The sequence below is a fragment of the Cydia amplana genome, chromosome 1, assembly GCF_948474715.1.
Source record: "Cydia amplana chromosome 1, ilCydAmpl1.1, whole genome shotgun sequence".
Taxonomy (NCBI): domain Eukaryota; kingdom Metazoa; phylum Arthropoda; class Insecta; order Lepidoptera; family Tortricidae; genus Cydia; species Cydia amplana.
In genome coordinates, this window is record NC_086069.1 from 24,601,391 (window position 1) to 24,889,748 (window position 288,358).

The 288,358-nt window shown below is 37.1% G+C and overlaps 7 protein-coding genes across 7 annotated transcripts in view; 5 read left to right on the forward strand and 2 right to left on the reverse strand.

Annotated features, from left to right (window-relative positions):
• Positions 1 to 4,990: 4,990 nt before the first annotated feature.
• On the forward strand, positions 4,991 to 6,766 carry LOC134654131 (trafficking protein particle complex subunit 4). The gene is made up of 4 exons (XM_063509581.1): positions 4,991 to 5,232; positions 5,366 to 5,457; positions 5,742 to 5,928; positions 6,516 to 6,766. The coding sequence occupies exons 1-4, from the start codon at positions 5,058 to 5,060 to the stop codon at positions 6,713 to 6,715; spliced, it is 654 nt and encodes a 217-aa protein (XP_063365651.1). The 5' UTR covers positions 4,991 to 5,057; the 3' UTR covers positions 6,716 to 6,766.
• A 5,190-nt stretch (positions 6,767 to 11,956) lies between these two features.
• Positions 11,957 to 18,208, reverse strand: LOC134654140 (palmitoyltransferase ZDHHC23-A-like). The gene is made up of 6 exons (XM_063509590.1): positions 17,858 to 18,208; positions 16,610 to 16,819; positions 16,306 to 16,383; positions 14,930 to 15,106; positions 14,341 to 14,444; positions 11,957 to 12,115 (listed from the first exon to the last, which is right to left on the reverse strand). The coding sequence occupies exons 1-6, from the start codon at positions 18,070 to 18,072 to the stop codon at positions 12,075 to 12,077; spliced, it is 825 nt and encodes a 274-aa protein (XP_063365660.1). The 5' UTR covers positions 18,073 to 18,208; the 3' UTR covers positions 11,957 to 12,074.
• Positions 18,209 to 20,452: 2,244 nt separating this feature from the next.
• LOC134651252 (microtubule-associated protein futsch) lies at positions 20,453 to 203,164 on the forward strand. Its single transcript, XM_063506324.1, has 12 exons — positions 20,453 to 20,630; positions 65,820 to 68,155; positions 70,561 to 70,694; positions 108,512 to 108,598; positions 116,991 to 117,140; positions 179,247 to 179,413; positions 179,823 to 179,955; positions 180,309 to 180,439; positions 185,433 to 185,753; positions 186,035 to 186,334; positions 187,400 to 187,620; positions 202,906 to 203,164. The coding sequence occupies exons 1-12, from the start codon at positions 20,622 to 20,624 to the stop codon at positions 203,126 to 203,128; spliced, it is 4,212 nt and encodes a 1,403-aa protein (XP_063362394.1). The 5' UTR covers positions 20,453 to 20,621; the 3' UTR covers positions 203,129 to 203,164.
• LOC134654570 (uncharacterized protein K02A2.6-like) lies at positions 180,920 to 185,017 on the reverse strand. The gene is given in 2 exon segments (XM_063510039.1): positions 180,920 to 181,279; positions 183,239 to 185,017. Coding segments are annotated over 2 exon segments (2,139 nt in total).
• Positions 203,165 to 209,071: 5,907 nt separating the features above from the next.
• Positions 209,072 to 213,366, forward strand: LOC134654580 (protein piccolo-like). Its single transcript, XM_063510051.1, has 3 exons — positions 209,072 to 209,162; positions 209,515 to 210,577; positions 212,386 to 213,366. The coding sequence occupies exons 1-2, from the start codon at positions 209,072 to 209,074 to the stop codon at positions 210,561 to 210,563; spliced, it is 1,140 nt and encodes a 379-aa protein (XP_063366121.1). The 3' UTR covers positions 210,564 to 210,577; positions 212,386 to 213,366.
• A 29,624-nt stretch (positions 213,367 to 242,990) lies between these two features.
• LOC134651645 (uncharacterized) lies at positions 242,991 to 262,551 on the forward strand. Its single transcript, XM_063506747.1, has 7 exons — positions 242,991 to 243,273; positions 249,530 to 249,760; positions 251,396 to 251,524; positions 253,575 to 253,689; positions 260,286 to 260,464; positions 260,928 to 260,993; positions 262,352 to 262,551. The coding sequence occupies exons 1-7, from the start codon at positions 243,078 to 243,080 to the stop codon at positions 262,441 to 262,443; spliced, it is 1,008 nt and encodes a 335-aa protein (XP_063362817.1). The 5' UTR covers positions 242,991 to 243,077; the 3' UTR covers positions 262,444 to 262,551.
• Positions 262,552 to 287,106: 24,555 nt separating this feature from the next.
• The window catches only part of LOC134650784 (glucose dehydrogenase [FAD, quinone]-like), a 6,779-nt gene continuing 5,527 nt past the window's right edge, over positions 287,107 to 288,358 (forward strand). The window contains exon 1 of the mRNA XM_063505721.1: positions 287,107 to 287,380. Coding sequence (XP_063361791.1) covers positions 287,107 to 287,380 — 274 coding nt within the window. The remainder of the gene's footprint in view (positions 287,381 to 288,358) is intronic.

Sequence of the window (288,358 nt, forward strand, 5' to 3'; positions counted from 1 at the left end):
CACTTACTACTTGTATAATATCATAGTATAGTACTTAGTAGGTACTTGTTGTATATTGTATTTAACTGACGTAAGTGTTTAGTTTTGTGATAAAGCTTGTCAACAAACAAAAATAAACTCTACGCTGTGGAGTTAAAAATCGAAATGCAGGTTGATGTTGTGAGTGTGACGTTTAATTATATGTATTCAAAACAATTTCAACTTGTTTAGAGTCTGTTCGGAAAGAGAAGACTCGTAGAATGTATTGGGCCCCATACGAGTACATTCCACTACTTTTTCCGCACAAACTCTACCTTAAATCGACAAAAACAATAAACGCATAGGTACGAGTAGTACCCACTGCTTGTAAGCCGAAGATCGTGGGTTAGAATCCTGGCTCAGGCTATTGTGAAGTCTTGGAAATTATTCAGCTACAATTAATACAGTTACTGTATTAAATAATAACAAAAAACTTAAAAAAAAAAATAAAATTTAATCTGTTTATTTCATAAAATAAGCATGCATATTTACAAAACTTAACTACTAATCTTAAATTAAAAAGATTTTTTGAGTTAAGGAGTCTAGGTAGTCATATAGAATTAATTATACACTACTATTACAGTTTTATTATATTGTTACAAGATAGGGATTCGATTGTGGTTGTACGAGAGATTGTACGAGAAAAAAATGTATGAGAAGGTTATTCCTTACTTAACCGGGAAGATGATCTTGAAATTACCTAATCAAGTAACTTTCAAGAGAGTCGATCTGAAGAAAGGACCGAACACCCCTAATAAGATCTAATATAATGATTCCACAAAAAGTAAGTCATAAACAGAGATCGGACAAAGTTACCTTGGAACTCTGTCACTAGAAAACTAATGAAGTAGGTAATTTAAGCATCGTGTTGATGAGATCGTAATTTTGATTCTATGGAAGCGGCTTTATCGCGGCAGGTTCGTACCGTGAGAGCGGTTTCGCACTACGTCCGATCCGAATCCGTGAAAATATGGTCCGAAGTAGCCGTAGAACTATTTCTATGGTAATTTACGCACTAGATCCGTCTGATTTCTTTCCGAAATCGGATGACGGAGATCGGACGTAGTGCGATACCGCTCTGCATGAGACTCATACTTAGTGTGGTTGACGATGACGGTATAATGATACTGTTTTGTAAGTGCATGCTTTATATTCTTATAAGGTCATAACACAGACGTAAAAAACCGCAAGAATCGGAGGAACAAACATATTAATAATCTGAATCTGGTCACCAATATAAAAGTCGATCTCGTAGCCTTGTTACTTGCGTCATACGTGGTCGGATTAACCCAAAGTTGATTACGTACTATTTGGATGACTAGGTACAGTAGGCACAGTCGCCATCAGATATATCGCGATGAGTCACTACTCTCACTACGATCCGCACATAATACCTAAATGTTTAACATTATATCAGCGGAAGAATAGTATTTCCGGTCTTAGCACATTACATATTACAGGGCTCGCCGGTGACCGTTGACCGATTCAACCGCAAAGAGCGAACGCAGTTTGCATGAGTGGCAGTGGCCGCAGGCAGAGGGCCTACTGCGAAAACCGAAATTCGCAAATTGGCAATCTTTCTCTTTTACTACAATGAAGGCGTAATTAAAGTGACAAAAAGAAAGATGCCTGCAATTTGGGAACTTGGATTTTCGCGGTTAGTTAGCCCTGACGCCCTGACTGGCAAACAGTTGCCAAATAGATTTGCTATTTCCGAGGGCATGGCATGAGTGGTGGGGATAACTGACAGAACGGGATAGTCTTATGTATCTTTCACTAGGAGTAGCAGAGAAAGCGCTATTACTGTTTGTCTTTGTCGGAGTCTCATATTTTTTTATTCCCCACCGTAGTTTATGGTGGGATACAAACAATGCGTAAACGTCAAATTGGTGTGAAACATATGAACAGTGCAAAGATTATCAGGAAAAATATTGAAATCAGTGTTTCGTGTGCATGTAGTAGTACTTAACAATTCAACAAATATGGTGAATTGCTCAGTTTTGCGCTGTACAAGTGACTGCAGGCAAAAACAGGACAACGTAACATTTCACAGGTAAATACAGTATTTTATACTTCGGTCACATTATCATGCTTAGTAACAGCATCCTACAATCTATATCAATTAAAATCTGAGTAGAAAAAGCATTTACAGTAAATAATAACTCGGGTAAAAAGATTAACCTATAAATATTTCCTGATAAATTAACCGACCAAATTACGTACGCATATTGACAGTAGGGTTGCCAACCGTACTATATTATATAGTATTGTACTATATTTTGGCTCTCTGTACTATATACTTTTGGAAAAATATATAGTACGCTATAATACTATATTTCCGATTAAACGTATGTTACACTTATGTTTAGTATTTTATCTAAAAGTACCATATTTTTTTGAAATGTACTATATTTTTGATGCCCTATTCTGGAAAATACTATATTCTACCAAAAAATAGTTGGCAACCCTAATTGACAGTAAGCCGTCACCCTTTTAATAACGTGTATTCAATTTAGTCGCATTGCTATTATTCGAGGGATACCAGCCCGTGATGCCATGAACCTATAATATTACGGACAGAGTTTCGCTTACAACACAACTGTGATTCCAACATCCACCAGTTTCTAAGTATTTACGCGTGACACACACACATTGACAGCCCTCATCCACCAGTTTGCCGTCAGACGAATCGAAACGTCATTGAAGTAAACATGTCGAAGAAAAATATAAAATATGCCGGCATGCGTAGCTAAATCCTGCTAGAATTGTACCGATCGAAAGAAAAAAAGTCACGGAATAACTTTTCATACTTAAGTTTATCAATTAGTACGTAAAATCACGATAATTTGTTGTTTATAAATTATCAAACTGCAAAACAGGAGTGTGACCAGTAACATGAATAGGGTAATTTCCCGAAAGTAGGGTTATTGATACCCTTCTTATTAAATCATTATGTATTAAGAGATCATTTAGGTAAATGGTTAAATTATTGATTGTGCATTTCAAACTAGGTCGGTATGGTAATTTCCCGATACTAAGGAGCGATACAACGTTTGTTTGTTATGTATTATAATTTTTTGTTTTTTTTTTGTTGAAAACCAGATATGTTTCAAGTTAAATGTATAAATTAAAAAACATGACGAACTGATTTCATTACGATGCTAAATATCATTAGGTATTGAAAATAATGATTGCACAAAGTAATTGTGCAATATTGCGCATTTTCAAGACCTATAAAATCAGATACGTACACACCTTTTTTATTGTCTAACGTAAAACTGTCCTAATTTTTTTATTTGAAAACAAGGACGATATTAAAAATAATTGTTTCACAATTAGGGGAGAATTTGTGTTACATGGTAACACTCGTCTACACGCACACATTCAAACCGTCTACCATTGCAGTGTCACAGTTTGTCTTAGGTGACAGTCCGTCCGTAATATTGTAGGTCCATGCGTGATGCATACAATTACCCCAAAATTCGGGTATTTTGTATTTTAATGACATTTTTATAAATAATTTTGCTGTAGAACTGGACATTTACGAACAATAAAATTGAACTGTGTTTAAATTAGAATGTAAATTATATTTATTTAAGCATTACGGATTCTTTCTAACGTTATTGGGGGTTTTGCCACGACTCAGAGAATCTAATTCTATGATATGCTGCAGGCACTAATTCTTAATTTTGCAATAAGAGTGACAGATTACAAAATGAATATTTCGTTTATTACCTCCAGATTTCCACAAGATGCAGGCACGCGTGCTAAATGGATTTTAGCAACCGGAAGGAGAAACTGGGCACCGACGCAAAACTGCCGGATATGCTCAAAGCATATTACGAAAACCTACCTTTTCTATTTCTTCCTGTGGCACACAGTATGCTAAAAATTCTTTCTTTAGGCGTACTTGTAATATGTATAATGAATCGCTTAATGATATAGACATTTTTGTTCATAGGTTGTCCGTTTTCAAGAACAAAGTTCGGCATATTTTGTTTACTAGTTATTGAAAAATTGTTTCAAGTAAATATTTTGCATTGTTTTCTTACTTTATTTGCGTGTTGTACTCACAACTATACCTACGGGTAATTTATAATTAAGTAACCTATTTACTTTTCATTGTAATAGTCAGCTTAGTAACGTATGAAACTTTAGGCCTATTTTTAGTAATTTTTGTAAGACTTATTTGTAAAAGGCTGTTAGTTTTCTAAATAAATAAATAAAAAAAGAAAATTGGCCCATTGATATTTTATTTATCGCTGCGTCTTACGTAGGCGAACAACTCGCGAACGTGATTAAAATTACCCCAATATTTGATAATATTGGGGTAATTTTTACCTATATGGTATCCCCGGGTTTGTGACGTCATCTATGTCTATCCCTTACGGGGGCACGCGGTAGGCCACATCTATAGAAATACTCCCATCTATGGCTATTTCAAATAGCAAATGCCAAGCGACGATGCATCTGGTGAAATTAAGTTTAGGTAGGTATAATATCTAATAAGTATATTATGAGATCTATAAAATGGTCGACCATAGTTTTTAAACCAAGTTGGGGGGGTTGGCAGTCAGGTCTTGGCTTTGTCTGAGATTTCATAATTTGTTTACAGATTTGGTGGGTTTTCGTTATACGCCATCTATTGGCTACATTTTAAATAATTTATTTCATAATTGGCAATGCTTTTGCAGTTTTTAACACTAGCAATACTGTTTCGGCAAGTGTCAAAACGACGCGTTCAAAAACTGTATTTACGTCATTCGTAATCCATGAACCATGCATGAACCAGACCCAGTAATGTTTATAATTATATATTATATAATATCAAGAACGATTATTTTAATTACTATTTAAACATAGCATATTATATGGTAATATTTTAAACATTGTAATACAAAAAATTAAGATAAAAGTAAAATTGTGGTAATGATATTGTGATTTCAGAACGAGCCGAGATTAGTGCTGTCATTTGTGGGTGTTGTTTTGATGATAAATGCACATTATTTCAAGTATTAGATAAAATAAAGTCATTAACTATGGTGATATATGGTGTGTTCATCGTAAGCAAGTCCGGGGGACTTATATACAATTACGACCACAACATTCCACGAGTGGAAACTGAGAAAACATTTGGATTTCCACTGGATATCAAACTGCAGTACGAAAATAAGAAAGTAGTAGTAGTATTTGGGCAAAGAGACGGCATAAACGGTAAGTCTAAATACTACTCCATCTATCCAGGTCCTTAAGATGTTCTCCTCACGTAATCATAGTGTTAGAAACCAGCAAAAACTGCTTTCAACATATCATTTTTATTGATTGTTTCCTTACGATTTTTTTACAGTTGGACACGTACTACTCTCTGTAAACGGGTCTCCAGTGACTGGCGGGACAACAGAAGATGGCAGGGATGTCTTCACCATTATAGAAACTAAGGTAATATCCCTATATAAATTATAATCCAACCTGTTCATTTGTACAATGCAGATGAAATACGTAATCTCTTCTTAGTCTCTTAGTGTTTATCCTAGTTTAATTCTCAGCTGCTACTTCAAAGCCCTGTGTCTACATAATGCATTATTCACACCTAAAAAAATATATAATTCTCTCTTTCTACCCTATGTTTAGTTCTCCCAACTGCTCCAATAAGTTAATAAATTTAAAGAAGTCATAGATAGCTAAACAAAATTATTAAGTGAATAACTATATAAAACTTTCAGGAAAACTACCCACTAAGCTTAAAATTTGGCCGGCCTCGCGCCACCACAAATGAAAAGATTGTGCTGGCTAGTATGTTCTACCCGCTGTTTGCACTGGCCAGCCAGCTAAGCCCTGTTCCTAAGTGCTCAGGGATAGAGTCCCTCACTGCTGACTCATTCAAGCTTTCTTGCTTCCAGACTCTCACAGGTTAGCTAGCAATAAGTACTTTTTCTGATTCTGCTTAGTACAAAATACACCGAAGAGTGGCAAAGAGTATATGAGCAAATAAAGATAGCCAGCAACAAATTAATTATTTTAATTAATATAAAAGTATTATTCTCATTAAAAAGTTTTGTTTTAAACAATTTTGATTTAATTTATCAATGTGGAAAGTATAAATGTCTTGAATGCTGCAAATATATTCCTGGCCTTTGTTTATCTTCATTTCATGGGAATTAAAATGGAACCTTTCCCAAAGGCCATTTAAAATGAAACCTTTTGTCAATACTGGAATGACTTAACCTAGGTTAAAACCTAAAAATATCCAGACTAAGAATAGTGAATCTTGCTACCAATGAAGGCTTGTATAATTCTTGACAGAGGCCTTTTTTGATTAGCCCTTAACACATTTAGTACTTAAAACCCAACTATCGGGTATTTTATGATTTCGTTCTCAGGCCGGACAACCCTATAGTGGGGATCGTGGTACTGCACCTTTATATGAAGAAATTTTTGTGGCCTGGCGCAGATGTCTTGTTTGGCCGGGTGACAATGAATGTGTTTAAATGTTACAGGTGTAAAGTTCATACTGGTTACGGAGCCAAGTATGACAGGCAGCGAGGCGGTACTCAAGCGCATCTACGAGCTGTACTCAGACTATGCACTCAAGAACCCATTCTACTCCCTAGAGATGCCCATTCGCTGTGAACTCTTTGATACTTCTCTACACACGCTGCTGGAATTGGTGGAGAAATCTGGAACTAGCAATTTGTAGAATAGTTAGGATAAGAATTAATGTTATTGTTTATAAATTATACATATTTTATGCTGGTTTTTTTCTAGTCTCCCTACACTTAATCTAAATGAAGTTAAAATTCTCAACACTGATGGACGAGAACCATCAGTGTTGGTGTTCCTGAGGCTATGTTCCATTGGTTGATGACTTATCTGGGTTATAAAAACTAGAACTAGAACAGTATCTCTTAGGCTAAAAGGTTATTTACAGGTCACTAAGGGGTCTTGACCTTACCAACCTTGATGGGGCACTCTATATAACAACACCGATTGGATTGTCGTATATGTGGCGAAGAGAAAGAGACAATAATACACCTAAATTAATGTGTGAACAGTGTGTGAATTAATGTGTCGCCAGACAGAATGAAGGACTTTGGAGCAGGCTATCTGGAACCGAAGATACTCGAAGCACTGCTCTTGAGCTCCATCATCCGACACATGGAGATGGTCGAAGAAGCTCTTGAATTTTTGAGTAGGCACAAACTAGCTCTTGTAGGAGACACACAAAAGATCCCGATAGATTAAGTGTACCTGCAACGGCCCCCGAAACAATAAGATAAGGCTAAATAAAAGGTTAAAATATTGGGTATTGTGGCAGGTCATCAAACACTTACGGCGTTATTCATAAACGTCTGCTAAGTTAATCAGCTGATGATGTTCGTTTGTCCCTCTCTATGGCATAACGACAGATAGGGACAAACGATCATCAACTGATCTGATTAAGTTAGCCGTTTATGAATAACGTCTTTAAACAATACTTATTGCTTTTTGGAGTAGCGCTCATGCAGTAGTTCTCAATCCCGGTTTAGGCCACAAGGTGGCAGACCCTCCAACGCAAATAGATGTTCTCCTTATACTCGCATCGCAAGTAGTCACCACTCTTTCCTTTGTATGGCAAATGAAAGTGACTCCGCACATTTGTACGCACTGCAGGCGAAAAATGTAGACATCTTTAACGTCGACTGTATACAGGGTTGGGCAGTATTTCAATTACATGTATTTGAAATACGTATTTGAAATACAAATTAGTATTTTGTATTTGTATTTCAAATACTACCTTAAAAGTATTTTGTATTTGGTATTTCAAATACTGCACTCACATGTATTTAGTATTTTGTATTTCAAATACTTCAAGCTTCAAAATACATTTCTATAAATACATTTTATTAAATTCTATAATCCTAAAATGTCTAATTTCTCGCACAAGCTGTGAGCCGACCGCGAACCTCCGATCCAGCCGAGATACAATTTTCATTGGCTGGATACTGGATCTATATTAGGTCAACTTCTGCGTGGAACTTTTCGTTTAAATCTAGGGGATAGGGTCATTGCAGTAGTTTCCGTCCATGCACTAGTTTTCGACGACTTGACGGATTATCAAATATATATTTCATTTTTAATTTACTATTTTTTGCAAAATCTTCATCTTCCTCGCGTTGTCCCGGCATTTTGCCACGGCTCATGGGAGCCTGGGGTCCGCTTGGAAACTAATCCCAGTAATTGGCGTTGGCACTAGTTTTTACGATAGCGACTGCCATCTGACCTTCCAACCCAGAGGGTAAACTAGGGCCGTAATTGGAATTAGTCCGGTTTCCTCACGATGTTTTCCTTCACCGAAAAGCGACTGGTAAATATCAAATGATATTTCGTACATAGTTCCGAAAAACTCATTGGTTCGAGCCGGGGTTCGAACTCGCGACCTCCGGATTGCAAGTCGCACGCTCTTACCGCTAGGCCACCAGCGCTTCCTTTTTGCGAAATATCATTGTTATATGTAGACAGATATATTGCTTAGACGCCTTAGACATAAGGATTGAAATCAGTCCAAATTTGTGCAGGAATGTAGGTATACTATATTCAAATTTCGTCAAGTGGACGTAAACTAGAGCTGGACGAAAACTAGCGCAATGACCCTATAAGTTTATATGAAAGGATATTCGTTAACGTTAAAACTAAATGCTAAACAAAAAAATAAATAAAGGTATATTTTGTAATTGAAATACATTATTTTAAACACTGTAATTTGTATTTTGTATTTCAAATACCCGTCACCAAAGTAGTTTGTATTTTGTATTTCAAATACTTTTAAAAATGCATTTTGTAATTTGTATTTCAAATACGTGGAAGCCAGTATTTTGCCCAACCCTGACTGTATATTATCTATAGACAATTAGGTAATCCTAGTTTTCTAATAATTCTAACCCATTACTGAGCCTGTAAAAATAAAACGCATGATTTATACATTTTATCATACCTATTTATAATTATTTTATCATTCAGTGAAGGGAACAGACATCAGACTCAAGTTACTATAGTTAAAAAATAAATAGAATTAGGTATATTATTTGAAAGTTCATTTGATAAAATCATAGATTAATTCATCGAACATGATATTTAATTGTATAGTAGTAGATATATAAATATTTGTGTCGTAAGTACCTATATTTATTATTTTTATTAATCATGATAAGAGCCTCGTAGAAATGTACACATAATTTTTCACTGAAGATTAAGGTACTTAGGCTAGGTGTGCGAAACTCCTTTCTGCATTGATAAAAAATGGAGTTGGTGCCTTTTTGCATAACTACGGTCATTTAGGTTCCTCCAAATACAACTTTATATAGGTACAAACACATCTTTCATCTTGTCATATTTTTCCTCGTGTTAGGCCGATTCATAGACAAGACATCCTCTAGACTGAGCATAGTAACGCTATACCCCCTCTGCCACTTATACGGTAGTTTTACTCCATCTTCGAGTCAATCCCGTGCCGTGATTGGTCCGTGTATTTGAACGGACCAATCACGGCACGGGATTCGCTCACCTCGTCCCCCCGCACCCCCGTATTTTTGGCAGCATCTGTTTCATGAAATAATTGCTCTAAACTCCGTCTAGAGGATTCCTAGTCTATGGGCCGATTAACCATGGAGTTTTAAATAAACAGTAGGTACTTATTTAAACCTAAATCTCTCATTGTAAATGTATAGCCTAAATAGTTGAACTAAAGTGCTGGTATATAGACGGGGGCCTAGCCAAGCTGACAATCGCTATCGCTTCGACAATGAAACGCTTTGTGTCTCTCTATCACTCTTCCATATTAGTGCGACAGTGACAGTTGCGTTTCGATCGCAATACGGAGCGTTAGCGATTGGCACGTTGGCTACGCGGCGGTTGACATCGTAGATCGACAAACGCCAAACGAAAAGTATAAATGTATCGGGATGACAGATGCTACGAAAAGTCACGTGACTATTTCCATACATTATTAAGTTTGGTTTGGCGTTTTCTACCAACGATTTTCATCTCTGCGGGCCTAGCCAAGGTGACGATCGCTTGCGCTTCGCCATCGAATCGCTTTGTGTCTCTGTATCACTCTTCCATATTAGTGTGACAGTGACAGTTGCGTTTCGATCGCTACGGAGCGTTAGCGATTGGCATGTTGGCTACGGGGCCTGCTAGGCCCCCATCAGTTAGATTAATGTTAAATCTATAGCATAACAAATACTTATTTACAAGTCATTTACAACAATTGAGAAAGATATCCAAGTATGTTACATTAAGTATTATAATAAAAATATCTAAATAAAAAGTGAAATAATCATGATTAGTTCATTATTACTATTAATCTATACATCTTATAAAACAAAGTCCCTCACCGCGTCCGTTGTTTGTATGTTCACGATAAACTCAAAAACTACTGAACAGATTTTCATGCGGTTTTCACCTATCAATGGAGTGTGATTCTTGAAGGTTTAGGTGTATAATTTGTAAGGGTAACCCGTGCGAAGCTGAAGCGGTTCGCTAGCTGTAAAATTATGTAGGTAGGTACTTCATTTAGAACTAAACCATAATTAACTCATTTCTCCGAAATGTAAATGGTTAAATTGTTAAAAAAACGCGCCGAGGTCTTAGCTTAGCTGGAGTAATTCGTATGATGTTGTCCTCACCTTAGAGGACAGATAATTATGTGGCAAGATTCACTAATAATCCACTATGCGAATTTAAACCTACTTAACTTAGTATTATTATGATTCTATTATTAAATATTGACTTAGCAATCACGTAGCTAACACCCCGTTAAACCATGTTTTTTTTTTAATTATACAGGAGGCAAACGAGCAGACGGATCACCTGATGGTAAGCGATTACCGCCGCCCATGGACACCCGCAACACCCTAGGGGTTGTAAGTACGTTGCCAGCCTTTAAGATGGGAGTACGCTCTTTTCTGGAAGGTTGATGACCGAGCTCTGATCTAGAAAACTAATTATCCCAAAAAAAAACTAATACCATCACGTTATGCTTCTCAAATCCTCATATCATTAAAATTTTAGAAAAAGAATAAAATAATGTACAGATATGCTCTTACAATATCTTAACATTGCATTATTAAAACACTTACTCCTTTATTAATAAAGCTTAGCATCATCTCACAAACCTTTGCCTTTGTCAAATTTTGTCTCTGTCTAACAATCAGAAATGTCAATATGACGAATAGGGACAAACGGTTACCAAAACGGTTTGTTAGATTTGACTCACACGATTATGAATAATGCCATAAATAAATATAAATACTAGTTTTGAGCGAACGCTATTACAATCAATTCATATATGAAATTGCTTTTAGAATAAAACCAGTACATTCAAAGTACACTACTTAGCGCCACTTGCACCATCCCTCTAACCCGGCGTTAACCGGTTAAACCGTTAACTCAGTGTCAAATTGTACTGATAACTATGGTAACTCCAGGTTTAACTGGTTACCCGGGTTAGTGGGATGGTGCAAGTGGCCCTTAATGGCATAGGTAATGCAACTGACAGAGCTTCATGTATATTGCTGTTGGTACACTTCCCTATTAATTTTTACACATTTTATATACTTTTAAGTGTTGTGAGGGCTTTTTAACCCTGTGACCGCCAAAGACGTCAACTGACGCGCGCAGCTACAACCCAATATGAACCTTCATGCATTCCGACTAGGTTCACGATGGCGCGCCGTGCACGATACGTTTAACGGGTTAGGGGCACTTGCATCATTCTCTAACCCGGGGATAACTGGTTAAACCTGGAGTTACCTTGGTTACTAGTACAAATTGATACTGGGTTAACGGTTTAACCGGTTAACTCCGGGTTAGCGGGATAGTGCAAGTGGCGCTTAATCTTACAGCCTTCTCAACGCTAATGGAAAGCGTACATAATTGTATAAAGCCTCGAGTCTTAACACAACACTGCGTTTGTAAGTCAGAAATGAACAATAAATTCATTGATAGCACTACAGTAAACTAAAAATACACGATTCAGTCTCGTAAATTGCTTCTCAGTTATATATATTATGTTAGTTTCACACATTCAGGACGTTGACTATCTTCCGCCACTGAGGTTCTGAAATCAGAAAAAATACCTCTTATATTTAACACATTCAGTGCCGAAAACCCGACTATCGGGTATTTCATGATTTCGTTCCCAGGCCGGACGACCCGATAGTCGGGATCGTGGTACTACAGCTTTATATGACGAAATTTTTGTGGCGCGCCAGGCTTGTTTGGCTGGGTGGCAATGAATGTGTTAATGTTCTGAACAAGGTTTGAAAAAATGTGATAGGTAGCTAAGGGTGGTATTCCACCTGTCCAATTTCTTGGTATTTGCGTCTCACATTTTTCTTAATGAGAGAGTGAGACGCAATGCACATTGGACCAAGAAATTGGACAGATGAAATACCACCCTAAAGTAAGTAGCGGCGTACGGCGCCATAGGTTATGTGCAGTGATCGGAATAGGCAGAGTATATTTACCTACACTTGGTAGAACAAAGTCATGAAGTGGAGACTTCCTTGCGCTATTATTTTTTTCCGGGACTTCCCGGATTTAAAATTCGGTAAAATAAATAAAATCTCATAATGTATCCCCAATGTACGTAAAATTAAATAATAACCACCACACTACAAGTTTGTACTAGTTTACGAGTGATAATATAACATTATTGTATTTATATTATTTCAAACTTGTCCGTCTCTTTTACGCCAATACCAGCTGTGTTTAAGTGAAAGAGATAGAAATAACAGTATTACTATCTACTATGTTAATTGTACTTTCCATTGTTATCGTCTAAAAGACAAAGCAGATGTCGTTATAACTTATCGCTGTTACCTGCAACCCTTTTTATGCATTAAATAGAAAGTTGACATCAGTTTCTTACTATCCCTTGTCGAGTACGTACGGAAGTGTAGATACTGTGTTTTTTGGATATTTGACATTTGCTTGTTTACTGGAATTTCGCCTGCTATACTTGATTACACACGGCCTGAACTCGGACACCGATTTTGCTTTGATTGGATTTGGCGATTACTGGATACTGAAAACACCACGGATACTGCAAAACTACCAAGTTTCAAGGTAAGATAATGTATTTATTATTTAACATTTTTATCCTTTTCATTGTGTGTATAATCTAAAGTAAGAAAATAAAGGCTGAAATATAATTATGGACACGAACTATGACTATTGACTTGAGTCACTTGCCTATGTTCATAATTTGGCCGTGTAATGTATTAAACCTACATACATACATTATTACAAGTGCGGGTAGTTCCAAAAACTCGTATAGCTAGAAAATGTTGACACAACTCCCTACCCGTATGCCTCTGACCACGGACGTAATGTGACATCCGAAACCTTGGGCCAAATATTAAATATAAGTGTTACGCGATTAAGTCCCGTTTTCATTTAATAATAGGTATGTGTGAAAATGGTGTTAGTTTAAATCAACATAATAATTTTGTATTTGTAGATTGAGTTGCAATGCTATTTATATTTAGACTTAATAAAATAATAATAACTTTGTACATAAAAAGAGTTTATTAAAAATAAATATAGAAGAATCCGTTTATATATTGGTTGTTTTATTTTATGCCTATTTATTGTATTGAAGCAGTTTGCATTGTTTTTTGTACTATTCAGAACAATATTAATTATTCGGTAAGTTCCCGGGACATTAGTCCCGCAAAAAAAAATTGTCGTAAGGAAGTCTCCACTTTTTATCTATGTTCTACCAAGTGTAGGTAAATATACTCTGCCTATTCCGATCACTGGTTATGTGATGACTCGATTGTCAAACACTAGAGCTTAACAACCTAAACCTATCTAAATCTAAATTATCAATACAGATAAGTGTGGAATACGGGTAAAGTGTGGCTGGCCTTCACATTGAGGGCTGTTTACAGTGCTTACACATACACATTGCATAGTCATGGCAGGTAGGCCAAAATGTTAACGGAATGATGGCCGCTTTCAGACGGAGTGCCTGGCGTCCGTTGGCACGTTGGGTGGACGATATTCTGAAGATTGCGGGTCACTTCTGGATGAGATTGGCTCAGGACCGGGATAAGTGGCGTACTCGAAGAGAGGCCTATGCTCAGCAGTGGGCGATAAAAGGCTGATATGATGATGATTGATTAGTCTGCATTGCCAGTTCGTGTATTTGCACCTTGCTATTTGCGATACGTGGCATTTACCCGTATGCCACACTTATCCATATTGACCTGAGATGACTTTGGATCCGAAGTCAGGGTTGCTTAATTTATTGAATTCGACTTCTGTTTACAAACTCACCGCTGTATTTAGGTATGTAAACCAGCAGTTGATGCAGAAGCATGAACGTGATGATGAGCAGGTACCCCACCCCGTACACCGATGATGCGAAACATATCGCCAAACTGGAAATAAGGAAGAAAAAAAAAATAACTTTAGGTCTACCAATATCTAATAAATACGATCTACATACACAATGACACGGAAAAACACAATATATATATAAATAACGAGCTAAATAAACGAAATAAATAAACAAAAGACGCGCGCTGACAGCGGCATCCGTATCAGTCAGGCTGCCAGCGCGCGCGCAGCACAAAGGTTGGAAGGTTCCGTCGCCTACACATTAGGTCTATTAGAAAAGTATTCCAGGGTGGCAGACACTTTTGCTCTTGTATCATCCACTACAATTGATGCTGACTACACACGGAGGGGTTAGATATCTCTGCAATTGTAATTAGGAATTTGATTTCTGTACCATTTAGTACCTCGTCACAGTGACAATGTATGACCTAGCGGATTTCATATTGACTGTCACTGCGACAAGGTATCTACGAAATGGTACATAAGTCGAATTCCTAGGCTGTACACAGTAAAAGATAAGGCTTACTCCATCTGATAGTACACGTCCTGGCAGTCTTCAGGCAGCAGAATAGTGCCGATCAGTATGAACGGCTGGCATATGGAAGTTAGGGCCAGGTTGGTCCCGAACAGCAGTGTGGCGAACGCGAATATTTGACCCGCTAGGTAGCACGGGTAGTTTGGTCGGAGCACACAGCAGTCCCACCTGAAAATTGTAGAACAATATATATAAACTTTGATTTTATATACCAGATACTAAAATGACAGGTAGGTTTCCCTTAATCTGTCTCAACGTTCTGTCATTATAACACAAGATTGTATGTCAAAAAAGTCCCATTTACCGCCACTTTACTTATATTTTTCATACCTATCTTGCATTCGTAAACCTTGTCAGTGAGTGGTGGTGATGCTGAATTTTGGATTTTATGAGTTGTATATGCTTAGCGGTTCTGCTAACAAGAGCTAAAGGTTAAACCAAGCCTTATAAACTGAAAGAGATGTCATAAATACTAAGGAAAAAGTGGCCAAGGCCGGATTCGAACTGGCGTCTTCAGCTTACGGCACTTACTTAAAAAACACAAATCATAATTTTAATAGAATAATTTAAAACAACCCATGTTGAAAATTTATAAATTACCAGGGAGCGTACATTTCATGCCGATGACAGGCGTATGATGTCAACCTACATACAGGGTGGACAAAGTTTGAAAAGGGCAATGGAATAACGAACGTTTATTTATTCGTACCTAATAATGGAAAATATGATTAATCAATGATTAATCACTGTTATCTAATCAACCTCTTCCGTTTAAGTAGATATATATTGACACTTGAGACGGACATTGAAAGAATATTAAACAAATTTATTGTTCCTGCTGTCAGCAAAGTTTGCCACCAAAAGAAAGCAACATCAAGTTACATTTGCAAACAATAAAACACAAAGAACATGAGAAACATAAAGAAACACAGTTTGATTTTAACATGGACTTGACCAATTTCATGATAGCATCGAATATACCATGAAACAATTGAATAACAAAAACTTTGTCGATTTCATACAAAAATGTATCGGGGGGAAATATGCAAGTACAGTACGTATACCCTCAGAATCTAACTTAAGACTAAGGTATTTGCCGAAAAAGTTTGAACAAAGTTTCGCGTCGATACGGGAGGACATTCTTATTTTTTTTATTTCAGAAACTATTATGTTACTAATAATCAAACGTTGATAGACACGTTGTTGTGGCCTATAATTAAAAATAAAATAAAAGTCACTACGTTTCCGGTTACTAAGTTGTGTCACTACGTTTTTTGAAACATCCTGTGTGTTTATATGAATACGTCATTATGACGAAACCGGCATGAAATGTACGCTCCCTGTAAATTACACAATACAATACTTACCATATTGAATGGAAGAACCTTTCATTTACTTCAATTTGACAAATCTGGCAATAATGTGAGTCTGAAGTCAAAACTGGACTGGAATCAAAAGTAAAAAACGTATTTTCACGGAAACATACAAACGTCTCTGGCTATTTCAGCCAGTCTCGGCACAAAAAGTACTGAGGTTGACTGGAGAAATACTAACGTTATCGAGAATATTATACTAATTAATATATTAATAAAAGTTGATCATGTATAAATCTGTTTTAATTTCATTCTGACGCACACACAGGTTTCTCTTCGCAGTAGCAATTGAGCTCACCTATATTCCTTTCCCTTAGATGACCCAGTTGCCAGTTCAAAGTCGGCGATGGCCTTCATCTTGTAGAAGAAGTAACAAGTGCATGCCACGAGTAAGAGAAACACAAAGTTTTCCATTTGCGTTATCTCCAGCAGCCGCATCACACCGAACTCGAAAATCAGGAACAGGTATATCCCCGACGAGAGGGTCCAGGAGAGGAAGAACGGTGACCTGGAATTGAAGGCAGTTTGAATTATTCGTTAGATTCGATTTAGGTTAGTTTTAGCTTGTATTTAGGATAATGTTAATTTTTTTTATGTTTTGTTACTGACTTGTTTGTTGTCAAATAAATTATTAGTTTTGATAGAATGTTGTGCAAAGCACTTCAATTTGTGGATTGATTTAAATCTCATCCGTTAATGAGTTAAATGAAATAAAATAGATAAATAACTTAAATCGAGTTAGCATTTGCTCGCCTTTATTGAAAAAAAAATGCTAAAAAAAGTTAGCATTACAATTGTTCTTAGAGTTAGACCAAGAAAAGTCTGCAACGAGTTTGATAGCATACCCAGCCAGTGCAAGTGTTATTTTATATGTCATAATTTCATAAAAGACTGATGTTTTAAATAGCACTTGCACTGAGAGTGCAATCAAAATCATTGTAGACTTATCTTGGTCTAACTCGTTTTTCACTTCATACATAAATCTTTGAATTACCTAATAAGACAATTGTATAATATCTAATCAACCATTTCTAAGCATAAGTTCGACTGAAATAGCTTTGATTTCAGACAAGATATAAAACTTTTTTGGTTTGTCGCCGTACACGGCGGGAAGAAGTTGATAACTCGCGGGAAAAATGGAAGAAATTTGAACCTTATGCAATTTAATTATAAGTTCAAATTTCAATATTTTTGCAACAATTTCAATAAAATATCTCGAGTTATAAACTTCTTCCCACCATGTATGGTTATATACTTAGATAATGTGTACTAATGAATTAGGAAGAAGCAACTATATAGGTATTGTGTACTATTGAATTCACCTTTCAATTTAGTTCACTTGAGTGGGAGGAGAATGGGCATACTGATTAGCAAATAAAATATTCCAATGTCATACTTTCCTTTCATATAACTATGACTCAAATATATATTATGTTGAAAGCAGATGTGATGAAACACATTTAAGTTAACTACAAAAGTATGTATAGGAAAAATCATAAAAAAACATAAACAATTACCTAAACAATGTGTACTTACTTACACTTACCTATTTTTCTGACGTGGCCTAGAATGAACGTAGAGGGCTCCCATACCTATAGCTACCATGACGATTATAGTCGTCGCTCGTGACCACGCGGATAAAAGCAGCAAAAGCGGCAGGATAACAAACGGCAGTATTTTATCCATTTCCACTTTCTTTTTGTTACTTTTGTTTGCTCCGTACGACAGTAATTCTTCCATGTTCGCCGCTGTAATCACCATGCAACATATGAATGTCCACCATATACTGCGTGTGATCTTCACTAAATACACATGAATTGTATTTGTTACGTGGTGGTTAATTTATATATTTTCCAAAAACAAACATTTACTCATCGCCGTCTAGCATTCTAGCCGAGAAGCAACAACTTGATGTCAGTGTTGCCAGAGCGCTTCCAGCTTTTGTACGTACGTACGTCAAAAAAGGTACGATTTAGGTAAAAATAGTACGGATTTTTTTTAGGATAAATTTCATATTTGTGAAGAATCTGGGGCCTACCGCGAAATCCTAAATTCGCAAAATGCGGGGATCTTTCTCTTTTACTCCAATGAAGGCGTAATTAGAGTGACAGAGACAGATTCCCGCAATTTGTGAACATCGACTTTCGCGGTTATAGCCCTGTTTGGAAAAAGAAGAGTCGTGAAATAACTTGAATAGTCCAGATGGCCTACCGCGAACCACCTTCGACGTGTTGCCTGCCTCCCTGTCACACTTACGTACGAATTCATAAGTGGGACAGAGAGGCCACAAGTCAAAAGTGGTTCGCGGTTGGCCCTCAGGGCTATAACCGCGAAAATCAAAGTTCGCAAATTGCGGGCATCTTTTGTCTGTCACTCTAATTACGCCTTCATTGGAGTAAAAAAGAAAGATCCCCGCAATTTGATTATGTCGGTTTTCGCGGTAGGCCCTCAGATTTAAAAAGGTTAGGTATATTATAAAACAGCATCATTGTTTGCCTACATTTTGCTATCATTTTGCGATTGCAATTTGCAATAAAAAAAGAACTAAGTATTTTAAAGTACACAATACAACTCATTTGTTTTAAGTATTTCTCTCAGGAAATACATTTTAACATAAACAAAGTTAAATTGATATACGTGAAAAATTTATGGCCGACCGAATTTTGACTATCTGAGTTTTGTTAAGACACAACTGCCGACTGCAACTGCTACTTGTAATTACGTAAGTACATTGTTTGGACGTATATTGTCTATAATTTTAATTTCCTTATAGTACCTACATGTACATGGTACTTTTTTAAGTTGTCCATTATTTTCAAATTAGAAATTTTGCCTATAACCAACATACCGAAAAAAAACTTGAAAAACTATCGTACTTCAAAAGGTACGAATTTAGTACGATGTACGCTGCGTACAAAAAAGGTACGCAAGGATCCAAAATAGTACACAAAACCGTACTAAAAGGTACGATTTGGCAACACTGCTTGATGTTTTGATTTGACGTTGACAGCACGTTTAGTCCGGGGCTGCAAGCATAAAAAAATCAAGATTATTTTTCATTTATTTTTAGTGCTGCCAAATATACAGGATTCCGGGGACCGACCGGAGTGTTAAGCCGTGTCCAGACGAGCTGGGCAAATCGACCGATTTGATCAGGAAAATAATTGGCGCCAATCTCCAATTGAATCACCAATTTAACATTTATGGTGATATTTGAGCGCTTAAAGTTAAAAAAATGCGCCAAAACGAAAATACTAGCGTCACAAATTGGTATTCTTGAGTCCGCACCCCATTTTATCGGTAATATCGGTCATAATCGGCGGTCGAAATGGTCGCTAATCGTTTTACTAGCATTATTGTATTTAGGTATATTATCTTTCTCTCCTCCACGGGACAGGCATTGCCTAGTGTGGAGGTCAGTAAAAACTGTATCCATGTGAATATTTTTCGGAAATAAACGATTTTTATTTTTTATTATTTATTAAGTGTGTCTGGGTCTGTACGCATTTTCTTCGCATTAGCGGATGGATAGTTGGATACCTACCGGACTTCGGTGCGTCGAGTAACAAGATAAGTACAGTCAGCAGCAATAGTTGCTAAGCGGGTGAGGCATGGGCGAGGTGTTCAAAATGATCTTGACGCGACTTTACTGTTGCGACTAGATATAAGTAAGAGCGCGTCAAGGTAATTTTGAACACCTCGCCTACTTAGCAACTTCTGCTGCCAGCTGCTGACTGTAGACTGTACTTACCTAACTTATCGCCGCCGGTGTTTTATTAAATGTTTTTTTAAACATAGTAAGTTTAGGTACGTAACCTATATCACCTATATGCGTACCTAATAGAGGTATTAGAGGTTACATGGTAAGTACCTACATGCCATTTATTACCTATTCCTATGTAAATCCAGAAGCAATGCCGGGATAATACTAGTTTGACAATTATCATTGTGCTGCTGCTGTAGGTGGCCTCGGATCGGAACACGGTCATCTCCATATTCTCCATCGTACATACACCGTATGTAAACCTTAGCATCATACAAACGATGATACACAGTTATATACCATGCCTTAATTCATTGCATTAAGGTTCAAGAAAGATCAGATTAGTTTCCGTTCGATGGAACATGCGCCTTGCCATCGTCAGTCATCGCCGCGCATGCGTACACGGATGCTCGTGTACCGGCAACGGCGCTTCAGTATTGATCGCGCGTCTGACGGTAATACACCGTACCGACAATGATTCCGGATTTCGAATGTGTATAACAATAATAGACTATTTAGTATGGAGTGAAGTGCTTAATAGTTCATCATGTCGAAGGTGAGTCAGCCATTATTTCAGTAGTTTAGAAATAAGTTATAGCGCGCTGGAAATCACTGTCAAGGACAGATTTTAAATACGCGCAAAGTTTTGGTTTTTCATTCGTTGCGAATCGGATTTGTAGATAAAATGGTATACAATTTTATGGAAAGTAATTGGTAGCAAGACTCAGCCCTGCTGCGGGTATACTCAGGCCGTTTTAACGATCTTTCTTGATTGTTTTTGATTGAAGGGTTTCCTCGAATCATTCGGATCTTGCCTCGTATATTGTCTCGGCATTGAAGGAAGCACTTGTTAATTTGATGATAATTAACGGGTCAAACGGAGAAGCCAAATAGTTTCCCAACATTTTCTCAATCTATGCCCACTGCGCCTAATATAATCATGTATGCAGGGGTTGTAGGGTACCTACCTATATCTACTATGAATGGACGACATATTGAAGTTGGGAAGGTAGCTATAATATGTTTGCGGGCTGCAGATCTACATTAAGGAACTAGAAAACTCTGCCATTCTATTTTGCTATAAAACATTAAGTACAGATGTGGCTTGATTGGTGTTGTTTGGATGAAAAGAAGAGGGTATAAAAATACCTAGTAAGTAACCGTTAAAAATTCAAAATAATACCGAGTAGGTACCTACTAAAACATGACTAAAACGATATGGGTAGGTAGGTATCATGGTTTCGAATTGGTAATGTTTATTGAATTTGTTAGGTTTAAGAAAATCGGCCAAGTAAGTACTTATATTTTTACATCGTCTGAACTGAATATAAAAAAAAGCGGCCAAGTGCGAGTCGGACTCGCCCATGAAGGGTTCCGTATTTAGGCGATTTATGACGTATAAAAAAAACTACTTACTAGATCTCGTTCAAACCAATTTTCGGTGGAAGTTTACATGGTAATGTACATCATATATTTTTTAGTTTTATCATTCTCTTATTTTAGAAGTTACAGGGGGGGGGGGGGGGGGCACACATTTTACCACTTTGGAAGTGTCTCTCGCGCAAACTATTCAGTTTAGAAAAAAATGATATTAGAAACCTCAATATCATTTTTGAAGACCTATCCATAGATACCCCACACGTAAGGGTTTGTTGAAAAAAAATTTTTTGAGTTTCAGTTCGAAGTATGGGGAACCCCAAAAATTTATTGTTTTTTTTTCTATTTTTGTGTGAAAATCTTAATGCGGTTCACAGAATACATCTACTTACCAAGTTTCAACAGTATAGTTCTTATAGTTTCGGAGAAAAGTGGCTGTGACATACGGACGGACAGACAGACGGACAGACGGACAGACAGACAGACAGACATGACGAATCTATAAGGGTTCCGTTTTTTGCCATTTGGCTACGGAACCCTAAAAAGCGGCCAAGTGCGAGTCGGACTCGCCCATGAAGGGTTCCGTATTCAGGGGATTTATGACGTATTAAAAAAAACTACTTACTAGATCTCGTTCAAACCAATTTTCGGTGGAAATTTGCATGGTAATGTACATCATATATTTTTTTTAGTTTTATCATTCTCTTATTTTAGAAGTTACAGGGGGGGGGGACACACATTTTACCACTTTGGAAGTGTCTCTCGCGCAAACTATTCAGTTTAGAAAAAAAATATATTAGAAACCTCAATATCACTTTTGAAGACCTATCCATAGATACCCCACACGTATAGGTTTGATGAAAAAAGAATTTTGAGTTTCAGTTCACAGTATGGGGAACCCCAAAGTTTATTGTTTTTTTTTCTATTTTTGTGTGAAAATCTTAATGCGGTTCACAGAATACATCTACGAGGGGCGTTCAAAATATTCTCGGTATTGATATCTTACAACCTCTTCTAAAATTTCTTTCGTTACTGGCCGCTAAGGTTTATTCATTGACATTAAAAAAAAGTATAATTTGAACCGAGATGTTCTTTTGTTTTTCTGCAATTGCTGAACAAACATGAACATCATGTGGGAATTGACAATGTTAACTAAATTAGAACATCGATGCGTGATAAAATTCTTGACAAAACAGGGTAAAAATCAAAAAACCATAAAAGAGGAAATGGATTGTGTTTACCGTGAGTCTGCTCCTTCTTTATCTACCATTCAAAAGTGGTCAAGCGAGTTTAAACGTGGAAGGGAGAGTGTTGAAGACGACCCTAGACCTGGCCGGCCTGTAGTAGCTACTTCACAAGAAAATATTGATAAAGTGGAAAAACTTATATTGGAAGATGGTCGAGTGAAGGTAAAATCTATAGCACAAGTAACCAATCTCTCTATTGGTACCGTACATGATATTATCCATGACCATCTTAATATGTCAAAAGTAAGTGCAAGATGGGTTCCGCGAATGCTGACTCGGCTTCAAAAAGACATGCGTGTAGCTTGTTGTTCCGATTTTATTGACCTGTGCGGTGAAAATCCTGATGAGGTGCTGCAAAGAATAGTTACTGGAGATGAAACCTGGGTTCATCATTATGACCCAGAGAGTAAACAAGAGTCCATGCAGTGGCACATTAAGGGTTTAGCTCATCCCAAGAAGTTCAAGGTCATCCCTTCAGCTGGCAAGGTCATGGCCACGATATTTTGGGATTGTGAAGGAGTATTACTGATCGATTATAAAGAAAAAGGTGTAAATATCACAGGACAGTACTACGCTAACATTCTACGTCAATTAAAGGATGCAATCAAAGAAAAGAGGCGAGGAAAGTTAACCAAAGGTGTTATGCTTCTGCATGACAACGCCCCCGTCCATACTGCTCATATTGCCAAGGCAGCTATTGTTGAATGTGGGTTTGAAACTGTTACTCACCCACCGTATAGTCCGGACTTAGCCCCCAGCGACTTCTTTTTGTTCCCCAATCTTAAAAAGGATCTGCGTGGAAATAAATTTTCCGATGATGAAGCATTGAAGGCGGCAGTGGAGGAGCATTTTTACACCAAAGATAAAAAATATTTTTATGCAGGATTAAAAAAAATAATTGATCGATCTTTTAAGTGTATGAACATAGGGGGGGAGTATATTGAAAAATAAAAATATCAAACTTTTCGTACTTGTTTGTTTTCATTCTCATACCGAGAATATTTTGAACACCCCTCGTACTTACCAAATTTCAACAGTATAGTTCTTATAGTTTCGGAAAAAAGTGGCTGTGACATACGGACGGACAGACAGACGGACAGACGGACGGACAGACAGACAGACATGACGAATCTATAAGGGTTCCGTTTTTTGCCATTTGGCTAAGGAACCCTAAAAAGTAAATGCACATGGATGGATAGCTAGAAACTACCTATAACATAGAACCCTGGCATATTAAAAGAACTTGACGCGGACGGGACGTGTGTTTGTGTTGTCTTTATTAAGTTCAGGAAATAAAGCCCAGGATAAGTGGGCACTTGGTAGGGAAGTACTTAAGTTATAAAACTGGTGAATTTTAGTTTTCGAAAGAGTATAAAAACGTAAAACGACTTACTTCTATGACTAACTTCTCTATCTCGCAATTCGTTAACTTTTTTCGCTGATAAATTGGCAAAACACGTCTACACCGTTAACACCAATTAGGACTCAATTGAATTAGAGCTCTGCTCTTCTGCCTACCTAAATAAGTAGATAGGTACCTGTGTAGGTAAGTACCTACATTTAACAATTGGTATATCTCATCTCGTTCTATATTATTATTGACTAACAATTTGTAAACTTTATTTTTATCAATAAGTTTAAGCAATGGAGGCGGTGTTGCCAAGCCAAGAGTGTTGTTACTTGTTTTTTTTTTAATTTATAGTACTTATTTCGATTTTTCCCCGTACTTGTAGTGCAAGACGATATTATTAGTCAAATTTCATAGTTTTCTAGTTCAACGGGAATTTTGATTCCCTCGAGAATCTCGAAATATACATTTTTTGCGGTATAAACGGCCGTTTTTAAGTTTTTTTTACACCTTCAAGGGATTGTAGACTTGAGTACCTCCACGCGTTCCCGAGATAAAGGGTCTTGACAGATAGACGGACGGACAACAAAGTGATCCTATAAGGGTTCCGTTTTTTCCTTTTGAGGTACGGAACCCTAAAAAGCGACTAAAAATTCGGTCAGGATCCTCATCATACACAGACAAGAGGTTATTAGTTAATTAACAATGATTTAAACACTGGTTAGATCGAGGCCCTGCATTCGTTAAGCGTTGTGAATGTCTTTTTGCATGTTAGCTTCGGGATTATGTCATATCATAGGTACCTACGCTCTTCAACGTTTGTCAACTCGATTTAATGTAGTTGATGCGATGCGTGTTGCGGATGACATATGTGAAAAAATGCATTTTATTTTGACGAAACATGAGGTGGATGAGCTTTCTGTATGATGACGAAGCCTGCGCTGTGGATCTGAAGGTACCTATGCTGTTGATACTTTAAATTGTTCAAGGTTGACACCTGTAACAGTTGACGTTGTAAAATGGATGCTGTTGGTATAAATCAAAAATATATTTTGACTATCCCTCACTAGAAACTCGTTGGCATACTGAGTAAGATGAGAAGAAGGGTGAGGGAGAATAGAGAACCTCTGGGGGCCTAGCCAAGATGACAATGTTTGATAGAAAACTCCAATCGAAACTTAAATAATGTATGGAAATAGTCACGTATCGTTTCGTGGCATCTGTCATTTCAATACATTTTTACTTTTTTCAATGAATTCAACTGTTTCACTTCCCGGCTCCTTATTGGTAAACCGCACTTCAAAATAATCAGAATCATTGTGCCATCATTAGTATCATTACTCCATATAAGGGACAGTTTCTTGCTCTTAAGCCACTGATCAGACGAGACAGAGTCACGGATTAGGTAAATATAACAGATGCACCAAGTCACTCCTCTTAAGGTCGGTTGCACTCACGTTGCACTGCACCAAACCATCTGTCACCGTTAACACGTTTCATTAATTTTTTTGTACCTATGGGAAGTTTCATAGATTACTGGCTCTTAATCTTCCTGCTCCGCTCTCTGATTCAGTAATTGGCGTGGTGACTACATTATTTTCATAAAGTCGACTTGCATACTCAGAAGGGAAACTATTGACTCTAAACTTAAATTTTAAAACTTCCGATAGTATTACAGTCGTATCATAGCGTTACAGTCTACGATCAAGCAAGCAAGTAGGATAATCATATTTCGAATACATCAGCTTTGTTGATAAGGTCCCTTCATGAAAAGATTTATCAGAAAAGAAGTCATGATCTCAAACTACTGAACAGAATTTCCACACAAACAAAGCTAAATACACAGTGTTACACGCGATCAATTCGTCTTCTAAACCAGTCAGTGCTTATGCCCGGATGCAAGACGGGTTTCGGGTGACATATCTGCTAGTATTTTGTTATCTGGCAGAACAGTGTGAACGATCTTCGCAGCATTTTTTGCGAGGCTGATGTCAGAGCCTTCACTTGGCAAAGATGTTATTATTGAAAGCAAAGTTGCTCTTTTTGGCGAAATCTTAAAGTGTACGAGTTGTACGACTTTGTGCTGAAGAAACGTTCTATATTGCGTGTTCTGTAGAGGTATATTGTGTTGAGGGCAATTAAAGAAACGTTATTAGATACCGGAAAACTACCCAAAAATAGTCCTAAAGCTCCCAAATTAACTCGTGTGTCGTAATTCTACGGCAAAATAATTTTATAAAAAACCTGTAGAAGAAAGACAAAACAACATTTTTTACGAATACCAAACTACGTAAGTCGTAGACGTTTCCTTCTAATTTTGACTATATTACTATATTATCAAATACAGTATTGGATCTGGTTTATGATCACAATTTAAACGTTTTTGTCAGCAGCATAATACTAAACGTTAGCACAGGGGTAGGTATTTGAATCTTAAATACTTTCCGCATTCAGTCAATATAATTTTTACGGCAACTCCTAATTAACGTAATGCTACAGCTAAAAGGAAAGGAAAGGTCAAACACAAACCGTTCCCATGACGGCTATTCAGAAAGCCCATCGATTGATTTATTAAAGGCTGGCCAGTTTAAATCTGGCCGTCGATAGTGTCCGATGTCATCCACCCGACGAGCTAACTGACAGGCGCTTCTTTCATCCGAAAGCGGACACCATTCCGTTAACATTTTGATCCACCTGCCATCACTGCCCGGCAACATGTCCTGCTCAACTACATTTCAGTGTGGTAATGACGTATCCCATCCCATGTCTTGCACCAATACTTACGTTATTTACTCTTTGTCTTGCACTTTGGTGCGGCGTGGAATCTCAACATTCGTCACTCGATCTTGAAGTTTAATGCCGAGCATGGCGCGCTCCATGGCTCTCTGTGCTACTCGGATCTTATGCACAGCCTTTTCTTAGTGACCATCCATATCGCGGCACCGTAGGTCAACGTGTCGGAAGCCCGTGTTGATCGAAGGTAGGTCATAGTGGACAGGACACATTGGTTAAAGAGGCGAGTTGTCATACATCACAATGAATATTAGAGGTTATGAGGGTGACCGCTAGTTTATTAAATGCCGCCCAACTCAGTTGGAGTCTCCTTCTGCTGGTCAAATTATAAACGGTCGAGTAATGGGGGACTTCCTAGTGCTTGAAAGCATAATTCTAGTAGCTGACAGTCCGTTTGTCGCCATAGCTTGGCATTAATACTTAATAGTCACGACAAGAACCGAATAGCAGCCGCCATACAAACGCGATTACACTCACATTCTACACTCACACTCACAAACGACACGCGTGTTGAAATAACATACAACTTGGCATAAACATTCAAGTAAAATACCTACATAGGTATGTCTGACATTCTTTTTCGTTGAATAGAAATGGGCAAATGGAGCGAATAATAACTACGTTACATTAACTTTTACTCGTTCTATTTTATTTGTATTACGTGTTATTTCATTTTATAATGAGGGCATACCTTCGATTGAATCGGAGCATTATGACGGCGGGTTCTTAAGAGCTGATGTGCCTAAATGGAACGTTGCAACTATAGGGACAGTGTCCAGCATTGGGATATTCACGTTACTTACAGTTACAGTCGGTTTAGTGAATAACTTTCGTGGATAGGCAGCACGCGGAACGGAGTCGTGATCGTGATTATTGCGTTTCGGACAATCGGGCAATCGGTTTTTTGTTGGCAGCTTAAAAAATAAAACAAATGGCTGGAGATTTGAGGTGTGTGACCAACAAAGCTAACACGCCATGGTACGGAAATTTTAGACACGTTTTAGTATGTTACCTATGTGTTACGATATTATACCTATACCTACGCATCAATGTGTGTGTAAATGCTTACGGCAGTATATATCGGATATAATCACAAAAAAGTCAAATTCTAATAAGTGTCATTTTATATCTTTTTATTTATTGAAATGTTTAATAGACAACTTTGATCTAAAAAAGGACTCGAGTCGTAGGGATAAAAGTTGTCGTAGGGCACTCTCTAACTGCTGCTTTTCTCCAAGGATCATCCGATATCGGATCGGCGGGTAATCAGAAATCGTAACGATACCAAATTGAAAAAAAAAATCTCACCTAATACTTTTTCTGTACTTTCTTAGACCACTGGAAACAGCATTTGCGGCTCTTTGAGACTCTAAAAAGCGGCCAAGTGCGAGTCGGACTCGCCCATGAAGGGTTCCGTATTTAGGCGATTTAAGACGTATAAAAAAAAGACTACTTACTAGATCTCGTTCAAACCAATTTTCGGTGGAAGTTTACATGGTAATGTACATCATATATTTTTTTTAGTTTTATCATTCTCTTATTTTAGAAGTTACAGGGGGGGGGGGGACACACATTTTACCACTTTGGAAGTGTCTCTCGCGCAAACTATTCAGTTTAGAAAAAAATGATATTAGAAACCTCAATATCATTTTTGAAGACCTATCCATAGATCCCCACACGTATGGGTTTGTAGAAAAAAAATTTTTTGAGTTTCAGTTCGAAGTATGGGGAACCCCAAAAATTTATTGTTTTTTTTCTATTTTTGTGTGAAAATCTTAATGCGGTTCACAGAATACATCTACTTACCAAGTTTCAACAGTATAGTTCTTATAGTTTCGGAGAAAAGTGGCTGTGACATACGGACGGACAGACAGACGGACAGACGGACAGACAGACAGACAGACAGACAGACAGACATGACGAATCTATAAGGGTTCCGTTTTTTGCCATTTGGCTACGGAACCCTAAAAAATGATATTAGAAACCTCAATATCATTTTTGAAGACCTATCCATAGATACCCCACACGTATGGGTTTGATGAAAAAAACATTTTTGAGTTTCAGTTCGAAGTATGGGGAACTCCAAAAATTTATTGTTTTTTTTCTATTTTTGTGTGAAAATCTTAATGCGGTTCACAGAATACATCTACTTATCAAGTTTCAACAGTATAGTTCTTATAGTTTCGGAGAAAAGTGGCTGTGACATACGGACGGACAGACAGACGGACAGACAGACAGACATGACGAATCTATAAGGGTTCCGTTTTTTGCCATTTGGCTACGGAACCCTAAAAATTGATGATTTCTATTGTGATTGGCTCTTCTTGTCAAAAGTTTGTCCAACGCTGGTACCTATAGTGGTTAAAAACTCACTTTATGTGACTGGACCGTATTGACTGTAATCAGGCGCGGGATGTTAAAAACGAGCCATGCAATGGCCGGATGCCGGTCCCAGTAAATGCTAGGTATTCTAACGGTTTTGGAGTGGAATAAAAAAGAAACCCCTAATTAGGAATTAGCTCACTGCATACTTATATACCTACATAAACTTGACCGAATAATTATTTTAGAACAGGCGTTCCCAGGGAATTAAGCGCGCCAAATTGATTCATTAGTTTTACAAATACATATACTTGTTATTGGTTTTTCGAATGGTAAGTGGCTGAATATTCAAGTACCTACCGTTGATATTTAAAAAATTTAAAGTGTACTTGAAGATGCTGACTGAGATAGGTCACGTTCGTCTGAAACAATGTCAGATACACAGGAAACAAAAGGTTCCACCAATCTCATCAGACTATCTGCCGAGTGCGGACGTGAATTGAAAATTTTCGTATCAAGCATAAAAACTTGACTATGTAGTCTTGAGTGCTCATCGGGAGGAACCTCGCTAAAAATGTATAGTTGTACCTACGCCTACCCAGTCAGTAATTAATAATTTCACCGATTCGATAGTGTTACCGCTTAAATTGAATTGATTTGATTCAATTTTCCAAGACTAAATGTTTCGCAAAGCCATCGCGATCGCGGCTGCGACATACGTACGCGCGTTTCGCCATTTGTCCGGTTCTGATCGCGCACTTTAACTGAGCGGTGGTAATTCTCTCGTGGTTATCGCAATAAGGTTTAGGTATAGTCAGCTTTTGTTAATGATAGTATTCCATTAGGTTACGCGAGCGCTGGGAACATGAGATGTTGGGCGATACTGTACGAGATGCGTAACAAATTACGTTATCGTACAGCGCTCATGTACTGAGGGGCTACCGCGAAAACCGAAATTCGCAAATTGCGGGGATCTTTCTCTTTAACTCTAATGAAGGCGTAGTTAGCGTGACAGAGAAAAATGCCCGCAATTTGCGAACTTCGAATTTCGCGGTTATAGCCCTCGTTCACACGAGCATACAACTCGGCAATCGTTAAGAATGACACTGCGATTGCAATGCTAGCTAGCCTTTAGGGCACTGCTATTAAGCAAAGTGTTGATTTCTGTGTAAACTCCTAGTTTGGTAACATGCTTAGATAAATCCACAAGTGATTAAGTGTATGATATGAGCGAATTGCTCTCAGACTAGCTAGCCGCTTCCTTACATTACAATTAGGGTTGCCAGATCGAATGGCGCTATTATCGGGAAAAAATATCAAATTTTCGGGATTTTGAGACTTAAGTCGGGAAAAAAAAAACATTCAAATTAAAGTATTAAAAACTACGATATCTTACATTATTGGCACTACGTCAGTTGCTCTGCCCATAGACGTTTTTATAACGCTGACGCGCTCGACGCAGGTCGCTCGGAACTTGAAATTATTGTTTTATAACGTGCAGCTGTTTTTCGGGACAATTTCCACTTTGTCGGGAATCGGGAACACATGCTAAAAATCGGGAGAATCCCGCCAAATCCCGACCATCTGGCAACCCTAATTACAATAGTGGTGTGTTTTTTATGTTGAACATATTGTTTTTGACAACCGTATTCCGTATGATGCAAAAAGTTGTTGCTGCTAAAAATAGAGTTGAACGCCTCGTTTCTAAATAACCCTGATCTGCAAAACAAATAAAATGTTAATTAGTTAGCAAGAATCAGCAAGATATTATTGACACTAAAGATATTTTTCGATATTACCTCGTTATTAGGATTAATTTTTATTGCCTTCACAGAGTTAATAGGATGAGAAATGATGTGGTTCATTTAAGGGCCTACTGCAGCCGCGTCTGGCGCTTTGTAAACCACGCCCGCTAGTTCTTCCCTCCCCGCTAACACGCACACAATGACATTGAGTATCAATTATCTTTTGCAGTACCTAACAACACGCCTCGGTATTTGGGATATAAGAGCGTGCGAAAGCCTTCACAATAGCTTTAAGCACCGCAAAAAGTAGCATCAGTGTATAACGAATACTCGAGATATGTCTTTCTTCAAAGGAAGCTGTATATACCTAGCAGTATATCTAAGAACTAATTTCGTTTGCGAGCTAACGGCTTGAGCAAAAAGTGCACAGTTACTTGAAGATGGCCGCGTTATCAAAACTAGGTATCATAATAAGGTAGCATAGATAGGTAGGTTGTATTCGTCTTTAACCGGTTAAAGACGGCATATGAGTGATATGACTTCAGTTTTGTTTCTGTAAAATTTTGCTTAAGAAGAAAATCTTTAAAAATGCGTATAAGTGCGGAAATGTATATACCTATTTAGATACGGCAATGGACCTGCTGTCGTATGTCGTGTTTTTGATCAGAAAACACGTGAATTGCTGCATTTTACGGCAATTACCGTAGCAGGAACAACGCTGTATGACTTTGTAGCAATTGCAGTATGTGTACGTTTGTACATTACGTAATTTTACATACCTATACCTACTTCGGATTCGCTGAAACTACTTAATGAATCCATCTTGATGAATAAGGTATAAGTGTATTTGTCTTTAAACTCGTCGTAGCAAAGCTGTCATAGGTTACACTTAACAGATTTCCAAAATAACAACTGACTGGTGTCAAAGTGGACTTTAAACGACAGGAAAAAATATTGGACAATCCCGCAGGTAAAATAAATAACCAATACCACAGAATAAATAATAGTTGCCAATACTTGAGATCTGCCGAATGAAATAAAACAGGATAGAGTCCTGCTTGTTTTATAGCAACCGGTTATTTCTGGTTTCCGCATCCACAGACCCAAGGTTTTTTGGCGTGGCGTGGTTCCCAAACTGGCTTTCATCACGATCGATATTTTGTAGCAACATTTATATCAATTATATTTAGTTTCACACGTATACGATATTAAGCAAACTTGAATTGATCTTGATTTTGAACGTTGCTGAAACGGATTAAAACTTAAATTCAAATGACTTTGTTTTTAACTTGGAACGTCAAGATTTTAATAAGTGTTGGTAATTTTTGTTATTATTTTTATTCAGTTTCGTGTTTACTGCCAATTTGCATGGTAACCTATTTAATAAAGCATTTAAATAACCAATAACACAGTAAGCTTGTAATGAAATTAAATGAGTTAAAATCTAAAAAGTTTTGTATTTAAAAAAGTTTGTATACTTATGTTTAAAAAAGTGTCTAAATCTAAAAAAAAGAAACATTGTTACCTTGATTAAAACAGGTTAACATGCTAACAGGCAGGCATAGTTTACAAAATATTTATATTCGTGGTTCGCTGAAATAGCTCTCAGTTTCTTACGCAACTTTCACGGAGTTGTTCGTGTAAACAAATCAACTTGCACCGAAATAACAGATTTGTTTTGTATGGTTCATCATGGACACCTACAGGTGTGTTCTTAAAATGCAGGTCTAGACTTAAAATGCAACGCGCTAAGTCCAGAGAAAGCCCAATGCAATGCACTTAGAACTTTCTCCGTTTGCCTGTGAAGAATATTTAGTCGTCTTTCTGAATAACAATTCAGGTACCTACCTAAAACCGCCTGACTATAGTCCCGTACTACTACCATGGGCCACATGTCCAATATGTAATTAAAAGCATAATTACGAATGCTCTGTCCAATTATACAACAATAGTCACACCTGAAAGAAGATTCTCGAGATAATCTTGGACCATATAGTTACGAGCGTTTGGACTATAGGTAGGTACTTGGGTGGTTTCACGGTAAGGTGCACACTGCACAGATTAATCGTTTCGGGCTATAGACAATGCATTTGTTTTTTTAAGACTGTACACAAACAATGCCCTCATTGGTACAATTGATATGTAATTTGATTGCTTAATTCATTCATGTGCCCAAAATTATTCAACTGCGTTCAGTTTTATTTAAATCGTGACACAAAAGGTCGCCATTGTGTTTTTACCCGACTTTGGTAAAGCCTTAAGAATGTTATATTCTTATTATTTACCTAAATACCTACGTGTTTTCATAGTAGAATAGCCTCAAAACTTAATTCAATTTTGATCACGGAAGATTAATCGGTTTTTCTGGGTGACACATTTTGAATCGATCTATAAAACAGCGAATTTTATACGCATATTAAAGTCAAGCTAAAGTTTACTAACTATTTAACTTGTAATAATAAAATAAAACATTGTTGACTAAGTTTGTAACAAATTAAAGTTAACACAGGTGGCAAAATTCATGAAACTAATGCGTATGTTACGTGTGAGCCTTGGAATTATAATAACAATCATTTTACTAATTGCTACACATTTTTCTCTATTCACAGGCTTACAAAGATTAAGGAAAAAACATACCGATACGATTATTCTTCTTCTTTATGTTGCAATCTAGATGTTTTTTATGGAAGCATGTGAATCTGATAATAAGACAAACTAAACCAATTAGATATTGTAAGCTAATTACGATATTTAATAATACAGGTTTTTTGCGAAGCAGGCAGGTTATCAGAAGAAAAGGTTCTCTTGCACCTTCTCTGAGGCTACAGGCTCTGGGGCTACCGCGATAACCGAATTTCGTAAATTGCGGGCATTTTTCTCTGTCACTCTAATTATGCCTTCATTGGAGTAAAAGAGAAAGATCCCCCGCAATTTGCGAAATTCGGTCCTTGCGGTAGCCCCGAGGTGTAACGACCGCTATTCGAATACTGTATCCCACCAAAAACATTTTCATGTAAAATGTTGCCAAGACGAAACCATAGGCTCGCACTGACAAAAAGTTATCACTGTTATCAGATATCTTGTAGAGCCAAGCTTCTAACTCTAACAGGCCCTACCTTCACAGACTCTAAACCTTAGTCCAAATATGTGGCTTGGCCGTTTCGTTACATGGGCGTAAGGCGAAATATGTATTCACTATTCATTATTTTTTATTATAATAATAATAAATAATAATAAAATCATTTTATTTCGGACATAAATCCATAGTTGTTAGTTACATTTAAAATTAACTTATAAAATAGTGTTAGTAGAATAATTACAATGTAATCTTAACCTAAGTACTTAACTACTTATTTACTACAGTGTGGAGTTTTGTCCACTGCTGCAGCAGAGGGGAGTCACACCTATCCAACAACGCTATCATAATACTGTTAGCGCTGCCCCGCCAGCGGCTAAGTAAAGAGGCGCACCGCTTCCGCATGATAGCCGCAAAGCCGTCGACTTGCGCCTCCGCAAACATCCCGGAGGCGCTACAGTGACGAGGCAGCCCCATCAGCATCCTGAAAGCGTTGTTGTATTGCACTCGTAGGTCGCTGTACGCCCGCCGCGTATAGCTACCCCACAGGCTGCAACTGTAAAAAGACTGGCAGTAGGCTTTGAAAAGCGTCACTTTAACTGCATGTGTGCAACGTGTAAACCTGCGGGTAAGCATATTGCACCGCACGGCCAGCGACCTACGTTCCCTCTCTATATCACAGTTATCGCTAAGATCTTCGGTAACCCAATGACCTAAGTACTTAAACTTACTTACTCTAAGCAGAGGTGTGCCATACAGAGATACATCCGGCAAACTGGTGTAGGTTTTAGATCTGGGCTTGAAAACCATTAGCTCACTTTTTTTTACATTGTACTTTAGGCCATGCGTTTCCGCATAACCTTGACATATTGAAATTAGCCTTTGCAGCGCCCTGATTGAAGGGCTTAGCAGCACCATATCGTCAGCGTAGCTTAGGTTATTTATACACACTCCTCCTACATGACAACAGACTCCGGTGCTACTAAGCTCTTCAATCAGCTGGTTCATATAAAGGTTGAAAAGCCTGGGAGAGGTCAGACCTCCCTGCCTCACCCCACACCCCAACCTATACTCCCCAGAGACCACGCTTCCCCACTTGACTTGGTTTTTTTTGGTGGTTATACCAGTACTGTAATAACAATATGCATTCTGGAGCCAGGGTTGTTTCCTTCCTTAACTTATCCTATAACAAATCGTACGATACCAGATCAAATGCTTTAGAGAGGTCTAAAAAAGCCGCAAATACAGGGGTATTTCTGGTCGTATAATACTGCACAGTCTGCTTAAGGCAAAGGATAGCACTCTCCGTAGACAAACCAGGTCGGAACCCAAATTGCGCATCGTTAAGTGACAAGTGCTTCTCCATTTGCCGATCAATCAGGCCGTCCAGTACTTTAGCGATGATAGAGGCTAGCGATATTGGTCTGTAATTAGATAAGCTAGAGGAATCACCCATTCTGTCTTTAATTATTGGCACTACAATCGTACGCATCAGGTTTTCCGGCAGGTACGAGTGGCGCAGACATAACGAGTAAAACATTGCCAGAGACCTAGGCAGATGGATGCCTGCGTGTCGTAAGTGTTATAAAATAGTTCTTGTAATAATGAAACGGCCAAGCCACATATTTTGACTAAGGTGTAGAGTCTGTGAAGGTAGGGCCTGTTAGAGTTAGAAGCTTGGCTCTACAAGATATCTGATAACTTTTTGTCAGTGCGAGCCTATGGTTTCGTCTTGGCAACATTTTACATGAAAATGTTTTTGGTGGGATTTCACATCTTTTTGTAAGTTGCTTATGACAATCTTCTGATTTAAAGGGTTGCGGGTGATTTACTATTAAAAATCCTGAAATACGTACTTGGGGGGCATCTTTTATATACAATCTGCTTTTTTACTGATTCCCCATACAAACTTCAACCCCCTTTTTCCCCTAACGCCTTTTTCCACCCCTTTTCACCCTTACGGGGTGATTTTGGGGTTGAAACTATTTTATATCCTTCCCCATAACAATAACTATCTACATACCAAATTTCAACTAAATCGGTTCCGCGGTTATCGATGTTTCATACAAAATTCCACCCCCCTTTTCACCCCCTTGGGGGCTAATAATTTCAAGTTTTTGAATTTTATTGTTGTTGGTGAACTAATACTATCTCACATACCAAATTTCAGCTTCCTAGGACTTCAGGAAGTACCCTAGAGGTTTTGATGATCAACAGTGAGTGAATGAGTCAGTGACGAAATCGGGGTTTTTTAGACATTCATAAAATCCAAAGTATAAGAGCTATACAATTGAAATTTTTTATGCTTAATAAGTCCACTATTGACATCATATCCTGAGAGTTTTGTTTATCTGGTATAATCCAAACCCAAGTTAAGAGGGTTCCAAAAAACGACGAAGCGCTTCGAGAAAAGGTAGGTAGTGCCCTTGCGCTTCGCTTTGCTCGTCTTGGCGGGGGCACTCCCGTGCCCCCAGATAATAGTCAGCAGCTCTGTCAGAGATGACAATTAAAATTAGGTTGGCAACAATGTATTTCATACAATATTTTTTAAGTGATGATTACACGAAGTATCGTAAAAGTGCCAAAAAGGTACTGTGTGTATGTACAAATACTTTTTTGGGGAATAGACTAAAGACTTGTCTTGACAACTATAAGATAGGGGTTTAAAGGTGTGTGCACGACCCTTTAAATGACAAATAAAAGTACGGGAGTAGAAAAATGTATTTACAATTGCCGACCAAATCAGTTAAATTATTTGAAAGATTTAGTCGGTATCATCAAAATTGATACGACTAATCTTTAATAGTAGTTTGAAACGTTGTTGTGATTTGTACTATTTGTAGTACTTATCTATGATAAGCACTTTCGGTAAACTTTTTGGTGATTAAATGCGAAAACTTACTCGTTAAGTTAAAAAGGTGTTGCGTGTTGCTGTTTGTACCAGAATAATATGTATATGATATATGTATATGCCACTACATATATTATCGTGTCCAAATGTTCAAGTACAGTATATTACCAGTAAGCCGAGTCACGTAATATTGTATTACATTTAACACCTGATCGTTAAAGACGTGTTTTCTATTTGTGGGAGCGATTAGGTAAACTCTAAGGTAAATATTGACTCGTCATGTTGTAAGTACTGTCCGTATGTGTATAAGCGAAAGTTTATGAGATTTACTTTCTATTTGAGTTATCTAAGTAAATGCTTGTAATCAATATTATGTGTACGATTAAATAATAAACAATATCGTTGCACAAATATGAAATATTATGTTGCTTAACTTAAAATTATCGTTCCAATTCCAATACACCAATAGATAGCTAATAAAAAAAATGGGAACAATAGACAATACACACAATAGTAATAACAAATTAATCTTTAAATTATCGTTCAAGGTACAAAAAAGGCGACAAAGTATACATATATTATAGTTTCACCAAATTTAAATCAACTACAGATACATAAAGTTAAATAATATGTTAATTTATTAACTTATTAAAATCTTCGTTCGCAGCGATCATTAGTAACCATTAGTTTATTATTATCGGAATTTAATTATGCAGCTTCCAAAATAACTGCTTATGTTCTCATCTGATTACAATCTTAAATATTTCTCACAACCTTGTACTATAAGCCGGGCTTGTAGTCTGTATTATAAAATGATAATGAAAATACCTAACTTCAATAAAATGACATTTGCTGGGGCATATTATCGCGTTGTAGTAGAACATTTTCACCGTTTATGATTTATGAATTATACAAAGCAGGAAAATAAAACCTTTTATTATGTTTACTTAATCACTATCAAAATCATTAAATGTTCTATAAATGCTAGCTGGTCGCATAAAAAAACAAAAAACCACCACGTTCCTTAAAAAAAATAAACTTCGACAAATTACTTATAGTATTTTATGCAACCGTTGTTTAAGAGAGGTCAAAAAAGCGGCCAAGTGCGAGTCGGACTCGCCCATGAAGGGTTCCGTATTTAGGCGATTTATGACGTATTAAAAAAAACTACTTACTAGATCTCGTTCAAACCAATTTTCGGTGGAAGTTTACATGGTAATGTACATCGTATATTTTTTTTAGTTTTATCATTCTCTTATTTTAGAAGTTACAGGGGGGGGGGACACACATTTTACCACTTTGGAAGTGTCTCTCGCGCAAACTATTCAGTTTAGAAAAAAATGATATTAGAAACCTCAATATCATTTTTGAAGACCTATCCATAGATACCCCACACGTATGGGTTTAATGAAAAAAAAATTTTGAGTTTCAGTTCGAAGTATGGGGAACCCCAAAAATCTATTGTTTTTTTTCTATTTTTGTGTGAAAATCTTAATGCGGTTCACAGAATACATCTACTTACCAAGTTTCAACAGTATAGTTCTTATAGTTTCGGAGAAAAGTGGCTGTGACATACGGACGGACAGACAGACGGACAGACAGACAGACAGACATGACGAATCTATAAGGGTTCCGTAGCCAAATGGCAAAAAACGGAACCCTTATAGATTCGTCATGTCTGTCTGTCTGTCCGTCTGTCTGTCCGTCTGTCTGTCCGTCCGTATGTCACAGCCACTTTTCTCCGAAACTATAAGAACTATACTGTTGAAACTTGGTAAGTAGATGTATTCTGTGAACCGCATTAAGATTTTCACACAAAAATAGAAAAAAAAACAATTAATTTTTGGGGTTCCCCATACTTCGAACTGAAACTCAAAATTTTTTTTTTCATCAAACCCATACGTGTGGGGTATCTATGGATAGGTCTTCAAAAATGATATTGAGGTTCCTAATATCATTTTTTTCTAAATTGAATAGTTTGCGCGAGAGACACTTCCAAAGTGGTAAAATGTGTGTCCCCCCCCCCCCCTAACTTCTAAAATAAGAGAATGATAAAACTAAAAAAAATATATGATGTACATTACCATGTAAACTTCCACCGAAAATTGGTTTGAACGAGATCTAGCAAGTAGTTTTTTTTTAATACGTCATAAATCCCCTAAATACGGAACCCTTCATGGGCGAGTCCGACTCGCACTTGGCCGCTTTTTGCCATTTGGCTACGGAACCCTAAAAAGGCGAGTGGCGTGAGTAACAATTTGAGGTGATGCCGAAAATTGTTAATAAAGACGCCACGAGTATTTTTTGACTCAGTTAAACAACAATACTTTTACATATAATACTTTTTCTACGACCAAGCACTTTGAAATAAAATTGTAAATTTAACAAATATTTTTCATTCAAGAAGTAGCAAAGAATGGAGGGTACGGGCGGGAAAAGAATGAATGAAATAAAAAAAAAACATGTCGATGGTTCACTCATCTGTCAGAGACGACAATTAAAATTAGGTTGGCAGCAATGTATTTCATTCAATATTTTTTATGTGGTGATTACACGAATATCGTAAAAGTGCCAAAAAGATACTGCGTGTATGCACAAATACTTTTTTGGGGAATAGACTAAAGACTTGTCTTGACAACTATAAGATAGGGGTTTAAAGGTGTGTGCACGACCCTTTAAATGACAAATAAAAGTACGGGAGTAGAAAAAATTACGTAACGGAATGTTTAGTGATCCTTGTTCGTCCTCTTTCGTTCAGTTTATGTCAGTCCCGTGCGTGCGATGTAGTTCAATTTAAGCACAGTTGCCTATTTGCTCAAGTGTATGTATGTATTGTATGTAAACACTTTATTGTACATAAGACAGGTTAAGATACAATTTAAAAAAAGTATACAATGTACAAAGGCGAACTTATCTCTATAAGGTATATCTTCCAGTCAACCTTTGTCAGTGTAATTGTGCGATTAGGCCGTTGTTTCGAACTAGTGCCGAGCAATCGAAATCTATCAACCAAATCTAACCCTAATTTAGTTAATTGCTCTGGCGATTAGGCGAATAGAACTAGGTCGGTGGTTCAAAGACTTCAAACGAACCTGAACTGAAAGCATTGAACGAATGAACAAATGATCGAATGATCACGAATGAGATTGTGAGCACTCGCGTTCGTTCGGCGCATTCTCTCTGAGTAGGAGTTGAAGGTATTCAGTAGTTAGGGAATGTTTAGACTTTGCTAGTGTGACCCTATATTTAATGTGTAGAGCAGAGCGCTGGAGTATCTATCCAGAGGCCGTGAGTTCAAGTCTCACCCAAGACAGTAATTTTTCCCCTTAAAATTTATTCTAAGCGTAATAGCATCGATCGCAGACATTTCTGCTTGTTAAGAATTAAAAATAATTGTAATTTGATGTTAACAGTTGCATGTACGGTACGGGAAAATATCGTGAGGAAACCTGTCCAAATACTCCAAATCCGAGTAATCTAAGGAAAATGTCACTTTATGTTTCATAGACAGACATAGACATGACTACATGAGATATAATTTGTCAGATTTATGTTTTCCTTATAAAAGGGTAAACTAGGTCTACGCCAATTCTTGGGATTAGTTGCCAAGCGTACCCCAGGCTCCCATGAGCCGTGGCAAAATGCCGGGATATAGCCAGGAAGATCATCGTCTTCCTTGCTATATCCCGGCATTTATCATCATAAAAGGGTAAATCTGGAGGATTAATGAAATTGTCGGTTATCCGAAAAACCTCAACGTGTTTGATAAACCGTTTCCAATTGTAATTCACTTTGCCTTGGCTTGTGCTCTGTGCGGCCTATATTTCGTGTATACGTACACGTATTGATTTTATTCGCTCTGTTGCCGTCATGCTAATGGATTGACCACGACTTTTCGTCGTCAAGACACTGATTACTTGATTAGGTACCTAAGTATACTTATAAAACTTTGGCAGATAGATATTTCTTCCCGTATATGAAAATCGGAACGCCAGAAGGTATAGTCATATTGTCCCTTAAAAGCATACGTACCTAATTATGTAATTAAGTATACATATTGAGAGCTGTAATCAGCTCGCTCACATAAGAAAATACCTACACCTATATTAGACATAAATATTTTAAGGAATGCATAATATTTGTGATTATAAAGTATCACAAACATTGGTGATTATTCGTTTAGTTGCTAATAAACAAAATAACCTGCATTCTACGCCTACTAAAACTGAATAAAAAATGCGGTTTAAATATTTCGATGTCTTTCTCTGAAAGACAATAATTCCATAAGTATACCGAAAAGTTTAATTTCCTTACAGCATTTAATACAGGTAGTAAACTTTAAAATACCTTCTTAATTTTGAAAAAACATGGTGCGCGACATAGGCCGTCGACTTAGGCAGAAGGGGGAGGACCCCCGCTCCGAGGCGTTTCTGGTGCAAAGGCTATCCATAGCCATCCAGCGCGGCAATGCCGCGAGTATTATGGGCACTTTTGCACCGGAAGCATCTAGGAGCGGCAGCAATGTTTAGTTAGTAGTTAGTTTGTAAGTATGACCGTATGTATGTCTTTTTAATTGTATTTTAACCTGTCTTTTATTAAAAAAATAGATAAAATTTTAACACCAATGTTAATGGCAAAAAGCTCATACATATCAATAAAATTCCGCTCCATTTGCATTTGCAAAATTTAATTATTCCGAGAACCGGAAAACGAGTCGTGATACTCGTGATCGGTAAGTAAAAGAAAAGGTCAAATATATACGCATCGCAAAAAATATCTGGCGCCCGAGACTCGGAGGCCGATTCCGTTTTTAAAATTAGATAAGATACTGGTCTTATATTGGTATATACGCGTACAACCTTGAATTGTGTCATCACCTCATAAGGCATCTCGCTCACACCCAATAAGTGCCAGCGAAATGCTATAAATATGAGACGACTCCTGACAGCGGCTAATTTGCGAGTAACTGGGTATGGGTAATCAGAATCACCACGGGACTATTTCCAGAAACATGGGAAACAACTTGAAAATGTGCTACCTTGGACCGGAGGACGCAGTCAAGGAAATTCTGATAATTAGTAATAGGTACCTAAAATGAAAATGGTGATAATATTACCTGAAGAATATAGAGGTAATTGTGTTGAGAATATTACAAAAAACGTTCTCATAACCGTCCTATTACTATTGGCGACATTTTCTGCTCTGTTAGCGGCTAACTCTGATTGGTGCAGCGGCACACGCTAGTTTTAAGTCGTATCAAAATGAGAAAACCATATATTATGAAATTGTTAAAGCAGAATCGGCCTCTCTACTACTACCATACCATCGTGCCCACTTAGCTGACAATCCGTAAACCTTATTACAAAGATATAAGTCACCTTTGGTCAGTTTACAGTATTAAATGTAAAATAATTGAATTTAATCGCCTGCACATGGCCTGCACCAATGTGTTGCAATATGATATCTGTTTAAATTTATAATTATCTTAATACTTGTTGAAAAAAATCGCGTAGGTACTTGTAAGTTTTAAAATGACCGTACTTCCTCTACCTACTATTTCATAATAATAAATATTTGACACAAAAAATAACAAGCAAAAAACCAAGACTCTAAGATTAAACACGGTAAATTTTTTGACTACAATTTTGAACAGATTTCTATAATTATTCACTTACTTATATAGTTCGTTTAAAAGTAATTGCTCTAATATCTACATGTGATGATGATTTGATGACGATCATTAAACAAATAATCATGTAATATTGACTTATGTGATTAGTGAATTGTCAAATATGGTAGGATTACTAAATCGAAACAATCAGATAGATATTTAAGTACATGTCGTCATGTTTTCATGTTATCTGTATGTTCAACAAACTCTTCATTTCATAATCATTAATCAGCTAGGTAGATATATATAGTAAGATACAACTTGCATGAAAATTACGTGTATCAATGACTTAACCAAACACTTAAACATTTTGAAACAACAACTAAATTTTAAAGAAAGAAAAATGCTTCTGAAACCACCTGAAACGGTCTCAATTCAGTACTTAGAAAGTCTAAACATAGGTTTCACATAGGTATAGGTACTATCATGCGGAGAACTTAGTAGTTTTGTTGTCTTAGTTGTTTTAAAGTAGGTTCAAAAGTTAGACGCTTCTTGACTAAAATGAACTAAAGACAAATGTGACGTCCAACGGATAAAGGTACCTCATGGCCTTTGGCGTTTACGCTATTATTAACGCCGCTCCGCCGCCGCGCGCTATTATTATTGCGGCGCTATGCGACGTAAGCGCCAAGTGCCATAAGGTACCTTTTGCCGTGGAACGTCACAAATATTGAACTAGACAGTTTAAGCGAGTTCAAGCCCCTGGTGTTCGCTAACTAAAGGGTATTGTGTAGGTATAAATACAAATATTGACTCGCATAAGTACGAGGTTGCTTGTGATTTCGTCACTAGTTGTTAACGTACACTACGTATGAACTGAACATACCTACTCGTATTGTAGCCTTTCGAAGTAATAGTAATACCTATCTCGATTCAATGATTTATAACTCAAGATAGGTTATAACTTATAGGCGTTCCAAAATTGAAGCGCTTACCTTGTGACAAATTGGACAAGTTGCCTTTAGTCGCGGCTGGACAAGCGAGAAATGTGCACCTCAAGTATGAGTATAACCTATCTATGGTTATATAATATCATTGTCTCGATTACGTTTAGGTTTTAATTGAGTGTCGATGTAGATATCACTGTTATTGAAAAGGCGTGAGGTCTAATAACGATCAGAATTAGTAGGTATGTAGAGGTATAATTTAATAATGATTAATGATAATGTGATCTTGACTACCGATTTTTGTTGATAATTTGATAAACATGTACAAAAGGTAATGCGAAAAACAAACTTCTTTTGACAAGAATCTAATATGTAAAAAGCGGCCAAGTGCGAGTCGGACTCGCCCATGAAGGGTTCCGTATTTAGGCGATTTATGACGTATAAAAAAAAAACTACTTACTAGATCTCGTTCAAACCAATTTTCGGTGGAAGCTTACATGGTAATGTACATCATATATTTTTTTTAGTTTTATCATTCTCTTATTTTAGAAGTTACAGGGGGGGGGGGGGGGGACACACATTTTACCACTTTGGATGTGTCTCTCGCGCAAACTATTCAGTTTAGAAAAAAATGATATTAGAAACCTCAATATCATTTTTGCAGACCTATCCATAGATACCCCACACGTATGGGTTTGATGAAAAAAAATTTTTTGAGTTTCAGTTCGAAGTATGGGGAACCCCAAAAATTTATTATTTTTTTTCTATTTTTGTGTGAAAATCTTAATGCGGTTCACAGAATACATCTACTTACCAAGTTTCAACAGTATAGTTCTTATAGTTTCGGACAAAAGTGGCTGTGACATACGGACGGACAGACAGACGGACAGACGGACAGACAGACAGACATGACGAATCTATAAGGGTTCCGTTTTTTGCCATTTGGCTACGGAACCCTAAAAACTGGTTTATACGACATAATCATGATATTATAAATAATACTCGTACGAGGGGCGTTCAAAATATTCTCGGTATTGATATCTTACGACCTCTTCTAAAATTTCTTTCGTTACTGGCCGCTAAGGTTTATTCATTGACATTAAAAAAAAGTATAATTCGAACCGAGATAGTCTTTTGTTTTTCTGCAATTGCTGAACAAACATGAACATCCTGTGCGAATTGACAATGTTAACTAAATTAGAACATCGATGCGTGATAAAATTCTTGACAAAACAGGGTAAAAATCAAAAAACCATAAAAGAGGAAATGGATTGTGTTTACCGTGAGTCTGCTCCTTCTTTATCTACCATTCAAAAGTGGTCAAGCGAGTTTAAACGCGGAAGGGAGAGTATTGAAGATGACCCTAGACCTGGCCGGCCTGTAGTAGCTACTTCACAAGAAAATATTGATAAAGTGGAAAAACTTATATTGGAAGATGGTCGAGTGAAGGTAAAATCTATAGCACAAGTAACCAATCTCTCTATTGGTACCGTACATGATATTATACATGACCATCTTAATATGTCAAAAGTAAGTGCAAGATGGGTTCCGCGAATGCTGACTCGGCTTCAAAAAGACATGCGTGTAGCTTGTTGTTCCGATTTTATTGACCTGTGCGGTGAAAATCCTGATGAGGTGCTGCAAAGAATAGTTAGTGGAGATGAAACCTGGGTTCATCATTATGACCCAGAGAGTAAACAAGAGTCCATGCAGTGGCACATTAAGGGTTCAGCTCATCCCAAGAAGTTGAAGGTCATCCCTTCAGCTGGCAAGGTCATGGCCACGATATTTTGGGATTGTGAAGGAGTATTACTAATCGATTATAAAGAAAAAGGTGTAAATATCACAGGACAGTACTACGCTAACATTCTACGTCAATTAAAGGATGTAATTAAAGAAAAGAGGCGAGGAAAGTTAACCAAAGGTATTCTGCTTCTGCATGACAACGCCCCCGTCCATACTGCTCATATTGCCAAGGCAGCTATTGTTGAACGTGGGTTTAAAACTGTTACTCACCCACCGTATAGTCCGGACTTAGCCCCGAGCGACTTCTTTTTGCTCCCCAATCTTAAAAAGGATCTGCGTGGAAATAAATTTTCTGACGATGAAGCATTGAAGGCGGCAGTGGAGGAGCATTTTTACACGAAAGATAAAAAATATTTTTACGAGGGATTAAAAAAAATAATTGATCGATCTTTTAAGTGTATGAACATAGGGGGGGAGTATATTGAAAAATAAAAATATCAAACTTTTCGTACTTGTTTGTTTTCATTCTCATACCGAGAATATTTTGAATACCCCTCGTAGGTATATACCTACGAGTATTATTTATAATATCATGATTATAAATAATACTCGTAGGTATATACCTACGAGTATTATTTATAATATCATGATTATGTCGTATAAACCAGTTTTTTTAGACATACATATTAGATTCTTCTTTTTAAAATGTGTCAAAGAACGTATATACATTCTTTGACACATTTTGCTACCTTATTATTGAATATCAATAAAGATAACATTAACACTGCACTTATTCGTAAAACGAAGTAACTTGTACCACGTTTCTGTGATATCTAGCATTTTTCAGCACTGCGTTCAAATGTTATCTTTATTTTATAGAAGTAAGGGCTTACTTTTGCAGGGAAATGGAACTAAGCAGGTACCTACTAGAATTAGAAAGAAAACGTGTCCTATAACTATATTATATGCGATTTTACAACACATATCTAATCTGCAGGGCGTGAACTAGGCAAACAGTTAACTGATTACATATCGGCGAAGTTAAACCACTTTTAAAACAACTATTATTATGGGCACTGAAATAGTACAATGATTAGGTACAAACACTGTTTCATTTTAAAATTGTCATGAAATTTGGTACCATGGTTACCAGTATAATTTGAAACTGGGTTAACGGTTTGACGGATTAACCCCGGGTTAGTGGGATGGTGCAAGTGGCGCTAAGTACAGGTACTAAAAGCAGTTAAATTGGTTTAATTATTGCATCGAAATAGTTTTTTTACGCTACTACTGACGGCTGACGCCCAAACAGCCCACATTCTTTACAATTAGTTATAAGTTATTAACTACAAATGTGTGGAAAGTGGAGGAATCAGGCTGCAAACCGTCAGTTCCGTTCAGGAGTTCATTCATTCGGTAATATCATCGATTCCTCGTATTGCAGATCGTGCCTTGCCTACTCGCTTAGGGTTTGCAAGATCCGTCAATTTTTCGGATCCGGATATTTCGGATATTAAAATTTGACGGATCCGGATATCCGGATAATTCGGATAATACGGATCTGTATAAAGAAAGGTGACGAAAGAAAAGGATTGGGTAAAAAAGGCTATTTTCATGGATAGTACGATTTATTTGAAATTAACGTGCTGAAATCGGTGTAGAAAAGCATGACAAAAATTAAACATTTATTTGCAAATTAACAATTAAATAATAACAATCAGTCTTTATAGAAAAATTCTTTACAATGCTACATAAACACTAAAATTAACTCAGGTACATTTTACAAGCTTAGCTAAAGATTGACTAGGTTGTCTAGGTTGATAATAATCAGATTTAAAGTTTTTAAAATCAATATTATACTTAGTTATACAAACAAGAAAATTTTGTATAAAGTCGTTTTTAACTAGGCTAATTGAATCTTCAAAAGGACATCGTCCAACGAAAAAAAAATTAACATTTAATAAAACTACAACTTATAGGTATATACTTATAAAACTTATATAAATCCAGTTAATTACTGCAAAATAATGTAAAATTACTACAAAAGTTTCGCGAAATTAAGAAATTTGGGCTACAGCTTCTTAATAACGAGAAAAAAATATCAATATTACTTACTCACTTAGCAGCACATCAAGCACATGTTATTTATGTTAACAGAAGACTGGGAACCGACACGATAACACAAAAAAGTCACTGATAACAACACGCACAAGCACTAATGATGTTCCAGGTAGACGACCCAAAGGCGACTGAGCGAAAACCTGATAACAATTACTTTAAAACATACAAATAACTACCCTTATTTCAGTCAGGAGGCATAAAAGTAGCTAGTTTTAAGACTGTTACTGTTACTACTGTTTAGTTTAAGCAATATTTGTATTTATTTTATGACGTTATCGCGTACCAATAACGCGACCAATGCAATATTTAACGGATCCGTGAGATCCGAAATATCCGGATCCTATGAGACGTTGGATCCGGATCTTAGATTTGACGGATATCCGGATATTTCGGATATCCGGATATCCGGATCTCAAACCCTATACTCGCTCTGATAGTTGTGCAAACTTGGTCGATAAGGCACATTACACACTTTACATTCACAACGTTTGCGTTTTGAACACACAGGGGAACATGGCAACACTCTGCCATGACAACAACATCTCTCGTAAATTAATTAATTAAAAATATAAATAATGGATTTCCGTGTCTCATGTAGTGTTTAAAGTGTTAAACAAACTATAAATAAGTAACACAAGTGTGGACAAATAAGTTAATTACCGCATAAAAGACTATAGTGGAGAAAACCAAGTGTATTTAGAAACCAAACTTTCAGACGAAAATCGTGTGTTTTTACTCAAACTATAATATTATCCAGTGTAGAAAGTTCATTACTTCTTCGTTTCTGTCTCCGTGTAAAGTTACAGTGCATCATAAAGACTTTCATAAATCTAAAACTTAACCTATAAATCCAAATACTTTATAACTGCCGCCTAGAAATTCAAACATTACGCCCGTCGCCGCTCACCGGACGTTGACCCTACGCGCATATGATTTGAAGCGTTTGCCGTACAGCGCCATCTATGAAGTGTGCTGAAAATTAGTTGTAGCAGAACTTGAATTATACGTGATACTGCCATCTGTACAAATTTGTTCGCAATAATACCAAATGAAGACAACTCACTATATTACTATTTAACCAGCGACTATATTGTACAGCTAGCTTTGAATTGACAAACAAAATCCGCTAGATAGCGCGGTAGATATGTTTCTAAGCTAAGTACTGTACCTATATTGAAAACAGTTATCAATAAAAGTTTCTAACCACGTTCTATACCGATATTCTTTTTCTAATTAAGACATAAATAGATGCAATATTCTTTTCGAAAATGGCAGATTGCGTAAAATGTGAAGATAAAATAATAGACCGAGAATTTCTATTATGCTCAATGTGCCGCGACAAATATCATCGTGATTGCACTAATGTATCTAGAGCTCGGTTTTACAATACGATGACATTAAGTCACAAACAAGCGTGGAAATGCCAAAACTGCCTAGACAAACTGAGAAACAATAATGATAAGAAAACTCCTGAAAGGAACTCTATTCTTACCACGAAAACTACAACTACAAACTACACTAATATGACTTTGAGACGCAAGCAACCGATGGGACCTACAGCTACACAAAATTCCCAACCACTGACAAGACCATCAATAGATATACATGACCACATTCTAGACGACAAGAGCCTGATAGGAGACACCCAGAATACTTCACGTTCCTCTGAACCAGACAAAGTTAATAGTACCGTTACTATGGATGCTATCAGCAGAATATTTGACGAAAAATTAGCACTATATAACCAGACAATAATCACACAGTTCAAGACCATTATACAGGATGAGATACATACGGCAATCACCTCACTCAAGTCAGAGGTAACCCAAAAAACTGATGACCTCTCCATTGAACAGGTACAAATAAAAGAAAATATCACTAATCTAAACCGAAGAATCCAAACCCTAGAAAAACAAAACCTTAAGCTACAAGAGGAAATACATCCCATACAAAAAAACACCACAAACATGTCACACTTGACTGTTGACTCCGTAACTCAAAATAAAACCATTGTACTACATGGATTAGAAGAGTACAAAGGCGAAATGGAACAAGATGTTTACGAAAGACTAACATATATCTTCCGAGACTTAATGAATACTAACTTGGATCAGTATATTGAGGATGTATATCGCATAGGAAAAAAAGGAGCGAGACGTCCTCTAGCAATCGAACTTATAAGCAAGAAAATGACAAGACATGTACTGCAAAATAGACACTTATTTAGAAACTCCGGCCTATCTATTACAGAATACTTCAATGAGAACTCACTGCGTGAACGAAGACAACTGGTAAAACTATTACAAGAAGCAAGACGTCATGGCAACCACGCAGTCATCATAAATAACCAACTAATAGTTAACGGTCAGGTTCACAAGCCAATCAATACACAGGATCTGACGCCACAGGAACTAACTTCGGACCAGGAGCACGCCTACTACAATCACAGCTCACCAACGCCACCTGAAACAGAAGAAAATAATACTATTACTAATAACAATAATAACATAATAAACAACACACAACCAATACAAACCCGAAACCATTCCTTTCGAGACTGACTTCTCAATATTCGTACAAAACATTCAAAGCCTGAAAAATAAAGTGCAGTTATTAGAAACTTTCTTACAAGAAAACCAGCACCAAGTAATCTGCCTAACAGAAACATGGTTTAAAAAGGAACATGAGAATCAAATGAACCTCAACGGTTACGTCCTTGGCGCCAGCTACTGCCGAAGTGAACATAGAGGCGGAGGCACCGCTATTTTCTTAAAGGAAGGCATTCAGTATAAGGAAATACCAGACATCGCGGACCTATCAGTAGAATGCACCGTGGAGTGTTGTGCAATTGAAATTAAACCTAATATAGTACTAGTTACATTGTACAGACCTGATCGAAATGTAAACATATTTTTTGAATTTTTAGGAAAACTGTTAAATAGATTAAAGTCCAAAAGCTTCAAGCATCTTATTATAGCCGGTGACTTTAATTTAAATAAATTTCAAAACTCTCCAAATTACACAAGGCTTACTAATAATATGCTTGAGCTTGATCTCACGCAAATCATAGATGTACCCACTAGATCTACCACTAATACTGCAACTTGTATAGATCTCATATTTTCAAATTACAAAAACTACAATGTACATATAGAAGACCATGGACTCTCGGACCATAAAAGCCTTATCTATAAATTTAAGCAAAGTGAAACTACTTTAAACAACACATATAGTTATAAAAGGATTTTTAATACAAATAACATACTTAAATTTAAAGCGGCTCTACATGATATAGAATGGAAAAACATTTTAGTTCAGAACGATAACATAAACGCTAACTATAATATATTCCATTACCATATACTTACATTATTGAATAGATTCTTTCCACGAAAAAACACTAAATGTAATACTAAAAAGAAAAAGAATTGGCTTACAAAGGGTCTCAAAATATCGTGCGCTCATAAAAGGCAGTTAAAAATTATGGTTAATCAAAATAATGATATAGTATTAAAAAATCATTTCAAGTTATATTCCAAAATACTCCAAAAATGCATAACAAAATCAAAACGGCTTAATTATATACAAGAAATGGAAGAATCTTCAAACAAAACTAAGACAATGTGGCAAGTAATCAAAAATATAACCGGCAAAAACACACAAACACAACATACAAATATAGAGCTATTACTTAACAACACAAAGATTGAATACCCACAAGCGATAGCTAATGCTTTTAGTGATTATTATACCTCTGTAGGCCACAGCGCAGGGCCTAGAAACCCGCTAGGGCGCCCATGTCCCAAGCCTTCTGTCAACTCAATATTCCTCCATCCTGTTACCGAACAAGAAGTCCAAAAAGTTATTCAGAACCTCCCTAACAAACATAGCTGTGGATATGATGAAATTCCACCCAGTCTGATAAAAACCTGTAATAGCGAGTTAACACCACCTATTACATTTCTCATCAATCAATCATTCAACGAATGCTCTTTTCCAGAGAAATTAAAAATAGCAGCAATTAAACCTATCCTCAAAAAAGGCGGGAAAAAATCCGATCTCACAAATTACAGACCTATCGCGCTCTTACCGTCCATATCGAAAATATTTGAAAAATGCATGGCAGATAGAATCTATAATTTTTTAGAAAAATATCACCTACTAGAAGAAAATCAGTTCGGTTTCCGTCAGAAACGTTCAACCACCCTAGCAGTCTACACATACATCCAAAATATATTAGAATATCTCAAAAACAAAAATTATGCCATTGGCCTTCTGCTAGATTTGTCCAAAGCTTACGACAGAGTATCCCATCCAATACTACTTAACAAATTATACGAAATAGGTATCCGAGGCAATGCTTACAACTGGTTAAAATCATACCTTGAAAACAGACAACAATTCGTGCAAATTGACCACTACCATAATGATTCCGGGCAGCTCCAAAAAATCCAGTCAAAGTGGCAAACTGTCAACAGCTCAATTCCACAAGGCAGCGTACTGGGATGTGTGCTCTTCTTAATATACATAAACGACCTCCCAAAAATTACTAACCATAAATGCGTAGTATTTGCCGACGATATCTCACTCTTATTTAAACACGATAATGACCCAAACAATAACTTTTCACATATAAAGGAAACCTTCTTCGACATATCACAATGGCTACAAGACCATAACTTAATTATAAATACAGCAAAAACAAAGACTATACAATTTAGACCACACCAAAAACGACCGACTGACTTGACACCACTATTACAAGATTTAAACATAATAGAAGAGACTGAATGTACCCTGCTAGGACTAACTATTGATACCCACCTAGACTGGAAAAAACACGTAGCCAAAGTCAAAGCAAAATTATCTTCCTTCCTATACGCGTTCAGCATTTTAAAATCAAACACACATATCCATTGCGCCCTGTCCGCTTACTACGCATATGCACAGTCTTGGCTCAGTTATGGTTTGCTATTGTGGGGCCATAGCAGCGACGCCCACGACCTATTTATAATGCAAAAAAAATGCATCCGTATATTGGTAAATATTCCACAGACCGACAGTTGCAAACCCCATTTTCAGGAACTTCAATTATTGACTCTCCCCTCTCTGTATATCCTGGAAATAACTTCATTTGTCAAAAATAATTTACACCTATTTGAATTTAACAAGAGTGCGCGTCGCAAAGATAATCTCATCCTCCCAGAACCAATCTTAGATATTTATAAAAAAGGACCGTACTACCGAGCAATAAATATATATAATAAACTACCTACTGAAATAAAAAACATACAAATAAATCATTTATTTACACAAAAACTCAAGTCCGTTCTATTGCAAAAATCATACTATACCATCGAAGAATTTATGCAGGATGATCTATTATGATAATATTTGTAAACAAAGTTCCTAAACATAGAAAATAATAATATGTAGCAAGTAGCAAGCAAAGTATGTTTAAGTGTACTAAATATTATATTTAGTTAATGTAGTCTTAAGGATAATTGCCATACCCTACCAGGGTGCCATGTGATCTGTTTCTTATTGTAACATCTATTATATTGTACCATGGTTTGCAATAAACGATATACTATACTATACTATTTTTTAACCGACGAAAAAAACGGACGAGGTTCTCAAGTCGACGCGTATATATATAAATTTTTGTTATGTATGACCACGCATAACTTTTTACAGAGTAGTTCGATATTGATAATTATTTTTTTATTGGAAAGGGTATATCCAGAAGTTGGTCCCATATAAATTTGGAAAAAAAAATCCAACCTTAAGGGTAGGAAAATAGGGGATGATTGATTTTTCACTCATCGATTGTAACGTGTGACCACGCATAACTTTTTACAGAGTAGTCCGATTTTTTTCATTCATGTGTCGCGCTCTTAACAATGCGTTAAAACTAAAAATGGAAAAATAAAAACTTTTTACAAAAATAATAAAACCGACTTCAAAAAGGATGAAATAAAATATTATCCTTTTTGAAGTCGTTTTTTTTTTGTAATTACGTAAATAGCCTATCTTGTGTCCAGTGGGACACAGTGGCTGGGCAAAGGCCTCCCCTTTCTTCCTCCACTCATCACGGTTTTGTGCATGCTCCCGCCAGTCGCTAAGTTGGCGAAGCCATGGGATCGATTTTTTGATGTACCTATGCGAGGATGCAGTGGTGTTGTGTATCGGACTATTGACAATGATTAATATGTGTGGCGGGTGGTTTGAATTTGTGATATCTAGTCTACCCCCAACTCTTTCATGTAGTTACACAAATCTCTGTTTTGACATTTTGCTGGGACATCAATATCTGCGACCACGATCATCGTAACCTGCGTCGAAGTCGGAAATAAAGATAAAATTACATTGCAAAGTTTTGATTCGTGGGGTTTGTAAATTAATATATAATTCTGTAAATATTGGTACCTACTTACAATAATAAGATAGAGCGAGTGGAAGTGTATTAAAAGGCGGCATCGTCAAACAGCGGTCTTGACATCACTACGAGAACCGGCAACACTGGGAGCAGCATTATGACGTCTGTCATCTAGAGATCGGTTTTTTTGCGCGTGATCGGCGTCGCGTATTACCTAAGTCCAAAACTCTGATTATTATTGTGATTCCCTAATAAATATTGTTTAAAATGGTGCTCTGGTGTTTTTACCCTTACAGCTTCAGAAGTGCGATAGTGGATTCCCGCCTACTACGATATAATTTGTCGAAATTGACATTACGAAATTTACCGCGCGTAGTCCTTCCTTATTTCATTGTTCTGATCGTTAATCTGATTGTAATGAGTAAATGCACCAACACCACTCATCAGTTAGGGATTTAAATATACAAAGTCCAAGATTGGTGTCAAAATCATACCTACAAGAATAGCCTACAAAACTAACCTGTGCCGGCTATTGGCTGGCGTATCGTACCTTTGCCGTGTGTTTTGTGTGTTTTGTGTTTGATTTCAGAGACCTATTTCAGTTTATGTACATCAATGATCATGACTGTCAAAAATAAAACATATTGACAGTGTAATAAAGCTGCTGGCATGTATGTATTACAATATTCACAGCAGAAGATCACAAGACATAAGCTGACAGATACCATTAGGTACAATTGAATTTTGATATTGGTATGAATGAAATAAATCCTTGGGATTATAGAGTAACTCAGGTAAAAGTTAACTCAGGTAAGAAGTCTGTCGATCCAACACCTAACAGTGCTCCGGGGCCATAGTGGTAAATATTCACTGCCTCACTTATATGTTGTGTTATTTTGGTAATTCATGTGCTTTCAGATACATAACATAATGTGATTAAGTATGTCTACATGACATATTAACAAAATGCTATGAACATTTTCTAAAGTTTGTGTCGTGGTGAAATTTACATTCAAGTAAAAGCATATAAAACAAGTTTGGTAATGTAAATTTAGCCTTGTTTGATGCTATATGTATGGTGGTATTATGTTTTCATGATTAACAATGAGTGCTATTTAATACTTTATCCTTTCAGTCAAATTAAAATAGATTTCATGGTTTCAAAAACACTGGAATATTGGTTACAACAACAATAAGGAGAAATTACTTGTTGTTTCATATGTGTGTGTGTATGATATTACACATGCTTATTGCAACTGACATAATGCTTTGTTGGTGTGTTTTTGGTTTGTGTAATTTCCAGAAATTTGACAGCAATGATTCTTGAATTGAACGACCATACCGTCGTTGAAGACACTAGAGTGGCTATCGGGTCAGGCCTCTATAATGAACCCGGATGGACATGGCTAATATTTCAAAATTAGTTGGTTATGGATGCCAGGTATATTATGTCCTAGTGCTCATAATTCATATATGGAGAAAATATGTTGATAAGTGGCTAATCTCCGATGTCATGGAAAATGAGGTATTTATTTAGAAATAAAATGTTTGTTCATGTTGTACATGTATACTAACGGTCAGTATGTGTTACATTGACTGTGTGTGGTTGGTAAAATGTGCTTTGTGAATAAGCGAAAGGTGACATTTATTTCAAGCTGGTTAGTAGTGTCTGTGACAAATGTAGTCACTCCATGTTTCTGGAGCCTCCTCGGACTGAATATTTTAAAAGACAGTTCATTTCACATATAACCTCCTGCATCTTTGCAATTAACATTAAGCTGCAGACATACTGATAAATAAGGCAGTAAATCATTTGAGATGTTGAGAAAATTTCTGTCTGTACATATTATTGATTGGTTCTATGTATGAAAAATCTTATGAATGTTTATACAAATTAATTGCATACAGCTTATAGTATGTTGTGGTTGTTGTTTTGTTCATTGGGATGTTGGTTAAAGTTTGCATTGCAAATATTTTTCACAAAATTTCATGTTATAAAATGAACCAAAGACATATATTTAAACAGACTTACCAAACTAATGAAAGTTTTATTGGCATGACATTGTCAAGTGTTTGAGTTATTGACAATGATAATCATTTGTGTTCTAACAGTATGTTTCAGATGCATTTCATTATAACAAAACTTTATTACTGATGAAGTTTGATGAATTTCCAAGGTTAAAATCTTGTCAAAGAGATGGACATATTGAACAAGATATTTACTGAGCTGAGTATGACACTGGTAAAGCAGGTTGTTGCTAATGGTAAGCGAGGTAAATACTTTCAGGAGTCAATATGGATATTGACGGTCTACATGATACATGTCTTTTACATACAAGTGCGACTGGACTCTAAACGTTCCAGTCCGATAAGTGTTTTATGGGTGAATATTAAACGAAGGTAAATAGCTTGGTTAAAGCTTTCCAAATAACTATTTTAACCCATTCACTGCTAATGAACATTGACCGAAGAATATCATGTCATGAGCTACTGTTTGAAGTTATTGACGGTTTTCGTCTGAACTTGTAGTGTGTTATGGTACCGTTTGCATTAATAAACAGTACACTTTTATTACTTCTGGGTTTCATAAATCAGAAGTTATAAATAATAATATGTTTCACAAATTTTGTGGGTTCACTAAGTATGTATTTCATTGTTTTGAAAAATGCATAAATTGTGGTTTATTATGTTATGAACTCATTTATCTTACAATGTGTGCTTGCATGGCATTTAACAAAATTATTTAGTTTTGTGCAGGTATAAGTTAACCTGGATGATGATGTGTTGAGTTATCTACACATAAAATGCACATGCACAGCTGGAGAAAATCAACCATGTGTGTCTTGGGATTGGAAGCTTTATGGTTTAAGCATATGTGCCATGATTTGACTGATTGATCATTATCAATATACACTTCATGGTGGTTGAAAAATACAATTTGTGAAACCTCGATAAGGTGAACCTGGGTAAGAGAGGAACCTCGATAACATGAACTTCTGTTCAGGCTCTACTGTAGTTCAATGTTAGTATAGTAAGAGTGTTGCCTTTATTTAGGGGCACGGAAGAGGCAAGCCAAGTTGCACATGATCATTTACAATTGGTTGCATAGTAGCAACTGCTTATTATTTTATATTTCCCATGTTAAGGGCAAATGCTGTTATTTCAGGTACCGTTTTCAGATTAAGAACTGACTACGAGTATATTCTCAGATTAGGAACTGAGATATAATTTTATGAGACACTCGGATTGAGAACTGAGTGATTATTTTATTTATATTACTTACTCTCGAGTTTGGAATCGAGTTGTGATTTTGTTTTATCCCAGATTTAGAACTGGGTTACTGTTGTCATACTTATGTGTTTTGTTAACAGGTTTGGCGACTAAAATAAACACATTGTGCTTGATTAATTTTATTAGACACTCGGATTGAGAACTGAGTGATTATTTTATTTATATTACTTACTCTCGAGTTTGGAATCAAGTTGTGATTTTGTTTTATCCCAGATTTAGAACTGGGTTACTGTTGTCATACTTATGTGTTTTGCTAACGGGTTTGCCGACTAAAATAAACACATTGTGCTTGATTAATTTTATTAGACACTCGGATTGAGAACTGAGTGATTATTTTATTTATATTACTTACTCTCTTCAATGTCTGCTATAGAGCTTTAATTATTATGTGCTCTTTAAGAAGGGCTGTTACTTTAGTCTTGGCAAGGGATGCTATCCTTAATAGGCTACTTCCTGGCGCCGGTAATCGCAACAGAGGCTTTAAGGAGCGGCCTGTTGCTTGTCACTATCCTTGAGAGGGTGGTTGTTGCTGATATTTGCAGTGTAGGCTTTAAGAAGCGGACCATTGCATGTGATATAAGACTATCCTTCAGAGGATGGTTGTTACAGGTATTTGCAGTGTAGGCCTTAAGAGGCGGACCATTGCATGTGATATAAGACTATCCTTCAGAGGATGGTTGTTACTGGTATTTGCAGTGTAGGCCTTAAGAGGCGGACCATTGCATGTGATATAAGACTTTCCTTAAGAGGATCGTTGTTACTGGTATTTGCAGTGTAGGCTTTAAGAGGCGGACCATTGCATGAGATATAGACTATCCTTGGGAGGATGGTTGTTACTGGTATTTGCAGTGTAGGCTTTAAGAGGCGGACCATTGCATGTGATATAAGAGTATCCTTAAGAGGATGGTTGTTTACTGGTATTTGCAGTGTAGGCTTTAAGAGGCGGACCATTGCATGTGATATAAGACTATCCTTAAGAGGATGGTTGTTTACTGGTATTTGCAGTGTAGGCTTTAAGAGGCGGACCATTGCATGTCATATAAGACTATCTTAAAGAGGATGGTTGTTACTGGTGTTTGCAGTGTAGGCTTTAAGAGGCGGACCATTGCATGTCATATAAGACTATCTTTAAGAGGATGGTTGTTACTGGTGTTTGCAGTGTAGGCCTTAAGAGGTGGACCATTGCATGTGATATAAGACTATCCTTAAGAGGATGGTTGTTACTGGTATTTGCTGCAATGCAGGCCTTAAAAGGCGGACCGTTGCATGTGAGCTTAGATTATCCTTAATAGGCTAATTTTGTTACTGGTATATCTGCAGTGCAGGCCTTAAGAGGCGGACCATTGCATGTGATACAAGACTATCTTTAACAGGCTAGTTTGTTCCTGGTATCTGCAGTGCAGGCTTTAAGAGGCAGACCATTGCATGTGATATGATATTATCCTTAAGAGGACCATTATTTCTACTACCGATAAATGTTTTATCTATATCGTATCGTACTATTTGTTGTTGACCTTGAGAGGTTGGCTTGAGACCTTGTTTACAAAAGGATATTTTAATGACCTTAAGACTGATGATCTCAAGGTTACCTTGAAAGGGTTGCTTGCACTTATACCTTCTAGGGATCGCTGGCGAAGTACCGGATCCAGTAGAGTTGGAGGGAGTGCCTGTTCAAAATACCCAGTTGGAGCGAGTGCGTGCACCGGGCTCCGTGACAACCTTATCGTGAAGGGCTAACTTCTACGGTCGTTGCGCCTACAAGGGCAGTGGTGTCCTAGCCTAGGCAGCTCCGCACATGCATGAGACGGGTCCCATGTTAGCCTCTCACGAGTTGTACGCATTTTTGTGCGTGCATGCGAGGGAGTCTTACATCCTACAACGGAGAAGCCAATTGTGAGTTTGTTCCAAGTCTTTGCTTTTAAAACGACACAAATAGTCATTGTTACGTTAAGCGGTCAGTATGAACGCACCGCTCAATGGAAGGTTTGGGTTAGCTGCATGGGTATACATGCTAGAAACTTATCAAAATCTAATAAATCCTTCAAAGTTATATGACGTTATTCACAAGAAAATAATTTATGTTAGATGGTGTTACAAAAAAGGGGGTGGTTTATCTACCTGCCGCTAGATGTCACGCTCATCGCAATATTTTATTATTTTGCATAATTAATTAATTGGTATTTATATCCTCTTGGTGTCATATGCACGTGAATTAAGCCTTTTGTGTATTTCAAGCAAGTGCTGAGCATACTTGCATATCCTAACACCTCTCATACCACGGATTATTTGGTACCTAGCCTGGTCATGCTTTCTTACATTTGGTTCAGTCGGCTTAAGCCCTTACTCCAATTCGACTGAAATAGAACTAAATATCTTGGTGTAAGTTGACAATAACGAAATAGACCGTTTCAACGGAACTCGAGTCGAATTATTCAAAAGGACCAAGGCTTGTATATCGGCTGAGCGTAAAAGGTGCTTGTTCAATTCGCAGAATATTGAACTGGTGGAGGCTACATCCACCTGGTGAAGACCCAGCTTGCTGCGACTGCGTTGGCTGTGGCAGACTTCAGTGGCTGCACTGATGACAGTGACCTGCGGGGCGCTGGTCGGGTCAGGTGATGGCCGAGCTAAAAGGCGGCATCGTCAAACAGCGGTCTTGACATCACTACGAGAACCGGCAACACTGGGAGCAGCATTATGACGTCTGTCATCTAGAGATCGGTTTTTTTGCGCGTGATCGGCGTCGCGTATTACCTAAGTCCAAAACTCTGATTATTATTGTGATTCCCTAATAAATATTGTTTAAAATGGTGCTCTGGTGTTTTTACCCTTACAGTATGTACAACTGTAACTCGCTCTAATTTCTTCGCTAACGGCTAGGTTTGTCTGACTCTCAATGTGGATGTGCCCTAAGCCTAACACCATACGCGCGTAACGCGTAAACACACTTAAATAATATCAGCAATAGTATACTTTCAAATAAAGTGATATATCGGTCCTATTGCGTATAGTGTTAACGATACGTCCGTTTCGAAATTAACACCAATCAATCGCACTGCCGTTGCGCTTCGTTGACGTTGATAGTTAAACAGAGACGAGAAAGTATAAAGACTGCTAACCTCCATACCAAAGTAACCTTCCCGTAAAACTGAGAGATCTATTTTCGATGATGAGATTTTCGAAAAAAGTAATTCCGTATTCACCTTCTTTTCACAAAAATAAATAGTTCAGGTTTATACGTATATTCATTTTTAAAAATCAAATTTTGTAAACTGAAATCTGGCGCTGGACACCCTATATTTACCTGAAGGTAATACATATATGTGCCCTGCATACGTGAGAATTATGTATGTGAACATTGTGAACAATTTTCATCAATCTAAGATTTCCTAAGTTACGATATGGGTCTTCGTATGTTGCAATGTTGCCTTGAAGCCAATTTTCCTAGCTTATCGTTATCTTCGTCTATGCCAACTTGCCAAGGCCGAATATGCCGGCGCGAGAAGATATTTACGATAGCGGAGCCTACGGAATAAATTAAAATTTTAACAAAATCTACGCACGTTCAGATTTTAGCGCCAGCGATGACAGTATGAGTTGTACCTTTAACTTAAAAAAAATATCAAAGAGGGAAAATGTTTTTGATATGAAGGTTCGATTTGATTGATGCTTAAATAGTGATTATTTTACCTTATTTTCTCACATGTATGGAAAAAGCACTACATATGCCTCGGCAGGAATAACAATTCAAAAATCTTGTGGTGTGTTTTCTTCTGTAGTGTACAAAGTGCATGACCTTAACTTCATACCCTCCATTAGCGTTATGCATTATCCCACTCACCTTGGTAGTCAATTTTAAAGGGCTTGGTTTAAAAAATCTAGATTAGATTTTAGAAGAGTGTAAACTGTAAACTAACACCAATTAAACTACGAAATTATATAGACCGTTGTTCTGTACCCTCCTAATAGCCGTAACAGCTCTAAAACGTAACATGTGCCTTTGTGCATGGTTTGTGTGGCGTACGTTTTAGAAAACGGTGTCGCTGCTTAATGTGCGCACGCACCACCCGTGACCGCTCCTTGAACCGTGGTGAGCGGCTTCGTACTATACTATACCAAACTAATCACGAAGCTCTACATAGGCTCATTTTTAAATTTCACGAAAAAAATTAAATTCACCGCTTCGGCTAAGAGTGACATGTTAAAATGATTGGACCGGGGATCCAAAGGGTCGCAAGTTCTTCAATATAAAATTAAAAACAAAATGGAAAATTTATTTAATAAGCCATAATAGATTATTTTCTGTTTTCTATACAGAGGGGCTACCGAGAAAAAGGAATTTCGCAAATTGCGGGGATCTTTCTGTTTTACTTAGAATGTATTTAGAATGACAGAGAAAAATGCCCGTTTCTATTATCTGGGAGAGGACACTGACTTATGTTCTGTAACACAGGTCTTTTACTAGCTCAGAAGTCAGGGACTTCAACATATATCTGTTCTTGTTTTTGTCAGTAAACATATTTTATTTTATTATTATTTTTTATTTCTAGTCTTGCCCTTGCGTTTCGTTCGCACGATTGGCATATTTGGCATCTTAGCTAGGCCCCCAGTGCTCATTTCTTTAATTGAATTTCAAACGAAATTACTATTTTCCCCTTTACCGCAAACCTCAGTCCTATTAAAGGTATTAACTGGTTTTCATAATCGTGAAAGAATACACTTCCTTTATTCATTTCCTTAAGATCGACAATAAGTATTGCAATTATTTCTTAATTTACACGATATTCACGAATAAATAGCCATTTAAAATGGCGTTGTAAATAATCGTAACACGAAACTACACTTAAATATGTTAATAAAGTATAATAAGCAGAGATAGCGTGAGAAATAAAGAAAAGGTTTTTATTTAAGCGCAACAAAGTTACAACGATATGTACCTGACAGAAAAATAACAATTATTATGGTAATTGATAGTATATCATCACGCAAATACATATATCGAAATATCGAAGCCTGCACGTAGGTACAATGACTTGTATTACCTATTATTATATCATTCATTCTAATATTTCTAATAATATGTGCAAGGATTTCACATAAATGAGTACTAAAGTGCCGACATTAGTTTTGTTATAAATTTTTTTGTAATATTAATGTTACTAATAGGTATAAACTAGGAAAAAAACAACACGTGTTTTTAATGATTAGAGAATGGATTATGAACTAATCTACCGCAAAATTGTGTGGAAATAAACTTGTTAGGATTTTTTGATAACTTCTCTCGGCAATTGAACGTACTCGAGAAAAATAAGCAGTTTAAATAATACCTACTTTAATTCTTGTTATTTCGTGTAAAGTTCAAGCTCGGCTTTAAACACAGTGGCGTAATTCGATATCTAATTATCGATATGTCGAAGGTGACATGTCATTTGACACGATAGCGGCCATTTCTTTTATGTTTTATGTGTAACACTTATCACTTGTTAAACACGAATTTACTTGTAAAGTCAAGGTATATCTGGTTTCTTATTTATAAGTTAAATATTTACATTTCTCTGGCACGGAGCTTTGATTGGTATCTTGGCACTGAGGTTTGCTTAATATTTAATTCATATTGCTTGTATAATACGAACGAGTAAGTAGGTGTAATATGACGTCCAGATGTCGCCGTACATACACTTTTTGCGATACAGACTTCGGCGCCCTGTACGGCTACCATCAGTTTGGCACTGACATAAACGCCGTCGAGAACGTAATTTACTTTCTATACATCTCGCTCGTACTCGCATATTAGTGCAAACGAGATGTATAGAAAGTAAATTACGTTCTCGATAGCGTAAATGTCAGTTTTGGCACTGTCAGTGATTCATGGTACGGGCGGTACGGGCTCTGTTTGACGCTCACGCTGTTCTAAAGAATAGATGAGGCTTTTGCTATAACGAATCTGCCAAAAACTAAAAACAAGTTGATTTTGATTAAAACAGGGGCCAGAAATATAGATCTACTGGTGTGTCGTGTAAACAAGTATAGATAGACACCTATACTGAAAGAACGACCTTACATAAAATTCAGTTTTAACATTTCGTTTTAAGATCTTGACTTGTTGGGAAATAAATCTCTAAAATAAAACAAGCTAAAGTAACGACATTATTACCTACTGACCAGCACGAGCATTGAGTTATGCGGTCTATAGTTATCCAGTTATAGCCTTCTATAATTGTGTGCAATTATCTTTTGGTTCCTTACCGCCTGCAAAATATAGTTACAAGCAGTACGATGACTTATACATAAATACGTTTTATAGAAGAAACGATTGAATTTCTTTGCTATAGTTACAAATTCAAATTGTGTAGGGTGCAGGTAACCACATGAAATTGTATCCCTTAACCTCAGAACAAATCAGATTATTAAGGCAATAGGGATGAAGGCGTTTCGCGAGTGAAGTGCGACTGTCGCCCTTTGACTACAATTTCTGACTTTTGTGTTACTTTAATGCAATGGGTCCCATATAGACATTTGATCCTAAAAACAAATCCGATCGATTGATACCATAAATGAAAATTAGTCATGTAGCCTATAGTACCAACTTTTCGAAATACCAAATATAATCACTTGGGGTAAGGTAAGGGATTTTATTTGTAAGAAAACCAAACGCATTCCATAGTTTTCAATCAGCGGCTGTAGTTATCGTAAACGATAGGATGTGCTCCCAGTATACAAATTCAGTTCCAGAACAGGGAATTCCCGGTTCTCGCCATACAAATTCAGTCTCGGGAGCATTGCCTAGACTGGACGCACTAATCAATGTGATAACGATATGATTGCCAGAGAGCAAACGTCACTTTTTGCAACTTTTTTTCCCTGTCATAATCGCGTCGATAACGTGACTATTATATCCGTAAGGTATGGTGTCAAAAAACTGTCTGTAATATTTCTCCTGAGCCGCCAGTTCGCCATCCATATAAGAGGTTTAGCCATACATAATGCATTGAGCGGAGTGGCAAGCGATGTATGACGACACACTGGTCACGCTGGCTGCGTGCCTGCATTCAAAGCCTCTATAACTACATTTGTACGTTGATGCTGTATATTATTGTTTAACTTCACATGTCAGAGTATAGCCATAGGTTTCTAAAGGCACAGTATTAATATCATCACGCAATCAATGCCATTGCCGGGAAAATAGTGGCGATGGGTAGATTTGTAAAATCAAATTCTGACGTCATTTCGGTGGATTAAATACTTTTTGGTATGTTTGTCAATTTACTCATACTTAATAAAGAGTTACGAAAGGTCTTTCGATCCTAAAGTTAATGACCACTGAAGCTATCCTTTTACCCTCCCATCAGTCCCATCCCAGGGGATAAACGTTTGAATTAGTATGACAATCGTGCCAAGCTGCTATAAGTATAGGATATAATTATTTACCCCGCTATAAACCCAAACATTTAAAACGTGATAAGACCAAACATTATCAAACGTAGATTTCTGGAGATATACACGACCCTGATTGCTAATAATTATAGCATATTATTATGCTTATGCTATTCACGTTTGTGAATAGGCTACATGACAATTTTTTTTTAGGTATCAATCGATCGGGTTTGTTTTTAGGATCAAATGTCTATATGGGACCCAGTGCATTAAAGTAACACAAAAGTCAGAAATTGTAGTCAAAGGCCGATAGTCGCACTTCACTCGCGAAACGCCCTAAATAAAAGGATAAAGGAACGTGACGTCAAGGTCTCTGGGAGCCCATCTTGTATTATGGACAAAACAAGGAGGAGTTTTGGCCGAAGGGTGTCAAGTTTCGGCGGTTCCGCGGCCGGTTCCCTGACACTGCGGGGTTGCGTAATGCATCGCAATCATAATGTGTTTTTTAGTGTTTCGTTATATTTTTATAATATGTATGCTAGTTTTAAGGTATTTATGTATGGGCCACTAGTTGCCTGAAATAAACGATTTCATTCATTTCATTCATTCAAAACAAGAAAATTGCGTTTTTGTTTTTGTCGGTGAAATATTGCGTTTATGTATAGGTATAGTTGCTATACAATATTTTTTTGGATGAAATGTAAGGAATCGAATGGTACCCTTACTTTTATCGTTTTTTGAAGTTAAAAAAAACTTAAATTTTGAAACTTTCAGGTCCTGTATTTTTATAATTTTTCAATATATTATTTTAATATCCACATTATTGTGATAAATTGCTCGTTTGTTATAAAATTCAACATGTGTCATCATCCCTATTATAGTAATGACATCATACTATAATGGTAGTGATTACACTACGATGATGTATCTACAGAATACGGTTTTAATTAAATTATTATTTCGCTATGTAGTTATCTTATTCATTACAGTAACCAGTTTTTATGTGTCCAAAACCTTGCATTGTTTAAGACTTCTTCTTCATTACGGACAAGTCTTGTGAAAAATAAGACTGCAATAAAAACGTCCTATCTACTGCATTTTAGTTATTAATAAAAAAATCTGGAGAGAAACTTGCCCAGGTCGATCTGGTCCCAAATTAAGCAAAGGTCAAACTGGGTTATTCCCACTAGTTACCAGTGGTAAAAGGTGGGAAAAAGATTCCCAGTAGTTACCACAGGTAACAACTTGGTTGATAACTAGTGGGAATAACCCGTCAAACTATGTATACTAAGCTACGAATAACGAAATTAAGGCAGTAGGTGCCCATTGAGGCTTGTACGACGGATTAGTTGCTCGATTATGTGTTTAATGATTAGTAATCTTCATGCTGGTTGTACCTTGCATCAATTAAATTTACAATTTTGTATTCTATGGTAATAAAAAGATTAAAATCTGATGGAACGATTTAAATATGGACAAGGAAAAACACTTCATTCATATTCAGTTGTTTGTTGCAGATCCCCATCGATAGAAATGGCAAGCTGCGCATCCGAGGCATCTACTCCATGAAGAGTATTGATGTCATCAATCCCTCCAAGGACAAACAAGCCGACACAGCAGACAAGGCCAAAAACATCGATGCGGGGACTAAAGCGGACAACAAAGAACTATTCTGTAGTAACTACCTGAACCTAGTTCCAAAAATGAGCTTAAGCTTAGATAAAGGACTGGAGAAAAACCCCCGAATATTAGATTTAAGGGAAAAGTTGAACGAAATAACTAAAAAGCAGGACAGAAACGTGGACAAAGAAACTAAAGGACTGATTAATGGTATCACCCAACTAGTTGATGAAAAGGAACAAGACGAATCTGGCCCTTACAGCCTCTTGTTCGACCTTCAACCATCTACGTTCAAGGAAAGTATTGAAAAAGATCTGCTGCATACGCAAAGCTTAAAGAACTCGACTGTTTCTATTAACAAAAGTGCCGAAAGGCTTCCCAACGTTATAAATTTCGACGAAAAACCGATGAGAGAATTCGAGTACTCATGCGAAAATCAAATTACCATCCCTGTTACGAAAACGTTTAATACTCACTCAAGGTCTGACCTCTGTCTGCAACTCAAATCGCAGATAAACCCTCGAATATATGATACGAACTTGAGTCCCAATGATAATTCACTTAATAGGACTAATGAAGAAAACTCACTCGATGATAGTTTGGGAATCCTTACTCCAGATCAGATGGATGATATTTGCTACCTAGAAAATGCCTTTTCTCCAACTGTGGAAGGACTTCCGATATTCTGTGATAACAATGAAAGTAAAGTGTCGCCTGATTGTAGTGATACTCCATCAACTGATAAGACTGACAGCAATTCAGCAGTTTCGACGATACAAAATGATGAGTTTGAAAGAAATGACTGCACTGCTCCCATATCAAGAAACATACAGTCGGTAAATTCCGAGAAATTATCGAAATCTTGTGATAATTTATCTGCTCAAAACACTAACTGCTTAACGACTAAAATCAATAACTCAGTGACAAGCATGGTTAAAGAAAGTAAAACGGAACAAATAGATACTGCCAAAGACGAGTTAATCCCAAATGTGATAGATGATGAGTTCATGCCTTCTATTCACAGCAGTATTTTAGAGCCAGTCAGTTCTATAGCTGAGACAACAGTAAACCTAGAACTACCATTAGACTGTAAACTCGAAAACCGTCTGGTAGTTCAAAGGATAGAACAAACACCGTCACCTGAAGATTTGCCTCTAGACAACTCTGACATTAACGGCGAAATTAGTTATAACTCCCAATTCTCTAACTCAACATTGCATGAATCACAGACGTATTCTGACAACAAGAACGACTACCAGAAATCAATGGAAACATCAAAAGTCTCCAATAGCTTTATTACCAGTATAACTAGTATAACGAGCTTGGACGGTTATCAAGGCGACGGGGAAATGTCGAGGCCAGTCAGCAGAACTGCGGATCATTCTATAGAACCCCGTGAAGATGTTATAGAAATGGAATGGCAAAATGTTCCAGTCACCAGGCGGCCAGATCCTATGACCGATTCAGACTTCTTTACTGAAAGTGATGCAGATGGCCTCGACGATCACATGCACCGGGGAGATAGAAAGGCACAAGTGATAGACGGAGCTCTATATGGTGGGAAAAATAGCAACGGTAACCCGCCTCTGATGGTGAACAGGAATGATGATTCATGCATGGAGTCAAGTGGTGTTTACACAGATTTCGAGAATCATCGTCAGTCACCTGTGTTTTTAAATGTCATCGACGACATGTCTCCCGAGGGCTCGACACCATCAACACATTCTGAATTAAGTCAAAAGAACATTAATTCAGGAGATATCGATATTTATTGCACTCCTAAGGAGTGTACGAAACAAGACTCATTTAAAAACCCGACTGTAGAGGAAGATAAGACTCCTAAGAACTCGAGCAAGCGTAATTCTCTGAACAGCGAGAAAGATGTTAGATCGAACGCTAAAAGCAAGGACGAAAAGAGGAGCTTTACACTTAAGAAGTACAAAATGCCTAAACGTGACGTGCCAAGCAAATTAAAAACAATGTTAGCCAATCGGAATACGGACGCCGACAACAGTGTCCAAAGTAGCCCGAAGACTGTGAAAAAGATGGATCGACGAGAAAGCCTAACCAAGAAGAATTCTTTGGACATAAAGACGGATTACAAGATGAAATCTTTCAAAGACATTAAGTCGAAGGTGGACTGTTCTTTCTCCTTGCAAAGATCTCAAACTGCTTGCAGTGTTAGTAGGATGTTGAGCTCCAAGTCTACAAACACGAACATTAAGCCAAAGAGGTAATTATTATTTAATATTCTTTAATATTTACATATTTGTATCCATCTGACTGCGCTGCTAAAGGGGCCCACTGATTACCAGTCCGCCGGACGATATCGGCCTGTCAGTTGTTCGGAACTGTCAACTTTTTGTTCTAACCACAGACTTGTCATTTTCGCGCTCGCGCTTGACAGACAGCTGAAGTGTGCGAAAGGGAAGCCATCACGTATATGCACAACCCATGAGTGCGAAAGAGTCAGACTACCAATGAGAAAACGTGACCACTTTTGAGTTTGATGACGGCCGCAGACGGCCAAGAGCGTATCACGGTAATTTTTAAATTGAAAAATATACACGGATTAGAACGAAAAGTATTAAATAAAGTAATTCAGTGAAGATGGTGTCTTGTAGTGTGCCGGATTTCAGTGTCACAGGGCCAAATAATCCAAGCAAATACTCATTTCAGAGGATTTATGATATTCCGAGCGAAATTTTCTTAACGATATTTTGTCAAATTAACAGCGTAAAAAGTGTAAGAAGCCGGTTTATACAGTTCATTATAAGTTTTTCTTCCTTTGTGTGCTAATATTTTATCATATTAGTCTATAATTTAAAATATTTTGTGTAAAAACATAACCTGTTACTTTACGTTAGGGCTTGACAAAATGTTCATATGACAGTATCGATAACTTGTCGGTATATTAATAACTAAGTATGTAATTATTTCTTCACAAGACATCATTAAGATATTAGCTTTTATAACCGACTTCAAATAATAACGATTGTTATACCTTTTTGATGGTGCTCATGTTTAGCGGTAAATTTAAACTTCACTTTCCAATATAGTAAGAGTTACATTAAGATAAGTCTGCAACGATTTTGATAGCACACGCAGTGCAAGTGTTCTTTATACGTCATAATGTCGTAGAATCTTAACGTTTAAAATAACACATTTGAAAAAGTAGTCGATAAAGCAATCAAACACCGACAGATTATTAATATGTTGTAACATGACATCACTATTTTTGATCTCACATAGACAATTTACGCACACACTTGCATTTCATTTTTGGTCGCACTTTTGAAGATTGACAGTTGTTCTATTACATTTTATTTCTATGGTTCTAACTGACAGGCCGATATCGTCCGGCAGACTGGTAATCAGTGGGCCCCTTAATAGTTAAATATTATGTACTTATTTCTATGTTTCTCTATATAAATAATTCATTCTAAAGTATAATAATATATGTTAGAAGGATTCGTTTACAACTCAATGAAACATAATATGACACAATAATTTAATTCCGTAATAAGCTTTGTAAACTAATCTTTACGCTAATGCTCACATAAGCATTAACTAGGTACGTAAACCTGATATATCTGCCTTACCTTGCTATGTGATCATGTTTTTCATATTTAACATCACGTTAAATACGAAACTAAACATAGTTCATTCGATTCAAAAACGTAATGTGTCACACTATACGACTTAAATTAGGTTTAGAAGAGGTGCAAATAAATGCGTTTGTTTTTATAGTGTTTCAAGTATTGTGTTGCAATCAAACTCAAATGTTTTAGTCGTCAAAACAAACTTGCTGTTGACGGGTATCAATTCAATGGTTTTTCAACGGTTATTGAAATTTCAACTTTGTTCATTTGAAATAAGTTTTCCTATTAAAAAATTAAGTTTGAGTAGGTTCTATACCATAAAACAGTGTGTAGTTATATTGATTAGCCTTGAAGTGTTCATTAAATAAAATAACTTACGACCACAATAACTAGAATAGGTAATTCGTAAATATATATTTTTTAAATTACTTATTATTTGAATTATTGCTGGCGTGCTATGCCCATCAGGCAGATTTGTAGCATTTTGGTTAGATTATGCAACAAACTTTACATGCATTTTTGTAATTTTTTAACGATTACATAACTGTTCCTTGAAAGTAGATCAAATTATAAATACTATAAGTCGACCAGGACATGTTTACTTTTAAAGTTGTAGACAGAAAGAAGTGATACTATCACAACATGCAACATAGCGTTCAAGATCATGGTAAGGTTGCCTCGATCGAAACCTTGTTCCACAAGATCGCACCTTATGTGTCGATTTTCCTCTACAGTAAATTATATTGCCTATTTATTGCAGTTTGCCACCCAGACATTTAGAACAATCTGTCACAACTGTTGGCAATAAATGCTTGCGTTCAAACCAAACACTCATAATTCAGATATTGAAAATTTTAATATTGTATTTCAATTTGCAATACATAACTATTTCCTCGTACAAGTTTACCCTCTCATAGCTCTTACAAGTAAAGATAGAAAAGTCAATAAATTATGACCTCCTAGCCTAGTCGGTACTGTAATGATCCTGCCTATGTTACATCATAAGATAGCTCACTAGACCACTTATTTTTCACAGCCGCCACATGCGTATGCGCATGGAGCTCGGCTCGGCCGCCGGCAGCGGCAAGAGCAGCCTCCACAGCTCGCAGAGCGACCTCAGCGCCAGCACGCCGCTGGGGAAACACCCGGCCAGCCGCTTCCCACTGCTCAGTGAGTACTGTCTAAAATATTCCTTTGTCCGCCAAAGACGTCAATTGACGCGCACGGTTACAGCCCAACATCAATCTTCGTGCATTCCGATAAGGTTCACGATGACGCGCCGCGCACGGTAGGCGTATCGTTCAAAAGGTTAATAGGGGCATGTCACGGGTCTGTCCTAATCATCTATCTATAAGGGAAGTTTTTCGCGTATGTCGATATTTTATTGTGAGCAGTTTAATCACAGACAACGAAAATGTTACCCACAAAATTCACTAAATTCCCGATTGTTCAAATAGAACACGCTGGAAACAAATTGGTGGAATGTTCCTTTATGTCAATTATTCCCGTGGTAATTAGCTATTACTATGCTTAGAATATACATACTAAGAATATCCATGAGCTAATTCCGCTTTCTGCTTAGTGTAAGTAGTACGTTTATATGCTCGATTTTGTAAATATTACTACACATTTTGTGGGAACATTCCAAAGCGCCTGCGGTTTTATTTCTCTTGCGCTGTGCTTTGGAGAAAGAACTACTCCGTAGGCGCTTAAGTTGTATTTTAAGTCAAATAAATCGCGATATACTTTTCTGTTTAACTTTTTAACCTCCGGCGTATAAAAGGGGTAGTTTAACGAGTGTTTTAAAAACCTTCAGGTGTGGAATCATAGCTCCGAATACTCCAAAACGAAAACCGTTTTGAGTGCAGTTTTCGTTAAACAATAGGGAATGCGATATACTTACGATGGTTCTTGCATAGGTATTAATTCACTAGATGGCGCTTTTAAAATGTTGTTAGTGATTTTTTAAAATTCAAAGAGTCATTTTTCTTTTCGTGTCGAGGTTCCTTTTTTATACGATGGAGGCTATATACTTCTGCCAGTCTGCAGCTTGAATCTTGTTTAGTAAGGCTCAAGTGAAGGCAGAGTGTCTAACAATACGCTATAAAACTATAACCTTGCACTGACTTGGCTCGATTGTGTCGTAATTAAAATAGATTAACTGTTAAGTTTAGTTTAAATGTTCCGAGCTGTCCTGAACTTAAAAGTTTATGTAAGACTAGGTAAATTTCTAGAAACAATACAACATGGGATAATTTAATTTAATGTTAGTTTGTAATTTAAATTGCCTGCTGCTTTTTTAATAGCAATATGCTTTGAAGAATATTGCTAATGCATATCCAACAGGCGTTCAGCTGCTGGAGTTGAATCGTGGCAGTATGTTTATGAATTACTTACATCACTACTTTCAATAAGAGGTAAACAGTAATTCACGTCACATCATATTATAACGCGTTTTCAACTTATTTATGAGGAAAAATAAATAGGGAATAGGGACCTACCAAATGCAGGAAATAATCGGAATACTCGGATAATATTATAATATTATTGTATAGAAAACATTTAAATACTGATACCAGTAATGATTGCTGCCTGTATTTAAACAGCGAATACTATTTGGACGATTCTAACGAACCCAAAACTAATATTAAAAGTTGTAAGACTATTCAGTACTAGCTTTTGCCCGCGACTTCGTCTGCGTGGAGTTAGTAATTTGGGCAGCTTATTTTTATCGAATCTGCTTTTTATTGATTTCTTATACAAATTTCCACCCCCCTTCTAGGGTGATTTCTGGGATAAAAACTACCCTATGTCCTTTCCCGGGACTCAAACTATCTCTATACCAAATTTCAACTAAATCGGTTCAGCGGTTTAAGCGTGAAGAGGTAACAGACAGACAGACAGACACACTTTCGCATTTATAATATTAGTATGGATTTGCGAGGACGACTCACTTTCTTATAACATGAAAATACTTATTTTAAAACCTGACTAATAAAAGTATTGTTACATAGGTAGGTACCCATCTTTGAAGAAAAGTAATCAGACAGCCATCCTGCGGCAGTCGGGCATGATTGACCGCTTTCGAGTTCCGTTGCGGAAAACCGTCCTCAGCGCTAATCAATCCTCTCCAGTCCCTAGCATCCTCAAATCAGCTGTGCTATCTCAAGCACGAATCGATGCGGAAGGTCAACTGGCAGACAAGTCGCACCGCATGGCGACTGGCATGCCATTTCCTCTCGCCTCGCCAGTCGCCGACCAGCCGCCGGCGCGCGCCGCCGCCCGCCGCGCTTGTGACGTTTCTAAGAAAAATCAATGGATCCCTTCCCCAAATAGGTTAACTGCATACCGCATTTTCTCAATGAAAATGTGTCATATGTTAGTGAAGTGGCTATAGTCCGCGCGCGTATCGGTTCTTTCATGTTCTCTTGTGTGGTGTCATAATTTAAATTTCGGGCGAATTTTCAAAGGTTTTTGAATTAACTGATAGCGCATACGTTTTAGGGTGTTTTTGGTTTGTATGAACGCCGGTTACTTTAAAAGATGGTCGAGTTTGCCGGTCTCCTTTTGGTAGCAAGTGCGGCAACTGGTCAAACAGTTAAGGTTCAGTATTTTGTTGGTTTTATCGGATGCCATTGGAAGGTAAACACGCAGACGCCTACGTCTAGCTAGGCCTGCACTTGTCTAGCGGACTGGTTTTTAGCGTTTTCCTAACAATAGTCACTATTGTTGGTAACTTTCTTTTCAGACGTGCTGCGATACGTAAGGTTTATCTCATACAAATCTCTCACATTCGGGATTTCCAAGATTTAACGCGAGTAATTAAGTTTGTTGTATGTATTTTGTTATGAAATGCCTTAAAAACTGGTTGTACATTTTCAAACTAATTTTGAGTTTTACGTATTAAATAATAATTTTAAATTTAATAACCTAGGTAACATAGCTACCGAACTAGGGTAAAAAAATAATTTGCATACCACGCTTTAAATAGATTTAATGCACAGCACAATCTAGTTTTTAGATTTTTATCTTGAAACTTTACTTTAATACTTTGTTTTAACGATGATTCGCGGATCTTATTTCATTGTGATAAAGTTTACAATTGTTTACTTTAATTGTTTGTCTTAAAACTATCTGACGTAAGTCAGGTGCATATAATTATAATCGACTCTTTAATTACTTACTTACAAGTTGGAAGGAACACGTAGGTACACCTGGAATGTCGTCAGCTGTATATTGTTTTGAAGATACAAAAACGCACCTGTAAATAGGTAAACATCATTACGGATGTTTTTCAATTGGATTTCGAGTATTGTAAAGTAAACCATGCGTAATAACTGTGACAACACATAGGTATGTTAATACAAAAATATCAAACATCTAAAATACAATCTACGGCAGCTCTGATTCCTAGTCGCTGCCACATGTGTGGATCGTGATCAGCAATTGCTTTCCATTCGGTCATGTTTTTTGACATATCTTATAGGGAGGCTGCCTGTTAGGCTATACATATACATTAACGTTTCATTATAATGTGTGTCGTGGACGTGGTGTTCAAATATCGTGGGATAAAACCTCGGGTGTCCTGTGTTTAGTAGAAAAATCGTTCTCGACGCAGACTATAGACGTTCAAGGAAGATTTAACACTAAAAATTTAAATTCATGACACTAACATAATGTAGTTTGTTACACCAATCCATACAGGATAATTATTTAGGTACCTACCGTACATCCACACGGAAACAGAAATGTGTCTTCTCAAATTTTAACTGTTGTCCAATATCATTTAAAATAATCTGACACCTCAAAAATGGCACCCTGTAGTGTTCTCGATTTTATGCTCTAATCTAAGGCCATTAATTATCAGTGCATGTAATTAAAGTGTCATTCAATAGAACTTGCTAACTATGTAAACAAAAGTTACTAGTAAATTGATATTCAGTGTCAATTTTAGTATGGCGGTTTGTTTACATAGTTAGCAAGTTTTATTGAATGACACTTTAATAACAACCAATTCAATTCGAATTTAATTAAACATCAATCTGATTGTTAGTGCATCATTGCGCTCTTGACATATTTTGATTTTTGTTACGCTACTGCAATGAACAGGGGGATAAAAAACCCCATGGTAGATGTATAGCAAAATTGATCACGCTAATCTATAGACGAAGACAACTTAACTCGCGGCTAGCCCGATAATTCGCGGTTACTCTAATAAGTTAATAACACTTATATAAACCCATGTAACGTGGATCTAATTACTGGTCAAAGAAAATAATACACCAAAATAGAAAGTGCATAATGCATGCCAGTTTCTTGTGCAACAGAGTGTACGGCAATTAAAACGTGCAACGCTGTGGACCCTCATTTACCACATCACGATTAATGTGGTGGCTGGAGGTATTTGACTTTGTACAATCTGTCTTGAGTAGTGTTGTACAGTCGCGATCAGATAGATCGGAGCGGCCAAGGAGCTCACCAATAGGTATCTGAACACGCCTCTATTGTTAAGGCGCTAGAGTGCATGTCTAGATATTTTTGAGCACCTCGGCCGGTCTAATATATCTGATGCGACTATAAGTTAGATACAGAATCTTACAATTTCAAATATTTTATTCTACAACGAGCGAGGAGCGAGGCAAACCATTTCCAATAAGTACAAAATGAACACACCTAGCGGGTACTTGGCAAGGAATGTGTTAGATCATCGCTGTCGCTGATCTCTCTCTTTCTCTCCAAGAAATAGTACTTCAAATCTTCATTCAAGAAAAAGTAAAATTTAAAATAACTGAGAACATACAAAGCATCTTCTTTTCTGCGTTAAGTCCGCGTTATGTCAAACTTGTACAAGAGCAATACAATTTAAACTTCTTGCATTTGTTTTATAAGTATAACCTCCATAACAATGTTAGTGACCGCTGCTGTAACCGTTGTTCATTTGGACACCTCTTCACACCTCTTCAATTTCAATACATTCTATTTTCGAGGTACCAAAACATGTTACAAGATGATAACTTATGCCAATGATACAAGCGAGATAGTCGACTGGAAATACATATTTGTTCTGCAATAAAAATTTGCGAAAATTCACACCGTTCTGTTTAAATTTGCGAATACAGCAGCCTTTTAACATAAACTAGGTGTCATTTGTGTACAATTGACGCCAAAAATATGCATTTTAAGCCTAAAGATAATGGTAATAAGGTGCAAAGCTAAAACATCTTCAATATTGACTTAAACAAATCACTTAGCACTTTTCAAGGAATTGAAATATTGTGAAACAGAAGATCAATGAATATCATTTCAAAAACAACATAAGTAACGTGACGATTGTACTGATTTGTTCCATTGTCTCATTACTTCAGTCATTAGATACTTAGTTGCGTCTACGCGAGACTAATGTTTTAGTAGGTAGCTGTAAGGTCAGCAGGATCGTGATATGACTGATATGACAGAGTAACCGTGGTATATTTTATGAGTGATTTAAATTGCTATTTTGTTTAATTCTTAGTCCTGAAAATCTATATTTTTACAAGCAAATTTTGGAGTACATGTGAAAATCATCGATAATGGGTATCCGTATAGGAACCCCCTTCCTGTCATTCAATATTGTCCCCTACTATTCGATGTATGATACCGAACTTGTCATTGCAAATGCCAGGCAAAGTTAGCTTATTGTAGTAGTGGCTATTGTTTTGACATTTCGAAAAAATAAGCTGAATGACTTGTCAGTGAATATCCCTGTTGGTTACGTTACCTATACTTCCGGAAATAAATACTGACGGTTATCTTCCAATTACTGTCGGAACCCTAAGGGCACTGAACTCAAAATCAATTAACGAATCCAATAACGAGTTTGTTGCGAATCAAATTGCAAGCTTCAATACGAGAAGGGCGTAAGTATGAGGGTATCATTGACGGATAAGTCTTGCTTCCGTTATGGTGGTGAGTTACGGTGCACTTTCACCATGGTACACGCGAACATGCGATAGTGTTCGATTTGAGGAACGGGCGTGTATTGCGTGATTAGTATTGTCCGATCAAAACCGAAGGTTCCGTTCGGCCGAAACCAAACCTCCGGCGGGAACATGAATTTTATGCTGAAATCTGCCGACACCGAATCTTCGGCCGGACACTACTGATTTTTTTTCGGCGCGGCCGCAATGTTCAGCAGTTTTTTGCCGAAACCGACCCTTCGGCCGAAACGTGATTTTTATTCCGAAACCGCAACTGATACTTGATTAGTATCGTGTTGATGGTTTTTTTTGCATGAGTTAGGGCTTAAATTAATTCAAGTGCCAGACACAGTGGCTAGTTTTATTACTATAATATCGGAATACCATCCTTGTTTTAAAATTCTAAATATAAATGTATGCAAGGATTTAGACTTGCGAAACCCAATCGAACCGGATTCTAGGTCTGGAATCTAAAGCTATTTCCGTATTTTAGTACCGCCGACCGGACGAAGTAGTCCTATGCCATTAAACCAGCAATTCTTGTATATAAGCTGTTAATAGAAACTGTTTTAAAGCCAGTAAATTTAAATTAACATGACTTTTATTGCCATGATTAAATAGTGTTTTATTATTTTATGCTAATTATTAGAGACTAAAGAAATAAATTATTTTCATAGGCCAGTACAGCTTTCCATAAATAAGATAGATTCACGTTATGGTTGTTATTATCCTTAATATTTAGTAATTGGTTAGGTAACGAGAACAGGGAGAAATACTAGAACTAGCTAGAACCCCGTTCACAAATGTTTGCACAAATTCCACAATCTATTCTGAACTTTTGAGTAACTTTTTTTTCTAGCCCGTTATAGTGTCCCCTGGGCAAAGGCATCTCCCCTTGATCTCCACAACTCCCGTTGTTGTGCTTTTTCTGGCCTGTTACTGATGAAGGCGTCCAGGGGCCCATTTCTCAAACGGTATTAGACTAATATTATTAGTCCACGAACTGTCAAATCGTATGGGTTGCCATGACAACACACTAATAATATTAGACTAATATCGTTCGAGAAATGGGCCCTAAGTCGTCCCGCCATCTCCGTCTGGGCCTGCCACGTCCGCGCTTATTTTGCGGCATCCACTTGGTAGCTATACTAGCCCACCTATCCGGATGCATGCGGCAGATGCATCCGGACAGATGCACTAAGGGTTCTAAATTCAAAACCAAAATAACTGCTTCTGGGTCTCTGGGGTCTGGGTCTCTTAAAATGTAGACTGTCACAGGAGTGTTCTAATTCAAATTGGTAAAGTCCGCATTGTCCAGGCATGGTCCAGCTAGACGGAGCGCCGCAGTCACCTCACGGTTTATTCTCGGCGGGTTTGTTTGACGCGGTGATGCGTTGACCCCGCGCTAGCGCATTCTCTATACTCGCATAGCTTACAGAGAGCTTTACTCACCTGAAAGCTCGCAAAAAACCCTCAGAGCTATACTGTGACCGACGCTGACAGAATCATTTTTGTCCTAAAGGCGTATCGTAGTGTCGCATTTTATGGGAAGACATCAATGCTTTAACATCCCCGTAAATTGTGACGCTGCAGACACAGTGTACGGCGTTGGCCTAAATAGTAAAAGCCTTGTGTTTGATTGAAGCAAAGTTTTGAATGGTTTGACTTTTTTAGAATCCCAAAAAAATAAATTTCTTTATCGCCCCTGCCAAACCATGAACAAAACGCAAAAATTTATACGCTTTGATAGACGTTTTAGGTACTTACAGTGAACTGCAAAATTGCATGGAGAAATTATGAATTAATTCATTGATAAAGTCGCCATGCACTTTTGCGGTTGATGGTATTCTACATTAAATACGATATTAAGCGCTGCGATCTGGCCACCTGATAGATGTAAATCATACGTATAAAACGATCACCTGTAGTCGCCAGGCGATGACAATGACATCCCATCGCCTCCTACGCAACCGTGCTATAACCGTGCTTTTAGCTTAGGTTATATACACTCGCGACCCTTTTATGAAGGTGGACTTGGGTTCAAATTCTAAAGAAAGGAAAGATATTAAATTTGTGTCATTCATTCATACCTCAAATAAATTGCTACCAACTTCCCTGTGTTCAATTGGGATACAACTTAAAACTTTTTATGCAAAACGATTTGGATTCAGGATTATCGATTTATTAATTAAACACATTTAAATATTTTTGAGAGATTTCTATTATTCCATATTGTCTTTAGATTAAACTTTATTATTTAATCAATATCAACATTATCTTTATTACATTATTGCCAATCACGAACATAAAAGCAATGTATGCGAAGACTAAAAACATTTAACTTGGTTCGTTCGGTTTGTATCACAAATATCAAGATGTACGTAAAGATAACATTTGATTTCTATTGTCAGGTGATAAGCGAGATAATGTTTTTTTCACGTGGTGGTGTAGTCTAGTCATCGAGGACAATGGATTAAGCGTGTGTTTATAGTAGATATTGAAACTTATGAAACTTTGAAAATTTCCCATTACCTATATGTCTTGGATAAAGTTGCCATAGCTTTTCTTCAGGGGTCTGGATAAGTAAAATAATAGTACAGTCAAATATTATGGGTAAAGTACCAAAAAGTTGACACAGTAAAGTTTGGCAAATACTTATCGGACATAAAATCTTCCTTTGATTGGCATGGTTTGAAATATTGTTGCCCCAGTTTAGAATGTTTGTTTTGTTAAATCTAATTCCGGCGATATTTATTGGCCGCTCTATTACAAATGTTACAACAGCTCAACTGGCTCAACAGGCACTATTGACCAACGCCGGTAACGGCGGTAACGTCTCCAGTCAGGAACAATCCTTGGTGACTGGATTATCGTTAGGTTAAAAACACGATGTCGTAGTTTAGAACATCAGTCGAGATATCGACATAAAAATGTTATAGGCGCTATTTACCAACGCCGGTAAAATATAGCCTCCAGTCAGAAAAAATCCTTGCTGACTGGACTACGGTAGAAACACGAAAGTGTAGTTTAGAACGCTTGTCTCACGACGATTCTAATTCGGGAGATATCGCTAACTCCGTTACGACTCGAAAAGGCTATTGACAAATACTGGTACCTTGTACGGTTATCTTTAGTATCATTTATGTAAATAATGTTTATCATGACAAGTTTATATAAAAATATAATTTATTTATTTATTATTCGGAGAACCAACAGCTATCAATTGTACAATAGTTATATATGTAAATAACAGAAAGCCATTTATTGGTGGGAACCAATATATTTATTTCAAATTTTGTACATTTTTACAAAGATTTTGATGATTTCCATAATGAAGACGAGACTTTCACATTTATGGAAAAGTGTTAAATAAATGAGATATGGAAAAGAAATATAAATCTCCAAACATCTGCGCCTGTATGATATAATTTTCTATACCTATTTAATATAATTCAGGTCACAAAATTGTTCAAGCATTTCTAACACTTGGCAGAATCCATCATATAACATTCGAATTAATTTACACAAAACTACGAATGGTTGTTTTGACAGAGTACTTCAAAGATTAATCCACTTTGCCTCCACCAACTCTGTCCCAATTCCAATGTAATAAAATTGTATATTTATTGCAATATTAATACATTTACTGTGTTCCGATGTTAACATAACACGAATCGGTTGAACGTTTGACCTACTTTAGAAGTTTTGTGTGCACCCTGAATTGAATCGATGTTTGAATGTAATTTCTTTTCTATTAATGTGCATGTGAACTCTACTCATGATGATCATCTCTCCTAGCCGTTTTCGGCCACAGCGACTGCCATCTAATACCCTGAGAGCGTCGCTGATGCGCTCTCAGTTGACTGACATAGCCAATCTTTGCAGCAAATGTACGGCCACACTCGCTGCAGGTCAGCACCCCTCCGACGTAATTATATGTGATGGCCACAGGTGGTCTGGCCTTTAGCTCTACTATAAACTAAAGATAACGGAATTACAGAATTATGGACACGACAAAGTGTTACCACTTACCTAAAACTGTGTAAGTGGGAACACATTCAAATTTGAATACACTTATAGGTCGATGTCAACACGCTTGTCGTCCGTTTGACCTACATGCTTTCAATGTTTGTCTGCACCCTGAAAAGCATGACAGACGTGACACATCAAAAACTACATTGTGTGAGGTAATAGTTTCGGTTCTAACACGGTTCTAATGTTTGCCCTAGATTACGTTCTAGGTTTTTAGGGCTTCGGAATAGGGTTACGGAGTAAAGTATCGAGTGAGTGTGCAATTAGTTGCTAGGTTAATATAGAATTTAGTGGATATTTACTTAGATAAGAAACTATTATAATTAACGTGGTTGTAAATTGTACCTATAAAATATTACGGAAATTAAAATGGGCAGTAAAAAATTAGTGTACCTGTTAATGTATAAGAGGTATTTATTATATCGTTTTTAAAACAGCTAGTAGGTAAAAAATTGTATAGGTATTGAAAGGCTTTGAAATGGTCATTTAATTACTTCAGTAATTAGTAATTTAAATTAGTTTTATACTTAGTTATCACTTATCAGGCATTATGAATGTATGTTAGTTACTAGATTAATAAGTTTGTTAGTTTATTTTACGTAGTTTAAAGTTTATGATCATACTATTGGATTTTTTCCTTGTATATAAAGAATATACTAGATAAATTAACCTCTTATTTGTTTTTGTGTAATTTTTGGTCATCTTTTTTGCATATTTTCCGAGAACGTTTTTTTCTGCTGTAAGCACAACCGAGGTTTCGGCCCACGATTTTTGATCACCACACACATATTGAAAGGTTAACAGTAATATATGTACCTTATCCAGTGCGTTTGTTGCGATAGTTCCCATCCCACGGGTTTGTTTAACCGTCGCGGGAGTTTCTACGAACGTGGGCCCGACGCACACATCACAAACGCAAACGTAAAAGGTCACATGTGTGCACTCATATCATACAAATCATGCCCTTTCGGTTTTAACGAATAATTCTTTCAAAACAAAATCTCATTGAGCTCTGCAAAGGAAATACAATCTTGTAGGTTCTGTCTAAAATTCAAATTTGCAAAACATAATGAAAAGAAAGATGTGAGAATTGTAGTTTATAAAGTGAGTGTTTCGTTATGATGTGGTTTACAATGTTATGTTTACGACTGTATGCCAGATGCATCAAATATATATTTGCTGTATTTTACGTTTGTAAATATGCTTTTTAATAAGTTTAACAACTTCTCTAAGATACTGATCTGCTGCTGCCGTTGGAATGTTTCCTATATGTATTGCTAATTTTTCGACATGCAAATTTTCGGAAATTTTTCAAATATTCATGGGGAATAATTTTTCCAATGCGAAAATGGAAACCTTTCTATTTTGTGAAATTTCCAAATACTTTCAAATTTCCATAATCTTACACATGATCAGTACCTATTACTGTACAACAAGTTTAGAGTGGCAAATGATTATTAGTACCTATAGACGGTGCCGCTTAAAAACAGGTGGTCCGAATCGGTCACCAGTCACCACTGTGGTTATAAAAAAAGTGTCTGAAAGTATCGTTTGAAGTGATAAATAAATTAAATAATTGTATGAGTCAGCTCTACTTTAAATCGATCTGTCGCGGTTTTCGGTCCACTGGTTTTCTTGATTTTGTTTTTCGTTTACTTGATTATGTAGGCCATAAGTCACAACTATTTTTATAGCGTCGAGGTTCATTTATTTGGTGGTATTCCCACAGGTATAAGCTTATTTTGGTTCAACCTGGATAATTGGATATCACACCTTTTGACCTCGTGAAGTGAAGTTTAAAAACCTTTTATAACTTTTTAAAATCAGTGTGTCATGACGTTAGTGTAAGGCCTGAGTGGACGCTCGAGTTGGGCGTGCAGCGGGGCGAGGCATGCGGCGTGCATGTTAAACAAATGCAAACGTATAGTAGCGGCCTTAGTGCACGCTGCTCAAATCCCTTGGGAGCTCGACGCCACGCTGCACGCCCAGCCGAACGCTCCGCTTCGAGCGTCCACTCAGCCCTTAGACTTAAACGGATCCAGTTCCAGTTCTCACCTCAATAATGCACTGCAGAATCAAGACATAATCGACAAGATCGAATCGGAAAGTGTAGCAACACCTAATTAGGGTAAGAGAGCATTCACTGTTGGTCGCCAGTTATAGGTAGTAAGTAATACAAACCAGTACTTTAACTGTATCCTTTACAAATGAACCTTTTGTGAACTTGGTAACTTTTGTGACCTATCTATTTACCTATTACTCGAATCTCACGTAGTCGCACCTGTCAGGCGCATATCACTGTCTCTCACACCCGTTTGTTGCGAAAATCTACCGCGTTATGCTTTTCTTCCTATCAAATAACACCAACTTCTTGCGACTTATTAAAGTTTTAGTTTTTTTTCTCATCTAGGTAGCAAATATTATTTCGTTTCTTGACTTTTTTCTGTAGGCCAAGATGCCAATGTTGTTCAAGATCGTGCTCTTGAACAGTGGATACGACAATCGGTTCTGTTACTTCCGTTACAATACTGTTTTTCCATTTTCATTGTGTTCGGCCGCAATCGACACCGCACCGGTTAGTCTCCCACCAATAAGAAATAAACGGCATCCAGTCACCTGACATAATGCCCGTAGCGTATGTAAGTATATTCGATCACCTGGATTTGAAATTGAACTCTATCTTGTTAGTAACAAAGTTGCTTGTGATAGTTGTGATATAGGATAGAATTTAACGTAACGTTGTCCGATTACTTACGTATTTATACAAATAAAGCTGATAATACGATCGAGTATCGCCAACACAGGTATATATATATATAGTTGACGAATCTGCCGATCGCTTGAACAATTTATATAGCGAAACGGTGCAATATTTTGACAGACATACTGACTAATCCTGAACCTTAATACTTCAACCAAATAAAATCTAGATAAACGGCGATTTTAGTGTTAAAGAATAGCATATTAAAACGAGAATGTCAGCTGAACTAACAATAATGCCAGTTGACCCCTGCGTTGTGGTTTTGACTGCAAACCGGTCGGCGCACCGCAGGTGAATCCACGTACAAACCGGCTCCGAAGCATTGTTACACTGTAACTAGTCAAAAGTAGCTATTCTGACGGAATGTTCAAAATAATCTGCACAAGTCACAAGTTCTTCCTATCGACTTTTTAACTCTTGGTTGTTGTTATCGTGTGTATTGATTTTATTAACCCCTTTTAGGTACACGACTGCGTAAAAAATAGCGTACTTAACGAGTTCAGGGCTCTGTTTATGACTGTGAGTGTAACCTACTCTTTTTGTATGATGTTTTACATGCTTAATAGTCAGAAAATATTTATAACCATGTCTCTCCACGACAGTATGTAAAAGTAGTGCAATTAATTACTCAATCCTCATAAAATAATGCTAATAAAAACATAACGTGCATAGATAACGAAGGAAAGTTCGCTAACAACAGGTACCTAGCTAATTACAATGCACTATCGTCTACTAGACGTGACTAATTCCAGCTTTAAAACGAAGCAAAAACATGACAGTTAGATTACTCTCTCACCACATTATCTTTGCCGTCACAAAAGGTGCCACCATGCTAAATCAGTTTCTATTTTATAACGCGTAAAGCGTTAATTGATATAGTTTTTGTTTACCAACAGCAGGTGCATAATCCTGTGTATAATAGATGAGAATGCACCGCGACGTACGTTAGCAAAAAGCTAGTAGGTGTAGTTCCAATCGCTCAGCACGGCTAGGCTAATTATTAAACTCTGGCGAAGTTATACAAGATGTTCAAATCAAATGGAACACTGACGGATAAACCATAAAGAGTTAGCAAAAGTTGTTCTAATTTGGACACAAAAAAAAAACTAAGTAGGTAATAGGTACCTAATAGAGAAAAGCTATTTGGATGACAATGTTCTGACTATCGTCGTTAGATACAGTAGTTAGCGTTCTCCATTACAAGTATGTACATATATTTGTTACATCCGTAACAAATATACATACTCTAGAAAAGAGAACTAACAATGAGGTCACAAATTATAGTGGATTTCTTGAGCCTTTATCTCGCCTGCTTTTGGTGAGCAATGGGAACCCGGCCCATCGGCAATTACTTCACTTTCGCAACGATGCTAATACTTTCCTCCAGTCCCACGATCACCTTATATAGTACTATAACGTATCATTACTGCCAATAAAAAAAGAAACTTAAACTCTTTAAAACAAGGTGTAAAATCGGTTCATTGTCGACCGCTGAAAGTTTCTCAGACTTAAGAAACCTGATAAGCTCATTAGCGCGTTAATGATGTTACGCGTCTTTCTAATGGGATTCCCTGACAATCTTATAAGCAATTACGATTGTCACCACCAAATAAATACCGATAGGGAGTATACAGAGAGAGAGAGAGAACTCGTCACTTTGCCATCTTTTGTAAATGATCGTACCTAAATTTGCTATTATGGGTGAAATATACGCATTTAGATTTAATACTTTACGCATAATTATGACTCATATATATCATATATATTATGATATCTTTAAGAGAACTCCATTTTAGCTCCATAGCATGCTTTTTGATATTTACAACATTACAGATTATTATTGTCTATTTTTTTAACATCCAGTCACCCAACATGACTTTTGATTTAGCACCATCCTCAAGTCATCTATTTACAGTTTTACAGCCTTTTGTGCATGCCTGCCGCATGATATTTCAGACAATACGAGTAACATACGTAATGGGAAAGCCACATTTCTCACCTCAAAGGCGGTACACCTTGTATAGTACAATTGAGAATATTTTACAAAGATATTTTCCACAGATAAACTTTTGTGAATGAGGCTAAGTGACCAATGAAGGAAACAATACGGTTGTAAAGCTGATTAACATGTCTTATTTGATCATACTTTATTAGATTCAGAGATCGAAGTTCCTCAATGATGTCACCTATTTTATGAAATCAAGATAAATGTATCCCAACAAAAACATAAATGTGAAATGAGAGCCAAGTTCAATATTGAGAATATGTGTCGTTGTTGACTCGCCGACAAAAGAATTGAGATCTATATGGGTTCCAAGTTCTGTGCTGTGTAGAAAATCCTGAAATTATAAAGGATTTGTCTTGGCTAGTTTTTAACAACACACCAAGTTTTTGAAAAACTAACAGAAAAATATATATTACCTATATGCCTATACGTAAAAACTAGCCAAGACAAATCCTTTATAATTTCAGAATTTTCTACACAGCACAGAACTTGGAACCCATATAGATCTCAATTCTTTTGTCGGCGAGTCAACAACGACACATATTCTCAATATTGAACTTGGCTCTCATTTCACATTTATGTTTTTGTTGGGAATTCATTACTTTTTGTACAGAAATTACTATAGTATTCATCATGAAAGCAGTTTGCCTAAGCTGAAAAGGAGACCCTTGCTAACGCGCGGTTAATTGTCAAAAAGTTTCAGTTTTCACATTTTTTCTTTTGTATACGCCTTATAGTCTACCTTCATGCCAAATATCAAGTTTCTAAGTGATCTAGAAGTGGGTTAGGTTTTTGGTCTATAAGTATTAATTATTTTTTTTCCATCGAAATATCAATAATTTCCAGTTTTCAGACTTTTCCCTCTACAGTGTGTGGCCTATAACGCGGGTGAAAAATTAAAACGTAGATTCTACTCCTCAAACTATACAATGTTTGTTCAGCGACTTTTAAAAATAACTTGTGGTTTGTATTTTAAAACACTTTAAAATTTAATCGAACACGCAATGTATTACGAAATTGATTATGCCTGTACGGTGACAAGACTGACGGGCAATGTCAATTAGACGGAATTTAAAGTACATTGAAAATATTATTTAGTTTGTTTGAAAAAGGGCCATTTTTAAGACTACATAATTTCAAAAAGTTGTTGAACAAAAGTTTTATTGTTTGAGGAGTAGAATCTACGTTTTAATTTTTCACCCGCGTTATAGGCCACACACTGTATATGCACCTAATAGTCTACCTTGATGCCAAATATCAAGTTTCTAAGTCATCTAGAAGTGGGTTAGGTTTTTGGTCTATAAGTATTAATTATTTTATTCCATCGAAATACATATCAATAATTTCCAGTTTTCAGATTTTTCCCTCTATATGCACCTAATAGTCTACCTTGATGCCAAATATCAAGTTTCTAAGTCATCTAGAAGTGGGTTAGGTTTTTGGTCTATAAGTATTAATTTTTTTTCCATCGAAATATCAATAATTTCCAGTTTTCAGATTTTTCCCTCTATATGCACCTAATAGTCTACCTTGATGCCAAATAAAGTGATCTAGAAGTGGATTAGATTTTTGGTCTATAAGTATTAATTAATTTTTTTCCATCAAAATATCAATAATTTCCAGTTTTCACATTTTTCCCTCTATATACACCTAATAGTCTACCTTGATGCCAAATTTCAAGTTTCTAGGTCATCTGGAAGTGGGTTAGGTTTTAGATCTATATGTCAGTCAGTCACAAAAATGCCGGTTTTTAAACGTTAATATATCAAATAACTGTTTGAGCTATGTTTATGAAATTGTGTATTTTGGACAAGCTAAGGGACCTGAATACATGTGCCAAATTTCATGTGTGTAGGTTAAGTAGGTTTCAAGTTGCGAAGGGGTCAAAAGTAGCTCGAAATGGTTCGTGTAATATTACACACGCTTGCTGCGTCGCCAGTTCCTTTTTCTTTGAACTTGGCTGGACACGCTACCGCGTGTCTAGATTTTGGTTTGGAAAATTAATAGGTAATGTCATCGGTGCACTGTAGAATGACGCCATACTTGTGGTTGGACATGAGAATTTTCTGTTTTTTGTTGATAACTTTTGTGATGTGATGTTATGTGATGTGATGTGATGTTGAATAATTGAGAATCGTACAATTTGGGTGGGATAGTCCTGAACAGATTTCCAAGATCCTTACTAAAGTTCATATATTTATTTTAGGTCGAAAAAGTTATCGTCGAAGAACAGAAATTCTGATGCCTATGCCTACTATACAAGTCAGTGCAAACGGATTCTTGGCTGTGTTCACTTACATATACCTATTATATCCAGACATAGTAAATTGTGTAGCGATTTCGGTGCAGCATTGTTGCGTCAAAGAATCTGAAGGCCACCTAGATTTTCCATAACTGTTTTATAACAAGATATTAAACTATAGTACCTAAACTCACATGAAGTTTTTTTGAGCTAGTTAAGAATCCCGAACGTGTTTCTATAAAGGTACCTAATAAATAAAAATAATACATAATGCAAGTTGTGATTGCAGCTCATAAATACGTAAGTACCCAAGTGCAAACGCTTGTCTCAAAAAAATTGCTCACTTTAATTTTGTTTAAGTATCAATTAAACTGCTGTTTAAATTAAAAAGTCAAATGAGCGGATCGGATACCTGGCGGATACTGATATGCCATTTGAATGAAAAGTTAATAGATAGTGGTGGTTCCTAACTGTGCAATGTTCCGTTACCCGTTTTTGCCGCGGGCGCTCTTGCCTTTTGCGAATGGCTTGAAAAACTTGCCAATTGGTTGCAATTCGATCTGTATCGCTCCTGAGATTTATTCGCTTTCCGTATTAGGATTGGCATTCAGTGCTTTGAAAAGTTCATAGAGTATTTATTGGCCGGTGCGACAATATCACGCACGATATTCCAGCTTTCGAACAATGATATATATGAAGTCGCGCAATATATGTAGTTACCGGTTATTGTTAAGATGGCCTATGAACATTGTTTTTACTTTGAACAGCATTATTAGATATTTTAGTATTTGATTTTCCGCTAGATGTCGTTGTACCGTGTGTCTTAAAGTACTAAATCACGCTGTCCGGTTTTTCCAAAATATTAAAGTCTAGCCGTTACAGCCTTAGAGCTCTGTCTGAAAAGCACTTCCATTCCATCTGATTTATTAGTGCTTGAAGCACTAGGCACACATAGTGCTGAAGATGACACGCATGGTGTTGGAAGTGCCTTTAATCCATCTATTACCATTTCTAGACTTGTCGCACTTTTCCCCCGAGTGCACTTGCCCCACCTGACCTTAATAACAACATTGCATAACTTTATCCAGCTGGGTTATTGTCTGAATTCCGATGGAGCCGATAGACTGGGCCTAGCCAGCCCAGTCGTAATAGCTACGCGATTGGACTGTGTAATTTTTCATTACGTTACGTGACGTCAATAAATTTGGTTTTCGATAAGTACTTAGTAGTTATATACAGGCTGATTCAGGGGACGTGAGCAGGATCAAGCCTACGCGTACAGTAAGTTATAAACAACTGTTTCGTACCAGTTATTGTGAGATTAACTTTAATTTATTTTATACTGTTTAAAAAAAAGTTTTAATATTGTTACGACATTTATGGTCACCCTCTTTGTTTTATCCATAACAAGTGCCAAATTGAATGTCATCGGAGTCTGGTTACTTTTGAAAAATCGTATCTCACCCAAGTGTGACATTTTATTTTCTTCATACTCAAAGTGCTGTCATAACGGTTAAAAAGGTTTTATCTTTATTAATTAAATGTTGTAGGGTATCCATAATTGCAGATAATGAAATTTGTCCTTGCCAAAAAGTATAACAACAGAAATAAAGCGTGATGGTTTTACTTACATATTGTGGTGAACGATTCTTTTACACTTACTGATTGTGTAGGCTTAGTCCTGCTCACGTCTCATGAATCACCCTGTAGAATTGTATATCCTTATGTCAACCGTTTACCAAGTGTGTTGGTAAGTTAAAAGCGATAGGAACGCTACTTACGCTATAAGTCAGAAGTTAAGGTGAGTGTTATAAAAATTATTCTATTTGATTGCATAAGTATACAACTTTGGCTAGCTAACAAACTTCATTAGTCACAAGCAATTAATATCAACTTAAACCTTACAAACTTTATAGGCTGTCTTAGCTGTTACTCAACTTACGAGTATTTAAGTCCCATAATATAACCCTTACGCGTTTCTCGGTAATTCGTGACGCTGACAACGTAAGCCGACATACAAATCAACTCGCGAATATTGTAATGTTTCATCAAAACATCTCAACTGCCATTACGTTGTTTAACATTTTGCTACCCTATTTCCACGACAATTAGGTTTGTATTAAAATGAACTAACTGGTTTGAAGATTGCGATTCTGACCTAAAATAGCATAACCATCAGTGAAAATTAGCAGTTTGCAGCTCTAGCTCAAAGCAATAAGCTGTAAATTTAAATGGACTACGAGTATATAATATATCTCTTGGCATGGTTTTCGTAGGATACAGTGATATACAACGCACGGAGGCCCAAGGATTATTTATTTATCGTCCTTTATTGTGAGTTAATTGCTTTTAGAAATCACTTGCTTATTTGTCAAGGTGGGACGCCATACCTGTCTTAGAATAGTTTAGGTACTTTTATTACGTTGATTTCCTTCGTATTAATTTAGACGTATACCTACTTACTTATCTGCTTATCGTTGACTCTTTGTGCATCTTATAGCAAAATGTTAGCTCCAATGCCTGGAACTTGGTGTTTTTCCACCGCCTATTTTTGAGCCGCTCATATATTTGTAGAACGAGATAGACGAGTGATGTCGAAACGGGTTCAGAATGGATAGTTGGATACCCCTTGCGCTCGTGCGACAGAGATCGACGCCGATTCGACATGACGGCCGCTGATGGATGTCCTTTAGTCCGTGGTTTAAATTAAATCGGCCATGCGTTTTGGTCCATGGATACTTCGGCGCGTTTGTGAACTATTTCTGGTTCTGTGATGGTATAATTGGTAGGAATTAGCGTCTACTCATGCATTCAGTAGGTGTAAACTTGGTATAGAGGCACACTGCTACATACGTAGTGCTGTAGGCTGTAGTAGTAATGGAGTGATTTGTGACTCTCGTAATAAATTTCATAACAAGTGCTCCCAAATATATTCATGTAAAATGTTGCGAAGACGACACCTGGCTCGCACTGTCAAAAAGTTATCAGATCTCATGTAGAGTCAAACTTCTAACCAAGGACCGGAAAACCCCTCTTTACGCTTAATCCTATCCATTCGGTAACCCAATCAATTCGGTTACCGTATCATTCGGTAACCCTATCATACTGTTACCTGATTGTAACGGTAAGCTTATTGAAACGGTAACCTTAACCTTTAACCGAGTTAATCTCAAAACCCCATCGCGTTAGGGTTTTTGTTAGGGGTTTTTAACCGGTTTTTATTCAGTTATGGTAACCTTTATTATCGGTTGCTTATTGGTTTGCTACATTCGTATTTAGTGATGTGCCGTCAGTCAAATACCTACTAAAAGAAAAAGTTAATTTATTAATAGAACTAATAGTTTATTTTGTTATTTTTGTATTTTTTTTTTAATTTTGCATATTTTAATGTTTTTGTTTATTTTAATGTTTTTGTTTATTTTACTTATTTTGTCTATATTTTTATTTTGTTTATTTTACTTATTTCATTTATTTTATTTGTCATTAATTTTGTTAATTTTATTTATATAATTTATTTTGATTTTTTTGATTATTTTATTTATTTTGTTTATTTTTTTTATTTTTTATTTTATGTATTTGATTTACTTTATTTACTTTATTTACTTTATTTACTTTATTTACTTTATTTACTTTATTTACTTTATTTACTTTATTTACTTTATTTACTTTATTTACTTTATTTACTTTATTTACTTTATTTACTTTATTTATTTTATTTATTTTATTTATTTTATTTATTTTATTTATTTTATTTATTTTATTTATTTTATTTATTTTATTTATTTTATTTATTTTATTTATTTTATTTATTTTATTTATTTTATTTATTTTATTTATTTTATTTATTTTATTTATTTTATTTATTTTATTTATTTTATTTATTTTATTTATTTTATTTATTTTATTTATTTTATTTATTTTATTTATTTTATTTATTTTATTTATTTTATTTATTTTATTTATTTTATTTATTTTATTTATTTTATTTATTTTATTTATTTTATTTATTTTATTTATTTTATTTATTTTATTTATTTTATTTATTTTATTTATTTTATTTATTTTATTTATTTTATTTATTTTATTTATTTTATTTATTTTATTTATTTTATTTATTTTATTTATTTTATTTATTTTATTTATTTTATTTATTTTATTTATTTTATTTATTTTATTTATTCTATTTATTCTATTTATTTTGTTTATTTTGTTTATTTTGTTTATTTTGTTTATTTTGTTTATTTTATTTATTTTGTTTATTTTATTTATTTTGTTTATTTTATTTATTTTGTTTATTTTATTTATTTTGTTTATTTTATTTATTTTATTTATTTTATTTATTTTGTTTATTTTATTTATCTTATTTATTTTATTAGGATAAAGTTCATTTATTTAACTTAAAAGGTAATAATAAAAAAACATTACAACTATGAAATCTATAAATTAAAAATTTAAAACCTAAACTAAAATTAAAATAAACCTACTTAAAAATTAAACTAATACTTATAATATTATATAAAAACTAAAATGCAATACTAATAAAATAGATGTCAATAATATAATTTATTTGTTTTTTTTTTTATTTATTTCATTTATTTTATCTATTTTATTTGTTTTATTTATTTTAGAAACTTACAAAATTAAAAGTAGTAGTATGTAACTACAAAAGTTAAATTAATTCAGAATAACATTCTAATTGAATAAAACGTTATTTAGTATAATCCTACATCTGGAATAAATATTCCGTTTTGTCTTTTTCATTTAAAATAAAAGTGTCATGATTTATTCACTTTCTATTTATTCTAAAATAACGAGTGCAAGAATTATTCTTATTCAAATCGATTGGAATAAGAATGAAATTTCTGTTTTTATTCTTATTCTTATTCAAGTTATTTTTTGCCCAACTCTGCTCTAGATTACTCTCGTGTTGTTGAAGGTGACTATTGAACAAAATCTGCAAAATATCTTTCATGTATGAAGTCAATTATTTGCACTTCCTAGTACCTAATAACATGAAGATAATAAATATACCTACACGGGCGAAGCAACATGCGTATTTAAATCGAAACGCTGCGCTCCGCTGGCACGCGCTACAACGCAAGTGCACCGAATGTTTAAAGGTCGTGGTATTTTCTATTGTATTAGGATATTTAGGATTAAGCAGAATGCGGTGAGAGTCATAGTGACAACAATAAAGCCTTATTATTGTACTACACTACAGTATTGTTATCAGTACTCTGCCGTGTCATGACTAATTGATGTAATTGTAGATACATGAGTTAGTGGTAACAAGGTTAAATGGCATTTATTTGGTCATATTATACGTCATATTATATGTAGTACAATGTATATAGATAGTAAAATGAATTTCACCCCTCTTTTCAATGGTCGGATTGATTTGAATTTTTTGAAGCCTTCGAAACGGTGATGATAATTTTATAATGAAGCTACATAGAAAGTAAACTGCGAAATTATAATTATGATGGTTCAATGTATATTTCTTTGCGTATTAAGTATGTATTTTGTTTATTATTCCTACCAGCCTTGAGGTCTTACGTATGCTATCTCTTTCACACCTACGGAAAGTGAATGAGATAGTAAATTACTGCAGGTAAGAAAAGAGTCCTACGCTTATCACTATAATTAAATAGATTTGCAGAAAGTTGCAGGCGTGTTTGCACTTGAGACCGTCATTCATTACTCATTGGCAATAACAATAGGATTAAGTCGTGGCGTGGTGAATTCTTTGTCAGCATTTGCTAAACACGTGCGGCAAGCGTTGTGTCAAATATACCTGTTAATTTCCGTCTAAATAATAAATGCAAATTTTAAATATCAGAAGAGCTTTTAAAAACACCATAAGTCTTGGTAGTAACTCGGATACTGAAACCACATACTATAGTTCGTTTTTTTTTAGCATTAGAAATAAGGTAATAGTACATTATTGCAGAGGCCGGGAAAGGGCAATTCGTGGATGAGTTTCGATTCGTTCGAAGAAGACGAATCCACGAATTGCTATTCCTGCCGAGGCATATATAGTGCTTTTCTCCAAACATGCGAGGAAATAAGGTAAAATAATAATTATTTAAGCAGCAAGCATCACTCAAATCGAACCTTCACATCAAAAATGTCAAAAACAATTTCCCTCTAAAATATTTTTTTTTTAAGTTAAGGGCACAAACTTATTCTGCCATTCAGTACCATTCAATATAATTGTGCAATATAGTTGGTCAAACCAATTTGTCAGTCAGTAAGAACCAGGAAAACTATACCCATCCTTTTCTTTTGGGTGCTAGTACTAAGACAGATAGTAGTGTAAGACAAAGGTAGTATGATTCTCTCTGTCTCTGTTTATGTACACGGATGAGATCCTTAAAAAAATATAAAAATAATCTTTGATTTTATTAAGCAGTATTTGCACGATCATACACGAGCACAACGGTCTTGTAAGAACGAGACAAGTAAGGTCGTTTATCTTACTATCTCACTCTATCCTATAGTTTGAAATGATAGCTGATCGGGTCGTGTAGACGCGGCTCGCGGCTACAATAATTGGCTGTTTGCGTTTTTTATTTTTAAAAAGTAAAAAACACTACAGTAATAAGTCATTACTGTAGTGTTTTTTTCATTCCCGTCCGCTAGAACAGGACAGCGATAGTTTGATTTTTTTAAATTAGAGTTTGACAATAACGTAGAACTTCCCGTACTATTTTTGCTACAATAAGGTGAACATTTCCGAGCATATTGGAGAAAACAATCTTGATGTCTCTTTTAATTGAAAAGCACATTTTAAAAATAAGTTACGGTAAATATGTAACAATTATGAATCTAATACGATCTTTTATAGTCTTCTGCTTTCATAAGTAATAGTTATGGTTTTTAAAAAGTGTTTTTCAATTAAAAGACATGTCAAAATCGCTTACCTTCTTTCAAGTTCTTTCTAATGCTAAAAAAAACGAATTATAAACATAATTCGAAAACAGAAAAAAATCATGAGTATTTTCCCCATTTGTTCCTGCCCAACGTGATCGCCGCGATACATGAGGCGGGGACATATGGGAATGATTTAACTGAAGCGCCTATTCCCATCTGTGCCCGGCGGGGAGAAATAGGAATACACCATATCAAGCCATTCCTTATCCTACCTTTAAAAACATCTTTTTTAGGGTTCCGTACCCAAAGGGTATAAACGGGACCCTATTACTAAGACTCCTCTATCCGTCTGTCTGTCACCAGGCTGTATCTCATGAACCGTGATAGCTAGGCAGTTGAAATTTTCACAAATAATTAATTTCTGTTGCTGCTATTACAACAAATACTAAAAACAGCATATAATAAATATCTAAGTGGGGCTCCCATACAACAAACGTGATTTATTTGCTGGTTTTTGCGTAATGGTGCGGAACCCTTCCTGCGCGAGTCAGACTCGCACTTGGCCGGTTTTTTATTTTTTACATTAATTTAGGCACAGTGAGCCATTGAAGAGTTTCGCTATCCACCATCCGTTCAGAGCAGCTGAATTGTACCTGATGATTTAGTTATCACATTAAAATAAATACGGGTATCGTCCAATACCAAGACTATGCGGCAGTAAATTAAATTTGTAAGATTTTATTGCATAAAATCAGGTATAAATTAGTCAAGAAACATAATAGTTTCTTGTCTAATTTACTTCTATCTATACGTAACGCCTATACGGCACCCATACTACATGTTTAATCCAGGAATATTATTTAGAATATAAAATCATGATTATATTTATTTGATTAAGAATGAGATGATTCTTATTCAATTTTTTCACATACGAATTATTTCCGATCAAAATTATTTGAATAATTTTGACGGGAATAAAATCAACATGATTTTATTATTAGGAATTCTTATTTAAATAATGATTTTATTCTTGAATGCCCAACACTGCTTACTAAGTATGTATGTAATGTATGTATCTATTTAATTTAATCAAAACTATTTCACCTACCAATGTTATAGATACCCAATGAATATGTATAATGAATTCTGCCCTAGTAGCACGGTCGCATTTTTATCGTTTATCACCATGCCTGTCACGTTCTAACAAGTATGTAAGTGCGAAAGTGACGGGCATAGTGATAGTCGATAAAAATGGAACCGTGCTGAGCCCCCTGGTATTAATGAAAGATTTGTAGTATTAAAATAAGTTTATAACTGCTATAGATATATATTTTCTGATCGCTGCATTAAGCGGTACAAGGTAAATTACGACTTAGCTCATACAACTCACCGCATCTGAAAACATTTTAAACTAAAGTCTATTTTTTATTCGGTAGACTAAAATGACATTTCGTAGTATGAACATCATGTGTCATTTCATTTCATACTATGAAATGTCATTTTAGTCTACCGAATAAAAAAATAGACTTTAATTGCTTATTATAAAATAAGCTCATAATAACTAGTACATATGTCATTTGTTAACAATGGTAAAATATCTACCACAATCCGCTAGCGCATGTATCTTTATCACAAAGTGTTTTTTTTTTAAATCACTTAAGATAAATTATACCTAACTAGGTACCAGTAAAATTACTAGTTAGGTGAAAATTTTTCTTTAAATCAGTCTTTAATCTGTAGGTACATATCAAGTGTGAACCCGAAAATAAAAATAATAATCTAAGTAGCATAAAATATATCTAAATAATAGCAGATATTACTAGGATAGGATCTTGTTTACTTGCAACCCCTTTTCTAAAAATTTCTAAACTAGAATTGACAAAAACAATAGGAACACACAGGTATAAAGATAAACAAAGGAATGGCCGCGCTGCGCCGCGGCTGTCGCTCTAAAAATAATACTGTAATCGCTCACTTGTTTTCAATTTTAGCTTAAGGACTCAAAGTGCAATATTGTTTGAATTGACAATAAGCGAAGTTACCGGCAAAAAAACTTGTTTGTGCTGGAGGCTTCATAGACCGCCCATGCCAACCACGGTTATTCAATAATAAGTTGAATTTAAGTCTGCGTAAAGTTTACAATCGTTTGAACTGGTTCAAAACCTTATTATGAGGTAACAGCATAGACGGGGTTTTTATTTCGGTTACCGGTAACAGGGGTTAACTCGATCTGATACGGTTACCGAATCAAAGTGTTACCTTATCAGACGGTTACCGTTATGGTAGGGGTTTTTATAACCACTTCTAAAATAACCCTATGAAAAACCCCGGTTAAGGTAACCGGTTCCGGTCCCTGCTTCTAACTCTACACGACCTAACTCTACAAGCCCTAACTTTACAAACTACACCTGTAGCAAAACGGCCAAGCCACATATTTTGACTAAGGTGTATACAGAGACAAGGTGTAAAAAAATTATCTAAACACACCTTTATTTCTAAGGGTATAAGATATTTTGGACAACGCACGCCTTGCCCGACCGGTGTAACATGTACTTGGATCACTTTGATGGATACCTGTGTAGATGATTTTGAACAAAACATTACCTTGCCGGCTTAGCAACTCTGCACTGAACTGACTACGACGTGTACCTACGACCCACCCACGCTTTGTTGTTTTATTTACGATATACAGCTGTAAAGAGGATGAACGGATTGACATTCGTACCGGATGTCAATTTGAGCTACGAGCGTCGTGCCGTATACAAACACACAAACAGTACACGTATACATGACATGTTATGTTGTATCACGACTTAGTGCTCGGGATTTATTGCGGACAGGAGGTATATCTACGTCAATTGAGGTGGTGTATAGTATTTATGGTATTTAGATAAGTACCGCGATTAGTATATGTATCATAACCACAGACAAGACATCCTCCAGACTAAGCATAGTAGCGCTAAGTACCCCCTCTGCCACAAATATACGGTAGTTTTCTCCATTTTCGAGTCAAAGTGTTTTTGTGTGACGTCCGAGTCTTTGAACGGACCAATCACGGCACGGGACTCGCTCACCTCGTCCCCCGCACCCCAGTATTTTTGGCAGCATCGGTTTTTTTTAAATAATTGCTCTAAACTCCGATGTCTCCGATGATCATAACTATTCATAAGATCATAAATCATAACTAATAAGCGCGCCGATCTGTGAAGTGTGAAGTTAAAAGGATATTTTAGTGATAGAAAAGCACAATGGCTTGTCTATGCATTTTCATTAAACTATTGTTTGATTCTGATACTAATGAAATTTCGAATAGAGTCAGACAAATCAAGTAAAAAATATTTTTCCTATTATTGATCCAATATAGGATAAAATTACATGTAAACAATGACTTAATATAAAAGAAATAGACACACAAAGCAGAACAAAAACGTCAAGAAATGTGGATCCCAATGACGTTTCGCACCATTTGCATTGATGATAAAAACGCTTACGTAAATTTTGAGTCAAGATAAATGTTTCGTACAGAAAAGAGCTTAATGTCGTAAGCATTAAGTGTCAAATTTGCAAACATAAGTACCACCACTGTTAAAAAATTTAGTCCGATGGCACTAAACGTAACGTATTTACGTCAAACAACGTCAAACGAGAATAATGAACGAATGGAGTCACTTTGGTACACTTTAATATGTATTACTGTACAGGAAAATATTAAAATTGAAGTAATAAATAAAACAAATTTAATTTAATCGGGAGCCCAAATAAAATTAATTCGTGGTTCAAATTCAAACAAATTAAATTTTTAATTCGTAAGTATACATCTTTAAATACTAATTTCCTTGAAATAAATTCTACTTATTAAATAACTGTGTATTTAAGATCTACATTTACTCATAGCACGGGTGCACGGGGACATTTAGATACTGATTGGATTTTTTTTATAAAGTCTACCTATACTTTATAAAAAAAAATCCTGTGGTTGTCACTGTGTTCCGACAGGTTTAGCATTTACAGTTAGTCGATATAAGCCCTTATTGGTGGTGTATATGTCGGAAACAGGGAAATGGGCCAAACACACAAGTGCCGTTTTGCCTTGTTTAAAACTGCATCACCCCTATCTCTTGCTATAATTAAATAGCAGTCCACTTTGCACGTCGCATAGGTTTTCTTGGAAATCTTCAATTTAAACATAATATTATTTCTTATGAATTCCATATAAAAATATAAAAAAATATTGACCTCACATCGACTCAATAGAATTTTGTTCCTTGACATCCCTTCTTTGGTACTAATAAATTAATTTATTCAAAACCATAAAATTACCACCAGATTACATAGATTATGTAATGCTATCCAAAGAACTAACCGAAAGAAATACATTCCATCCTTTTTCCTTGTTTTATCATTGTTATTTTTACATATTTTAACGGCACATTTCGTAATTGTTGACAACTTCACATTAGAGCGTTTCAAACAAGACTAAACGAAAAAGTAATGCATGATCTGTTTTGACATCACTTTTGTGGGGCCATTTTTGGCGGCTGATTGGGTATCCAGTTCTTTATACTATATCAATGCATGTAAACATGTTTGAAACTCCCTAATTAGTAGTAGTGAGTTACTTTAATATAAAAACGAATTTAACTGAAAGCATCGAAGATTCTTTTAAATAACATTAGAGTACGGCTAAAAGCTACATTACTAATTAATACGTTTCCGTAAAGTTCAAAGAAAAGAAAATACGCTTTGGCTTTTCTTTTAAAGGATTATCCTCTTCTGATAGAATCAGGCACCTGTTCCGTTTACGGCTACTGCATCGAAAATTTCACGAAAAAAACGTTGTAAGTCCATTCGGTTTGCAGATCAAAATGTTACCTTACTGTATTGAGGTTACGGTGCAAATTGTGTTGAAAACGTATGATTTGTCAGTTGGCGCCGTGCCCGCGTGATGTTTTGTTTATTACGAAATATGGCCAAAAATGTTGCATTGGCATGACCCAATTCTGTAGGCCAGACGCGGTGAAGTCACATAGGTGTGATAGTGCAGTATTTTGACTAGATCGAATTCATACCAAGAATTTATGAACTCCCTGGCCGTTCCCTCATGAGTGAGGATCACGAGTACACTTTGCATGCTTGTTCGTGTCCGTATAGTAACTGCATACAACAAGGTTTACCAAATCCCACGCTAGATGTCGCTGACACGACAGTACAATTAGTTAACGATATTATGGTATTATGGTCTTTAAATGTAACAGGACTGATTGGGCAGATAGAAAATTGTGAATACAATTCCACATTTTCTCCATAGTAAATGTATGGAAAAAGTTTTTATTAATTTGTGGCTTTTTAGTACCTACATTACCGTAAGTTTACACCTAGGAAACTATTGATACTGGATAGGAATGAAATCAATTGGCATACAAAAATAGCATGTGAAAAATAAAAGTTTTCATTTTCATACAAATTGTATGGGTAAAGTTTTCGTCGATTTGTGGCTTTTCTAGCCGGAATTTTTTTTGGTTCCATACAAGCTTTTGATCCTCAATAGGAATGGGATCGATTGGCATAAAAAAAAAGTTTGTCAAAAATGACCTTTTTTGAATGAAAAAGAAAATCCATCCTGTATAGTTGCTATACCATATTTTTTTGGATAAAATGTAAGGAATCGAATGGTACCGTTACTTTTATAATCGTTTTTGGATGTTAAAAAAAACTTAAATTTTGAAACTTTCAGGTCCTTTATTTTTGTAACATTTCCGTATTTTATTTTAATATACACATTATTGTGATAAATTGCTCATTTGCTATCTATTTTACTTCATTTTGTTATAAAACTCAACATGTGTCATCATCCCTATGGTACGTCTGTCTGTACGTTCTTTACAACAGAGCAGATTTCGAGAAAGACGAAACTGATAGTACTGATACGCAAATATTAGCAATATTTGTCTGTCTTTGTGTCTAGTGTGTCTGTGATAATTTTGTGTTTGTTTAAAATAATTTTGTTTAGTTAGATCGATTTTAAATTCATGTCACGTTGCAAACAACAGACGCATTGATAACGACTAACGACTGTTCAGTGGAAACTAATACGTGAACTGTTTTAAAATCGACACGGATATTAAATAACGATTTATTTTATAGTAATTTAATTTCGGTTTCACAATATCCTTCGAGATGAAAATGTCAACCGAGCTGAAGTTATGTAATTTCACTTGGATATTTTTCAGACTCTACAAAAACCATTAAAACTTTAAACAATAACAAAACGTAGAAAAAATCGATTAAGTTCGTGTCGGAAACGGAAATCGGTATACACACTATTGAAAGTTATTTATTTGACAAAAAAGATGAAATAGGTACCTACATAAATAGGTACATAAAGTATAATAGGCAAATATATAAATTACTTAAACCTAAATTAGATCGGACGTTGTCTATTGCTGTAAAGAGGCTCACAAAATTTACGGTTACTGTATTTTAATTAAGTATGTGTAATTCAATAAAGTTTAAGTAATTGCACAGACAACGATGCGATGGTGCGAGATAGACTAATTAGTTCTGTTTTAATCGTTCAACTTTCCCAGCCTTTATGGGTAGCTAATGTGAGGAAATGCATTATTCAATCAGCAATCAAGTCATTCGAATGACAAGGTCAATGACCTTACCACTAATGCTGATGTGTTTTATTAATTTATCTGTTCCGGTTAGCAATTGGGTTTAATTTTTTGTTTTGTGTTTTTGTCGGTTGATTACGAAATGAGGACGTCAATGCACTATATTTACCATTTTAATTTGCATATAAAAAAATCATGACCTATATTTTAAATAAGGACCAGCTTCAAAGTAATAATACAATACCTATACGAAGCCCTTAACTACTTATTGGGTCAATTCGCAACTTTAAAGTTTAATTAATAAAGTAAGGAACTAAAGACATGGCTATTATTTACTAGTACCTAGGTAGGTAGGTAATTGTTTTCAAATATAAAATAACTTTCTGTGATAATTTAAATTGCTATTGATCTGATAACGAACCTGGAATGAGAATTAAACTTATACTTGGTTAAGTAGATCTTGTCAGTAGAAAAAGGCGGCAAATTTGATAAATGTAGGCGCGAAAGGAATATTGTTTCATAGAAAATATGAATTTCGTGCCTTTTTCTACTGACAAGATTTGCTTGACCATCTATAATTCTGTTTTTGTTTCTGTCCAAATGACACATATTTTATTATTCTGATGTTACTGCGGTTGTATTTTCTGTCAACATCAGCTACTGTTCGTAGTTCCAGCGCGTGACGTCACACACAACAAAGACCGCTTCTAAAATTAACATAGTCCATTATTAGGTGCGCTGCGCGCCGCAAAACGCATCCACTTTATTTCGCCAAGCTCGTATCTCACACACTTCTGCCTTCAAGAGACATTGATTTGAATGTAGTAGATTCGAAAAATAAACAAAAGTTAAATAGGAGATTTAGAAATCAAAGGGACTACTCTGTTTTTAATCTTTTGCAATCCTGTGTTCTACAGGAACATTTTAAGGATAAAGGACTTTATGACTGAAGCGGAAAGTCGAAGTTTATTTTGTGCATTAGTGGGTATTATGAGATTTTGTGAAAGTTACATGGAAATGAACTCGGATAGCTTATAAACCTACTTATTGGAACGGGTTTAGATTCGTCGTATACTTACCGTTTATTAACTTTATTATTCTGAATTGGAAATGTGTGTATTTATTTGATTATTGATTAACTAAATCAAAAGAACAGTGGTCGAATAGGTTGTTGTACTCATTATAATAATTTATTTATTAGAATTCAAGTTCAAACTGCTGAGTAAACCAATTACTTAGCACAAATGTCACGACTGCAAATTTTTTTAATAGTAAGTATTTCGTTTCAGGTATTTGTCAGATTATGTTTCATTTATTGCGACAGTTTAACAATACCTACCGCCGTTTTATGATAACGTATTTGCGTGTTTTCCTGCATGCATGTTCAAAAACATTCGCGAATGCTCACTTTGTGTCATTAAGTTTGATGACATCGCACCTAACGTTACGTGTGCTGAGGTTATCTCTATATTTAGACTTGTACGTAATGCAACGAAAAATTCCGCACCTAGTTGAAAAACCGGCAGAGTCGCTTGTCAAGGACTAGACTTATTTATTTGGCTTTTTGCTACTTCATATGGTGTATATGTACATAAGACACGTGTTGGTTCCAGTATTACTTAACCTCCTGATTCGTAAGAAATGTGTAGTTGGAGATCCCTCAAATACTGGTCCTGTTTAACCGATGAAGTAGACACGTGAAGGAATAACAAGCCAGGTTAAACTAAGACTTATTATTAAGTACTACTGCCATGAATGGAAGTAGAATATATATGTTTTAAGAGTGTTGTAATGCCCAATTATACGAAGTAGGCGGTAGGTAGTAGTACTTTACTATATCACACGATAATCATACCAGGTGTGCCCTGTAATACGAGCAAAAATGTAAACTGTTAGGCTCCTCAAACTGACCAACATTTGTTCAACGACCAGCGATTGCATTTTACAAATGTATCGACAAAAATATTTAATTATTAATCTCTCTATCAGTCAACTAAAAGCTATATTAATTACACATATTTTACCTACAATTAAATGTAATAGTCTACTTCGTAACGTATGAAACTTTAGGCCTATTTTTAGTAATTTTTGTAAGACTTATTTGTAAAAGGCTGTTTGTTTTCCCCGAACCCGAAAAAGGTGCTGTTTCTAGAACTATGCTATTAAGCATAATAAGAACTAGGGCGTGTTCTTCTATAAGTGCATTCGTGTACGCGTTTATCGCATGTGCATTTATGCAGTTTGCAGTTCTATTTGTGTTTAGCGCATCATGTGGCAAATGCAGAGGACATCTGAGCCAGTATTAAGTTATTTAACCCTGAAACTTGACTGAAATAGCACCAGAGAACTGGTAACACTTGCCTCAGTGACTAATACGCACTATTACGGCTAAAATTGGAAGAGGAATTATGTTTGTTTTGCTGAGGGTTGGTAGCGGCAATTTATTTTAACCTTCCATTTTGTAGTGTGACAACCCTAACTGGTTAGCTCGAGTGTTATGAAATAAATTGTGTATTTCAATGTAATTGTGTGTTTCATATTTTCTCATAAGACTAAAATAAATTTGTTAGGTGTCTATAATATTTTAATTTATCACTTGTTGTTTAGATAACACAAAGCGTTAATTAGGAACAGGGTTATGTTTACTAGTTTGTTTTTGGTACTTACAATAGTTCGTCAAGTTCAATTGAAATATCGTTATATTTTGTTTGACTAAAAATAACGCTTTTCAGCTGATATGGCTGGCACTGGAGAGAAAACAGTGAAACTTTTTAAAATGGCTAGTTCATGGAATAAGATTCTATTAATAAATGATTGCCTAAGAACATCCACCGAAACCGATTCGAGTTTAAAAAAAAGAAGGCTTCTACAATCGTAACCGACGACGTTGCCCCGTAGCGTGATAGGTTTTATCATTTCATACACGCAGCTTGATCTTGTACTTTCTAAATACAAAAAGTTGACCGTTGAAAGCGAATGCTTAAGCGAAAATGATTAATAGCACAGAGAGTAAAAACGTGTAATCCGACCGTTGAATTGCCTCCTGACTGTACAAAGTACAAATGGCAATTTAGTTGCTTTTAGAAAACTTTATAATGCATTTTGCGCCCACAAAATAAAGACCATTGCGATTGCATACACAATCTGCAGTCAGGTATTAGCTTCGGTTCTACTGTACCGTAGATGGCGACGTATGTTCAGAAATAGAAGGCTAATCCAGTGCAATAATTAAATCAGCTATGTTGACCATAGCCTAACACGTGTGCGCTTTACGACCCTCTAAAATTAATCTACACGTCATGCGCATTTTGATAAACTTGTAAACTCAAAGTATGACACCACACAAGGACTAACACGACATTGTTGATCAGGTAACGAAATTCTATAGGAATGGAAGCCAGCTGACCAAGGATTGTGATAATGAAGACTGATTAGTGTTTTAAAATAGTGTTGTGAAAGTGTTAGATAGGAACAAAGTTTAAATGCACAAATATATGACATTTAACATGATGGACGCGCTCCAAAGCTCCTTGAAGACGGAAGGCTTGATAATGCTGAGTTGATATTGAAGCTAAAATGGGTGCACACGGGTCTAAAGAGAAGCTGTACAGGGCTAACTCTGAGAAGTACCCGTCCAAGCTGCCAGTGCCGAGTGACAAGAAATACAAGGTGGCCGTCAATCGGGAGAGGTTCGGGTCCTTTGGTGCTAGAGGTGAGTATTTGATGTGCAAATAATGACTAACATTTCGAGGAAATACTGTACTCACAACTGTACGGCTACCATCAGTTTGGCACTGACATAAACGCCATCGAGAACGTAATTTACTTTCTATACATCTCGCTCGTAATCGCATATTAGTGCGAACGAGATGTTAAGAAAGTAAATTACGTTCTCGATAGAGTATATGTCAGTTTTGACACTGTCAGTGACTCATGGTACGGGCTCTGTAGGCAAAATATTATCTCACTTTAGCTATTACTTTTAAGTATTCTCTAGATTGAATTATTTAACTGAACGTCTGTTATTTCAAAAGCAGAGTGATGAGATAAGAGAGGTAGGATACTCTTCTTTTATTTAAAAGCGTTAACAATAGACCAGATTCATCTGAAATTTTCATCGTTATATTTCAAACTTGTATATTATGTAATATTGCAACAATACCTAGTGCAATCAATTAGAAATTCGATTTGTTACGATTTAGTGACGTTTTCTAGCGTATAGTTATTATTTTGACGGCGACAGCAAAATTGTTATCAGTATGAATTCCCGTAGAAAGGTAAATTAAGACCGCTCACGAGGTTTTAATGTTTATATAGGTACTTGGTCAACCAGATCTTGACAGTAGAAAAAAAAAGGCGGCGAATTTGAAAAATGTAGGCGCGGTGGGATATCGTCCCATAGAAAATTTAATTTCGCGCCTTTTTTACTGACAAGATTTGGTTGACCAGCTATACATATTATTGCGAAGTAAACACAATTCATTTTAATGTCCGTAGAAGCGAAAAACAACCTTCAAGGTGAGACTAAAACCACAGATGATTAAACTAAATAAGTGGATTGTTATATCAGTATATAATATATTATATATATTATAGTCAGTACAGTGTCCGGTAACGCTTTTCGTTTCTGCAATTAAACTGTTAGGTAATCTTTTATACAAATGTTTTTAAAAACCTTCAGGTAATCCAAATTACTTGAATTACCAAGCATAAGAAAATGATTCTAATCTTTGATAAATAATCATTTGACTGTTTTCCTAAGACTTAAAACATGTTTGCGAACTTACTAATGATTCTCATAAAATGCGTCATGCTTTATCACGGTAAACGTCACCTTTTTTCGCTACTTTAATAAAGTTGAGGGAAATAAGTAAATCGCAAAAAACCCCTCGTCATTTAAAGCCTTTTTTGATCTTTATCGAATTCAATATGTAGGTACAGTCAGCAGCAATAGTTGCTAAGCGCGCGAGGTGTTCAAAATGATCTTGACGCGACTTTATTGTTAAGAGAATAAGAGCGTGTCAAGGTGGTTTTGAACACCTCAACCGCTTAGCAACTTCTGCTGCTGACTGTACGAAATTCGGTGAAAGACTAGTTTTCTGTGGAAACGTTAGTCTGCTAGGTACCGCAAGCGGGTTGAAAGACCTCTCGACCTTAAACCAACGGTAGGTTTTAACTTAAAAGGACTTATATACCCTGGAGGCAGGGCAAATTGATTCGTAGATACGTTCTTTTTGTTTTTAGCTGGATGTTACTAAAAGAACGCAATTTATCGGCTATTTTCTTATCTTATTATCTTTCAGTTGCACTAAAAAAACAACTTTATTCTTAGAGGAAAAACCTCCTTTCACGTAGCGTGGAGATGCGAAAAATTGTGGTATTATTTTCGTGAACAATGCAATGAAACATACCTAGAACACGTAGGTAACATTATATATATGTCGTACAATAAATTTTATTATAGGTAGAATGAGTTTTTTTTGTAAGAAACTATAGTTCGTTTTTTTTTTGCATTAGCAATAGACACGTCAAGATTGTTTACCTTTTTTATAATGCTAAAAAACGAACTATGTATATGTTTAGCCTATTATGAAATTTGGGATGTAAATTGTGCATGTCTATTTTATTCTTCAAGTTTACATAAACACCTATGTCACTTTAATGATACCATTAAATAGTTAATGAGTTAATTGGGCAATATTTCTACCTGTCATACTGAAAAAAACATGATTATATTAAATCAAATAATATTGAAACACACATAACATGAAAATGTCCTATAGAGGTTATAAATTTTATAATCGACCCCTTAGTACATTTGCGTGTGAAATTGAAATACAGTAGGTATAGGTTGTTAAATAAAATCAGTGAATTAAATAACCATTTTACGTTTCGTTACGACTAAGCGAGTTAGAAAACAATAGCAATCATAGTTCAATGAATGTCCATGTGAAATATGAACCGGATTTAATATTAAGGCTTCTAATTATGGACAAACTCTGATTCTGGAGGTTAACCACTCTTCATACGGTGACCTTTCTGCTTATATCAAGAACAATGAACTAATTTATGTCAGTGAGCCATTAGAATATTTATGAATTTGATTGGGGTGACCAAAATTAGCATCAACTTCTGTGGTTTGGTTTGTGGGTTTATTATAATATTTTGGATTACATATTTACTTGTAAGTAGGTACTTGAATGATGAAAAAGTAAGTATGTAATTGAAATATCAAGACTCTGAATGTCCATTTATTGACAATAATTTATTTGTAAATATCACATCACAATCACACAATTGTTTATTGAACCAATACTATGTAATTACTCATAAAATACACATCAAAACAACAAAGATTTATAAAAATGTGAAAGACAATAATGTTACGACACATAAATACTCGTATGTGGTGACTGCTTTGAAGCCCTACGGGTTTTAATCCCGGCAGGGCACGTGGCTTGTTTGAGATTTAGTGATATAACTTGGAAATAACTGAATATACTCGTACGTTTAAGGGAGATAAGCGCGAAAACTCATAAAATAAGATGTCAAGAATCTTGTAAAAAGGAGCCTTAGCACCAAAGTGAACGTTGGCAAAACCCTTAAGGCTGATTAAGGCTTTAAAAATGAAGATCAATTACCTAGATAAACGCTTTTTAGTTTTCATGTATAGTTTTAGTTTTATCTTTGCGCAACTAGTCTTCCCACGATATCTTCTTCACGACATATGAGATACTTGACAAAGTATGTCGCAATGTCACAACGCAAAAACTTACCATTTCACACAGATAACCTGTTATGCCATCGTAGTAAGGTTTTTAATTGTTTGTGCGAGCTGTTTTTAACTTGGTTCTATTATACAATGCTTTTTGTAGGCAATGTTACACTTTCACGATGTGGGTGTTATTATTTAATGCATAATAGACGTAACATACAAACATTCAATTATTCATTAGATATGTATGTTGTATAATGTTAGATATGTAAAGTCTAAAAACTGTTATTGCAGAGTCAGCAAAACAATCAAAGAAATGGCGTTATTGTTACCATGAATAAAGAGTTTAGTTAATATTCAAACGGTCAGGGGCCAATTTGACTAGAGAAGACAAATGCCTGTTGGCTTCCATAAATATTGCTATTTCGCTATAACATTTTTTGGTGTTAGAAGAGTCAAAGTTTAATAGACCTGGCTGGCTACATGTCGACTACATGTTTAATGTGATAACTATAGTGGCTATGATGTCACTTATCTCAACTCGTGATATGGTAGGCTTAAAGCTATTACATAGTAGCCACGTATCCTGATAACTCGAATATAATCGGGCTTCAATTTTTTCTGAAGTTATGAGACACGTCACTTGTCTTTTCTTGAGTCAAATCAAGCTCCTATTTTTGCGATAATCCATCAAAACATACGAAAAATCTACAAGTATGTACTCGTACCTGACATACAGCCTTACGTCACTCAGCACCCCATTCATCTCATGCTCTCTCTTTCCAGGAAACGGCAAGAAACGGGACAGCGTCGCAGCCCCGACGCCCCCGCCTGCCCGCCCGCCCCCGACCCCGCCGCAGCCGCCCGCCCAGGGTGAGTCATCCCTTAGTTAGACTACTTAAATCTGCGTTCACTGTTTTGTTATTTTACTTAACAAATTGACAAACTAGAAAATTGTAAAATTATTTGAGTTCTTTATAGTAACCGAATAATATCGAGAGAACTCTAATAGACTTCAGCCATGTTTCCTAGCTGGGAATACGCGAGAACTAGGTACGGAATAGCCATCATTGAGTTCCTTCATATCACAAAATATGTACCTACCCGAAAATTCTGTAGAAACTATTGGCCCTGTTAATTTATGTTTTATGGAAGGTATACTAGACTGATCAAAAACATTTGGGAAAACGGGCGTATTTCCGCTTATATAAAAGTTAACGATATGGGGTTCATTTTACTGATGCTTTAATCATAAAGGTTTGTAAAAGTATTGGTGGTGAGCAAAAAATATAGTTATTTGTACCAGGGATGTTGCGGATGCCGATTTTTTGACATCCGCGGATGCGGATGCGGATGCGGATGCAGATGTCAAGATAGTACCATAAAAAACGTCAAATATTACATTTTAGTAATTTTTATTTCAAAAAACCGGCCAAGTGCGAGTCAGACTCGCGTTCCAAGGGTTCCGTACATTAAGTCCCACTCACGCTTGACTGCTCATTTCTAATAGGTTTTTTTGGTTAATGACTAAATTACCTAGCAGTCTAGCACTTACGCCGATGCTAAGACGTTCCTGTACCGACCTGTTCCACATCCGCATCCGCATTAAATCCGCATCGATTTTATGCGGATGCGGATGCGGATGTTGAAAATAATGCGGAAGTTCCGCGGTTGCGGATGCGGATGCGGATATTCGCAACATCCCTGATTTGTACAACAAAAGATCAAAGTTTGATATTTCTTCGAGTGCTTATTTTGAGTCCCGTGCAAGCGAAAGATGAATCTAATTTAGAATCTTGAGCGTAGTAAGGGACTCAAAAGCGCACGAGATGTAAATAACTTTGATCTCGTGTAGTTCACAAAACTTTTCACCTCAGCAGTGAGAACATATTAGAAAACCCGAAAAATGTATTCCTTCTTCATCACTTACCTCTATTCACTCATGTTTTCTTAAGATATACCAACAATTAAGTTTTCACCTCAGCAGCTCGAACAAGGGTACTTTGCTACTTAAAAACAGTGAGCAAAATCGCATTTTGCTCATTTTGTCTCACTCAATGAGCAAAATGCGATTTTGCATGTATAGAATCTTTCGCTTGCACGGGACTCAAAATAAGCACACGAAGAAATATCAAACTTTGATCTCTTGTTGTACAAATAACTATTGTATTGTATTGTCAGGCGTGGCTCACTCCGCGATTTCGTCGCTTTGCTACAGGTAGCTAAAAGTACATCCGTTCCACCCCAATTTTGGGGAAAGCCATAAGCTGTCGCCACCTAGCGGCTATATCTGTGCTGATCGTAACAGACGCGTTTTGTTTCTGAGTCTTCTGTACCTTACTATTATTTATTCTGTGGTATTGTTTAAAATAAAAAAGTGGAAATTTTTCAATCAAACCTACCTAATACTTATCTTATAGACTACAATGTTTTTATAATGCGAAGGTGACCTTTTACTGAATAATACGCTACCTAGTTCCCCGAAAAACGGAACGTTTTGAACATCGGAAGCTACGGGTATAATACTGGTTAAAGGTACCTACTTAAGTTGAGTCACCCCTACGTAAAAGATTACTCAACACATTGGGGAGGGTCGCGAAAAGGGAGTCGCCGAACTGTAGTAACTTCGGACACGCCATGTTGTTTCTGTTTCAAGGTTAAATTGTACTATTAATTTTCAAGGCTGAACATTCTACATCAAAGAAATAGCCAGCAAAATCTTTGTAGAAAGTATTGAGAACCTCCGTTGTAATGTAACTATGGCGATGAATTTTGCTTATATGTATGGGTTTTCATAAATCCAAATAGTCCCGGAGGCTTTTAATAGTCTGAAGTCTAAAGTCTATTTTTTTATTCGGTAGACTGAAATGACAGTTAATAGTATGGAATGACATTTCATGTTCATACTATTAACTGTCATTTCAGTCTACCGAATAAAAAAATAGACTTTAAATAGCTCCACGCAGCGATACTATTATTCGTACCACATGAAACATGATACATTTTGCATAGTTCGCAGGGATATGTTTTTAATTGGTATTCGGATTTCGGCCAAAGCGCTCAGCTGAGAATATGTAATTTTCTTTTCTGTTTTGTAAGTAAAACTCTGGTGTTTACTATGATCGATGGGTTATTTAAAGAAATTCAAGTTTCCTAAACGTATTCTATTTTAACGTTGTTAGTGACAAAACAAGAGGAAACGACACGTTTTGACGAACCGTTCCTAATGAGGTTAGTTTTGTATGCCAGTTCACGCACAATAATCAGCATTCATTTTGACTTTTTATGTACCTCTACCTATACCTAGGTACATATCACACACCTAATCTCGGTTATTACAAAAAAAACTATACTTTTCTCCAACGTAGGTAATCTCTGCATCACTATGCCTACAAGTAGTTGTAGCGAAGGTGCGTTGTGTATAGGGTTACCAGATACAAATTTAGAATTTCCTGTCAAAATTCCTGATTTCCGAATATTTTTCCTGACATTCATATTTTTCACGACGACGGGGGGGTGTCTAGCCGTTAGCGATGGCCATGTATATGTATGCTTGATTAAATATTCGTTAATTAATAATTACGAAGTTATTGATAAGTTGAGTGGATCTCATTTATTATTATTTTACAATGTTTTTGATTATTTAAGTATATAAAAAGGTAAAGTACCTAAGTTATAATAAAGTCTATCAATTCAGAAAATTCCTGACATTTTCGTGTTCATTCCCCATTCCTGACAAAAGGCCAAAATTCCTGACATGTCAGGAAAATTCCTGTCATCTGGTAACCCTAATTGTGTAGGCATAGGGAAACCAAAACAAAATTGGCATGAACGTCGAATAATCCGGCTAGAATCGTTTGCCATAGGTATGTTATGGCATTATCCTGGATGCCACACAACACCAGTCGCAGTGCCATTTTAAACATACAATTATTATATTATACCCTGCATACTATGAGCTTAAACCTGTAGGTATTAGCTTCCTTTTAATCATCGACCGCTTATCTCTATATTTCAAGCCCTATATATGTTAGTATAGTAATATAGTTGTACGTCGAAAGTGGAAACAAAAGTCAAAGACCTTAGCCATAGGAAGTGGCGAGGTAATGGCTGCCGTTCGGTCGGAACCTGTCAATATGGGCCCGGCCACATGTCAGCGGTGCGGCGCCGCCGCCGCCGCGCGGCGCGGCACCGCAGAAATCTGCGGCGCCGCAAACCGCTCTGCGGCGACGCCCGCCGCAACGCAAAATTTTGCGGTGCCGCGCTGCGGCGCCGCAAAGCGGTGCGCGGCGCCGCGCGCGGTGCCGCAAAGCGGTGAGTTTCGCCGCGCGCGGTGCCGCCGAGCGGCGTGCGGCACCGCAGATTTCTGCGGTGCCGTGCCGGTATTTTCTTTTGAAATGATTTGCATCTTCATTCATTATACGAAGATATGGGTTCACCCAAAATTTTCATTTCAATTGTTTTTTTATTTCTGCGCCTTCTTAATAGCGCTGGCAGTACACCGAGAAATTCAGTAAAATGCTGCAAATGATGTTAAAGGTACGATACGATACGATTGATCTTTAGGATATTTGAAACAATTTGACCCGAAGCACCATTAAAAAAAAAACGAGATGAGTTAGCTTTTTTTTGTATGGAATTTTAAAAAAACTGTTTTGAAACCTATCGTGCGTGTGTGGTATTAAACGAAAGGGCTTTCTGAGCGGATTCCAAAAATATCATATCATTACATTTTAGTCATTTTTTTAGGGTTCCGTACCTCAAAAGGAAAAAACGGAACCCTTATAGGATCACTCGTGCGTCTGTCTGTCCGTCCGTCCGTCTGTCACAGCCTATTTTCTCCGAAACTACTGGACCAATAAAGTTGAAATTTGGCACACATATGTAGGTTTGTGACCTAAAGACGAACATGTAACGTAAATAAATGAATTTTAAATATGAAGGCCACTTTTGGGGGGTAAAAGAGAAATTTAAAAATAAAGTTTTTCAAACTATATCGTGTTACATATCAAATGAAAGAGCTCATTTTGAGAATCTCAAATATATATTTTTTATAATTTTAAGATAAATAGTTTAGCGGACCCTGGCGCTAGGCCGGGAAAACGCTAGGTTGAAGAGGAGAAGAAGATAAATAGTTTAGCAGTTATTCAAGAAAATGGGCAAAAAATTACCATTCCCCCCTTTATCTCTGAAACTACTAGGTCTAAAATAATGAAAAAATACACTAAATAGTTCTTAACCTATAGATGACAGGAAAACCTATTAGAAATGTGCAGTCAAGCGTGAGTCGGACTTAAGTACTTAGTTTTTGATCCGACCCCTACGGGTTTTTTAAAGACATTTTACTGACTTTTCATTAAAAAAACATATTGTTAAAAATTGTGTAATGTGCGTAACCCTTGGAACGCGAGTCCGACTCGCACTTGGCCGGTTTTTTTTAATTATAATAAAAATAATTTTCAAAACATACCAAGTTTGGGCTTCTCCAGATACAATACCGTTCAATATTTTTTTGTAAAATATACCTCAAATTATACCTAATATCCTATGAGGATATTAGGTATCTAACACTAAGAAAGCCATTTTGAAAATAATTACATGAAGTACTTTTTTTTAAATTTTCAATTTTACAAAGTGTGATCTATGAATCTCTCAATTAAATATTTAAATAGAAAGCAGAAAATTAATATATGTATAACGGTTTTCCAGAAAGTCGCTTATATCTCGGAATCTATAAGTCGTAGTAAAAATTATTTATGTAAGAATTAACTAAAAAATCTCACCTTTAAATCCCCCCCCCCCCCTTTCCCCGAGTTCTCCACCCCCCACTCATGAGAACTTTTTCTTACTTAAAGCTTAGATATTACCAAAGGAACATGTAAACCAAGTTTCAATACTCTTATTTTACCCGAATGACATTATGAGTATAATTTGGCAGGGGTATTATTACACTTTGTAAAATTGAAATAGTATTTTATGCAACCGTTGTTTAAGAGGAGTCAAAAAAGGCGAGTGGCGTGAGTAACAATTTGAGGCGAAGCCGAAAATTGTTAATAAAGACGTCACAAGTATTTTTTGACTCGGTTAAACAACGTTGCATACAATACTTTTTCTACGACCAAGCACTTACTTACTTTGAAAAAAAAAAAATGTAAATTTAACAAATATTTTTCATTCAACAAAAATAATACTTTAAACAAGTGGAATCATATAGGACATATATGTAGGTAAACAAACCAAAAGTATACAGCTAAGATACGCGACCCGGCCACCGCGCCCCGCGCCCCACGGCCGGATGGTCAGCGACACCTTCTAGTAACTCATGAGGCCCTGGTACTTGCTCTTAGTTAAATTACAATTTTGGATAGTTTTTTTTTCTCGATTTTGGCCACAGTAGCCTATGGAGACTAACAAGCAACGCTAAGCGGTGTTCGTAGTCTATGGATCTTGCTATATTACGGGTGTCACATGCGCGTTTCTGACTTCTGAAGGAATTTTATTGTTTCTACTATAGAACCTAATGAATATTTTGTAAATTAGCAGCAATGCACTTAGTACTCATCAATCAATTAAAATTAGGTTGCAACAAATATTTTTTAAGTGGTGATTACACGAAGTATCGTTAAAGTACCAAAAGGATACTGCGTGTATGCACAAATACTTTTTTGGGGAATAGACTAAAGACTTGTCTTGACAACTATAACATAGGGGTTTAAAGGTGTGTGTATGATGACCTTTTAAATGACAAATAAAGGTACGGGAGTAGAAAAAATTAAAACAAATATACTAAATGTAAATATTTTCAAAAGTGCTTTATTAGAATTAGATATGAGGATATTAGGTATAATTTGAGGTATATTTAACAAAATCTTTTTTAATGGTATTGTATCTGGAAAAACCCAAACTTGGTATGTTTTATTATAATTTATATTATAATTTTAAAATATTTTTATTATAATTAAAAAAATAATGACTCAAATGTAATGATGTGATCGGCTCAGAAAGCCCTTTTGTTTAATACTACACACGATAGGTTTCTAAACATTTTTTTTTAAATTTCATACAAAAAAAAGATGACGTCATAACTCCTCTCGTTTTTTTATTTGTTGGTGCTTCGGGTCAAATTGTTTCAAATGTCCTAAAGATCAATCGTACCGATTTTGATACCTTTAACACCATTTGCAGCGTTTTTTGGCGAACCGCTATCACTATAACAACAGCAAGAGCAGAACACGGGTGAAGGGATCCATGTCTGATTAAACAACTGATAGTCGAATTTTATTCTTTACTATGCAGCGTGGCATCGCACGCGGCGCCGCACGCCGCTTGGCGGCACCGCGCGCGGCGAAACTCACCGCTTTGCGGCACCGCGCGCGGCGAAACTCACCGCTTTGCGGCACCGCGCGCGGCGCCGCAGCGCGGCACCGCAAAATTTTGCGTTGCGGCGGGCGTCGCCGCAGATTTCTGCGGTGCCGCGCCGCGCGGCGGCGGCGGCGCCGCACCGCTGACATGTGGCCGGGCCCTATGTTCGGTACACTCACTGTCAAAACAACTTGCGTAAAACGAAACGATTGTGGTTCAAGAGGCTAATTCCATTTTACTGGATTATCTATAGCTAGTAGGTACTTATGCTAAGGTTCATGCTTTCTGCCGGATGGGATGAGACTAGTGTTTGGGTTAATTTTGTAATAATATCTGGTGTTGACCAGATTTGCCGTTTGCCTTAATCGTTTGATTTGCGCCTCTGGCTGACATGTTGCTATATGATATTAGATGATAAAGTCATCATAAAATAGACAGTGATATATAGCCACGGAGTGGCAAAATATCTATGTTGTGCCACACATTTGTTACCTTAGAAATAATGATATGGCGATATATTTTGCCACTTTGGCTGTCACCATCAAATGACTGTAGCACAGAATAAGTAATAGTATTGACTGTAGGTATACCAGAACAAAGCTGGTGATTGCTGTGTCAAACCCACCCTACGGCTATACGCACGTTGGTAGCGACTGTACAGCCGTCCTACCAGGAAGTCTAGTCTAGTATGATATCTATCACTATCACTATATCACTTACTAACTGGTCAACACTTTTACTTAACTCTCTATATTTAGTAACTCACATGTTCAGCTGTAGCCACGACTTGTAGGTATATGTTGCGACAAAATGATTTTGGTTTTAAAGACGTACAACTAAATATTAGATACGATTTGTATACGCATTTGATCCATGGATGCAAATTACAAGCTACATGCCACCCATAACGATAATTATGCAATGGATATTAGCGTCGATCGATCCAAATCGATCCAACATGACTGTATCTATGTAACCAGGTGTGTAAATAAAAGAAACCATCAATTAAACTATATTATATACTTAGCAGGCACTTAATAGACCTTATCTCAATGCAAAAAGGGTTACAAATTACTGTTCAAGTGTCTTATAACAACAGACTCCTGCTAAGCTGCTTCGCGCCTCTAATTTTGCAACAACTTACGCAAACTATTAACTGTAGACAATGCCTCAGGTTGTCCTTTAAAAGTGTGTCAAACGTTGATGTTATCTCACTTAGGAACACCTTATTTATATGCTGTTAAAAGTCAAAATGGCATGTCAAAAAGACGTTTATACAACTGGTTCGATTATCGTACGGGGCCATTCACGGAGGCATTACTGATTTGCTTATTTAATAACGGTCTAAGTCTGTATGGTTTTCATACGCACTTACTTCTTTTGAGTTAAGGACGGCGGATTAGGTTTTATAATGTTGCTTTCAATGTCTATCGTAGGTGTATCTGTATAGTAAGGTTCGTGGAGGTGCATTTAGTCTGCGCTTGACTGATTGCGCTGTTTGTTTGGGAGGTCATAATACCTGCCTACATTGAATGTAATTAGACGTTCGTTCATTTGGTATACATACCTGCAATTTGTGTGAATTACCTTATTTAACTTTTTCTCCCGTAGCTTAGTTGGTAAAGCGGTGAACAGGTGACCCAAAGCCGTGAGTTCGAATCTCACTCGAAGCAGTGGCCTTTCTATATGACACCGATAGTAATAACAACCAACAAAATGACACCAATGCAACTTTTAATTACAATCTACCCAAGCTCTCGTGGTTCTAAGTCTGGACACACGAGTAGATAATATCTTATTGAATTCTAGATACGGATCTTGAATCTTGAAGCTATGTTTTAGTACTTACCTCCCTTGTTCCTCATGGTCATACCACTCTAATATTCATCGTTTCCTCTTCCAGCGAAGAAAAATGGCGTCGTTCCGAAGCTGTCATCTTCACCGGTCGCAGTGCGTGCGCGCACATCACTTGCGCCGCCGCCGTCGCCGCGCAAGCCCGCGGCGAGGCGCACTCCAGCGCAGAGGCCGAATACATTGCCGACCAACAACAAAGGTACGTCATTGGGCTACTGTCAAAGATTTTGATAGATGGCGCCAGCATAGGTTTCCACTGTTTCTAGTTTTTTTGCTAAGGATGCAACCTGGATAAACGTTATGAGAGAGGCTCTTGTTTTAGACGAATGACGTCCTTTGCCGAACAGTAACAAGAATCCTCCACACATTGCGTTGTCTTGTAGGCACAAGACAAGGAAGAATTGGCGCAGGCGCGTATATTAATAAAATCATTAGTCCAGAGAACACCATATTACACAGAAATCCGCCTTTCGTTTTCGAAAAGTACGAGAGGTACAACTAACAACAATAAACTATTCGAAATCCCTTGAAATTACATTTCTGCCTCAGTATATCGTAATAGGCAATTCATAGCTCCCATTAAACATTCTATCCCTTGAATCCCTTCACATAATGTTTGGTTGATTGGTGCGAAAGTACGTAAAGAAACGATCAACAGTGATGCTAAACCGGCCTTGTGCTGCCATCTACTGCTTTACTTGTAAACTACCGCGCTCGCTTTCGGACCGGTTCTCAGACGATTGCAGAGTTTTCTTATTTAGTAGTTTCGATTGTCTATTGCAGATGGCGCTGATATTAATAGTGGAAGTTGCGTGCGGCAGCTGAAATTATGGTGGTGTTAAGCACTAGATTAGTTCTTACTTTCTTAGTTTATTGACCGAAGCGTAGCGAAGGTCTACGTTTTGACTCGGGCATTTTGCTTTTGTATGTCCGGATGTTCTCCTCTACAGGTCACAATTCTCAACCGATTCTTGTGAAATTTTGTGACCAGATTCTATGAGTAAATAAAATCTTTTTGTCGATCCCGTTTTTGGAAATTTTTAAAAATGGAGGAGTTGTGATACCTCGCGCTTAAACAAATAGTCGTATCGATATCATAAGAGTATTTCTTTTCGAGACATATTTACATAGTAAATGGCAAGAAATGCAGAAAAATTGTATTGCTGGTTTAGGCGGTATTTAGATATTTAGTTTGTACTCGAGAATGAGTAGCCGAATTTCGTCAGCTTAGCTAAGAACTATCATGGCGCATTTTGTAAACAATCGCTTTTTTGTTTGCATACAGAAAGTCTGGGTTCGATCCCCAGTAAGACATAACTTTTTGTATTTTTTTTTCTTATAAACTTCGTATTTTTTTAAATAAATTAAAATCTTTGTATTGTTGATTGATCAAACCGCTGTGTGGCGCTGTCATCGTGCACGGTCCCAATAAGCTATGCTCGCGAGGTCTACAGCTCACAGAGCCACTAGTTTAGGTTTCTTGATAGCTATAGCTTTTTCACCTCAGCAGCTCGAACAAGGGTACTTTGCTACTTAAAAACAGTGAGCAAAATCGCACTTTGCTCACTGAGTGAGACAAAATGAGCAAAATGCGATTTTACTCACTCAGTGAGCAAAATGCGATTTTGCTCACTGTTTTTAAGTAGCAAAGTACCCTTGTTCGAGCTGCTGAGGTGAAAACTTAATTGTTGGTATATCTTAATAAAACATGAGTGAATAGGTAAGTGATGAAGAAGGAATACATTTTTCGGGTTCTCTAATATGTTCTCACTGCTGAGGTGAAAAGTTTTGTGAACTACACGAGATCAAAGTTATTTACATCTCGTGCGCTTTTGAGTCCCTTACTACGCTCAAGATTCTAAATTAGATTCACTCGCTACGCTCGTGAATCTAGTATAGAATCTTTCGCTTGCACGGGACTCTAAATAAGCACTCGAAGAAATATCAAACTTTGATCTCTTGTTGTACAAATAACTATTGACTATAAAAGATGGTAGATTTACACGTTAACTACTTAACTTAAAGCTCTTTAAAGCAGTACTTAAAGCTTTGCTAAAATGTGTATGTAAACAAAAAATGTTTTGCTCCGTAAATTCGACTGATAGATAATTTGAACCCTGGCTGCATCAATACAAATCCTCTTTATTGCACAACTTCAGAATAAATCCTCCAACCCTGAACCCTCAGAACCCTGGCTGCATAATAGCTAGCTGTGCGAATAATTCTCCTCAGAAATCGACAGGAGTGAACATCGCACAAGATTAGTAACGCGGATGCAGAACCGGCACCTTCTAAATGCAGAATGGTGGCCCATACAGCTTAATGTCATAATATCTGGGAGACCGAGCTTTGCTCGGAAACATTATAAAAACTCAAAAATGAGCGTTTTTATAGATAAGACCTAGACTAGATCGATTTTTCTTCCCCGAAAACCCCCATATAGCAAATTTTATTGAAATCGTTACAGCTGTTTTCAAGATCCCCGAAATATATAAATACAAGAATTGCTCGTTTAAAGGTAAAAGATATCCTACCTATATAATCCGCAATTGGGCTAACGTGGGAACAATACATCAAACCCAATTGTATAATGAGAGGACGTCTGTCTGTGCCCAATAATGGGACGGATATAGGTAATACAAGTCAATAATTTTTTGCTTATATTAGGTACTTACTTGTTTACTTATTTAATAAAATAAAATGATGTATTATGCAGTTGCTCAGTAAATAGGTATATTAGTGATAAGATTATTACAATGCCAGCTGGGCGTCGCAAAACAAACGATTCGCATTCACTGTACTGAATAAAATTCATTCAGCAGCAGGTGGTACGAAATATCATTTGATATTTACCACTAGCTTTTCGGTGAAGATAACATCGTGAGGAAACCTGCATACATCTGCGAAGAAATTCAAAGGTGTATGTGAAGTCTCCAATCCGCATTGGGCTAGCGTGGGGACTATGGCCCAAGCCCTCTCGCGCATGAGAGGAGGCCTGTGCCCAGCAGTGGGACGTATATAGGCTCAAATTATTATAAAAATATCTCCTTGAATTATTATTATATGCACTTTTGCAGCTAACTGTACATAATTATGTATAGGTGTAAATAAAATCGCGATGAAATACAGTTAGCCATAGTAGCCATACAGATATTGATAGTTGCGAAAGTCATATCTTTTACTGTGTGTTGCACTGTGTCATAGTCCATAATTGGAATTGTTAATTGGTCCCCGTTTACAAATCGTGGACCGAGGCGCCGACGAGGTTATATTAATGCAATAACGCTTTTACTTTTCTGGTCTCTTGCGGACTTTGACTTTCTTTTAATGAGTTTTACCAGAGGTCAGGACAGGTATTCATTTGTTTTATTTTATCACGTTGCTGGTACAGTCGCCATCAGATAGGTATATCGGAGCGGCCAAGGTGCTCGTAAATATGTGAACACGCCCCTATTGTCAGGGCGTTACACTTACAATGCGTGTTCAAATATTATTGAGCACCTCGGCTGCTCCGATATATCTGAGGGCGACTGTACCTAAAAGCAAATAAACGATAACGCAATATTGCAATAGAACCATGTTATTGCTAATATTATATGTATGTATACTATTTAAAATCAGGGGTTTTCAGAAACACAGAATAGGTATGATGATGAATTTGTCAGATCGCATTTTTTTAATGCTACGCAAAAAAAGCATACTCCCAAGTCTCCCAACGCAACTCCATGGGTGACGGTAATTGCTTACCATTAAGCGATTCGTCTGCTCTTTTGCCTCCTATAACATAAAAAAACCGTGGATAAAATGCACGGCCAGGCTGAAGTGGGACTGGGCGGGTCACGTCTGCCGCATGCATCCAGATAGGTGGGCTTTGGGCTGGTATAATAGCCACCAAGTGGATACCGCAAAAAAAGCGCGAACGTGGCAGGCCCAGACAGAGATGGCGGGACGACTTAGACGCCTTCATCAGTAACTGGCCGGAAAAAGCATAACAACGGGAGTTGTGCAGATCAAGGGGAGAGGCCTTTGCCCAGCAGTGGGACACTATAACGGGCTATAAAAAAATGCAACTTTCTCATCTTCTTTTGAAGGATAAAGAGAGCCTGTACGAGCTGGCGTGGTGTAAATATTATTCTAATTTACTTAGACGACGCTCTGTGTAGTAGATATAGAGTAGGTAGAGGTTAATCGACTTGCTTCACTGCTATAAATATTAACTTGTTAACTTGTTTTACAACTTAACTATTTCGCAGACGTAAAACACTTTTAGAAACCTGCATATACTCGTAACACTAGTGCTTCGTTTTGGTCTGATTATTCCACCGTTAAATTCTGAATAGTCGTATATGTCGTCGTAACTTCAACATTCGTATGTCATTTGTTTTTTGCTCGGCAGCTACACTTTCGCGCGAGTGTCTTGTTTACTCAGTGAGTACCTACATTGAATTTGTCAAGTAACGCGAGTTTTAGTTTTCGCTGCATTTTTGGTGATTCGTATTATAATATTTTCCGCATAAAGAGCGTCGATAAAGCAGAACGAGTGAAGGTCTTCCTTTCTGACTGTGTATGAACAAAAGAATTCAAATAAGAGAATTCTTGCCCTATGACATATTCTTCCCATCCACAGGCGTGTCTCACTCCGCGATTTCGTCGCTTTGCTACAGGTAGCTAAAAGTACACCCGTTCGGCCCCAATTTTGGGGAAAGCTATAAGCCGCACGTGGCGCTGTCGCCACCTAGCGGCGATATCTGTGCTGATCGCAACAGACGCGTTTTGTTAGAGAGTGAGTCTTCTGTACTTAGTACTATTATTTATTCTGTGCCATCCAAAAAAAACTTATAAGGTGCCATGGGGTAAGAGAATCACTGGGACATGACTAACACTAGTAAGAAATCCTCATATTGTTACTATTGTCCCGAGTAAAATAAACTATGATTATCTGACCCCACACGACCTTATTGGCGTCTTGTCCACATTGACCTTAGCTAAACGTGAAATACTTCGTTGAGGAGTACCTTTCTAGTCTCATTAGCAGTTATAATTCACCAAATGATACTTCGAAGAGCAAATGTACGAGTTACTGAGAAACATTCACAAAATACTGTCTATGTAATACTTATAGTAGAGTTCCTTCGGGTTCATGACACCATAATCAGATCCTCAGTTAATGACAAACCGTGGAATTATACTCATTCAGTCAAAAACACGTTTTCCAATCCGTCTACTATAACTTGAGGAACATAATATGTTATAAATGTAAATGATCCTACATTTATATTTTTCTGCTTTCATAAGTAATAGTCACTGATTTCTAATAGGTATTTAATAATATAATATAAATAATCTAACGTTATACATAATACTAACTATTAATTAATTTACTACATAATCGACTAAACTACACAATACAGTAACTAACATCAATAACCCTTTTCTAATGGAACGCCACATATACGTAAAACAAAAGTTCCATCTAATTTAGAACCTCCACTGGACAAGTATTTAATTGATAAGTTATTATGTAGCTACTTAAATTAATTAATAGCATATGATTAGTATGTATTACGTTAGATTATTAATATTCTATTATTACGTTTTATTATACATAAAAAGTGTAATAAGTTTACAACCGCTCCGGTTCCGTTCTAAATGTTTTGTACTTAAATGTATTACGGAATACTAATTTCGCAAGGCCGCTTCTAATGTTTTTTTTTTTCATAATCGCACTGTTTAGTTCATAATCGGCTTGACATTTGGCGCGCACCGCGCACGAAAGTGCCGGCCGGGCGAGGAAAGTACGCGCGCAGTCAAAAGTGCCGCGACTGTCGCACGCGCAGGTCGGCGACAGAAATATAGCTTGCGAGCCCGCACCGTTACCTGCTTGCACTTGACCGATAATCTAGTAAATAATAACTCTATTTATACAAAAAAAGTGTCGTAAAGTACGAATATTAATTAAAAATATGTCTTAGAGAAGCTGACGATAAGTTGTGTTTGGAATAAAATGCTTAGTAATTTTTTTTTGTAAATAATAGCAATAATGTATAAAATCTTAGAAGTAGTAATCTAAGTCTTAGAAGTTTATGATAGTTATAACACTAAAATGGAACTAAAGACTTAAAGTGTATTAACGGCTTTTCAATCATAGCTCCGGATAATGTTAAATGTCATTAACAAAAAAAAACAATTGCAATTTAAGTTATTAATAGCGCACGATCATTGACCTCAAAACAACCGTTACGAAACTGTTCTCTTTTCAAACCGAATCTGAATCTGCGCGGCGTTAAAATAAACAATTGAAGAATGAGTCCGTTGCACAAATTCGTATCTTTCTTCCAACCGGACAACCGGAGGAAGATACAGCAGAAGATATTTTTCAGTGAACTTAATATTTGCACTGATATCGAGGAGCTGAAATGGGGCATCAGTCCTGCCAACCGACGAATCAAAGGTAAAGACCACGTAGCTTTTAATACACCTTTTACCACCAAAGCACGCTGAACTGAATCTATCATAGCTTAGTCCATTTGGCAACTTGACCTCATGGTTTGGAGAAGGCACTTATTTTATCGAAACGTCAGCCATCTGACTTTTCAACACACAGAGAACTATGAAATTTCTTGGAAATATCCCATACAATAAAATTTTACGCGTACCTGTATAATTGATTTGCTAGATGTAACGTTCTTTTGTTACTTGGTCAAATAAAGAAACGTGAACTTGAATGGTGATAGACGGTTCGCTGCAACCGACAACCGACCCTAAGATGAACAAAAATATTACTCCAGCAATAAACACGACTACTACATATTAATAAACAACTTTTTATTGTGCCCGTGAATGTTAGTTACACTTTCTAACCACCATTTTCAAGAAAAAACATCCCTCTGATAATTTGACCACACGTCCCGATCCTCAATCCCTAATGGTTTCAAAACGGTACAGTAACCCACAATCTCAGCACTTCCATTCAACCTTTACGCCCCTTAAAATAGAGTCCTATCACAATTGCACTTGCTCAGTACGGATGCATTGCCATTTATAAACGCGCGGTGGGTGGCATATAGCCCTTCCATTGACTGTTGGTTGACTCCATTATCGATCCTTTATTTGTTCCTGGCCTAATTATCCGTATATCCCGTGGGATGGTTTGTATATTGTTGCGCGCGTAAGATCCTTTGTCCGCTTCTGAGAATGTGTGAACAGTTGCTAGCAGATGGTAGATTGATTAGTGTGCGAACTGTGCGTTTAAAAAATAGGTACTTAAACGTTGACACAAGTACATGGTAGCTATTGGCATATGTGCAGTGCTCCCCAAATAGTTAATTATCTTTGACTGGTCTGCGCGGTAGATTGCAGGCAGCCAGACATCATAGGTTTGGACAGCATCTCCGTTGACCAAACAAATTATGTAGTTCTGTTTTAGACTTGTAATAAGTTTCAAAATCGTTTCAAAAGTTTCTTATTAAAACCAAAAGATGACTTAATTATTGCTCAATAACATGTTTACATCCTCAATAAAACTGGAGCCAAGTCTTAAATTACCATAAAATCGCCGTAAAATTGTTTCACAAGTCGCTTGATTGGATTAAGTAATTAGAAAGGCATATCTAGTGCGACTGACATGTATGTATGTTTTTATATTTGTGCGTATGCAAATTCGCCTGTAACCGTGCCTTGTGCCAAAACATTTGCAATGTTACATAAGCGCGAAGCTACAAAGTTTCCGCCTTAATTTTTTAAACCGGTATCACACAGAAGTAGCCTATGTAAAAAAATAGCCAAGTTTGCTCTTCGAACCTCATGTTTGTAAGGCGTAAACGTGTAAAGGTCCGAACAAACTTCTATCAAGTATTATTTAATCATCTACATCTACAATATCAACATATCGATTCTAGATATGGAAGATACTGAATTACTTTATTTCCGGTTACAATCTATGCCAAAATACATTAGTATGGATAAGTAACACTTTTAGTTTGCTGAAATGAAATTACAGAAGTAAAATTTGTTCTATGCATTATTAAAATTTTACGTTTTGCAACGACTTGGCTAGCTCTCTTCCTTGCTTACTCGTGCAGTTATCGTAATTTGTGCCAAATCAATGGTCGTGGGTGGTTTGTTCTTTCAATGGAAGAAAGTGTGTTATGCCCAGCCGTGGGATGTGCCCACTGCCCACAATCATTGGGAAATTGCATCCTTAATGTGCTCTTGCTCTTTCAATAACAATCGAAACTAATAAATTTGATTTGAACTTTATTGTTTTGGAAATGGACGTCGTAAAAGTTAATGAATGTGTCCATAAACGCTTATATTTACATAATTGCATCAAATGGCGTTCTATTAAATAAGAAAAGAACCGAACATAAATCTTAAACACCATTGATCTAAGTAAATAATTGAATAAGGAATCAGTGCCTAAATGAATTAAGCTCTTCACGGGGACTCTTTTCGACGGGGATAAATCTAAGTTTCATCTATTTGCTTCTCTATGGCTCTTCCATATTCCTTAGCCATCTTCCATATTCCATATTCCTCTATCATTCGAATACCTCGATTTTTGATGTTGGAATTGTACTAGTATCCTTATCCAAGAGCCAAGAGGATACGCCTCTTGGACAAGCAGCATCGCATAATTAAAATCGGACTTATTAATGAAAATCAGTACCTTGCCGCGTTTGGTCTGATTTGTGTCAAATGATTGCCGCAGCATCAGTACGTACTAAAAAAAGTTATAAAGACAAGTTTCACGTTATCTTTTCATTACGTACAGTGCCAACCACTTAAATAGCCTCACCTATATATTGTGAGTATTATAATTATACGTGATTATTTTTATCAATATATCTTAAATTTGAATTGTACGCCCTGACGTTTATCGAACGACACATTAACAAGTCCGAATTTGTCTGCGCGCGAAACGTTGTGGACGCAAGAACTAATACGGGCCGTCCACATGAATAGCCTCAGTGTAACATAATCGTCCAAACCGTGCATTTAAGTTTCGCTTTCAAATTTATTTTATTATGATTAGATAATACAGATGGCATTCTATTAAGTACCTGCAGTAACGCGATAAACACAGTGTTTTTGTGACTATGGGACGTGGAAAAAACTTACAAGTTTAGAAATTGAAAAGGTTAATTTTTATTTAACTCTAAAATTATCCCATCGTGAGATAGCTCAAAAAATAGGTCGCAGCCCTAAAGTTATTAATAATTATGTTAAAAATAAGGAAAATTACGGCCACCAGTATAAAGGACGCACAAAATTTGCCACTACGGATCGTGAACGTCGACTTATTTTACGCACTGCTTCAAATTCCACCAAGACCGCCAGGCAAATAGCTAGTGAAATAAATACTAGAGCACCTCTCTCTACAGTTCGACGGATTATTAGAACATCATCCCACCTCAAACGAAAAAAAATCATGAGTAAACCTCCTTTGCGCGAACAACATGTGGCGGGTCGACTGTCTTTGGCTAAAAAGTACATGTGCTGGAAAACCGAGTGGCGAAATGTGATTTTTAGTGATGAGAAAAAGTTTAATCTAGATGGTCCAGATGGATTTAAATATTATTTTCATGACCTAAGGAAAGAACCGAAAGTACTATCACGTCATCATTCAACTCTCGGATCGGTGATGGTTTGGGGAGCAATTTCTTACTATGGTACTGTTGATTTAATTGTGGTAGACGGAAGACTAAATTCTGAAAAGTATTTAAATTTATTAAAAGAAACAAAAAGTAAGATCAGAAAAGTAATAGGTAGAAAAAAAGTGTTTTTTTAGCATGATAATGCTCCCATACACAAGTCAGCCATAGTTACAAAGTGGTTTGAAGAAAACCAGATTGAAGTTCTAGATTGGCCATCCTTGTCCCCTGATCTGAACATCATGGAAAATGCCTGGGGTTGGCTTTCTCGGCAAGTATATTACAACGGAAGACAGTTTAGTAATAAAGAAGAACTCATTCAAGCTATTTACACTGTTTGGGATTCTGTGGACGTTAATTACATACATTCTGTATATGAATCACTACCTAAACGTATTTTCGAATTAATAAGGTCTAATGGAAGGTATACGAAATATTAAACGAGAGTTTTAATAACTAAACAGTATCTTTTAGCATGTGAGGCTATTCAAGTGGAAGGGTCAATTTATTTGTTTGACGTTATTTCTTAAAACTTTGATTAGATAACAATAAATATTGTATTTACTATTACAAGGCTTTTTGTTTTATTTCATATTTAATGTTTAATATATATCTCCTTTTTATATTACTATGAGAAATATTAATTTTGTTGAGTGAGGCTATTCAAGTGGCTGGCACTGTATATGGTTTACATATTCGATTTCAGGTTAATTACGGTAATTAACACCACCAAGATAACCGCTTCCGTCGCTACCATATTTAAACAATTACGCTTGCAATTCCTTTTCACACCTCATATCAGTTTCACTGCTGTTACTGAAAAAGATATCTTGTACTGTTGGATTATGGTTCATTTTGGCCTGAAATAATTGAAGGGTTTTAAGATACCCACATAAATTGCATTGAAATGAGTCTGATAATGAGTTGAAATGAGTTAAACTTTTCTTTTTACTTTCAATTTTGCTTAGGTCATGGTTTTTTACATCTTCGCAATAGTAAAATTTAAGTTATTATACTAGACCTGAATATATTATCGAGATTAATTCTAATCTCTCCTTCAAAAATATTATGATCTTAACCCCTTAAAGGACATACTTTTAGATATTACACGGCAAAATGACCAGCCTATAAAAACACCAACTATAACAAAACTTTAATAATACATTATCCAATTACAATACATGTAAATAGAAATCGAATACTATAACATCATTTTTAATGTATTTTTTTCTTAGTTTTTAGTGTATATTTTTAAAAAACCTGGACCGTTAAAGGGTTAAACAATGATCGTTAAAAAACGTGTAGGTAATTGTGACACTGGATAAGTACTATCAAATGTCTAAAGGACTCCTGCACGAGAGGTATTAGGTTTGTATACGTAACTAAAACATAATGATTTAAATTTTTTAAATAGTTCACTGATTTCTCTTTCGTTAAAAGGTAAAATAACTGTATACTTCCATATAATAATAACTATTAACCCAAATATTAAATAAACCTTTAAGCTTAGCTGCCAAATTAATCAAAATATCATAACTCAAACTCTTTGTATATTTCACTGAAACTCTAAATGTATACTTATCGTAATAATAACTTTGCGCCCAAGATAACAAAGTAGCCGTTCATTCAGTCAATAAAAACGCTTTATGAAGTTTGTCTCGTTAAGCTGTCATCGTTGTCAAGAATTGTCGAGATTGTCAAAGCTCGTCCGGAAAAGGCCGGGCTGTGGCATTATTTACGGCTTCCTTTCGTCCTGACTACGTAAGTTAAGTACGTATCTACATTGTTCTGAGAATTCATCGTCAGCGAAAGTCTTAATTATGTGTGTGGGTTATCTTGTGGTTAGGTCCACGCCATTTAACGGTTGCGAAATTTTGGTCAATTATTTAGGTTTCTCTTACTTTAAATTTTAAGCATTTACGGCAGCGGTCGGCAACCTTTTAGCAGCCAAGGGCCACATAGTAGTTAACGAAGTTGACGCGGGTCGTACTTTGTTAATGTTTATGACTTTATCAGACATTGTCGTTTGTCAATATTACATACAAAATAGCCAGGGAGGCTCGCGGGCCGCAAGTGACAGGTTCGCGGGCCGCAGGTTGCCGACCGCTGATTTACGGTATGAGTATTTGTTATATCAAATACTTATAAAAAAACCGGAATGGCACGCCTTTGGCCTCTTATATTTGTATGTGCGTGGCGCACCGGAACCTGAAGCACTTATTCTTATCACAATCAGGTAACATGCTAATTAGCGAACTATTTCCCTACTAATATAAATACGAAAGTACCTCTGTCTGTTTGTATATCTGTCTGTTACTAAAGCTAGTAAAATATACCTAAGTACAAAATGATACAAAATGATAAAATGGTATTTTATAATATGTGCACCACCAACAAAAAATCAACAATATGCATCTAACAGTAAATTTTGTACTTTACTACCGTGCAACGCAACAGATAATAGTTGCTTAGTTACTATTGTTAATACTTTGTATTACTAACGGAGAAATAACCGTTAAATTTTATCTCCGTTTCCGTAAAAAAAACGTGTTCGTCATGGAAGATAATAATTAAAACCTTTTCCGACCATGAAGCTATTACTTCTTAGTTGTATAAGGTCGTATCCTTCACTAATTATTTACTAAAACATGTCATTTTGCCTCAGAAGACATGTACACACGTTCACAAACATGTATACATATTTCGCTTTATTCCAAAGGCATAAGGTGGTAAATTGTGTACATGTTTATGACCGAGGTTGTAACCTTAGCTAACCGCGGAAGCTCGATCTACGACGGATTCCTCGTCCATTAACGGTTCTGTTACGCTTTGGGACGCGGTGGAGAGATTGTAATCAGTATCTTGACTTCGGGTAAGCGACGGAAACAAAGTCGGCGCATTGTAAAGCAAACGCCGCCGCCGGCGCCGTAAGAATTGACCGTTCGTTTCGTCGATACGATCAGCTGTTATTGAGTTTTCTATTAATACTCTCAGTCTAGTCTAGGTATTAAAAACTCATGATTACACATCATTGCTTTTTATCGTACCTAATACAAATAGATAAAACCCCTTTTCTATTATTTATAAACTCTATAGCGGCCTGTGTAGTCGTTAAATTTAAAATACACAAAAATACTGTGAGTAAGAGTAATCCTCGCCCGAGGACTTTTACTTATTATCCATGAAATTAAAAAATCACAATTTAGTAGATAGTAATTGTATAGTTTATGTTATGACCTCATTGAGAATGTAGCCATCAACAAATTCATTTTTTTTACCGTGAATCCCGTTTCTTACTTTTTATGATATTCACTTGTTAATGCTTTTTTAAATATAGTCAATCTACTGTTTCAGATAAATATATTGTGCCTCTGTTCCGCTTTGAACCGACAGATATTCCTATTTAAATATATGGAGTTTTAAATCCATCCCGTCCAAACGCCGACCAATTAGAGAAGCCAATTTTAATGTAGTTTCTTTGTTTCTAGATTCGACGCCTTTGTCCGCTGGTTTTGATGTTTCTGTATTTATTTATTGGTGTCAATTTAAATAGTTACAACTTTACACCTTTTAAATAAATGGACTAATCCTCTTTTAGGTTTACATTTTACACTATGTTGTTTTTGGCAATTAACAATGTTGAGTATGGCTCTAAGTTTAGGCTAAATATTGATCTCGATAATATCTTGCAAATATTTAGTTTTCCATATTGCGTTTTTTTTATAGCGAATTTTTAAGGCGAAGACAAGGTCAATTTGTCTTATTTTTTATTATAGGTATTTGTTACTCAGCGAACTAAAAATAACCGCATAGGGCGCGTAGGCACGTAAGTAGACCTTTCTGGCACTTTTTGAAATTCCCAATTAGAAACATTTCAAATAGGCATCACGCTCGCTCGGCAGAATACAAAAATATGACAAATCGGCATGGACATTTATTTATTTATTTACATATACCTGTTATCAAAATATATACGTATGACCATAGAGAAAAAAATACATAGAGTGCTCACTCCATACATCAGTTCAGACTATTAATTTCAGTGTCTACATCTAGCATCGAGTAGCGGAACTATCAGTACTGCTACTTGACAATAGATGTAGTACCCACCGGAAAGTCTTATCTCAACAGCATAAGACTTTCCGGTCGGTGCTACATCTATTGTCAAGTCAAGTCGCGGCGACTATGACCTTATCCGCAAGGAATTATCTGAGACCGATTGGTCGTGTATGAATAACATGAATGTTGAGGATTCAGTTACATATTTTTATTCGGTACTTAGAACACTTATTCTCAGTCATGTTCCACATAAAAGCGTTAATAGTAACACTGGATACCCTCCTTGGTTTTCTCGTGCACTAATAAAAGTTCGCAAACAAAAATTATCAGTCCATAAAAGGTGGAAAATATATGGTAATCCCCTTGATAGGGCGGAATTTACTTTATTGAGAAAAAGAGAACACAAATTAGCCACCGAATGCTATAATAATTTTATTTCGTTGGCTGAGGATAGAATACACAGTGATCCTACTTATTTTTGGTCGTTTATGAAGTCGAAATTCCCTAGCAATTGTGTACCCGACCAAATGTCTTACCTTGGTGAAATTTCTAAAGATGGTAACACAATTAGTAATTTTTTTAATAGATATTTTAACTCTGTGTTTGTTACTGATTCTTCTACCTTACCCGATTATTTACATGTAGCTAATGACTCCTTGATTGATCTTAATACCGTTGAAATCTCCGAGGATTGCGTTTTTAAGTTTTTAGAGAAAGTAGATATTAAGAAGGGTAGTGGTGCCGATTTGATTCATCCCCTTTTCATTAAAATGTGCGCCCGTGAATTGGTAGTGCCTTTAACTCAAATTTTTATTAAGTCCTTTGCTCATGGTCAGTTTCCCTCTTCTTGGAAAAAAGCCTTAATAACACCAATTTACAAAAGTGGGGATGCGAACCTAGTCACTAATTACAGGCCCATTAGTAAATTAAACATATTTGCTAAAATCTTTGAGAAGATCGTTTACAACAAGATTACTTCTGCTTTCTCTCAGCACATTGCCCCTAGCCAACATGGTTTTTGTCAAGGTCGTAGCGTGGAAACAAATCTTCTGATCTTTACCGATTTTATTATCAATAGGATTTCTTCTGGCTGTCAGGTGGACGTCGTGTATACTGATTTTTCGAAATGTTTTGACAAAATTAACCATAATAACTTAATCAAGAAACTCTTTGAGCTCGGTATACACGGCGACCTCCTTAGATGGATAAAGTCTTACCTGTCCAATCGCAGTCAGGCGGTTGCCTTGAAGGGTTATACTTCTTGCTTTCTTCCTATACATTCCGGAGTGCCCCAAGGATCGCATCTTGGTCCCTTACTATTTATTTTATATGTCAATGACATGGCAACCTGTTTTCGAAATTCTGAGCACCTCGTCTATGCAGATGACACAAAAATCTACAAAGCTGTGTCCTCGGAAGCAGATTGCCGTGCATTACAGCATGATTTGGATAACTTTTCCCTCTATTGTTCAGATAATCAACTTTTCTTGAATAATGAAAAATGTTTCATAATCAGCTTTAATCGTAAAAATGATCCGTTAATTTTCAATTACACCTTAGTCGGGAAAAATATAGCCCGGGTATCTTCCATTAGGGACTTAGGTGTTACATTAGACTCACAATTAAATTTTAGTTTACATATGGATAACATATGTAAGCGAGCTTATAAGAAGTTAGGGATGATTCTCAGGATCGGACAGCCCTTCAGGCGCCCCAATACTTATAAACTTTTATTCTATTCCTTTGTTAGGAGTATACTTGAATTTGGTTGTGTTGTTTGGACGCCTCAGTATCAAGTTCATATTGATCGCCTGGAAAGGGTCCAAAATATTTTTCTAAAATCTCTCTGTTACAGAACGGGCAATTATTTCGAACGTACTTCGTTAGCAGCGAAGCATTTTTGTGTTCCTTCCCTTTATAACCGAAGAAACTATTTAGATGTAATGTTCTTATTTAAAATTCTTAATGGAATAATAAAATGTCCGAATCTCTTAGAATTAGTCACTTTCAGTTGTCCGCACCTCCCCCTACGTTCCAGATCTCTATTTCATATCAGCTTTGCTCGTAAGAATTACTCTCGGCACACTTTTTTCAGACGAGTCCCTAGTTATGTTAATAAGCACTTACATGATATTGATCCTTTTCACTCTTCCTTGTCTAGTCTCAAAATTGAACTTAAACGTAAATTGTTTTAGTTTAAATATTAGTTTAGATATTAAAAATTGTTTTAAATAGGTAACAAAATGTATACACGTAACTTTCTGATTGTCCTACCTTCCAAACAGTGAAACAAATTGATGACTACTTGTCTTATCCGATAACACTAAATTAGAAATTGATGTTAAACCTATTTTCCAATCTTCTACGTACGTACCCTCTATATAACTTCACACAATACTGTTTGTTTTGAAGACTGGTAAATATAATTTAAATAGGTATGGTTCATAATTTCAAATTTCTTTTTCTTTCTACGGTTATTATGTATGTTAACATTATTTACTGATTAATGAACCTCCAGGTCTGTTTCTTAAGTATGTTAAGTACACTACATTGTACTATAAATCCATTTGCATTATGTGACTGTTTGTGTTCTAAATAAATTAAAAAAAAAAAAAAAAAGTAGCAGTACTGATAGTTCCGCTACTCGATGCTAGATGCTAATAGTCTTTTTGGTACTAAAACTGATGTATGGAGTGAGCACTCTATGTATTTTTTTCTCTATGGTATGACGGAATGGTATGTATGGTATTTACAGGCTCCTAATGACGGAAAGCGGACCCGCGTACGAGGAAACTACTTAATTATTTGAAAAAAATAATCGCGGCACACGAGAGGTTTAAGCAATCTTAATATTACCTAGCGTGCCATCGCCGTTTTATAAACTCTTAAAATGAAAGTGAAAAAAGTGAGTTGATTTAGCTTAACCACAATCAAACAAACCCAATCGATCACGAAATGACGTAACCAAACTACATCGTGACTATTTACCGATATTGCTCGTGTTCTTAACATTTTTATCTTTTCACGGATTTTTACGAGTATTACACTGATTTGAACTTTCACGATTTTTACACATTATTAAATTATACAACGGGACTTAATCGCGTATCTAAGTTTTAAGATTTACCTCCGACGTTTCGAGGACGTTGGGCGTTGTTGTAGATACGCGATTAAGTCCCGTTGTATAATTTTACGAGTATTGTTCCACATAAGTCTGAGTTGCACAATCTGGTCGTGAGTTACGCTCGGAAGTTATAAAGCTCTATGACTGTTATTGATTTTGACAATTATATAGATAAGTACCTATTTTGTTAAATAATTCTGGTAGCTTTCGATTCTTCCCTTTTCTTCCCTTATTAGAAAAAAGCGTGTAATGCAGTATTTCCCAACCTTTCTGCGTCGAGTCTCACTCGATGACATAATTATTTTCGTTCTCCTATCCTTCTGCCGTTCTGCTCCAAAAATATTATATTTTCAAATTTTTATATTAATCAGGCTGTCTGATAGCGATGCATATTATATCAAAATGTCAACAATAACTTTCACGATAGAAATATCCTTTAAATGTCAGACAGGCGGTAAAACCGCAAAATAATTCTGATATGGAACCCTAAAAGCGGTAAAATCTTCAAAGTAATTTACAAAGACCGGAACAGTTTAACCGATAATTTGTCGAACGTCTAGTGTACGTGTAAATGTCAATCACTAAGTTTTGCAATACACGCGGGACTAACAGTAGGTCAACTAGACCCGTCGTTATGCAAGACTGGTCAGTCGGTGTCTATTTGTTTGTTTGATTGGCATACAAAATGTTGAAAAGATATCATAGCCATACAATAGACATCTATTATGTTGATAGCCATATAAAAGACTGTAATCATTAATAAAAAAAGTACTAAACTGTAATCGAAGTCGATTGACTGATCTCTTACAATTGTTTGGTCTACCATTACAGAGTTATAGAAGAGGAACGGCAAGACGCGAAAATCTTAGCCAGTTTTAATTACCAAATTTAAAGAAAGCACGTTTAGTCACGTAGGGGGACTCGAAGTGAAACAGGTTGGGAAACCCTGGCGCACAGCCTATTGCTGAATCTTGGAGGCTTACTAATTTTGACATATTTATGCACAATCTTCAATGTTTTCTAATATTGAATTTTCATAGTAGCATGGACGGAACAATTCACGAATCGTGTTGTGTTTCTTTTATAACCCATAGTACCTAAAGGACATATTTCTACCTAAAGGCAAATCGATATTAGTATAGAATTATATAATATAGTCATGTATGGTTATTGTCTTGACTTCAAAAAATGCTCTAAAAACAGCCTTCAGCCGTCAAATCAGAGGTTACTTTCGTACAGCCACGTCATTGAAGACGGAACATCAACGGAGACAATGCGATGGTTCAAACAATGCTATATTAAGATTTATTAGCCGTTGCGAGTGCGGCTTTCCAAACAATTAGCTAGGCCACCAGGACGGCTTGTTCAAATATGAACTGCACGAGGCCTCTGAGGCCATGTTCAGGTATTTACTGACATTCGTGGCGTGTGCTAGAAGGATTTGACAAATTTGTTGTAACGTTATTATTTAAAAGTGTACCTGTACATGTGATCACGATGGCATGAGCTTTTGTTATAATAAATCAAATGAACCCTAGGTCTAAAAAACTATCTATGTTTTGTTGCAGTTCCAACTTGACTTATTGTTCATTGGCTTTCAATAATTATTTGTTGTTTTTGTTACAGGTAAGGTCTACAATACTTTGGATACGTCATGTTTGCTTAGTCAGAAAGGTATGTATTTTTTCTGCTTCGTTATTTCAGTAGACATGACTGTAGGTCTAGAAATAACAAATAAAGAAATTATCTTCTGCAGTGTATTTAGCAACATGAGTATTTTTTAAAGGACAGTAATAATAGTTTATCGTTGTTTGATACTGACAGAATTTATTCATTTCTAATTATAAAAGATTCGATAAACTAATAATGTAATAAATAAAGTTATTTACATTTTAGTGATCATGTATGTTATGAAGCATTAAAACTTTGTATATCCGCTTTAAAATTACGGGTTTGGCAGTAAAAGCCTCAATGTTTACATACAAATATTTTACCACATTGACATTGAACGCGGGGCAGTAAACTTGGCACAACTTTGAGAATATGTCAATATTTAATCGGCACACGTAGGTATATTGGAAATCCAGAAAAACTTGAGGACTTACCAAGAAGCTCGAAATATCGTTATCTGCTGCTCTATCACTCTTGCATATTCATGCAATGGAGATGCAGATAAAACGAAATTTCGATTCTCGACTTTCACGGTAGGCCCTCTCGGTCTACCTGATAGGATTCAAGATGAAACATCTTTGAATGAAAATTCTTGAGCAAAACAAAAAAACCTGATTACATGACTGTCTCTATTACACATTTTACCTTATTTGCTGTGCATATATGTCGATTGATTCTTTTGCCGATCCTCTTCCTCGTTACAACTACGCCAAATCCCAACTACGAGTACACTACAAAGTCCGAAATGGATACTTGAATTTCCGTACAATTTGGCATTTGAACATGAAAGCGTGCCATACATCACTGTATGCGCACGAGTGGCCAGATGCGGGTTATCGAAGATTCTCGAGTGGCCCCCATTAGACTCGCATTATTCGTATCCTGCTGATAACGTGTATTTTTGCAATGCGATTCCCATTCGCGATTCGCTTTGCCGACGTTTAAAAATGGCGTCCAACTTTTACAATTTCAAACTTGCATGTAGATTTTTTCTCAAAAATATCCACTTTTATAACTCTATGACACGTGTAAGCTATAAGTACAACCATGACATCAATTAGATACTTACGCGATTAAGTCCCGTTGTACAATTTAATAATGACATTAATTGTTAGCTCAATTGCAATTGGGCACATAATAAGTCAGGTTACGAAAGTCAGCTTGAAGAAATTTCGTCTATTATTGCATCCTTTTTTCTCCTTTTTGCGGTTGACTATCGAAATTCTAAAGCAAATTTAAATTTCTTTTTTAAACCTTTGAACCTTTCTGCAGACTCCCGGAATGAACATGTGTTGTGTGTATAATAAAGACGTTATTTACCCCAATCTGCTCTCGTAAAAATTTATTAGCCCATCTCAATTGATCGGTTTGTCCTAGGAAAGTAATGATGGTTAACTTCGAAATGTAAACTATTGGAAAGGTAATTAAACATTTTTTATGTTGGTTGCAAGAAAGCAGGCACACACGCGATTTTTAACTACTTATTTGTTGAATTGATAGTTTAATTCGATTTAATTCTATCTATTAATTATATGCTATAAGAGTAAAAACAAATGCCTACTTATGAAATTATTTTCTAAGGCTGTTAAAGGATATATTTATTATCTTAGGCTGTTCGTTGCTATAGACTCAATTACTCCGGTGAAAGTTAATTTGGAATTAATTAAACTAAGTGTATAAATGCATGCTTCAGAATCGTCATTTTTAAAACTGTAACAAACGTGATGAAACCAACAAACTCGAAAACTGTTTAAGTCGATCGTCATACTCATAATTATGTTTACGGCAACCAACGAAACCATAATGTAGATAATTTTATAAATTCTTAAGAGCCAACAGGAGTGGTCATTTCTCCATACAAACGTACTCGACTGTTTCCTCCGTGGGTTTTGAAGCTAGAGGTGGGTTTTTCGCCTTGTCCTTATCGCACTAGTTTTAGGAGCCGCTTCCGTTAGCGAGACGGGTATATTTACCTAAAATATTTAAATCTTAGCTCCTGTTGGCTCTTAATTCGTGATTGTTATCTTTTAAACAGTAGCCATTCTCATTCTGCGGTGTTTTGTTAATGTTATATGGGATTCCGCGTGGGAGGGCCTACATTTCAGAAGTGGGACGCGACCACAAGGTATAAAAATATATGCAATTTTACTGATCATACCGGCTTTACTATTTTAGCGGATTAACTCATTCGATCGTTTTAATCCGGGTTGAGTAATAAGAATTGTTTTCTCTCGAGCGCAGTCAACTTAGTCACGAATGTTGTTCGTGTACTAATTGACGTGGATAGATGGCGCTGTACGGATAATTGTGGGGATTCATGACCAATTAGAGTGATGATGGAAATAAAAGCTAGATTATGCAGCTTAGTCATTCTTATGAGATCACTGCAACGCGAAGTACCTATCCTTTATAAAATTAGAAGTAGGTCTAGGGTGTAGTTACTTAGTACTAACTATATAACAATGTAAATTCAGTTGATGCCCAAAATTCCCTAATAAAGCTGTCCTTTCTTTTAGACAAAAAATCTCAGACTTTTGTTTTGATTTTCTTATTACAAAAAGGGGTCTAGCCAAAATGACAATCGTACATCGAAAAACGCTAAATGAAAAGAAAACATGTATGTTACGGGATGATAGATAATACAAAAAGTCACGTGATTATTTCCAATTTCCATACATTATTTAAGTTTCGATTAAAGTTTTATATCAATGATTATCATCTTGTCTAGACTCCCAGATCAGCAGCTGATCCCAGTTGTCTATTGAGTAGTCACAACATAAACATAGAGTTTAAGTTAGTTATTAGGTATTGTCCCAGTGTGCTCTTTCATGTATTTACTATTTTGTCAGGGTATATAGTCGAAAGAGCGAATCCACTACATTAGTATGTAAAAAGGTTAAACTGCGTTTCAATTTAAAATTCGAATGACCTTTGTTTCGCTCAATATAGATTTAACCGTTGCAAACCACCAAGTTCACTGCGACCTGCATGTTTACATGACATCGTAACATATAGCTTAAAAACAATAGGACAAGGTTCAATTCAGGATGCGGTTAAGTCGCTTTCGTGAGCTGGTTTAAAGATCACGCATTCGGTGTTACACGGTTTTTTGTCAATGTCAGTTGTCAAGTCAACCTCGTTTTAGTCTTCGTCACAGAATATAAATGCCCATACAAAGTGACCCGTTTGGAAGATCACGGGGAACTTTTGGATGCGATTAGCCCAGGACCGGGATAAGTGGCGTACACGAAGAGAGGCTTAGCAGTCGGAATATGAAGATAAAAGCGCTGATGTAGACATATCCACCAACCAACTCGCTGCTTTGGACTCAGTCGAGCGCAGAGCCAGTAGGATGATTGGTGACAAGAAGCTAACGGGTAAGCTTCAAGCGGGTCTTTGGCCCATCGGCGGAAAGTCGCCAGTCTGTCGGTATTCTACAGGTTGCACTTCGGGGAGTGTGCTCAAGAGCTACACGAGCTTATTCCACCGTCCTCATTCTACCATCGGACTTTTAGACGCACGGCCGGTTTTCATCCTTACTTGGTAGATATTCCACCAATTCTCCACTCATTCCTTATGCGCACTGCCAAGGAATGGAATTCCTTGCCGGCGTCTATATTTCCGAGCTCATATAACCCGGCAACCAAGGGTTCAAATCAAGGGTGAACAGGCACCTTCTGGCTGGGCAGGCTCGCTCCATCGTAGGCCACGTCTTCGCCTCGGCTAGTCTGTGGCCATGAGTAAGCCCATTTATAATTAAGAAAAAAAAACTCTTATGCCGGAATTAGGCGACGCTCCACATTTGGACTTATTGTCTAAATATAACTTAGTTAAAAAAGTGCAGCGACAGCGCGTCTAATCAGCGACTGATCCATCACTGGGCGTCGACGCGCGGTTCCGTTCGTCCGTCCGTCCGTCCGTCCGCTATTTGCGTACCTTTCATTAGTTCCACGAAAGCGAGGAAGCTGAAGGGTTTTTGTATCGGAAACGGGTCTCTTCCTTTTTTGGCTGACATTAGATTTAATTGTTTGGGATGAACTTGAAGCGTTTTACGGCGTTCAGGAGCTTTTTGCGAAACTTTGAAGCTCATAAATAATCCTTCTTGGCAGTGCGTAGCGTATGGCCTGTTAAAGTTCTCCGCTTTTCTTAGAACATTTAAATATATCGTTTGGAATTTACCATAAGAGAAAATAATCATACAAAATAAAAATAAAAATGTTTAAAATGTAGTTTACTTTGAGGTAATAAAGTTCTTCACCGCCAATGTTATTCACGAAGTCTCAATAGGTTTAGAAACGAAGCGCATATGTAACTTATCCCATGATCATATTGTTCAGTTTAGATATTTCCTTAAATAAATAATGAGAAAAGTAGAACGACATTAACAAATTCTGCCCTAACATAGTGTATATTCAAACATCAGGTAATTCTGAATACCACGATAAGTTTGAATCATAAAGGTGACGCATAAATCTCAACTTAAAATACATCTAGATCAGTAACCGACATGCGCCTTAACCTGTCATTAACTATGAATGATGCTATAATGTCAACATCGTTTAGCCTCGGCGTTTTGCTTTCTTTGCCACATGTCCAGTCATGTACGTTGATGGGCGCCCCGGTTTAGATGTGCAGTTATTACAAATAGCTTTGCTGTTATGATGAAGCTCTGCATTTGTATATTGTCAACAGTGGGGTGGTCCTTTTCTTGTAGAAGTCTTATTGTTTCGGTACCGTCCACCTGCTTTGTGTTTAAAAAAAAATCGTTGCTGATTAAAAAGTAATTGCAAGTCTTTTGGTGTACTTATAATTCAAGCAGAAGAAATGTAGTTAAAACTACTAGTAAAGAAAAATTCCCTAATTGTCCAACTGCTGGGAAAAAGGCCTTCCATATAGCAACATTTGTAGGCTGTACCAGACGAAAAGCGTCAAGATCGTCCCGGCATCCCCGTGGGGGTATGTCGGAGTCCGGCCTGCTTCTTACTTAACTGTTAACACTATGACACTACCACCTACCTGTTAATACACACACCTACCGTGTTAGCGCTGAGTAATAATTTGTTTTCTTTCACGAGACTCCGACATTAGAATTAAAGCAAATTCCTAAGAATCGCATGTTATGAGTTCTAATTTGGATCAATCGCACTCCGTGTTAGCTGGTTGGTATTGTTTACACCAGTTTCCTTAATTCAGTTTTGAGGGGGCTGCGAGTTACGGGCCCGACGAGGGCATTCGTGTTAGGTATTCGTACACATCCGCTGGTGTAGTCGGTGCGTATTATTAATGTGCGAACTTTGTAAATTACTGGTTAGCGTTTATTTTGGAGCTAGGTGTTTAGGATTGCTTCATAAGTCTTAGAAAGTCTATACTTACTTTATAACGAAAAGGGTACATCATTCTGAAATGATGTTTAGCCCCTTATACATATATTCCACATGAGGTATCATGCTAGTCCAGTGCGATTTTTTTTGGTAACTATACAAATGTTTCAAAAAACATCCATTAAGTTTACAAGACATGTAGGGTGTCGACAAAATCAAATAGTTATGCTTAAAAAACATAGCTATAAACAGACGAGATCTTTATTTAGACTATAGTTTTCTCTGAAGACATGAGAACTAATGCTATTGCATCTATTCATGGGATATGAATTAAATAACTAAGGGCTCGATTCGGATTTTGAAATACGATAACGATATTTTTAGGATCTAACCTGTCAAATTTGACATTTCCGCGATTCTGGAGATACTCTTGAACGATTTCCACAAGATATGACTTAGAGATCCAATTCACATCTAATAGATATCTAACTCTATCTAATGTAAAAGTGACATTGGTTGCCCGAATTGAGCTGCAAAAGAGAACTAGTTTAAATCTAAACTATAACGTATCTAGAATGGATCTAGTACGTGTCGTCTCTTGTCAATATCTTGAAGTTCGAATACGGCAGTATAAATATAACCAACCTCAAGGTTTATAAACAGGCAAAACATCGTACAACATACACAACAGAGAACAGTCTAGCTAGAGTAACAGTTTCACAGATTACAAACATGGTTCCCAAAGACAATAAACGAATAGTCTAAACTCTTTCGCGAAGGCGGAAACAGAAGAGTCATCAATTCTCCAGTGGACGATAAAGCGGAGAATGTTACCAATAGACTCAATAAATAAAGCAGTTAGCTCTAAGCTTTATGATGTAACTTTCGGTTAAAAATAAAGAAATAGATTAGCGTTGATTCAGTTCAGTGGAAACTGGGGGATTCCCATTGCTCACAGAGTGCAGGCGTGTTGAACTCTTAGACTACCTAGTATAACTGCGGTCTCTGATTTAGAATATAAAATTTAGATCCAGAAGTCAAGGCTACAGTGGTTTGCTTGAGGTTTGTTTTACTTGCAGTAGGCATGCTAGGAGAATATTCGGCCTGGCTCGGGCATGTCGTCGCTAAAATAACAAGACGAGATTCTGTGGTGATAACATGACCTATATGATGACGTTCAACTGCAAGTCATTTAAAAAGCGAGTTTGGTTAAACATACGACTTGTTAACTACTGTTGTTCCTAGCGCTATTTCTGAAGAGATAGAGTATACTGTTTATTAGTGTTTTCGTAGTAGATTAGCCAAAAATAAGTTCTTAGTCAATGCTACAATGTCTGGCACTATTGATACTTTTAGAATAGAAGCTGTTCCGGCATTTTCAATGGTCTTTGAATTTAAATTGATAGGTAAAACCACACCGGCTGTAAGATAAGATTATAAACATTTATAGAAGATCCAGGTATATTATATCTTTCATCCTATGAATGTTTAAGAATTTGATCATTCAAAGTTTGTCAAGGTAAGACCCTACAAATCAAAACTTCATGAATAAGAATGATTCATGTTCAAAAAACGAATACATACTGGCTGATACTCACATTTTTAAGATCACAAGACCTATTCAAGGATCATCAAAGTTTGTCAAGGTCAGACCCTACAAATCAAAACTTCATGAATAAGAATGATTCATGTTCAAAAAACGAATACATACTGGCTGATACTCACATTTAAGATCACAAGACCTATTATGATTTGTCTGTTCTTTGCCTTAATGAATAGACATTTAAATTTTTAAGATCACAAGACCTATTATGATTTGTCTGTTCTTTGCCTTAATGAATAGACATTTAAATTATGTTATCAATGTTATACTGTGTTTATGTTTGATATTAATTTATTTTTAGTTCCTACTTATTTATTACTTTTAGCTGTCCCAAGGCTAACTGAAATCTGGTCGGATATTATTAGTTGAGCCGGGAAAGTTTCCAGTTAACTACCTTTATATTTAGCCATTAGGTTATTTTACTACTGCCCCGTCCCACGCTCGTTGCGAAGTACGTTCTATTATTTGTGTTATATTTTCAGTTTGCGCTCAGGTGCGCGCCAAATGTTGGATAACTCGAAAGTGACATTTGACTTGTCAACAGAATGATTCATCTTCCTTTAATAACTTGCAAGTGGGTATGTGGGTCGAGCGGGAATCTGAGGAAGCGTTATAGGTTATAGCTCTTCAATGGTGGCTATAATGTGTAGTTAAATTCGCATTGAGTTTAATTGTCCGTTTCATTAATGACCTGATAACATTGGAGGAATAGACATTTAAATATGTTTCAATCAGCAACTGTATACTGATTATAATAGTCTATTTTGGACGTTGGTTCGACCTGCATCTATGTTTCTGCATCTTAAGTTTTATTTTATGTCATTGCATCCGACCTTTTGTGTTTAGGGATTTTATCCATTGAGGTATATACAAGAGACAACATCTCGAACAAAATGTTTCCGCACCTCAGAGAAGTGCATGCACTTCTTTGCATTTAGTACGTCACCGACCACTGACGAGATGCCACACGTGTACAGAAAATTTAAAAAAAAATTAAAAATTAAAAAAATGCCTTCGTGCGTGTTAAAAAGTTGCAACAATAGCACAAGAAAATATAATAATAAAAGGGATGGAATAACATTTCACCGGTAAGCAATGGAATAACTGTTGATTTACTATTATTTAGTTTTCAAAGTAAATGTTTGGTCGTAGAAAAAGTATTGTATGCAACGTTGTTTAACTGAGTAAAAAAATACTCGTGGCGTCTTTATTAACAATTTTCGGCTTCGCATGCATGCATGCACTTCTCTGAGGTGCGGAAACATTTTGTTCGAGATGTCGTCTCTTGTATGTACCTCAATGATTTTATCGCGAGAAATATTTATAAATCGAAGGTTTCTTGTAAGCAATACCTACTAGAGTCTTAACTATAAGTGATTCTCGCAACTACACTATAAATCTAACATGTTGATGTTGACAATGCTGATAATTAAACATAAACCATTGCGCTCACGTATGCAGGAACGCCTAGAATGCTGAACAGAGGCTATAAAGCCATGCTTAAGTTCCTCAACAAATAACGACATTGGAACCACTATAAAGTATACACATTAAGGTTTAAGACTGTTTTGATAAGCAGCTAATGATGTTGATTAGAATTTAAAACTGTATAAAACGTCTGTTACTCATCAGTTTTATTTATGAAACTTAAATATTCGTACAAAATGATTTTGATTAAAAAAGTCCTTTGAATACAAACTTGTTTGCTGGTTGTACACAATAAAATAAAAAAATATGTACATATTTTGTTATAGTTGATGAAATTTAATTTTCACTGATTCAATATAGACGAACTTGTATGATGTAGGTATAACATGATACATGTAATACTGAAAATCTTTATTTCAACTGACAAAAAATAAAAAATGTGTATTTCGTCAACCATAAACACTAGTGATGAAATGAGAGGTTTATTAGATACATAAAGATTATCAGCCGGCTTAGCCAAGGTGACAATCGCTATCGCTTCGATAACGAAACGCTTTGGGTCTCTCTATCACTCTTCTGTATTAGTGTGACAGTGACAGTTGCGTTTCGATCGCTACGGAGCGTTAGCGATTGGCACGTTGGCTACGCGGCCTGATTTGATAAGTTTACCTCCTCCAAATCTATAGCTCAAAAAGGAAATACTTCAGTTCATTTGGCTCGAGTAATGTCTTTGTTTGGGTGAACATAAAGATGTTAAGAGCCAACAGGAGCTAAGATTTAAATATTTTAGGTAAATATACCCGTCTCGCTAACGGAAGCGGCTCCTAAAACTAGTGCGATAAGGACAAGGCGAAAAATCCTGCGTAAAAATATCAAAAATCGAGGTTTCGTACTCGACTGTTTCCTCCTCCAAAACTTAATCAATCGTAATCAAATTTGGAAATCTAAATGATTATGACATTATCTGTGTCGGACCGTTTTGCTTTTTTGGCTAATTGATGTCAGTTTTGAATAGCACGCCTCTCATTGCGGCATAGTCAATTAGGCCATTTTGGCAATTTTTGAAGGGCTCTAGCGCCTTAAAAAACAAAAATTACAAAAAAAAGCAAAACGGTCCGACACAGATATTGACAATATTAATCTGTGTTGAAAAAATCATTGCTCTAGCTTCAAAACCCACAGAGGAAACAGTCGAGTACATTTGTATGGAGAAATGACCACTCCTGTTGGCTCTTAATCGCATCGTGATTGGATGGAAATTGACAGTGGCGTGTTAAACCTGGATTCCAATGTGTTGCCTGTTCAGGTCCCAGGTTAATTCCTACTTCGACTATAGTCTAATAGTCTTATTACATGGACTACATTTTTGGATGATTATAGAGCTGAGCTTCAAAAATAAACCATGCGGACTTCCGAAAATCCTGAACAATAGAGGTAGGTATAATACCTAGTCTAGATTATCTGCATGGGAACGATTCAGTGGCTTTTGATCTCCATACAATGAGCCATTGACTTTATTCGGTTTCTAAACATTTGCATACAGAAGTTTGGCTGTCAGGCTTTAAATGATGACGTACATTTTTTGATGGGAATATGGCACAATAACTTTACAATTTTACAACTGCAGACAAAATATAATTATAATTATATCTGATGATTTAAAACCATTCTCCGTGCCATAAAAGTAATAAATGCCTTAGCTGATTTATAAATTAAAACGTCACTGTAACATAGTGACGTTATCACGTGCGTTAAAGTTTATTAACCTGCCCAATTATGTCTACAAAGTATTATCACGTCACGTCATTAATCACGCCGCTTTTGGGTCTAGCCGTGATATCAATGCCAGGCGGCGCGCTTGGCTGCGCGCGAGTGGATTAGAACAGTACTGTGTAGTGTGTACACGTGTAAAGAAAGTAGTTTTCACATCAGTTCTTTCGAATTTTTGCAGTTTCATGCCACTAATCTAAAGATACAGTGCTCTTTAGATTCCCGGACCAAGGTTCTGTAATCTAAAAGAGTACTAAAAGAGGACGAAAGTTTTGAGGCGAATTCGACTGGTTTGATAGGTAGTACCAATTTTAGCCGTTGCTAAATGTGGTTATTTTTACGACGTAAAACGTACAATTTTGCTTTTCGAAATGTAGGTAAGTGAGAAACATTTAAAGTGGAAAATAACGGACCAATTTCGTATTTTACAATGAACAGCCAACTTTGAATACATGAAAGGATTTATATATTGTAGGAGGGCATGTAGCGCAAAAGATCCGCCAAAGCAAATAGCCGTGAGGCAGAAATATCGTTCAAAAAATGGGTCCGTGTGTTATGCCCTATTGTTTACGAGAGCATAACTGGCGGATGCGCTCGCGCTTTTTGTCACGTAGTATCCGGTACCGGGCTAATTGTCTTGCACAACGCCTTATTATTGACACGCGATAAGGAACGCTTGCTGAATACCCACCTGATGCGGTCGCGCGAAAATGTATCTTGTCGAATATGAGATAAGAGGCAAAGTGTCTTGGTGTTTCGTGTTTAGTAAATGAAAACTGGCAGACGATTTGGGGCCTGTTCAGCCACAACATATAGACACAATGAGGTTCAAAACTATAGCTTAGCTTCCCTGTTTCAGGTACAGTATGATAAAAATTCAAAATTTTCTTGGGTACGAGGTTTTTGAGTCCCGCAAAGATCCAACTGCAGCAAATTTTCGGCTATAGAATTGAAATCTAATCTTGACTAGGATTAATAGGGTTGACATAATATTTATTGTCATATACCTACTTAACAAACTGCGGCATGACTGTCGTTCATATAACGTGATATAATCAACACCTTATTAATTAAGTAGTACCTATTAGATACATACTTAGTTACTACACTTGCTATCAAAGCAGCGACCGAAATATTCGTTTACCTCAATTTCTTGCGATTAAGGCATTCATGGTAATGTTGCGCAATACCTACTTTCATTCGCAATAAAATAAGTGTGCAATTACTGCATATGCTAATTTTAAATACGAAAGTAGTTGGTTGTTACGTTTTACGGCGTAATTACTGATCGCTTCAATGTCGACCAAGACGAAGAAACACTAATGCTCCTAACCAAGAAACACATATACCAAAAAAGCGGCCAAGTGCGAGTCGGACTCGCCCATGAAGGGTTCCGTATTTAGGCGATTTATGACGTATAAAAAAAAAACTACTTACTAGATCTCGTTCAAACCAATTTTCTGTGGAAGTTTACATGGTAATGTACATCATATATTTTTTTTAGTTTTATCATTCTCTTATTTTAGAAGTTACGGGGGGGGGGGGACACACATTTTACCACTTTGGAAGTGTCTCTCGCGCAAACTATTCAGTTTAGAAAAAAATGATATTAGGAACCTCAATATCATTTTTGAAGACCTATCCATAGATACCCCACACGTATGGGTTTGATGAAAAAAAAAATTTGAGTTTCAGTTCGAAGTATGGGGAACCCCAAAAATTTATTGTTTTTTTTCTATTTTTGTGTGAAAATCTTAATGCGGTTCACAGAATACATCTACTTACCAAGTTTCAACAGTATAGTTCTTATAGTTTCGGAGAAAAGTGGCTGTGACATACGGACGGACAGACAGACGGACAGACAGACGGACAGACAGACATGACGAATCTATAAGGGTTCCGTTTTTTGCCATTTGGCTACGGAACCCTAAAAAGGTATGCCGTGTGGTCGTCAGGATTTTCTTTGACTTTAATATTAAATAATGTCTGAATGCAGTTACAGATTTCATAGTTTGATCTTTTTTTAACCCCCGACGCAAAAAATAAGTGGCGTTTTATGATTGACGCCAATGTCTGTCTGCGTATGTCTGTGGCGTCGTAACTCTCAAACAGATGGACCGATTTTGATGCAGGAAAGCTTAGAAACTAAGCAAACATATGGGTATCTATAACAGGCACCCATTTATTTTTCTCATTATATCCTTATCTAGAAAAACCAATCAATTTTGCCTATAAACAGCGACTTGCTAAAGCACACATAACACTCCCTGAAAGGGAAAGACTGTAAGAAAGCTGGAAAAACAAGCGGGTTGCCTTACAAGTTCCGGAGTCTTACCGTGCCGTAGCTGACATTATACCTCCGTACGAGTTTCATAGCGATTACATTGACTTCGGCTTAAGGGCCTACTGCAGCCGCGTCTGGCGCTTTGTAAACCACGCCCGCTAGTTCTTCCCTCCCCGCTAACACGCACACATGGAAACGCTTCGCGCCGCACGTGAAGTTTGTGTGACCTTTTAGCACCATCTAACGTTACAGAAGTTAACTACCATTATACGCGGTCGCTGCGGTCGGCCAGAAACTTATATTCGGAAAAAATAGAAACAGATGGCGTTGTTACTTGTTCATAATAGCAAACAATAAAATAATTAATTAATAAACCTAAATATTTATTGTTGTTTTTGGAAGATGTTAACAGCATAGAAGCAGCAGCGTAGATAGCATATAAGTTAAAGAGTATTGATAATAAGAAAATAGCACAAGAACAGAAAAGAGATTATTTTTGATAAAATATGATGAAAACAGATTTACTTGATTACGCTCACCTGACTTTGCGGTCACTAAATGCAAATTTCAACCTTATTGTTATGAGATTACAATACCCCTGGGGTTGCAGGCGTCCATAGTCGTTATTATTATAAATGCTTTGGTTGAAATGCTTTTTAACCCTCGAATTTTTCATAGGTACAGTCACCTGCAATAATAAGTTACTCTTCGACGGCCGCAAAAATATGTGACACGCTCTTATGGCTCTACAAATAAGATCTAACACGATCTACCGCAAAACGGCCTTCGGTGTGTAACATATTATTGCAGCTGACTGTACTCGTATTCATTGTATAGGTAGGTATTAATATCTTTTATCCGATCGATTTGCATTTATTTGAAATAAATCAGTGTTTAGTAATTATGTTTTATTGAATAAGACATTATTTTATGTAAGGAATACAGGGTGTCTTTTTGAAACACCCATTTTCTGGATAATTTTGAATTTCAATTGTCAGGGGTTTTAATTAAAATTAATTTAAAATGTATTATTTTGTATTTGTATTAAATGTATTAATTTAAAATTAATTTTTTAATACATTTTACAACGACAACAAACAAAAGTTCAAATTCGCAGTATTTTTATTACCCGGGTCGTGTCGCAACAAAATAGAAAATCATATTTTTCAAATCTAAGCGTTATTGTAATTTATCTCAAATAACCAAAAAACCAATCTGACTAGAACTTAAAAACGAACAGAATTATTTTAATATGTCGATTTTTCTTGGTGACCCAGGAGAATTTTTTTTGTATCCCATACAAAAAGAATGTATCCCAATCGCGTATCGGTTTTGGTTTTTACTTATAAGTGTGAAAAATATATTCTACCATATACGAAGGATGTGTGTTTTTTCATGTTTTATGTGTCTTTTTGTACAATAAAGTGTTTTACTGCTACTAATATATCATATTAACGATTAACTAAAAAGGTATTTGCATCTAATTTAACTGGTAAATTATTGAAGTCCGCTAAAATTTATATATATTCAAAAAAATATTTGTTAGTATGTCCCAAAATCATGGCTCATTTTTAAGTCTCCTGACTTACCAAACATATCGCAACGAAGGCAAGGGTACAACGCGGCATCGTGAACCTAATAACGTAACGTTTCAGTTACTTTTTTAGTCGCCGACCATTTTATCCGGGGTACGAAAAGAGGTATTAGATCTATCCTGGGTCTAATATGTTATAAAAACATAGTTTATTGAAAAATGTTCGTAGGTAGTACACAAAATTTAAATTTTCTTTTAAATGTGTTTTGGGTCATCGTTATCCCTGGTGACTTTTCTGGTGACCCAAGAGACATCAATTTTATTATGACTCAGGAGACTTTTTTCTATGCACTTTGATTTTTTTGATGCGCTAATTTTGTAATCTAAAATAACTAATTGACCTATCCTCCTTTCTATTGAAAAACTTTAGTTCCGAAATTGCTGGTCAGTGAGCTTGTTTAAAATTCTAAATTCAAATTTGTAGCGTTAATTTTTTAAAATTCGAATATAAATTGTAAAGTTACCTTGCAGACCTCGCATCTAATATTTGGTCATGATATTTTGAGTTTTATTCACCAGTACTAGAGTTCACTTTTATTAGCGATTTCATCAAGATGTAGCTTTATTGAATTATAATTATTATTTATATTTGAGTGATATAAAGTTATAATGTAACTGTGAGATCCTCGTATTTCAGCCCGTACAAGATTATAACCTTTTTCATGTAATGTCATTGAGTTTTTCTTTATTGATTTAAATGCCATCTAAATGAGTGGCCATCTAAACCTTACGGTCACGTGATCGCCTTACGCTGTCTCGAGTTTATCATTTTTTCCCCACCTCAAAAAGTGCCCAGCGCCGCTAAAGAAGTTTTCTCGTCAATAATCTTTGAATGCAGTTGTTTCTTTAAAAAACAATAATGTTTCATTTAAGTAAAATGAGCAAACTTAAGGTTTTAAGGCACTTTCCCTCCAGGGCCCATAATTATTTTCCACCCGGTATAGTAGACAACAATTTTTTTCGACTAAATGAAGTTTTATTAGATAAATCGTTGATCACATCGTTCGTTTCACACATCACATCAAATCGTTTGTCACAGGGATGTTGCGGATGCAGATTTTTTGACATCCGCGGATGCGGATGCGGATGCGGATTTTTAAAGGCTCACATCCGCGGATGCGGATGCGGATGCGGATGTCAAGATTAAGTACTTAGAAAACGTCAAATATTACATTTTTAGTATTTTTTTATTAAAAAAACAAACGTTTAGTATTTGAGCAAGAATATAGGTGCGTTATATTTAATAAACAGTAACTTGGCCGACTTTTCTGGATCTAGACGATTTCGTTATAGGTAATGACGAAATTACCTAGCACTTACGCCGCCGCTAAGACGTTCCTGTACCGACTTGTTCAACATCCGCATCCGCATAAGCTCCGCATCGATTTTATGCGGATGCGGATGCGGATGCGGATGTTGAAAATAATGCGGATGTTCCGCGGTTGCGGATGCGGATGCGGATGTTCGCAACATCCCTGGTTTGTCATCACAATAAAAATTTGTCAAAATAATGAAATGTATGCCAAAAAACATAAATAAAACATATAAATTCAACACATTTTTTTAATAAAAATCTTTCTCGATGAAAAGAACATCGACAAATTATAGTGTGTCAAAGGTCTGTTTGATTTCAAACATAGACAGAGAATCATACTATCTTTGTCTTACACTAGTACTAGCACCCAAAAGAAAAGGATGAGTATAGTTTTTGTTGTTCCTATTTACTGACAAGATTTGGTTGACCCAGTATATGTTCAAAGAATTAATATCAAAACAGATGTCATAATTAGGATTGGCTACTTTAAGAAAGGGACAGAGAGATTTAATCCTCTCGCTCTGCACGTTTTTCTCATTCCTCCTTGTCAAGCCAAAATAAACTATAAAATGATAGTAACACAGTACATTGTAATATTCACTTTTTCCACGGTATCATGTCATTGTAAATTACTTATGTGAAATTGTAGTGGCGTGCGACTTTCAAACCGGAGGTCACGGGTTCGAACCCCGGCCCGTGCAAGTGAGTTTTTGTAAGTAGGGACCTTTTTTAGTGATACTTAAATATAATAACTTTTCGTATTATTGAAATAAAATATTTTATTCAAACAAACTTAATAATATAATAATTAAAACGAATAATATCAATTAGTTTTTAATATTTATTCAATTATTTTAAATTATTTGAGCATGAAACATACTAGATTTATTTTTATCATTACAATAGAAAAAAAGCAAAAAATATATTCTTATAGATATTTTATTTTCAAACAAAAATAAAGCAAAAAGTTACGATTAGATTCTGATGGCTAAATACCAAACAGCTACCGATACATTTCAATATCTGTCGAAATTTCCTAACCCGTTGTAACTGACAAAGAGTATAGATTTCGACGTAGCATGACGTAGCTAAGCAAACACGCACACATGCGTAACGTATAGGCCTGTAAGAAGGCACCATCATAGGTTTACCTCCGATTCCGTTACTACTCAATGGAGTTACGACTCAACGTTTATTGGATATTAAAATTTTACGTAATTCGGAGCGCTGCGCGAAGTGACATAGGTCTTACCTCTTTGAGGCACGACGGCCATCTAACATTACTGGCATAAAGAATGCATTTATGACTTTGACGCATGACAGAAAGAGAAACCGAACTGCGTAAAATGGGCGTTTGCTGTTGAATTCATAAAATCAAAAATCGATAATAAATCCATCGGTAAAGGATAATAAGTTAATATTTAGTTCTTTGAAAGTTAAGACGAGATTAAAACCTTTGCTGTAAGGTGGATTGTGCTGGATATGGATGTGTTTTCTAGTTGCACGAAGCTAAAACCGAAAAATGAACACGTAAGTTTGGATTTATTTTCTATCGAGAAAATTTTAAGCATTCGTGTTTCGACTACTACGAAATCACTTATCATATAGTCAAGAAACATATATCCGAAAATCACTACTGTTTGTTTCCGGGGCTAGCCACTGCCACGTTTCTAAGATCCTGTTATTTTTCGATGCACGGCCTTAAACCCTCGGTTGCTATTCACATTGCTTATCGAGAGCGAGATCTCCTGATCTATACAAAGTGTGCATATTTTGAGGTCAGATCTATAATGGTTTCTTGAGGCGAATGCCCTCACGTGGTAAGCGATAGCTGATAGCATACAGTAGCTGAGAGCGTACCGCGAACCACGTTCGACGTGTTGCCCCTCTGTCGCACTTGGGAATTTGTACGTAAGCGTGACAGGGACGCAACACGTCGAACGTGGTTCGCGGTAGACCCGCTGGACACTTGTCATACCCGTCTTAAACTTTCCTCATCGCAAACAGTACATTGAACCAAGTCAAAAGGGAAAAGTTACGCTTATGAGTGCACTTGTTTTTACTTTTACTGGCACAAAAATGAACTTTTTTTCAGAGCAGTACGTAGAGTCTGGAGAGTCCTGAATTTAACGGCGGAGACGTTTGGTCTAAAAGGCTACGAGATGTAAATTACGGTCATTTTCATTTGCATTGCATGCAACTGCATACGTGGTGCAGACAATAGTTTTAATTGTTTTCAATGCAGTTTAATTTAATTATTTACTTTTCTTATCGATTGGTGTTGAAGCAAATGCTACATTAATTGCCAATATAAAAAAACGTGCGTGTCAATGAAAATGTCGCTGAAGGGTCGCCATAAATACTTACAGAATGATTACAGAAGTATTTAAATGCGTTGAAGCCTATTAACTATTATTGCGCTGCTATTTTGCAAACAATTTTATTTATCGTATTTGGATAAACACGAAGAATTAAACCCCAGCAATGTTGATTTCAAGTAGACTCGTACCGTAATCGCACAACGAACTCAAACTGAGAACTCTTGTAGAAAAACGCATTCCTTTTACCAATCAACCACTACGCTTCAGGAATGCGCATTTTTTCCCCAATTGAACACAACTATGTATGTATGCTCCCAGAACTGGACATCTCAATAAACCCACAAGTTTTCAGCTGATGGAGTCAGAGATGGAGAGAATTTGAAATTGGAATATCGCACGGCAGTTGCTCACGCGTCGTCCGCGGCAACGCACGCGCCGTTCTGGATTACACGAGTTGGAACCAACGTTGGCGCAACATGAGTGTTTGTGATGTGGTGTTTGAATGTGGACCATGGCGTGCTGTGAGTTATGAAACAGTGTGGTGATCTTTACAAATGTTTGTGGACGGACGAGGTGAGATTGTGTTTGGCGACTGCTAACAACAGTTTGATAGAGAGGTTAAAGATGTAGTTTTCCATTTTTCGAAACTTAGATTCTTTGGGATAACTGGAAGTACAAACGACAGGGTTGACTGGAGGAAAGGAGGGGTGGCCTTTGCCCAGCAGTGGGACACTAAACCAGGGTTTTTTTTGTCTAACTAAAAAAACTGGAAATTTAGCCTTTGAGATAATTGGCTTAAAATCTGCTTTCAATACTAGATTTATAGGTGCGAATGACCGCTCGATTTCCTTAACATATCGCGAAGTAACCCCTCCCCCCGGCTTTCAGAAGTAGGTATCCCAAAGTACCGAGGAAAAAGATAATTGCCAAAATGCATCATGAGATTTAATGTACCTATCTATCAATAAAGAAATTGTAGTTTCCGGAAATCATAACCGCATTGAGTTGCGTGAATATGTTATTGCAATCTAGGAAATAGCTGTAATTATGCCACATATTTGACCATAAAAAAGTATTTTATTACTGATTTAATTGCGTAGGTTATTGCAGTTAAATCATTAATAGTTACATCACTATTTGAGCACTCTCAAAACAGCCATAGGTACGTTGCTAAGCATATTTTATGGCAACGTAGGCATAGGTCAAATCGCAGCTAGCTAATTACAATATGTATAAGTATCTTAATCTCCTGACAAAACATGTGAAGTACGAAATATCCGAACTTAACTGAATCTGACGTTGCTCAAATGGAGATACAGCATAAAACAATCACATAACGTCGCGTGTCGAGCCGCAATCGCATGTAGAAATGTGCAAGCAAGTATGCCATACATTATTGTACGTATGTGCTTTTCATATTCATTAGATTTCCGTTTAAGGCATTAATAAGTAAATTAATTATGCTGAAAGTTGGTATGTTCTATGCATTAACGCTAATCATTACGAGTAAAAAGCGTTAGGTAGAGAAAACCTACATGGCTCTTCTAGGTTTGAAATAATGATTCAAAAGGTGCTTTGAAAGAAGATGGAATAGTTTTTTGATGACTTGAGCATTGCACTGACGTCACCGTAAAATTAAATTCAAAGTTTTGTGTTGAAAAGTTGTACATTGTAAGAGCAAATAATAAACGTACCTATTCCATCGATAACACTTCGGTAATCATGGTTACTATGAATAAAAAAGACCTTCTAAAATACTTCTTCATCGCACACACAAAATGTGAACCACAAAATTGTTCACCATACACCATACTAACACGAGCAAAATACTTCCCGGTTACACATTACAAATGAAATCCAAACGTTATTAAATATTTATCATTCAAAATCATCACTTAAAAGTAATTTCTACCAGCCAACACGAAGAAAACAACTCAACATTTTGCTTTGCTACTCTTGTGGATAAAATGCAACTTTCTGATCAGTTTTATAAGAATAAAGAGAGCCTTTACAAACTGGTGTGGTGAAAAAGCTTTTAGCTCATTGGATGTTGACCGTTTTCAGACCGTGAAAGGTTGATCTATTCTACATATATAATTCATTAGTCAAGCTCGTGTTTGTCGCACTAATGTTGTATGTTTAGTTTAGAATCTACTTAGATTTTAGAATCTTTAGTTAGATCAATAAAATTGTTACTTTAACTTTTAATAGGATTTATACATAAATACTTTAATTTCCTTATTACATTTACTAACCATGTTCAGGAAACCAGCCACACACATGAAATAAACTCATTCTCGAAGAAATTTTTAAGTATGATTGTGTAAATGACCAACTCGCTCTTAGCCAGTCGTGTGGGGACTATGATAAATTAAATTACGATGGTATGCGATAAATTTTGGCAACTGGCGACCCTTCTGATGCGTAGAAATATCTCTTGGCAATGTTTTGAACTAAATTACCTCCTAACACTTCCTTTGATTATAATTATCATACTACGACGCACTTGTACTTGGCTTCATATCTTATTTAGGTATGCATTTTGTCTTTATGTATTTAATTTATTAGAACCAGAAAACAGAACAATTTATATTGTTCTCTCGCCTGTGCCTGTTATATTGTTCTCTCAGAAATTGAAATTTTGATTACCTGTCAAATTCGGAGCAGGAAATTCTCTTAGAATTTACACATCTAACACAATCAATGGATTTTTGCTTAAATATTAAAAACGCTGCAACGTTCGCCGGTGATATCACGCACCGTCATGTCACAAAATCGGTTTCATTAAGACCCCTGTGGCTTATCGTGTTCGCGCCAATCACGGTAGTGACTCAAGACTCGTTGATCCCTTACTTTCGCGAAGGGCGCTTGTACTTAAATATTTCCGGTCGACCTTGCCTTGCCCAAGGCCGGGAATTGCCGCATTGCTGGCCGGCCCATTGTTTCTGCGTGACGAAATCAATCGATTACCAACAGTTCATGGAAACTCTTACTCGGAGCACGCTTGATGCAAATCATTTGAAATTTGCACATCATGCCTGGTTACATACACGATTTAGTAATGATGTCTTGTTGATGTAACTGTAATTGCGTGTTAGTTAAAATAAATATAATTACACAGTCATGTAAGATTAAATAATTGCCTGATGATCTGTCAAGCCATTGGGCTGCAAGCATTGCAAAAAGTAGAGATACTTAAGTACCTACTAATTTTAGAAAAACGTTGCTCTTTATTTTTCTGACGGTTGTAGTATTTTTATGTAGAAAACCTCGCTGGCAGTCGTCCCGATACTTTATATGAGTCTTTCAAAAGAGTCTCGTTTTACTAATTAATTTCATGTTACAATACTTATTGGTGTATATACCGTGACATGACTTACTATGTAATAATAAATTGTTAACAAATGACTTAAACAAACCCAATCGATACCTACGCTCAGATGCCTTTAGCAGATTTGGTATCTTAATATTTCGTCTTAATGTATTTCAAATGAGTTATAAACGGTGTATAGTCGCCGTCAGATATATCGGAGTGTCCAAAGTGCTCACAAATATCTGACCACGCCTCTATGGTCAAGGCGTTAGAGTGCGTGTTCACATATTTTTAAGCACCTCGGCCGTTCTGATATAACTGATGGCGACAGTACCTTCATAAAGGTAGGTACTCAATCTAGCGTCCGAGTGTCTAAGGAGTGTTAATTGACGTATGTTGCATTGTTCTACAAGAACGTCCGATGAATGCAAATGTAAAGGTCCAGTCAACAGTTAGCTCTTGAATAGCTAGAAGTTTTCAGAAGTTATATTTACAATAGTGATTATTGTCCCTTTTTTACTTTTCGCAAGCAAATATTGTCGATAACCAATCCAACTTAATCTTTTATTCTCAATCTTATATATCTATATAAATTTTATTTTATAAAATGTCAACGTTGTACAGGTTGTCCTAAGTCTTTGGACTCTTTGGTCAAACCTGAGCAGTATAATATGTTGATTACCTACAGCAATACCTAACAATATCAACGCGTTCCTATAGTATCTCAATTATACGTACACCTGACAAGTAAAAACATACGAAATAATCAGTAAATCGTATAAGTAGTATTTTATGCTTGTGTCCAGAGGCAAAGGTGTGACTAGTGATGTCAACAGTATAATCAAACAAAATCGCGGCGTATTTTTTTGTTTTAATGCCAACATTGGCGATGTGCCAACACGTACCTACAACTGCCATTCGGCATACGTCTCGAGGCCGCCTGAACAATGTCCAGGATGTTCTATAACATAACATTCGAAATAGAGAATAGGTAGTAAAGTAAAACTAGTCTTAAAATGGAAGCCTACCAATGAGATGGAAATAATTCGGTGAAATATTATAGAAGCACAAGGCTCAATCCCACAGGGAAGTGTTTTAGGTTGTCTCCTCTTTTTATTATATATCAATGATCTCCCGAAGGAGATCGATGCCAAATGCACTTTATTTGCAGATGACGATTCTCTCCTTTTTGATTTCAATAATACGGAAAATTTCAATGTAAAACTAACACAAACCTTAAATAATATAAATGAATGGATGCGCGACCATAATTTAACAATAAATACAAATAAAACTAAATTAATACAATTTTATCCTCATCAAAGAACGCCTCTACAATTAGAATTATCACTAGATAACACGGAAATTGAAGAACTAGAGCATTTAAAACTCCTAGGTGTTACTCTAGATAACAATATCAACTGGAAAACTCACATCGCATGCGTTAAAACGAAAATATCTCAGTTTCTGTACGGACTCTTTACGCTCCGAAAGACAACAAACTTTGGTACAGCACTGTTAGCTTACTATGCCTTTACACAGTCTTGGCTACGTTATGGGATTGTAATATGGGGCGACAGTACAGATGCACACGACATATTTGTTATGCAGAAAAAATGCGTTCGTGCATTGGTGGGTATCCAAGAACCCGATAGCTGCAAGCCACATTTTTTTGAGCACGGCATACTTACGCTACCATGTCTTTATATTTTAGAATTATGTATTTATGTCAAAAAAAACATACACTTGAACAGCTTCCAAATCGAAGGCTAAAATACAAACTTGAGCTACCCGCGCCTAAATTACAAATATATAGGAAAAGCCCTCTTTATGCAGCAGCTAAATGCTACAATCATATTCCAGACTTTATAAAGGCAGAGGAAAGGGATACAACATACGCAAAAAGATTGAAATGGTTCCTTGCGAGAAAAGTGTATTATTCTATTAATGATTTCTTCGCAGATAGCTTTAATATGTAATTTATTAGTTCTATTTATATAATTTAATACGATGTTACTAAAGTTAGGTTAGGAACCTTTAGCAAAAAAAATGGCTACATAAAACAGTGTAAAATGCCATCATTTTATGGTCTTCATAACGACTTCCAGTATTTTACTGGGTTATTTGTACGCTGAAGTAACTGTTTTTCGAAAAAAAAGCGGGCTTCAAACGCGTTATGATTAGGCAATTGTCTTGTTTCGTACACTTGGTAGATCTGATCATAGAGAAAAAAATACATAGAGTGCTCACTCCATACATCACTTTTAGTACCAAAAAGACTATTAGCATCTAGCATCGAGTAGCGGAACTATCAGTACTGCTACTTGACAATAGATGTAGCACCGACCGGAAAGTCTTATGCTGTTGAGATAAGACTTTCCGGTCGGTGCTACATCTATTGTCAAGTAGCAGTACTGATAGTTCCGCTACTCGATGCTAGATGTAGACACTGAAATTAATAGTCTGAACTGATGTATGGAGTGAGCACTCTATGTATTTTTTTCTCTATGATCTGATAAAGGAAAACAAAAGAAGACGACTTGAATTCAAACCTTAGGCAACGGCAAACACTCGTTTATTGTTACCGAAATAACAAAACAACAGACAATCGTTTGTTTGTTGTATTGAGAACAAACTATCAATTATATGTCGGATTAAATGATAAAGATAGGTAAGCTGCTATTATTAATTCAAGACTTTCCTAATATGTTTTGGTAGTTAGGTATAGGCACAGAATGTATAGGCTCATATAGAGTTTGACATAATTTGAGAAAAACAATCTCTATACATAAAAAGCTGAAACACACTTTTAACTTTTAAGCATACAAGCCAAACAGTGTAATATTAGAAACGAAGTAACAAAAAAACTTATTAACAGAATTAATTAATAGGTAAGGTGTTTCTGAATCTTGGTGATTCTTCTTCTTCTTCAACCTAGCGTTTTCCCGGCCTAGCGCCAGGGTCCGCATTCCTGCTCAGTCTTCTCCACTTTGCCCGGTCTTCGGCATCCTCAGGTGTGAGATTGTTCTCTTGCATGTCCGCTGTCACGACGTCCAGCCAGCGCTTCTTAGGCCTCCCGCGGCCGCGTGATCTAGGGCCTTGGACAGTGAGATTGAGGCATCTATTGCGATGGAAAAATAATATTGTTATTTTTGTCTTGTTTCAGGTAACTACTAGGTATAATAATGGTGATCAGCTATATAGTTATAAAACCAGAGGTTCGTCATCATGTACCAAAGGTAACTCTAAATATCCGAAGTAAACAAACTCGTACCCAATTGGAGAGACTAAATACATAAACAGGCAGCTACAGGAATGGAGTACACTTAAGTACGGTAACGATAGCTATCTAGAAATGATTGTGGTAACGCACATTAGATAAGAGAAAGTTTGAAAGTGCACAGTGATGCGATCATCTTCGTACACGTTGCCTTGGAAAATACACCTTAGTGTATTGCCAAAGAACTATAATTTTTACTACATGGTTAGCCTTACAAGGAATTAAATCTGCCCGATAGTGAAGAAAATGGCAGAACATAAAATATAATCTTTATTCAAAAATTTGTAATTAAAAAACATTCCGCCCACCAAAATACTTGGGTAATTTAATGACGTGACGTGAAAAAGACAGCCTAAACTAATGACATTTCATTTGTTGGTGTAATTTAACAAAGTATGTGGGCTGCAGACTTTTCCAAAGGGATAAAAAACATGTTATACAAACATACGCTCAGTAACATAACTAACAACAGTCGTTTGGAGTATTGAATAGACATAAAACAAACATGTCCATTTTATCAAAGAAAATGTCTGTCATTAAATCTGGGCTATTAAGGTCACAGCACTAAAATCATTGTCAATTAAGACATAACGACAGTTCATGTTCGGTAGTTAAATAATTAGTACTTAATTACTATCCAATTGGCTGTAATGGTCACTAAATAGTTAGTGACCCACTCCTTATTTCCATTACGCTTCGGGAAAGCAGTAAGAAATAGCCAAGTTGAACGGGGACAGTCAGCAGCAATAGTTGCTAAGCGGGCGGAATGTTCAAAATGATCGTGACGCGACTTTATTGTTAAGAGAATAAGAGCGCGTCAAGGTAATTTTGTACACCTCGCCCGCTTAGCAACTTCTGATGCTGACTGGACGATATTGCTATTAGGTTAAGAAAATATGCTAATTGATCAAGTTACATTAAACCATAATGCGATTTAGTAAAATAATCGTATTTGGCGTCGACAAACAATTCGATAAGCATTGGTCACAGACCAACCCCTAATTGGTAGTTTAGTACCTAGTTTTCTATTGTTAGAAATATTCGATTTGCTTTGCATCATCTATTAAAATACATCCTGTATGGTAAATTCGTATGTTTTGTTACTGTATTTCACTTTCAAATGGCAATTTAGTCATATTCCTTATTAAATTAACGACCCATTTCTTACTCGGCAACGACCATAAAATTATCATGACTAGTGTTTAAATTTAAAAAATAAACATTCTTACATCGCTAAATATCTGGAAATAAGTATGTTTCAACTGCAAGCAGTTTACAAGGCGAATATTAACCTTAACAAATAACATGTAAAACTCTTATTTGCTTAACAGTAATATTTTCTGATCAGATTATGTTGCGTTTGCGCACCCTTTGTTCAATACAGGGAAAAATGAAAAATGTGTCATCTTTTATGACGGCTATCTGTACGCGAGGACAGATATAAGGAACTGACAACAACAATGTGAATCATATCTTCTAATTGCACCGAATGTGGGGACAGCTTTGTTTAATTAAAGTCAGCTACAACGGCTCTTGACGTAGACAGCGTATACGCAGCGATGTGTTGTATCTGTACTGTACCCGGTTTAATGTGTCACAAAATACAAATATTTGCTCTCACCAGTAATCTGCCCGAGACCCCGAGTTATTTGCAACTAAAACATATGTATTTTAAAAAGCTTTTTCTGTAAACAGACAGATTTATTTCTATATATACAGACTACTCTATTTAATTAAACTATAAAGAGAACACAGTGCTTAGCAGTTTTTAGTAAAACATTTATTTTAAATATGGTACAGTGAGCTACAGAGATAACTGACCCCCTGCAAACAAGTTTATATGCAAGGGGGTTAGTTATCTATGCAGCTTACTGTACATATTTATAAATCAATCGGATCTGACATTTTATATTCCCCTTTTCTGAGGCCCTACCACGAAAAACGATAATCGATTTTTTTTCTAACGATAGTGAGACAGATAAAGACATATTTTCGTTTTTCGCGGTACGGCCTCTGTTTTGTCGCTGGTTATCGCGGCACCCTGTACAGTACAGGTATTATGAATAGCTATCAATGGGACAACAAGGTCTGCTCTCAATGCAACATTGTGTTATGTTGTAAAAGGAGATTGCAGAGGTTAATTGCAGCAAATGAATGTAACACTCGATTTCCGTTTTTTTTTTATCAGAGAGGACGTTCCCTTGACTTTATGGTTAAATATGTAGATAATGTGACCTAGTCCTTTGATCAGTTACTTAGTAGTAAATGATCAAGTATCGTGTGTGCGTATCTGTGGCGCCGTATGGCGGCTTTTAACAGCGACATTCTGTAGTTGCGCAGTAATAATTGTAATGTTGACCTGCCTACTGACAAAAAGTAGATCAGTTCTTTCGGATAGCCTATGGAGGATACATAGGATGTGGATACAAGTAAAAGAATCCCTATAAGTTGTCAAACCAGATTAGTTCTGTGCTTTGTCGATTCATATCAACGAATAAAAATCAAAAAAGCAACCCGCGTTTCAAAAAAGGAAAGAAAGTCATTAATATCATTATTATTATGTTTTTTTTTTAATATTTAAAAACTTTCAGTGTAACCCTCGTATAGTAGGAAATCACAGGTTTACGGTAAACCTGATTGTATCACTGAGTTCTGTAACATGTATTTTATATAAACAAACGTATTCACGAATTAGGTAAACCGTAGATCCACTCCGATATGTATAAACAATGTTGGGAGAATCGCACGCTCACACTATTCATGGGAAAAACTGTAGTGGTGAAATTAGAATGCTGTAGGTATAAATATTGTGACGACGGGTAATGCTTTATAGTTACCTCTTTTATATGGTCATCATTTAAAAAAAACAACGGGTTGCACTCAGGGAGTGCCGGCAGAAGTGAAAACTCAATGACTAGTGCAAAATGCACTATGTATAATTGAGGTTAACGCCATCTAGCGTTAGCGTTAATTACTTGAAACCCCTAAGCACATCACTGTTAGTACTCGAGTTATATTAATAGAACTAGAGCGAACAGTTAGAGCGAAACTCACTAGATGGCATTTAAATCAATAAAAAAAACCGGCCAAGTGCGAGTCGGACTCGCGCACGGAGGGTTCCGCACCATCAACAAAAAATAGAGCAAAACAAGCAAAAAACGGTCACCCATCCAAGTACTGACCCCGCCCGACGTTGCTTAACTTCGGTCCAAAATCACGTTTGTTGTATGGGAGCCCCACTTAAATCTTTATTTTATTCTGTTTTTATTTAGTATTTGTTGTTATAGCGGCAACAGAAATACATCATCTGTCAAAATTTCAACTGTCTAGCTATCACGGTTCGTGAGATACAGCCTGGTGACAGACGGACGGACGGACGGACGGACGGACAGCGGAGTCTTAGTAATAGGGTCCCGTTTTTACCCTTTGGGTACGGAACCCTAAAAAAACTCAATGACATTACATGTAACAGTTTTTCATGTAATGTCATTGAGTTTTTCTTTATTGATTTAAATGCCATCTAAATGAGTGGCCATCTAAATCTTACGGTCACGTGATCGCCTTACGCTGTCTCGAGTTTAACTTTTGTTCCCCACCTCAAAAAGTGCACAGCGCCGCTAAAGAACTTTTCAAACACTTCAAAAATATATATATATCCCTTTCCGTGGTCGCGGTAGTCCCCCAGAGGCTCTCGGTAAACTTCATTACAATCATAGGATGTTTCATATACGAGGGGTGTTCAAAATATTCTCGGTATGAGAATGAAAACAAACAAGTACGAAAAGTTTGATATTTTTATTTTTCAATATACTCCCCCCCTATGTTCATACACTTAAAAGATCGATCAATTATTTTTTTTAATCCTGCATAAAAATATTTTTTATCTTTGGTGTAAAAATGCTCCTCCACTGCCGCCTTCAATGCTTCATCATCGGAAAATTTATTTCCACGCAGATCCTTTTTAAGATTGGGGAACAAAAAGAAGTCGCTGGGGACCGGACTATACGGTGGGTGAGTAACAGTTTCAAACCCACATTCAACAATAGCTGCCTTGGCAATATGAGCAGTATGGACGGGGGCGTTGTCATGCAGAAGCAGAATACCTTTGGTGAACTTTCCTCGCCTCTTTTCTTTGATTGCATCCTTTAATTGACGTAGAATGTTAGCGTAGTACTGTCCTGTGATATTTACACCTTTTTCTTTATAATCGATCAGTAATACTCCTTCACAATCCCAAAATATCGTGGCCATGACCTTGCCAGCTGAAGGGATGACCTTGAACTTCTTGGGATGAGCTGAACCCTTAATGTGCCACTGCATGGACTCTTGTTTACTCTCTGGGTCATAATGATGAACCCAGGTTTCATCTCCAGTAACTATTCTTTGCAGCACCTCATCAGGATTTTCACCGCACAGGTCAATAAAATCGGAACAACAAGCTACACGCATGTCTTTTTGAAGCCGAGTCAGCATTCGCGGAACCCATCTTGCACTTACTTTTGACATATTAAGATGGTCATGGATAATATCATGTACGGTACCAATAGAGAGATTGGTTACTTGTGCTATATATTTTACCTTCACTCGACCATCTTCCAATATAAGTTTTTCCACTTTATCAATATTTTCTTGTGAAGTAGCTACTACAGGCCGGCCAGGTCTAGGGTCGTCTTCAACACTCTCCCTTCCACGTTTAAACTCGCTTGACCACTTTTGAATGGTAGATAAAGAAGGAGCAGACTCACGGTAAACACAATCCATTTCCTCTTTTATGGTTTTTTGATTTTTACCCTGTTTTGTCAAGAATTTTATCACGCATCGATGTTCTAATTTAGTTAACATTGTCAATTCCCACATGATGTTCATGTTTGTTCAGCAATTGCAGAAAAACAAAAGAACATCTCGGTTCGAATTATACTTTTTTTTAATGTCAATGAATAAACCTTAGCGGCCAGTAACGAAAGAAATTTTAGAAGAGGTTGTAAGATATCAATACCGAGAATATTTTGAACGCCCCTCGTACGTAAGTGGTGTCCCACCGATGCTTATCTAGGAATCTGTGATAATGCAATGATTAGGATTCAAGATTCCTCACATTGACTGCTGTCGGTCACTTATAGGACGGCTTGCGGCGGCCCCCTGACATACAAACAAAACTAAATTTAGATGTGACTCTATGCGCTAGGGCGTATTATTAGAACGAGAGTCCAGGATATTTGGTTGATCTAGTGGATAGCTTCTTATGATCGCGGTTATTACGTAAAATAAACAAAAGATGGCATTGGAGGTCCGTCTTTTTAGTTCAGTAGTTGTCGGACAGAATCGAATATTTTGGACTGTTTACTCATCTTACATGTCATGCTTGCAGATTTCCATACAAACATTTTAGCTGATTTTTGACGAAAAAAAAACATTTTGTAATGAATGGTAAAATAGTTATTATAGTTAAGTGGTACAAGTGCTAAATTCGCTCCTTGCTTGGTAAAATGGTGAATGGTTATATGTATATGTTAATGTTGTGAGAAAAATATGCAAAGATAGAAGCTAACGTAGGTTACATTCTTTGTGCTAACTATCGTTGTATGAAAGTGTCTCTAGAAACTCTACATTTTCCTAATCAGTAGGTAGGTAATAGAATTTTATGGCAGGTAAACAACGCAGTAATGGCTGCGTCGTACAATTACGGAACGCTACAATGTTTTCAAACCAACGTACACTTTCCGAGTAATTTGAGGCAAATTTGATGTGTGTTAACGGTAATGGCAAGTCATGACACTTTGGTAGTATATGAACAGTGGAAATATCACCAGCATGTAGGGCGATTCTACATGCACTTAGATTACGAAAATATGTCATGTCGCCACCTGATTAGCGATATCGTGAGCTTTTAGGAAAAATGTTAATTTGTGCTTCTTCCTTCTGCAAAACAATGATCTACTCGTTACCAAAGGCACAAACAGGTTCTAAGATATTATTTAGCGCAAGTTCATACATTTTGATTTAATAACGCGTGATCAAATCGGACAATATCTTTTACCGGTATTATGGAGTTACTTTTACCAGTTCCGTATTAAAAAAAAATTGTTAACAACGATATGATAAAACAGCCAGACTGTTTAAATTCGCGTTGTTATCGCTGAGTATTTAGGTTCACGCAAAAGTAAATTTAGATACACTACAGAGACACATAGCGAGTGTTTTTGTAGTGTGGGATTAGTAGCCTTGAAAACAATAAAATTAGCGTCAAACGCGTATCTGTGTTGTATAAATTTGATATTTTGTACGCATACCTAATCAGCAGCAGATAAAGATATACCTAACCCCCCCTGAACTGGATATAAACTTCTACAGCTGTATACAGCTCTCTGACCCTTTGGTTAAGCATCTCTGCAGCTGACTATCGTTCCACTGCGAATTGAATATCTATCTACGTGTTGAATTGTCTAGGTATCTAAATATTTAACCAATCTCTCGATCGGTTACAATCATAAGTGCATATGACCTATATGCACTTATGATTGTAACCGTTGTAACATTGCTTTAGAATCTTCAACTAACTAGTTACTAGCATTGAATTCTGTTTTACTTTCCAAACATAATAAATGACTCCGTTGCGTTATTGAAACAAAACCTTATTGGTGTTTAAATTACAGTTGACTTTCTAATACGCGCTGCACAAAATTAGCAGGTTGAAGTCGATATTGCCGACATGTGGTTTCGCCATTTTCTCGGAATAGGATGCAGTGTTTGTTCTGTGTGTCAATCAATATGTGAGCTAAATAACTATATTGGTGTGAATGTTGTCTATTTCGTAAAATGTGTAAAAGTTAAGCAAGAGTTATTGCGATTGATTTATGGTACATCACTATTTTAACGAGCTTTGAAAACGATTGCTTACTTAATCTTAAATAAAATATTCGTTGGGTATGAGTATAATATGAGTTATGACAAAGGTGCATTGGGGTAACTACAAGAAGCACTTCATAGGTAAGTAAGTACTTTAGCACTGACGCTACTGTAAAGCTCATCATGGCATCCATGCTTACTGATGCTAGAATAGAAAGAGTAGTAGATATTATCAATTATCTAAATTACCCTTTCTAAGTTAATCTTAATGCACTTTACTTAATGTATTTCCTGCCCTTAATAATTATCATGAACATTACTAAGGCTTTAATTGAAAGCAGTTACAATTACATCTTAACTTAGGGAACGTGTGTCTTTCTGTTGTCTGATCGAAAGCGTCAAAGAGTCTCTTGTATTCTGTACCTATTTCTAATACGAACGGGTTGCATGCCAGCAGAATTAATAAACCAAAAAATGCGAAGGGCCACACATCAGCATCGCGTCGGTTAACCCAGTTTCGGGTTGAATTATGGCCGATCTAAGATAAAAGGATTAGTCGTTGATGGCTCTTTATCGTTAGCAAATGTGACTGAGTGTGTGCTTTAATTATCATTAAAATAGTGAAAAATGGCGCTTTAGGACACAACTTCTACACTTTTTGTGACATAGAATTAGATACATTATTCACTTTAATCATTTCTTTATGATAAGAATCTCCCGCTTCCAACTGCAGGTATGAATCTCATTTATGAAACCATCCCTCATACTCATCTTCAAATGCCTTGTAAAATGACTGAAATGATCTTTCCGCGCGACTTAAATAGTGGAAAGCTTGACAATTAACGCCTTGTTATTGATTGGCATACAACTTGATGTGGCATATTACGCATTACTACTGATGTGCCTAAGGAAACTTTTCAAAATTGCGAAATGTTTCGGAAATTTAACGTAGGAATAATTCGGAACATTTCTTACATTTTTGTATGAGAATTGAAATTTTCCAATTTTAAATTTAAATTTCCCATATTTCCTAGTGAAAGTTTCATGAAATTTCCGAGAATTTATAGAATTTTATGGAAACTTTCCGCAACTTGCACATCTGTACGCATTACCTACTGCGATAAAGTAACAAAACACTAGCCAGCGACTTCCGAGCCTCAGTGGACACGGCCAAGCCAACGGTATCCATACTATCCACGCTTGGTTAATAACTTATTCCAGCAGCGGCTATTCGCTGCACGCCCGACGCCCGTTACCCTACTCAACAGTTGAATAGTCTTCACAGTTGAAGATCTTAAGCGCCAAGACGTGTGGCATCCTCAATGACATCGAGTATAATTAACGACAAAGATAAATGTGCATTTTTAGCCTTATTACAATGGAACAAGGTGCAAATTCGTAGTAAATTATTTTCCAAATGAGAGAAGGTACGTTCGAATGTGTCGCCCGCGCACATCACACTATTTCGCAATTATATTATTATATTTTTCGTTCCAAAATCGGTTCATTCTTTTGGGAGTTATGAAACTTAAGACGCCATAGACAAACAAAAACAGAGGTACGCGATACATTAAAATATGATATTTTAGTTAAGCGATTTTAGCTCATTGAAAGGATTTTTCTGTATCATCATGTCATCTCTCCATTATGCTTAAAACATTAATACACATACGACTTTTAGCTTCTGTAAAGCAGTTAATGTTAACGACCTGCAGTCATCAGAGTAATGCAAGTCGAGAAGCAACATTACGTGGTGGATCTCCCCGTAAGATTAAATGATGATTCAGTAGAGAAAACCGTTAAATTACGATTTTATAAGGATTATAGAAAAAGTATATACTGTAATTTAATTTCCCAGTGGCTCCAATATGAGTCGGAATTGTATGGATTTGAGAGGTCCTGGGAAATGAGGGGTTAATGTACCTGTTTGGTTTAGTGTCGAGTCGCTCACTCGTGAGGCACCTCATTTGTACCACTCATTTTGTTAATTTGTCGCAGTACTTCGTACCGCAAAAATGTCTTACTTCACTCCTCTATTCATTTTACTTGATTCTAAAATTATCTTTCTCCTAAAAGTTCTATTCTTAACCTCCAGAATTGCACTCCAATTAAATGTTACTATTTATTTATTTATAAAGGAAGTTATGAATACATAAATATTTACATTCATTTACATACATTTATTATTACATAAGTATATACATTAAATATTTTTATCGCCGTTGGAATTAATGGAATAGTCGACGCTGAAAATATGCTAGTACCTCACCTCATTTGAAGTAAGACATTGTAACACCTCATTTTAGAAAATGAGGTACTCATACAAACTCATTTTAAATTGATGTCCTACCCATCACTAGTTTGGTTAGTCGATTCATATTCCCTGCATTTACTGCAGAAAATCTGGAAACTGCAAAAATATATCCAATAATCACACAAATTATATTGTATGTAATTGCTTTTTTCTACAGCCATAATAGCTACGAATAGTTCTGAAGGACCATCCCTCAAACACGCGTATAGCCTGAACTGGAGCTATTTAATTTAATTTTCATTTATGGCTGCAGGAAAAGTGCTTAACTGTCTGAAAATTAGTAAATTAATATAAATAGCGTTCTATAAACTTCCCGCTTCTGTTAGCTATAGGTACAAATAACATTTATTCAGTAAGGATGCGTGAATTCGTTTACGCATTGTAAACTCAATGTGTGTCAGCAAATGATGCATTTCCTAATTCCTAAAAAGGGCTAACAATAGCCTGAATAGACTGCAAGCGCAACGTCACATAGGGCTGGCAGGATATTTCACGGATAACAATGTTTCAACATTTATTCAATCTACTTATACCTTATACTTATTAGGAAACTAGGTTTCCCGTCACAGCTGTAAAAATAATATGACCAAAGGATACACGCTTTGATAGCCACGTAAATAGAAGAAGTGTTCACTGTTTTTGCTGTATCAGTAATACTTTGCAACTGCGGCTGTGCGTTACGAGTACTCACGACATATTTAATCGTAAACCACTCCAGAAAATTACATTACCTTATTTTTGCAAAACGTGCTTGCTGGCTTGCCGTTGCAAAGGACGACATCGCACCGATTGTCTTGCAAAATAGAATGCCGAGAATGGTGAAAAAGCCAAAAGAGAGATACAAAATCGGAAAAGGGGTCCCTGAACTCCGAAGCAGTAGCTGAGGACTCAAAAAAAAATTCTGAAAAAAAAAACAATTTACAAAAATGTAGCGCCCTTAATGAGTAACCTAAAGATGTGATTGTTATATTAATAAGTGGTTAGCCGACCAATGACTGCATCATCTTACGCCAGCAGCCCTGCGATGTGTTAATTCGTCTCTTCAACGCTCAAACGGCACCAATTGGTGCCCACGCGCCGCCTGCGCGCGCGCTGACCCTCTGACCGCCCATTCACAAAATTACTATTGAGACATCATCCGCGATTATTTCCTTCTTCACTCAACATAATAATATGTGGCTTTCCATCAGCCATTTAGGCATGGATCTCCACATAGAGATTTGTGTGAGATGTTAGATTTAGTCCAAGTTCGCTCGACTATGCTCGGTCGACTTGACAGAGACAGAGTGCGGAAGCGTCACCATCATAAACTTCATCAAATGAACTCTAGAATGTTCCAGCGCGGTACATTCATTTGCAATAATAATAACGCACACAACACTATTTCACTCAATCTTACGAGTACCTACCTATGTGGAAAGCTATAATTGCGTGTCTTATAACTAGTTATAACGTTACCGCGCTTTTTTGTGCAAAACATTACTGAAGATGGTTGTAATTTTCTTTCAATTTCAAAAACACGAATCATGACTTTAAAATCTTACGTAGTTACTTGCAGTATAGGTTTAGTTTGTAAAGAAAAGTACATATAGTATAATGACTAATACCAATCAATTTCGCAAAGCAAGTAGGGGAAAAGTTGGATTGATGTTTCTTTGCGACCTATAGAGTATCACTGCCGTATTCGAACTTCAAAATATTCACAATAGACGACACATACTAGATCCATTCTAGATACGTTATAGTTTAGATATCAAGTAGTTCTCTTTTGCAGCGCAATTCGGGCAACCAATGTCACTTTTACGTTTGATATCTATTAGATGTGAATTGGATCTCTAAGTCATATCCCGTGGAAATCGTTCAAGAGTATCTCCAGAATCGCGCAAATGTCAAATTTGACAGGTTACATCTTAAATATATCGTTATCGTATCTTGGTGATGTCTAAAATATATCTAATAGATGTCTATTTCAAAATTCGAATCGGGCCCTTATTGTCTTTGTTGTATGCGTTACACTAGTCTTACTACATATACTAATTATAAAGAAAGTCGTAAAAAGCCCCGCACAGTATTATTCAACACATCTTAAATGAAAGACCATGCATAACATTTTTATGGCTACCGCGTTACTACACTAATTAGGTACTACCAGCAGTAGAGTCGCATAACTCTGTGGAAACGTATACCTTATATAACAGGGCACATGGTCGCTATTCCAAAAACAAAACTGACTAAGAACTGACAGTAACATCGTGATATTACAATATTACATTCTCGCACGCATGAGTCTATCTTAATCATATTGAAATGAAAACTTCTGTTTATCAACAAATGTGAGTTGACATGTGATTGTTTTCTAATTCTTGTGTGCTTGTATCGGTTATTAATGCTGTTACATATTTTCATGAATATTAATGGGTGGATAAAATTTGCTACTGAAATCAATTATTTTGTGATGTCTTCAAATACTGTGATTAGAGTCTACTTTATTAATCTTGTATGATAATGATAACTATTTTAATGAGTAGTTGAGATAAAGATAATCAAAATCAAAACCTCTGAGAACTCTAATTAAAATGTAATAAATATAAATTACGAAGTCTATTTCATGCCTTCTTTCCTTTAACCTTTAATCACAAATCTTCATTGATAGATTGTAAAACGAATTATTTTGTAATTTAATGATTTAATTTCACACTTTAATAAAATAAACACTGATTGGTATATCCCAATTATTTAATAGACTTACGTAAAAACTGAGCCGTGAAATAAAGTTTCGTACGAAAATAACGAATTCCGCCGCCGAAAGCCTCACACTTTCCCATACTTTAGTAAAGACAGCGCAACTAATAAAACAAAACAAACTGGGAACACCCGCGACTCACAGTCGTCCCGAAACCATAAAAAAGCGGCCAAGTGCGAGTCGGACTCGCCCATGAAGGGTTCCGTATTTAGGCTATTTATGACGTATAAAAAAAACTACTTACTAGATCTCGTTCAAACCAATTTTCGGTGGAAGTTTACAGGGTAATGTACATCATATATTTTTTTTTGTTTTATCATTCTCTTATTTTAGAAGTTACAGGGGGGGGGGGGGGACACATTTTACCACTTTGGAAGTGTCTCTCGCGCAAACTATTCAGTTTAGAAAAAAATGATATTAGAAACCTCAATATCCTTTTTGAAGACCTATCCATAGATACCCCACACGTATGGGTTTGATGAAAAAAAAATTTTTGAGTGTCAGTTCGAAGTATGGGGAACCTCAAAAATTTATTGTTTTTTTTCTATTTTTGTGTGAAAATCTTAATGCGGTTCACAGAATACATCTACTTACCAAGTTTCAACAGTATAGTTCTTATAGTTTCGGAGAAAAGTGGCTGTGACATACGGACGGACAGACAGGCGGACAGACGGACAGACGGACAGACAGACAGACAGACAGACATGACGAATCTATAAGGGTTCCGTTTTTTGCCATTTGGCTACGGAACCCTAAAAACCCACCGTGACGGCTCGCTCCATTACAAAAAGTATAAAATCCGTTTAGTGGTTGATATTAAATTGTTTACGGTATATTTGCTCTGTATGGTGCATTTAGTGTGGCGCGGAAATGGGCGGCTACCGCTCGATGGACCGTGGAGCGACATACGGCTGTATTCAGAAACCGACATTCAATACTAATTAACCTTCAGGGGCCAGTTTTCAAAAACTTGTAACTTGTAATACAAGTGGAAGTCCCTTTCTAACAAAAGCTGTTAAAAGTGACATACGCTTGTATTACAAGTTACAAGTTTTTGAGAAACGAGCCCCTGACTATTTGTCATAGGTACCTATTAAAAATGTTGGGCACACATAAGCATTGTTACAAGTCAGTAAATATAAACGTTACTTGACGATAATTACTCTGAAAGCGTCCGCCGTGACAGAGGTTATGTGGCGCTATGTGCACGACAATAACCCAGGGCTCCTTTAAGGGTCCTCGGAGTTCTAATACCTAGTTAAACCAATTGAGGGCCTACTGCGAAAATCTATTTTTCGTTATCTGCCTCTCTATCACTCTTGTATATTCGAGCGAGGCCAATATCAAAGAAATTATCGTTGCGGCAGACCCTGTGGTTCTAGATGTGAAGGCAAAGCGCGTGTCTAGATCTTCGACGAGGTAAACTCAAAAAAGTCAAAAAATATAACGTGGGCGTGGTGTCTACAAATTACCAGTGTTGGGCATAATGCAATTAATTTGTAATTGCATTACGCATTAAATTACATTTAATGCAATTACTTGTAATGCATACGCTCGTAATTGAATTAAATTAAATTTGAATTACCTGGTTTTTTTTTTACATTTCCGTAATTTCAATTCATAATTCAAATTACATTTTGTAATTGCAATTCATAATTCGTAATGCAATTACTTTTTGCCCAACACTGCAAATTACTAATAAAAAAGTTAGCTGTAGCAAAAATATATAATTTTATGACAGTCATGTGTCAGACATAAAGGAGCAATAAAATAGAGATACCATTGCTAGGTGAATAGGTGCTAGTCACACATGACGTTGTATCACAAAGCAAGCGAGTGAACGCAACCAATATTTTTTCAGTACACCTCTCTTTATACTTCACAAACTGTCGAGAAAGTTTCTTTTTATCCACAAGAGTGGCAAAGTCTGAGCAAATTTTGAGTTGTTTCCTCATGTTGGCTAGTAAAATTGACTTATAAGTTATGATTTTGAATAATAAATAATTATAATAACGTGTTTGAATTTGATTTGTAATGTTTTACAGTTACTATTTTCTTTGCGTTGATGTGGTGAAAAATAGTGTGTTTCGCTCGAGCTAATAAAATAACTAAAATGCAATATGAGAATAAGGCCCCAGGGTGAATGGGCTTCGATTTTGTCCATTGCTAAAAGTCGTAAACGCCACAGACAGACGTGCATCTATAAGCTGTTTAGGTAATACGGTGTTCGGTTTCAGTGGACGTCAATGGGATGAATGCAGACGTTGTATTGAATTAATAAACTCTGTCAATAGAGTTTCTGCTTTCATTGAATCGGGTTAGGTTTCGTTTAATTTTATGTCTAAATAGATTATATTAGGTAACTAGTTAAATAAAATATGTACAGATATTTATTATCATATTTTTTTTTGTTAAACGCAACTGAGATGGCTTCAAAGCGGTTTATAAAAGGAGATTAGGAAAGGAAAATGTGTTAGACAGGAACACTAAGCAATATAAAATGTAATAATTATAATTGATCTAATGCAGAATTTGGTTAAATTTTCCTTATTCATAAATTCCATTTTTTTGTTGGTATCTAATCCATACTAATAAATAATAATCCATACTAATATTAGAAATGCGAAGTGTGTGTCTGTCTGTCTGTTAAGTTGAAATTTGGTATATTGTTTGAGTCCCGGGAAAGAACATAGGGTAGTTTTTATCCCAGAAGTCATTCTTCAAAGGGGTGGAAGTTTGTACGGGAAATCGATAAAAAGCAGATTGGATAAAAAAATAAGCTACCCAAATTACTAACTCTACGCATAAAGTCGCGGGCAAAAGCCGCCAATAGACGCACAGCCACAATTATTTTCACTAATTTGGTCGGCATTCAAATAAAATTAAAGACAGACGTAATCTTCTTAATAATTCAGTGTTTTACCTATAAGTAATATAAATTCTTTCTAGCATCTAGTCTAGAGTATTAATTTAGTCAATAACACTTGCACGGTCTCGGCTATTATCAAAATCGCTGCCCACTTCGCTTGGTCTAACTCTAGTGATTTTCAAAATTACTTCGCTTTAGAAGTTATATCCATACACCTTAAGTATATCATACTATTCACTTCATTGTTCCGCCCCACGTACGCACCCCGATAATTGTAGGTACAAATTGTACGTGTTACATTTCCTCGCACGTTAACAGGTGTGCGTACCTATTACGTGGCCTGCATGGTAATGTTGTCATCGATTTCACTACTAGGGCTAGTAGGGCTATTCACTAGCACTGTATTGATAGACCAGTATCTCTTGGCCTAGGAATGTGTATAGATGATACCGATTTTAGGATCTGTATTACGCGCAGTGACAGGCGAATGTTTGGTTAATAGCTGTTTTTGACAGAGTTCTGTGGGCGTTTGGTGTTACGCAGAAGGGCCTGATTAGTGGTTTCCGTTGTTCAATGATGTCCCTCTATGGTAGCGGTCGGCAACCTTTTAGCAGCCAAGGGCCACATAGTAGTTAACGAAGTTGACGCGGGCCGTACTTTGATAATATTTATGACTTTATCAGACATTGTCGTTTGTTAATATGACATACAAAATAGCCAGGGAGGCTCGCGGGCCGCAAGTGACAGGTTCACGGGCCGCAGGTTGCTGACCGCTGCTCTATGGTAAGGAAATCGATGCTAAATCTGACTTAATTCACCTTTACATACAGTGTATCTTAGGTATTTGAACCTTTTCCGAGGGGTAAATTTGATGTGGCTAATTTCCCGAAATCGCGGAAAAGAATCGAGATATTTTTACCTTACGAAATTGCCTGTAGGTAACCCTATTCTTTGGGTCCATACTATGGCTTTGGGTCCATATAACTACGAATGATGAGACCCTAAGAATGATGTTTTATAATTTATCGTCCACACATCTATGTGTTATAATAGTTATTTACGATAAGCACGAGTGCAGAGTCTCGTAATATAGTCTCCTTAAAAAAAGCATTTATTAGTGAAAGAAAATAGCTAGGGATATATTTTATAAAGTAAAATATATAACTAGATACAAATATTGTGTATGGCGTATATTTAGTGTAGTAACTTAATAACTTTGCAGGTAAATAACTTTAGTATTTGTTAATAATAATTTAATAATTAGATAAATACTAAGCTCTGATTTTCTGTAGCAATAGAAATGTAAAAGAAAAACCATAGTGTATAAAATTTAGCACCATCATTATATTTAATTAAGGAAACTGTAGGTCTAACCTTAAGATCCTTAAGAAGAATTTAAATTCTAGTGTGAGAGAAAACTTGGACAAAACATGGTACGAGTATACTCGTAATTCGTCGTAATCCATTTTCATTAGAACCATTCAAATTGAGTTGACGTTGACGGATTAATTGTCGCCTATTACTGAGATTGCTAATTACGCTATAGGGCCTAGGTATAAGGTAATTCTAATTAAAGTTAAATTAGTGATTAATCATGTGTTTTATGTGCTTTTATCCATTATAGAAAGATTAGTTATCGTTTATTGAATCTATACCTACTTTTTAGAAGTACGAGGGGTGTTCAAAATATTCTCGGTATGAGAATGAAAACAAACAAGTACGAAAAGTTTGATATTTTTATTTTTCAATATACTCCCCCCCTATGTTCATACACTTAAAAGATCGATCAATTATTTTTTTTAATCCCTCGTAAAAATATTTTTTATCTTTCGTGTAAAAATGCTCCTCCACTGCCGCCTTCAATGCTTCATCGTCAGAAAATTTATTTCCACGCAGATCCTTTTTAAGATTGGGGAGCAAAAAGAAGTCGCTGGGGGCTAAGTCCGGACTATACGGTGGGTGAGTAACAGTTTTAAACCCACATTCAACAATAGCTGCCTTGGCAATATGAGCAGTATGGACGGGGGCGTTGTCATGCAGAAGCAGAATACCTTTGGTTAACTTTCCTCGCCTCTTTTCTTTAATTACATCCTTTAATTGACGTAGAATGTTAGCGTAGTACTGTCCTGTGATATTTACACCTTTTTCTTCATAATCGATTAGTAATACTCCTTCACAATCCCAAAATATCGTGGCCATGACCTTGCCAGCTGAAGGGATGACCTTGAACTTCTTGGGATGAGCTGAACCCTTAATGTGCCACTGCATGGACTCTTGTTTACTCTCTGGGTCATAATGATGAACCCAGGTTTCATCTCCAGTAACTATTCTTTGCAGCACCTCATCAGGATTTTCACCGCACAGGTCAATAAAATCGGAACAACAAGCTACACGCATGTCTTTTTGAAGCCGAGTCAGCATTCGCGGAACCCATCTTGCACTTACTTTTGACATATTAAGATGGTCATGTATAATATCATGTACGGTACCAATAGAGAGATTGGTTACTTGTGCTATAGATTTTACCTTCACTCGACCATCTTCCAATATAAGTTTTTCCACTTTATCAATATTTTCTTGTGAAGTAGCTACTACAGGCCGGCCAGGTCTAGGGTCATCTTCAATACTCTCCCTTCCGCGTTTAAACTCGCTTGACCACTTTTGAATGGTAGATAAAGAAGGAGCAGACTCACGGTAAACACAATCCATTTCCTCTTTTATGGTTTTTTGATTTTTACCCTGTTTTGTCAAGAATTTTATCACGCATCGATGTTCTAATTTAGTTAACATTGTCAATTCGCACATGATGTTCATGTTTGTTCAGCAATTGCAGAAAAACAAAAGACCATCTCGGTTCGAATTATACTTTTTTTTAATGTCAATGAATAAACCTTAGCGGCCAGTAACGAAAGAAATTTTAGAAGAGGTCGTAAGATATCAATACCGAGAATATTTTGAACGCCCCTCGTAATATGGATTTTGGAACTAACATTGACTAACTTTATCGCGATTTGAATGTACAACTTTTACCAGCTAATATTTGTATTTTCAATAAACCTAGTGACCCTAGAATTAACTTGATTTTTACTGTTACGAAACATCGAGGAATTAACTACTTCATACGGTGCCGCCACATAGACTGAAAGTAAGTAGGTACTTGAAAATTAAGATCAACATAATTTCTAGCAGGAGATAGGTACCTACTATCATTTGAACTAGAACTTTGTTGGTTGGATTAGACCGAAGGTTGTATATAAAAACGGGCCAATTTGTTATAACAACTAATTTAAACCATACGTTTACCAAGACATTCCTAAAAGGGGAAATCTACAGCTCACCAGAGCGTAACATGAGATCATTTAACCATACAACCAAAGACAAGTAAATTATATAAACTGTTAATGTGCATATAAAGTTGCGTTCCTCATAATTGTTTCAGAAGGAATCAGCACGTTAACAGTATCAGTTCTATAAGCAGTGTGAGATGCTTTTTGAGCACTTACTTAATCATAATTTTAAGTATAGGTCTTCTATTCCACTTGGTGCCTTACATGTAGGTAGATACATTGAACTCGGTTCCCATTGGATTTTCAACCAGTTGAGTTTTTTTTACTACGGCTCTCGAACCAACACATCGTTAATTTTGGCATCCCAACGAATATTTTTGACGCGCAGCCACTGGTACCTTACAGTGCTAAGAGGATCTCGTAATGATATATTATGTACAAATAAATCGGTCTTAAAACCAAGAGAAACGAGGTTGCAATAATAGTGATATTGCAACCTCGTTTCTCTTGGTCTACACTAATGACAAGGAACTCGAATTTTTATTATAACATAGATTGACAGTCTTCATTTTCATTATCAGCTAGTCTTTAATACGCACATGCGGGCGATAACAGAAATACTTGTACGAAAAGAAAGTTAGACTCGTAATGAATGTTGCACAAACGGGGAATTACAAAATGATTACCAAGTGCGCGAATCGGTGGATCTGCATTTTTTTCATTACTTTTTGCTTCTTAAAGAACGATTTTTCCTGCTTTAAGTATACAGCACAAGATTTTTAACTCACGATTTTTGATCACCGAAAAAAAATGGATGTTGTTGTCGTTGGTAAGCGTAGGCGGCTCAGAGTAGAAATCCTGGAATAAATGAAAGGGGCGGAACTTAGCTGTTTGAAAGAAACCTAGTGTTTTCTACTTTCTGTTAATAGATACATGGAAGCTAGGTTCCTTTGTGTTAGAAAATTGTGCAACGGTTCCCACGCCGAGACAATGATACGGTTGAATGGGAAAAAACGTATTACCTGTTGTCTAATCTGTTTAGATTGTAGTGTTAATATTTTGTTTCATTATCGTTTCCTGTCCTGTCGTTAGTGTTTCTTTTGACATTCTCTTGACAGCTGATGTATTAATTAATTAGATTTAACACTAATTCATTAAATTTAAAATAAGTATCTTAATTTTTTTAACAGCATACATAGGTAGGTATAGCCAGTTTTATTATTGTAGCCCGTGTAGTCAGTTATACGTCAATGTTGCGATTTGACATGTCAATATTATAACTTATTTCGAAAACCTGATTTTCAACACAACTAACAAATGACAGGTTCTAAAAAAATACTTAGATAATTATAAGCATCCCAAGTATCCCAACGCAACAATATGCCTTGCCGGTGTTGTTTGAGTATTTTGGTTAATCGATTTCTAATAATTCTTAATTGACCGTTTACATAAAATACGTATATTTATTAAATTTTGCAATAAATGAAACTGAATTTCCCGTTGTCCGCAGAACCGCCCCGCGTGACAGCGGCGGTGGGGCCCCGCAGCAAGCGGGCGCCGACGCCGGCGCGCGCCACGCCCGCGCTCGCGCCGCGCGAGACTCAGGCCGCTGCGCTCGCGCACGCCGCCAAGGGCGTCGAGGCGCTCGGCGTGCTGGTCCAGTATTTAGTGTTTCGGGTAAGCTTAAGATTCGTAAATGTATTTAAAGTTGACTAAATTAAATCTTGATTATTTCTTAGGTCTATTATGGTTCATTTTAATAATAATAAATAATAATGATTGAAATGAGGTTGGTCGCGTGGCTTACACGGTGATATTTTGACCTATTCTTAACCAATTACCAATCAAGCCAAGCGGCGTTGTCTGAGACAAAAGCCCCAAATATTGCCGCTAACTACTTGTCCTATTTACGTGTAGGTAGGTACTTATGTAACAAATACAAATTACTTAACCAAAAATTAGAAAGATTGCAGAAATATTTATAATGTTTGCTTTGGAACATCTACCTATTCGCATCATTGCCATATACGGCTGTCTGTGGTACACTATGTATTTAGTTACTAATAATAACTGTTAACATTTCCAGTTGGACGCACTAAATGGCGGTTCGTGGCGACTTGAGGCCGAGCGGTGGCGGGGCGTGGCGGCAGCGGAGCGCACGAGCGCCGAGCGGGCCGACCACGACCGCCAGCAGCGGGCGCAGAAGGACCTCGACACAAGTACGTAGTATATGGACGGCCAAGGTGAAAAGGCTCCGTGAGATTTCGCTAACCGCTGACGCTTGCAGCTTCATGCGTATTCGGTCGGTGCGTTTTTTGTGGCCATCACGTTTTTCTTTAGTGACCACCAATTCAAGTTACATTAGGCGCTGGGTTAACCTAGGTTGTAACCATATGTAGGTAGTAGTAGCCCCACTCTTTGATATGTTTGCAGCTTTTTAAGCTTCGAAAGATATATTGTTCTTAAACGATGGTAATTTTCCGCATTAAGAAGGCTCTATTGAGTATTGAAGCTAGCAATTCTTTGTTACAGTCGGATTAATTAAAATATGACTGGAAATTTTAATTTGCAGTCGCTGAATGCCTGGGCAAGATATCGGAGCTGGAAATGGAGGTGTCGTCGAAGGAGGAGGCGAACGCGCGCCTGCAGGCTGCGCACGTCGACGAGGTCGCTTCGCTCGCCAACGACATCAAAGGCCTAAAGGTAAGACTTGGCTTGCCTGACGACAGTAGTCTGTAAGAGACTGTAACGTGGCAATGGGGACTGACGCACTATAGGGGCCCTAGGATACCCGTACGGGTTTTCTATACAAATACAGCACCGGAACCGGGAATTCCCGGTTCTTGCCACACAAACTCAGTACCGGAAGCATTCCCTACCTAGGATCAGCCGGTGATTTTGATGCCCTGAAAGTAATTGAAAAGCTCAGTTCGGGTAAGATTGTTCTAGTGATTTACATTACGACTGGAATTTTTTTATCTATCTGTTACGTATTGACTTGCAAAACTGGGAAGTACTTGGGGTGCGAAATAACCAACAACCGGTATGTAACGAAGCTAGTTTATTACTGACTGGTGGGGGCGGCGCGGGCGCATACACCTCACTCCTTCCCCTTTAATTTTGAAACCTGATAACAATGAGAAAACACAAAGATTAAAACTAACACTTACTTACTAATTTTCTTTACAAGGTATAGTCTATTTTCTTAGTTCTAGGCCTCAAGGTGGGGCCCACCCGTAGCGGCGGCGCGGGGGCGCTATCCGCGACGGATGAGGATGCAGGTTCCACATCCGGACCGGAACTCTGCTCCGCCTCTTTTTCCACCTGTAACTCTGTGTTACACTCCTCACTTTCTATTTGACTGGAAACTGAATCCGACCGCTGAGTGACAGTCGCTGGAGAAGGAGGCGGATCAAGTGGTAACGGTGGCGAAGATGGCGGCGATGCCGAGGGCGGTGGCGAAGTGAACCACGTATACTTGTCATCGTCCTCACCTTTTCTTACATTGCTGTCAAATTTTGTGCTCCCCGTATACCTCATAATCTGATCAATGTGCCTTTTGCACAAAACATTGTAATCGTTAACATATATTTCAAACATCCGGTTACCAATTATATTTTGTATGAGACCTAAAGTCCAAAATTGTTTTCTTGCTGTAAACCATCTTAACCATACTTTATCCCCCTTTCTAAAATGTCTACAATGCTGCTTTTCATTGTGGTCTTTGAAACCAAAATCATTTTTACGTTGAGGTAAAACCAGATCCAAACGCGACCTCAAGTTACGGCCAAACATGATTCGCGCGGGCGATAAGCCAGTAGAACAATGCGATGTATTTCGATATTCAAATAAATATCCCAATAACTTATTATGTACATCTGTTTGTGAATTGGCGGTAGATAATATACATTTTAACATCTTTTTACATATTCTTACAGAATTTTCCGCTTGCCCATTGCTTGCTGGATGGTAAATAGGCGATGTTACATATCTAATGCCATTCATAGCACAAAAATGCTCAAATTCTGTCGACTTAATTTTAACATCGTTATCTGATACAATAACATGTGGCACACCAAATCTTGAAAATAATTCTTTCAACTCGATTATTAGAGATCGTGTAGACGTACCGCCTTTCATAAACAAACATTCGAGCCATTTGCTATACGCATCTATAACTATTAAGTATACCCGCTGCTCAAATGACATGTAGTCGATATGTATCCTATGCCAAGCGGCCGACGGGCGAGGCCAAGGCGCGGGCGCGGCGCGCGGCGGGGAGGGTCGCGCTGCCACACAAGTTGCACATGATCCTATCCATTGTTCGATATCGGAATCGATTTTAGGCCACCACAATTTACTACGCGCGATACTCTTTGTTTTTACTATGCCTAAGTGACCGGAATGCAAGTCTTGTAATATCTGATTACGATACGACGTCGGAATAACTATACGATGACCCCGAAACAAGCAACCGTCATCTACTTCCAGGTCAGCTTTGCAGTTGAAGAAGGGCGTAACTGAACTGCAAGTGATTTTTCGTGGCCATCCGTGGCTCATATACTTAATTACCGTTTGCAACACTAGATCAGCTTCGGTAGCTTTCCTTAAATCATCAAATGTTACTGGTGCCACATTTGCATCTAAAAATTTTAGAAAAGATATATCTCCCTCTTCCTCTTCATCATCACATTCCGGCAGCGGCGCGCGAGAAAAATAATCCGCTACTATATTTTTCGAACCACTTATGTACTGGACGTCATAATTATAGGCCGACAGTATAATCGCGTAACGCTGAAGTCGAGACGCCGCCATTACGGATATCCCCACCTTTTTACCAAATATGGATAATAAGGGACGATGGTCCGTTTTTAAAATAAATGGCTCCTGTCTACCATATAAATACTGGTGAAAACGTTTTACTCCAAATATTAAGGCAGTAGCCTCCTTCTGAATTTGGCTGTAATTTCGCTCACTAGCGGTTAACGATCGCGAGGCAAAAGCAAGTGGACGTTCCGCTCCCGTTTGGGGGTCACGTTGACTCAGCACAGCGCCAAGACCAGGCCCAGCATCTACCGATAACACTAGCTGTGCCGCGGGGTCAAAATGACCCAATACCCGATCTGAACACAGTTCTTTTTTTACGCTTTCAAAAGCCTCTTGCTGTCGGGAACCCCACTGCCATTTTGCCCCATTGCGCAATAATTCGTGGAGGGGGCTCAGCATGCCTGACGCATTAGGTACGAAACCGCGGTAATAATTCACCATGCCCAAAAAACGCTGAACGTCTAAGATATTAGCCGGTTTAGGCGCGTTTAAAATAGCCTCGGTTTTCTTAGGGCATGCACGTAGACCATTTTTATCTATTACAAAACCGAGGTATGTTACACTATTTTTAAAAAAGTCACATTTACTCTTTTGCAATCGTAACCCCGAGTCATGAAACCTTTTTAAAACCTCTCGTAATCGCGATAAATGTAACTCATCAGTAGGTCCGGTTACGCATACGTCATCGAGCCAACAGCTGACTCCTTCTATACCTACTAGGAGTGTCTCCATTGTGCGTTGGAAAATAGCCGGCGCGTTAGCTAGTCCATACACGAGCCTCGTATACTTGTATAACCCTTTTGATGTATTTATAGTAGTGAGCTCTTGTGAGTCGTCTGATAGAACGAATTGATTATATGCGTTACTAAGGTCGAGTTTCGTATAACGGTTACCGCCACCGAGCCGCGCAAACACCTCTTCGATACGGGGCATAGGATACCTATCTATTATCATATCTTTATTGAGCGTTACGGAAAAATCACCCGCTATCTTTATTTTACCGTTTTCCTTTAAAACCGGCACTATAGGTGTCGCATATTTAGAAAAATTTACGGGTACCAATATACCTAAACCAACAAGCCTATCAATTTCTTCCTCTACCCTATTTTTAATAGCAAAAGGGACCGTACGAGGTTTAAAGAATTTAGGCGTAGCATTATCTTTTAATCTCAATTCTACTTGAAATTTGTTAAATTTTCCTAAGTCTTCATTGAAAAGGCTCGAATATTCGCTTAGCAACCGCGGTAGCTCACTTTGAAACGATTCCGAACTAACAAAATTAATTCTTTGTTTATCAATTGCAAAGTACATGTTAAATTTGGTCATAAAATCACGGCCCAATAGACCTAAACGACTACCATCCTCCATTACATAAATATCTATGTCGTGCGTTTGTTTAAAATATGTTATTTTTGTAGTGAAATAGCCCAGTGGCGCGACTTGATGACCATTGTAGAAACACATTTTTAAATCGCATTTCTTTAATTTAGAGTCCGAAAAGGTTTTATAATATAATTTATCACTTATCACACTCGCGCCTGAACCGCAATCAAGTTCCATTGTTAAGGTTTTATCGTTAAGGTCCACATCCAATAATATTGGTGAATAGTTAACGTACCTTAAATTAAATAGCTCGCACTCCTTGCAACCTTCAGCACTCTGAGAGACCTCAGCTGATCCGTCGAGGTCAGCTTGAATGCAGTTAACACGACACTGTTTTGCCTTCTCAGCGCTGCACACCTTTTTTAGATGCCCTTTTTGTCCACACCCCTGGCAGCGGTAGTTCTTGTATTTACATTTACTGGCGTCGTGGCTCTTAAGGCCGCACACGGAGCAGCGTCGAGAGTCCGAGGACCCCCCGGTACCAGGGCGACTTGTACCAACCCGGTACATCGGCTCCTGCTTGACTTGCACGACGGCAGCTGGAACAGACGTAGTACGTGCGCTCCTGGCATACGCAGCCTTCTGGGCCACTTCCACGGCCTTCGCGAACGTCAACGTGGCATCCTGCTCGAACAGCCGGTCGCGCTCTGGGCCTACGCTCAGCCCCAGCACGAATCTGTCCCTAAGCAGCTCATCCAAGGAGGCTCCAAACTCGCATCATACTGCAAGTCCACTTACTCGAGCCGCCCATTGTTCGATGTTTTCTGCAACGTCACGCGTCGCCTCATAAAATTTCGCCCGTTCGGCGAAAATACAACGTTTTGGCGCTAATTGTTTATCTAACACTGCTACTAGCTCCTCGAACTTAGAATCCTCGACCTTCTTCGGATGCACTAAGTTCCTCACCAGTCGGAATGTCTCGTCACTTAAGTGAGTTAAAAGCAAGGCACACTTATTTGCCTCCGTCACCCCATTTAACTTAATATATTGTACTAATCTGCTTTTAAAAATCTCCCATTCCTGGGAATTGTGGTCAAACGCGGTTAAACTTCCGAGGATATTACTCGACATGACTTAAACAGATTAAATTATAATACACACACACGCGGGTAAACGTCCGTTCGTCGCCAGTGGGAAGTACTTGGGGTGCGAAATAACCAACAACCGGTATGTAACGAAGCTAGTTTATTACTGACTGGTGGGGGCGGCGCGGGCGCATACACCTCAAAAACATTAAACAAAAATCTATTCACATCAATCTTACTTATGCTTATGACTTATTTAGTTAGTTAATCCAATAAACGAAGGTTTTTAGCGATGTATGAAATGTGGTTCCTCAACCAGATTGTCTTAGAGTTCTTAGACCATTGTGCTTGTTGTGACTTCTTAATATTCCATCAATGACGCATTTGTGTCATTTATGCGTAAAAATACTGTTTCATATACATATAGGCAGTGGCTAATCATTTTATGTGGTTGCTTGCAGGACACAATAGATTCCCTGAAGCGCGAAGTCGCCGAGAGCAGGGCGCGGCTCCACGCGCACAGTAAGATCGAGCGCACCCTGCGCGCGCAGCTGGAGGCGGCGCGGGCGGACATCGAGCGCGCCGACACGCTGCGCGCCGCCGCCGACACACAGCGCGCCGCCGTCGACACACAGCGCGCCGTCCGCAACACGGCCTGCAACACCGTGTGCAACCTCACCGATGCCGCCTGCGACCCCGTCTGCTGCGAGGTGGAGGAGTGCGAGCTCAGGCTGAGCGCCAATGAGGAGTTGAGCACTGACGCAAACGAGTTGGCCGCCGAGGTATGTGTTTTTTTTACGAAATAAGTTTAGTTTTAGTTTTTTTTTATCGAATTTTGATAAAATTTTGATTAATCTACTTGTCTTAATTTAATTCTGGATGAGTCTTTGTTTTTTTCCTGCTGCATCCATATAAATATGAAAGGACTCGCTTAATAAAAAAATGGATATTATTCTTATTTGTAACGCATTAAAAATCTGTTTTGCGAAGGCCAAACATCAATCGTATTTCAGGCGGCGTGGTAATTTAAATTGAAAGAATAAACGATCTCACCAACTTGCAGGTTCGCTCCCTCCGCGCCGTGATCGAGCTGAAGCAAGCCGAGATGGCGTCCCTCCGCGACGCGCGCACCGAGCTGAACGCCGAGCGCGAGCGGCGCGCCGCGGCCGAGCGCGAGGCGCGCGCCGCCCGCCACGCCGCCGAGGAGCTGCGCGAGCGCGCCGCCGCCCGCCAGCGCGACGCCGACCGCCTCCGCGACGACAACAGGCGGCTTCGAGACGCCGCCGCCAGGGACAGGGACCAGGCCTCGAGGATCGCGGCGCTGAATGAGGAGCTCCGGTACAAGCTCAGGCAGAAGTCGCAGGTGAGACTTTGCATTATCTGTCTTTTCTGTTGTTTATTACTAGTCTCGGACCTTGCGATCCGGAGAAAAGGAAATGTCGACGACTAAGCGCCACTTGCACCATCTCATTAACACGGAGTTAACCGGTTAAACCTGGAGTTACCATGGTTATCAGTACAATTTTACACTAGGTTAGCGGTTTAATCAGTTAACCCAAGGTTAATGGGATGGTGCAAGTGGCGCTTAGGGTAACATTCCATTTCTTACTGTCAATTTCCATAGTAAGATGAACAGTAGTGCAGCTGCGGTTGGAAATGGACTTGTCACCTTTTCTTAGCGTTTTAAGACGGTCCCAAATACGACATCTTTGATTGGTTAGTCCTACTAAACCTTGGTTAGAATCGAAACCCTGTTCATAACTTATTGCCCGTTGTTACCGAGTGTTAAGACGAAACGGGAGCTGAAATTTAAATATTTTAGGTTACCGTCTCACTAACGGAAGCGGCTCCTAAAACTAGTGCGATAAGGACAAGGCGAAAAATCTTGCGTAAAAATCTCAAAAATCGAGGTTTCGTACTCGACTGTTTCGTCCTCCAAAACTCTCATCGCGGCATAGTTAATTAGGCCATTTTGGCAATTTTTGAAGGGCTCTAGCGCCTTAAAAAACAAAAATATCAAAAAAAGCAAAACGGTCCGACACAGATATTGACAATCTTAATCTGTGTTGAAAAAAACATTGCTCCAGCTTCAAAACCCACGGAGGAAACAGTCGAGTACGTTTGTATGGAGAAATGACCACTCCTGTTGGCTCTTAAGCGATCGCTCTAGTTTTACAAATACAAAATTTCTTTATTGACCAAGTAGAGCTAGCAAGATTGACAAAAGTAGGTAATTATACATGTATAATACACACGTTACATTACAGGATTAACAGTAGCCCTCACACTAGGTCAAGCCTGTGTCGTGAGGACTGTGGTGAGACAGTAATAGCCAAACGAATTGACAACTAGGTGGTGCTATAGAGTACAAGATAGTATAAAATAAAATAAATTTACGCGATGACAATGTTGAAATGTTTTCTTCCAGGTGGTATCCCTGCTAGCCGGCGGCGGGTACATGGAGCGCGTGCGCGCGCGCACGTCTTCGGGCTCGTCGCTGCGCTCGGCGTCGCCCGAGTCGCCGCCGTCGCCCGCGTCGCCGGCGCCCGAGTCGCCGGCGCTGCCCGCCGTCAAGGGCGTCGTCGAGAAACACGACTCCGTCAGCTGGGTGCTGGAGATCGAGGAGACACCCGAGGAGGTGGCTTCGAGGTAATTAGACATTATTGTTCTTCCATAACCTGTTGCGTGTGCAAGTAATTCCAACAGGCACGATCATGTGTTGTATGGGAGCCCCACTCCGACTCGCACTTGGCCGGTTTCTTAGTATTTGTTGTACTAGCGGCAACAGAAATACATCATCTGTGAACATTTCAACTGTCTAACTAGCATGGTTCATGAATCATGAGATACAGCCTAGTGACAGACGGACGGACGGACAGTGGAGTCTTAGTAATAGGGTCCCGTTTTACCCTTTGGGTACGGAACCCTAAAAATCTACTAAAAATCCCTAAAATTCCTCTACAATTGCTGTACGGGTTGCTTCTCGTACAGTCTTGAGATGATAGTTGATAATGATAACACTGCAGTTTCCACCGAAATAACGATTTATTGATAATATGATACAATACACTCCGCGGCGGTCGGGCATGTACTGTCTTAAAATAGGTAATAAGTATATGCTATGTGACGGAAAGTGCTGACGGGCGAAATGTTATCCTTTGTACGGACCGTACATGCTCCCGGGCGCGAGATGAAATAAGATAAAAAATTACAAAAAATATAAGACTTATAAAATTATGCAATAAGATGATAAAACTTATAAAATAAACACAATATTAAATCATTCACTCGCTGCGAAGCGTCCTCCAACGATGGGTGACGTGGCCTTGTCGAGTCCCCGAGCTCTTGAAAGGTGAGTCCTCGAGTAGGTTTTGGGTTGAACATTGATCTTAGTTGTTGTAGTAGTAGTTGTAGTTAGTTGGCTTCCTCTCGGTTGTCATCTCTGGCAACGTACTGAATTCTGATATTCGCAGATGCGTCGCTGGGGGGCACAGGAGGTATCCGCGCCGAACAGCGAAGACGCAAGCGTTTCCATAGATACACGCTGAGTACTACTATGGCGGCGCCTAGTAGTAAGTATACAAGGACATACTGGTGGACGTCATGGGTTGATAATCGGGTGGCTAAGATACTAGTTTCGCTAGCCTTCATTTGTTCGACTTGTCGATCGATATCCAAAAACTGCTTCTTGAAATCCATGCTAATAGACGTAGAAACGTTGTCTTCATGTATAGGTATTGATAAGTTTATGATATTATTAATAGGAGGCATTACTATCTTCACTAAATCTGGCTGGATGTTAAGGTTGTTCATGTGATATTTATGTGCGAATATTGTGAGAGATTCGCTTTTAATGACACAGCCATCTCCTAGAGACATAATTACTGCTCCGCTTATTTGCTCGGCGGTAACTTGAGATTCACATATGATTCTTATGGTTCGATGACCGCAGGTAAAGAATAGATAATTGTTTTGTTTATTCAACCTTTCCCATTTGTCCATGCAAGGTTGCTTGATACTCCTGCATTTTGCCTCATTTTTATCCTTGATACATAAGTTGTTGTCTTCGTTCATGTGATATATTGGCCTTTGTAAAGGGCATATGTGATTTGATATATCATATTGTATACATTCATCGGCTTCTTTTTCTGAGAGTGGTATGAAAGAGTCCTTTTGTATGTTCATGGCAACATACTCGGAAATAGGTATAATACTGATCATTGCTTGACTTTGCTGTTGAGGTACAGGTATCAGGTGGTAGATTTCGTAGTCGTCCCGGCTGGCTAACGGAATCCTGATTTCAAATATGAGGTACTTGGTCGTCATCCTTGTCTTGACCTTGAGCAATTGATAGATGTCTTGTAGATCTGTTTGTATATTTTCAATTGGAATAGTTAAGTCCTTTGATAACTGGCCGGAAATTATGCTTAACTCTTTCCTTAGCTGAGCTGGAGTCAGTAAGTGAAAATTAAACTGCCCATGGTGAACGTCGGTGATAGTATCTAATAATGTTTCTTGAATGCCTTTTAGATTCACCAATGTTGCTTGTCCATGGCCTCTTCCACTCTTTTTAGTAAATTATATTCAGCCTCAACCACTGAAGTCTGATTTTTCCACAGCAACGCTAGGTGTTTCTCATTATCTCTGATAAGATTGATATCCTTCTCGTATTGTTGAGCGAAACGTTCGTCCAGTATTCCAAACAAAGTGTTCGCGACATATCCGACTCCGTCGGCAAGGCCGCGCCGGCGGCGAGCCGGGCGCGTGAGCTGCTGAGCTAGCATTATACTGTTGTAATACTCTAATTCTGTGAATCCGTGCCTTAGTTGTATGAGAATAACGTCGCATTTTGATTGCTTGTCTGCCTTGATACACATGTTTTCTAATGAGTGCAGATATTCTTTCAATAATTTTTGTCCTTGCCAATAAGGTCCCATGTTGTAATAAGCAATAAGCTTCCATTCGTCGCGAATAAGGTGCATATTTGATATCTTGTCGAAATAAATTCCTTGATGTTTATTTATGTTCGTAAGGCTGTGCTCACACTGGACGGGTGATATTATTGCGAATAATAGCATGAGCGCAAGTGTCAGTAAATTTCCCGTTCTCTTAGGACGTCGGTTTTTAACGTCGGGCTCTGCTTTTTTCGGTTCGGGGTCGGATTTCAAATCTTCTTTTGTTTCTTGATTAACAGGCAGTTTTGATAATTTGGTAATGGGTCTCTTGAGCAATCCGTTCCTTGTTTTGATTGACACTACACGTACATATCCGTCGTGACCTTGATGAACGGTCACAACCTTGCCGAGTGCCCACTTTCCGGCTGGCAAGTTGTCATCGTGAATGATAACTATGTCTCCGACCTTTAAGTTCTCTTTTGGTTTTTGCCACTTGCTTCGTTTTGATAATTCACACAAATATTCTGATTTCCACCTCTTCCATACGTCTGAGAATATTTTTTGCACCAGTTGCCATCTAGTCCGCTCGTCTCTTTCGGTTTCGTATATTGTCAAATTTGGACCACTTGATAAGAAGTGAGACGGCGTCAGAAAATCCAAGTCGTCTGGGTCTTCAGAGATAGCACATAATGGTCTGCTGTTAAGACATGCTTCCACCTGGGATAATAGAGTTGATAATTCTTCGTAGGTCAGCTTCTGTTCACCCATGACTCTGCGAAGATGATGCTTTAGGCTTTTTACTGAAGCCTCCCACAAACCTCCTGCGCTGGGCCATGATGGGGCATTAAAATGCCATTCAATTTCCATCTCTGATATAGTCGTGAAGAACTCTGCGTCCAAGGTGTTTTTCAAGTCTATAATTTCCTCATGTAGTCGCTTGTTTGCTCCAATAAAATTTGTCCCCTGGTCACTGTAAATGTGACGTGGAGTTCCTCGACGCGCTGCCATTCGGCGAAGAGCTGATAAAAATGTTGAGCTGCTGAGGTCTGATACAAGTTCGAGGTGTATGGCCTTCGTCGCCATACACACAAATACTGCTACATATCCTTTCGTTGTCTTTATACCTCGGCCTTTATTTGCTTTAACATCAATAAAGCCGGTATAATCAACGCCGGTGTGATAAAACGGGCGTGTCGGGTTACACCGCGCCGCCGGCAAGTCTCCCATGATTTGTTCTTGCTTCATAGCTCTATGGCGTATACAAGTGACACAATTGTTGATATATTTTTTGACTGCTCGATTCCCTCCTATGATCCAAAATTGATATCTGAGCTGCCTCAAGGTCAGACGAGCTCCACCGTGAAGGGTTGATTTGTGAGCATTTTCTATGAGAAGATCGGTTACGTGACCTTTGTGAGGGATGACAAGTGGATGTTTCATGTTTGGGTCAATATTTGCTTTTCCTATTCTTCCTCGTACTCTGAGCAGCCCATTGTCGTCCAAAAAGGGATTTAGTGATAAAATGTTACTTCTCGATTTCACTTGCCCATGTCGAGACAAGTTGTGGATATCCTCTCCAAATGCTTCTTGTTGCACATGTTTGATAATCATATTTCTTGCTTTTCGCAATTCCGCCACCGTAAGATAAGGCACTGTAGGCTTGCAGGTTGATACGGCGCGTAGTATCCATGCTAATACTCGCGTCATACGGTTGATATTGCTGTGCTTGATAATTAAGTCACTTACGACGTTATTGCCTTGTACCGTCGTGACGTTTGTTTGTTTTGATACTTTGATATCTTCATTGGTAGTATATTTCTCTTCTTGGGGGTTTTCTTCAAATGTAGATAGCCAAGAAGGTCCTGTCCACCACAAGGGATGTTCTTTTAACTGCGTAGCGCTGATTCCGCGACTCGCGCAGTCTGCCGGATTTTCGGCAGATTTGACGTAACGCCAGCAATCCGAAGGTGCAATTTCTTTGATAATTTGTACTCTATTTGATACAAACGGCTTCCATCGGTTGATATCACCTTGTAACCACCCTAAAACGGCGGTCGAATCCGTCCAACAGAAAAGCTTGATATTATTTTTTGATAAATGTAAGGGCTGGTTATTGAAACAACGACATCTTGGAAGTCTTTTTATTCATATAGCGCTATCTCTTTCTAACCTAAGTGTTTTTACATATGTCTGTCCTTATTACTCTAGTGTGGTTATTAACTATCGAATGAGCGTATTATGGTTCGACCTAAATATCGACTTTGCCCTTACATGCCCTTTGAAATTTAAATTGAAAAGAATATTTGTATTGTTTTAATTTTAAATTTCACATTTCTCTTACCCTTACATGCCATTATTTCAAAACTATAACTTTAAATTTAGAATACAATTTATTACTACATATGTTAATTTACTTCCATTTAATTTGGGCGGGCCTGAAGCTGAAACTAATTATACATTAACAACGTTATACAACTCTAAATTACTGAACTTTAACACTGTCAAACTTGATATTACAGCTGTTATAAATGAAAATTATGTTTGTATACTCTACTGTTACATTTCTGTGTTCAAATCATCATTTTCTTTTTACATATTAAATTTTTTTGTTTACATTTCCAAACTGTTTTATTTTCACTTGACCTTAATTTGTCATGACTTATGATATGACCTTAAACTACAAGCAATTTATATACAGCACATCTTTTTTTAATACATTTTCTAATAATGGTTTTTTTTATGTTTTTTTTTGTGTAATCTTTGTTAAGCGACATATATACAGCAATATATTTTAATCATAGGACTTTATATATATACTATCTTTCATGAAATAGTTAAATAGTTCGTTAATCTTCAAATATACAAATGTTTTTGGAGTAGGTACACTCTAACTAAATTATAAATACATCTCAGTCGCTATGTACAAATTTACTTATTTAATTCGGCACTAAGTTAAGTTCATTATTATTTACACTGCTAAAGCATGCAATATAACATTATATACTTACAAATTTGTTTGTTTCTTTATACCTCTGAGTACACCATACTATATCTTACCCTACTATACACGCCTATATACACTTAAAGCTAGATATGTACATATTTATAGCAAATTCTTTTTATATACACTTTCTGGCGCTTCGCAAACTGACTTTTCTTTCCTTTCTTTTTTTTTTTACATACTTGAAACGGAGTTACGTTAATAAAAAAAATTATGTAATTACTGAACTGTTTACTTTTAAATTAATTATGCAATTTATTACTGAATTTACTTGATATTGAAAAAAAAAGAAATTGCTATCTAAGACTCTTTGGTACATAGATTGTATACTATCATGGAATATAAAAGAAATACATATTTTTTTATATTGTCAAATCCGGTTAAATATCATACTTGTGTGGTCTCTCAGTGATGCGTCCTCTATTTGTTACATACTGTCTTCGTCCTCCTGTATGACTGGTTCCATCACACTCCAGGGTATCTGTCACGTCCGTGGTCTGATGATCCTCCTGTATCTGGTCACTATGGGAGTTTACATCATCGCTGTCATCATCCTTGTACTGGTCACTATAGATATGGTCATCGTTTTGTGAGTCTGAAAAAGCTGAAAAAGAATCTAAAGAGGGAGGTGGTGTTAAAGGTTTCAAATATTGTACATGGACTATCTTCTTCTTTGTGGGTTGTCTGACATTCTGTATCTCATAGCATACTGATCCTACTTTTTTGACTATTTTGTATGGTCCCTTGTATTTTGGCGTCAACTTATGATCTTGTGGTTGGGGCCATGCATATAAAACATATTCATCGTCCTTGAAGTTATGTTCTAATTTTCTGAGGTCAAATCTGATTTTATTTTTGCAATGTTGCTCTTCAATTTTTTTGTTTGCTATGTTTCTTGCTTCCAATAATAAATCTAACTGTATGTGAATTTCATTGGGTGGTATTCTGGGATGATATCCGTGTAATAAGTAAAATGGGGAATATTCTGTTGTCTTCTGTCTTGATGTGTTTATTGCTAATAAAGTATTAGGCAACAACTTGTCCCACTCTGTACTATTTTCCAATGCCATTTTAGTCAGAGTTGCAATAATCGTGGCATTCGCTCTCTCAATTAATCCGTTGCTCTGAGCCGTGTATGGTGTTGTGGGCAGATGTTGTATTCCATATTTTGTAAAGAAGCGTTGGGTTGATTGACTCATAAAACATGGGGCTTTGTCTGAAATGTATGTCAATGGTGGGCCATATACGTAAATAATATCCCTTTCTATAGTGTCTATGACATCACTTGCTGACAACGAGCTTGTGGGCTTAGCCATTATGTACCTAGTAGCATGGTCTATATGTACCAACATGTATATGTTGCCTGAAGTGGTCTGTGGTAATGCTACTATATGGTCAGCTGATATTACTTCCATGGGTGTGTGTGGTATCGGTCTTGTACCCATTAATCCATAAGCCAATTTTGTTCTTCGATTGGTACTTGCACAAACGATGCAAGCATTTGTGTAAGCTTTAACGTCTTTGTGCATTGATTTCCACCAATATTTTTGCTTAATGCGTGCCAATGTCGATTTCATGTCCATGTGTCCACTGTCATCGTGTGCTAACTTTAATATTGAAGATCTTAAACTTTGTGGTACTACAATTTTCTCTTTATTGTAAAGCTCTTGTTCATTGACATGTATGAGAATACCGTTTTCTATTCTATATTGTTGTCTAATTTGTTGCAAATGGTGTGTTGTTGGGTCTTGATTTAATTTTGTGCATATTAATTTAATGAAATTGTCCTTATTTTGAGCTTGTTTTAATTTTTCTTCATTACTTGTGACTATCATCATACATAAATCTTCTAAGGGGTATCTTGACAAGTGATCTGCGATACAATTTTGTTTGCCAGGCCTGTGCACTGGTATGAAATCAAATGGGGCTAAATCTACAACATATCTGGCGAATTTTCTGTTCATTTTCGATTTATTTATAACATATGCTGTCGTGTAACTGTCCGTGATAAGTGTAAACTTTGTGCCAAGCAAGTAAACTCTGAATTTTTGTGTAATAGCCCAATGCACTGCCGTTACCTCGAGTTCATTAATGTGATATCTTGTTTCTGTGTCCTTTAATGATCTGCTGGCGTACTCAATCACTTTTTTCTGTCCATTTTGAATTTGAAGCAAACATGATCCTATTCCACTGTATGAGCTGTCAGTTTCTACTATTGTTTCTTCTGCGTCTTGGCGAAAATATGCTAATATTGGTGACGACGTTATTAAGGTTTTTACTGATTGGAATGCGTTTTGTTGTGTTTCTGTCAACGTCACTTGTTTTTTTTTTAATTCCTGTTTTTTTTCTATGGACAAATTTGCGTTTCGTTTCAACATATCTGTTAGTGGTTTTACAATAGATGCATAATTTTGTATGTATTTTCTAAATGTATTTGTGAAACCTAAAAATGATCGAATTTCAGATATTGATGTCAAAGTTTCGTATTTATTCACTGCAGCTGTTCTTTGCGGATCTGGTTTTTCTTCATTGTGACCAATTATTCTTCCAAATAGTGGTAGTTCTGATGCTAAAAATACACACTTTTCTTTGTTTAATTTCAATTTTTTTTTCTGTGTTGCAATAAATACCTGTTCCAAAACTGACAATAATTGTTCAATTGTATGTGCGCCTCCTGAAATATCATCATAATACAAACGTACTCCTTGGTCATATAAATGTCCATATGTTAAATTAATTACTTTTGACATAATCGATGGTCCTCCGACCATTCCAAACATGACTCGCATGAACTCAACATGATGATCCTGTGTTATTACCGCTGTCTTATAAATATCTTCTTCTTTAATTTTAATATTGTGATATGCATGGTAAATGTCAAGTTTAAATTTGTATACAAACTGAGATATTATATTTATTATATCGTCCATTCGGTCTATTGGTTGAACATTGTTTTCTGTAATCGGGTTTATGGTTTTTGAATAATCTACAACTGGTCTGAACGGAGTTGTACTATGAAATGGCTGTTCTACAACAAACATTGGTGCCGCATATGGGGAATCTGAATGTCTACATATCTTTTGTTCAATCCATTCATCTATTGTTTTTCTTAGAAATTCTCGTTCTGGTTGTGGCAGTCTGTACGGTTTACATTTAATGGGAATGTTATGTTTTAGCTTTATTTCTAGTTCTACATCCTGAAATTCTCCTATATCATTCTTGTCACTTTTGAAAATATCCGAATACTTGTCAACTAAACTTGCAACTTTTTCTTGGTCAACTTGTGTAATTGAAATATCCTGTTTACTAGTGCTTATGGTTTTCATACAACATGCAGTTAAGGTATTATCCTGTGTCAAATTGTCAAAATACTCTGTATGTGTAGGAGTAATAATACATACTTTGCCATCTGGTTCATGTATAATTCTTGCATATACTGCGTTTTGCCAATCTTTTCCTAATATCATATCTACTGGTAAGTTTTCACTAATTGCTATCTGTGGCATAATATAGTCAATTTTTCCCACCTGTAACCTCGCTGTAATCCATCCAACTGGTGTAATCATGCTCCCTGCTACCTTGTATGAGCCTTTTTGCCATGGGTACACTTGCAGGTCACTTGGGAGTAGCTTCTTATCCACCATGGTTACCACTGATCCTGAATCTGGGAGTGCTGACAGTTCTATGTTGCTGTTAAGTATAATTGGTATTAGTGTTACACTTGGTTCATCGAATTGTATGCAATTAACTTGTTTTTCTTTATGCTGATTATGTTTAATACCTGTCGATGTGCTTGGATTATTTAATTGATTGGGATATGGTTTTGTTGCTACTTTTTCTTTGGGTGACTGTACATTGGATTGTTGTGATTGTATTTCACAATTGTATGAAACATGGCCTTTCTTTTTGCATCGGAAACAAGTTACTTCATCAATTTTGTCTACACTGGGGTTGTATTTTGGTATGAAATTGCTTTTTGATCTGTCAAATGTTGGTTTACTTACTGATTCTTGCTGCTCGGTCATCTTACGCTGTACCTTCCTGATGTTGTCAATTGCTGTTGCATGATTGATGAGCTCCTCCACATTCTTACAGCAATGCGTTGCCAAGGGCGTTGACCACCGCATGTCTTGGATTCCTTCGAGGATCAGAGATACTCGATCGGGCTCTGGAATTAAACTAGGTGACTTTTCAAGCATCGCATTTTTGACATAAATGTACTCAGTAATGGTTTCGTTTGAGCGAAGTATCCTTTTACTTTGGTATTGTATGAATTCGGCAAATGACATTCTTATTTTAAACCTATCTATGAGTTGTTTCTTCCATTCTGACCATGATTCTATTTTTTTACCACAAACAATATTCCAATTATAAGCTGGGCCTCTTAATCGCATGGATGCGTTTACCATTGTCAGATTATCTGACCAACTAGCTAGTGCAGCTACACGTTCTACTTGCCTAACCCATTCAGTTGCATTTTCAGTGCGGTTACCTCCGAAAAGGGGTATAGCGTTACTAGTGTCACTGGTTGAAAAAACTTGAAAAGTAGGAGACATATTTTGTGCAATTATTTCTTGTGTTTGTGCCAATTGAGTTAAAACTTCGGTTAAGGTCGCATTCGTACCTTCCGTGGACATACCTTCGTTTAATGCCGGTGCTCGTCTTGCTTGAAGTTCCCGAATTTGCTGTCTCATGGCCTCAATTTCCAAAATTTGAGATGTACGACGTAACTTTTCCTGCTTCAATACTTCCATTGTACCATCATGTATTTTAGCTTTATTGTCGTCGATAATCCTTTTGATTAAATCCTGTTTTAGCCCACTTACTGGCAAATAACGTAATGTTAATTCTTCCCGTAACTGTGCTACCGTAACAGTTTGAAAATCTTCTTCTTGTGTTCCTTCCATTTTGTGTGTTTTTAGTTAATTACGTTTAACCTGAAAGCTGAAAAAAGAGAAAACTTGCCGGCGTACCGAAACGTGGTACCGCAACTATTCGTGTCGCGCGCTAGTTCCTTCAACGTAGGACTATATTCGCAATCCGGCTACATCCGTGTTTTTACTAACGTTTCTAAACTTTTGTTTACTTTATTACATGACTTTCACTATGAAGTGTATTAATTTACATTTATTTCACGCTTTTAATAACTTTAAACCATTATTTTTAATTAATTTGACGCAGCGCCATGTAAGGGCTGGTTATTGAAACAACGACATCTTGGAAGTCTTTTTATTCATATAGCGCTATCTCTTTCTAACCTAAGTGTTTTTACATATGTCTGTCCTTATTACTCTAGTGTGGTTATTAACTATCGAATGAGCGTATTATGGTTCGACCTAAATATCGACTTTGCCCTTACATAAACTTTCCATAACGTTTTTCAATAATTTGGAAAGTAGCAACGCTGAGCTCAGCTCCAGCCTGGGCAGGGACACAGCTTTCTTGGCTGGCACGAGCTTAGATTTGGCAGCCACTATGGTTATCTTTGGGGGTGTTGAACTTGATCCAGTACAGTCGCTTCGAATAACACTGTAAATGACGCACGCATACGCATGTTCCGAGGAATCACAAAAAGCGTGCAATTCGATCGTGTCCTTTCCTTCGTTTTGTAACCATCTAGGGATTTTCATATGATTGATCTGATATAGGTCTTGCTTGATACTTTTCCACTCGTTTTCAATTGTTTCTGATACTTGATCGTCCCATTTCAAATCTTCTTCCTTCCAGACCGATTGAAATAATAGCTTCAGTTTTGTTGTTGTAGGGCACAACCACCCTAGAGGGTCGAAGATCTTCGAAATGTCTGATAACAGTGAGCGTTTTGTCGTTTTTTCCGTCTGCGACGGTTGTATTTTAAGTTGGAATGTAAATTCGTCGTCTTGAGGGTTCCATCGTAGCCCCAAGGTTTTTTGCGACTCTTGATGTTTGAAATCAAATGATTGTTGTTTTGTGGTGTCTACGCCTTCTAGCAATCTGGGGTTATTCGATGACCACTTCCGTAAGTTGAAACCCCCTGCTTTAAGGAGGTTGATAAGATCCGTTTGCAATTTCTTTGCTGATATGATATCGTGCGTGCCACTTAGAAGGTCATCCATGTAAAAATCTTGATCCAATATTTTTGCTGCTTCAGGATATTGATGACCTTCGTCGAGGGCCAGCTGTTTTAAAGTCATCATTGCTAAAAATGGTGCGGCCTTTGTGCCATAAGTCACCGTCGTTAAGGCATATTCTCGTAGTGCTTGTTTTGGATGATCTCTCCAAATAATTTTCTGATAAAGTTGATCTTTTTCGTGACACAATATCTGGCGAAACATTTTTTCTATGTCCGCGAGAAAGACAATTTTATATTGCCTCCATCTTAAAATCAATTTAAATAAATCTGATTGTAAATTGGGCCCACTGTACATTTCATCATTCAAGCTGTAACCCGACGATGTAGGTGCTGACGCGTTATAAACAACTCGAAGAGCTGTAGTTGATGATTCAGCGCGTTGCACACAGTGATGTGGTAAGTAGTTGCTAGGTTTTGTGTCTCTTTCGCACTCGCGCATATGTCCCAGTTCGTAGTATTCGTTGATAAATGATTTGTAACCTTCCGATAATTTTTCATTTTTCATAAGTTTTCTCTCAAGTTGATAAAATTGTGCCACAGCCTTGTTTCTTGACTCCCCCAATTTTTCTTCAATGTCAGGTTTTAGGGGTAATCGTACCACATAGCGTCCGTCGCTTCGGCGCGTGGTTTCTGATTTGTATTGATTGATACAATATTGATCTTCTGTTGATAAGTTGTCCGAATTTTCGGCAATGTCTTCTATTGCCCAAAATCTGCTGATATCTTCAATGTTGTTTAGAACCATATTGCAATGATAAGACTTCATGTCACCGCAGAGAAGCCACCCAAGATGAGAGTCCAGGGCTATGGGGGTTACGTCATCTACCCTGAGGATATAGCCCATAAACACCTGCGCCCAATAAAATGTCAATGGGGTTGCTGACATTGAATTCGGGGTCTGCCAGCTTTAAGCCTTCAAGATGCGGCCATAAAGGCTTGATAAATGATTCATTTGGTAAATCTATGGTAAGACGGTTCATTATGTAAACTTTTGTGATAAATGTGTAATCCGTATGCATAGATTCGGCCTTGATAATAGTATATCCTTTGCAGCTACTCTCCTTTTTTCCGATTCCAAAGACCGTACCACTGTAATTTTGGCGTGGTAGGCCTAGTAATTGGGCAGCATTTTCTGATATGAGGTTTAGCTGGCTTCCTGGGTCGATTAAGGCTCTAAACTTGATATAAGATCCATCTTTTGTCTGCACCTTAATTTGGGCAGTCGATAATAGAGTGTCCAAATCTTCATCTTGAAACACGTGTACCACGTTTTTTGATGTACTTTGTTCATTTGTGGCCCCCTTTTTCTTGCTGACAAAGGCCTCGTGGAGTATCGTATTATGTTCGCCACTGCATTGCTTGCAACGTTTTTCCGACAAACATGGATTGCCGTAATGTTTGTATAAGCAGTTCGGACATATTTCCTTTGTTGTTATTGTAGCAAGTTTCGTCTCGGGTGTCATGCCTAGAAACTTCGAGCATCGAAATAGATCATGATTATAAGTGCAACAAGGACACTTGAAATTGTTGCTTGAAAATGATTGATGATTTTTTGCTTGATTTTCTTGATAATTCTTGTTTGGCGAATAATGATAATTGCGGTTTTCTTTGATATAACCTTCGGAGCGGGGGCTTTGATATGACGAAGGCTTGCCGCCAAACCTTTTTTCATAGTTGGTATGTTGAACAGGTTTCGTTTGCTCTTGTTTTCGCCGAGATGATTCTAGCGCAGTAAATTTTGCTTCTAAGAATGATAAAAATTCAGCCAGTGTAGGTAGCTCCCTCGGGTTCGCTACATGCTCGACGTAGTCGTCATGAGAGTCAGCATCTAATTTTTGTGCTAGTAGATGTACAATTAACGGGTCCCACGTAGATGTGTCAACGCCCAAATTCTGTATGGCGTGAAGGCATTCTTTAGTATTGTCGTGTAGCCTTTTTATTGCTACGGCAGTCTGCTGTTGCATAGTGGGTAGTCCAAGAAGGATGTTGACGTGGGAACTGAATATTAATTTGGTGTTGTTGTAGCGATGATTTAAAATTTCCCAGCAAACTTGATAATTGTCGGTACTGATTTTTAAATGCTGGATAAGCTTCTCCGCTTCGCCCTTGACCTTACTTTTTAAGAACTGCATTTTTTGCGCGTTTGATATAGAGTTGTTCTTGTGTATAGTTTCTGTGAACAAATCCTTAAATGATGTCCATTGATGATAGTTTCCATTGAATATGGGTATTTCTATTTTTGGAGTTGATTTTTCTCGGTGCGAAGAGTCCCACATCTTGATATTGATACGTTTTTTGATATCGTTGTATTTTTGTTCACATTGGTTGTAGGTTTCTTCGTATTCCGGCTTTTTGTTGATTTGTTCACTGTCAATTTCCCAATGTAAGGTGTCGATGGCGGTCCACCGAGCCTGCACGGTTTTTAAAGCATCTTCGAATTCCCACCGTTCGGTGAGTAATTCTAATCTAGTGTTGTTGATAGCGCATTGGAAGGCCTTGAAGTTACTTTGTTGTTTTCGGTACATCTCTTCCAACTTACTTTGATTACCGCGTTCAGCCGTTTGAGCGTTAGATTTGGGTCCCGAAGGTTGCGAGGTTGAGGGACCGGCTTGCTCTTCCGGTGGCTGATTCCAGTCCATTTTCAAGTTAAACTGGGGAGTAGCGGGCCTGATGATAGACTTTGTCTCTATAGCTAGAGACTGTTGCAAAAGATTGCGAGTTTCGTGATAAATGCTTGACACTCGATCATGATGATTTTCGGCAAAGTAAATAAAATCTTGATTTTCAAACTCGCAGAGAGCAACATGATTTGTCTGGAACTCTCTCCAATATTGCTCTAGAGTTTCTGAACGTCTCTGGATATGTTGAGGAGTCTTACGTTCAGCGCCGTCTTTTTTAAAATTGATAAGGAGCTTTTCAATAGCAATGGCAAGTTGACCTTGTTTATTTAGTAGTCCCTCCATTTTAGAAGTTTTGCCAATAACTTGATATGATAACTAAACAACCGATGATAATGATGATACAACTCCGTACGAAGACCGACGGAAATTTGTGTTTAAGTGTCCTTCGTGGATATATGCGCCTTCTCAATCAGACGGTGAGACCCGCTTGTGGGAAGCCGCCTAACCGATTCGCTATCGCACAAAGTTCACAGTTCACACAAACTTGCTTAAAATTTGATCTTGATAATCTTGATATATTGTTTGATCTTGATACTTAATGCTGATACTGATGGCTTTGATATTTCACACGGCGATGGTGTCACAGCTCTTGGTCACGTTGCGTCGACACGTGGCGTGGCCCAGGTATAAGTTGTGCACTGATCCAAATCTTCGAAGGACCAAAAAGATGTACGGGTTGCTTCTCGTACAGTCTTGAGATGATAGTTGATAATGATAACACTGCAGTTTCCACCGAAATAACGATTTATTGATAATATGATAAAATGATACAATTAGCGGCTTAATAAATACACTCCGCGGCGGTCGGGCATGTACTGTCTTAAAATAGGTAATAAGTATATGCTATGTGACGGAAAGTGCTGACGGGCGAAATGTTATCCTTTGTACGGACCGTACAATTGCATTTCGTTTGCGAGACGACATTGTTGCGCAGTGATGTGCGATCCTATCCCCTCCGAAATTACTGGATGACTGAAGCCTATCAAGCCTGCCAGCCACATACGTTCAGTTATGCCTGCGCAAGCACAACCGAACGGCAAAAAATATAAATTTTCATATTTCAAATTTTGCTTGCGCAGCAGGCAAGGAGTCATGTCATACACACGTCCAGTAGTCATACCTGCACAAATGAACTGTGCAGGCATAACCATCGGTTATAACCTAGCGTGTGTGGCCGACTTTAGATTTATTAAAATACCGCAATTACTTTTAAAACAACACTATTTGACATTAATTTATTTCCAGACTGGCGCGCCGCTCGTCGTTCCGCACGTCGGGGTCGCCGATGTCGTCGGGCGTGAAGCGGCGCGGCGGCGGGTCGCCGGGCGGGTCGCCGGCGCCGGCGTCGCCCGCGCCCAACGCCTCCAAGCTGTTCCGGCCCGGCGACCTCGACTTCCCGCCGCCGCCGCCGCCGCTCAAAGAGTCCGCCGGCGAAGCCATCTACATATACGACGACCGCCAGTATTGAGCGGACAACGGTTTTGTGAATATACATCGCAAACTCAGCCCTGAGCCAGGGGGGTGTCACTCCGCAGTTTAGGTACATTTGGCCGGCGCGCCCACCGGACAGGCGTATAGCAGTGGGCTGCCGCTCGGTCGCATGGTCGTGTCATATGGCGCTCGCGCAAAATTGAAAATACACAATGGCTTCGAAACTTACTTCCGCGAGAATCAGACATGCTATCTTCGGATAAAAAATGTATGTTTACATAATCAACGTTTGTAATTCCTACATATTTATCTTAAAAACAATAAATCAGCCAGCCTATTATGGATAGCTTTATCCATCTTTATCCACGTGATAAAATAACTGTCACTGTTTAACACCGTGGGAAAGAAAGTGACAGACACCGTTTTATCACGCTGTCACGTAGACAAGAACGACCATCATATCCGTACAGTGGGTGTAGGTATAAAAACTTGTCAAGTGATAACCCCGTGCCGACACTCACAGCTCGGTCATAAAACTGCGGCGCGCAAAGGAGATTCACGGTTCGTGCGCGGTTATAAGTTTCAATTTTGCTTGCAGGCGGCGATATAGGTGTAATTTTATACCTAAACCTGACTTTTGTGAAGGAGTGAATTTTCTGTACGGTAGTACTATTAATTATTCTGTGCCTGAGCGTAAAGTACGCTATACAGATGCTTTCCTGGCTGGCTCTTAAAGGTGTTTCAACCTGTAGACGTGACCTCGCCGCTCCCAATAAAAAGAATCAGCGGCGGGTCATCTACCTGATTATATTGAGCGCGCGAGCTGATGTGATATACTGCAACTATATGGCGACTATAGGCCTAAGTCAAGAGTCGACCGATCCCGTTGCCGGGCGCTTGTGAAGTTTTTGTACTAATGCCAGGCTTGTACTAAACGATGATGCGTTACATTACAGCTTTTCAAGTGTAATCGACAGATGCCTACATGCCTATATATAGTAAAAATATATGCGCAAATGGATCTAATGTATTGCTCTTGGTCAGGTCAGAAGCTATAGACAAAGACGTAAGAAGCGCTCTTGAAGTTTTGTACAAGTTGACAGTCTCAGCATATATGGACAGCTCAGTGTTGTGTATTAGTAGGAGTATACCGCACCTGTCAGCAGCGAATGTGATATGGTAATTAATGTACGTACAAGTACATACACTGTTTATGACCAGCTTCAACATCAACATACGTATGAAGAGCGAGCATTTCAAGTAAAATGCTATAAAATCACGGACGCAATATGTCAGCCGTCTCGAGAAGATTTTGAGAGTATTTTGTATACATATGAACTGTAAAAAAGCACCTGTGGACTGTCAGAGTTACGTTACTTTACAGTAAATATTGTGGGTGGTTCCAGTATAGTATGAATTATCTGAGATGATTTTTTCGGGCTCGGGCCCTAGTCTATTAAACAAAAGGTATTGTTTCCTTTATGCAGTGCTTACACCTGTTTACTGCTAATAGACCCTACTTAAGTAACGGGAACAAACCCGTTTGAAAAGCAAATTTATCATTCTATTTATATGGTTCAAATTCATGAAACAACCCATTTGGAGATAACACGTTTTGTAATCTCCAAAGAAAAGACCACCCTGATTGTTCTCAGAATGAGCTGTCACATAAATTTGAACCTTAATACTATCACGATAGTTGCTTTTTAAACGACATGGTTACTTTGGCACGTGCTGAAGACCGCTCTTAAAAGAAACAAAGGCTTTTGTTTAACAGATTAGTGCTCGAGCCCGAAAAAATCATCTGAGATAATTCATACTATACGGCAACCGTCAGTTTTTAAGTGTCGCTGACAAGTTCAGATATATCCGAAACAGATCTTTTATGATATGAGAAAGAAGTGATACAGACGTATCGCTGTCTCATGCTTCAAACACAGTATTAAACGGACTAAAATCTCATGTACGGAGCAAGTTAAGTGCGCGATCGTCAACAGAAGTGTACTTGTAAAGGAATGACGCTGGCATTGGACTCGTTATATTCTTGCCAGTATCGTTCGAGGAGTCATAGTTTTATAACGAAAATGTGGGACCCGACCGGTATGTCTTTATAGTACCTACATAATAATATTTCTGGTAGTTAGAAGATTGTTTGGAAATCTAACATATTTATTGTAATCGATAGTACCGATTATTTTAGAGAGCCTGGGTATGCGTTGATATTGGTATTTAGTATACGCGCCGGGCATAGTAATTACATTAATACGTGTGTAACTGCTTTCAAATTCTGGTCTTAAAAGTAAAACATTTTATTGGGCTTTGGGGGAGTGTTTTTGTACCTGTGAATTGCGTCGATTTTTAAAAGTGTCTTGCATCTTGATCACAATTGTAATAGCCGTAGAGTTCAAGATAGTACTCTAATAATTATAGTATAACCTTGTATAGTTTTAATTGCCGTCTCCTCTCTTCTTCTCTGTTATTTCATATTTTCATACCTTTGTTTTCTTTCTCCATTCTATCAAATTCTTGTCCTATAGCGGTAGTTACTGCTCCTGCCTTCAGATTCTTCATACTTGAAATTGGCGCAATAATTGTTTGTATTTATTTACGTTAAGGTGTAAAAATTTTTATCCCGGGACCTTCCGGGCTGTTGTCGGCGCTGTAACATTTTGTATTGTTTTGTATTCATTACTTATATTTATAACTTGATTATAGTTTATCGTGGTTGTTGGCACTGTATTATTTTTATGTACAAATAACAATTTTAATGAGAAATTAACTTACTTAGATTTAAGAAAGTACTGTGTTGAACTGTAAGAATTATAATAGCCGCAGTAGTGATACACTAGCATGTTAAGTTTATTCCCACGCATCGTCTGTCTCAGCTTGACTTGTATAGTGTGAAAGAGATGGATGGTGTTTAATGGGATTATTCTCACCATGGTAGCCACTTGATTCTGATATAGAGTAGTCAGACCGCCCCACGAACGCAGACTTAACCTCCGGTCTGGAGACATGATTCGTACCAAAGAGTCGCGTTTATCTACTCTATGTAATGTTCCTTAATTTCTTAGTGTGTCCATTTTGCATGTGCATTAAAGTCAGGTAATGTTAATTTTTATTTATTTTTAAGCTAATAAATAATACCATTCCAAATTAAACATTGTAAGAGTAATAAATGATAAACAATAAAATAAACTATGTCGAAATAAACGCTTGGTTTTATTGTCTTTCACCTATTTACACAAAGGCGTACTTGAAAGCATTTTATAAAATATATTTTATATCAAATTCCCAATTCAAATATATATTTTATGCCTCAATATGAAATAAGTAACTGGCCACACAAAGCGAGCAACTGGTAGTCATGATTGGGCTGATTTTTACTTGTTGTAATTTTTTTTTCGTTACATTCGGATATAAATAAATAATATTAATAAATTTGGCTAGTTTAAAGAGCTTTTCATTCTTTGCGGAATAAATCACAACTTGTCCCGATAAAAATGTAGGTGAGTTATGAAAATACCATAGGTTTCGTTACTCAGAGGAAGTTTTACGACATTCAGTGAATTGCGATTATTATTATAAATTATATTATAAAACAGGACTATCTATCCCCCAAATTTTATCGAAATCTGGCGAATAACAAAGATTGGCTCAATTAAGTTTTAGTATAAATTAACAAACCGAATTCGCCAGAATTCATGTGTACAAGTACAAAAAAGTCAATTATAATTTAGCATAATGTTAAATTATAATTGACTATTTCCCTAATCATACTAATTTAAGCGTTTTTTATCAAGCGAATGCGCCTGGGTGAAAAAATTAAAGACTAGGCCAATTCGAACTTACAATGATATTAGAATGACATCTAACAGATATCAGACCGACATCTAACTAATGTCATTCAGTTATCGTGCATTTCGCTCGTACTTGTCCAGTACAAGTTTTAGCGCGGGCGAGACGCACGATAACTAAATAACAGGATTCAAATGTCATTCAGATGTCAGTGTACATTCGAATAGGCGTGAGCCCGTACCATGAGTCACTGACAGGGTCAAAACTGACATTTACGCTATCGAGAATGTAATTTATTTTCTATACATCTCGTTTGCACTAATATTATGCGAGTACGAGCGAGATGTATAATAGAAAGTAAATTACGTTCTCGACGGCGTTTATGTCAGTGCCAAACTGATGGTAGCCGTACTGCTACAATAATAATTTGGTCCAGTAATCAACTAATAAGTCTATTTTCTCCGTCTTTTTGTATAATTTACCAGGAAAAATCACGTCATGCATAATTTTACAAATTGTTTCCATTAGCAGGGGAATGGTTTCGACGCAATCTTGTTAATGTTTTATGGTAATCTTCAAGGTTTCGGAGTTTTAAGAAACAAACCGCAGTTGATTATTTTAACGAAATGGGGCTTAGAGCAAGGAATTATTCATTCGTCCTGACGTTTTGAAAGTGTCGTTGCTTACGTTCTTGGTTGCGGGAAGACTGTAGAAGCTAGTACAGTCAGCAGCGGAACTTGCTAAGCGGGCAATTTGTTCAAAACAAACGCAATTATCTTGACGCGCTCTTATTATCTAAACAATAAAGTCGCGTCAAGATCATTTTGAGCACCTGGCCCGCTTAACAACTTCTGCTGCTGACTGTAAGTGCCTCACAACATTTAACTGTAAAGGTTTCTCGTATTTGGCGTTGATAATCTAATTTAAGAAGTACAAACAGCAACACTCTTAAAACTGTACATCGGTGGTCCTTATTTCAAAAGGCGTGAGGTCCATCGATGTACAGTTAACAGTGTGGGCGATAGTACACGTCCTAAGGCAAAAATAAGGAATGGAAAAATTCGCAGGCTAAGGTAAGCTTCAGTAGCTCAGTTGGTTAAGATCGGTTGAACCGATGTTCCAAAATGTCACAAGGTCGAATCTTGCCACTAGCGTCGATTTTTTCATTTTTTCTTACTGTAATAATTTGCAGTAATTATCGCTTCCAGACGTATCTGCTTGATAAAAAAACCGGCCAAGTGCGAGTCGGACCGCGCACGGAGGGTTCCGCACCATCAACAAAAAATAGAGCAAAAAAATCGTGTTTGTTGTATGGGAGCCCCCCTTAACCTTTTGAACGCCACAGACGGCAATTGACGTCAACGCAAAATCGTGACAACGACGCCAAAGACGGCAAACATTTGATGTCGATCGTTTTTTGATGAAAATCTACTGAAAAACACCCCACTTTTAGGTTGGCATTATTTATTCACAAAACTAAATCTTACCTCCGTGGCGTCAGTGGCACGGCAAATGGATGCGCCGTTTGGCGTTCAAAAGGTTAAATATTTATTTTATTTTTAGTATTTGTTGTTATAGCGGCAACAGAGATACATCATTTGTGAAAATTTCAACTGTCTAGCTATCGCGGTTCATGAGATACAGCCTGGTGACAGACGGACGGACGGACGGACGGACAGCGAAGTCTTAATAATAGGGTCCCGTTTTTTACCCTTTGGGTACGGAACCCTAAAAATGGTTATTAATGGTTTAATATTAGGTATATGCTACCGTTAAAATCCTTTTTCAGTGAAAAACGCATTTTTCTAAGTTAAAACTTCAGCCAGCGGCCGGCGAGCACCAGAACCAGAATGTTCACGTGGAAAAAGAACCTTTTTTTTGGGTTATGTGTATCGTCTAGTCAAAATTATCCTGTCTTCGCCGAAGAGATTTAATCCTTTACCATGTAGTAGCCCATGCTACGCGCAAACTCAACCGCACAAGTTTTAGCGTAGAAAGAGAGAAAAAACATTCCTTTCTCTCTCTCCACTATCCCAACCGGTGACGCTGTCAACCCAACTGTCAACATCATTCTTGTCCGTGCGCGCGCGGCGTTCGCACAAGTGCAATAAAAATCTAGGAAATCATGTCGAAGCGACCGCATAGCGAGTCTCAAGAAGAAAGATGGATGAGAAAATTAAAAATGTATGAAGAAAAGCTTGAAGCAAAACGTAAGCGGCGCACTGAAAAATCAGAAAATATAGCTCCAAATCAGCAGGATTTGCAAAACGAAGGTGATTTGTGTTTCCATAGTAAAGTATTTTCGTTGCATTCATCGGAAATACGCCATTTATAGGTGATATTTTTGTTATTTGAAAACCCGTTGCATTCATCGGGAGAGTATTTCGTAAAAAACATGTATTTCCGATGCATTCATCGGAAATACGCTATTTACGTCCGTTGTATTCTTCGGATGACATTTCTTAAATTGTTTTTTCCAAAAACCGTTGCATTCAACGGCATGTGTTCTATGAAACTTAAGTATTTCCATTGCATTCATTGGAAATATGTTATTTATATTTGTGATATTCTTCGAATACCGATGCAAGTACCTACTTATCTAATTTCTTTTCACCGGGATTTCAGAACATACCGAGAACAATGAGATATTATATGATGAACAGATACCAAACGAAAATGTAATAGATCTCGCCAACACCGAAGAACAGCAAACACGCGAGGCTGAATACGACGATTATTCGTACGCATTTGATGATGCTAGTGAGATTACTGATACCACAGCATTCACCAGCCCGTGTTATGCGGCAAGTGGCGATGACAAGGAGATGAAGGAGAACGTTGCAGAAGGGGACTTTGACCCTAGTCTATTACAAGAACTGGGAATTGTAGAAACTGATCCTGTTGAATTTGGTGATGATTTGCAAGCCGACGTAGCGGCAAGATTCCAGAAAATTTTGTTGGAAGGGCTTAAAAAAGAAAAGAAAGAAGAACTTTTGAAAAAATACCCGTTTCCCAAAAACGTTCCTCTAGCAAAAAGCCCGTCCCTAAACCCGGAAATTGGAGCCATGTTGGCCGAGGCATGCAAGCTCAGAGATAAAAGGCTACTTGCAAAGCAGGACCAGCTTGGTAAAGCGCTTTCAGCGCTAGGCAAGGCTCTAACTGGCCTATTGAAACGAACTCCGGATATCCCAGATATTATCCGTACACTCAATGATGCGGGCATTATGCTAGCTGATTCCCATTATGCTGAAACTGATACCCGCCGCTCAGTAATTATGCCACTAATAGACAAGTCCTTTGCTGAGAGTTTCAAAGACAGAAAAAGAGACACCTTTCTTTTTGGAGAAAAATTGGGTGAGTTGGTGAAGGACTCTCGCGGCATAAAAAAGACAGGACAATTAATTCAGCCACCATCTACAACTTCTAATTTAAATGGAAGAGGTCCATCGACAGCCCGAGGATTGCGATATCAGCGAGGGGGACACACATATCAACACCGATTCGGTGGACCAAGAGCAGCAATGTCGGCCCCAGCATACCAGTACCAAGGTCGCAGACGAGCAGCTCTGCCGCCACCACCACCTCTGCCAAGTCGCCGTCAGCCTCCACCTCCACCTTCAACACGCCGACCACCTCCTCCTGCGCACCGCTCCTCAACCAGTCGACGGACTTAACTGCGCAATGTCAGGTACATGGCGGGCGCTTAAAATATTTTCTTAATGATTGGAAATCAATTACGGATGATGATTTTATACTATCCGCTGTGTCAGGCTATAAGATCCCTTTCATTGTGAAACCTGTTCAAGACCCTTTTGATTATCCACGACGTTCTTTTACGTCGAACGAATTAACTGACATGAATAAGGAAATACAGCACTTAATGCAAATAAATGCTGTAAGGCGTTGTAATCCTGCAACGGGTCAATTTATATCTGATATTTTTCTAATCCCTAAGAGTGATGGTAGCAAAAGATTTATTTTGAACCTAAAGAAATTAAATAAGTATATCTATACAGAACACTTCAAAATGGAAGATGTGAGAACAGCTACTAAACTAATGTATCCGGGTTGTTACATGATTAATATAGATCTTAAAGAAGCATATTTTTTAGTACCTATGCATGAAAGTCATACAAAGTTTTTACGGTTTTATTTTGAAGACAATTTATTTGAATTTGTTTCTCTCCCCTTTGGAATCTGTTCTGCACCATACATATTTACAAAGATTTTACAACCCGTTGCTACATATTTAAGATCTCAAGGTCTACTCTCAGTTAGGTATTTAGATGATATATTGTGTTTAGGAAACTCTGCAGCAGATTGCCTAGAAAACGCAAAAACTACTATTAATTGCTTGACTAGGTTAGGTTTCGTTATCAACTACGAAAAATCTAATCTAGTACCCCAAACCACTTGCAAATTCTTGGGCTTCGTGTTAGATTCTAAGACAATGTCTATACAATTGCCAGACATAAAGAGGCAAACAATTTTGCAACGTATAATTATGTTACTTACATCAAGTAGAATGCGTATCCGTGATTTCGCTCGTATTTTGGGTTCCATTACCGCGGCGTGTCCAGCAATTGTATATGGCTGGCTTCACACAAAGTCTCTAGAAAGAGCTAAATATTTAGCTTTACTGAATAATAATGAAAATTATGATTCATTCATGGAAGTTGCAGACAATTTACATGATGATCTTCTGTGGTGGAAGAAGAATATTTTAGTTGCCATTAATCCAATAAGAGATCAAAACTATGAACTTGAAATCTTCACTGACGCTTCAACAACAGGCTGGGGTGCAGCATGTGGTACTAGCAAAACGGGCGGTCATTGGACTGCTACAGAATGTACCAGTCATATAAATTATCTGGAACTGTTGGCAGCCTACTTCGGACTTATGTCCTTCGCTAATAATAAAAAAGAATGTGATATCCTTTTGCGTGTGGATAACACAACAGCAATTTCTTACATAAATAGAATGGGTGGCGTCCAGTATCCACATTTAAACAAAATTACTAGGGAAATTTGGAATTGGTGTGAGGAAAGGAACATTTTTATTTTTGCTTCCTATATTCGGTCATCGCTTAATGTCGAGGCCGACAGCGAATCTAGAAAATTAAATATTGACACAGAATGGGAGTTAGGTTCGCAAGAATTCGCTAGAATAGTGTTTTGTTTTGGGAAACCGGGCATAGATTTATTCGCCTCTCGCATAAATGCAAAGTGCGCCCTATACATATCCTGGAAAAAAGATCCTTTTGCATATAACATTGATGCTTTTACAATTGATTGGTCCCAATTTTATTTTTATGCATTCCCGCCCTTTGCCTTGATTTTAAAAACCTTAAAAAAGATCGTTTCAGACAAGGCAACAGGTATTGTGGTTGTCCCACAATGGCCATCTCAGCCATGGTACCCGTTCTACATGTCTCTATGTATCAAAGAAGCTATAATATTTCAACCTAGTAAATATCTACTTTCTTCTCCTTTCAGATCAACACACCCGCTACACCGTCATCTTTCCCTGGTAGCGTGTGTGTTATCCGGGAAGGGTTTCGTAGACAATGTGTACCTGAAACGGCATTAGAGGTCATGCTTTCATCAATTTCAGAGAAGACTAGAAGTCAGTATACGACGAGCCTTAAGTTGTGGTGGGATTTTTGCTCTCAGAATAATGTAGATTTTTACGATTTCAAAATATCATCTCTATTAGAATTTCTTACGAATTGTTTTCAAAGGGGGTCGTCGTATGGCATGCTAAACAATCATCGGTCAGCTATTTCTTTAATATCTTCAAATAGGATAAGTGATGATTTAAGTCTCAAACGTTTTTTCAAAGGGATCTTTCGGTTAAAACCATCATTCCCACGGTATGCTTGTACATGGGATGTTAACGTGGTTCTGAATTACTTAGAAAACATGGATAACGATACAGTTAATTTAGAGCAGTTGTCTAAAAAATTAGTAATGTTGCTAGCTCTCGCAACGGGGCAGAGAATGCAAACGTTATCATTTATAAAAATGTCTAATATAAAAGTCTTTGAAGACCGAATTATTATCACTATTACTAACTTAATTAAAACCTCATCTATTGGCAGAGCTCAGCCAATTTTAAATTTACCTTTTTTCCGCTCTCGACTTGGTATTTGCCCAGCTTCGACTTTACAAAAGTACGCCTTAGTAACATCAGCTTTACGATCAAATACCGAGGAGCATTTTATTCTAACCTATAAGAAACCGCATAGACCAGCTTCATCGCAAAGTCTAGGGCGTTGGATAAAACAGACCCTCACAGAGAGTGGCATCGACACTTCTATTTTCACCGCTCACAGCACGAGGCACGCATCAACTTCGGCTGCCTCGCGCGCTGGTCTAAGCGTCGATGTCATTCGAAAGTCAGCTGGTTGGACTGAGCGATCAACTGTGTTTGCGAATTTTTACAATAGGCCCATAATTAATACAGAAACAAGCCTACTTGATCCTTTATTGTTACAGTAGAGACATACCTACTGTGGTATAAGTTGATTTGTCGGAATATCATAAGATTCATAAGTTGATAATGATTATTGTGGAATAATATAATATATTACGTTAATTTGTTATAAGTTGGTCTTTACGAACAAATAAATAAATGATAATTGCGATTTTTTATTTATTTATTTACTTTAACAACATTGATCGTTCTCTGAACATCTACATGGTAAAGGATTAAATCTCGAAGGACGAAGACAGGATAATTACCTGATCAAACGAACTTACCTGAAGTGAAGTTCGATCATAATTATCCTGTCTTCGCCGAAGAGATTTAACTACCCACCCTTCCCAGGAAGGTCGCAATCCGTACATTCCGTACACTTCTTCCCTGATTATCAATGTTGTTATGTTATCTTTTGTTACTCCTTAGTGCTCTAAAAAGAATGATGTTGACAGTTGGGTTGACAGCGTCACCGGTTGGGATAGTGGAGAGAGAGAAAGGAATGTTTTTTCTCTCTTTCTACGCTAAAACTTGTGCGGTTGAGTTTGCGCGTAGCATGGGCTACTACATGGTAAAGGATTAAATCTCTTCGGCGAAGACAGGATAATTATGATCGAACTTCACTTCAGGTAAGTTCGTTTGATCAGGTAAGTAGTTTTCACAGAAATATAACGTACCTATAAATATTTGAACAGTTACCTACTTAGTCACGACTACTATTTACTAAAGGCACTTTGCGAAAACTAGTTTCCCAGTTTTCACTAGTGGCAAGAAATTGGTAGTAAATAACAGGTAGGAATAACCCATACCGCTCATTGATTATGCGGGGAATCTGTTATTCTTTCATCAAGTGGAAGAAACGTCCTGTTGTGATAAGGCCACGTATTCCCATATATCGCGCGAGTGCGGGTGAGTGGACTTTTCGGGAGTTTTGGACTACTACTAATACTATGTTTTGGATTAATACTAGAGTATTAATTTTGTGGTTATGAGACTTGTCTTCGAATATTTTTTATCAAGCAGATACGTCGGAAAACGATAAGTAGTTACTTCAATTAATAAATTAAAGGATTTTTTTTTAAATTAACCTCGAGAAAGTTTCGATCTCGCGACCTTTACCGTGCCAATCGCTGGACCCGCTGGGCGGGTTTTCTGTTCGTAGGCACAGAATAAATAATAGTACCTACTAGGTACAGAAGATTCACTCTCTAGCAAACGCGTCTATTACGACAGATATGACCGCTAGGTGGCGCAAGCGCGAGCAGGCGTCCGTTCCGTAGCGGTGTGTGGCAACTACTATGGCCAGGCGTCTCACTCCGCGATTTCGTCGCTTTGCTACAGGTAGCTAAAAGTACATCCATTCTGCCCCAATTTTGGGGAAAGCCATAAGCCGCTCGTGGCGCTGTCGCCACCTAGCGGCCATATCTGTGCTGATCGTAACAGACGCGTTTTGTTAGAGAGTGAGTCTTCTGTACTTAGTACTGTTATTTATTCTGTGCTATGGCTAGACACCAAAACTGGTGTGGGCCGCATGTACTTGTAGCGACGAAATCGCGGAGGCCTGTCGTAGGCGCTTTTCGTATGTAACACACGGTTTTTCCCATGTTATCGGCTATGCTCGTAGCGCGTAGCAAGCGCTGTCAGTGAATCTGTTTATTCTGTTTAATGCTTGCCCCAATACCAACTGGCGACTGAGATCATAATTCTACTTCCTTTACCCTTGTTAAGACCAACCAAGAGTGAAATAGATGTCTTTATGATCTGACTCGCCACTAAGTCAGTTATAATGGGTTGAGTAGAGCGCTCGGCAATCGATGATAACTAACACCCCGGCTTGGCTGTTATCGTTCCGAGAGTTGGTATTTTTGTAAAATAAGCCGGAATCAAATCTGACTTGCATAAGAAAGGGGCATTGTGGCAACAGGATGAATTTTGTCTAAAAATAACAAGGCTGAGCAGGGTATATATTCTTGCTGGGAATATTTGAATATTAAATTGTTGTCTATTGCAAAATCTCATTTTGTCTTGGGTAGCCACATGCTTAAATTACCTACTGATACAATATTAAAAGTCATACGAACCCGCCCCAAAAATGCCACTACCATACAATTGAAGTTACGCTCTCTTTTTAAAATGACATGCTTATAGTCTGACAGACTAATGCCAGTTGCACCATCCGCACTTGACAGACTGATCAACGTCACCTGATCACGTCACGTGATCAAACTTTCCATACAATAAAATTTAGCGAAGTCCTTACCTAACGATGGCAAACAGTTTGGTACAACCGACCCTATATCTAATTCAAAATTGGCGGTTATTTTACTAATTGACGATGCATGATGTGCTTTCATTTCCCTTTTTATGCCGTTTTTGGGTATAGAGATCCTTATTCCGTAACAAAGTAGGTACATACATTAGTACATTACCTATGAAAAGTCAATAGGTACCTACAGAATCTTTGACCTTTTAAATATACGTACCTATACGGAGCCTATTGCAAAATGTTTAAAGTGAAAAGTATTTCTGGGTGAAAATATATTTGATTTTATACTGTCAATAACGTTCCTTTGACACACGATTTTTCGCTACATAGCAACCATTTTTAATAAACCCATATCACTTTGTACTGGATGGTAATAAAAACGTGTGCATCATGGTGGCGGGTGTACGAGTACATTAGGGAGTACAATACCTAAAATAATTTTGCACGAAATATATAAAATGTACGCAATATGGGGAAATTATAAGCAAAGCTTGACCTAAGGTATTCGCAATTGTAGATAATTATAATTATACACTATGATGCATACGTTCTTTTTTGCGGTTCGTTTTTTGGTTTAAAGTGAAACGATGCTTTAGTGTGAAAGTAGGTACTAGTCGTACCATATTTACCTACTAATGTACCTACCGGCTAATAAGATTCAGTACACTAGGTACAGAGTAATGTTCATTTTTTAGGGTTCCGTACCTCAAAAGGAAAAAACGGAACCTTTATAGGATCACTCGTGCGTCTGTCTGTCTGTCTGCCCGACCATCTCCCCCCTCACCCCCCTTTATCTTCGAATGTACTGTGTCTAAAATTTGGAAAAAAAAACACAAAATAGTTCTTTACCTATAGATTACAGGAAAACCAATTTATTAGAAATGTGCAGTCAAGCTCAAGCGTGAGTCGGACTTAATGTACAAAATCCTTGGAACGCGAGTCCGACTCGCCCTTGGCCGGTTTTTTTCCTAGCCTATCTGAGTGTCCCACTGCTGGGCAAAGGCCTCTCCCCTTGATTCCAATGTTCATTAAAAAAAACCTTGCAGAGTAAACAGTACAGGGTCCCTAAAATAAATAAATACCTTTTTAATATTTAAAAGCATTTTTAATAGGGGAAATGCTTTAAATCATTTGACCTAGTTTTAGCCCCAAACAACAATTAATAAGAGATCTGTCATTAGGGATAATGATTCGCCGAATATCTGGCAAATGATTACCTACAGCCCGTGGAATTCTCGCGACTCATTTAAGCACTTAAAAGGGAAATGGAGTTTTTTGTACGAAACGCCAAATGGATTTCCAATATACCTATTTACCATTTATAAATATATTACACTTTTTATCGTGGGAGCTGTAAAGTGCAAACATTTGTTACGCTGGGACGACATAATTGTAGTACTTTACTAGTTAAAGAACTGCTCTACTGAGATACCAGTTTATGCCAAAATTCCTCTCTCGTTTTTGTGGAACGAAAATCTGTTAAATTGAAAATATCGAAGCAAGATAGAATGAGTAAGAGTATTGCTATCTCATTCACGTAAGAAGTCGAGTCTAACCGAGGCTCTCTGAGAGCCGAGTGTAACAGGTACATTAATATGTAATATATATAATACCTTAATGGGTATTATATCGTTCTCCGCGAACCATAAAATTAGATGGTGATTAAAGCGAAATAAGTAAAAAAAAAAGTTCGATTATCTCGTCAACCATGAAACTTTTACTAGACCTATAAGTCCATTGTCTGGACCAGCCTAAGGTGCGGGCTGGCGGTGGATAAAGGGCTGTCCATTAATTAACTGACACCCTGTATTTATATCGCCATTAAAAAGCTATCATCCTACCTCTTTGAGTAAGAATGTCATAACAGTCCTTGGATTAAGTAAGGTAAATTATTCAGAAATCAATTATTAATAAGTTTCTTCCGGAAAAGCTAATATTACTGACTGTAAGTTACGCCCCTAGAGTATTGAACTCGTCAAAATAAATCTACTAAGATTAATAATTTAATCTACCTAGGAAGTTTACTACTAGGTAGCTGCCGAAGAGTTCCACTATACACCTGACTGACTTTATCATCAGAACAGCTCGATAGTTACAAATTTATTGTCAACCATTCAATCCGAATCGAAAAGATATCCCAAAATGCATAAAAATAATAGAAATTCACTGTTACTGTAAACTAGCAGCAAAAGTTGAGCGAAATCGACACATCGTATACGGAATTTATATTATACATAAAAGTAAATGGAAAATACCAGCACATACCATGCATTGTGTAATTTTGTGTAAACGAGTTTGTTCAGATGGAGCTCTGGCAGACAACATTTAATCCAAGCATTTGTTTGGACGGCGAACGTGATCGAACTTCATTGGGAACCTCATTTTCCACTTTAGCAAAAGTACCCATACAGGGTGGGCCTTGTAATCGGAGCAAATATTTAAACAGATTACATGAAACCCTTCATAAAACATAGCAAACCTTTGTTAATTTTTGTCCCTTCCTAGCAAACATTACATTAAATGTACAGATGATGACAAACAATTATCAAAGGGCTTGTTAGATTTGACTAACCGTTTATGAATAACGTCAGTTGGAGTTCATACTCTTCAAATTGTTCCTTTGTTTTAAAATTACGATCTTATCGTCTTATCGTAGTTCTTACTTGTCTCTTTTCGTTACTGTATTCCTTTAAGAGGCAATAGGAGCGGTCATTTCTCCATACAAACCTACTCGACTGTTTCCTCCGTGGGTTTTGAAGCTAGAGGAATGATTTTTCAACACAGATTAATATTGTTAATATCTGTGTCGAACCGTTTTACTTTTTTTGATATTTTTGTTTTTTAAGGCGCTAGAGCCTTTCAAAAATGGTCAAAATGGCCTAACTGACTATGCCGCAATGAGAGGCGTGGTATTCAAAACTGATATCAATTAGCCAAAAAAGCAAAACGGTCCGACACAGATAATTTCATAATCATTTAGATTTCCATATTTGGTTACGATTGGTTAAGTTTTGGAGGAGGAAACAGTTGAGTACGAAACCTCGATTTTTGAGATTTTTACCCAGGATTTATCGCCTTGTCCTTATCGCACTAGTTTTAGGAGCCGCTTCCGTTAGCGAGACGGGTATATTTACCTAAAATATTTAAATTTCAGCTCCTGTTTTTTCTTAACAAAAATAGATATGTAATAGAACAATTAATTCGTCAATAGACTACATCAGTAGGTAATTGGATTTTATGGTGGATGTAAGGCGTCTCCAGGATTGATAGGGTTCGAAAGGAACACATCCATGGTAGTCTCGGACTAAAATGACGTCGCTGAAAAGCTCCAAGAAAGTTGGCTGAGGTGGTTTGGGCATGTCAAAAGAAGGCCGCCTGAATACGGGCAATAGAGCTTAAATTAGCTTCGCTTTGCCAGACCCAAAAATAACGGGAAAATCAAGGCAGCGAATGCGCCGCAATAACATCGCCAAAGATTTAAACGCCTATGGGCTAGCTGAAAACGATATAGTATATATATAACGATAGTCATATGACTAATTAGGATAGAGCGTAGTGAAAGGAGAAAACATGAAAGTGGACCCCGTAACAATACGGGACAAACGCTAGATTAAATTTTGTTTAGACGTTTTTCAAGATTGTACCTACCTACCCAAAACAAACGTTGTATGATACCTACTAATACCTCACCTATATATTGTTTAGCAGGTACAGAGTATTTAAAAAAATATTTGCAAAAATAATTTGTAAAGTAATAATTGCAAAGGTAATTTTATTCGTTGAAATTCTTGTTCGTATATCAGGGCCCACCCTGTACAGAATTGAGAGCATTGTACTAACAGCAAACATTTAACCAACCATTGCTTGATATTATCTCGTTGCAATAAGGTTTAGTCCGTCAGATTTATCGGTACAAGAGAGGCACTGACACTATTTTATTTTCAATTATTAGGAGCAGTAGGTATTCAGATTTTAACAGCGACGGAATATACAGGGTGTTTCCTGTAACAGTTTCCTGTAATAAATTAAACTGTAGGCTATACTCCTCAAACTAACCAACTTTTGTTAAACAACTTTTAAAAATTATAAATCCTTTAGAATTCCTTTTTTCATTCAAAATAAATATTGCCTTCAATATACGCTGACATCAGTGTGTTTGACGTTGCTTGTCACGCTTTAAACATAACAAAACTTGCAATACATTGCGTCTTAGAATAAACTTTAAAGTGTAATAAAAGTCAAAACATAAGTTATTTTTAAAAGTTGCTGATCAAATGTTGGCCAGTTTGAGGAGTATAGCCTACAGTTTAATTTATTGCTCCTGTTACAGGAAACCTCCTGTATATATGTAGACGAAGCTCTTAGTCTCTTATTTTTAATTTCAAAAAATGGTCCACATAACTGACACTTATCTATACAGGGTGCCATTTGAGTCGTGATCAGTAATATGTTTTTCTAACTCCATAAACAACGAGCAATTTAATGCCCCTACTCTTACTAAAATCAGACAAGATTTTATTTTATTTTTTTGTTTTTTTTTTGTCATTTAACCCCGGTTTAGTGGGATGGTGCAAGTGGGCCTTAAGGGCCTATTTGATCCACACTTGCCATCAGACCCGACGCCGCGTGGGTCCAGAAACTCCTGATGATGGGCCCGAACAAGAGTCGTTTTCCGTTTCACCAAATACTTACTTATCAGCACATCGATAATAATATTAGAAATGTAAATAAATAGTTCAAATACAAAAATATCAAACATTGAAAATTTCTGGCAGTTAGAGACAAAGTATTTTTAAATCTATCTATCTGGTGACGGTAGAGGTGGGTAAATTTTCAGATTCTGTCAATTTACCCCATTTCACACACAAGCGCACTTCACGCACACTACCTCACTTTACTGGGACAGGTCATTGACCCATCAAGTTTTTTTTAAGATAGCGTTTTGAGTTTAGTGGCCTCCTTTTAGGAAAAGCGTTCCATTGAAAGAAGAAAGAGAAACAATACATTTAATCTTGCTTTCCTTGTCTGTTCATGTCACACGTGTTGTATTTAAATTCTAATAATTCATTTGGTTGTTGACAATTTTCTACATTATGGCTTTGTCGAGATACGCGTTTTCTAAAGTTAAACCGAATAAAACCAGATGTCATTAAGTCAGATGTAAAATTTTATTTACTACTCTATACGACTTTTCATAAAGCGCAAAATCAATTCAATGAGAATTTAAATAAATAAAGTTCCGGCAGGGAGCAAAATTTCAATAAGGCGGACAAAATAAAATTTGAAAATATATGGAAACAGTGTTGGCTAATGTACCCCTAATATCTTTACCGATTTACTTTTATGTGGTATGCCTTTTGTTTCGCTATTAAATTAATAAAATGAAAATAAAAAATATAATGTAGGTGTTGATAGTTACTTACGGCGGTAAAAGCGGCAATGAACCCCGTGCAGAGTAGAACGTGAGGTGCGTTGGGATAAGTGCATATATCTACTTATAATTCTTTGGCTGGTTGGTAACCCTATATCTTTTATTTTTTGTTTTACTGTTATTAGGTTAAGGGAGTTTTGGGGAGTGAAAAAAAAAGATTTTTTGATTTATGCGCTCGCGTGATTGCCGATCGATTATAATTAGACAAAAGAACTTGTTTTTCACGCATCGAATGTAGATCCCTATGACACTTCCTCCAAGTCTCCTCCAATAATGTTTATACCTTATTTTAATTACAATGTACCTACCTTAAATGTTACATTTTTAAATATTTTTTTGTGCTAACATACTTCAAAAAAATCGCTGGAGGCCTAGGAACCACTGGTAGCCTAGCGGTAAGAGCGTGCGAATTGCAATTCGGAGATCGCGAATGAGTTTTTCGGAACTTATGTAAGAAATATCATTTGATATTTATCAGTCGCTTTTTGGTGAAGGAAAACATGGTGAGAAAACCGGACTAATCCTAATAAGAGCCTAGTTTACCCTCTGTGGGTTGGAAGGTCAGATGGCAGTCGCTTTCATAAAAACTAGTACCTGATGATGATGTGACACATACTTCCAAAAAATTCTGTAAAAATTTTACGTGACAACTGCTTATAAGTAAATATTATGTCGGTACACTTATAAAGTATAAAGTAGAAAATATCTTATAGGTACATAATATAAAAACCGATCATGTATCTACGAGTAGGATGCACTATGGGTTCCACAGTTACACATTTTTATTGCATATGTTTTGTTTAAGACCAACTCACCTATAGGACATAGGTCTTCCATTAATCTTTTGGCGTTGAACTATTTTTTGGATATGTAATACAATTCTGAGATAGGTTATGGTACATTTTTGCTTACCTACTTCTAATTATGTGTTATATCTGATATGTCACATGATACCAAAATCGCCGCAAAGTTAAAAAAAGTTCATTTATTTACGTTAGTAGTCCATCTTCGGATCACCGACTTAATTACTACTTCCTTACTTGACATATGTGTACCAAATTTCAATTGAACTAGTCCAGTAGTTACGGTGAAAATTAGCTTTAACAAAATGGCAGACACACGAGTGATCTTATAAGGGATATTTTTTTCCTTGAGTGAACGGTATGCACTTATCCCAATGCACTTCACGTTTCACGCGGCGCGGCGTAATCTGGCCCCTATTTCACCACGGTGACAGGTACGACATTTATAAAACATCACTATTATTGACGCTATAGGCATCCATGGACTACAGTTACCGCTTACCATCGGGAGGGTCGTATTCGTGTTTGCCACTGTCATTGTATTATTTAAAAAAACTGATAAAACAGACATTTCTCTTGCGAAAAAGATTTTTCAGAGTTTTCAGTAAGTTTTGACAGGAAATGAGTTCTGTGTCGCAATTTCGTGACAATTGTCGTGTTTCTAGTGACAATTGCCACAAAATAAGATTTTTTTAGTGGCAATATAATGGAGTTTATTTATTTATTAAAATGTTGGTGGCAAACAAGCACATCGCCCGTCCGACGGTAAGCGGTTACCGTAGCCTTTGGAGGCCTGTGACGTCAGCAACAGTGATATCGACAATTGTCGCATCTGTCACCGTGGTCGTGGTGAAATAGGGGCCAGTAAGTACCTAAATAATCACAATGGTCTTAAGTGTCACAGACCCTACTGGCGCTTAAGTCCTTTATGTCAATTTCTGCCTATTTTAATATGATAGTTATTTAAGTTTTATTTTAAGTTAACCTTAGCTATAAGTTTAAAAAAATTGTTAAGATGTACTAACAAAATATGGACCATGTTTGTCTGAAATAAACGTTTTTTTTTTAATTATTCAGAAAAAAGAAACCGAATAATTATATCGAACTACCGAGTACCGAACCTCCTTACAAATGTTATTCAGAATCAGTTGAGAAATGTGATTTGCAAAGGAGAAGAATTCGGATTACGAAAGCATTTTTGCCCAAGTTGAATCGGAGACCTTTGCTAACGCTCGGTCAATGATGGTTTAGGTACAGCCAGCTGCAGAGGAATGGTATATACCACCCCTGCATACAATCATCTTTGCAAGGGTGGTACCTTTTCTCTGCAGCTGACTGTAGGTACACCTATAAAAATGGTTGTCCCTGCTGTAATTTTATACCGGTACCGTACTTTATATTTCAACCGGTATAGTTTTAACTTCAAAACGAACCGGTATTGATAAATAATAACGGTACCATACCGCTTATACCGTAAAGAAAGCATGTCTCTGCTTTGCACAATTATTGTGTGGACAAAATTCTTATATTCACCGAAACATACCTACATACCTACGCACATAATGTCATTGAAATAAAACATTATTTTTTTATAGTAAATTTATATAATACTCGATATATACACATAACAATAACCAGAGGCCGCTGCGGTATTGGCCTGTAAGCTTCATCTCGGTCTCCAAATCCGCAAAAACTAGTTAGTACTAAATGCTGGTCTTGCCGTTGTTCTAGATTCTTGAAGATTATCAGAACAGCACGTAATCGCATACATATAGACGGAACGAACGGCAACAAAGTAGGTGTAGACACTGTAAGACTTTCAGGTATTAAACGAATTACGCTTAGTATTAACAGGTAAGTAATATTTAAATGAATATATAATTCTCTAACGTAAATACAAGATTACAATTGACATCAAAAGTCATTGACGTACAGAAGTCATATACATTTTTTTTAATGACGCAAAATCGATACCAGCGTAATGAAAATCAATCCCAATCAGTAAAACGAGTCTTTAAACTTTTTTCATTTTAAGCGGGTTTTGAAGGAACAAGTTACTTAAATTCGATTTTAATCGTATTGTTTCAGGATAGTTTACTGCTGTTTTCGATCGTTACGACCTGTAAATAACAACAAATCAAATTTTAATTATATTTATTTACCCTATTTTTTGAAATACAATTTATCTACTGGTATACATTTTCGTATGCGTATATGATGAAATGTCCAGAAATGTCTATAATAATGTCATAAACGAGCTACGACGACGTACACGTCTGCTTCGATCCAAGGCCAGCGGCCATCTGACTCGAAGAAGAATTTTGAGTGATGTCGTCAATGTATGGAAATTGTACGAAAGTTTACATTTGGGATTGAATTTCTGTGTTGTATTTGTGAGTAAAAATATAAGTAGATAATAATTTGCTAGTTTAGTTATCTAGCTTTCAAAATCACACAACAACTCAATTACTGTCAAAGGCAAAACTGTAATGCGTGTTGCTCAAACGGAACTCCATATTTAGATTTTTGGATACTTTTAGTGTCGATTTGTAGAGAATTACAGCAAATAAAAAATATTATGGCGTGAAGAGCCGGTACACGGCTTCTTCGTGAACAAATTTCACGTATAATTTAATGCAGTTATTAAACATTTCTTGAACAAATTGATTGCACAAAGTGAGCTCTAAATCGAAAACGTCATATACCGTCCCCTTAAACGAGCAATTCTTGTTTATTTATTTATCTATTTATTTATATATATATTTCGGGGATCTCGGAAACGGCTCTAACGATTTCGATGAAATTTGCTATATGGGGGTTTTCGGGGGCGAAAAATCGATCAAGCTAGGTCTTATCTCTGGGAAAACGCGCATTTTCGAGTTTTATATGTTTTCCGAGCGAAGCTCGGTCACCCAGATATTAGTTACTTATAGATGAACATCTTTCATGAATGGTATTTTTGTGCCTCTTGCTCAGAGTACAAGAAGACGAATACGAATTACTTCAACCAGAAATTTCACTTCTGCCAGTGATAGATCATTATGCATAACAAATCCAGATCAAATTCATGACATGTTATTATAATCAGAATAAGCATCAAGGCACATTGTGATATCACTAACACTTTATAAAACAAGGTCCCCCGCCGCGTCTGTCTGTGTGTACCTATGTATGTTCGCGATAAACTCAAAAACGACTGAACGGATTCCTATGCGGTTTTAACCTATCAATAAAGTGTTTGAGGAAGGTTGAGTTATATGATTTGTTAAGGTGTTGTGTAACCCGTGCGAAGCCGAGTGGGTCGCTAGTCATGAATAAAATTATTTTGGGACCGCAAGCTAGCCGTGCTAACAATCGAGAGACTTCAACATGAAACTTGTTAAAGTTTTGTATAACTTCACGTACAAGACTGACGAAAATGTCGAGTAAGTATACTGAGAACTTTATTATTCTAAAATTAAACTTCGATAACGTGACATTTGCCGTTTTAAGTTTAGAATACCTATAATAGTGCTGACGTATTGGAAATACATGCGTCATTAGTCATTAGAATATAATAATAGACTAAAGAGACGCGTTACAAAAAAAATGTTTCAGAGTAAGATATTCTAACATTAAAACTTTTCTTTTACTGCGTCATCTCCAAGTGGCTCATTACAGGAACTTTCAGTATTGCCCACGTACATATTTGATATTAATGAAATCTAAAATTAGGAGTAATATCGTCGAATAGTCTGTTTTATTTGTTAAGTCTATTTTTGTCCGCCTTTGAGTGGGCAAATCTATCCTCCAAGACTTTATTGGGCGATTTCAGTGTACTGAGGTAACATAAAATAGCTAATTTACTTAGTAGTATTAGTACCTATGTAAATGTATTTTACAGTACATATGGGGCTACTTTTCCGCACTAGTGCGTAAAATAGCACTTTTCGTGCGTATGTCGAAACTTTAAAGTGCCATATGTACTGTAAAACGTTGTTCGATACACGTGCGAATAGGTAATTCGCAACTCGTGTCTATTTAAAACACTCCCTTCGGTCGTGTTTTAATTTATCGCCACTCGTTTCGAATTTCCTCTTTTTCGCACTTGTATCGAAAATAACTATAGTTACCTAATTCAGATATTATGCTTAGTGTGCATTTTTCGGGGTCGTATTGGATGAAATCCTATTATGGGAGTTTTTGTGAGATTCTTTTATAAAACAAGGCTTAATCCATGACACTAGGCAAAAAATTGTAGCTAGCCTACCAGCAACATTAGAATTATGTACCTACCTTTATCTTTATCTTAACTTTTTCTGCAATTAATACCTAATCATTATCAACATTCTTATTTTTAACAAGAATCATGAGTTCTGTCCATCATAATAAGAATGTTCAAAAATGTTTTTACAGTACATATGGGGCTACTTTTCCGCACTAGTGCGTAAAATAGCACTTTTCGTGCGTATGTCGAAACTTTAAAGTGCCATATGTACTGTAAAACGTTGTTCGATACACGTGCGAATAGGTAATTCGCAACTCGTGTCGATTTAAAACACTCCCTTCGGTCGTGTTTTAATTTATCGCCACTCGTTTCGAATTTTCTTCTTTTTCGCACTTGTATCGAAAATAACTAATTTCTTTACGTTCCAATCAAATTAAAAAAACCTAGAAGATAGTATTGTAACAGGGTGTGACACTTGTCGCATTCTAGAAATTTTTTAGTGCCTACCTAAGTACGAGGGGCGTTCAAAATATTCTCGGTATTGATATCTTACAACCTCTTCTAAAATTTCTTTCGTTACTGGCCGCTAAGGTTTATTCATTGACATTAAAAAAAAGTATAATTCGAACCGAGATGTTCTTTTGTTTTTCTGCAATTGCTGAACAAACATGAACATCATGTGGGAATTGACAATGTTAACTAAATTAGAACATCGATGCGTGATAAAATTCTTGACAAAACAGGGTAAAAATCAAAAAACCATAAAAGAGGAAATGGATTGTGTTTACCGTGAGTCTGCTCCTTCTTTATCTACCATTCAAAAGTGGTCAAGCGAGTTTAAACGTGGAAGGGAGAGTGTTGAAGACGACCCTAGACCTGGCCGGCCTGTAGTAGCTACTTCACAAGAAAATATTGATAAAGTGGAAAAACTTATATTGGAAGATGGTCGAGTGAAGGTAAAATCTATAGCACAAGTAACCAATCTCTCTATTGGTACCGTACATGATATTATCCATGACCATCTTAATATGTCAAAAGTAAGTGCAAGATGGGTTCCGCGAATGCTGACTCGGCTTCAAAAAGACATGCGTGTAGCTTGTTGTTCCGATTTTATTGACCTGTGCGGTGAAAATCCTGATGAGGTGCTGCAAAGAATAGTTACTGGAGATGAAACCTGGGTTCATCATTATGACCCAGAGAGTAAACAAGCATGCAGTGGCACATTAAGGGTTCAGCTCATCCCAAGAAGTTCAAGGTCATCCCTTCAGCTGGCAAGGTCATGGCCACGATATTTTGGGATTGTGAAGGAGTATTACTGATCGATTATAAAGAAAAAGGTGTAAATATCACAGGACAGTACTACGCTAACATTCTACGTCAATTAAAGGATGCAATCAAAGAAAAGAGGCGAGGAAAGTTAACCAAAGGTGTTATGCTTCTGCATGACAACGCCCCCGTCCATACTGCTCATATTGCCAAGGCAGCTATTCTTGAATGTGGGTTTGAAACTGTTACTCACCCACCGTATAGTCCGGACTTAGCCCCCAGCGACTTCTTTTTGTTCCCCAATCTTAAAAAGGATCTGCGTGGAAATAAATTTTCCGATGATGAAGCATTGAAGGCGGCAGTGGAGGAGCATTTTTACACCAAAGATAAAAAATATTTTTACGCAGGATTAAAAAAAAAATTGATCGATCTTTTAAATGTATGAACATAGGGGGGGAGTATATTGAAAAATAAAAATATCAAACTTTTCGTACTTGTTTGTTTTCATTCTCATACCGAGAATATTTTGAATACCCCTCGTAAAGTTCGAGATATCAAAAATAACCTAAAATTGCAAAAAAAAAATACCAATTAAAATATTAAGAAATGTCAGGCTAAGTACCTGTGCTTTAAAAAGCGTTCTCAAATACGTCCCAAGATGTCCTAGAGGCGTGAGGAGAGATGAAACAGCAGTCATTACCAGAGGTCCCCTGGGCAGTGGCTGGAGGCTCCAGCCTCTATTTATAGAGCACCTAAAAGCTTATGTCTCGTCCTGTTTGTAGGCTAAGAATACCGCTTGAATAGGCTTCGCTTTGCAGCTATTGTGCGTATATGTGTGTGGGTTTATAAGTAGATACAGAGTGGGACGTAACAGAGGGATAATATTAAACTGGCTGTTGCCCGCGATTTCGTTCGCTTGGATTTTTATTGTGTTGTTGTACCTAGTTGGTTAAGCAAAAAAATATGCGAAGTTTCAAGTTTTATAGTCCCAAGTCAAATAAATATTTAATCTTGATACAAACTTTCAACATCTACTCGAACCCCCTAGACTCCCTAGAGGAATACTTTTCAATAGTATGCCCGTTTACCAAGGTCTCATTTGATGACAAGTACTCTTTTAACTCCATTCAAACTTGCTTAAAGGATAAATTTAAAAAAGGCAGCAATTAATTTCCTTATTCTATAATATTATGTCTTTCTAAAAAGTTTCAGGTCCCTTATTAAAAATAAACTTTATTTCCGATACATACTTTCAACCCCCTATTAATCCCCATAGGGGACAAATTTTCATAGCAGGAAACTATTTTCATGTTTTTCTAATATTGTGTCTTTCTACGATGTATTAAGTCCCTTAAAAAATTATATATTAAATATATTTAAACGTGTCGCTCACGTATTTTTAAGTAAAAGATTGCTCGATATGTTTCGCACCATAGCGAGGAGCTTCAAAGAGCTTTTGCAGGTATTCATACAATAGGTACATAAATAAACCTTCCTCGTTCTTCCTCCTTCCTATATACGGGGGCTAGCCAAGATGACAATCGTTAATAGATAACGCCAATCGAAACTTAAATATTGGCTAGGTCCCCAGTTAAGCAAGTGTGTCTTTTGAATTTTACAGCCCTATAATTACAGAATTTAGGTCATTCCCAAAACACGTATTTGTAAGTAAATATTTACAAATAAGCAGATATCTACCCGTTTAGCTGAAAAATAATAATTTGTATTTTAATATACGTTTCTGAAACTACTCCCAATTATAACAGTTGTGTTCCAAAATTGCCCCAAAGGCAGAGCCAAACCAGGCCGGTAAATTTCATTGCGTTTTAAAACAGCGGGGACGCGACCAGAGTCGTTCGCTACATCTGTTTGACAATTTACGCTTTTAATAATGGCCGCCACTGCCTTTGAATCGGCTGCGAATTAACATCGGGCTAAATTACAGCCTTCACATTTTTTCCGGCCCGAATGGTTCGATTCGGTACCGCTTTTCTATTTGGCCCTGGGCGAGGATTTAAAGACCTTTGTTATTGCCACAGTAAACGACCCTTTTTAAACGTTTATCTTAAAATCTGGGGAATTGTAAAGGCTTCATCTTCAAATTAATTAAGGAGACTTGATAATTTTGCGTGAGATTTGGTTGATAAAACCTAGTAGGTACCCACTGTCTTGAATTGTGATTTACATATCTATACTACTTTATCACCCTGGTAGCACATTGCTGTGTTCTGCTTTAGTCTCATAAAACACTCCCAAAGCCGACACGATGTTTCTTGAATCCAAGGATTCAAGACATTCAAGTTCTTCAATCAATTTGGATATGCCGAAAACATACAGTATACATAGACATCATTCGAAAAATATGACAATTTTTTCGTAAGATTGGTAAATATTAGTCCTAATAATATTAGTTAGGATTAATTCTGTCATCATTAAGACTTAACTGTCTCCTTAGTTTAGCTTATTGTTAGTTCAATTTTCGGCATGAATAGTTCAAACAAGACCCGCTTTGTTTATTCCAATAGCCAAGATAGCGGAGTTATTAAATTTGCGTTTCATAAACGGCTGGCTTCTTTGAGATCTCCGATTCAGTGAGCTAAGAAGCTTACAAATGAATGCCTTATTTAATTAAAGTCATCATTGATACTCGAACCGATATAGAACAGCCTTCACAGAAGCGTGTCTTTTGACGGTGTGTTTTAAAAGCGACTATATAAGATTGGAATTAAATACCTACGTAGGTATGGTGCATGTCCAGCACAGATCTTAGATATACCTATATGTATTTTTATAATATCAATTAGGTATACTTATTTATTAAACTTCCCACCAAATCGAATGAATCGTTTTTAGTGAAATTAATATTTTTGGTATTTTTTTTATAAATGGAATTATTCTTTTTAAATGGAATAGGAGTGAAATAGAATAAGTTTTTGAGTGTTAAAAACTTTGAATTATTTTTACCCGTGTCCCGTGTCTTGTATTTACCCCACCTGATCCTATATAGTTAATATTTGTACCTACTCGTATATATTGTGCTCGGTCCAAACCGCCGCGCTAAGTTCAAAAGGAACTTGTACCTGTTTATTTAGGATCATAACTCATACCTTCTGACGAACAAAACTTCGCTAATTGGACAAACTATGTGTTTAATTAATTAACCACAAATTGGAAACCACATTAATTTTAGAGTGATTGGATTACGTAACGAGTATAATATACTTTACAAAATTAAACCGCCCTTTTCTTTTTAATTTTAATGTAGGTATTATAAATATTATAATAGCATTCACATATAATAATAGTTGGATAAAAATAAATTTATCAGAAACAAGTCATATGAATAAAATGCTTGCCTTCGGAGTAATTTATGCCTACATTTATCACACATATTTATTTACATCGATAAGTTGTCGAGTACAATTGACTGACGACCTGACGCAATTGTTATTGTTTTTTTACTCTGCTCATAGTTATTTTATCGTTAAAAAATCGATTCATGCGGCCCCAACTCCTCCTAAGCCAAATTGATATAGGTTACACGATATGCAGGTATTATATGCCTTTATGCTTGCTTATGTATTATGTATCTCCAGTATTTTCTGAGTACATTTATTATCATACCTATCTATCGAGTTTTCTCAAAATTACTCAGGACACAAATTAGAACCAGATCCTTTGCTATGCAAACTATGTCAAAGATTTTATCCTCACGTAAAGTTAGTTCATTAAACTGCTATTCATTAAATACATGTGGCGTTATTAATAAACGCTTGTCAAGTCTAATAATCGTGTGTCCTTATCCGTCATTTTGACATTTGTCTTTGTTAGAAAGGGATCATTTTGACAGAGATTTCCTAAGCCCTAGGGGGTAAAGTACCTATACATATCATGAAAATGTGAATAGAATAAGTTAACCCACTTCCTCTTTTCACTGGTTTTAAGCGTTAAAACCTCGACGGGAATAATTAGATTAATTAAGCAGAATATTTAGATTCGACGAGGCAATGGCTGACTTGCTGCATTTGCAATAATTATAGCCGTTGCACTGGAAATTATACCCTCAAAGCAGCAGTTTGATAATTTATGTAGAGTATAGGGCTCCGCTGCTGCGACAGACAGGCAAAGTATTAGTTTTAGTCATTACTTCAAGTCTCTTTGAAATTCGTAGTGGGAACTATGACTACATATTTTATAAGGGAATAGCGTTTAAATGTTATTAATTACTAGCTTAGGTTATGTTTGTATTATATAATTTCTTGCGGTTTACTCGTGCACATCAGGTTGTCATCACGCGGCTATGCAATATAGACAGTGTTTAGGACAGTGTATAGATGCTAGCATATTTTGCAGCCCTTCGGTTTTCCATCTGAAACTGTCCCTCCTACCGCGTCCGTATATATACATAATACAATCTGCAAGAACGTACGTACTATTTTGAACGTACTTGAGGAAGATGGCAGATAGTACCTATTCCAGATAGCTTCGTGCCAGGTAATGTCTAGCTTATTTTATCAGTCAGCTGTTCACAGACGCCAGACCCTAGGATTATCTAGATGAAACTAAATAGCTTGAAGTCACTCACAAAGGCTTAACCTGGTCACTTTGAGATAGACGAAAACTTAAGCACAAATGATTGTCTCTGAACCTGTTATTGATCTCAAGATCTCAATTATATATTCAATCATTAAAATAATTAAAACTAGATTATTATAACTAGTTTTTTTAAATATTTATTTTATAGCTGGTCAACAAAATCTTGTCAGTAAGAAAAGGCGCGAAATTCAAATTTTCTATGGGACGATATCCCTTCGCGCCTACATTAGTATATTTAGTGAGTTATTACGGTGTATAGTAGGTACGGTCAGCGTCAATAGTAGGCTATGAAAAACGTGCTTAAAGTATCTGCCATGTGATGCTGGAATACTCTTCCAAAATGTTCTCTCTCCTTTTCAGTTCGCGTTCACAGTTTCATTGTGCTACAAGTATATATCTCTTTTTGTTAAGCTATTAATTGGTAGATACTTTTGAAGCATAATTTGATAAGTTATTTTTGACGCTGACTGTACCTGTATAGGTATGATGGATACCTACCTTATAAGTCTAATTATGAATAATTACTTAAGCGTTTTGAATGTTATATTATTGTGGCTACTAGTTAGAACAGTTTCATGTAAGTAAGTAAGTAGCATGTAAAACTCAACAAGCATTTTCTACATTAATTGATAAGAGTTTCATATATTTGTTTTTTCATTCCATTAACTATCATAATTTCAAAGTATTTATTTTTATTAATTCGGAAATAGTGTAACGCGGTATGAAACGTAACAACTCAAAAATACAGTCGTCATTAGAGCCCGTACCATGAGTTACTGACAGTGTCAAAACGGACATATACGATTATCCGCTATCGAGAACGTATTTTACTTTCTATACATCTCGTTTGCACTAATATGCGAGTACGAGCGAGATGTATAGAAAGTAAATTACGTTCTCAATGGCGTTTATGTCAGTGCCAAACTGATGGTAGCCGTCAGATATATCGGAGTGGCCTAGGTGTTCAAAAATATCTGAACACGACTCTAACACCTTGCCAACAGAGCGTGTTCAGATATTTGTGAGCGTCTTGACCGCTCCTTTATATATGATGACGACTGTACATATTACTTTAGGTGAATATACGCACTACATACATCATTGTTGATGTTGGTACAACATATTCGAAGTTTAGTTAATGTGTTCAATCAATCTTCCCATAAGTTTGCGCACTGTCTGGCAAACTGTATTGTCTGACCACCAAGTCAGCACACTTGTATTCGTCACAAGTTGTCTACTAAGATAATATTGCTTTGTTTGCTGACAGAGAACAGGAAAGTACCTACTCTTAGTACCCAGTACCTGCCTCGTTACTGTAAACTTCCTATAGGCATACAAGACAATACAATACAGGCATAGAGAAATAAGTAAGCAAGAGTGCTCACTCCACATACAAAGATAACAACCTATTTATAAGAAGTTTTAACCGAGCTTTGCGAAAACTTATTTATAGTAAGATTTAAGCTTAATAAGTACGTATTATTAAGCTATAAGCAAGTTTTATACTTAATAGAAATACGTTTGACCATACCTCCCACACAAATTAATATTATTAAGTAAGAAAACTCATGTCATTAGTATTTTATTTTTATTTTTTATTTTTAATAAGAAAATTTTTATTAGTTTCCAAAGTGGGTGGGTGGATTATATGTCCAGACTATATGTAAGTCATGTATAGAGTGAGCATTACTCATGATTACTTTCTTTTTTAAGGCCACATGAAAACTTTAAGGATGACTCAAGTAAGGGCCGCGGAGCTTCCGGCGCTTACTTTTCTATGACAGATGATCACGTGATGCTTTCCATTGAAAACGAAGCGCCGGAAGCTCCGGCCCGGACACGGCCCGGTCTAATGTGAGTCATCCTGTACGCCGACTTTCCTCTTCACGACTGACTTTCTTGGTTAAAAGGCATGGGGTAGCTTTAGAAAGATTTATATAAAACGTAATGCAAAATAAATATTAATTCCAAAGAATGTACAATACAGACACATTCACAATCATATCGTATATAAATTAAATTTCTAGTTCATAGAACTCTAAATAGTTCCACGACCGATGCATAAAGGAGAAAATTTGGATTCGTTTCAGTTTGCGTTTAAATATTTGACGAGGTTCGACCGGGCGGCCGCTGACCCTAACCGCAGTCATAGGGTTGAACGCTATACTGTGTTTATTTAGGGGAAAAATACAAAAAAAAAAACAAGCAACAACGGTTGCACTCCGAGAGTGCCGATAGAAGTGAAAACTCACCTCACTATGTTACCGATGCCTGGTAACACGATACATACGTTTAGCGGAGGTATTCTATTTATTTATTATATATTATTATCATTCTCAAATAAGATCACACTTTTTCATTGACATGTTTATTTACATACTGCCATGACAACGTCAAATTATTTGAACATCGGTAAAGAGTCTTGAAAAGGAGTCCGCAACATAAATGTCAAATAACATTGTTTTTTTCTTTATTGATTTAAATGTCATCTAAATTATGAGTGGCCACCTTACGCCCCTTACGGTCACGTGATCGCCTTACGCTGTCTCGAGTTTATCATTTTTTCCCCACCTCAAAAAGTGCCCAGCGCCGCTAAAGAAGTTTTCACTTCAAAAACTAAAAGCATTCGATTGAAATGTTTGACTTGTCGTCGCACTTTTCTATTAACAACAGCGACCATAGGTTATCATGGATATAATGTGCCCAGTCTTTAACTATATTATAACTTATAAGATTATAACCAGAGATCGGACAAATTTGCGACATTGCTCGCAATAATGTGGACAAGACTCCGAAATTGATTAAATAATTAATCATTTAATTATTTTAATTAATTTTTTACTTGAGATTTAATTTTGTTCCCTCGTCAATAAATAGCACTTAAATATATTATTGATATAAAAAAATGAGTACCTACAGAAAATTTGTAAAACATACTGATTAATTTCTTTAATAAATTTACATTATAAGAAATCTTTGTGTTTTTTATTGATTAGGAATCAAAATTAAACCTCAGGTAAGAAATTAATTAAATGATTAATTATTTAATCAATTTTGGAGTCATGTCCACATTATTACGAGCAATGTCGCAAATTTGTCCGATCTCTGATTATAACAAAGGGAAAATTCTGTAGGTACATATCGAAATTGTCTCCGTATAAATAAAGAACAATCTGTAATATCTGTATAAATGAACATTGCTATATTAAAAGTGCTCTTTGCAATAACAATTTTGTTTATATTAATTACAGATATTATAGTTGCTGGCCCCACATCAAGAAATTATATAGTTTATTGTTGACGACATACTAGAAAAATGTGTAGCAAAAAACCACGCCTGTACATAAACCAGACATCTAAGTGGTAAATGGCAGAGTAAGGCATTTGTGGAATACAGTAAAGAAAATACAGTAAGGCATTTGTGGAATACTATAATCAAAGTAGCTTATTTAAATGAAAGTATATGAAACTGTATTAGTTAGTCGGTTAATGCATGTTTCAAACTGCAGGTAATTTATTATGAGTAAACTAAAACAGTAAGTACTCTATTTAACCATACACAACAAACAAATAAAGATAATGCTAACGAATTTAAAAAAAACTACACGAATAGGAATCTAACAATCCTTCTTAGTCTTCTTCTTATTTAAGTTGTAGATGTATACCTAATGTTCCTGAAAATGATAGCTTTCACATCCGCTGTTATTATGTTTTCTTTGTAATCTTACGGGTAAACTCATTATGTAAATTGTAAATAAGGCTTTCGAGAACATTATTACAAAATACAAATATAAGAAAACGAAAAATATTGGCTGTGACAAGCGGACGGAATGGATAGCCCAAGAAATAAAAATGTTAAACATATCTGAAACCAACATTTTAAAATGTAACACAAAACAAACCTGACGAAGATCGTCTCTTTTTTACTTTCAGGCTGAGTTAAGTAAATTTAGTAGTACTATCAACATTAATACATTGTAGGTAAGTACATACTTATGAAACGACGCACCAGATGCATTTTGCCATCCTCGAATGCTTTTCCAAATAGATATAGGTATAAATCAACATTTCGCATTTAAAAGTATCTGCATCATTTTAATTGTTCTATATACAGATACTATCTATTTTTGTTAAGCTTTTGATGTCTGATACACTACTTTTCATGCTGACTGTACCTATGTAGGTACTATGTAATTGTATTTGCACAGTTGGCAACTATCTAAATGTATCTCTGGCGACACTTAGACCAGCAACGTCTGAAGGAGTCTATTCTTATCTTGCGGTTTAAGTTCTATAGTTTTGACCTATGTAGGTACCTACCTAGTCTTGGTATTTATAGTTGTTTAAAATGGATGCAGATATTTTTTTACTACTTCATATATTTTACACAGTATTACATACAATTAGGTACACCAATGTCAAAAAAAAGAAACAAACCAAACTTAAAACTAATTATTACAAATTAAACCTAAACATGCTATTCGAATCATGTTATCGTGCATTTCGCTCGTACTTGCCCGGACATGTATTGGCGCGGGTGAGACGCACGATAACTAAATAACATGATTAAAATATCATTCTAATGTCAGTGTAACGTACGAATTGGCCTGTTCTATTAAAAGATAACACATTCACTTAATTTATTTAATCGGACGTCATTTAAATAATCTAATATTCCCTCACGTGGATTTCGTCAGGTGTACTTAAATACCCTGATCATCAATTACGGCCGTCATTTCAAAAACCAATACCGTAATTTTCACAATTATGACCCCTTGAAAATTATCGAGCGAAGATAATAATGGACGTGACAAGTTGATAAGTGACAACCCTAAGTTAAGTATACTCGGAGAAGTTTACTTTTTAATAATGAAATGCAACACGAGTAGAAGTTCAATAACGTGATAGCGCAATTTATGGCGGCATTAAAGAGAGTAATGATGGTCAGTAACGGGGACATGTTAGCCCTTGAGCTATGCCCCTATTTGAGTACGGGTTAGACAGATTGAATAAACATATTTTACATGTCGGCTTAAGGATTCTGTAGAAAACGTTGGTTAAGTGGAGCTCTACACAAGTGGAGATATAGCATACGGGTTATATGGAATGGGTTTTTCTAATCGATTTAAAAGCTCTTACAGCTTTGAAATACTTGGTTGAGGTAAGTAATTATATGAATGGAGTAGGTATTGAAAAATAGTTATATATTTAAGGTTTTCAACAAAACTTTTTGTCTGGTTAAAAACCAGATGTGATGTGCACTGTACTAATGTCTACACTGTACTACAGTAACAATTAAGAATATTTACTTACATAATGAGATTATTATTTAACTGAAGGAGTGTTTCTACATGACTTTTGAAGAGCGTGGGTGAAAGAATTCTCAACGTATTTGAATTTCAATCATAAATATTAAAACAACATTACTGTTGAAATATCTTTGTTTTTACTGAGGCCGATTCCATTTTATTTGGTTTTAATTTTTTGTTTTGATATGACTTTGAGTCGTTTTAATATGTATCTCAAGCGCACCAATAAGTGCGAGCGAGATGTTAACGAGACGACCCCGTGGCTTCTAGCCAAGAGGACAATCGTACATCGACAAACGCCAATGAGAAGAAAAAAATTATCGAGATGACAGATGCTACGAAAAGTTACAAACTTCCCTAGGTACTGTCACGTGAATTTTCCTAGCCCGGCCGGGGCTTTACCCAGCGGAAACTCACGGACAATTAAGTTACTTAATTAACCAATCTAAATCTTACCAAAAGCTCAAGCAGGGAAATTTCTCTACAAGTAAATCATTAAATGAGCTAGCATTAAGCACCTTATTCTATTTGTCTCAGTTGGTAGAAGCTGGGTCGTGCCAAAATGGTTCTATAATGATTTACAAGCAGACCTATCTAAGTTTGTTAGTCCCTAAACTATCATTTGCCATCACATACGATTGTAAACTAATCCTCTAAACTTAAATTTGGAAAAATGCTTCTAGGATGGAAGGAAAGCGTTCACCGACCTCATTATAATGTTACCGCCAGTTCAAGCCCGACGTGTCATCCTCCGCTGTGCCAGAGCCGACTTGCAGCAGCAGGAGTCCGACCCGACACCGCAGAGGACCACAGAAGGACTACGGCCTCAGCTTGAAGTTGTCGTGTCCTCCACCCAGCAGAAGAGCGAAACTCCCATGGCGAGCTGCTCACCAGACACACTTGAAATTTTAGGAATATGGACAGACTTCCATACTCCGATGCAATAACCGAATTTACGTTCGTAATAACATTCGTAATAACACCCAGTCAGCAGCTGGAAATTCCTAGAGTGGACTCATCTCTCAGCTGTGACTCCCCCTCCCAACCACATTGTTTTACCAGCAGACGTTTGTGGCAAAATAACTATAGTATGAGCTTCTCAGCTCATGGGCGCAGCGACTGCTGCCTCTCCAGGACTCGGATCGATGCTACCAGAGCATGATGTTTTTAGCTTCACTTTAGAACTTAAAAATGCCCATCACGGGCGAAAGCTAACCAGAAAAAAAATCTCAGGCCTACTCTCCCTGGGATGACAGCAATCAAAATAACAGTAACTATGAAATTCATGGAATATTTTTATATGTAAGTTCAACATACAGAAATAAATCATATTTATTTATCTAAACATATTTCAACCTTTATTGTATTTATTTATTAGGTTTTTGATTTAAATTTTAATTAATATTATTCCACAAATTTAGAATTTAGTTTTGAGGTAGCAACCCCATCAGCTTCAATTAGTTTCTTATTGGCTAGATGGTTGTCATATGTATTGTTGCTACATCAATGACATCCTTGCCACAGAACAAAATCATTCTCTATTTGAGACCTATGTAAAAACGTTAATCTGACATATCCATACAAAACGCAGTGTCACAGTACATCATTTAAGTTTCGATTACTGTTTTATATCAACGATTGTCACCTTGGATAGGCCCCCAGAGTGCTTAGCCTAGCCAAGCTGACAATCGCTTGCGCTACGACAGCGAAACGGTGTCTCTCTATCACTCTTCCATATTTAGTGTGACAGTGACAGTTGTGTTTCAGTCGCTACGGGGCGTTAGCGATTGGCATATTGTCTACGAGGCCTGCCGGCCTAGCCAAAGTGACAATCGTTTGCGCTACGACAGCGAAACGCTTTGTGTCTCTCTATCACTCTTCCATATTTAGTGTGACAGTGACAGTTGTGTTTCAGTCGCTACAGGGCGTTAGCGATTGGCATGTTGATTGTTGTCTACGGCGCCTACCGGCCTAGTCAAGGTGACAATCGTTTGCGCACCGCCATCGAATCGCTTTTTGTCTCTCTGTCGCTCTTCCATATTAGTGTGACAGTGACAGTTGCGTTTCGTTCGCTACGGAGCGTTAGCGATTTGCATGTTGGCTACGCGGCCATATTGCATAGCAATCAGCGTTATTGGCGTACGCTGATTGGATAAGGTATCTTGCGAACGCTTTGCGCGTAAGATGCTCGATGACATGACCCACGGTCGTATCAAAACAAAATGAAAACTCTATCAAATTGTTATTATTGAATCGGCTTCACTGTTTTTGCATGTTTAATAAAGACGTTTAAGTACATATACACTGCACCATAAACGCTTATTAAAACGTTGACGTAAAGAAAAATACGAAGTGCATTCGTCATAATTCTTTTAGATTGGCGGTTTCGTGAGGCACGCGAAGGTAATCGCAGTATTTTCTAGTGGCAACCAACCTATGATTGCTTGGGTGATAACCCTATTTATATAACCAACAGCCGATATTTATATTTCACGTATACTCAGATGCTGATAAGAATAATAACAACAGAGCCCACCTACGCTAAGGCTGACGATAATTTTATATTGAGCGAGAGTGGTGGTAAATCTCTAAATTTGCATCAGAATGCAAATTTAGAGATTTTCCTCATGTTGACGGGTGACGGGTAGAATTAAGTTTTAAGTGATGATTTAGAATGATTAGTATTTAACAGCGTTCCTTTGGATTTGATTTGTAATGTTTTACACTTATCCCCCTATTTATAAAACTTTACGGACCTGATTTAGTTAAATTATGTTTTATCCATTTCGTACAAATACATAAGTCAAAATGGACAAACGATTTATTAGCTAATTGAGGTTTGTAGCGCCCTATAAATTATGATTGGAAAGAGATATAAATTGAATATAATAGACATATAATATAATATAATAGACAAATACAATATACATATAAAAAAGTGACAATATAAATACATGAACACTATTTTCTTAATCTTTGAAGTGATGAAGTGTTCGTGTCAGAATGGAAACAAGTGAATATCCGTCATGCATACCTATCCCTCTGGGAAGCCAGAGTGATTACTTGATGTACCTCTCGTACATTTTATCGAATGCTTGAATGAATATCCATTTTCTCTCTTTGTTTTAAAAACAATGCATTAATATAGTTCGAGCCTACAGCCCGCGAGCCAGGAACATATTTCCAGGACGAATAATATTACGGCCTTCAAGGCATCAGCTAACGGTCTCTCCACTGCGATACAGTGGGCTGACGATATATTTTTATTCACAGTAGCATCTTAACTATCATGTGACAAAGTTCCAATCGGAATGTCATGACTAAAAAATTGTTTCTACATGTACTTGTGACTAGTTGACAGTCTTTCCACCGCGATACAACCGGCTGACGATTTTTTAAATTCACAATAGCATTTAAACTATGATCTATGAAATTAGCCCGCGGTCTACTACGTGATAGACAATACAGTTTGCAGATTTACGGAAATGTTCGGGAAGATTGATACAACACCCTGGTCAATCATCTGAACTTTGAATGCAACATTGTGTGTCGTTTTATATTTCAGGCTAGCAATACGCCAAAGAGAATTTAATTTTTTTTTTATCTTAAGGATAGTTGTCGCTATTTTTTTCTGCACATTTATTGCCAATTTGCCAAACGATTCGGGCATGCGGGGCACGCTAGTACCATGAGTCGAGGGGCTACGGAGCAGGCCCCATTAGGCACCAACTTGGGACCTGACGTGCCCCGCATGCCCGCACGCCCGCACTTAATGTTAAAATCCAGAGAGGAAAATGGAGAAGCAGTCGTCCCCTTTCGTCTTAAAGCATTACATTTTAAGTCTTTCAATTTCAATACCTATGTAGCTACGGACAGGCGTGGCTCACTCTGCGATTTCGTCGCTTTGCTACAGCCCTACAGGTAGCTAAAAGTACATCCGTTCCACACCAATTTTGGGGAAAGCCATAAGCCACGCGTGGTGCTGTCGCCACCTAGCAGCCATAAATGTGCTGATCGTAACAGACGCGTTTTGTTAGAGAGTGAGTCTTCTTTACCTAGTAGTTTATTTATTCTGTGCTACGGAGGCGTAGCTCTCGTAGCAGTCGTACCAGAGAATATCTGCACGATGGTGGTTAGAGCTCGACTGGAGGCTCATTAAAACTTTAAAAATCGAACTCTAATATGTTATTGATATCAATATAGAGATAAAAATATCAAGGTGGAAGGCTAGTGGTAGAAAACGAGTACTGATTATAGGGTGCTAAATAAATATTATTTAAACATGGTAAATTACTGTGAGATTAATTGATAGCAAAGGGAAAAAGAAATTAGCGACAGTCAATAAACTCGTATTTGAATCAAATTTAAGCAATTAATCATTACGTCGCCCATTTACACCTTAAAACGTACGAGCGAATACGTTTCCCTTTCAATAAGGCACATATCAGTATATTTTTTTAATGTGCTGATATATATGGACACCCTACTGGCCTGATTCGGAGACCTGACTTTCTGATAACATTGTAAATCCAGACAGTAATTACCTAATTGGTCGAATAGAATATCTATAATAAGCAGGGCTGGAAAAAATGCCCGTCATTTTAAATGAAACTATGGGCCCGATTCGGATTTTGAACTAGACATCTATTAGACATCACCAAGATACGATAACGATAATTTTAAGATCTAGCCTGTCAAATTTGACATTTCCGCGATTCTGAAGTTACTCTTGAACGATTTCCCACAAGATATTATTACGATATTTTAACGTAAAAGTGACATTTTTGCCCGAATTGAGCTGCAAAAGAGAACTAGTTGAAATGTAAACTACAACGTATCTAGTACATATCGTATCGTTCTCTAGTCTAGAACGGATCTTGTTTTCCGAATACCGCGGTATAACAATAATTTAAGACCCATTTATGAGACTAAAATGTTTGTTCACAGTCTACGGACGTCATTGGGGCATATTTCATAATTATCATTGGTATAAGAAAGTCTCTGTTGTACGTTGTACGGAACAGCGTTATGTTTCCAAAATGACGGGCGTTTTTCCGAGCCTTGAATTAATAAGACAAATGCGAAAACTGATGTGGCGTGAGAGCGTTTTCACATTGTCCGACTGATATCGGATGTCGGATGGAAGTAAAATTTTTCATTAAATAAATCATAATTACTAAAAAAAACGGCCAAGTGCGAGTCGGACTCGCGCACGGAGGGTTCCGCACCATCAACAAAAAATAGAGTAAAACAAGCAAAAAAACGGTCACCCGTCCAAGTACTGACCCCGCCCGACGTTGCTTAACTTCGGTCAAAAATCACGTTTGTTGTATGGGAGCCCCACTTAAATCTTTATTTTATTCTGTTTTTAGTATTTGTTGTTATAGCGGCCTTCCGACATCCGATATCGGAAAGGCGCTTCCGATAATTTCAGCCATCCCCTCCCCCTCTTTCCCTCCCTCCCTTTCCCTCGTCAGCAGCTGTAGGTGATAATATTTGTTTGGGTGCGTATGTGTAGGCATAATGTTTGTTATAGTGTGCGTAGCCGCTAAAGATGGCGCCCCCTTGGCTTGACTACGTGAATGTAGGATGCTACATCCGATATCGCATCGGACAATGTGAAAGCGCTCTTAGGGTGACCAAAAATGTAGAAAAAATTATCCAAACAAAACTTAAGTAAAATAAAATAAACACGAGTTAATAAAAATCTACCAGTGATAATAATTGTTACAAAAATATCATTCACGACTCAAATGTTACCGTGTAAAAGTAGAATAATATATCATAACCATTAATCTTCGCTTCAGCCACAGCTGAAACTTTTCAGCACGCATGCGTCCCTGTCAAAGCCAAGTGTTCTCAGAAAGTTTTCAGTCCGACCGACTCGGCTGGCGCGGTCAGGCGTCCTGCAAACGCTCCAAGTTCCAACTTGTCACGACTTGTCCGACTTGGCCCGACTTGTTGAACTTGTTTGATCGGACTATTGAAATGAATTCGGCGAAGTTGGTGGTGCTGGTTCTGTGCTCAAGTGCGTATTTGTTTTAAGTGTGATGTGTTTTTGATTGTTTGTGTCGGCGAAAATGGCGTGGGGGCTGATTTTTGGTTTTAAATTTTGTTTATTTCATTTAATTCTGAAATGTTTTATAGAATACACTTTCTTTATAAAATAATAATACCTATGCATCTGAACAGGCTCTTTGAAAATAACAAAACAAAACTAAGAGATCGATTTTTGCCTGCCTGATATCTAGCCAATGGGATTAGTGAGATAAAAAGATATCTAATATTTAAAACTTTCGCGTTTTGAACACATCAACGTTTAGAATATTCGTATTGAGACACCATATTTGAACAACGAGGGAACTAATCAAATTATTATTATTAAATATATAAATTATAAACTGAAATTGATGTCGTAGCTATTGTAACTACCATATTAGACTTGAGATAATAAAATATTATGTCATAAATAATCACAAATAAAATTGATAATAATATTATGAACTATTTTATTACGCTAGAAACGTATTTATATTAAAATTCCCATGATTTTTCGCCGAAACTGACCGAAACCGAATATTTGTTCGGATGGATATTTAAACGGTCATTTCAGCGAAAAGGATCATTTATAAAACTTGCCCATTATTTTACCACAGTCATTATAATACGTAGGAATTTCAGAAACAAATGCAGGCTTTAAGCCGCAGAGAAACTTTTCACATAAATAAAGCTGCTCAGTGATATAGCCGCCCTGGCCCAATATGCTGTTGTTTTTATACTAGTGCTTACATTGAAAAGGTCTCATGTCGCGGTCATTTCCTATGACTATTGGCTGTTTATAACAACCACTTCATGAGCACTGAAATGTAAACAGAGCGTTTTGAGAGTATTTTCAGTGCGTGGCGGGTACGAGTTAAATCTTTTTTTTGGGGAATAATGAAATTTTTTCACCATTTTTATGACATATGAATAGTAATTGTTATGTTATAGGAGACGGTGACGATACCTGTACATACCTACTTATAATTATAAATACCTACTCAGATGTACAGTCTGCATCAAAAGTAGAGTAACAGACTAGGCGTAAAACTATTTAAAAATAGTATCATAAAATAAGTAAGTGGACGCTCGAGTTGGGCCACAGAATAAATAATAGTACTAAGTACAGAAGGCTCACTCTCTAACAAAACGCGTCTGTTACGATCAGCACAGATATGGCCGCTAGGTGGCGATAGCGCCACGCGCGGCTTATGGATTTCCCCAAAATTGGGGCCGAACGGATGTACTTTTAGCTACCTGTAGCAAAGCGACGAAGTCGCGGAGAGATACACGCCTGCCGGCCTAGCCAAGGTGACAATCGCTATCGCTTCGCTATCGAAACGCTTTGTGTCTCTCTATCACTCTTCCATATTAGAGCGACAGTGACAGTTGCGTTTCGATCGCAGCGTTAGCGATTGACACGTTGGCTACGCGGCCTGGTTGGGCGTGCAGCTGCAGCGGGGCGGGGCCGGGCGGGCGGCGTGCATGTTAAACAAATGCAAACGTATAGGAGCGGCCTTAGTGCACGCTGCTCACATCACTTGTGAGCCCGACGCCACGCTGCACGCCCCGCCCAACGCTTCCGCTTCGAGCGTCCACTCAGTCCTTACACTAAGTTAACAAAAATTTATAAAGTCTCTCTATGTGGAACAATAAAATTAGCCTGTGGCAAATAGATTTGAACGCGTAATGTAGTGATAGGTATATATCTTTATTTGGAAAAGTATTCGATAGTGGCAGATACTTTTGGCGCGTTGTTTCATCCGCTGCTATTGATGCTGATTGTACATATACGGTTTATTTTCCGTACGGATAAAAAAAAGTCGACGCAAAACCTTGTCTGATTAAAAACATAAATTAATAGAACAAATATTCGCGCTCGTCACTTAAATACATGGCCCTTAGTGGCAATTAACTAAGTTATTTAGCGGGCAGAATCACTGCCGACTCTATAAAACTACACTATATAGGTAGGTATATGTATAATATACATAGATGGTTAATAACGGGTCATCAGGTTTCGATATCGTTAGCCATCCCATCCCATTACTGCATCTACTTACCTTATTACCAACCTGCTATCTGGGGGCACGGCAGTGCTCCCGCCAATTTGAGCATTGCTTTGTTATTGACTGCTTAGCATTGATTGAATGTCTTGTAGACAAATATCTACAAGAGTAATATATATATATTCCTCGACCGTTATTCCCATCTACTTGGGGTCGGCCCTCCTTGTCCTTCTTCTCAACTGTACACGATTCTGTGTGGTGTCTTTGTCGACGTTCAATGTTCATTTCTTTAAGGTCTTTTTCGATCGTCGTCAACCAAGTGGAAGGTCGTCTTCCGTGTCCTTTCCACGTCGTCGGCAATTGAAGGGCAAGCTTGACTATGTAGTCCTCAGGGCGTCTCTGTACGTGCCCGTACCATCGAAGGCGTTTTTCTTTTATTTACTCAGCTATAGGTGCCACCTTGAAGCTTCCTCTTATGTAACTATTTCTGATTTTATCCATTAGTGTGACTACGCCACCTGACCAGCGCAACATACGCATCTCCGTGGTATGTAGTTTCTGAAGATGGTTCTTATTGGTTGCCCAACATTCAGATCCGTACAAAATCATAGGTCTTATAGCAGTTTTGTACATTTTGCCCTTGATTTTGATTGGCATCTTTCTGTCGCACATTACGCCTGTCAGCTGCCGCCACTTTAGCCATCCCGATGTTGTTCTATGGGTGATATCGCCGTCTATCTTCCCGTCATTGGTTATCACAGAACCCAAGTATTTAAATTGGTCGACAGTTGGTAATTGCGTATCTCCGATGAGTAACTTCAAGTCATCCTTCTTCGTGTCAGCATCAAAAACGCTATCTACAAGAGTAATATACAACAGTAATATTGAGTCATATTATATCTTACCTTAACAACGCACCAAAAGTATCTGCAATCCTCAATTACAGTTTTTGTACTTAGCAGTCTTAGTAGCATATTGAAACAACTACATATTTATAATAAAAGATGCCTACCTACCTATAAAAAACTATTTTTAAATCTCCGTACAGTCAGGAGTGTCTCACTCCGCGATTTCGTCGCTTTGCTACAGGTAGCTAAAAGTACATCCGTTCGGCCCCAATTCTGGGGAAAGCCATAAGCCGCGCGTTGCGCTGTTGCCACCTAGCGGCCATATCTGTGCTGATCATAACAGACGCGTTTTGTTAGAGAGTGAGTCTTCTGTACTTAGTACTATTATTTATTCTGTGGTACAGTGTGCCCAGATGGCCGAGGGCCTCTTTTCTTCATTTTAATTGATTTTGCAACTGGCTATTTACTTACTAGATAGATTTTTATCTGATTATATATGAGGCATTCAATATAGAACATCTCTATTCTCGGAATCAGATTAAAACGCAATAGGAAATCGTGTTAAGAAGCGAGAATATAATTATGTTATCACTCGTACAGAATTACAGATATATTCTTGATAATTTTTTAATAGGTATAAAATAAAACTGACCTTTCAATGCGATTCGTTGAATTTTAACATTTTTAACTGAAACAAAATAATTAATTAACATGCGTGGGAAACGTACAAGCCTTACCGGTTGTCAAAGTTTATATGAATCGAGTTTAAAATTTAATTAAAGGTTTAACCTTTATGTACGTCCCGTACCTCTATGTACATACATCACTTGTCGAGGGCTTTATGTATACTTTCAACTCAATTTTAGGTAGGTACATACGATACAATTAATTCGAACAAAGAACGATGGAGTTTATTAAAAAGACTAGGCTCTGCACGCGACATCGTGCGTAGAAGTTTTTAAACTGAATCAGAATCAGAATCATTTATTGCGAACCATGGTACATAATAAAGTTGTTACAATAAAATGTGTGGAACACATGGCGCCCTGGTAGGGCATTGCAAATTAATCTTATATCTAGTTATAATTTATTTAAAAGTAATTAACACATTTTTAATAATAAACAAGCAAAGGCGTATTTTCTAAGTCAAATCATAAATTTGTATCTGTCATAAACTCTTCGACTGAGTAGTAGGCTTTAGAGGTTAAGAAATTCTTCAGCCTTTTCTTATACACATTGAATTTGGTCTCGTTCTTTATATCTATTGGGAGCTTATTATATATTTGTATATGTGCACCTATAGTATGGCCCGACCTTATACATATGTATTCTATGAGGCGGAAGAACTAAGTTATTTCGACGGCGCTCACTTTTTGTAAATTCGAACATCTCGATGTGTTTTTTGACAAATAACCCGATTTCAAGAATGTATATGCATGGTAAAGTTAGCATATTATTTTTAATGAAATATTTTTTGCAACTCTCGGCTCATGGGTGTTAACAATAACACGGAGGCATTTTTGAGGCAACTGTGGACCCCTTCCCACCTTAGTACAGTCAAGTGTAAAGATATGGGTGTAGACAAATTACTCAAAGATATGTCCCATAGTTCTTAATTCGTTGACATAAGAGTTATGAGACATGATTTGAGCATCCATATTTTTACATTTGACTGTACTAGAGTAAGATGTATTTTCGTATGTCGGACCATTTCGAAAATCAGATAAAAAACACCCGAAATTCCATCATAATAAGGTCCCTTTTCGGAATTATCCGAAGGTTTTCGACATTAGAAACTAACCGTTAATACACGTTATTAATTTTAAACATGCATATTTGGTTCGGTTAATTTGAATGTTGAAAGTTCGAGACTGTAGGTACACATACAACTAGCTAGACTAGACTATGTGTAAACGATGCAGGTAATTATTTTTGTTACAAAATGCTAATATTATTATACTTTCAACAACGTAAATATTTAAGTGGATAATACATATATGCTACAAGCCAAGTTAAAAAATATTATAAAAGTTCGACCCTCCGTGTTTATTATGTATAATAAATAGTTGCGCAATTTTAACAAGTTCAACAATTCATCTTCAGTTTGAACTAAATAGAAATGATTAAAATGACGACTAAAAATATACAGTAAATACAAAATAATTGCAAGTTGTAATCCAAAGAGCAATACAATAATTTGGTCCCATTGGAACTAATGTGATAATGAAGCTAGAAAGCAGTGGACCGCTGCGGAATAGAACCTTCGAGTTTGGCCATATTTGATTCGTTTTGTGACGAATGCTTAGTCCTTGCTAAAATTACATTTTTACCAGAAATGTATTCTAGTAACACAAATGGCTGTCCGAGTCGACATGCGATTTCAGCACAGTCCAATTTCCCTAAGAGCCGGGACAGTGATACATCATGTTCACGAAAATGCGTTATTCATGAGCGTGAATATCGCCCGATATGAAGACGAATACCTGAGCATCATCATCAGACTAAGTGTTCAATTTGCATACTAGAATGGTATTGATTATTTTGTTTGTGTTAGGCTCGGGTGACTAGGTACTTAGACACCAGATGATAGGGAATAAGATATTGCGTTTGGAATGAGTAATGTTAAGGTGACAGTCCATTTCCAACCGCAGCTGCACTACTGTTCATTTTACTATGGAAATTGACAGTAAAAGCGACGCGTTCAGTACCAGTAGTGCAGCTGCGGTCAGAAATGGAATGTTACCTTTAGAATGTTAATGTAGGGAATACTAGGCATTGTTAAGGAAATAGCCTTATTTGAATAAGTAATATAGTGGCTTGATTGAAATACTTAACAAGACTGAATATGAATATGAATTCACTGACACGATGCCTATAATTTAATAATCCTATCCTATCTAAGAACCGACACGTGATACCAATCTTGGAAGACAATATTCAACTAGATTCAAATTGTGGAAAACAATATTCAACAATCATTAAAGAGAACATTCATTTGTTTGTACAAACACACAAACAAACAACCACACATCCTGAATGCTATACCTATATACTATCTCCGTTCAGTCGAGGGTAAAAATATTCGTACACAAACATGCATACCTACTTGAGTTAACATACTTTTTACCCCAGATATCATCATCTAAAGGAGTAAAATGGCAGCTTGAAACTTCCATAACAATGCCAAGAATGAGTAGGCAAATACCACACGGACTTGGTCACAAGTTGTACAGTCGCCACCAGATATATCGGAGCGGCCAAGGTGTTCACAATATTTGAACACGCTCTCTAACGCCCAGACAATAGGGGCGTGTTCTGATATTTGTGAGCACCTTAGCCGCTCCGATATATCTGATGGCGACTGTACTATAAGAAATGCCTGTTTCAGAATGTGTAGCAGTCAACATAAAGCGTCTAGAAGTACCGTCCCTAGTCGAGATCGGCACCGACCACGTTATCTTGGACTGCGAGCACGACGCCCCAGAACTGCTGCCGGGGTTCATGATGAAGTGGTTCTTCAACGGAGCCTCGGGGCTGGTGTACCAGTGGATACCGCCTATGCGGCCGCAGGTCATAGGCCTGTTGAAAGGGAAGGTCGATCTCAACTTTAGAATATCTGGTGAGTATCAACCTATTAAAGAAGAGACGCCTATTGCTATCTCTATTGCACGCGCATAATTATATTGCTGTCAATCTCGCACAGTGATATTGACAAGCGGCATCATGGGCGGGTTTGCAATATAATTATGCGCGTGCAATTGAGATAGCCACAGGCGGGTACGAAAATCTATCTGGAAAGCGTCTCTGCTTTGAGAAATCTGATTTTTATAGCGATTACAATTTGGTAATATGCTCTAATAATAAGTCTTGTCCATTCTTGTTAGGTATCGTCATTAAATTGCAGATGGTTTTTATACATCTGATTTTATACCTTACGAAGCTGAAAATATTACAAGCATCATTATTATTATTGATTCTTCAAGACGATGTCAGTGAACCGTAATAAGGTTTCGTTTTTTATTGCAGGATTGGTGTATCATTCATTAGATTACCTTGTCCCCGATAGTACTATATAAAATTACAATGTCACCGAAGTTTTTTCCACTCAAAAAGTTAGTTTGAGGCTAGACATGCCCAGGCCGATATTTATTTGTGTATTATTTACTCAATAGTTTTGGTATTATTAGTGTTTACTCGAAGTTCTGAACTACGCACAATTTTAAGTTATTAGGTACATGATTACAACCCACTTGATACCAGTCGAATCAGAAATAACACAAATCGATAGGAGTTACTAGACTTAATATACCTACTTATTAAATATGCCCCTTAGGTCTGGGGCTTTGCACTTGAGATCACTCTAGGTCAACTATAATAGCCTCCTCTATTATAATTGATATTCGTAGTTTGCCCCGAGTACCAGGAGGCGTATCCTGATTGTAATCATGTCATGAAATTGAACTGAATTTGTTATGGATATGATCTGTATTGACAGATTCACTTGACATTGGTCAAGTCAAGTCACGTTACTAGAACTAGGAAAAAATTACAGATTTGACACTGACAGATAATGATCTTTTACACATTATGAGCTGTACGGCTACCATCAGTTTGTCACTGAAATAAACGCCGTCGAGAACGTAATTTACTTTTTATACATCTCGCTCGTACTCGCATATTAGTGCAAACGAGATGTATAGAAAGTAAATTACGTTCTCGATAGCGTAAATGTCAGTTTTTACACTGTCAGTGACTCTGTTATTACATTAACTGTCGGCGACCCGTTAGGCGGGTTCTCTGTTCGTAGGAACTTCTCGCTATAAAGCAGAAAATTGCTATCGGCTACGAACCTATAGCGCGTGTAGCTCACGCTGACAGTGCGTTAACAACGTGCGCTTTCCTAAGGGTGGTATTCCACCTGTCCAAATTCTTTGTCCAGTGTGTGTTTTGTCTCACATTTTGCTTGAGAGAGAGAGGAAGAGACGCCATGAGATTGGACAAACAAATTGGACAGATAACCACCCTTATTAATGTAAGGCCTGAGTGGACACTCGAGTTGAGTGTGCAGCGGGGCGAGGCGTGCGGCGTGCATGTTAAACAAATGCAAACGTATAGGAGCGGCCTTAGTGCACGCTGCTCAAATTACTGCTGACTCCGACGCCACGCTGTACGCCCTGCCGAACGCTCCGCTTCGAGCGTCTACTCAGGCCTTACACTTAGTGATATCTCGCCCTTCAGATATATTCTTTTCTAGAGGAACCGCTGCAAGCGTACAGAGCCATAAAAATCCTGAACCCGTCGACACACCTGAGTGGGAACTACACGTGCGTGGTGTCCACGTTTGAGGAGGAGGATCGTGAGACCAGCTCCATGCTCGTCTACAGTGAGTATAGTTTTACCTAAAGGCCACGGAACACACGCTCCTAATAGCGTCCGCTGCTAACACTTTCGGTGCCGGGCGCCCAGTTTCCAGTACAAAATGAACATACATACGTGTTCTTGGCAGTGAATATGTTAAGAAAGGGCGTAAAGGCAGGAAATAAGAAGCAAACAAAAGATATGGCCGCGCGAAATCTTTCACGGAATATACAACTGAAAATAAATGAAAATTGGACATGTTATCGTGATTTTTTTCTGTCAAGCCAAATAACCTTTTAAGGCTCTGGTTGGACCCTATAATTTTTTGAAAATCACATTTTCTAAACGATGACCTTTGCTGTGCACTCCTCTAAGCTTTTCCGCATAATATAAACAAAAATTGTTATATTAATATTTTAAAATTTTTGAATTTTAATTAAATTTTGAATTTTAATGATGTGTACATAAGTGCTTTGGTGTTATACTGTTAACTTATGGGTAAACTTTAATAAATAAAATAATTCGAAATTTATGCAAAACGTACATATGCCTTGTGGTACTAAGTGAAAATCCTTTGGTTGGATACGCATCAAAAGCATATGCACGATTGCACGCTGCTCTGCCTGGCCATCGATCCAGCGTCACTGATCAATCTGCAACACTCCAGGAACTAAAACACACCCCCGCGACACCATGAATAAAATTTGGCTGTGCCAGTACTTTCCATTCCCACTTCTATCGCGAAAGAATATTATTAACGTACCTACCTAGTATGTTGTTTTCTTTTAACTTTAAAAAGCTTTTCACATTTTGCCGAGTCATAATGGAGCGCGTTTGTTTTCTATGCACGCTTTTTCCTTTCTACTACGAATACCTATGTTGCCCAATGGAAAATAGTAGCACGGCGCAGTACGATGCAATAGAAACTGTGAAAGAATGGCTAAAAATAACATTTGACTGGTGAAATAGGCAGAAGGTGACGTGGATACCATATGTTTTTACTGCCAAAATGTCAAATTTTTCAATTCGTTTTATGACACGGTCTATTAAAATTTTATCGTATAGTAGGACTTATAACAATAGAGATCTAAATAAATACTATCATAGTCACGTCTCCATCTATTATTTTCTCAAGTCAAATAGACTCGATTTACATGTCTCCTAGACACATAACTAATAAATTTTCTGCACCCTCCTGATTATTTCTATATGGAAATGTTACGACATCCATTCTTTCTCGATGATAATCAAATGGATAATACAAGTTTTTACTGTTTATCGATATCCTTTGAAGGGCCCATTTATTACATTTACATGCTATTGTAGATGGTATTATGAAGATACTTAAGTCCCTATAAATAAATTAGGTGTATTACATCTTGTCTTATTTAATTGTAAAATGCAAGAAAATGTTGAGTTGAGTCAAGAGAATTTGAGTGTGATAAAAGACAACGAAAGATATCGTTGCGAGAGCTTTAAGTAGACGTGTTTATAATAGATTATCATACAACATTGCCGGCCTAGGCTGGCAACGTTACTTTAGTCCGTGCGTCCGTAATACGTTAAACTGTTAGGTTTCCTTCCAACTCTTTTCCTTTCGGTCATTCATTATAATTATGGAACATAAGCATACCTCGCAACCGAGCTAGCAAATCTGTAGCAGTTGTACGTCAGGGTTATCACTACTACGCATAAACTAAAGTACAAAAAATATATTTTCTTTGTTTTCAAACACACCAATATTATCAAGCAATAAAAATTCCATGTTAATATTTGAAATAAATGCGAAAAAAAACGTGATTTTATAAACAAAATAACAGATACATTGAGACGCATCTAATATTGACATTGACCTGTTAATTTATATTATTTGACAGTAAATTGAACCGGGTTATATCGGAAGAGGGTCAACAAGGTTCTCGATCAATTTTATTAATCTTACATACAATAAAGTTAAAGCAAAATGTTTCATCATAATCGCCAACCCTGACACAAAACTGTCATATGCTACGGTTTTGCTAGCTGCGTTGCGGGGTATGAACATAAGTAACATAATATTGTATATATATTTGCAGGTCCAGGCAAAAATTTCCACTTCGTACAGGAGAAAAAATACGTGTTCTTAGTGACACTCACATGCGCCGCGGAGGATTTGTATCCCAGACCGAGCATGACAATACTCTCTAAAGGGTGAGTTATACACTTGTACATTTATGCCATGAGAAAACCGCTGTCACTTGTTGCTAAAAGTTCCGTCCCAGAAGCCTCTGTAACTCTCTATGCTATAGTCCGTCAACCAAATCTTGTCAGTAGCAATGTAAAGCAAACTAAAGTAGGGCAACACTCAAAGAGCAGTATTGCGCTAAGAATAGCAGCAATGTACATCGAACCAAAAGATTTTTTTTTCCGCTGAGCGCGCCCTGCGTACGTCAATTCAAATTGTCACTCGCGGTTTATTGAAAAAATTTGAAACTTGGACGGACAATTTAAAAGCGATGTTAAAACAATGTTAATCAAAATGATGAACAAATTTGAAGATATCAAAAACAACTCCCTATCGTAGTGCTTATATTCTCTTTGTTCCCTATCTATGTCTTCTATGTTTACTAAAATAAAATCATATCAAAATGCAGATAATTAGATAGTGCATATATTTGTTATTTACAATATAATATGCCACTTGTTAATGTAAATTAGTGTACTCATATGACATACCTGTGTAATTTTTTTGATTGGTATATATTGTACAATAGGATTACATATTAAAAATAAAACAACTGATATTTGGGTGTTTATTTAATTTAAAGGTAAATAAGATAAGGGTCACTTTAGCTTACACTATAATTCAGGTCATTAATTGAAAAAATATAATGAAGTTACCAATGTTACCGGGTTACTTCAACAAAGCATAATACTCTGTAGTATTCTATTGCATCTTTGTAAATAGTCACAACCGATTGCTGAAAATATTAGACATGTGGGCCTATGGACGGTTTCCAGGACACAATTTATGGTCTTGTTGGATAGATTTAGGCATACGTTTTAATTTTATTTATGCCTTTTAACCCTAAAACAAAAAAACTGAACATAATCTTAAAAGTTCGAAAGAGTTCTTCCAGTATGTACTTGTCATAACCTCAATTTTTAGTAATGTTTACCATCAACGAGCATGATTGTACATTGTAGGCCCCTTAGCTTTCTCTCTCTCTCTCTCTCCCTAGCCTTATCCCATCATTTGGGGTCGGCTCTCCTAGTCCTTCTTCGCCAGGACGCTCTGTCCCGGGTTGTCTCAGATGTGACATTTGCATCTTTCATGTCTTTATTTATGGTAGCTATCCATGCTTGGCGGGGTCGCCCTCTTCCTCTTGTTGGCGCCGGAAACATCTCGAGTACTTGTCGGGTCATGTGTTCGGGTGGGCGACGCATTACATGCCCGTACCATCTAAGTCGGCCTTCCACTAGCTTCTCTTGGATCGGTTTTACCCTGAAGCTACCACGGATGAGGGTATTTCGGATGCGATCTAGCAGCGTCACACCTCCAGCCCAGCGCAACATCCTCATTTCAGCAACATGTAGTCTATTCTCTTGTTGCTTTTTGAGGGGCCAGCACTCGGCGCCATACGTTAGAGCTGGTCGTACGGCCGTTTTATAGACTTTGCCTTTAATGTGTACAGGCATTCTCTTGTCGCACAACACTCCTGTTAGCTCTTTCCATTTCACCCATCCTGTGTTAATTCGCTGTGTTATGTCTGCGTCGATAGTTGCATCGGTGGTGATGACTGAGCCTAAATATTTGAAACAGTCGGCCCTATTCAGGGGTGTGCCTTCAAGACTAATTGTGTTACTGTTGCTATTGCCGCTGAAATTACAGTGTACGTATTCGGTCTTTTGTTTGCTGATTCGCAGTCCGGCTTCCTCTAGCGCGACTCTCCATTGCTCCAGTATTTGCTGTAGGTGTTCCGCATTTTCACTGACGAGTGCTATATCGTCAGCGTAAAGCAGGTCCCAGGGGGGCGGCCGTTGCAGCTTCGCGGTTAGATGGTTCATTACTAGATTAAAGAGCAAGGGGCTCAGCGCTGAGCCCTGGTGAACTCCAACCTTAACTTCGAATTCATCACTTACACCAGCCGGGCAACGTACTCTTGTTGTCACGTCCTTGTACATGTCTTTGACAACGCTGATGTAATATTCTGGTACGTTATGTGCTCGTAATGCCCGCCAAATCAAGTCTCTTGGAACTCGGTCGAAGGCTTTCTCTAGGTCGATGAACACCATATGTAGATCAGTCTTTCTGTCCCGATACTTTTCCATTAAGATTCTTATGGTATGGATGGCGTCCGTGGTCGACTTTCCTGCGACGAAGCCGCACTGGTTTTCTGTGACCTCTGTGAGTTCAAGCAGTCTCCTGTTTATTACTCGTTCCCATATTTTAAGGGTGTGCGATATTAATTTAATTGCGTGGTGATTGCCGCACAGCCTGATATCTCCCTTATTTTTGTAGAATGGGACTAGGTAGCTTTTCCTCCACGCCTTTGGAATACCCTTGGCCAGAATTTTATTAAAGATGTTGGTCAGGAACGCTATACCATCCGGCCCTAGTTTCTTCCACAACTCAGCAGGTATATTATCGGGTCCCGTAGCTTTGTTGTTTGCCATTGCCTTAACAGCTGCTTGTACTTCGGCTGGTGTTATGCACGGAATCGGTCCTACTGTTTGTGGCGTTAGTTGAATAGGCTGTGTGTGTGGGTATGTTTCATTTAGGAGCTGAGAATAGTATTCCTTCCATCTTTGTTGGATGTCTTTATCTGAGGTAAGTAGCCCCCTTAGTAGGCCCCTTAGCTTTGCTTATCCTTATTTAATGTATTGGTATTTAATGGTGACAGCAGAAATATCTCTTGAAACAGAAACTATTCAGAATGAAAACAAATAAGGTGACGGCTGTCGTTCACGATCCACATTTCACAGATAAAACACAGATGACACGCATTTTGGAATTATTCGAACACAGTGTTGCTAACCCGCGATTTTTCAAATTTGCCGCCTTTTACTACTGACAAGATTTGGTTGACGGACTTTAGCACATATTTAGGCAATGCCGTAACGACCAAAAAGTATGACAAAGAAAATTCGAACTACAGATTGTATCTCGTTTTGATTGTTTTATTTTATTTATATGAATCAGAAAACAAGACACAAATAATAATTAGTTACGGGATTAACAATATGCCACTAGGGTATGACTCTAACCTACCTACATTTAAGAAAACTGAATGGAATAGTAATTTTTTTTTTATTATTCATAAAAGTAATTAATATCGTTGTTGTACGGACATCCGGCCAAGTGCGAGTCGGACTCGCGCACGGAGGGTTCCGCACCATCAACAAAAAATAGAGCAAAACAAGCAAAAAAAAAAACAAGCAAAAAAACGGTCACCCATCCAAGTGCTGACCCCGCCCGACGTTGCTTAACTTCGGTCAAAAATCACGTTTGTTGTATGGGAGCCCCACTTAAATCTTTATTTTATTCTGTTTTTAGTATTTGTTGTTATAGCGGCAACAGAAATACATCATCTGTGAAAATTTCAACTGTCTAGCTATCATTGTTCGTGAGATACAGCCTGGTGACAGACGGACGCACTTGTTGCCGATTCGTCTTTGATTCGCAGTTAGTTCGTTAGAAACGAGAGAAGGAGCTCACAAGTAAATAATAAAAAACCGGCCAAGTGCGAGTCGGACTCGCGCACGGAGGGTTCCGCACCATCAACAAAAAATAGAGCAAAACAAGCAAAAAAACCGTCACCCATCCAAGTACTGACCCCGCCCGACGTTGCGTAACTTCGGTCAAAAATCACGTTTGTTGTCTGGGAGCCCCATTTAAATCTTTATTTTATTCTGTTTTTAGTATTTGTTGTTATAGCGGCAACAGAAATACATCATCTGTGAAAATTTCAACTGTCTAGCTATCACGGTTCGTGAGATACAGCCTGGTGACAGACGGACGGACGGACGGACGGACGGACGGACGGACAGACGGACGGACGGACGGACGGACAGCGGAGTCTTAGTAATAGGGTCCCGTTTTTACCCTTTGGGTACGGAACCCTAAAAAACAACTAAATAATTGAAAACTATGACATATCAATGTCATTTCGAATATCGATCGTCCGAAGTACTTGCGTCTAGTAGCAAATGTATAAACTCATACTAAACACTAATCAAAATGTAAACAGGCCCTAAGGCAAGTGTACATGCTCGTAGGGACCTTATCAGATATCAGATGAATCAGATCTTACATAAATTTTAGAACTACTGGTTCACCGTAATGTAAAAAATAATAATCTTAATACCTACTCAGACTTCATAGGCTAGGTACACATTAAACCTAAGATACTTCATAAAAATGCTGTTCTATAAGAAAAAACAACGTAGTCTGCTTGAAGTTTAAAACTTTTTTAGGGTTCCGTACCCAAAGGGTAAAAACGGGACCCTATTACTAAGACTCTGCTGTCCGTCCGTCCGTCCGTCCGTCTGTCCGTCCGTCCGTCCGTCCGTCCGTCCATCCGTCTGTCACCAGGCTGTATCTCACGAACCGTGATAGCTAGACAGTTGAAATTTTCACAGATGATGTATTTCTGTTGCCGCTATAACAACAAATACTAAAAACAGAATAAAATAAAAATTTAAATGGGGCTCCCAGACAACAAACGTGATTTTTGACCGAAGTTACGCAACGTCGGGCGGGGTCAGTACTTGGATGGGAGACCGTTTTTTTGCTTGTTTTGCTCTATTTTTTGTTGATGGTGCGGAACCCTCCGTGCGCGAGTCCGACTCGCACTTGGCCGGTTTTTTATTATTTACTTGTGAGCTCCTTCTCTCGTTTCTAACGAACTAACTGCGAATCAAAGACGAATCGGCAACAAAGTTAGAAATTGTATCCCAGGTAAATGCTAAGGGCCTAGTTGCTTTTGTATAACCTACTTAATAAAATATTGTATGACAAAAGAAACAGTTTTTGTTTTAGATTTAGTTTAGGTATACTAATTAAGTAAATACGTAGGTTCTTATAATATAGTAATTCTAGATGTAGATAGGCTGCCTACGCCTAACGAGTAGGCGTATGATTGTCTTGTTTAAATATGAGTAGGTACCTACTTGTCGCAATCATTTCTCGATTACGTCCGGGTTATGACCATATAATTTACCTAATCATTTTAGTCTTTCGATACCTATAGCTGGTCAACCAAATCTTGTCAGTAAAAAAAGGCGCGAAATTCAAATTTTCTATGGGACGATATCCCTTCGCACCTACATTTTTCAAATTTGCCGCCTTTTTCTACTGTCAAGATCTGGTTGACCAAGTATATTTACATAGTTTTTCGATATAGATCATATATTAGCTTAAATATTAATGTCATTTTTGGCAGCGGGTTCAGTAAAGAGAAGTCTTTTTAACAGACTACAGAAAAGGAGAAGGTTATTTAGTAATATTTTCCTCCCACTAGTGGAGTCGAGTAACTGTAGTAGGAAGACCAAGAGTTAAAACCATATTTTTTTCAATAGGGCAATATAAGATGTCTATAAGAACTTGTACCTATCTATAGAAAATACTAACCCCCTTATTCATAAAACTACGGGCTTGATTTAGTTAAATTTTGTTTTATCCCTTTCTTACAAATACATAAGTCAAAATGACAAACGATTATTAGCTAATTGAGGTTTGTAGCTTGTAGCGCGTTTGTGAATAATGGGGTAAGTAAATAGTGCTCGCTTTATCATGAAAACGATAACTAATTCCATAGGTTTTTGCTGATTTGTTGTTTTACTGGAAAAACAAATATGCGCGCTAATCACTAACACGATCGTCCATGAGGTATCAAAACCTGTTAAGAGCCGTAAAAAAGTTGTTCAATCTGAATCGGCCTCCAGAAATTATTATTCAATATTTTTACTTGCATGTAATATAGTCAGAAATACGAAGCCTCTATTACCGGTGCCTTATTATGGCTTCCGGTTAATTAACACCTACGACATAATAACTTTTGATTCAATGAAATATGTTTTACCCTGTTGACATAATTTACTTACGATTGTTGCTTAGGCAACAGTCTTCAAAGTAGGTATATACTAAGAAAAGATACATTATATATATTAAGGCCCATTTAGACGGTTCATGAACTTGCAAGCAATATTCGATACATTTGCTAGTACATAAGTACAAAGAACAATGAATTCAGTTGATCGATCAAATATCGCAATGTAACGGAAATCGCATGCAAATTCTACAACCGTGTAAATAGGGCTTTAGATGTAAAAAGTCTAACAGAAAATCTTGCCTCAAGTTTGTTAGCTGAAGTAGATGGTACTGTACGGCGCCATGTGTTTTAAAATAACTAAATTACATCTCTTCTGCTATTATTAAATCTTATTTAAACCTTTATTCAACTAAAAATTACACAGAGTCATCATACCGAAAAAATATCAAATTCTAAATTATTAAAATCTAAAACAAACACATACATAATAATATAAAGCCAAATTTTAAACAAATCACTATTACTAAATTATTAATTTGTTTTAATTGGCTCTTGAAGTAAAAAGCTAAAAATAAAACTAATCCAATCCCAAGAAGTCCGCAAAAGTACAGTTTACAACCCGTATATGTGACTTCGAACCACGGAGGTGATTGCCAAAATCACAAACAAAATGTTAGCTATGCATTAAAGAAAGACGCAAGTTGAATAATTGAAAATGAAGCCGCAGTGCTTACTTAATTTCTTTGTCCGCAGAAACCCATTAAAGCAGGTGGAAACCCGAACCGAGATGGACTCGTGGGGCATGTACTCGCTCACCAGTACTGCCGTCGTTCATGATGATGACGTATCTCGGCCGTGGGAGCAGTTCGTGTGTCTCCTGACCCTGCCGCCTGCCAACTATACTACTAATCGAACCACGCTATACTACCCTGGTGAGTGTGGTGGAGTAACGTTTCGCCCAGCTATCTGTGTCTTCCAATCTCTATCTGTCCTTCAAACTGGAGCTGTCTCGACCTTGGGAGCAGTTTGTGTGTTCCCTGACTCTGCCGCCTGCTAACTATACTAATAATCAAACCACTCTGTACTACCCTGGTGAGTACAGTGGACTACTCTTAGTCTGTTTTCCTTACTCCCTTTGTCTCGTGACCCAAGATGAGTCGATGACTAGGTCGTGCGGTCCAAGGAACAGTGTGTGTCTCCTGACCCTGCAAACAAGCGACAGGACCACCCTCTACTATCAGACCACTGTCAATTATGTGTTGCGAGTGTTGCTACTGTATTACAGTTTATGAGCTAAGGTATTTTTTCTATCGGTTTAAGCGTCCGGATATGTTGAACACGGCATTACGATGTATATTGAAGGAGTTACATTATATAGGTATCAAATTATTTCAGGTTTAATGCCGACGGCCTACAGTGCAGCTATTGAGGTGGTGAAACCACAGGAGAGGCACACTAATAGTAAGTAAACATGGTTATTTCTAAGCCCTTAGAGCGTTTTCACATTGTCCGATTTGCTATCTATACAGCTACCACCAGTTTCACATTGACATATTTGCTAGCGTGTGCGTAACTTTCTTTCAATGCAACTCGCTCGTACTCGCATATTAATGTGAGCGAGATATATAGAAAGATAAGAAAGTAAGTTACTCAGACGTTAGCAAATATGTCAGTTTGACACTGCTAAGGCAGTCGTGGCAAGGCTACTAATGTCGGATTATCCGACAGATACGATCTTTTTATATTGTTTGTATTTAATTTTTGTTTGTTATTTAAAAGAAAGCGTTACCGCAAAAACAAAAGGATTTGATGCTATAGGGCATTTTCTAGCAGCTGTTTTTCTCCAAAGGTCATCCGACATGCGATATCGGATCGGACAATGTGAAAACGCTCTTAGTCTAATACTTGTACTATAGTGGATATGCGGCACGATAGAAATACGTGAATCCGTGTCTATACGGTCATTCGATTATAATTTCAGTTTATTGGATACGGTCAACGTCATAGATATATTAACCCTTTTGGACCTGACTTTTATGTAATAAGATAAAAAGAGAAATTTTATTTCTGACACCGTCTATAGCTCCAAAACTAATTTTAACACGTCAAAGTATCATACAGTCAGTCAGTCTCATACGAGAGTCAACCGGCGGCGCGGCGGCGTAAATACGTCGCACCAGTAAAAACATCCTATTACGATAAACGTTTAAGTCGATTTTTATTTGTAATAATATATTATGTTGTCTGAAGGTCAATAATTCGAGATATATTTAACTTGTTTTATTTCTATAATAAAACATAACATGAAAAATATTACTACCTGAAATGGTGAATACTTATTTTTGTACCTATTAATGTATTTACATTAGCTACAAGATTTTTTTTATGTAGGTACCTTGATTGTGGTTTCCTCTTGTCCCCATTTTTCTCTGTGGATATTGACATTATGGAATAGTCATTTGGTTTACAATGGGGCAAAGTTGTTCCCATCCCTTTGTTTGACTTTTGCGATTTATTGATTAGAGAGTAGGAGCGAAAACCAAATTGCATACACATGTATAAAAGCCATATAATAATTAAAATTATAAAAAAAAACAAACGAAGGGGCATAGTTGTGGTTAACATACTCGTAGGTAAGTATACTTACATCAATTTACGTATAAATATTTTTTTATGATGTTAATAACCAGAGATTCCGGAGAGGAAAATGGGGTGTACAACCTTTGTATGACAAGCGGTCACGTGACATCGCCCCCTTTCCTCATAAACATTTAAAATGACATGCATTTGACTGTATGATTAAATATCTTTTATTACAGAATGCCCCGCTCTGAGAGATCATCGCGACAGCTTAACTATTTCAGTGCTACTTCTGACTGTTTCATATTTAAAACTCTTTAAACTCGTTTGAATATAATGTCAAAGTTTTATTATAACTAAGCCCTATTTGTCTGACTGTTTTTAAAATATGCATTTTTGTTATTTATCAGGTAGGTACTGTTGTTAATTTATTCTATGAATGGTTATGCAATGTTTGTAATGAAAATTGTGTTCAAAATTTAACAAAGTGTCTATTAGGTAAAAAATATGTCTTAAAATTTTTGAGTTTTTGATTTATAATGTCCACTGTCACTGCTAGAAAGAAATAACATGTCTTTTAACAATCAAAGCCGTTTTAAGATTTTCCAATAAGGAGTAACAATGGTATCTATAGGTATCTTTGTTACTCCTTATTGCTTCTGTTACAACCCACGGTAGAGTGTCATCTGAAAATGAAATTTTTAATATTCATTACGATTTCTAAACAGAAAATAATTTATTCAAAACATTGCCTTATAAAATTGTGAGCATTGTATAACGTGTGTAGGTATTTTATTTAAAATATCATGTATTTCGTGCTTACAAAGGTTCTTGAAATAAGTACTTTGTCATTTCATACCTTATAGACAGTTGTAAGTTCTTTTAACAAGGAAAAGGAACGACATCATTTGTTTGCGTATATATTTTTGTCGCGTAATATCAGAAAGAAAACTGTGTGCTTAATTGGAATATGTTTGTACATATAACTTTACTTATTCAAGAAAATCGACAGTGTTATCGCTCATTTTCAGCTTCTACATGGCTGCAATAGTAGGTAAACAACAGCTAGTCGCAATCCGAATGAAACCTTTAGCGTAAAACTTCCCAACTTTAGTCCAAAGCATCATCCAAAACTGACTCGAATATCTTTATTCATGGGTCAAACACATATCAAACACAATTTAGAGAAAGGTCACGTCTGTGGACAATATTATAAAATTCAATATACGCGATGTAATCCGTTTTAATAGTTTTACTTTATGAGTAACTATCGCGGTAACCGAAGACAATACATATTCATATTATAAAAGTTAACGACTCTGATACATGTAACTAACCCTACGCCTGCGCCTGCAGGTTGATTTTTTGAACCATTTTCTTGTTAATAACACTTACATTGTACCTTCAGATAATTTAAATTAGTTTTGCGCCATGTTCTGAAAATTCATGCAGGATTCTTTTAATAAATTGGCAATGCCTTTATTGCGTGAAATTGCCAGATTTTTCTTTGTACCTAATTTCCCAAAATTACACTTATCTTGAAAATGAATATAGCATGCCTTATTAAATTAATTTGACGACGTAAACATTCCTTTTGTAGGGAATAGGGAAAAATACATACGCTTTCTGTCAATTTCTTATATTTGAACTCTTGGTATTGCAAATACCTAGAATAGGTACTTAATTAAATAATACCTACAGAATATTTTTTTCTTCTTCTCTTTGGTGGTTATCAGAAAATACCTTCAAAGGACCCGAACGACCTGATTCGAACTTTAAGATACGTCAAATATTACGTCTAGATACGATATGGATTAGATATGTCGGTGTCAAAAGTGACGCTTTTGTTCACTTGTCACTTTTGACACTGACATATCTAATCCAAATCGCATCTAGACGAAATATTTGACGTATCTTATATATATTATGAAACTTCATTTTGTATTTTTTTCGAGAGCATTTTTTTCTGCTCTCAGCCGAGTTTTGAAACCACAATTTTTGACCATCACACATATATATGAAAGGTTAATGCTTGATTTAAAAATACATATAGACTGATACCACTAATAACCCGATAAACGAAGCAAGGCACAATAACTCGCTATATGATTTAAAAGCTCCGTAACTTTGTATAATAAATCTTACAGCGGAACACTGCTAATAAAAATATTTGCTTCTCTTCTTTTGAAACAACTGGATTTTAGGCGTTTTTTTACGTTCTGCCCCTCGCCCTTTCTAAGAGAAAACCGTCACTAAGGTCTTTTGAGCGTCGGAGTCCAGTGAGCGCTATGGAAAATGGTGTCGCTGCGCAGTTGCGCCAACGTCGCGTCGAGCAGCGGCCATAGAGTTGATTGGACGCCGACGCCCACGGGGACACTAGTATGGGGTCTCTAACGGAACCCAAACTTTTCTAAAACCCGGGTAAATATGCTAAATGTCAAAAAACCTGAATCTCTGAAAACTATTATTTTAAGATTAAATTGTTTCAATATAATTTTTATTAAATTACTAAAGAGTGCGTCCAACACACCCTCTAATTATTATGTGATGTACTTGATGAATGATAAATGATGAATATACTGGATGTATATGACGACGTAAAGTAATGCGTTCTTGTTTCTTGTTGTTCGTCAGTATTTTGTTATTCTCCGACTATTTTAATTTGAAAACAGAAGCCGTTCTCGTTAACTTCCTCAGTAAAATCGAACACAGAGTATTTTTATTTCGGAAATCCGATAAGGATTCCTGAAAGGTATTTTGAACGTTCTCACTGTTCTGAAGGCCGATTCAGATTTCCCAACTTGTTATGGTATTGATCTCGTTGTGATCATACCCCGGATTGATGGATGCAATTAGGGTTATACATAGTTTAAAAGAACTAACGCTTTTAATTAACAATGTATGTATACTTCAACGATGAGTCACATCTTTTATTATGACTTAGAAATTGCTCACTATCTATATCGATAACATTTGAATCGATATTTAATTAATCACTAGCTAGTACCAGTACGTTTTTAGTCCGAAAAATCGACTACGGTTATGAGACTAGCTTATTTGGGCTCATTTAGACGATGCGAGAACTCGCATGCGATTTCATTACATTGCGGGTTTTGATCGGTTGAATTAGAGATAACCAACAGTCCGCAATGTAACTAAAATCGCATACGAGTTCGCGCGCCGCCTAAATCAGCCCTAAACGAGGTGTTTAATGACACGACTTCATTTCCATCGCACCAATCAGCGTGAGCTATCGTCAAAACCTTAAGAAAATGTTAAATCAGAATTGATGTCCTGAATTGTTGAAATTAGTGAATTACAGTGATGTTGCATTATGAGCGTAACTGTAACACAACATTTACAAAGGTAATTCGCCTTTTGTTTGAGTTGAACTTTATTATTTATTTGTAATTAGGTACTTAGTACATAGCTTTTGTATTTAAATTAAGTTAGTTTGAAGAGCTTTAACTATATTTATGTACATAGGGCAAAAGATATCGGGATGACCAAATAACTAAAAATATGTACTAAATATGTAAACGGTAGGTAACCTACTTGTCATAATATTCCGTCGTGTATAAATATTTTTGGTTGGATCGATGTCTTTTAAAAATGGGCGCAACACAAAGCACTTATACGTGTTTTAGAAATTAATCTACTTTAAGATTCCGTTAATCAAGTAAAATTTTAAAAGGAAAGTTTAAATATAGGTACACCTCCTGTTAACTTTCGATGTAAAAGTTTCGATAAGGTTTAATAAAGTTCATAATAAAATGGTGTGGAGTTTGTTATTCTTTGATATTTCCTCATCTTTTTATTTTTATTTTCCCATTTAAGAAAAACCTACTAAATCCCCATTTAGACGGTTAAATAATTTGTATGCAATATTACGAGTACTATATTAGATATATTGCTAACTACAGAATAACCGTACTTTCTTTAGTATGAAACATACATTTTATTGAATATATATACTACTGTCTTATCGCAATACGTTACATGTATATTGTATTTGTCTCTATCTACCTACAGTGAGACGTAGAGAAGTTTGAAAAAATATTGTGATTCCCGACTAATATTATAAATGCGAAAGTAGTTCTGTCTGTATGTCTGTCTGTCTGTTATGCTTATACCGCTGAACAGTAAAATTTGGTATACCTAGAGATCGTTTGAGGCCTGAAGAAGGACACAAGATAGTTTTTTATCAATCATCATGCATCATCATCATCACGCAGACAACGTCGCAGGCAGAAACTAGTAACTATTATACTTATAATGAGAGTCAAACCTAGAATTAAAATAAAAGTAGAGTAAAAGTAGAGGCCGGCCGCTGAAAATAGAGAACGTAGAGTCCGTCTAAGCTAACTCTGCACTCTGTTCTGCTCTAATACGACGAAGTGTTCGGGTCATAGCAAACGTCAATTATCCATAGAAAATTGACATTTATGATGACATTCTCACTGCACTCGGTCATTGTGTCGGTCAAATGTCATGCAGAGTTACCTTGGTCCGACTCCACAGGCTAGAGAAGGCCTGAATATTCGGTTAGATTTGCAATGTTCGTTTTCGGCCGAAGTTGGAGAGTGTTGAAATGTTTGCAAGTCTTTGTGTTTGTTTCTAGGGAAGTGTCTAGAAAACCATTCATTTTTAGGGTTCCGTACCCAAAGGGTAAAAACGGGACCCTATTACTAAGACTCCGCTGTCCGTCCGTCCGTCCGTCTGTCACTAGGCTGTATCTCATGAACCGTGATAGCTAGACAGTTGAAATTTTCACATATGATGTATTTCTGTTGCCGCTATAACAACAAATACTAAAAACAGAATAAAATAAAGATTTAAGTGGGGCTCCCATACAACAAACGTGATTTTTGACCGAAGTTAAGCAACGTCGGGCGGGGTCAGTACTTGGATGGGTGGCCGTTTTTTTGCTTGTTTTGCTCTATTTTTTGTTGATGGTGCGGAACCCTCCGTGCGCGTGCCCGACTCGCACTTGGCTGGTTTTTGAATAATTCCTTCTCCATATAAGAGCAGTGATCACGTTTTCTACTCAAACTCCATTTCGACCGTCCCCATTTTCACTGAAACAACACAGCAACCGTGCCATCGGATCTTTGATTAGAAAGTCTTAACACAAACAAGAGTTTTGTAATTGTTTGAGAGCCCCCGCGATCGCGCGGCAATAAGGGGTAATCAGGGCAAGTTAGTACAGTTCGCGATAAGTCTGTAATGGCCATAGACTAACATACGTAGACTCCGCTTCATTGAAAGTTTAGGAAGATCGCGAGATCACCAGACATAAATTTAAGTCAAATCAACGGTCGCGCTTTCATATTAAATTGGTATTATTGGTAATGGGGGAGACCGCGATTTATCTTGTATGATCCGTCTACATTCCAGTCGTCGGCGGACCTCTGTATGTGATGTTGGTCCCTAAAAGCACCTGAAATGGTCAACTTTTTGTTCGCTTTATGCCATAAATACTTCAAAATTGTGGTCCTTGGCAAATGTTTAAATTTGTTGAATGGTTCCTTATTTGTAACCGAAAGGTTAAAATCCTCAGGGAGCTTAGCTATTAATCGTACGATGACAGATGCTACGCTCTTGGTATACACTCACTCTTACTCTCTCTTGATTATTTAAGGTGACATTATCTAGCAACGATTATTATCTTGGATAGTCTCCTGGTCTAGTTAGTAAGTGATCTCTGCTAATAGCACTCCCGCGGAAATGGGGTAACGCGGGCAACAGAAAACACGTCGCGCGTACGTGCCCTGAAATGTACGGACCAACGGTTCTGATTGGTGCGAGTCGAGTTGTGGGGTGACCGGTGTAACTTCAATTTGAAATTCGAAACAAAAGAAGGCTACAATTGTTGATAGAAAACGCCAATCAAGAGTGAAAATATGAAAATTATCACGTGACTTTTCGTTTCATCTGTCAGTTATTTTGTTGGTGTGGGTAAAATTTTGGAAGCTAAATTTGACCCACTTCCCAATTTCCGATTGAGCTGAAATTTTGCATACATATGTAAATCTCATGACAATGCAATATTATAGATTACTTTCTATTGTACTGGCATATCCGTGTACGTTTAGCGAGATGTATGAAAAGTAAGTTACGTTGCGCAGACGTTAGCGAATATGTCAGTGTCGGGTCAGTGACAAGCTCGTGGTAGCCGTATAGTAGTATGGTTCGACACAGATTTAAACTCGCCCGTTCTCTGGGTGCGACCGGAACGTACCCCGAAGTGTACTGGATGTAATACAGATGACACGCGGCCCGGAGCAGCAGCGAACCGGGGACATTATTATTTTATGTACCTCCACGTCGCGAGGAGTTACAATAATCCATACAAAATTCATGGACATCGAGCGCTGGGACAAAGTACAATGAAACTGCTTTTAACGGCGAGTTGTGACAGAAAAGGGATCGAGCGTAAGTATTGTTTTGCCATGGCCTCCTAACCTAGTCGGTTGTGACCAAACCGCTCATCAATGTTGTAGGTAGTTCATTGAAATAAGGGTTAGCAAATCTCGACGTTTAATTCACCTTTTAATAACTTCGCCTTAATAGCATTAAATCATGATTTTACTATAACTGTACCATTGTACAGTTATAGTAAAATCATTAGCGTTAAGTAATTCAACATTTTTGATTTGCAATAACAGTAAAACCAAATTTCACCCGTCAAGCCGGGGTATGATTATTACCTCATATGAAAAGTGAGTTAAACGCCGCTCAACATCAAACAAAGCTAGGTCTTTCTTCAGCAAGGTTTCGGATTTCCGAGCTTCCACTAGTTTGGACAAGTTAATTCCTGTTTTATTTATCAGTGTGTAGCAGCGAGTATGATCCCCAAGGATATGAGCTTTTGCAAAAGTCCCGCAAAGCTTTTGGGGCAGCACTGATTGCTTTAGGGTCGGAAGTGTCCGCAAAAGTTTTACTAACAAACTGTTTAAGTGCAGATTTTGGGCTCTGACCAGGTGGCGAAAAAAAAGTCGCAAATATTTTTTTGATTGGTTAACCCACTTAGTATAGTTAAAGTCATACAAATACATTAAGTTGTCAAAAGAAATAAAAGCTCGAGATCTATTCAGTTATTAATTAATTTCTTATTATGTAACGGTTACGGATGTCACCTGTCAACAGTGACAACTCTGGTGTTGACAGGTCTGTTGACAAATGTTAGCAGCAGTGGACATCATAATATCCATAACCGTGTCATGGCAACAAAATTTCTATCTGAATAGGCTTCATTGATAATAAAATTCGTGTTCACATATTTCTGCCCAGACCGATATTTTGGATCTTGGCTGTACCTAGCTGAATGGTGCCAACGAGATCTAATACAAATCCTAAGGTAAAACTTGCCTCAATGCACTTCGTAAGTACATATAATAAAACTAACCTTTGTCCGCGACCTCGTCCGCGTAGAAGACATTAAACTGCCACAACCCTCTCTCGCTTAGTACTCTCCTAGTAAATTCTATCCCCTATTGCACTACCTATATTAATTACTAGCGACCAGTCCCGGCTTCGCACGGGTTTACAAATTATACATAAACCTTCCTCTTGAATCACTCTATCTATTAAAAAAACTGCATCAAAATCCGTTGCGTAGTTTTAAAGATCTAAGCATACATAGGGACAGACAGCGGGAAGTACTTTGTTTTATACCATGTAGTGATGTCCGTTTCTAGGTTATTGACCAGCTGTGTGTCAAATTTAATAAAAAATCCTTTCAGCTGTTCAAATCTCCGAACATACAAACTTTCACATTTATATTATTAGTAGTATTCGAACGTCTGGTAGCACCTCTTTTCACATAAGTGGACAATATGGGAGCCTGGTCACGTACTGTCATTAAGACAAGGGTAATTTGATTCCTCACAATGGGCTTCATAAAGAAGGGTCAAAGTCACTAAAAGGGCAATCGGGCAAGCCCAATGAATGGTTAGGTTACGACCGTGACGGACAATAGGGCTGATGGCACATGTTGAATTGTACTTGTAACATAATCTTGGAATATGAGCAATTTAATCAAAACATTCATAATAAAGTTATATTCATATAATAAATCTCTACAGTTTACGTCTAAAAGTATCCCTTACAGTCTAAGTGTAGAGTAGAGATATGTCTCTTTTTGTTAAGCTGTTAGAGAATGGTAAGTAGATACTTTTGACATATAGTCTGATCCGCTACTTTTGATACTGACTGTACATTTATATGTGACGTTCCACGGCAAAAGGTACCTTATGGCACTTGGCGCTTACGTCGCATAGCGCCGCAATAATAATAGCGCGCGGCGGCGGAGCGGCGTTAATAATAGCGTAAGCGCCAACGGCCATAAGGTACCTTTATCCGTGGGACGTCACATATCTGCATTTCGATTGGCGTTCATATCGGGATTTTTATCTCGGCTGGGTAGTATCCAATCAATAGTTTTGAAATTTTGCATCCAATACCTCCAAAGGGTTACGCCAGTGTCGATCAGGGCGTTGACATGTGAGCTGTAAAGGGAAAACAAAATGCCAGCCTTTGTTCGTAACCGGTGACACTTTACAGACCTTTGTCGGGGTAAGTTGTGTCACCGGTGGATTGACCTACTTGTTACTTCGACCCTCTGACCTGGACGAGAGCCACAGTACACTCCTAATCTGTTCTGACGAAGAGAACAATAGATGAGCGGAAATAATTCATTTCTAATAATACATAAATGGGCACTGATATTATTATCGTCAATTATATAGCAATAGATATTCAAGACTTTACCTCGAGAAAATCTAGGACAATAACTCGTTAAATGCTTTAGAAAATTGTGTCATGATAGTGAGTCTAGAATTCATGTAAGCCTCATGAATATTCCAAACGTTAGATGCGGCTGCGTTGGTATAGCTTCAGCGGCCCCACCCAGCACTCTTCTATGCATTTAGCGAAAATCCTTTTTAGATATCTACTCCCGATTGAGATCTTGGTACACTACCGATCAACACTTTACTTAGTTCGCTACGGTACAAATGAGTACTTTTATGAGATTTTTTTTGCAAAAACTAAACTAACCTACCATGACTTCGGCATAAATGGCGTACTTTTTTTGTACCCAAAGCATTTGGTGAACTTACCTACACTTTTGACCGGTAGTGAAATTATTGTTTGACCGACACCTCGAAAAAAGTAAAAAGTTAGTTGACTGTGCACTGGTGGCATGTGCGTCGGCTGGTGGTGGTCAAAGCTGAGGAAGCACATGACCCTCGCTGCACGCGTCCAACGTCTGGCTAGTTATTTACTAAGCTTAATTAAAAATATAGGTAAATAAAAAGAAGGCAAAGTAACTTATCTACTTTCGGTACTATTTTCGGTACCTACTGCATTGTAATATGTGCTACATTTTCTGTGGTCTGAGTTATATATCAAAAGGAAAAGTGTGCTGTGGGGCTGACTTTTGTAAAACTTTCATTCGCAAGGGCCACTTGCAAAGGGTTTTATGAGTCACTCTCGCTGGAATAGCTCTCCGCCATATTTTATAGCACTGGCGTCTCGCTGAAATGAATTTTATTGTAGCTAGGTTTTGAGGAACGTATGCAGTACCTATACTTTGAACTCTTACGGCGTGTGGCAATTTAAATCCTTAAAAGGGTAAGTCATAAAAAATATCTACAGTTAAAGACCCCGATATTTAACACTAGCGACCCGCCCCGGATTCGCACGGGTTAACAAATAATACATAAACCTTCCTCTTGAATCACTCTATCTATTAAAAAAACGCCTCAAAATCCGTTGCGTAGTTTTAAAGATCTAAGCATACATACAGACAGACAGAAAGACAGACAGCGGGAAGCGACTTTGTTTTATATGTATAGTGATAGTGATGAAGGGTTACCATTCGGAAGTTGATATTTACACCATAAGCCAACACAGGCACATATCTCCTGCCTTGTTGTATAAGAGGGACAAATTGTTTAAACCATTGGAAAATACTATTTTCAAAATCATTATAGTCTCCGAGTATTACGCCCCGCGCATAGCATGGACGAACGCATCTGACGTTACCATAGAAAAGATTCGACTAAGTCTTAGAGATTCCAGCTTAAGATTATAAACTCAAGCGTTGACTTAATTAAATATAATAAACTGAGGTCAAATAATGTACGTGAAATATATTTAAAATAGAATTGGCGCAGAACAGGCGCTTCAAAACTAAAAACGATCCGCATTCATTTTGTTCTGCCTGGCAGAGGTACAAATTCCTATTTTTATTAAATTGTCACGCCAGCCTATATTGATTTCACGTCTAATTTCTTTGGGGTGGATGTTACTCTGTGGAATAAATGTGTTGATGATATTCCCGGTTGTTTGATAAAGTTCCGTAATATATAAAATACTGTCATGGATTTCGGAAAAAATACGATTACAGAAATAATAAGGTCCAAACGATTGATGATGGCTTATATATTGATGATGATTGATTCGATAAAGTAAAGATTCTTTAGGTAAGCCAATTTTGGTAATGTTTATATCGTGTATAATATACGAATTTGTCTTACAATTCTCGCTATTGCTCACACAGAAGGCTTTTGCAGCCGCAGAAATTCCCTTAACGTATGCCTTTCTGCTAAATTTATTACCCCAGTAATTTATGCAGTAATTAATTGCTAGCATTTGCAAAGGCGACTTGGGTCAAAGGGAGCCTTTCGGACTAGGAATATTTTAATTAACACTAATTCACCTCTCTGAAGTCATGCTGCCATACATTTCGTTTGAGTTGTCTCTAAGATACTGAACTACTACGTAATTAAGACGTGGAGTGCGCCGGCGTTGCGGACCTGTTCATATTTAATAGAAGAGCAGTCTCATACAATAGCTGGAGAGCTGGTAACATTTTAGAGTAGGTATTTTAGGCAAGCTGAAAATGTGTCTCATATACTTCTCGTATTATTATTAACTAAAAACTGCAGGTCTGGCTGCAGGGCAGCGGGGCTGAATCAACCCTCATATTTTTAAAGATTTTTTTTGGTTAACCGCTCGTGCTAATATTGATACCCGAGCAAGCGAAAGATTCCGAAATTGAACCACGAGCGTAGCGTATAGTTCGAAAAATGGAATCTTGAGCGTTGCGAGGGTTTCAAAGCACGAGGGTTGAACAAAATTTGCCCCCGAGTGAAACTCAAAATTGTTCACCCCGAAGAAAATATTAACTGTACCTAATATTTCAAACAAAATACAACAAAATCAAATCCAAATGAATTTTATTAAATATTTATAATTCTAAATCATCATTTTAAAGTCAGAATTGTTTTGTTTTTCGTATGTTTGCTGATAGAATTATCAGCAAACATACGAAAACAACTCAGAATTTACGTTTGATTACTTTGCTGTGAATAAAATGCAACTTTGCTGTCAGTTTTTGAACAATCATGAGAGCCTTTACCAGTTGGTGTGGTGAAAATAATATGTCAGAACATATCTTGAGAAAATAAAAAAATCTGAGACAAATTTTCAGCTTGCCTCAAATACTCTAAAATGTCTACCAGCTCTCGGACCATCACAAGTACTTTGTATGTTTATTGTTAGAATACCTAGTAAAAGGATGTTCAACTTCTACAGAATGAAGTGTTAACCAGCGCACCAATTGTTATGTTTTGTTCGCTAATGTTACACAAAGTAAACCTTTTGAAGCTTGTAAAACAGTGAGGGATGTAAAACCTATTAAAGGTTCAAACTATAGTGACACAGCTTTCGCTAATATTTCAGTGTATTTCCAGTTCCCTGCCGAATCACTATCTAAAATTGGACCATAATTATAGTTGGTCAAACCAATTTGTCAGTAAATAAGAACCAAAAAAACTATACTCATCCTTTTCTTTTGGGTGCTAGTACTAGTGTAAGACAAATATAGTATGATTATCTCTTGTCTATGTTTGAAATGACAAACTATATATACTTGGTCAAGCAGATCTTATCAGTAGGAAAAGTCGCGAAATTCAAATTTTCTATGGGACGATATTCCTTCGCGCCTAGATTTTTCAAATTTGTCGCGTTTTTCTACTGACAAAATCTGCTTGACCATCTATATTATCGAATTCTTTTTGAAGTTTGACATCTTAAATTGTGATTCGTGTGAAAAAAAATGCTTAAACTGACTGTTGTCTAAGCATTTCTCACAAATAAAATGGCAGTTTTTAGGCACAGGCTAGACAAGAAACAAAAAAAAAAAACGAAAATAATAGAAATATCAGTAAAAGCACCCGAATTGAAAAACATTCATTTTAAAATCAGGCTCCCTGTGCTCACACGGCAAGCATCAGAATACAGAATAAGAACACGTTAAAAATCCAATTACTATTTTCATTTCCGCTATTTCTCTCAGTCTCGCATATGACGCTCGCTGGACGGAGTTGTCGACTCTATTTAGCCGGCTATTAGTGTTATTTTGATATAAAATGTGTGCAATAGATACGAGGTTTGGAAGTTAAGCAGTAAATTTGGGGACGAATCGTTGATCGAACGTAGGCCGATCATACCAGCGGAAGCGCTGGCCACATTCCTACTGCCTACAGAGCCCAGGCGACTCGAACATTACCACTAATTGTGACTTTGGGTTACATCACATCACAGATAATCATAAATGCAGAGAATCATAGGTACTTAGTCTAACCTACTCAGAACCCACCCATCTGAAGTCTCAAATCTGCTGGGAATTATCAATAAAATGCGCTACGTCGTGTAATAATTAATTCTATACTCAACATTGATGTCTGCAAATGTAGGTACCTTTTTAGAATTTCTGAACTAAATTTAGGACTAGGTACGTTTTATATTTAGCAAAGCCCGTTTTTTCCAACATTTAGGAATATAGATTATGGTTTAATAATATAAGGGCGAAGTTTGAGACGGGTAGAGAAGTTAGGTTATTTTAGAGTTTTTATTTTATGTTAAAAAAAAATTATGCAGCTGAATGCAGCTTAATTTTTGTGAATTTAAAAGATATACATTTTTTCGCAAAATTAACTACCTATTTAAGCTAGTTGGGAGCCAACGGTGAAGTTAGAGTTCGCTTCGATAGACAGTTTTGCCAACCCTTATTTTAAACGAATTATGACATTAATAACAGAATTACATCGATCGTGAGCGTTCACCTCTGTAGGCAATCAGAACAACACCACTGCTGCTTCTGATAAGGAATAACCCTGCTAAACCAAACAGTCGTATCTCTACACGTTTTCATCGTGACATACGTCTTTTTAATTCAGCATGTCAGTACGGAAGGTGACTTTATGGGATTAATTCGGACGCACGAGTGTCGTGAGTGATATGTCGTTATTCTGTTGTGTTTGAGGAATGGGATAAAATTGTATTTTGTCATATAGATTAATTTACCTATATCTATGAAGAAAACTAAGTATGAGATACTAATTAAAGTTTCTGACCTGTCCGCGACTACGTACCTATACGTATAATTAATGCCTACTTCCATAAGTAGTAATTTTCTCCTTTTCAAAACATTCCCTTGGCAAAACTTTCCTATTTCCTTTCCCGGGACTCAAACTATCATAATATTTTATCTAAATCAGACAAACATAAGTTCAATACGTTCTAAGATTATAAGTTCATACATTTGCACTAAACGCAATTAGCAAATGTATAAACTCGCAATAGACACTAATCAATGTTTAAACCGGCCAAAAATTAAAGGTCAGCCACACTCACCCATTACGGCACACTTTTTTCAAAAATGGCATCGACTTTATCCCTTCATTTTTGACATCAAAATTTCCGGACTGAACACGCTTGAACCAATTTTGTGCTACTCTCACTGACACTTCGTTAAGTCCGTAAACGTCACAAACTTTTTTCGAAGTTTATATCGCATTTTCCCCTTTTATTTCCTTTTATGAAATAAAATTTCAAAATGTATCTGTCGGCGACCGACATATCGAATTTCTTCCTTTTATTCATTTTTGCAGACAGATCAACAATAGAAAAATGACGACAAACTGTTTATTTTTTTCATTTTTGTCATTTTTGTAGATGTAATCTTTTTAGTGTTATCAAAACCAGCCTGATACAAAAATTTCTATGGGACGATATCCCTTCGCGCCTACATTTTTCAAATTTGCCGCCTCTTTCTCTTTTTCCCCTACTTAATATACAGTATTAAAAAAAACTATATTGATGCCTTTCTCATTGGCTATTCCAGAGTATTCCAGAGCCTAAATATAAGTTCAATCCTGTTTCATCCTGCCATCTATCGGAAAATCTGAGAACGACTTCTACTCGCATTTGCAAAAGGCTTCGTGGTTTGTAAAGGAAAACTTTTGGGTATATTTCCCTCGCTTTGTTTTAGCGTAGTCACGGCCGAAATTGCTAGATGGCGCTGAAATAAAAGTTGTTGCTAACCTTCATATTACATATTACCAAAGAGAATAGATAGGTATTATAGAGGGGTCCTATCATAGTAAATTTTGTAGTCACTGTAAATTTACTGCCATCTATCGAGACACGATTAAAACTCAAAATGAAAATGTATAATAAATAAATAATAAAATATCTTTATTTCGAAGAACAGACTTCATAGTTGTTAGTAACAAACAGTAAAATTAAAACAAATAAATAAAACTTAAAGCTAAGGGTTAGTATTAGTTATAAGTAGGTACATACACATGTAATATTTAATAAGGGCTAGTTGCTACCCCTTTAATTTGCCCAATCCAATAGGCGAGAATTGGGCTATCATATTTGTCAGCAATAACATTCAGAATACTGTTGGGACTGCTTCTCACTCGACCTAGCAGAGATACTATTCTCTTGCGCATGATTGCCGGAAAACCGTCTGTTCTAGCTTCGCAAAACATGCCAGATGCATTACATCTACTAGGTAAGCCCAACAGCATTCTGAATGCATTGTTGTACTGCACTTTTAATGCATTGTAGGCTCGTTTCGTAATATAGTTAACCCACAGGCCGCTCGAGTAAAAGGATTGGCAATAGGCTCTAAAGAGCGTTACCTTGACATTACTGGAGCATCGAGCAAACCTGCGGGCCAACATATTTCCCCGAACTGCCAATGCCCTGCGTTCTCGTTCAATATCCTGGTCATCCTTGAGATCATTGGTGATAATATGACCAAGATATTTAAACTTGTCCACATATGCCAGAGTCATGCCATTAAGAATAACAGGCTGTGCGTGGTAAAGCTTGATTTTACTTGCCTTAAAAACCATGATTTCACTTTTCTTAGTATTGTTTTCGAGACCATGGGATTTAGCAAACGTCTCGCAAACACTCAGAAACCTAGCAAGCGCACCGACAGCCGGCGCCAGCAGCACCATATCATCTGCGTAACTGATGTTATTGGCAGACACGCCATCAATGTAACATCCCGCATGGATACTGCTGAGGCCCGCTATCAGCTCATTCACATAGAGGCTGAACAATTTAGGAGAAGTTATTCCACCCTGCCTTACCCCACACTCCAGTCTGTATTCCCCCGACAGAGTATCAGCCCATCTCACCAGGTTGAGTTGATTGGCATACCAATATTTTAGCAACCCAACACACTCACTCGGCATGCCCGTTTTCCCCAGTTTCTGCCATAGTAAACTGTAATCAACACGATCAAAGGCTTTTGATAGATCGAGGAAACAGGCATACACGGGAGTGTTTCTTGCGGTATAGTACCCGACAGTATGCTTCAGACTTAGTATAGCACTTTCCGTAGACAACCCAGCCCGAAACCCGAACTGAACGTCGTGAATACTAAGGTGCTTTTCTAAAAGCGAGTCTAGCATACTATCGAGTACTTTAGCCGCGATCGTGGCGAGCGAGATAGGTCGATAATTGGTTTTGTCTGAAAGGTCACCCGTCTTGTTCTTCACAATCGGAACAACTATAGTCCTCATTAGCGGCTCAGGTAGATAGGAGTGACTGAGACAAAGATTGAAAAACAAGGCGAGCACTCTCGGCAAATGGGCTCCGGCATACTTAAAGTGTTCAATGCTGAGGCCGTCGTGACCAGGCGACTTTCCTCTCTGCATTTTAGCAATTATTGTTGCAACTGTTTTAGCATTGAAACTAGTGTTTCGCCTAGTCTCGACCCCCCCAGCATCGTCCACCTTCCCCTCAGCAGATTGTGCTTTAAGCAAAGACTTAACAGAGAAGTGATCCCTAAAAAGCTCAGCTATTTCCCTGTGGTCACACCTATCTCCGACACTAGCAGGCAGGGTATAAAACTATCATTTTTTTACATATACTTTATGTATAATTGATATTAATGATTTTATTATTTTTATATCCTTTCGACTCAATTACATGTTCTTTCACTGATATCTATCTATGTGTTAAAATTATTAAATATCAAACGGTGTCGTCAACGCCATCTAGCGGAGCATAGGCCAAAGGTGTGTGCGCCATCTATCCGAGAATGACTATTTCTTGATTTTCGAGGCACGTTTTTTCCTTAAACTTTATTCATCTTATACGGAGTTACATACCTATGTTTTTGATATTACCTTATAGGGTAATATCAAAAATGGTTATGATAACAATAGACATTATTCACTTTAATGAACAATTGTATAAACATCAACATGTTTATTTAATTAGCAGTCATAGGAATCCGTCGGGCAAATTTTCTTGACAGGTAGGGACTTCCTATATCGATAAACTCAATTATCGATGCATGTTGTGATACAAAACGAGCAAAATGTGATTTTGCTTACTGTTTTTAAGTAGCAAAGGGCCCTTGTTCGAGCTGCTGAGGTGAAAACTTAATTGTTGGTATATCTTAAGAAAACATGAGTGAACAGGTAAGTGATGAAGAAGGAATACATTTTTCGGGTTCTCTAATATGTTCTCACTGCTGAGGTGAAAAGTTTTGTGAACTACACGAGATCAAAGTTATTTACATCTCGTGCGCTTTTGAGTCCCTTACTACGCTCAAGATTCTAAATTAGATTAGTATGAATCTTTCGCTTGCACGGGACTCAAAATAAGCACTCGAAGAAATATCAAACTTTGATCTCTTGTTGTACAAATAACTATTGTACTTATTCACCAACTGCTACATTTAGGGGAGGCTGGATTAGTTCGAACCAGGGATCGGAACCGGCTTTTTGCAAAAACTTCGAAATAACCATATTTTTCGAATTATTTTATACTCGAAATGTAGGACTCAGTTGTGTTTTTAGGCAACGAATTCGTATTATTAGATTGCCTTGGCTCTTACTTAATGCATGATAACTATATTCCACTAAAATCACATAGAGGAGCGTGTTAAATAACATAGAGTATTAAACGTCAGAATATCGCATGCAATTTCTTGATGGGGTAAAGAGTATCTTAAAATAAGTTTTTGGCAAAAATTTCATTTTTGGTACAAGCTTTTATCGCTGACTGTACTTTTCTTACGACAAACAATTAATACTCATCGAGACAATTCTAAGAACCCCTAACACAATTAGGTTGCGTTGTTTCATCAGCATCACAGAGTTCCTATGGCCACCTCCTGTCTCCATCATCAGATCAGCTCGATGGTACCATAATATTGCATTGTCACCCGACTTACATGTGTATGCAAAATTTCAGCTCAATCGGAAACCGAGAAGTGGACTTGCAAGATTCCATTACATAGTTAGTTACATACAGGTCAACCTAATAAAAGCTTGTTAAAAATGTTTTAGACTTTGAGTGAAGAAGGGTACATTGCCAAATAACGGTCCAATTCATATGTATAGCTTGTACTAGTACACGCGTTCACCTGAGATAAGTACACGTCGTTATAAGCACAATGAGCGTTCTCGAGTATTTTGGTAACTTACTCGTGCGCTAACGGCACAGCCGGTTCGCAAATAGCAGTACATTGATCGGTAAGGAGATCACAGAGGTCGTTGCCCGTCCCTTACTTACTTTTGTTTCTTAGTTGTGGCCGGCAATCAACTTAAGTACCTACTTATGGTGCCTAAAGCGAATTTATATTTCTACCAGTCAACCATAATACAAAGTAGGTAAAAACACCATAGGAAATCTGTCATTAAACAACGGAACCTTTCCTTTTGGGTTTGTAAGCATTGTCTCAACGAGTTTTAGTTGACCGTTAAAAGAAAAGTACAGTCAGTGATAAAACCTTAATTGATAAAAAACTATTTTTTATTAATGATAAGAAAATAATTAGTAAAACGTCTCAGAAGTCAATTGAAAACAGGCTATCTACTAGGCTATTAAACCCTTAGCTAATTATACCATAGTAAACTCCCTAACTAATGGGAATTATACCGACAAAGTACCTAACACTTTATGACGCTTTAGAGTTTGTAACTACCTACTTCAACATTCACGCCATTAGGAACTTTACCTTATACATACACTTGAACGTGCTTACGAGTACTAGGTGCAGATAAGAGTTCGATAAACGAGAAGGTGTTAAGTGAGTAAAGCTGTGGGTATTGTATGTATATCTCATATCGTTTGTTTTATTAAGCAGGAGTTGTTTATAAGTACCTAGGGTAATTCGCCAGTAACTGGCCACCTGTTAGAAACTGGCCCCCTGAACTAAAAATGATTCTATTCACCTATAAACAGAATTCATTTTAGTAATAAGGTGGCTATAGTTATTGAAGGGAATAGAATCATTTTTAGTTAAGGGTGGCCAGTTACTGGCGAATTACCCAATATAAAACTGTAGTCCCTACGGCGCCCAGCAACGGCATATAGGGCTGATAGCTGGTCAAGTGGTCACTCATAAAGCAGTAAAAAATTAGAAGTACTACGCTGAGATGAAAATGCTTAAATGGGCCGGACATTATAGTACCATACCATAGAGAAAAAAATACATAGAGTGCTCACTCCATACATCAGTTTTAGTACCAAAAAAACTATTAGCATCTAGCATCGAGTAGCGGAACTATCAGTATTGCTATTTGACAATAGATGTAGCACCGACCGCCTGCTGCTATGCTGTTGAGATAAGACTTTCCGGTCGGTGCTACATCTATTGTCAAGTAGCAGTACTGATAGTTCCGCTACTCGATGCTAGATGTAGACACTGAAATTAATAGTCTGAACTGATGTATGGAGTGAGCACTCTTGTCTTACTATATTTCTCTATGACCATACTTATTGGAGGCAGTTAATTACAATTTACCTATAAATAAAAACTCGTAGAAAGCCGCCTGAGGTGGTACCATCGCATATGAAAACGAATGTAGTGACGTCACGGTAAACTCGCCTACTTTTTATATTTCAATCCGATTTATTAAATACAATTAAATACAAATTGTGTTTAAAAATAGCTGCTATGTTTTTCTAATAATTATCTGGTGCTTTATTTCGTGCACGGTTTGAAATAATTTATTTTAAGTACAGGAAACATCCATATTGTAGGTACACAACAGACGTGCCGTATGCGGCGGTTAAAATGTAATCTAACGATGTCACCTAATGTGCCTTAAAAACAACTAGGTTAAAAAAACAATTACGCGCAAGTTGTTGATTTTTAAATTTATTAATACATTTAAACTATTTAAAGGCCGCTGCGTAATAAAACTATTGTGATCGTCATGGGAGCGCGCAGCGACTTCCCATCGCCAACGGAGCTGGCCGCGTAGCCAACGTGCCAATTTTTTTAAATATATGAGGATTTATTCCAGTCGAGTTCATTAATACATTATATAGTAGTAGTAGTAGTAGTACGATTTAGTGCCTGTTGCCTGAGCTTGCATAGCTTTCTGTTCGTGTAATTGTGATGCTGGTTTCGCGACATAGTACCGCAACGCCGCTAAACTCAATTTCATGCATATTTCGCGAGCTTTCTGGCCACTATTAGATAAAAAGTACTGAGCAACAACTTACATTTTAGTGCAAAATTAGGAGTACAAATTCTTCCTGTTAACATAATAAATTATTTTTAGCGTTTTTGTCATTCTGCGTTTTTGGCATTATGGGGGATGTTTTTCTTCAATACTCGAAACGACAAAATGACGTATAATTTCGTTTTTGATATTATGCGTTTTTTGGCATAAAGCGTTTTTGGTATACAGCGTATTTGGCGTTATGCGTGTTTTTTTAAGTACGCGAAATGACAAAATGGCGTTTTGCGTTTTTGGCATTATGCGTCGAGAGGGCTCCGTAGCGATCGAAACGCAACTGTCACTGTCGCATTAATGTGGAAGAGTGATAGACACAAAGCGTTTCGTTGTCGAAGCGATAGCGATTGTCACCTTGGCTAGGCCTCCTGGTCATGTTTGCCGTATGCCGAATCGCTTGTGAGCCAAGATAACCACGGAGTGGGTGCCGAGTCAACCGGGGATCTGGCAGACCTCGTGGGCGATGGATGGATAACTTGGATGATTCCTTTTTGAGAGACTGGCCTGATGTAGCTCAAAACCGGGACAGTGGGAACCGTGACATTTCACTTTCTCGGACCGAACTGTCAAAGCTTAGCTTGGCTTGGGACTAGGTCGATCTGTGTGCTTTGTTTGTTTGCCATAAAAGACGACCGGTCTGGCCTAGTGGGTAGTGACCCTGCCCGCGAAGCCGATGGTCCTGGGTTCGAATCCCGGTAAGGGCATTTATTTGTGTGATGAACACTAATATTTGTTCCGGGGTCATGGGTGTTTTCTTTGTATGTACAAGTATGTATTTATCTATATAAGTATGTATATCGTCGCCTAGCACCCATAGTACAAGCTTTGCTTAGTTTGTGGGGCTAGGTTGATCTGTGTAAGATGTCCCCCAATATAAAAAAAATATATGTATACTCGTAAGTACCTACACATAATTACAATGCCTGTTGTTACCTAGTTTTAAGCTTGTACGTATTTCGCTTTCTGTATATTTTTTAACTTTATGGTGCACAAAATAATATTTACTTACTTACATTGAATTATTTTACGGTTTAGTATGTCTCACAACAGTCTAAATTCGTTTACTTACTTACAATAAACTATTCAACACAAATTGGTAAACATCGTTGTAAGTGTACCAAGTGTGCAAATGGTAAATTGGTAAACAGCATTGTAAGTGTACCAAATGTGCAAATAATAAAAAAAGATTGAATAAATAAGTTATTGATGCACTAAATACTTTGTTTTTGGTGAATATACACTTGAGTAAATACATATTTTACGTAGATCTGAGCCTGTGAGTCACTAAGCTGGCCTCAGTCATATCGGGCTATGCTCAGCGTAGGATACCGTAGTTAGTATTCTTCACTACATAGTATAGAACAAAGTCGCTTTCCTGTCTGTCTGTCTGTATGCTTAGATCTTTAAAACTACGCAACGGATTTTGATGCGGTTTTTTTTTAATAGAGTGATTCAAGAGGAAGGTTTATGTATAATTTGTTAACCCGTGCGAAGCCGGGGCGGGTCGCTAGTGGTTATATAAACTGTTACTTACTTACTGCGATTTATTTATACAGTAATTCCAAAAAGTTGTAAAAATCTAGGTTTATAATTTTTACAAAACAAGAACTATTCGTTATCGTTAGGTACTTAAAACGGGTTCCTTCGTCATAAAATACCTATTGAAATGTATAAGGTTGGGTGGGGTAAGAAAAGAACTGGGACAAGAGTAACACTTGTAGGAAATCCTCATACCTTAGTGAGGCCTGAGTGGACGCTCGAAGCGGTGCGTTCGGCGAGGCGTGCAGCGTGGCGTCGGGCTCACAAGTAATTTGAGCAGCGTGCACTAAGGCCGCTTCTATACGCTTGCATTTGTTTAACATGCACGCCGCACGCCCCGCAACGCTGCACGCCCAACTAGAGCGTCCACTCAGGCCTTACACTTACTGTTATTTACTCTTCCCCGAGTAAAATAAACTATGTTTGTCTTAGCCCACATGACTTTACATAAAATTATAGCTTTCTCGTATATAGTTACTTTTAAAACATTCAGGCGCGGACGCACGGACGTACAGATAGACATGGCAAAACTATAAGAATGTTTGCCTTGAACAGTATTATAAATTGATATCGCATTCCTACTGCACCAACCGTAAAACTAAATGTTTGCAAGCTTAGGGAAAATACGAGTATATCGGATAAAATTTACTTTATAAGACAACTAAGTTTCTAAATAAATATCTAAGTTTGACCCACATTTTATACGAAGTACCGGTTTCAGCGACGGATTAAGCGAAAAAAACAAATACGCACACACTCGTACAATCGTAAATAGTTTGTAGACACAATAGATATGATAGGTTTACTGACCCGGCGATTGTTATGCATACAGTTGTCCAACCGGTTTCGGCAAATTAGACCTTGATACCCACTAAGCCCAATATGAGTAAAAGTTTAGACTACACGGCTATAAAACTTTGAATGATTTTCTTATTTAAAGATAGGCAACATGGATTTATTTCAAGAATAAGAATAAGAACGTTTTTTTTTTCTACATATAGATGATCTGTACAAAAAATAGCATGAACGCCCTGTGCGAACATACAATATCTATCCAATTCTATCTAATACCTTTAAACGAGCAATTCTTGTGTATTTATTTATTTATTTATATCTATATATTTCGAGGATCTCGGGAACGGCTCTAACGATTTCGATGAAATCTGCTATATGGGGATTTTCAGGGGCGAAAAATCGATCTAGCTAGGTTTTATCTCGGGAAAAACGCGCATTTTTGAGTTTTTATATTATGTTTTCCGAGCAAAGCTCGGTCTCCCAGATATTAATTCTTAAAGCTACTTATAAACTAAATTACTTACTATATTAGTGAAAGTTTAGTCTTGAAATGTTGAAATACAAATAAAATGTTCTTCTGTTTCCAGATGTCAATGACCGAAATTAAGACCTACTTTTTATGTATTTTTAACTAGTCTTTCATTTTATTATGAGGGTTTAAAGTTTAAACTGAGTGTAGGTATAATGTAGTAGATTCATGAGAACTATTAATGCCAGTGGCAGTAAATATTATGTTTATATGTGAAGGAAATTGAATTATTTTATCCCAGTAAATTACTAGGTGAACAAAAATTTTCTAATTTCACCTCTGTTCATAAATGTCATATTTTTTACTCGTAGTACCATCAGAAACTTATTTGGTTTTAAATAACTTAAAAAATCTGAAATTTTCGACGACTTAGTTTGTATTAAAATTTCAAAATCCTGTAAGTTGGCATTCTTGAAGGTTCCCTCAACCTGAGCTGACAGGTATTGCATTATGATAATACACTTAAGGCCGATTTACAAGCTAGATTTACTAGCATGATGTGGTCATTGGGAAGAGAGATTCTTATACGCTATAAATGCGATCTGAGTCAAGAAAGTCGTCAACATATTTAGTATGGAAGGCGTTCGGTTATGCAATACAGCTGGCGTTTGATCATGATCTTCAACGCTAATGTCATCGACCACTGATATGTGTGAAGAATGCGTAATTACAATACAATCATCACACGGGCATGAGACAATTCAGACACTTGTCATCAGTTATTTATTTTCCTCTGAAAACTTTATATTTGCGATGCTAAATAATACCTATACGTTGTGGCAGGTCTTGACATTGAATGTAGTAATTAAAACCTTGTTGTTGACAATTCAAAACTAAAGTTGTGAGGCTGGTTTCAATAATAAAATATTAAAATAATATTGTGCTTCAAAGCTAGGACTAGGAATAAACATAATATTTTGGATGATATTTTGTTAATTATAATGTTCGTATTCTTACTACCATAGACACTTTAAACAAATATAAAGAAAATAAATTATACCCTTCAATAAAGATGTAGGTGGCGTATTTAATTCTTTTTTTTTTTCGTTTTAGCCTTGTATGACTTTGTGCAAATGAAACTTTGAAACGCTACTCGTCCGACCGACGTCACTTGTCAAAGGCACAAAGGTAGAAGGAAAGACAGCCATCGCGTTTTTGGCCAACATTTCATTTTTGGTACAAGTTTTTATCGCTGACTGTACTTTTCTTTCCACAGGAAACTAAAATACTCATCGAGAAAATTCTAAAAACCCCAAAAAACACAATAAGGTTGCGTTGTTTTATCTATCACAGAGTTCCCATGACCACCTCCTGTCTCTATGATCAAATCAGCACAATGGTACCGTAATATTGCATTACCTATCACAAGACTTACCTGTATGCAAATTTTCAGCTTCATCGGAAACCGGGAAGAGGGTCAAATTTAACTTGCAAGATGTGATTATATACATAGGTACTTTAGACAACGTGACAGGATAAAAGCTTGTAAAATACGGAACCTTAAGAATTGCCAAGCTTGGAAATTTCTAATAGGCTTACTTTTTCCAGGTTTCATTTAAAGTTAAAGTCCATGCTAGGCTGAGTCCTTGGACGATGTGTCGGGGTAGCGGTAAATTCAAGTGCGCGGTCAAGGCGCAGCGCAGGAGTCGCAAGCGCAGCGTGACTTGCGCAGACGACGGACGCGCCGCTTCCAACGTGCACACAAGACATTAATAATTTAATTAGTATTTATTTTGGATTATTTATTATTTAAAGGAAGACTTTTATAAACATTGACAAGAAAAAGTGAGAGTAAAACATATTTTTGGTAGTCTTTTCATCGGGTAAGTAAGAATATTCAAATAAATTATGTTTATTTTGGCTTAATTATTATTAAAAGAAAATGAGTTGGATTTATGGTACATTCATAAAACTTTACAAGCCTCAATTATATCTCATTCTTTTCTTACAAATATATAAGTCAAAATGACAGATTAAGACAATTATAGGTAATTGAGACCTGTAGGTCGTTTATGAATAACGCCATAAATATCTGAGAATAACAAAAATAGACCAAAAAACGCGAGCAATTTTTATGTTATGAGTATGATTTATCAGTCTAATTAAACGTCTAGGTATAGACACTTAATCTGCTTATGAATGCAAAATCATTTTTATTTAGTTTTGTTGTTACCAAAATAAAAATGTAAATTGTATACAATTTTTGATTTTTATGATTGTTGTAATCTATTTTCATTATATCATAATATATTCATTTTATTTCAGCAAAAAAATGAAGGATCTCAAAAAGACTGCCCTAGTTCTATTCATAGCTTTAATAAGCACTAACGCACAGTTTATCGACGATGATGTAGTGAAGAAGGTCCAAAAGTACCCGCAACCCCAAGCAGCCACCGACAGTGCTAGATCCGGGAAGTTCCTGTGGGCGCCGCCGATCGCTAAGGCGCCGTCCGTGATGGACATGATGACGCAGACTATAGGAATCCCTGCCACGCCGGGAGTTGACCCGCTTGACTTGTTCCGCGACGAGTATCCTCTACCCAAAGGTAAGTCTAGTCAGTGAAGTAGACCTTTTTGTCTGATATATTGGGCCTCAAAAAACCTTCTAACTCTTTAACGAACCAGTTTTTTTTAATCTAAAATTTTAGACTCTTCTTAAAAATTCTGCATTAAAAAAATATAATACAAAACGATCAATTCATTGTTTTGTCATTTTCATCTTACAATATAAGCCTGTACCTAATGGGTTAATCAACTTTTTCTTGTCACACGTTGCTATGGTTACGGTCTCCTGAGTCACTTTTCAAATTCTAGGGTTTTCGTATTTAAATGAACCAAACTTGCATTTTATGGTAGGTAGTTATAAGGTACCTTTCCATAATGGGACATCTACTGAGCATGTGTTAGTAGAACGTGGTGCAGCAGTTCTTCTAACAATCTGTGCTACTATAGATGGTCAAGCAAATCCTGTCAGTAGAAAGGCGCGAAATTAAAATTTTCTATGGGACGATATCCTTTCGCGCCTACACTTCTCAAATTTTCCGCCTTTTCCTACTGACAAGATCTGCTTGACCCAGTATAATTGACCTCGCTAATGGAACAGAATAACAACAAGAAATAGTTGATTTACCCTAATTGTATTATAATAGAATATTAGATTAGTAATCTAAAGGTGTCAATATTAATGACAGGTATTTTGTACGTTTAACTTTTGCCTTTTGCCTTTTTTATTTTGTAATTTTATTTAATAAATTGCAGTGGTGGAAAATCAGTCTAAAGATAGTAGACGATTTCACTTTCATCTTCATTTTTTTACTTTTAAATATTTATAACTCTTCATTTTTTTACTTTTAAATATTTGTAACTTTATTCTCTTAAATTTTTTTAAATAGCCTCTTGTGTCCCACTGCTGGGCAAAGGCCTCCCCTGTCTTTCGCCACTCGTCACGGCTTTGTGCATGCTCCCGCCAGTCGCCACAGAATGAGTCTAGGTCGTATCGCCATCTCATTTTTGGTCTGCCTCTG

Coding starts and splice junctions, on each gene's coding strand:
- LOC134654131 (XM_063509581.1), top strand. CDS start 5,058: ATGGTGATATATGGTGTGTTCATCGTAAGCAAGTCCGGGGGACTTATA. Junction 5,233..5,365: donor GCAAAGAGACGGCATAAACG/GTAAGTCTAAAT, acceptor ATTTTTTTACAG/TTGGACACGTACTACTCTCT. Junction 5,929..6,515: donor TTGCTTCCAGACTCTCACAG/GTTAGCTAGCAA, acceptor TAAATGTTACAG/GTGTAAAGTTCATACTGGTT.
- LOC134654140 (XM_063509590.1), bottom strand. CDS start 18,072: ATGGTGATTACAGCGGCGAACATGGAAGAATTACTGTCGTACGGAGCA. Junction 16,384..16,609: donor TCTAAGGGAAAGGAATATAG/GTGAGCTCAATT, acceptor TTTTGATTCCAG/TCCAGTTTTGACTTCAGACT. Junction 15,107..16,305: donor AGGTTCTTCCATTCAATATG/GTAAGTATTGTA, acceptor TACAATTTTCAG/GTGGGACTGCTGTGTGCTCC.
- LOC134651252 (XM_063506324.1), top strand. Junction 185,754..186,034: donor CAAACGAGTTGGCCGCCGAG/GTATGTGTTTTT, acceptor ACCAACTTGCAG/GTTCGCTCCCTCCGCGCCGT. Junction 186,335..187,399: donor AGCTCAGGCAGAAGTCGCAG/GTGAGACTTTGC, acceptor GTTTTCTTCCAG/GTGGTATCCCTGCTAGCCGG.
- LOC134654580 (XM_063510051.1), top strand. CDS start 209,072: ATGTATGAAGAAAAGCTTGAAGCAAAACGTAAGCGGCGCACTGAAAAA. Junction 209,163..209,514: donor GCAGGATTTGCAAAACGAAG/GTGATTTGTGTT, acceptor CCGGGATTTCAG/AACATACCGAGAACAATGAG.
- LOC134651645 (XM_063506747.1), top strand. CDS start 243,078: ATGCGTCCCTGTCAAAGCCAAGTGTTCTCAGAAAGTTTTCAGTCCGAC. Junction 249,761..251,395: donor TCTCAACTTTAGAATATCTG/GTGAGTATCAAC, acceptor ATTCTTTTCTAG/AGGAACCGCTGCAAGCGTAC. Junction 251,525..253,574: donor CAGCTCCATGCTCGTCTACA/GTGAGTATAGTT, acceptor ATATATTTGCAG/GTCCAGGCAAAAATTTCCAC.